The following is a 243,935-nucleotide window of genomic DNA, read 5'->3' as shown; positions in this document are numbered from 1 at the left end:
TTTACACAATTCTTCCAAACCTCCAAAGGGCAGATTTCATTTGAAGATCAAAGAACCTCTTTCTCAATAGTCTGGCAATCAGATTAATCATTTCCACCACTCATGTGGATAACATGTGAACAGCAGTCTCTTGGTTGTTTGTTGAGTCATTTATTTGAGACACCAAGCCACAACAGAAACCATTCTAAATGTCCGAGGAGTCTGTAAATTCGCATACATTAGCATTTCAATGACATGACTGATTAGACAAACAAATTTGGCCTGTGTAGTTTCTAATTGACAGGAGAGTCAGCAGCTACCCCGTGAAAGTAATAACTACCTCTAAACAGCTTAATGTATTGTTTTTCTCTCCCGACATCAAAACAAAATGACAACTGAGCCAATTTTAAAACACATTATTCTGTTCATTCTAGAGTCATATTAAAAAATAATTATAATGCAGAAATTGTTCTGTATCAAAACTGTGGAACTCCTCGCTTCACTCAGTCTTCCCTTCCTCCTACATTCTAAAGACTTTTAAAACCCAAGCCTGGTGTCACTGAACCTTTATTCCTCTTTGCTGCTACTCTTTTCAGCCCTGGGTGGCGCCCACACTGGGGGCCAAGGGTCTCCCCTTTAGTTTGAAGATACAAATCAATAAAGCAGGAGTGAGTCCCTTCAGTTACTGTTTCCTGGGCAGGGCCTTGCCCTGGTGATATTGTGCCACGAGTGATGGCCCGTGGTTTCTTGCTACCAATTTCCAACATGGTGAGTCCCTAACCTCAGACAAGATGACACAAGGAGCTGGACAGAAGGCAGGAACTTCCCAGCAGGGCATCAGTGAGCAATCCCCATCGGCCAGTCACAAAGCAGAGGCAGGTGGGTGGAGCACCAGTCCACGATCACAGCTCTCTCCCCCTCTCCGGATTGTCCCCCTCTCCCCATCCCCCCATCTCTCTCTCTCTCCCTCTTCCAATCTCTCTTTCTCCCCATCTCTCACTCCCTCCCACATTCTCTCCTTCTCCCCATCTCTCTTTCTCCCCATCTCTCACTCCCTCCCACATTCTCTCCTTCTCCCCATCGCCCCATCTCTCTCTCTCTTCCTCTACCCTTGGCCTCCCATCACTGTCTCTCCCTCCCCTCTCCCCATTTCTGTTTCCCTCCCCTCCACCCCTCTCCCACTGCTCTCTAGCCCTCCACCCCCCTCTCACCACCGCTCTCTCCCACTCCACCACTCTCCCCACTGAGCTCTCCCCCTCCCACCGCGCTCTCCCCCACCATTCTCTCTCCCTCCACGCCCTCCCCTTCTCCACCTCTCTGCCTCCCTCTTACTCCCCCTCCCACCACCTGTCCTCTCCCTTCCCCTCTCACCACCTCTCTCCCCCTCCCTTCCCCCTCCCCACTTCTCTCCCCTCTCTCCTCTCCCCACCTCTCTCCCCCCCTCCTCTCCACTCCCCACCTCACTCCCTCCTCCTCTCCAGTACCCACCTCTCTCCCTCCTCCTCTCCATACCCACCTCTCTCCCTCCTCCTCTCCAGTACCCACCTCTCTCCCCTCCTCCTCCACTCCCCACCCTCACCCCCCACTCCACTCCCCACCACTCTCCCACCTCCACACACCCCTCCCTCCACCCCCACCTCACTCCCCCTCCACTCCACACCCCACACTCTCACCCCCCTCTCCACACCCCACCCTCTCCCCCCCTCCACACCACACCCCACCCTTCCCACCACACCCCACACTCCCCCCTCCCCACCCCACACTCTCTTCCCCCCTCCCCTCCCCACCTCTCTTCCCCCCACCCCTCCCCACCTCTCTCCCCCCTCCCCTCCCCACCTCACTTCCACCATCCCCTCCCCACACCTCTCTCCACCCACCCCACCCCACCCCTCCTCCCCCCCTCCCCTCCCCACCTCTCTCCCCCCTCACCCACCCCACCTCTCCTCCCCTCTCGACCTCTCTCTCCCCTCATCCCACCTCTCTCCCCTCTCGCCACCTCTCTCTCCCCTCTCGCCACCTCTCTCTCCCCTCCCCAACCTCCCACTCCCCCCCTCTCCCCACCTCACCTCCCACCTCCCTCTCTCTCCCCTCCCCACCTCTCTCTCTCCCCTCCCCACCTCCACCTCTCCCCCCTCCCCACCTCCCTCACCCCCCACTCCCTCCTCTCTCTCCCCCCTCTCCCCTCCCCACCTCTCTCTCTCCCCCCTCACCCCTCCCCACCTCACTCTCACCCCCCTCTCCCCTCCCACCTCTCTCTCTCCCCCTCTCCCCTCCCCACCTCACCTCACCCCCCTCACCCCACCCCACCTCTCTCTCTCCCCCCTCCCCCTCCCCACCTCCTCTCTCCCCCCTCTCCCCTCCCCACCTCTCCCTCCCCACCTCCTCCCCCCTCCCCACCCTCTCCACCCTCCCACCCCTCTCCCCCCTCCCCACCTCACACCTCTCCCTCCCCTCCCCACCTCTCTCTCTCCCCCCTCTCCCCTCCCCACCTCTCTCTCCCCCACTCCCCACCCCACCTCACACTCTCCCCCCCACCCCTCCCCACCTCTCTCTCCCCCCTCTCCCCTCCCCACCTCTCTCTCTCCCCCTCACCCCTCCCCACCACTCTCACTCCCCCCACTCCCCTCCCCACCTCTCTCTCCTCCCCCCTCTCCCCTCCCCACCACTCTCACTCCCCCCTCTCCCCTCCCCACCTCTCTCTCTCCCCCCTCTCCCCTCCCCACCTCTCTCACTCCCCCCTCTCCCCTCCCCACCTCTCTCTCTCCCCCCTCAACCCCTCCCACCTCTCCCTCTCCCCCCTCTCACCCTCCCACCTCTCACTCCCTCCTCCCCTCTCCCCTCCCCAACCTCTCTCTCCCCCCCTCTCCCCTCCCCACCTCTCTCTCCCCTCCCACCCACTCTCTCTCCCTCCCCCTCCCCACCTCTCTCACCCCTCCCCACCTCTCTCTCCCTCCCCACCTCTCTCTCCCCTCCCCACCCTCTCTCTCCCCTCCCCACCTCTCTCTCCCCTCCCCACCTCTCACTCCCCTCCCCACCTCTCTCTCTCTCCTCCCCCTCCCCACCTCTCTCTCTCCCCCTCACCCCCTCCCCCTCTCCCCACCTCCCCCTCACCCACCTCTCTCTCCCCCCTCTCCCCTCCCCACCTCTCTCTCCCCCCTCTCCCACCCACCTCTCTCTCTCCCCCTCTCCCCTCCCCACCTCTCTCTCTCCCCCTCTCCCCCTCCCACCTCTCACTCTCCCCCCTCTCCCCTCCCCACCTCTCTCTCCCCCCCACACCCCTCCCCACCTCTCTCTCTCCCCCCCTCACCCCTCCCCCACCTCTCTCTCATCCCCCCTCTCCCCCCCACCTCTCTCTCTCCCCCCTCTCCCCTCCCCACCTCTCTCTCTCCCCCCTCTCCCCTCCCCACCTCTCTCTCTCCCCCCTCTCCCCTCCCACCTCTCTCTCTCCACCCCTCATCCCCTCCCCACCTCTCTCTCTCCCCCCTCTCCCCTCCCCACTCTCTCTCTCTCTCCCCCCACCCCCCTCTCTCCTCTCCCCACCCCACCTCTCTCTCCCTCCCCCACCTCTCACTCTCTCCCCTCCCCACCTCTCTCTCCCCTGCCCACCTCACTCTCTCTCCCCTGCCCACCTCTCTCTCTCCCCCCTCCCCACCTCTCTCTCTCTCCCCTCTCCCCCACCTCTCTCTCCTCCCCCTCCCTCCCACCTCTCTCTCTCTCCTCTCCCCTCCCCTCCCCACCTCTCTCTCTCTCCTCTCCTCCTCTCACTCTCTCCTCTCCCCTCCCCTCCCCACCTCTCTCTCTCCTCTCCCTCCCCTCCCCACCTCTCTCTCTCCTCTCCCCTCCCCTCCCCACCTCTCTCTCTCCTCTCCCCACCCCACCTCTCTCTCCCCTCCCACCTCTCTCTCTCCTCTCCTCTCCCCTCCCCACCTCTCTCTCTCCTCTCCCCTCCCCTCCCCACCTCTCTCTCCCCTCCCCACCTCTCTCTCTCCTCTCCCCTCCCCTCCCCACCTCTCTCTCCTCTCCCCTCCCCACCTCTCTCTCCCCTCCCCACCTCTCTCTCTCCTCTCCCCTCCCCTCCCCACCTCTCTCTCTCCTCTCCCCTCCCCTCCCCACCTCTCACTCCCCTCCCCACCTCTCTCTCCTCCTCTCCTCTCCCCTCCCCACCTCTCTCTCTCTCCTCTCCCTCCCCACCTCTCTCTCTCTCCTCTCCCCTCCCCTCCCCACCTCTCTCTCTCCCTCCCCACCTCTCTCTCTCCTCTCCTCTCCCCACCTCTCTCTCTCTCCTCTCCCCTCCCCACCTCTCTCTCTCTCCTCTCCCTCCCCACCTCTCTCTCTCTCCTCTCCCCTCCCCACCTCTCTCTCTCTCCTCTCCCCTCCCCACCTCTCTCTCTCTCCTCTCCCCTCCCCACCTCTCTCTCTCTCCTCTCCCCTCCCCACCTCTCTCTCTCTCTCCTCTCCCTCCCCACCTCTCTCTCTCTCCTCTCCCCTCCCCACCTCTCTCTCTCCCCTCCCCACCTCTCTCTCTCCCCTCCCCCACCTCTCTCTCTCCCCTCCCCCACCTCTCTCTCTCCCCTCCCCCACCTCTCTCTCTCCCCTCCCCACCTCTCTCTCTCCCCTCCCCACCTCTCTCTCTCCCCTCCCCACCTCTCTCTCTCCCCTCCCCCACCTCTCTCTCTCCTCTCCCCACCTCTCTCTCCCCTCCCCACCTCTCTCTCTCCTCTCCCCACCTCTCTCTCCTCTCCCCACCTCTCTCTCCTCTCCCACCTCTCTCCCTTTCCCACTCCCCACCTCTCTCCCCTTCCCACTCCCCACCTCTCTCCCCCCTCTCCCAACCTCTCTCTCCCCTCTCTCCCCCCTCTCCCAACCTCTCTCTCCCCCCCTCTCCCCCCTCTCCCAACCTCTCCCAACCTCTCTCTCCCCTCTCTCCCCCCTCTCCCAACCTCTCTCTCCCCTCTCCCAACCTCTCTCTCCCCTCTCCCAACCTCTCTCTCCCCTCTCTCCCTCCTAACCATCTCTCCCCCCTCCCTTTTCCCCACCACTCTCTTCCATCCCCTTTCCCCACCTCTCCCCCGTCTCCCTCCCAATACCCATCTGTCACTCCCTCTCTTGCGCTATTACTCTATTTCTTCCCATCTGTTTCTCTCCCTCTCCATCGCCATTGCCATTCTCACTCCATCCCCTTCTCTGTGAGCCAGTGAACCCTTCTATCAAACCCACTTATATCACTCATGTTGGAGCCTCTGGATAATTATTTTCAAATCTTTACTTAGCTCCGAGGACATTTAATGCAACCTTCAAACTGCTGCATGCTGCTACATCAGAAAAACAAATAGTCTGAAGCAGATTAGGATCCTTAGAAGCCTCCTCTTCTACACCTCCCTGACTGGCTTTAAGGATAAACCTAAAGCAAGCCACCCCAAGGCTACTCATTGGCATCTCCTGGTGGTCATATCAGAACTGCATTGGAAAAGTCCTGGGCTCAGAGTTGGTTTTCGATCATAACAGCACAGGAACCGGCCGCATGGCTCATCAAGTCTGTGCTCGGGTTTTTCTCCTCATGACCTGCCTAGTCTAATGCCACACTACAACCCACTCCCCATACTCTAATATTCCGCCCAGTCTGATCCCACTCTCCCGCTCATTCCCCATACCTTTTAATATCCCAGCTAGGCTAATCCCACTCTCCTGCCTGCTCCCCATAACTTTTAATATCCCACCTAATCTAATCTCACTCCCCAAACCTTTTAATATTCCACCCAGTCTAATCCCACTCTCCTGCTCAATCCCCATCCCCTTTAATATCTCACCCAGTCTAATCCCACTCTCCCGGTCACACCTCAACCTTTTAATATCCCACCTAATCTAATCTCACTCCCCATCCCCTTTAATATCCCACACAGTCTAATCCCACTCTCCTGCTCATTCCCCATACCCTTTAATATCCCACCCACTCTAATCCCATTCTCCTGCTCACTCCCCATACCCTTTAATATCCCATCAGTCCAATCCCACTCCCCATACCCTTTAATATCCCACCCAGTCTAATCCCACTCTCCTGCTCACTCCCCATACCCTTTAATATCCCACCCAGTCTAATCCCACTCTCCTGCTCACTCCCCATACCCTTTAATATCCCACCCAGTCTAATCCCACTCTCCTGCTCACTCCCCATACCCTTTAATATCCCACCCAGTCTAATTCCACACTCCTGCTCACTCCCCATACCCTTTAATATCCCACCCAGTTTAATCCCACTCTCCTGCTCCCACCCCATATCCTTAAATATAGGAACATGGGAACAGGAGTAGGCTCTTCAGCCCCTTGAGCCTGATCATGGCTGATCTGTATCTTAACACCATTTATCCACCTTGGTTCTGTAACCCTTGCCTAAAAAAATCTATCAATCTCAGTTTTGAAATTTTCAATTGACCCCCAGCCTCAACAGCTTTTCGGGGGAGAGAGTTACAGATTTCCTTCTGTGTGAAGAAGTGTTTCCTGACATCACCCCTCAATGGCCTAGCTCCAATTTTAAGGTTATGCCCATTCGTTCTAGAGGAAATAGTTTCTCTCTATCTACCCTATCAATTCCTTTAATCATTTTGTTCACCTCAATTAGATCACCCCTTAATCTTCTTTACTCAAGGGAATATAAGGCTATGCAACATGTCCTCAGAATTTAACCCTTTTAGCCCCAGTATAATTCTGGTGAATCCACGTTGTAGTCCCTCCAAGGCCAATATATCCTTCCTGAGGTGCAATGCCCAGAACTGAATGCAGTCCTCTAAATGAGGTCGAACAAGAGCTTCGTATAACTGTAACATAACTTCCAACCCTTTATATTCCAGCCCCTTTGAAATAAAGGCCAACATTACATTAGCCTTTTTATTTATTTTTTGTAGTTGTCTACTAGCTTTTAGTGATTTCTGTATTTGAACCCCTAAATTTCTCTGCTCCTCCACAGTTCCTACCTTCTCACCATTTAGAAAATACTATGATCTATCTTTCTTAGGTCCAAAATGAATGACCTCACACTTCCCCACATTGAACTTCATCTGCCCAGTTTTGCCCATTCACTTAATCTATCAATGTCCCATTACAACTTTCTGCTCTTATCTACTCTATTTATTGTGCCACCTAACTTGGTGTCATCAGCAAACTTGAATATACAGCTCTCTATTCCTTCATCTAAGTCATTTATAAATAAAGTGAAAATCTGAGGCTCCAGTACAGAACCCTGGGGGACATTACTAGTCGCACACTGCCAATTTGAGTACATACCCATTATCTCGTGAAAGACTGCTTTTTCTCTTCCTTACAAGTATTGCAGAATGTTGTAGCACTCTTTATTCTTTGCTGGGCCTCATGTTTACTGTCTCCTTCATTACCCTGGGTGTCCTCACACTGTGTAAGTTCTACCTTCATGGCTATGGAGCCTTCATGAATGATAATCTCATGCATACAGGAATGACTGAAGGTATCACGTTGCTGATCCTGGCAGTACAGACTGGCCTGATTGAATTGCAGGTTGTGCATCGAGCCTTTCTGCTGAGCATCAACCTCTTTATCGTGATAGCCTCCATCCTTCAGTCTCCTACCTAACCAATTCCATACCCATGTCAATAGGGTTGCCTCCAATTTCATGTGCTCTCATTTTTGCTAACAGTCCCTTTACAAATCAAAGCCAGCTCTCTCTGACCAGTTCATACTTGTCCAAGTGCAGTTCTCTGTCCTTAATAACAGACTCTAGTAACTTCCCCATAAGGGGGACGGTGCCGGAGGGCTGGAGGATTGCAAATGTTACACCCTGTTCAAAAAAAGGAAGCGGGATAAACCCGGCAATTACAGGTCAGTCAGCTTAACGTCGGTAGTAGGGAAACTTTTAGAGACAATAATCTGGGACAAAATAAATTGGCACTTGGAAAAGTATGAGTTAATAAATGAAAGTCAGCACTGATTTGTTAAAGGAAAATCGTGTTTGACTAATTCGATCGAGTTCTTTGATGAAGTAACGGAGAGGGTTGATGAGGGTAGCGCGGTTGATGTTCTGTATATGGACTTCCAAAATTTGATAAAGTACCACATAATATATTTGTTTGCAAAATTAAAGCCCATGGGATTAAAGGGACAGTGGCAGCGTGGATACAAAATTGGCTAGGGGACAAAAAGCAGAGAGTAGTGTAGTGCTGAACAGTTGTTTTTCAGGCTGGAGGGAAGTATACAGTGGTATTGCTCAGGGGTCAGTATTAGGACCACTGCTCTTTTTTGATATATATTAATGACCTGGACTTGGGTGTAGAGGGTATAATTTCAAAGTTTGCAGATGACACTAAACTCGGAAATGTAGTAAACAATGTGGAAGATAGTAACAGACTTCAGGAGGACATAGACAGATTGGTGAAATGGGCAGATACATGGCAGATAAAATTTAACGCAGAGAAGTGTGAAGTGATGCATTTTAGTAGGAAGAATGCGGAGAGGCAATATAAACTAAATGGTACAATTTTGAAAGGGGTACAGGAACAGAGAGACCTGGGGGTGCATATACAAATCTTTGAAGTTCAAGTTGAAAAGGCTGTTAAAAAAGCATATGGGATCCTGGGCTTTATTAATAGAGGCATAGAATACAAAAGCATGGAAGTTATCCTAAACCTGTATAAAACACTGGTTAGGCCTCAGCTGAAATATTGTGTTCATTCTGGGTACCACACATTAGGAAGGATGTCAAGGCCTTTGAGAGGGTGCAGAAGAGTTTTATTAGAATGGTGCCAGGGATGAGGGACTTCAGTTATGTGGCGAGACTGGAGAAGCTGGGTTTGTTCTCCTTAGAACAGAGAAGGTTATGGGGAGATTTGATACAGGTGTTCAAAATCATGAATGGTTTTGACAGAGTAAATAAGGAGAAACCGTTTCCAGTGGCAGAAGGGTCAGTAACCAGAGGACACAGATTTAAGGTGATCGGCAAAAGAGCCAGAGGCAACATGAGGGAAAGAGTTATTTACGCAGCGAGTTGTAATGATCTGGAATGCACTGCCTGAAAGGGTAGTGGAAGCAGATTCAATAGTAACTTTCAAAAGGGAATTAGATAAATACTTGAAGGGAAGAAATTTACAGGGCTATGGGGAAAGAGCAGGGTAATGGGACTAATTGGAAACCTGTCAATGAGCTGGCACAGGCATGATGGGCCAAATGGCCTTCTCCTGTGACGTACCTTCTAGGATACTATGAACAGACGTTAGATTAATGGGTTTATAATTTCCTAGTTTATCTCCCTTACCCTTCTTAAATAATGGAGTGACATTGACAATTTTCCAATCCAAGGGGACAATTCCTGAATCGAGAGGTTTGGAAGATCATGATTAGAGCATCTACAATTTCCTCACTTACTTCTTTTACTATCCTGGGATGGAAACCGTCAGGTACTGGAGATTTGTCCATCTTTAGTCTCATTATTTTCTCCATTACTTTTTTTTTACACTTATATTAAATCTGGTAAATTCCTGTGCTTGATTTATTTTTAGTTTGCCTTGTATCTCTGGTACTTTAGCCTCATCCTCTACTGTGAAGACTGATACAAGGTATTTAGCAAGTCTGCCATTTCCTGATTTTCAATTACAGTATCACCTGCGTCTGTCTTTAAGGGGCCCACATTACCCTTAGTCACCCTCTTTCTCTTAATATACTTATAAAAATCTTAAGTGTTGTTCTTGATATCCCACCCGGTCTAATCCCACTCCCGTGCTTGCTCCCATATCCTTTAATATCCCACTCAGTCTAATCCCACTGTCCTGCTTGCTCCCCATACCCTTAAATATCTCACCCAGTATAATCCCACTCCCCATACCCTTTAATATCCCACCTAGTTTCATCCCACACCATTGATTATTCCCCAAACCCTTTAATTTCCACCATCTAAACCCACTCTCCTGCTCGCTCCTCATATCCTTTGATATTCCCCTTCTTCAAACAACTAATTCCCTTTTAATAATATTTATGGACCCTGCTTCAACAATGTTTTGTGGGACCGACCAGTGGAAACAATCTCTCACTATTTAACCTTACTGTAACCCTTCATAATCTTCCAGACCTCAATTAGGGAATATCTTCCTCTATTTCCTTCCACCCTCCCCGCAATACAACAAGGTTTTATTTTCCTTTGTCTACATCCAAACTTAACATATTTTCAGCATGGTTTTGTTGATTCTGAATGATGCAGTGTGTTGTAAAATAGACTGAGGATATTTATCCCTAGCAATGTCACGAGAACACCATCCTGACTGGCATATGTTGTTACTTCATTGTTGTTGGGTCAAAATCCTGGAATTCCCCACTTAACACCATTGTGGGACTATCAGCACAAGGACTGCAATGGTTTAAGGAGAAGGCCAACTGCCATCTTCTCAGGGCAACTAGGGAATGAGCAATAAATGTGGCCTTGCCAGCCTTGCCCACATCCCAAGAACAAATTTTTTTTTTAAAATCTGATAGGGTGAACATTGTCTAATCTCAAGCCTCAACCTTTCTCTCTCTGTCACAGTCTCTATTTTATAGATACTGTGGTCAAAGCTTCTCTGAACTTACCGAGAAGTGGGGCAGGAGCGGGGAGGTCACAAGCATGGGAGATATACAAGTTCGGCCTGGGACCAGGGAAGAACCTGGAGTGGGCCCTAAAGTGGACGAGGAGTGATCAGAAGCAGATTGGGAGCTAGCCTCAAGCAGCCTACAGGTGGCCGATTGAGTGGAGAGTATCCAGGAGGGAGTGAAGCAGAAAGGTTGATGGTGTGGGTGCGGCACAAGAGGTAAAGTAGTGTAGTGGTTATTATTCAGAATTAGTAACCCAGAGGTCGTGACTTCAAATCTCACCATAGCAAGTTGTGAACCATAATTTAATAAATCTGATAAATTGTAGGCCAGCACCAGAAACAAAAATGACCACAAAAGTTGCTAGATTGTCGTAGAAGTGGTTCACTGATGTCCTTCAGGGAAGAGAGCCTGATCACATGAGTAATTCACAATGTGTGGTGACTTTTAATGCCCGCTGAAGTGGCCTAGTAAGCCACACAGTTATAAAACAACAGGAATAGGGAAGAACCCAAAGTGGTTTAGATGAGCAGTGATAGGCGCAACAGGAGTGGAACTAAAGCAGCCCAGAGACCGGAGCAGAGGAGCGTTGCAAGAGATAGCAGAGTCTCGCAGCAGAGGTGCTAGGACTAGGGGACACGGCCTAAAAATTAGACCCAGGACTTTCTAAATGGTGAAAAGTTCAAAACATTGGAGGACCAAAGAGACTTAGGGGTCCATGTACATAGATCATCAAAATGTCATGTACAGAAAATAATCAAAAAGGCTAATGGAATGCTGGCCTTTATATCTAGAGGACTTGAATACATGGGGATAGAAGTTATGCTACAGCAATACAAAGCCCTTGTTAGGCCACACCTAGAGTACTATGTTCAGTTCTGGGCACCGCACCTTAGGAAGGATATATTGAAGGGAGTGCAGCATAGATTTACTAGTGATACCTGGACTCCAAGGGTTAAATTACGAGGAGCGTTTACACAAACAAGTGTTGCATTCCCTGGAATTTAGAAGATTAAGGAGTGATCGAAGCTTTCAAGATATTAAGGGGAACTGATAGGGTAGAGAGAGAGAAACTATTTCCGCTAGTTGGGGAGTCTAGGACGAGGGGACAAAGCCTAAAAATTAGAGCCAGGACTTTCAGGAGTGAAATTAGGAAACACTTCTACACAGAAAGGGTGCTAGAAGTTTGGAACTCTCTTCCACAAACGGCAGTTGATGCTAGCTCAATTGTTAATTTTAAATCTGAGATTGATAGATTTTTTTTTAACCAGAAGTATTCAGGGATATGGGGCTAAGGCAAGTATATGGAGTTAGGTCGCAGGTCAGCCACAATCTCATTGAATTGTGGAACAGGCTTGAGGGGCTAAATAGCTTACTCCTGTTCCTATCTTCCTACGTACCTATTTGGTCACCTCTCAACCTTCTCTGCTCTAGTGAAAAAAGCTCCAACTTTTCAAGTCTCCCTCCACAAAATATAACCCCTCATCCCTGGTAAATATCCAATGAATCTACACTGCCCCTTTCCCATTACTTTTATATTCTTTCTATAATGGGGTATCCATCATTGTACACAATACTCCCAACTGCAGCCTGACTAAGGTCTTGTACTTTGCCTTGATGCTTTTGTATTTTACTCCTCCAAGTGCAAAACCAAGGATGTCCTTTGCCTTTTTATGGCCTTAGCAACTTGCGCTGCCACTTTTAATGAGCTGTATATCTCCACATTAGCACTTAACAGAAAGGAAATATAACCAAAGGATAAGGTACACAAACTGGGAAAGCAGTACTTATAGCATCGGCTGCCAACGCTGCAGCTGGGTGTTCCCTCCAGTGGCTTTAATGTGCCTCTCTGCATCACCTTCGAAACAATTACTGCAAGGGTCTGCAGTAACAAGGCAACCCCCATCAACAGCTTGATAGCAGGCAGGGCAATTACAAAAAGAACAACCACAAACAGAGCTCCCAGTCTCACCGACAGACCAGCCAGGGCACAAGGTGTCTCTACTGTATACCTCAGAGCACGAACTGGGGATCCAATCTGGGACTCTCGAGGCCTGGCGCATTATGTAACACACTTACAGAAGCAAGGACAGGGTTGGACTTGGGGAGTGATGCCTCCAATGTTGAGCAGCCAATGGACAATCTCTGACTATGCTCACAGATCTGAAATGGCACATGGATGAGGCACTAGCAACTGATGGGCCGTATTGGTTAGTACGACAGAGCCTTGGGGAAACCACATATACACATCCAGACACCCATTAAATTCCACGAACTCCAAGTTGCTGATGCTGACAGATCTTGGGATAATGATTTAGGACTTATCCGCCAATGAGGTAACAGTACTGGGAACAGCGCTTTCCAAACCCCCAGGCCCATAAAATTCTAATAGGACAAACGCGCAGGAGAGAAACAGAAGTACAAGTAGGACTGAGAGGCCTGGACTTCAAAGTTGGGATTACCAGGGCTTGGAGTCTGCAGGTTGAACAGCCAGCCACATAGAAGCAACAGGTCCTAGGTTCAATCCCTGGACTGTGCCGAGTTCTTTAATCTCATCAAGGCTGCAGCAAGAATGCACTTGGCCTCAGCACCTTGAGCTAGGGAGGGGAAGATAGATCAACCATGGTTTCTGCTCCTTATTGCTGGCCATTCACCCCTGCTGGAAAGTTTATGTTGCATATCATCGCTGGATGTCCTTTGTAGACAAAAATCCTTCCTGCACATGCACACAAAAAATTAATTGCCATTTAGGTGAGGTACAGCTGTACCCCAGGAGCAGCTAGTGCCCGAGAGTGAGGTATCAGAGGACGGATGTAAAGAATTTGTTAGGAGGTAGGAGAGAGTAAGGATAATGGGTATGTACTCAAATTGGCAGTGTGGGACTAGTGGTGTCTCCCAAGGAATCGAGAGCCGTATCTCCAAGTTTGCTGACAACACTAAATTAGGTGGCACAGTAAATAGTGCAGATGAGAGCAGAAGGGTTGCAAAGGAACACTGATAGATTAAATGAGTGGGCAAAACTTAGGTGCAAGGAGTCTAATGTGGGGGGTGAGTGTGAGGACATCCACTTTGGACCAAGAAAGATAGATCAGAGTATTTTTTAAATGGTGAGAAGGTAGGAACTGTGGAGGAGCAGAGAGAATTAGGAGTCCAAGTACAAAAGCTAGTGGACAGGTACAAAAAATAATTTAAAAGGCTAACGGAAGATTGGCTTTTATCTCGAGGGTTAGAATATCAAGAAGTGGAAGTGACGTTACAGTTATGTAAAGGTCTGTTTAGACCCCATTTAGAACACCGCATCTCAGGAAGGATATATTGGCCTTGGAAAGGGTGTAGCGCAGATTCAGCAGAACTATATCGGGGCTAAAAAGGTTAAATTATGAGGGCAGGTTGCATAGACTCGGCTTGTATTCCCTTGAGTATAGAAGATTAAGAGGTGACCTAATTGAAGTGTTTAAGATGATTAAAGGATTTGATAGGGTCAATAGAGAGAAACTATTTCCTCTGGTGGGGGAGTCCAGAACGAGGGGACATAACCTTAAAATTAGAGTTAGGCAGTGGTGACGTCAAGAAGCACTTCTTCACACAAACAGTAGTGGAAATCTGGAACTCTCTTCCCCAAAAAGCTGTTGAGGCTGGGGGTCAATTGAAAATTTCAATACTGAGATTGATAAATTTTTGTTAGGCAAGGGTATCAAGGGATATGGAACCAAGGTGGATAAATGGAGTTAAGATGCAGATCAACCATGATCTAATTGAACAGCCGAACAGGCTCGAGAGGCTGAATGGCCTCCTCCTGTTCCTATCTTCCTATATACCCCAGGAGGAGCTAGTGCCCATGGCGAGGCATCGGAGGACAGGTGTACGAAGCAGGGTTTACAAAAAAACCCATGGCCTTACGCTCCAAAGGAGCCATCATATAACTAGTTGGTGCACCGAGGGCCCAACAGTGGGGGCACTAAGGGCCTACCGGTTGGTTACAGCTGTCATCTGCTTGGTGCATACGTTTCTGGGTCACCCGTAATCAACGACTTGCATTTATACAAGCACCTTTAATATAGTAAAACATCCCACAGGAGCATAATCAAAAAAAAAATTGACACCAAGCCACAAAGATATTAGGACAAATATTGGTCCTTGGTCAAAGAGATGGTTTTAATAAGTGACTTAATGGAGAAGGGAGAGGCGGAGAGGTTTAGGGAGGGCATTCCAGTGCTTAGGGCCCAGGCAGCTGAAAGCACGACCGCCAATGGTGGAGCAAAGGAACTCAGGGATCCGCAAGAGGCCATAATTGGGAGTGCAGAGATCGAGAGTTGTAGGGCTGGAGTAGGGAGGGGAGAGGCCATGGAGGGATTTGAACACAAGGATGAGAATTTTAAAAATGAGGCATTGCTGGACCTAGAGCCAATGTAGGCCAGCAAGCACAAGGGTGATGGGTGAGCGGGACTTGGTGCGAGTTGGGATTTGACAGCAGAGTTTTGGTTGAGCTCAAGTTTATAGAGGGTGCAAGGTGGGAGGCCAGCCAGGAGAGCATTGGAATAGTAGAGTCTAGAGGTAACAAAGGCATGGATGAGGGTTTCAGCAGCAGATGAGGCGAGGCAGGGACAGAAAAGGGTGATGTTACAGAGGTGGAAGTAGGCGGTCTTGATGATGGAGATGATAGGGGGTGGAAGCTCAACTTTTGCCATTAGCGATTGCCAGCATCTCGAAGCTGATTCCTGAATCCCACTGAACTGAACAGTACAGAGTACAATCCCCCAGAATCAAGATACAGTCACCTCGTGGTTATGGTACTGGACGAGCAACCCAGAGGTCATGAGTTCAAATCCCACCATGGCAAGTTGTGAAAGAGAACTCAGTAAATCTGGGCTCTGACAAAAGGTCATCAAGGTGGAACATTAACCCGACCTTTACTCTCTTCACCAATGCTGCCTGACCTGCTGAGTGCTTGCAGCATTTTCTGTTTTTATTTCAGACTTCCAGCACCTGATGTATTTTGATTTCAGTAAATCTGGTAACTGGTGGGCTGGCACCAGAAAAAAAAATGACCTTGAAAGCTGCTGGATAGTTGTAAAGATTCAAGATGCTTCAGGAGTGACCTGCCATTCTTACCTGGTCAGTTCCACACTACCTGGCTGACTCTAATAGCCCCAAGAAAACTAATAAATGAACCGCTCATCCTGAAACGTTGGACGACTTCTGGAGAAGGGTGTTTTCCTTCACAATAGAGATGAAGGCAACGGCTCTAATGCAGAACAAAGTTAATATCAGTCAGTTCAAAGGAGGTGCATCAAAACAAAACCAGTCCAAGAAAATTTGATTCTTCTTTGCCTTTACATAGAGCAGGTCACCTCCAGAGCTAGGACATACAGCGCACGTAGCAATGGTAGTACAGCCTCTTCCTAACTTTTGCATCACAAGTTTGAACCAAAATGCGGTCATGGTGCATTATAAAAATAATGACAACATGTGTGTAGGTCACTGCAAACGTGCTGTAAACATTCCAGTCACTTATCTTTTTATTATTTAAGACTTGACGCCTTTAAAAGTGTTTTTTTTTTGTACACAAGATACAGTTAATTCACAAAACTTTATTTTTGCAGGCACAGAAAATGTACAGCCGTGTCCCGCCCATTAGAGGGGGAAAAAGATCAGAGTTTGGTGCCATCTTGTTAACCAAACGACTTTGCTGCAACAGTGCCCCTCAGCTGAGGAGCGGCCCATAGACCCCCAAACTCCTCGGCCGAGGAACGAACGACAGACCCCACACCCCCTCAACCAACAGAGCCATGACCAACTGACTCCCGACCCCCTCGATTAACAGAACCTTGGCCAACTGACCCCCAACCCCCTTGGCCAACAGATCCCCGACCCCCTTGGCCAACAGACCCCCGATCCCCACAACCAACAGAGCCTTGACCAACTGACTCCCGACCCCCTCGATTAACAGAACCTTGGCCAACTGACCCCCAACCCCCTTGGCCAAGAGAGCCTTGGCCAACAGACCCCCGACCCCCTTGGCCAACAGACCCCCGATCCCCACAACCAACAGAGCCTTGACCAACTGACTCCCGACCCCCTCGATTAACAGAACCTTGGCCAACAGACCCCCGACCCCCTCGGCCAACAGAGCCTTGGCCAACAGACCCCCAAACCCCTCAGCTGACAGAACCCCGACTCCCTAAGCAGAGGAGCGGCCGACAGATCCAGTCAATGCTTTAGATTTTCAGCAGGTGAGCTAGATGTAGAAATCCAAGTACAACCCCCCTCAGGGGGAGGGGGTTCCTTCCGTGCAATGTGACCTTTCTCCTCCCCTTGTTCAAACAAATCTTGAATCGGTTTTCCTGGTTAAAACAGATAGTGTTACTGTACTTTGCACTAAAAACCACGCTGCTTCTGTGGAGCCTCTCATAAGAATATAGGAACTGCTAGACGAAGACCACGATCCATCCAGTTCACCTTCTAACATCCTGGTAGTCGCATGATACAATGATAATAGAGTTCTTGACTAATCATAGCAATCGATCTCCAATTAGTCTATAACACTTTCTTTAAAATGGTGCAATCCCTCAATTTCTCCACTCAGGATCAAACCGGGATTTTGCCAACAAGCTGGCTCCTCAGGAGGGATTCTGCTTTCTCTCCTCTAACCACTGCCGTCTCAAAAGGAATTCAAACGCGCCAAAGCACAGCTTCAAGGAAAGTGCTGCATTCACTCCATGAACTTGACGGACACAGTGCTGGTTGCTACAGCTCCTCTCTGCACAGAGGCGGTGGCACTTTTCTAGGACATGGGCTGCGATGGATAGAGTCCCACAGGGACCTGGCGCTCTCCAGTACCTCACTCCAATTGAAGCCATTTCTCATCTATGCGCTGGCGGGGCTATTCAACCACGAAGGGCGTCATAGCCGGCCTAACTGTGGTGACTCAGCACGGAGCCGGGGTGCAGCCTGGCCCTTCTGCTGTCACCACCATCAATTACAAAATAGCTAAAAACCTAACAAAACTTTAAAGGAACAGAATGGTGTGAAACGGATAGCATTCTATGGCCCCCATCAACCTAGGCTATCAGTCATCTCACACTAGAAATAATTTTTCTTTATATATAAGCAGAATACATAACAGCTTCAGCTGGATTGCAGCCTGGCACAGTTGAGCCTCATTTATAACAAACTACAAACCTCTAACATGTTCCCTGTTCCCAGGTCCTGTGATAGGTGGAGAAACTTACATCTCGAGATTATGCTCCCTGATGGCACCAAGCCTCACTGATCTGCAATTCCCCATCGACTACCTTTTACTATTCGACACTGTGTGTTTTCTAGTGATGTGGGGCTGCACTAAACTCTGCAGAATCACCGAACCCCTAAACAAACTTTCTAGGTTGGGAAAGAGTCAAACAGGAATTCATCTCTTCTCTTCCCTTCCCTAGGAATATCAGTTCCCATTGGAAAAACAGTAAGACACTGGCGATATGAACCCCCAACGTTCTCCTCTCCTGGAGAGGCTGACTCTGGTTGGGGGGGGGGGGATGGGGGGGGAGGGGGGAGGTGGCAGTGCCACCAGACACCCTCTGACATCTCACCCCAATTGGGCCAATCATCTGTGAGCTGAGGCATCTGAGAGTGGGTGAACACCCAAGTCTCAACTCACCCAAACCCCACACCTGCTGGCAGGGATCACTCGATAGTGATCAGGAGCAGGAACCCCCTCCTTAGCCCAGGAGTGCTGAGACCCCCACCACTCAGCACAAACCAGAGGCCTTCCGGTCTATGTGCCTCTATACTAAACTGACTGGTTCATTTGTCCATTGAGTCAAGTATGAACTCAGTGATTGGACTAACCCCATAAAATTCTTAATTAAAGTGAAGACCTACCAATCTAGGTCAAAAACCACAGGGGTACATTTCAGACTGGCTTGCGACTTGTCACTGATCTCAGATTAGAAATCTCAACTCTACACCCCTGAATCCAAGCTCATTCACCCATTCCACAGGCAGTAGGCAGTAGGCAGTGAATAAAGGCCCATGGAGCAGAGTCAGCAAAGTGAAGGGGAGTGTGCTGGGAGTGGCACTGGATTAAGTAACAGGCTGGCACACAATCTTCCAACCCTTTTTCAAACAAAGCACTAAGTCACACACAGGAGAAAGGGGGGTGGGGGGGCGGTGGGTGGGAAGCAAACTTGAGATGCTCACCAACAAGGGCAAATCAGAAAACTAGCAAGAAAAATGGAGTTAGACAAAATGCTCACTTATATAAGAAATCAGTGCTTCATGGTAAATCTCAAAAATTAGTAACATAATTAAATTTATTGCCTTGGAATGTGTGCGCGCTTCAAGGAAGGGGGCATTTGGCGGTGTAACGAAGGGGGCATTTGGCGGTGTAACGAAGGGGGCATTTGGCGGTGTAACGAAGGGGGCATTTGGCGGTGTAACGAAGGGGGCATTTGGCGGTGTCCCAAGTCGGTGCTCCATCGTACAGCGAAAAATCCCTACACTTACGTGCCAGAGTGGGATGGACAGAAATCAAACAACCCCACCCCACCCGGAAAAAGAAATGACAAAGTCTAGCTTTAAAAGGGGACAATGTGAGAAATAAAAGCAAGCTCCAGGACAGGGATTATAGCATGCAGTCTATTGAAACACTACAGACACAAATTACTGTACATCAGGCTCGAGTCAGTATTCTTTACACAGCATCTTAGCCAACCCAAGAGAGGAAATAAAATCTTACAAAATGATGCATAAAACCAGTGAGGATACCGACACATTAGTACTGCATAATACGTAAAGAAATCAAAGGGTCGACCGATACAGTAAAAAGGACCGGTACTACAAGGCTAGACACCCACATTCACTTTCTAAAGCATTGGGTTTAGTGGTGTTACACCCTCAGGCAGTTGGTTCATATCTTGATATCCTGAGAAATGAGGCTACGGTATAAATTATTACTCAAATATGCACATTGACTGCCCAGAATTATAATCGTGGCTGTAATTTCATATTTATTATGCTTTGTTACAGACAGACATACACCACTAACTCCAGTGCCTTCTGCAATTTGTACCAATTCTCAAATTTATTCAATATGAAGTCTGTAAATTAGTTAAAAATTTAGAGCAATTTTGGAAGTCAAATCCAGGTTACAAGGTAGGTTTAGCTGAAGAACAACCTTCAGCCCATTAGAGTTCTTTCTGCCAGAATATCAACATTACCACTTTACCATTAAGGCTTTTTAATATTTTCACCTGAACAGGTGGGCAGAACCTTGTTTTTTAACGTCTCTCCCAAAGGTTAGTATGTCTCAGAATGCAGCACTCCCACAGTACTGCACTGAAGCGTCAGCCAAGATTATGGGCCAATCCTAGAGTTGGGCTTGAACCCACAAATTTGTGTCTCACAGGCGACGGTGAGGCAAAACTCATTTAAAGCTAAGAAATGTTTTCAACAATTTCAGACACGTATTGTTAAGACTGTGCAGTCACCATTCATATGCCTGAGCTCTGTTACAATATCTGTTGCACGCATACAGTGTGTTGGTGGCACAGTGCACTGCTGAAGGTGGACCGAGGGTTGCCAACTCTGGTTGGGTGTATTCCTGGAGGTTTCATCACATGACCTCACCTCAAACCACCCCACCTCCACACACCTGCCGCTGGTCCATTCTCCAGGTACACTGCCGTACCAATGCCAATTGGAAAGGGAACAGACTCTTACCCAACTGGATTAATCTTGACTGTTCGAGAAACAGCATTTCCCCATCTCCAATATTTTTATAACTAATAAATGAAAGTTTTCAAAGAAAATGAAAAAAACAATTTTGTGTAACACCTCTATGATTTTTCTCCAAAGTTGCTCACAGCAGCGTCCTGGAGATTAATCTGGAATTCCTGGAGACTCCGGGTGGACTACAACCAGCTCTGCCACAAGAAGTGGTGCCACCAGAAGTCATAATGCTGGCAATAACTAAATAACTGTACTGACCGTCCAAGTGATGTCACCAATGGCATAGGTTGTTGAACGATTCCTAGCAGCCCGCTCACTAATCTAGTCCGAGTGCAGAAAATAGCCATTTATAATCAGGGATTCATTTGTAAAACCTGGTCCCCATTCCCCAATTAGTTGCTGTAATCTGAGATGTCGAACCTTGGATAGATAATGGCTGCTCCATGGATCTCTACATGCGTTCATCTTTAAAAATCCCCTCGCTTAAACTGTCCACTATCCTCATTTTCTATTCCCACAGACCTGGTTTATTCCCAACAGTCTCTTGTGCTGCAAGGGATTCTTGCTGGGACACAGTTCCACATGCCCATCTGACTCAGCCACATGGCCGTTCTTCATGCAGGAGCCAGATGGTCCACCTGTGCGCACACTTTCTTCCAGAGGTCACTAGATATTGATAAGCAGCAACAACCCTGGGCTGATTATAGTCACCCAACCCCTGCTTGGGTTGAGATTAGCTAATGCAGCACAGGGCAGAAACTGAACCTGGCACTTTCTAGCCAGGGCTTTGTTCACTGTTTTCCCACTGCATCGACTGCTCTGTCACAGATCAAGCGCTCACCTTAATTTTGTTCGTCTTAAGATGAAAGTATTTCGCTGAGGGAAAACTTCACCATCAGGCTCTGGGGGAGTTCACTGGGACACAATCCCCTTCCATTTCAGCAGTGTACTTGTGAGATGACAAAGTCCCGTCAACATGGCGCAAAGCTCAACCCAGCGACTGAAATGTACTTTGTACGAAAGCAGAAATTAAGCCCTTTTAACCATAGCAGCCTGGCTGCAAACTCAGGTCTCTTTCCTGTGCTTCCCCCTGCAGTACAGACTGGGAAATGTCTCACTTTCCATTAGTCTAAAAACTGCAACAGGACAATCTAAAACCACGAACATTCATTCATAAAACTACACCAGTTCCATTTATACTGTGCGTCAATTGGACTCTGGAATATTGTTCTATGAATTAAAAAAATACAAGGAAACAATCCTAGGCTCTAAAACAGCTGGGAGTGCTGTCACTGAGCTTACTTAACACATACACTGTAGGAAAAACACACACAATCTTATACATTATAACCTCTTGTGCGATACTCACGCCCATGAAATTTCTCCCACATCTATATGCACCAGTACTGTACCCCAGTGTCATATAGTAACAGAACTGTACCCACCAGTAATGAAACCGGGTTATTCAGCTACAGATCTGCACCCACTAGTACTGTACCCCAACATTATGCAGTGACAAACCTATATCCGCCAGTACTGTACCCACGTTACAGTGAGACCTGTACCCACCAGGACTGTACCCTGTCATGCAGTGACAGACCTATACCCACCAGAACCGTACCCATTATACAGTGACAGACCTGTATCCACCAGTACTATATTCGTTATACAATGACAGACCTGTATCCACCAGTACCGTACCCGTGTTATAGTGACAGACCTATAGCCACTAGTACTGTACCAGTGTTATGCAGTGACAGACCTGTACCCACCAGTACTGTACCCATGTTTATAGTGACAGACCTGTACTCACCAGTACTGTACCCATTATACAGTGACAGACCTGTACCCAACAGTACTGTACCCATGTTTATAGTGACAGACCTGTCTCCACCAGTACTGTACCCCAGTGTTATGCAGTGACAGACCTGTACCCACCAGTACTGTAACCCAGCGTTATCCAACTCAAAATGCTCTCCTCAGGCACCACCCAAGTTTGGAAGGGCAGAATCCAGAATTGTACTTCCAGCCATTTATCTCATTTACATATGAAAACTAAACTAACGCACAATGCATTTAGTGAAATGTTGGTACCAAAACTGCTTCGCAACCCGAGGACACAGGCATGACCTGTGCTGCGACAGACCCTGTACAGCTACTGCGCAATACAGCACTGTAATCTGACTGCTTACAAAATTCACTCTCCAGCTGATTTCATTCTCAAGCCTTTGTTTGCTTTGAGAATTTCCTTGCAGAACGCATTTGAGGGGGGGAGAAAAACTCAGAATATGGGAGAAGAGGCATTTTGTTTGGACCATTATCTGGCAAGGGACTTGCCCTGTAGTAACGGTGGTATCGGTCAACCCTTAACACCAGGAATGACTGCGTTACACAATTTTGCATGTGTCAGAGAGAGAGAGACCGTCCGTGTGTGTGTGTGTGTGTGTGTGTGTGTGTGAGAGAGAGAGAGTGAGAGAGACAGACAGAGAGACAGAGAGAGAGAGAGAGAGAGAGAGAGACAGAGAGCTCATTCCACAAAGAGTTCAACAATCATCAGAGCCTACACCGGCAGCAGGAATATCAGCCTCCTGAGGGACAATGCCACTTCGCTCCACTCTGATTGAGTAAAAGGTGGTTGTTGTTTTTGTGTGTGTCATTTACTCAAATCCTTCATTTCAGCTTGTGCCTTTCCCAGCACGGCAGGAAGCCACAGAGTTCAAGAGTGCACCAGCGGGAGGGGGGCAGCTGCCGGGGGCTGCCCTTCAGCGGGTCACTCTGCATAATGCATGATGGATTCCACGTAGTTACCGGGGAACAGACCAGTCACGCCGTTCATCACTCCTTCGTACCAGCCGTCATCGTTCTTCTTCAGCACGTAAATGATGGCGCCCTCTTGGAAAGACAATTCATCCTCTTTGTCTTTTGAATAGTCATAGATGGCAACCACTGTGAACAGAGAACAGCAACAATTAACACTGGCACAGCAACCCAGGTAGGACAGTGCGCACCAAGAAAGAGGATCTCAGTTCTCCCCTCGTTGGTAAATGAAAACAGCCATGCCGATAGCTCGGTGGGTCAACGCCCCATCACCAGCTGAGCCCTGCAGACCAGGAAGGTGCCAGCTTCGATCCCCAGTCTGTCCCGAGTTAGCTGATCTCAGTAACGGAGTCACAATCGGCCACAGGTGTGGGTCTGGTCTTTCGACACAAAGACCTGGGTTCAAATCCAGCGAACTTATGAGCTGAGAAGTGAGTCCCAGGAGTGAGGGGTCCCTGTTATTAGGAGCGGGTTTATCCCTGCTGTCGGTGAGTGAGAGGGTCCTATTAAAATGAACCTTTTGATAAACTATCGGGCTTAGAGTTTTTTATTCTCTTCATACCTGACCTTAACCTGGGAGCTACCCACAGCAAAATGAATGAATAACAACTCGCATTTATATAGCATTTAATGTTAATGCTGTACTTAAAATAGATAAATCACCCGATCCAGATGGGATGCATCCCAGGTTGCTGAGGGAAGGGGGGAAATTGCGGAGGTACTGGCCATAAACTTCCAGGCATCCTTAGATACGGGAGTGGTGCCAGAGGACTGGAGAATTGCAAATTCCAGGGATGAGGGACTTAAATTACGTGGATAGACTGGAGAGGCTGGGATTGTTCTCCTTGGAACAGAGAAGGTTCAGAGGAGATTTGATAGAGGTATTCAAAATCATGAGAGGTCTAGACAGAGTGGATAGAGAGAAACTGTTCCCATTGGCGGAAGGGTCAAGAGCCAGAGGGCATAGATTTAAGATGACTGGCAAAAGAACCAAAGGCGATTTTTTTTTCATTCGTTCATGGGATGTGGGCGTCGCTGGCAAGGCCGGCATTTATTGCCCATCCCTAATTGCCCTTGAGAAGGTGGTGGCGAGCCGCCTTCTTGAATTGCTGCAGTCCACCTGGTGAAGGTTCTCCCACACAGCTGTTAGGAAGGGAGTTCCAGGATTTTGACCCAGCGACGATGAAGGAACGGCGATATATTTCCAAATCAGGATGGTGTGAGGGGAATGTGCAGGTGGTGTTATTCCCATGTGCCTGCTGCCCTTGTCCTTCTAGGTGGTAGAGGTCGCGAGTTTGGGAGGTGCTGTCAAAGAAGCCTTGGCAAGTTGCTGCAGTGCATCCTGTGGATGGTACACACTGCAGCCACGGAGCGCCAGTGGTGAAGGGAGTGAATATTTAGGGTGGTGGATGGGGTGCCAAACAAGTGGGCTGCTTTGTCCTGGATGGTGTCGAGCTTCTTGAGTGTTGTTGGAGCTGCACTCATCCAGGCAAGTGGAGAGTATTCCATCACACTCCTGACTTGTGCCTTGTAGATGGTGGAAAGGCTTTGGGGAGTCAGGAGGTGAGTCACTTGCCGCAGAATACCCAGCCTCTGACCTGCTCTTGTAGCCACAGTATTTATGTGGCTGGTCCAGTTAAGTTTCTGGTCAATGGTGACCCTCAGGATGTTGATGGTGGGGGATTTGGCAATGGTAATGCCGTTGAATATCAAGGGGAGGTGGTTAGACTCTCTATTGTTGGAGATGGTCATTGCCTGGCACTTGTCTGGCCCAAATATTACTTGCCACTTATCAGCCCAAGCCTGGATGTTGTCCAGGTCTTGCTGAATGTGGGCACAGGCTGCTTTATTATCTGAGGGGTTGCGAATGGAACTGAACACTGCAATCGTCAGCGAACATCCTCATTTCTGACCTTATGATGGAAGGAAGATCATCGATGAAGCAGCTGAAGATGGTTGGGCCTAGGACACTGCCCTGAGGAACTCCTACAACCATTACCATCTTCCTTTGTGCTAAGTACGATTCCAGCCACTGGATAATTGTCCCCCCGATTCCCATTGACTTCAATTTTATTAGGACTCCTTGATGCCACACGCAGTCAAATGCTCCTTGATGTCAAGGGCAGTCACCCTCACCTCTGGAATTCAGCTCATTTGTCCATGTTTGGACCAAGGCTGTAATGAGGTCTGGAGCCGAGTGGTCCTGGCGGAACCCAAACTGAGCATCGGTGAGCAGGTTATTGGTGAGTAAGTGCCGCTTGATAGCACTGCCGATGACACCTTCCATCCCTTTCTGACGATTGAGAGTAGACTGATGGGGCAGTAATTGGCCGGATTGGATTTGTCCTGTTTTTTGTGGACAGGACATACTGGGCAATTTTCCACATGTTGGTTCGCTCACCACCTGCCGCAGGCCTAGATATGAGGAAAAACTTTATTACACAGCAAGTAGTTAGGATCTGGAATGCACTGCCCGAGGGAATGGTGGAGGCAGATTCAATCATGGCCTTCAAGGGGAACTGGATAAGTACTTGAAACGAATAAAATGTGCAGGGCTGAGAGGATAGGGCGGGGCAGTGGGACTAGCTGGATTGCTCATGCATAGAGCCGGCACGGACTCGATGGGCTGAATGGCCTCCTTCCGAGCTATGATTCTATAATGTAAATTTAATGTAAAAAAATGTCCCAAGAAACTTCATAAATAGGTGTAGGCAAAATGGATACCACGCCTGGAGAGGAAAGACAGGGAAGGGTGAATAACTGAAGGCTTGGTCAAAGAGAGGGGTCTTCAGCAGCCTTTTAATGGAGGACAGAGGGGTGAAGGAGCAAAGGGGTTTAGGGAGGGAGTTGCAATTAGCAGGACCAAAGACCAAGGCAGCTGAAAACTCTGCCACCGACGGTGAGGCAAAGAGCCGGGATTTGAGGAGGGAGGGGGGGAAACGGGGCGCATGGAGACCTCGAGTCAGGGCAGTGGAGCGTTCGGGAGAAGATCCAGACCTGGAGATAGGGATGGGTAAACCACAGAGGGATTTATAGGCAAGAGCAAGGAATTTAAATTTGATACACTGAGGGATAGGGAGCCAATGTCGGTCAGCAAGGTCAGGGGTGATGGGTAGGCCATTCATGGTAACCAGGGATTGTAGGTAAATATTCAGCATAACCAGTGAACATAGGAACAGGAGTAGGCCATTCAGCCCTCGAGTCTGATCCGCCATTTCATGTGATCATGGCTGATCTGTATTCTAGCTCCATCCACCACCTTGGATCCATATCCTTTAATACCCATGGCAAGCAAAAATCTATCGATCTCAGATTTAAAATTATTAATTGAGCTGGCATCTACTGCTTTTTGTGGGAGAGAGTTCCACACTTCTACCACCCTTTGGGTGAAGAAGTTTTTCCTAACTTCTCTCCTAAATGGTCTGGCTATTATTTTACAGTTATGTCCGCTTGTCCTATACTCCCCCACCAGCAGAAAAAGTTTCTCTCTATCCACCCTATCAATTCCTTTCAAAATTGAAAAACCTCAATTAAATCACCTCTTAACCTTCTATTCTTCAGGGAATACAAGCCTAGTTTTCTCCTAATGTAACCCTTGGAGCCCTGTTTACACTTTGGTGAATCTGCACTGCAATATATCCTTTCTAAGGTGCGGTGCGCAGAACTGTACACAGTACTCCAGATGTGGTCTAACCAGGGCTTTGTACAGTTGTAGCAAAACTTCCTCCCCTTTATATTCTAGCCCTCTAGTTATAAAGGCTAACATTCCATTAGCCTTTCTGATTTTTTTTATACCCGACCACCACATTTCAGTGATCTGTGCACATGGACCCCATAATCTCTTTGAACCCCCACTGTTCCTAGCTTTCCACCATTTGAAAAATACTCACATCTATCCTTTTTTGGTCCAAAATGGATGACCTCACAACTTACCTGCATTGAAATCCATCTGCCACAGTTTTGCCCACTCACTTAACCTATTCCTAATTTGTAGGTTGTAGGTAAACATTCGGGTAACCAGCGATTGCAGGTAAACATTCGGGTAACCAGGGATTGCAGGTAAACATTCAGGGTAACCAAGGATTGAAGGTAAACATTTAGAGTAATTGAGGATTGCAGGTAATTCAAGATATCCAGGGATTGCAGGTAAATATTCAGAATAATCAGGGATTGCAGGTAAACATTCAGAATAATCAGGGGTTGCAGGCAATTCAGGGTAATCGGGGATTGCAGATAAATATTCAGGGTAACCGGGGATTGCAGGTAATTCAGGGTAACCGGGGATTATAGGCAAATGTTCAGGGTAACCAGGGATTGCAGGTAAATATTCAGGGTAACCGGGGATTGCAGATAATTCAGGGTAACCGGGGATTGCAGGTAATTCAGGGTAACCGGGGATGGCAGGTAAATATTCAGGGTAACCAGGGATTGCAGGTAATTCAGGGTAACCAGGGATTGCAGGTAATTCAGGGTAACCGGGGATTGCAGGTAATTCAGGGTAACCGGGGATTGCAGGTAATTCAGGGTAACCGGGGATTGCAGGTAATTCAGGGTAACCGGGGATTGCAGGTAATTCAGGGTAACCGGGGATTATAGGCAAATGTTCAGGGTAACCGGGGATTGCAGGTAATTCAGGGTAACCGGGGATTGCAGGTAATTCAGGGTAACCAGGGATTATAGGTAATTCAGGGTAACCAGGGATTACGGGTAATTCAGGGCAACCAGGGATTACGGGTAATTCAGGGTAACATGATGCTTCCTCACTTGTTCAACTTCCACATATAAATCCCGTATATTAATATCGAAGATGCAAATGGGGAACAGGCCATTCAGCTCAACCAGTCCATGCTGGTGTTTACTAGTAGGGTATATCATAGAATCATACAGTGCAAAAGGCGGCTATTTGGCCCATCATGTCGGTGCTGGCTCTTTGAGAGAGATATCCAATTAGTCCCATACCCCTGCTCTTCCACATAGCCCTGCAAATTTTTCCTTTTTAAGTATATATCTAATTCCCTTTTGAAAGTTACTATTGAATCTGCTTCCACTACCCTTTCGGGCAGTGCATTCCAGATCATAACAACTTGCTGTTTAAAAAAAATTCTCATCTCCATTCTGGTTATTTTTCCAATTACCTTAAATCTGTGTCCTCTGGTCACCGACCCTCCTGCCAGCGGAAACAGCTTTTCCTTACTCTATCAAAACCCTTCATAATTTTGAACTCCTCTTCAATCTCCCCTTAGCCTTCTCTCCTCGAAGGAGAACAATTCCAGCTTCGCTGGTCTCTCCACATAACTTAAGTCCCTTATCCCTGGTATCATTCTAGTAAATAGTATAAAAAGGTTAGTTTTGAGATCTGCTGCTGGTGCATGTGGGACAGGTATGTCCTGTCCACAAAAAGCAGGACAAATCCAATCCGGCCAATTACCGCCCCATCAGTCTACTCTCAATCATCAGCAAAGTGATGGAAGGTGTCGTCGACAGTGCTATCAAGCGGCACTTACTCACCAATAACCTGCTCACCGATGCTCAGTTTGGGTTCCGCCAGGACCACTCGGCTCCAGACCTCATTACAGCCTTGGTCCAAACATGGACAAAAGAGCTGAATTCCAGAGGTGAGGTGAGAGTGACTGCCCTTGTCATCAAGACAGCATTTGACCAAGTGTGGCATCAAGGAGCCCTAGTAAAATTGAAGTCAATGGGAATCAGGGGGAAAACTCTCCAGTGGCTGCAGTCATACCTAGCACAAAGGAAGATGGTAGTGGTTGTTGGAGGCCAATCATCTCAGCCCCAGGGCATTGCTGCAGGAGTTCCTCAGGGCAGTGTCCTTGGCCCAACCATCTTCAGCTGCTTCATCAATGACCTTCCCTCCATCATAAGGTCAGAAATGGGGATGTTCGCTGATGACTGCACAGTGTTCAGTTCCATTCGCAATCCCTCAGATAATGAAGCAGTCCGAGCCCGCATGCAGCAAGACCTGGACAACATCCAGGCTTGGGCTCATAAGTGGCAAGTAACATTTGCGCCAGATAAGTGCCAGGCAATGACCATCTCCAACAAGAGAGTGTCCAACCACCTCCCCTTGACATTCAACGGCATTACCATCGCCGAATCCCCCACCATCAATATCCTGGGGGTCACCATTGACCAGAAACTTAACTGGACCAGCCATATAAATACTGTGGCTACGAGAGCAGGTCAGAGGCTGGGTATTCTGCGGCGAGTGACTCACCTCCTGACTCCCCAAAGCCTTTCCACCATCTACAAGGCACAAGTCAGGAGTGTGATGGAATACTCTCCACTTGCCTGGATGAATGCAGCTCCAACAACACTCAAGAAGCTCGACACCATCCAAGATAAAGCAGCCCGCTTGATTGGCACCCCATCCACCACCCTAAACATTCACTCCCTTCACCACCGGCGCACTGTGGCTGCAGTGTGCACCATCCACAGGATGCACTGCAGCAACTCGCCAAGGCTTCTTCGACAGCACCTCCCAAACCCGCGACCTCTACCACCTAGAAGGACAAGGGCAGCAGGCGCATGGGAACACCACCACCTGCACGTTCCCCTCCAAGTCACACACCATCCCGACTTGGAAATATATCGCCGTTCCTTCATTGTCGCTGGGTCAAAATCCTGGAACTCCCTTCCTAACAGCACTGTGGGAGAACCGTCACCACACGGACTGCAGCGGTTCAAGAAGGCGGCTCACCACCACCTTCTCGAGGGCAATTAGGGATGGGCAATAAATGCTGGCCTCACCAGCGACGCCCACATCCCGTGAACGAATAAAAAAAAAAATGCCTCAGCATGAATCAACTTCTTGGGAAAGACTGGTGAGAACTGGTGTAAATTGCATCAAGGTCACGTGAAGTAATGTAGTTAGAAAGATATGAAAATGGCAAAATTGTAATGTACGGTTAAAAGATGAAGCAGAAGGAAGAGAAAGTTGAGCTCAACGACTGTAACGTGTGATCTTCTGCAGCAAAGCATCATCATGTGTCATCTGTGACTATGTTCATGTAACCCTTAATAAATGGCCAAGTGTTTGACTCCACTTCTAGAACCCTCATTTGTGGTACGCAGACGAGGACTGGAGCCTCAGACCATCTTAACACAAGTATCCTGGCTCCTGCAACAGTCTCAACACCCTTCTGATCGGGAAGGTTACCTTAGAATTTGTCTATGGTTGACGATGAAGATTGTGTGTGTCTTGCAGGGTGAATTCGTGCAGTTGGGTCTTGTTCCTCTCAAGACCCCGAGGATTTCACAGCATCTTAAATGCGCTTTGCATCCTTACAAAACTGAAAGAAACAAACCCTTCCTTTGCCTCCAATTTTCTCGTATCTTCCTCACCAAATGGCCTACTGCCCCAACAAGGAGTGTGCCAGGAGCTCGGCCAAGCTTCCCTTCTTCAGGTGAAACTGGAGCGCTGATATTGGCAGGCAATTCCACTATGGGAGTATCACAGTGGATCTTCACCAGCTGTCCACAAGCATGTGGTCATTTTCCAGCAGAGGCCATCAAATTGTGATCGTGAGCAGAGCTGAGTCATTTCCCACTCCCTAGGGCCAGAAAGAGTGAGGCCAAATGAGACTGGGGCTGACAATGTAGCTGGTGACAGTGTTTTGGAACATGAAATGATAGTAGAAGCCAACCGTGGACCTTGTGGGTCATTTCCATACCACCTTCATTAAGGATGTCGATTCAGAATCTTGCTCCTGTGCCCAGGCTTTGTTGTCTGAAGGACAACAGGGACGAGCTCCTCAAAGGTCAATCCTGTTCATCAGCACATGTGGAATGCCTTGGACCCACGTACCGCAATGTACAAGAGAAGCAACATAATGAAGGATGACATCTGGCGGTGAAGCTTGAAGCAGCTGCTGCGTGCGCGGGCATTGCGAGACACAGGTCAGACAAGCCAATCACCCAGAGACTCGATGTAAAATTGGATGGTAATGGGCAGAGCTGAGGAAACTCAATCACGTTCCTTCGTGTTCCACCAGGTGGCCCTGGGCTGTGGTTTAAATAACAAACCCTGGGAAACTGGAGGATATGGGAAATTCCATCGAAACCAGTACACAATTGTGCTCAGGGCTGAATTTTCAGAAACATAATTGCCCAATTTAGAAGCTCGAAAGCATTATAGAATCATAGAAGTTTACAACATGGAAACAGGCCTTTCGGCCCAACATGCCCATGTCGCCCAGTTTATACCACTAAGCTGGTCCCAATTGCCTGCACTTAGCCCATATCCCTCTATACCCATCTTACCCATGTAACTGTCAAAATGCTTTTTAAAAGACAAAATTGTACCCGCCTCTACTACTGCCTCTGGCAGCTCGTTCCAGACACTCACCACCCTTTGAGTGAAAAAATTGCCCCTCTGGACCCTTTTGTATCTCTCCCCTCTCACCTTAAATCTATGCCCCCTCGTTATAGACTCCCCTACCTTTGGGAAAAGATTTTGACTATCTACCTTATCTATGCCCCTCATTATTTTATAGACTTCTATAAGATCACCCCTAAACCTCCTACTCTCTAGGGAAAAAAGTCCCAGTCTATCTAACCTCTCCCTATAAGTCAAACCATCAAGTCCCGGTAGCATCCCAGTAAATCTTTTCTGCACTCTTTCTAGTTTAATAATATCCTTTCTATAATAGGGTGACCAGAACTGTACACAGTATTCCAAGTGTGGCCTTACTAATGTCTTGTACAACTTCAACAAGACATCCCAACTCCTGTATTCAATGTTCTGACCAATGAAACCAAGCATGCTGAATGCCTTCTTCACCACCCTATCCACCTGTGACTCCACTTTCAAGGAGCTATGAACCTGTACTCCTGGATCTCTTTGTTCTATAACTCTCCCCAACGCCCTACCATTAACGGAGTAGGTCCTGGCCCGATTTGATCCACCAAAATGCATCACCTCACATTTATCTAAATTAAACTCCATCTGCCATTCATCGGCCCACTGGCCCAATTTATCAAGATCCCGTTGCAATCCTAGATAACCTTCTTCACTGTCCACAATGCCACCAATCTTGGTGTCATCTGCAAACTTACTAACCATGCCTCCTAAATTCTCATCCAGATCATTAATATAAATAACAAATAACAGCGGACCCAGCACCGATTCCTGAGGCACACCGCTGGTCACAGGCCTCCAGTTTGAAAAACAACTCTCTACAACCACCCTCTGTCTTCTGTCGTCAAGCCAATTTTGTATCCAATTGGCTACCTCACCTTGGATCCCGTGAGATTTAACCTTATGTAACAACCTACCATGCGGTACCTTGTCAAAGGCTTTGCTAAAGTCCATGTAGACCACGTCTACTGCACAGCCCTCATCTATCTTCTTGGTTACCCCTTCAAAAAACTCAATCGAATTCGTGAGACATGATTTTCCTCTCACAAAACCATGCTGACTGTTCCTAATTAGTCCCTGCCTCTCCAAATGCCTGTAGATCCTGTCTCTCAGAATACCCTCTAACAACTTACCCACTACAGATGTCAGGCTCACCGGTCTGTAGTTCCCAGGCTTTTCCCTGCCGCCCATCTTAAACAAAGGCACAACATTTGCTACCCTCCAATCTTCAGGCACCTCACCTGTAGCTGTCGATGATTCAAATATCTCTGCTAGGGGACCCGCAATTTCCTCCCTAACCTCCCATAACGTCCTGAGATATATTTCATCAGGACCCGGTGATTTATCTACCTTGATGCGCGTTAAGACTTCCAGCACCTCCCTCTCTGTAATATGTACACTCCTCAAGACATCACTATTTATTTCCCCAAGTTCCCTAACATTCATGCCTTTCTCAACCGTAAATACCGATGCGAAATATTCATTTAGGATCTCACCCATCTCTTGTGGTTCCGCACATAGATGACCTTGTTGATCCTTAAGAGGCCCTACTCTCTCCCTAGTTACTCTTTTGCCCTTTATGTATTTGTAGAAGCTCTTTGGATTCTCCTTTGCCTTATCTGCCAAAGCAATCTCATGTCCCCTTTTTGCCCTACTGATTTCTCTCTTAACTCGACTCTGGCAATCTCTATACTCTTCAAGGGATCCACTTGATCCCAGCTGCCTATGCATGTCATATGCCTCCTTCTTCTTTTTGACTAGTGCCTCAATCTCCCGAGTCATCCAAGGTTCCCTACTTCTACCAGCCTTGCCCTTCACTTTATAAGGAATGTGCTTACCCTGAACCCTGGTTAACACACTTTTGAAAGCCTCCCACTTACCAGACGTCCCTTTGCCTGCCAACAGACTCTCCCAATCAACTTCTGAAAGTTCCTGTCTAATACCATCAAAATTGGCCTTTCCCCAATTTAGAATTTTAACTTTTGGGCCAGACCTATCATTCTCCATAGCTATCTTAAAACTAATGGAATTATGATCACTGGTCCCCAAAGTGATCCCTCACTAATACTTCTGTCACCTGTCCTTCCTTATTTCCCAAGAGGAGGTCAAGTTTTGCCCCCTCTCTGGTCGGGCCATCCTCATACTGAATGAGAAATTCCTCCTGAATACACAACAAATTTCTCTCCATCCAAGCCCCTAATGCTATGCCTGTCCCAGTCAATGTTGGGAAAGTTAAACTCCCCTACTATTACCACCCTATTTTTCTTGCAGCTGTCTGTAATCTCCTTACATATTTACTCCTCAATTTCCCATTGACTATTTGGGGGTCTGTAGTACAATCCTATCAAAGTGATCTCTCCCTTCTTATTTTTCAGTTCTACCCATATAGACTCAGTGGGCGAACCCTCGGATATATCCCCTCTCACTACTGCCGTGATGTTCTCCCTAATCAAGAACGCAACTCCCCCTCCTCCTCTATCTTTCCTATAGCATCTGTACCCTGGAACATTGAGCTGCCAGTCCTGCCCCTCCCTTAGCCATGTTTCAGTAATAGCTATAACATCCCAGTCCCATGTACCCATCCATGCCCTGAGTTCATCTGCCTTGCCCATCAGACTTCTTGCATTGAAATAAATGCAGTTTAATCTAGACTTCCCTTGGTCTTTGCCCTGCTTTCTCAGACCATCTGTCCGGTCATGTTTTGTACACCCTCCCTTACTGCCTTTTGTTTCTGTCACCAGTCCAATGGAATGTATCCAGAACTTGAGAACTGTGAGAGACCCTCCTACTCCCTTCTGAACACAATGACCCAATGTATTCTCATTCTCTCCCATCCACTTGAATTCCTGTCCAGCAGTGACGGAAGTGGAGACTTTGCCGGGACAACATTTTGGAACATGGGACTGTTTCAGTCAAAGCCAGTCAGCCCAACAGCAGACAACCAGTCGACTGTAGGTAAGAATAAAATCTGCTGAGGGCTTTGGGATAGTAATATCACAACCTCAAAGACTTCATATTATTGTAGAAATGAAAATGTTGGTTCAAAAAGCTTTCATGGAGGAGAGGAGAGCGCACGGGCGGCGGGGGAGGAGGGAGAGCGCACGGGCGGCGGGGGAGGAGGGAGAGCGCACGGGGGAGGAGGGAGAGCGCACGGGCGGCGGGGGAGGAGGGAGGGCGCACGGGCGGCGGGGGAGGAGGGAGGGCGCACGGGCGGCGGGGGAGGAGGGAGGGCGCACGGGCGGCGGGGGAGGAGGGAGGGCGCACGGGCGGCGGGGGAGGAGGGAGGGCGCACGGGCGGCGGGGGAGGAGGGAGGGCGCACGGGCGGCGGGGGAGGAGGGAGGGCGCACGGGCGGCGGGGGAGGAGGGAGAGCGCACGGGCGGCGGGGGAGGAGGGAGAGCGCACGGGCGGCGGGGGAGGAGGGAGAGCGCACGGGCGGCGGGGGAGGAGGGAGGGCGCACGGGCGGCGGGGGAGGAGGGAGGGCGCACGGGCGGCGGGGGAGGAGGGAGGGCGCACGGGCGGCGGGGGAGGGCGCACGGGTGGCGGGGGAGGAGGGAGGGCGGCGGGGGAGGAGGGAGAGCGCACAGGCGGCGGGGGAGGAGGGAGGGCGCACGGGCGGCGGGGGAGGAGGGAGGGCGGCGGGGGAGGAGGGAGGGCGCACGGGCGGCGGGGGAGGAGGGAGGGCGCACGGGCGGCGGGGGAGGACGCGCAAGTTTCAGTTGCTGTGCTAACTTCTAGTCAAGGCCAGTATCCGTGTAGGGGTTGAGGCACTCCTTAGCAAGTTGCCAGTATCAGCTGGCAGGAAGATTTTCCCGATACCATAGCTCTGGTCACTTTTCGCTTCTGTGCTGAGCAGCACCAGTTTACCTTCAGCAATAGCACGAGATTTAAGGCAGTAGCTGGAGGACCTGAGTCATCTCCAGTTTAGGACTGTGAATTGGCCGGTGCTTTTGATGAAGACTGTTATCAATAACGCCTTTGGGTGCTCTTCGGTGAATTCTTGGACCAACCAGAAATGTTTGCTCATGTCTGATTGGGGCCTGGATTCTGAGGTCACACATCTGCATGAAGAATCAAGTAATGCAATGCATCCTTCTGAGATTATTTTCCAGTGTTTCAACTGGTCAACAATGCTTTAAAGAGCTTGAAACAGGATACGCGACTTCAGAAGGCAACTGAGACACTGGCAATGGCAGCAAGTCTGTATTCCGGGCTCTTCCATAACTGAAGCCAACTATGCACCAATCCCGGAAGAATACAACCAGTGCTGCCTCCGTGGTTTGATAAGCTTTTCCAGTAGCTGAGCCATACGGACCAGGAATGTCCCAGGTTCCATTCCTGATTGGTGTTGAGTTATCTGATCTCAGCCAGTTCAGCCTGAAGTTGGACGTGGGGAAATCAGCCAGTGTTCTGCTACTGTTTGCAGGAATTGTGCGGGTATGGCACCCTATGAGGACAAGAGCAGATGCGGCTGTGTTTCCTCCATGGTCAAAAAGCATCCAAACACTCATTGTCTAGGTTCACAGATTAATAATGGCTACCTGGGCAAGATAGATTTTTGTTAGACGAGGGGATCTAAGGATATGGATCAAAGGTGAGTAAATGGAGTTGAGAGATAGATCAGTCATGAACCAATTGAATGCAGGAACAGGCTCGAAGAGCTGAATGGCCTTCACTTGTTCCTATACCAGAGTGTAACAGTGGAATCATCTCGAAAAAAAGCATTCAGACGCGTGAAGAGTGAAAAATCGGTGAGAGAAAAAAGGATTCAACTGATACCATGTCACCAATGCAGGTATTGAGATAAGTACGTAATAAAAAAAACACCTTTGGGAAATCGGGATGCTGCTCCTTCTTACAGAATCACTTTATTTTGTCAAGCATTATAAGCTGCACAAGAACAAACTAATCCTGGAAAAAAGAAATCAGATGGTACTCAAGAACCTTCATTCCAGGGTAGCAACTGAAAGACTGCAGCTGTTGAGAGATGAAGAACTGCAACATGACTTTCTATTCAAGGTGTGCTCAGAATTAACATGGCTGCTATGTGGTACCAATGGTTATACCACTGTTTGGATGACACCCAATTCATTTGTATGTGAAGAATGAATGAAGAAGAATGCAAATTGCACTGCAGTGGCCAGTGGAAACCTGGAGCTGATGTGTTGCATGGATTAATAAAGCATTCTGTTCCTTAACAATAATGTACTTTTTGTCTGTGTTGAATTTTCAAACTTGTATTTTGAATTGCTGGAAACAGCATCAAATGGGTTAACTCCCAAGATCATATTTCTTAACAGAAAAGCCAGCTGCTCAGACCAGACAGGTTGGCTCGAGAGGGAGCTCCACAAGACGAGTTTCTATGGCAAGTACATTGGATTGTCCAAAGTGTTATCTGACCAGAATCATCACATTCGATCACAAACACGCTGGACATTGTCAAAGTTTGGCTATCCATTCAGTATTGAAGGATGCCTGCTGCCTGACTGTAATCATGAGCTGCAGTCATCTACTGCCTTTTGTTTCTGTGTAGATTCAAAGGAGTTTGGGTCATATATCTGCAGGCAAGTATGTCTGTAGAGGCCGTCCCAAAGCATCTCGACACAGATCAAAGAATCAGGTCCTGCCTGGGGCATTAAGTTTGATTGACAGCTCTGTCTGAGACCTTTGAGAAGGAGACACTAATTGGCTGCAGTTCTCATTGATGGACAGCTTGGTGGCCTAGGGTCTCCATTACAGATTATATTGGGCTCAACGTGTTTAAGAAAATGAATCAAAAGTCAGTGTCAGCTCAGTAGCCAGCAGCCTGAGAGCACTGTGCTTATTTCTTGTGCTAGCCAACAGTTAGTTTTAAAACAGTAGCCTGGTCCACAATATAGGAAATGAGCTGATGATTTAGTTTATATTTGTAGAGAAAGTGAGTGGCATCTTTATTATCTTACTTATTAAGGAGAGTAACATATAATTTGCTGTTTTATACATTTACTGTTTATTCACCTTACGTAATTAAAACCAGTTGATCGTTCAGACTCTGAGACTCAGTCTGCTAAAAGAACACATTCAGTCCACTTTTCAAAGAGATGTATCACACACCACCACCTGAAGCTCAAGTAGCTGGTGTACACAGCAACGTTCTCTTATGATCACTGGGTCTCGCAATCAGTCACCTCGACAGTTGGCAGGAAAAGACTCCAGATCACATGGGACACTTACAAGGATGCTGAACCTTGGAAAATATCTAGAGTCGATTAGACATGACTATATATTGTGAAACATTGAAAATTAACAGGAAGCACAAGATGTGGAGGTACAAGGGGAACGTGGGAAATCAAAAAGAACACTACTAATTTCGTATTTCCCGTTGCACTGACCTTTTTCCAAATAGTTCTTGGGTGCCCAGGGTGGATCCTCCTCTGCATATGGGTCACTATACTCTACCACAGCCGTCTCTTCCTCCTCATAATCCTCTGGTGGCGGGGGAGGAGGGGGTGACTCGTCAAATACCGCATCGTCGGCTGGTGGAGGTGGTGGAGGGGTAGAGCCTTCTGAAACTACAATGGAGATATTGTGTTAAAGGGAAGGACTTGCATTTATATCATACCTTTCATGACCTTAGGACATCCCAAAGTGCTTCACAGTCAATGAAGTACTTATGAAGTGTAGTCACTGTTGTAATGTAAGGAAACACGGCAGCCAATTTGAGCACAGCAAGGTCCCACAAACAGCAATGAGTTAAGTGACCAGATAATCTGTTCTTCGGTTTTGGTTGAGGGATAAATATTGGTCCAGGACACTGGAAAGAACTCCCAGATCATCTTTGAATAGAGGATAGACGGGAGCTCAGTTTATCTCAGTGCTGCACTGAAATGTCAACCTAGATTATGTGCTCAAGTGTCTGGAGTGGTGCTTGAGCCCACAATCTTCTGACTCAGGGGCAAGAGTGCTACCAACGAGCTAAGGCTGCACCATGCAATAATCCTTTCACTTTTTGGGGGTGAAGAGAAGTGACAGATAATTCTTTGACAGTATAATCAGCTGAGAGGAGCCGAGCAGAGCGGAGGGAGCGTCCGATAAAAGGCGGGATTTCAGAGCGCTGAGTGCAGCTGAGAGGAGCCGAGCCGAGCGGAGGGAGCGTCCGATAAAAGGCGGGATTTCAGAGCGCTGAGAACAGCTGAGAGGAGCCGAGCCGAGCGGAGGGAGCGTCCGATAAAAGGCGGGATTTCAGAGCGCTGAGAGGAGCCGAGCCGAGCGGAGGGAGCGTCCGATAAAAGGCGGGATTTCAGAGCGCTGAGTGCAGCTGAGAGGAGCCGAGCCGAGCGGAGCTGCGACCGAGTTCGAAGTGACGTCAGGAATCAGATCGGGACGCGACACAGGGGAGGCACCTGATTGGGGAGTAGGTTCAGGTGAGTATTTCTACTTATCGACAGTAACTGAAGTAAAAGGAAAGGGAAGGTCTGCAGGTCTTATAGGAAGTAGCGTTTATTTTTTAGTGAATCAAGGTCCCTAGTGTAGTTAACATTCTCTAAATTGAGAACAATTTAAAGGAGTAAACTCCTTAAAGGGAGTGGTAAGTAGTTTTTCTTTCCTTTTTTTTCTCTTGACATTGCAGTTGTTCTTAAGCTAACTTAAGGGTTAAGTCATGGCAGGAGATCCCAGAGCCGTGTCATGTTCCTCTTGTGAGATGTGGGAATTCAGGGCTCCTTCCTGTATCCCTGATTCCTTCACCTGCGGGAAGTGTGTCCAGCTGCAGCTATTGTTTGACCGCTTGACGGCTCTGGAGCTGCGGATGGACTCACTTTGGAGCATCCGCGATGCTGAGAAAGTCGTGGATAGCATGTTCAGTGAGTTGGTCACACCGCAGATAAAAATTACTGAGGGAGATAGTGAATGGGTGACCAACAGACAGAGGAAGAGTAGGAAGGCAGTGCAGGGGTCCCCTGCGGTCATCTCCCTCCAAAACAGGTATACCGTTTTGGATACTGTTGGGGGAGATGGCTCACCAGGGGAAGGTGGCAGTGGCCAGGTTCATGGCACCGTGGCTGGCTCTGCTGCACAGGAGGGCAGGAAAAAGAGTGGCAGAGCTATAGTGATAGGGGACTCGATTGTAAGGGGAATAGACAGGCGTTTCTGCTGACGCAACCAAGACTCCAGGATGGTATGTTGCCTCCCTGGTGCAAGGGTCAAGGATGTCTCGGAGCGGCTGCAGGACATTCTGGAGGGGGAGGGTGAACAGCCAGTTGTCGTGGTGCATATAGGCACCAACGATATAGGTAAAAAACAGGATGAGGTCCTACAAGCTGAATTTAGGGAGTTAGGAGTTAAACTAAAGAGTAGGACCTCAAAGGTAGTAATCTCAGGATTGCTACCAGTGCCACGGGCAAGTCAGAGTAGGAATGACAGGATAGCTAAGATGAATACGTGGCTTGAGAGATGGTGCAAGAGGGAGGGATTCAAATTCCTGGGCCATTGGAACCGGTTCTGGGGGAGGTGGGACCAGTACAAATTGGACGGTCCGCATCTGGGCAGGACTGGAACCAATGTCCTAGGGGGAGTGTTTGCCAGTGCTGTTGGGGAGGGTTTAAACTAATGTGGCAGGGGGATGGGAACCGATGCAGGAAGTCAGTGGGAAATAAAATGGTGACAGAAACAAAAGGCAGTAAGGGAGAGTGTACAGAACATGACCGGACAGATGGTCTGAGAAAGCAGGGCAAAGACCAAGGGAAGTCTAGATTAAACTGCATTTATTTCAATGCAAGAAGTCTGATGGGCAAGGCAGATGAACTCAGGGCATGGATGGGTACATGGGACTGGGATGTTATAGCTATTACTGAAACATGGATAAGGGAGGGGCAGGACTGGCAGCTCAATGTTCCAGGGTACAGATGCTATAGGAAAGATATAGCAGGAGGTAAGAGAGGAGGGGGAGTTGCGTTTTTGATTAGGGAGAACATCACGGCAGTAGTGAGAGGGGATATATCCAAGGGTTCGTCCACGGAGTCTATATGGGTAGAACTGAAAAATAAGAAGGGAGAGATCACTTTGATAGGATTGTACGACAGACCCCCAAATAGTCAACGGGAAATTGAGGAGCAAATATGTACGGAGATTACAGACAGCTGCAAGAAAAATAGGGTGGTAATAGTAGGGGACTTTAACTTTCCCAACATTGACTGGGACAGCCATAGCATTAGGGGCTTGGATGGAGAGAAATTTGTTGAGTGTATTCAGGAGGAATTTCTCATTCAGTATGTGGATGGCCCGACTAGAGAGGGGTCAAAACTTGACTTCCTCTTGGGAAATAAGGAAGGGCAGGTGACAGAAGTGTTAGTGAGGGATCACTTTGGGACAAGTGATCATAATTCCATTAGTTTTAAGATAGCTATGGAGAATGATAGGTCTGGCCCAAAAGTTAAAATTCTAAATTGGGGAAAGGCCAATTTTGATGGTATTAGACAGGAACTTTCAGAAGTTGATTGGGAGAGTCTGTTGGCAGGCAAAGGGACGTCTGGTAAGTGGGAGGCTTTCAAAAGTGTGTTAACCAGGGTTCAGGGTAAGCACATTCCTTATAAAGTGAAGGGCAAGGCTGGTAGAAGTAGGGAACCTTGGATGACTCGGGAGATTGAGGCACTAGTCAAAAAGAAGAAGGAGGCATATGACATGCATAGGCAGCTGGGATCAAGTGGATCCCTTGAAGAGTATAGAGATTGCCGGAGTAGAGTTAAGAGAGAAATCAGGAGGGCAAAAAGGGGATATGAGATTGCTTTGGCAGATCAGGCAAAGGTGAATCCAAAGAGCTTCTACAAATACATAAAGGGCAAAAGGGTAACTAGGGAGAGAGTAGGGCCTCTTAAGGATCAACAAGGTCATCTATGTGCGGAACCACAAGAAATGGGTGAGATCCTGAATGAATATTTCACATCGGTATTTACGGTTGAGAAAGGCATGGATGTTAGGGAACTTGGGGAAATAAATAGTGATGTCTTGAGGAGTGTACATATTACAGAGAGGGAGGTGCTGGAAGTCTTAACGCGCATCAAGGTAGATAAATCTCCGGGACCTGATGAAATGTATCCCAGGACGTTATGGGAGGTTAGGGAGGAAATTGCGGGTCCCCTAGCAGATATATTTGAATCATCCACCGCTACAGGTGAGGTGCCTGAAGATTGGAGGGTAGCAAATGTTGTGCCTTTGTTTAAGAAGGGCGGCAGGGAAAAGCCTGGGAACTACAGACCAGTGAGCCTGACATCTGTAGTGGGTAAGTTGTTAGAGGGTATTCTGAGGGACAGGATCTACAGGCATTTTGAGAGGCAGGGACTAATTAGGAACAGTCAGCATGGTTTTGTGAGAGGAAAATCATGTCTCACGAATTCGATTGAGTTTTTTGAAGGGGTAACCAAGAAGATAGATGAGGGCTGTGCAGTAGACGTGGTCTACATGGACTTCAGCAAAGCATTTGACAAGGTACCGCATGGTAGGTTGTTACATAAGGTTAAATCTCATGGGATCCAAGGTGAGGTAGCCAATTGGATACAAAATTGGCTTGACGACAGAAGACAGAGGGTGGTTGTAGAGGGTTGTTTTTCAAACTGGATGCCTGTGTCCAGCGGTGTGCCTCAGGGATCGGTGCTGGGTCCGCTGTTATTTGTTATTTATATTAATGATTTGGATGAGAATTTAGGAGGCATGGTTAGTAAGTTTGCAGATGACACCAAGATTGGTGGCATTGTGGACAGTGAAGAAGGTTATCTAGGATTGCAACGGGATCTTGATAAATTGGGCCAGTGGGCCGATGAATGGCAGATGGAGTTTAATTTAGATAAATGTGAGGTGATGCATTTTGGTAGATCGAATCGGGCCAGGACCTACTCCGTTAATGGTAGGGCGTTGGGGAGAGTTATAGAACAAAGAGATCTAGGAGTACAGATTCATAGCTCCTTGAAAGTGGAGTCACAGGTGGATAGGGTGGTGAAGAAGGCATTCGGCATGCTTGGTTTCATTGGTCAGAACATTGAATGCAGGAGTTGGGATGTCTTGTTGAAGTTGTACAGGGCATTGGTGAGGCCACACTTGGAGTACTGTGTACAGTTCTGGTCACCCTATTATAGAAAGGATATTATTAAACTAGAAAGAGTGCAGAAAAGATTTACTAGGATGCTACCGGGACTTGATGGTTTGACTTACAGGGAGAGGTTAGACAGACTGGGACTTTTTTCCCTGGAGAGTATAGAAGTCTATAAAATAATGAGGGGCATAGATAAGGTCGATAGTCAAAATCTTTTCCCAAAGGTAGGGGAGTCTATAACGAGGGGGCATAGATTTAAGGTGAGAGGGGAGAGATACAAAAGGGTCCAGAGGGGCAATTTTTTCACTCAAAGGGTGGTGAGTGTCTGGAACGAGCTGCCAGAGGCAGTAGTAGAGGCGGGTACAATTTTGTCTTTTAAAAAGCATTTGGACAGTTACATGGGTAAGATGGGTATAGAGGGATATGGGCCAAGTGCAGGCAATTGGGACTAGCTTAGTGGTATAAACTGGGCGACATGGACATGTTGGGCCGAAGGGCCTGTTTCCATGTTGTAACTTCTATGATTCTATGATTCTACACTTTGCAACAGGTTACACCAGCCGGGTATATGCACCTTCACTACATAAAGCTCTCCATTAACTCCATTAAGTTTATTCTGGTTTCACTAACAAACAACAGTTAATGTCAACAAGGTAATTAAAATTCCAGCCATCAATTCAGATATCGCTGCCACAGTAATTTTTATTTTATTTTGAAAGCAAATCTCCTTTATTACTTTTCAAAGTCCCTGGATTCAAAATAGTTCCAGTAAAGTGGATCAGGACGTTGTGAAACATGAATGTTGTTCTGTATTGTCCAGCTGGAGACATTCTTGTCAAGTGGCCATCTTCTCTCAACATGCAAGAGGAGATGCAGAATTAACAAGTGCTTTGGGGACTGGATGGTACAGTGGATTAGACACCCGTGGGATCTGGCTACAAAATCAGCACTGGCTGACGGGAGGAAAATCTTCGCTTTCTGCTGGCAGTGAGGATCTTACAGGAGTTTGAACAGTCCAATTCCTAGTGGGCATGGGCAAATACACAGAAACACCCCAGTTTGGCACTAAGTTGGTAATTTTACTGAGAGGATATCTGGTGTGGGAAATGGGAAACGGTTCACTTTTGCATTCAGGGACGCTCGTCCAAGGTTGGGATCGAGGCACGTCGTTGGAACAGAGTAGACGGACCGTGTTAAATCTAACCCTCACTGGGTATGTTTGCTAGGACCACTTGGGTGAAGTAATGGAGGGCAACTGATGTCAATGGAACAGTGCCCAGTGAGAGTTTTCAGGAAACATGGGGAGAATAGGAGCAAATATAAATTCAACTGTGCAAAGGTGTCATGCATCGGGGAGTTTTGCTGTTAATGTTTCTGACATTCAAAACCTGCGTATTCATGCTGCAGAGAGAAAGTAATTACAAGAAACCTCAGCAGGGATGATTCATATTCAAAGACAGGGCATTAAAAATAAACACAGCGCTAAATGGCTTCTTAAAAATAACCCAGTACAAAACGTAAAACCTTTTGGCTCAGAAGCTGCAAACAATGCAGGAACAGACTGGGCTCACAATCACCCTTCCAGTCCTTGTTCAGAACCACAGACAGCATTTCAGCACCATTACACAAACTAACCTATCAAACAAAAAGGGACTGAATGGAGCAGTGAGTCAGACACTGCCTTTTACCTCTGGGTTCTGGGCCATGCCCCACTTTGTGTTGAGTTAACTTAACTCACTGGGGCATTTGCAATTGATCGTGAACACAGGGGATGAGGTGATGCAGTGGGTTACATGCTGGTGTCTCGCTTCCAGGTCCTGGATTCATATCCAGCCCAGACCGATGGGATGAAAGTCTTCTCTGTCTGCTGGCTGCAAGAGTGCTACGTGAAATGCGTTTGGTCAATCTCAGTGTTAAGGGCTGGAAATGGAAAAATGTCACAATGGTGCAAGAGGGAGTTGTTGTCCGAAATGCAGCCGGGGCAGAGTAGATGGAGCTTGGTTCTCCTTTTCCTTCAGCCACAGCTGGCAGGGTCCTTGACTGTGTCTGCCCCATTTCCCATGCCTTTGCTCTCACTTCCCCTCACAATAACCACAAGTTCCCCACGGTCGCCACTAACTACTGCACTGGACAGATCATTTTACGCCATCCAGTGATCCCATCATCTCTATGTTTGAGAGGGAGCATTACCTCTGGGACACCCTTGATCGTTCTTCCATGGCCCTGAGCCCTGGCTGCCCTTCCCCAGGTACCCTAGGCCTGGTTATCCTTTGTTATCTCTAAACTTGACTATTCCAATGCTCTCCTGGCTGACCTCCCATGTTCCACCCTCCATAAACTTGAGCTCATCCAAAACTCTGCTGCCCTTATCAGAACTATCAAACACAGCTCTGGTCTCCATATTATAGAAAGGATATAGAGGAAATGGAGAGGGTGCAAAAAAGATTCACAGGGATAATACCAGAACTGAGAGGATAGACTCATCAGGAAAGGGTAAACAGGCTGGGGCTCTTTTCTCTCGAAAAGAGAAGGATGAGGGGTGACCTGATAGAGGTCTTTAAGATAATGAAAGGGTTTGACAGGGTAAACAGAGAAAATGTTTCCAAAACCGGAGTTCATAAATATAAAATAGTCACTAATAAATCCAATAGGGAATTCAGGAGAAACTTCTTTACCCAAACAGTGGTAAGAATGTGGAACACCCTACCACATGGAGTAGTTGAGGCAAATAGCATAGATACATTTAAGGAGAAGCTAGATAAGCACGAGAAAGGAATAGAAGGGTATCTTGATAGGGTTAGATGAAGTAGGGAGGGAGGAGGCTCGTGTGGAGTATAAACATCAGCATAGGCCAATTGGGCCGAATGGCCTGCTTCTGTGCTGTAGTTTCGATGTAACTCGATGTATCCTAACTCGCACCAAGTCCAGTTCACCCATCAACCCTGTGCTCGCTGACCGACATTGGCTCCCGGTCTGGCAACGCCTCAAATTTAAAATTATCATCCTTGTTTTCAAATCCCTCCATGGCCTCACCCCTCCCTATCTCTGTAACCTCCTCCAGCCCTACAACCTTCCAAGATCTCTGCACTCCTCCAATTGTGGCCCCTTGCACATCCCCGATTTTAATCGCTCTACCATTGGCAGCCGTGCCTTCAGTTGCCTAGGCCCTAAACTCTGGAATTCCCTCCATAAACCTCTCTGCCTCTTTACCTCTCTCTCCTCCCTTAAGACATTCCTTAAAACCTATCTCTTGGATCAAGCTTTCCATTACCTGTCCTATTATCTCCTTATGTGGCTTGGTGTCAGATTTTGTATGAAAACGCTCCTGTGAAGCGCCTTGGGGCGTTTAACTATGTTGAAGGCGCTATATAAATGCAAGTTATTGTTGTTGTACTCGCCCATCCAACTAACAGGTACAACCTCCTCCTACCCCATTGTCCGGGGCTCCAGAAATCTGTCCGTGTGACATGCAATTTGCACGTACTTGTTCCAACCTCATGTACAAGGTTTCGCTGCTGGCAGTGCAGTCTCCTCTACACTGGCCAGACGTAATGCAGACTGGGTGACTGCTTTGCTGAACATTCCAGTTCAGTCCATAAATGTGCCGGTGATCTCTTTGTTGCTTGCCTCATGAATTCCCCTGCCCGTTTCGTTTCCGACTTGTCCACCTCTGCCCTTCAACACTGTCACAACCAAGCTCCAGACAACTCCTGGACAATCTGCAGCCCTCTGCTCTGAAGACTGACTTTAACAAGGTCAGATCTTAGCCATCTACCCTACGTTTCTCTCACCCAGTATAGACTTCATTTTCCTCTATTTCAGAGATTATGTTCTGTTTTTTTCTTGTGCCTCTCCACTGCTCCACCCACTCTGTAAATTGTGCACCAGTTTTCACTGCTTTTTAACTTTTTAAAAAACCTTTAGGATATAATTAACTACCCCCATGGGACAGGAGTCAGCATTCCTGGCTCTTGCCTTCTATGTGGTGTTCTTCTTCCCCTCCTCTTGATTTGTTCAATCCTATTAAAGGTCTTTCTAGCTTCCAGTTTCCACTTCTGTGGATTGTTATACACTAACGACATTAACAGGTCTTTTTCCCTGGCAGATGCTGATGTGCCTGCTGTGTAACTCGAGCACTTGGTGCTTCTCTTTTTACTTGCGACCGATATATAACTCTATATCTAACCCGTGCTGTCCCTGCCTTGGGGAACATTTGATAGGATACTATAGAGGGAGGTTTACTCTGTATCTAACCTGTGCTGTACCTGCCCTGGGAATGCATTAACAGATACAGTTTTGGATAGGCTGACAATGTTTCTGGTGCTGTTTCTGTTCTTGGTGTGATATTTTTGCAGAACGTCTGTGGACAGAGAGAGCCCGGTTGCCGGTGATTGAAAGCGGAAAGCTTGGACTTACTGTTATCCTGGACTCTGGCCACGAAGCCCATCAGCGGCAGCTGCGGTGTAACCTGCAGAATAGAAGGTGGGGGTGGAGCGACGGGCCCTGCACATGACAGCAGATATGGGAACGAGGGAAAGGAAAGGAACAAGCAGCCGTGAGAAGCAGCAGAGAAAACATTTACAAACAAAACAACAACAGACAACCGCAAGGCAAGGCTGCATTTATAAACCCACATCAGGCACAAAGACAGCAGGAGAGCAAAGCTTTCTCAACCAGAGGCATTAGAAAGGAAATGCTGCTTGCGGACACATACAGATCAATGCCAGGAGCAGGCACATATTAAACCATTGTACTTTGTCCAGGTGACTCTGCTATTGTTCAAGAGTGAGGGAGGTGATATTTAATCAGCTTCACCCTGCCCCACCGTCTTGTTTTCTTTCCCCATATAAGCCAATTTCGTATGGTGTTCCTCGTGGATCATCTGGGATCTAAAGCACAGGTGCAATGTTTAGCTGACAGCCTAGCCCTTTAAGGCCATTGCTCAGGTATACCCCATCAGGAAGTGATGTAAAACAGCTTGGGGGTCATTCAGAGGTTAATTCCTAATGTTGCTAACGCCCCTAGATTGGGAGCGATTTAGCTGCTCTTCTCAACAACCTCTGCAAGTTATCAGATGATCAGAAAATCCAGCAGGAAATGACTAGGTTTCTGTTTATATATCTATCTGTATTAAAATTCTTATGTCTGCATGAACTTCCGGTCTGCACACTAGACTTCTCATTGCAAATGCCTGTGTCCACATTTATAATGGAAAAATGCTTATAACAACTTTTTAAGGTACAGCCGGGCTCCGGGGGCCCTGGTTATAACACAGCTTTACAGAACCATAAAGCACAGAATGAGGCCATTCAGTCCATTGTGCCTGTACCGGCTCTTTGAAAGAGCTTTCCAATTAGTCCCACTCTCCTGCTCTATCCCCAAAGTCCTGCACATTTTTTCTTTTCAAGTATTTATCCAATTTCCTTTTGAAAATTATTATCGAATCTGCTTCCACCACCCTTTCAGGCAGTGCATTCCAGATTATAACAACTCGCTGTGTAAAAGAATTTCTCCTCATCTCCGCTATGGTTCTTTTGCCAATCACCGTAAATTTGTGTCCTCTGGTTATCCACCCTGCTGCCAGTAGAAACAGTTCCTCCTTATTTACTCTATCTAAACCGTTCATGATTTTGAACACCTCTATTAAATCTCCCCTTACTCTTCTCTGTTCGAAGGAGAACAACCCCAGCTTCTCCAGTCTCTCCACATAACTGAAGACCCTCATCCCTGGTATCAATTCTAATAAATCTCCTCAGTCCCTCTCCAAGGTATCGACATCCTTCCTAAAGTGTGGTGCCCAGAATTGAACACAATACTCCATAGAGTACAAAAGCAAGGAACCTTATAAATCACTGGTTAGTGATTTATAAGGTTCCTTGCTTTTGTACTCTATGCCTCTATTTATAAAACCAAGGATCCCGTATGCTTTTTTAAAACAGCCTTAACTTGTCCATCAAAGATACGTGTACATACACCCTCAGGTTTCTCTGATCCTGCACCCCCTTTAAAATTGTACCATTTAGTTTATTTGCCTCTCCTCATTCTTCCTTCCAAAATGCATCATTTCACACTTATCTGCATTAAATTTCATCTGCCATGTGTCTGCCCATTTCACCAGTCTGCCTATGTCCTCCTGAAGTCTGCTACTATCCTCCTCACTGTTTACTACATTTCCGAGTTTCGTGTCATCTGCAAACTTTGAAATTATGCCCTTTATACCTAAGTCCAGGTCATTAATATATATCAAAAAGAGCAGTGGTCCTAATACTGGCCCCTGGGGAACACCACTGTATACTTCCCTCCAGTCTGAAAAACAACCGTTCACCACTACTCTCTGCTTTCTGTCCCTTAGACAATTTTGTATCCATGCTGCCACTGTCCCTTTAATCCCATGGGCTTCACATTTTGCTAACAAATCTATTACGTGATATTTCATTAAATGCCTTTTTAAAGTTCATATACACAACATCAACCGCACTACCCTCATTAACCCTCTCTGTTACTTCATCGAAGAACTCAATCAAGTTTGTCAGACACGATTTGCCTTTAACAAATCAGTGTTGGCTGTCATTTATTAACCCATGTTTTCCAAGTGCCAATTAATTCTGTCCCGGATTATTGTCTCAAAGTTTTCCCACCACCAACATTAAGCTGACTGCCTGTAGTCACCGGGTTTATCCCTCTCCGCTTTTTTGAACAGGGGTATAACACTCACAACCCTCCAGTCCTCCAGCACCACTCCCATATAAAAGGAGGATTGAAAGATTGTGGCCAGAGCCATAATAAAGTACAGCCGAGCTCCGGAGGCCCTGGTTATAACAGCTTTATAGTAAAGTAGAGCCGAGCTCTGGGGTCCCTGGTTATAACACAGCTTTATAATAAGGTAGAGCCGAGCTCCAGGCGCCCTGGTTATAACAACTTTATAATAAGGTACAGCCGGGTTCGTTATAAAACACCTTCATAATGAGGAGACAAAGCAGTAGTTAAAAGCATTCTAGCTTTCTTGCTGCTCTCTCCTGTTTGACAAAGGCCACTGGATTCTGAGCACCCAGCTGAGGCAGACTTCGATATATTACGAGACTCACAAAACAATCAAACTGAATAATTCTGAAAAGCCCCAGTTCTTCTTAAATGTGCTGAGCAGAACATCCGTTCTCCCTCCCAGCTCCACCACTGAGAATAGTATGGTAGGAAACCTGTTTTTTGAGGGATTTTTTTTTGCTGTTGTGATTCCAAGCCTCGAGAGCTGCGTGTGGATGAGGGTTACAACATGAGTAGGACTGGCTGAAAGCCGTCTTTACCTCTCGATTCAGTTGCCTGGTTCTGACTGTAGTAAGGGCCCCCGTTAACTTGATTCTGGAGACTGCCCTGCGAGGTCAAGGATGGCGGGCGTCTGTAACCGGGTAGAGAACCTCCTATAGTGGCTGGATTCTGCCGCTGCACAGGTCGATTCATGCTGTAGAACTGAGTAGTGTGCCCTGAAAGATTTGAGGGAGGAAAAGTCACTTCAGATGCTGAACAAGTTAGCAGTGTTTAGAAAAAGCCCTATAAACGAATAAGAATTTGCATTTCTATATCACCTTTCACTATCTCAGGTTGACCCAAAGCGCTTTGCAGCCAACGAAATACTTTTGAAAGATGGTCACTGTTGTAAAGTAGGAAATGCGGCAGCCAATTTGCGCACAGCAAGGTCCCATAAACAGCAATGAGATAATGACCAGATATGTGCTGGCCAGTTACTCTGCCGGACGCCGCTTTACCGACACAGACCAGTTGGGCTGAAAGGCCTGTTTCTGTGCTGTAAATTCAATGTAATTTGTTTGTGATGTTGGTTGAGGGGTACATATTGGCCAGGACACCGAGAGAACTCCCCTGCTCTTCTTCAAATAGTGCCATGGGATATTTTACTTGAGCAAAAATAAACATTTGTCCCTTAGAGGCTGAGACAGGAGAAATTATAATGGGGAATTAGGAAATGGCAGATGCGTTAAACAAATATTTTGTATCTGTCTTCAAATTGGAAGACACGAAAAGCATACCAAAAATAGTGGGAAACCAAGGGGTAAATGAGAGTGAGGAATTTAAAACAATTAATATCACTAGAGAAAAAGTACTAGACAAACTAATGGGACTAAAAGCTGACAATCCCTTGGACCTGATGGCCTAAAAGAGGTGGCTGCAGAGATAGTTGTGATTTTCCAAAATTCTCCAGATTCTGGAACGGTCCCAGTGGACTGGAAGGTAGCGAATGTTACCCCGCTATTCAAGAAGGGAGTGAGAGAGAAAACAGGGAACTACAGGCCAGTTAGCCTGACATCGGTCGTCGGGAAAATGCTGGAATCCTTTATTAAGGAAGTGGTAACAGGGCACTTAGAAAATCATAATATGATTCGGCAGAGTCAACATGGCTTTATGAAAGGAAAATTGCGTTTGACAAATTTATTAGAGTTTTCTGAGGATGTAACTAGCAGATGCTGAGAGATTGTTTCCCCTGGCTGGAGAGTCTAGAACTAGGGGGCATTGTCGCAGGATAAGGGGTCAGCCATTTAAGACTGAGATGAGGAGAAATTTCTTTACGTAGAGGGTTGTGAATCTTTGGAATTCTTTACCCCAGAGGGCTGTGGATGCTGAGTCATTGAATATATTCAAGGCTGAGATCGATAGATTCTTGAACTCTAAGGGGATCAAGGAATATGGGGATCGGGCGGGAAAGTGGAGTTGCGGTCGAAGATCAGCCATGATCTGATTGAATGGCGGAGCAGCCTCAAGGGACCGTATGGCCTATTCCTGCTCCTATTTCTTATGCTCCTATGAGTTACATCGAGCTACAGCACAGAAACAGGCCATTCGGCCCAACTGGTCTATGCCGGCATTTACGCTCCACATAAGCCTCCTCCCTTCCTACTTCATCTGACCCTATCAGCATATCCCTCTATTCCTTTCTCCCTCGCGCTTATCCAGCTTCCCCTTAAGTGCATCTGTACTACTTGCCTCAACTACTCCTTGTGGTAGCGAGTTCCACATTCTTACCACTCGTTGGGTAAAGAAGTTTCACCTGAATTCCCTGTTCGATTTATTAGTGGCCTCTAGTTTTGGACTCCCCCACAAGTGGAAACATTTTCTCTACGTCTACCCTATCAAGCCCTATCATAATCTTAAAGACCTCACTCTCAGGTCACCCCTCAGCCTTCTCTTTTCTACAAAAAGGAGCCCCAGCCTGTTCAACCTTTCCTGATAAGTACATCCTCTCAGTTCTGGTATCATCCATGTGAATCTTTTTTGCACCTTCTCCATATCTGTTTTATAACACGGAGACCAGAATCGTGCATAGAATTCCAAGTGTACAGCCACCTGAGGGCAGATGGGCCCTCAGTTTAATGTCTCATCCGAAAGACAGAGGACTTTTTAACCAGAAGTCCTACAATGGGCTGTTCTGCATACAGAATCACCGACAGCAACTCGTACGGGACTGCCATATGCAAGTCTGACTCAGAACACACAATTTTACACGATTGGGAAACACTAAATCGATTCGGATCGGTTTTTACATCTCAAAACACAGAATGGGGGCCCCAAGAACTGTAAAGAAAAGGATTAGGCACTGAGCGAGAGTCAGGAATCAACCCTATCCGACTGAATCGCTCTCGACACTAACACCCCCACTTCATGAAAAAATCCAACAGATCTGAACGCCGGCTCGATTTAAACTGTAACACACTGGATTACAGGTTACATTAAATAGCTATTCTGCAGGTGCTGAATTTGAATTCTTCATGGGTCTCTCAACAAGCGAGTCACACAGGTCCCTCACTAAATCCAGCAGTCAGAGGTGAGGACGAGTCCCGTGTGAGACAGAGACATTCCCATGCGCTGTCCATGCGAGACGTGCAAACCTGTCATCTGCTTAGAAAGACTCACCTCAATCATACCCACTGCAATACAGCCAAATAAAGGCAATGGAAAAGGTGCTTCTCAGGCAGCTTTTAAATGAATAAATTATAGATCAACTTAAGTCTCAAGTTCTTCAATTTGGTAAAGTAGCTCCTTAGGGTCCCGTGTGTGTAAGTGAGGCAGTGCATGAGGTAAGTGCAAGTCTCAGCTTCAAACCCCGGCTGTGTTACTCAATGGGTGAGAGTGAGGGGGGCGGGGACGGGCCAAGGGGAGAGCCGGCCAAGGGGAATGGAGGGGGGCGGAGCCGGCCAAGGGGAACTGGGGGGGTGGGGGTGGTAAGAGACCTAGGCTAAGTCTTTCATTGCCCCACATCCAGAGACTCACTTTCCACCAGTCACTGAACAGTGACCATGAGCAGGAAGCCAGCTGACTTGCCCTTTCCTTGTCCTGAAGCCATTTGTAGCAACCTTACTCTGACCACAGCTGAGATCAGCGAATTCAGTAGAGGCCAAGGATCAAACCAAGGCACTACTCTGTATGTCTCAGTGCTACACCAGTAATATCTCAGCCATTAGGGAGCCCTCATCAGTCTTTGCGAAAGATATTACTATAAAACTTTGCCATGTCCCTAATCAATCACTGAATAATGTTAAAGCCTTCTCGTCCCCAAATGAGAGGCAGTCTCCTGCAGTGGGGAAGAGATTTGCTTCCGCTTGGCTTTCCGTGAAAATTTCAAGCATTCCTGAGTCAGAGGCACATCCAGCTTTCCCTTTGCGCCCTATGGCTCAGTGATTAAATGCACTTCTTGGGGAGGTACTAACCAAGGAGGCCCTAGTTTCGATTGTGCTGAGTTAGTTGAGGCCTTATGATCGGTTACAGTGCCCTGGGCTAGGACGGGAAGAACAAGATGTGATTCCTGCTCCTGGTCACTATCCAGTGACCTCTGCACAGCACACTGGGCTTGGATGTCCCTCTCTGTACAGGCTCACACATGGAGATGGCTACTTTAGGAACATAGGAACTGGAGACGGTCATTCAGCCCCTCGAGCCTGTTCCACCAATGGCTGATCTGTACCTCAACTCCATTTATCCGCATTGCTCCATATCCCTTGATACCCTTAACTATCAGTCTCAGTCCCGAAAGTTCCAATTGACCCAAAATCCACAGCTTTTAGGGGGGGCAGGGGCCAGAGTTCCAGATTTCCATACCCCTTGTGTGAAAAAGTGCTTCCTGATTTCATCCCTAAATGGCCTAGTTCTAATTTGAAGATTACGCCCTCACCAGAGGAAATCGCTCCACTACATCTACTCTATCAAATCCTTTTATCATTTTTAAGACCTTGATTAGATCAACTCTCAACTTTCTAAACTCAAGAGAATACAAACCAAGTTTATGCAACCTGACCTCACCATTTAACCCTTTAAGCCCTGTATTATTCTGGTGAACTTATGCTGTAACTGGGCCAATATATCTTTCCTGAGGTTTGGGACCCACAGCTGAAAGTACTGCAGATGGAGTCTGACCAAGGCTCTGTACAGCTGGAATCATTGCCCAACACCAGCGACAGCCAACAGAATTGAAGAAAATGTGGAGCTGGCGGTGTGGGGGAGAAAGAAAGCAGACAATGCTGCCCCGTGTGTTTGATGCCCTTTATGCTTCACATGTACTGTATTTGTGCAAATATGCACTGAACTGGAGGGCAGTTGCTGAGGACGTGCTCATCGGAAACTGTCCCATTCCAGTTTAAGTCAAGGCCCTTGATTCTTTCTAACTGCTGTCCCAACCATCCCTGCTGGCTTTATATTAATGAAACAAATTAATAAATCTTCATTTGTACCAATCTTATTTGTGCTGAGTTACCTTTTTAAGCCAAGTTGGAGTCAGTTGGGTGTAGAATTTAATGCAAGACTGCCTGAGAAACAACTGTGCTGAGAGAGAGAGAGAAAGAAAGACTCACCTGCAGTAGGAGCGGAAGAAACAGCAGGGAGAGATGGTGAGATGAAGCCATCAGCAAAGGGCTGAGCTCCTGCTACGGAGTCTGGGGTCAATGTTGGAACATGGGTAGGGGTTGCAGAGGGAACAGGACCTTGAGTTGAAGCAGGTGCTGGAGCGGAGGCAGGTGTAGGGGGAACAGGGACTGGAGTAGGATTAGGGGTGGGGGGTAGTGGAGGGGTACCAGCAGAGCCTTAGGGGAGGGTGTAAAAAAAGGATTAACACAAAGGAGAACGTTAGCTAGGACAAGAAAGCCTGTTGAGCAGTTAGTTGAAGTTCCAATCACGCGAGAACCATGCTTATAACATTGCAACATAAGGCTCTAGGAAAGAACACCCACAAACTGAGAGAAAGCTGTCGTTATTCAGACACTCCGAATTTATACCACCAACTCAGGCACGGTCTGACATACCAAGGGGGTGCCTGCTTCAAACTGTAAACAGAAATCGACCATTAATATTATGTTTGCCACTTTTTGCTCGCCCCTCCCAAGCCCGTCAAATCTTTCCTCGGGTGCCTGTTGCTGTCCTGTACTTCACCTAAGTGACTTCTCTTCAAGGGGAATGATGACGGTGTCAGCTTTAACAGGCAATTTTACCACAGGGGCATCACAGCCAAGCCTGATCTTGCTGTCACCCGACCTCCACACACACTTTCCAGTAGAGAAGTCGTAACTGGATACTGATCAGAAACGGGAAGCTCACCTATCCAGCACAGGGAGGGCTGAGGCTGATGGTAATACACCTGCAAACTTGGCAGAGATCAGCGAAGTTAGCACGGTGCAGGAATCAAACCTACGACTTTCCTGGGCTGCAGGCCCCAATGCTAGAGAAGTTGCATCAGGGCCAGCAGTGACTGGGAACATTCATTTATGTGCAACACTGATTTTCACGTTTTTTTTGACGCACAAAGAAAAACATCTGAACCCCCTGCAAGAATAAAATTTGACTTATTCAGTTACTGCGAAGCAGTTTTATGGGGAAAAGTTAAAATATATTACAGCACAAATCACTTCCAAAAGTTGCCCCTCCCCCTGACTGAAATCCCTCAAATCACACGTGGCCAGCAGTGAGAGTAGCACAAGGCTCTGCTGGTGAGGCCAACTGGATAACTCGGCAACACGTCAAAGATACCCTTCCCTACTGAGACAATTAGAGCACAATCCAGGAATAAGGGGGAGGATATCCAAAGAGTGTTTGTACTTGCTGAGAACTCTAGAGCAAAGAAATGCTGTAAACTACCCAACTAAAGTGAGTCCCCGTGGACCTGAGACAGATATACAGACGTGGTTCAGTTGAAGTCTGTGCTGAGTCGGCAGCACAACACTAGAATTGGCCTCAACGTTAAGAAGGTGAGGAAGGGTCCTGTTCCTGATTATGATCCAGTGACCCACCTCTGGAAAAGGATCATGTATGCGTCAGTTGAGGATAGTTTTGGGCTTCATGTGATGTCCTCTACAACTTAATAGCCTACGGACATTCAACACCTAGGCCAGTATATGATGAATGGCCACTTGGTTGAGGTAATGAACAACCAGCAGAAATCGCAGAACCGTACACCAATCAGTCAACACATTCAAGATGAGAGGTGGGGGTGGTCGGTCCGTACCAACAGTCAGCACATTCGTGAAGGGGTAGCTGATCTCAGCCTGAGTGGCAGTCGAGGCACAACAATTGGCCTCAGCACCCTTGGGTGAGAGAGCGCAAAAATCTGCCAGCATTTGCTCTCCAGATCGGGTTGAGGACAGGATAGGGCTCGGCTATCAGACATGAAAAGCCTGTCACAGTCAAGTACCCTAGCGACAGTCAATGACTAAAGCTCCTGGGTAGAGTACATTAAGGTGACCTGTGGAGCTCATACCCCCAGGAAGAGTGAGCGACTTCAGGAACGGGAAAACACCACAAAATTGGTGTTTCCAAGACAGTACGAAACTGCTCAGCATCGTCACAACAAACATTTCACCACCAGAACTCCAAGTGCCTGGGCTGTGGCATTTATTACATCAGCAGAGTGGCACCAATTATACTTTAATTAAAAAATTATTCTAACTTGTGAAGCTACCAAAAAAGGAATTTGTTCATGAACATCAAGAATTACGACTCCAGGTTTTCCATCAGCTAAAAAAAATCCATGGCAACACCACATTCCTAGCACAACCTCTTTAGCGTTAATACAGAGTTGTCATCCTCTCAATTGTATTTCATTACCTCAAACCTTTAAAAAAAATTTTTGGGGTCATCAGGCGTCCAAGTGTCATAATCAAACTCTCCCAGGGCAGGTACAGCACGGGTTAGATACAGAGTAAAGCTCCCTCTACACTGTCCCAACAAACACTCCCAAGGCAGGTACAGCACGGGTTAGATACAGAGTAAAGCTCCCTCTACACTGTCCCATCAATCAGTCCTAGGCCAGGTACAGCCTGGGTTAGGTACAGAGTAAAGCTTCCTCTACATTGTCCCAACAAACACTTCCAGGCCAGGTACAGCCTGGGTTAGGTACAGAGTAAAGCTTCATCTACACTGCCTCATCAAAAACTCCCAGGGTAGGTACAGCACGGGCTAGATACAGAATAAGGACTGGAGCATTGAAAATGTTACACCCCTGTTCAGAAAAGGAGAGAGCGATAAACTCAACAATTACAGGCCAGTCAGCCTAATTTCGGTGGTGGGGAAACTTTTAGAGACAATAATCCGGGACAAAATAAATAATTATTGTTTCTAAAAGCTAATAAATGAAAGTCAGCATGGATTTGTTAAAGGAAAATCATGTTTGACTAACTTGATTGAGTTCTTTGATGAAGTAGCGGAGAGGGGGTGATGAGGGTAGTGCGGTTGATGTGTATACGGACTTTCAAAAGGCATTTGATAATGTACCACATAATAGACTTGTCATCAAAATTAAAGCCCATGGGATTAAAGGGACAGTGGCATTGTGGATACAAAATTGGCTAAGAGGCAGAGAGTAATAGTGAACGGTTGTTTTTCAGACTGGAGGGAAGTATACAGTGGTGTTCCCCAGGGGTCAGTATTAGGACCACTGCACTTGTTGATATATATTAATGACCTGGACTTGGGGATGGAGAGCATAATTTCAAAGTTTGCAGGTCTCATGAAACTTGGAAATGTAGAAAACAATGTGGAAGATAGTAACAGACTTCATGAGGACAAAGACAAACTGGTGAAATGGATCAACACATATCAGATGAAATTTAACGCAGAGAAATGTGAAGTGATGCTTTTTGTAGGAAAAATGAGGAGAGGCAATATAAAATAAATGGTATAATTTTGAAGGGGGTGCAGGAACAGAGACACAAATCTTTGAAGTTCGCAGGAAAAGTTTAGAAGGCTGTTAAAAAAGCGTACGGGATCCTGGGCTTTATTAATACAGGCAGAGAGTACAAAAGCAAGGAAGTTATGCTAAACCTTTACAAAACACTGGCTAGGCCCCAGCTGGAGTATTGTCTTCAATTCTGGGCACCACACTTTAGGAAGGATGTCAAGGCCTTGGAGAGGGTGCAGAAGAGATTTACTAGAATGGTATCAGGGATGAGGGACTTCAGTTATGTGAAGAGACTGAGAAGCTGGGGTTGTTTTTCTTAGAATAAAGACGGCTAAGTGGAGATTTGATAGAAATGTTCATAATCATGAATGGTTTTGACAGAGTAAATAAAGAGAAACTGTTTCCAGTGGCGGAAGGGTCGGTTACCAGAAGACACGGATTTAAGGTGATCGGCAAAAGAGCCAGAGGCAACATGAGGAAACATTTTTTTAAGCAGCAAGTTGTAATGATCTGGAATGCACTGGGCAATGGGGAAAGAATTGGAGAATGGGGCTAATTGGATTGCTCTAAGAGCTGGCAAAGGCACGATGGGCCAAATGGCCTCCTCCTGTGCTGTACCTACTATGATAAAGCTCCCTCTACACTGTCCCAACAAACACTCCCAGGGCAGCTACAGCCTGGGTTAGATATAGAGTTATGCTCCTAACAATGTATCTCCGGCCACAAACATGCACCCCCCCATTATTGTGCCATCATATCATTTTTCCATTTTGCACACCAGCCATTTTGTGGCCTATCTGACTAAGACCGCCAGTTCAGTGCTGAATTAAGAGCAGTTCTATGCCCACTAGAAACTGGATTGAGACAGGTCAAATTTGACTGATGCACAGTCGGCACAGACTTGGCTGGATTCAAACCCGTTTCCTGGGAGTGAATGTCCCGTATCTCATGTTAGTAAGATCACTCTGAGGGATCACAATGGTTAGAGAAATGTAGTGAAATCTGGAGGAAGCCGGTGTGTGTTAACGAGATCTGAGTGCTGCTATAAGCAAAGCCAAGTCAGTGATCAGCATTGCCCTTACCTGGATAGACACTGGGCGGAGAAGGGGTCGGTACAGCAATGGGAATCCCAACGCTGCCACTGCCGCTGTTCTCTCGGCTGCTGCTACGGCTGCTCGGGTGACTTCCCCCGCTGCTCCCACTGCTGCTGCAATACACAAATCACAGCACACATCAGCGCTCGCACATGGACTTTGGCATCTTTACGCCTGGTTTTCCTCGCCTATCCGGGGCCAGAGGCTCCCTTAACACAACAGGTGCTGAGGGGTGAGGGAACAGAGAGACCCCATCTGATCACCTTCCCCCCTCCCCATTACCCCCACAATCCAGATTTGACCCCTCAGTGGATTTGGGAAATTTACCCTGCATCTCTTCACGTTCCATGCAGCTGCAGGTTAATGCTATAGGTATAGCTATTCTTTTTTAAAATTCTGTATTGAACAGAATCTGTTTTCTCCCCTCCGTACAAAACAACAGTAACTGCACTTCGAAAAGACTTTATTGGTTGTGAAGCGCTTGGGCCCGTCCTTTGGATGTTAAAGGCCCGATAGCAATCCCAAGTTCTTTCTTTTAGAACCACGGGGAAACATTGAAAAGTGCGAACATTACCACCCAACGAAGACAAGGAATGATCAGTTATATTTGTTTATTTCGCCAAAGTTTTTGCCGGCCACTCCTGGTGGCTCAGACTCTCGGTGGGGTACAATCTGGGGCACCAGCTGCCCTCCAGTGCTTCGCCCAGGTGGCCGTTGTTAACGTGTGAGTTTCGAAAGTGACTGCCGGCAGGATGTCCGACTGAGAGGGCATCACAAGGGAACCAGCTTCCTGCCATCACAACCGAGATCAACAAACTCCGCGCAGATTGAGAAATGAAGCTAGCTCGTTCAGGGCTGAGTTACACACAACAAAATGTGTCTTCAGAGAAACTTTGTTTCAGTACTTATTGCAGTCACAACACACTGCACAGGTGTAAATTTCAAATGAAAAATTGAAGTATAGGAAACAAACTGCCATCTGACACATGGTTTATTAAATCTAAATTAAGCTTTGCACCGTCAAGTAAGTTGATAGAACTCAGTGCTCTCTATACCTGTAAGTCCTTGTTCTCTGATTTACAGAAGCTGTCCGCACAGGACTCTGTTGCTGTGAGGAGCTCATGTTGCGAGTTGGACTCGGTACGTAGTCATTTGGCACCACAGGGGGGCGCACAGGCTCCAGCGTCCGATATGGAGAATGCCGGCTGCAGATGGGGAAGGCAAATTAGTACAGCCCAGACCGTATGAGTCACACTTTCACTGACTCTCATACTGTTTACAGACCGTACCCGTCACACGTTCAGATCCTCTCATACTGTTTACAGCACAGACTGTACCCTTTACCCTGTTCACTGACACTCTCGTACTGTTTCTAGCACAGACTGTACCCTTTACCCTGTTTGCTGACACACTTGTACTGTTACAGCACAGACTGTACCCTTTACACATTCACTGGCTCTCATACTGTTTACAACACAGACCGTACCCTTCACACATTCACTGCCTCTCATACTGTCTACAGCACAGAACACACCCTTCACACATTCACTGCCTCTCATACTGTCCACAGCACAGAACACACCCTTCACACATTCACTGCCTCTCATACTGTCTACAGCACAGAACACACCCTTCATACGTTCACTGGCTCTCGTACAGTCTACAGCACAGACCGTACCCTTCACACATTCACTGCCTCTCATACTGTCGACAGCAGACCGCACCCTTCATACGTTCACTGGCTCTCGTACAGTCTACAGCACAGACCGTACCCTTCACATGTTCACTGGCTCTCGTACAGTCCACAGCACAGACCGCACCCTTCATACGTTCACCGGCTCACGTACTGTTTACAGCACAGTCCGTGCCCTTCACACGTTCACCAACTCTCGTACTATCTATAGCACAGACTGTACCCTTCATACGTTCACTGGCTCTCGTACAGTCTACAGCACAGACCGCACCCTTCATACGTTCATTGGCTCTCGTACTTTCTACAGCAGAGACCATACGCTTCATACGTTCACTGGCTTTCATACTGTTACGGCACAGACCGCACCTTTCATACGTTCACTGGCTCTCGTACTGTCTACAGCACAGACCGCACCCGTCATACGTTCACAGGCTTTCATACTGTTACAGCACAGTCCGTACCCTTCACATGTTCACTGGCTCTCGTACTGTTTACAGCACATATCACATCCTTCACAGGCTCTCGTACTGTCTACAGTACAGACCGCACCCTTCACACATTCACTGACTCTTGTACTGTTTACAGCAGACTGTACCCTTCAATCTATTCACTGACGCTCTGAAGAGGCAAATGGGACCTCGGTCTATCTCATCTGAAGAGTCCCCTGCATTAATGCAATACTGGAGTGTCAGTTTACGCACTCAACTCTTGGGAGTGGGGTTTGAGCACACAACCTGACTCAGAGGCGAGAGAGCTACTCACTGGGCCAGCGGGGGAAGAGTTCAGTATCAGCCACGTGCTAGATATTTCTAAACATTGTGTTATAGGAACATAGGAACAGGAGTTGGCCATTCAGCCCCTTGTGCCTGCTCCGCCATTTGATAAGATCATGGCTGATCTGTGATCTAGCTCCATATCCCTTAATACCTTTGGTTGCCAAAAAGCTATCTATCTCAGATTTAAATTTAGCAATCGAGCTAGTATCAATTGCCGTTTGCAGACAAGAGTTCCAAACTTCTACCACCCTTTGTGTGTAGAAATGTTTTCTAATCTCATTCCTGAAAGGTCTGGCTCTAAATTTTTAGACTGTGCCTCCTACTCCTAGAATCCCCAACCAGCGGAAATAGTTATTCAGTTCAGTCTTGCTGTTGGATAAATATTGTACCTCCATATCACACTGCACCCAAGCATCGATGGGTGGGGGAGGAATCAGCCCTTGGTGTCACTCCTGATCAGGAGCCGATGTTAGGTGTATGTCTGTGCAGGTTGGGTGAGAGCAGTGACAGGCTCGGCAGCGATCTCACGCCATTCCCCCTCATGGTTCAATAGCCTGCTGACACTACACCTAGATTCAGACATGATGACTGGCCACTTGGACAAGCTATCAAAGGGGCTTTTGAGGGGAGAGGAAAGGGTGTCAATGGAGGGAGATTGATTTTATACTTTAAATATCAGTGCACATTTAATGATCTCCTGAAGGAATGAAGGATAATCTTGGGAATAGGTTCAAAACATTTGCAGACCCACTAAAATCGCTCTCCTCTCCTACTTGCAATTTCCACTTACCCGAGGGTGCCTTTCCCCGACACGGGAGGACTGGGAGGTTTCTGTGTGGGTGGGGTGCTCCGTGGAAGCCCACCCATCTTCATATTCTGGGTGCTGACCTGGAAGGCGACAAGCAAGAGACGGACACATTATTGAACACCGTATTGGCTCATCAATCACACTGACACGAAGAGGAGACTGATGCAAAGGTTGAATCAGAGTAGGAGAGAAGGAAAGAAAGAAAAGAAGGAAAGGGGAGCGAGGCCATGCAAAGAGTTGTTCTACAGGTTTTCTAGGTGGCTAAATTATCTATTTCCGTTCAGAACAGGTACAGGGTTTGCAATTTAAAATAGCAGGGAAGCATTAGTTTTAAAAAATGACAAATACACAACAGATGTGCCAGCATCAGACAGAGAAAGACACTCAGGTTTTGGGTGGAGGCCCCTCATCAGAATAGGGGCTAGGTTTAACCCAAGACACAAGATGATTTTCTCTTTCAGAAGCTGAGTGACCTGCTGTGTATTTCCTACATTTTCTATTTATATTTCAAGATTTCCAGAATTCATGATGTTCCATTTTAAAAATTATTGGTGTTGTGGAAACTAAAAACTAATAGTAAACAAAGGGACTGTCACAACAGCGACTTATGAAGTTTCATTCATCCTTCAAGTGACGGGGGGGGGGGGGGGGGGGGATGGCGGGAGAACATGGTTTATAACTAGGAATAGTCAAGTATCCCATCTCGCATAGGTCATAGTGCCCCAGATATTTCAGCAAGAAGGCAAATGTTAAGGGGGGGCGGGGGCTTGTTCAGCATTTCTGAGAATGAGGACAACTAACAGACCAAACAGCGGAGAGAATAAGGCCGACATTCCATAGAACAGATAACATTCAGAGATTGCTTACACAAGAAAGAATTATGGAGACATACTAACATCAGAAAGGGGTCTGCACCAAAACAAGAGATGTGGTTGCTAAGAAACAGACATTGGTGGGCCGTGCAAGGCCACATAGTGGGGCTGTACTCAGATAAGAAGGGCCACACACTCCTCAAAGAAACAAATAGCTTATAATCAGAGATGATGGGTTGAGGTCATTAGTTACACAACAGAGAACGGCTCATTTGGATTGCTAACATGGTGTCAGCCTCACAGGGTAATTTACTACAAGGTAAGACCATGATGCTTACATGCAGAACAACATAGCCAAATAGTATAAAGATAGGACGTGCTCCCTCCCCAGGGGGAGCGACGGCATGCGGACCGCGCACAGGAGAGTCTTCAGCATGCTGGCAAAAGATGCAGCCGGCCATAGCCAGATTTGAGAGCAGGGTGGGGTAGGAAGCCCCTCCTTTCATTACACAAGATAGAGAATCTAGGAGATGTTTCATTAATACCCTCATGATAACTATTCCGGAAAATGCTTCACTGTAGTGATAAGTCGGCTGGTTTTACACCGCCTGATACTGCCTTGACAGGCAAGACAGTGGGAAGCAGGATGAGATCCAGAGCCCTTGCTCTATGTTGTCAAAACGTAAACCCGACTCACCACTATCCTGTCAACACCAAGCAGAGTGTATCGTCAGGGAACCACACACACCAGGGAGAATCATCAGGGAACCACACACACCAGGGAGAATCGTCAGGGAATCCCATACACCAGAGCTCAGGACCAGCCTGAATGTCAGACTAGAAGCATCAACACTAGGAAAGATGCTCAGCCAGTTTCCTGCCTCAGGTGCCCTCCAATTATCACATAGGCAAGCCACATGTACCAGGAATCAATCTCTGTAACTTCCCTCAGCCAGTGCAGCAGAAGATCTCACCCTCATGGACAGGTTATAGACAAGGCCAATCCTGTGATCAGCCAAAACACACACACATGCGTACACACACGCACAAACGTTGAACAATGATCAGAAGCAAGAACCATGGCCCATTTCCCTAATGCAGTGGGGCTGAAGTATGTCAACTCAGATCAGCAAACTCAGAACAGGCTGACCATCAAGTTCGTTTGACTTCACACACCAGGCAGTGTGATTCCACACGGGGCCATCAGTGGAGCTGTAAACTGCACTTATGCATCCAACGCTGTTATGTCATTTAATCTCAGAAATATAAGTGACTGGCTGCAACAATTTCTGAGAAGTCCAAAAACAACAGGGCAGTAAAATAAGGGATTTCAATCACCCTAACATTAACTGGGATGGAATCAATGTAAAAGCTATGGAGGGCGCAGAATTCTTAAAATGCATTCAGGAAAACTTTTTTAGCCAGTATGTAGCAAGCGCAACAAGAGAGGGGGTAGTTCTGGACTTAATTTTAGGGAATGAAGTTGGGCAGGTGGAAGGAGTATCAGTGAGAGAACATTTTGGTGGTAGTGATCAGTTAGATTTAGCATTATTATGGAAAACAACAAAGGTAGGCCAGGAGTAAAAGTTCTCAATTGGGGAAAAGGCAAATTTTACTAAGCTGAGAGGTGATTTAGCAAAAGTGGACTGGAAACAGCTACTTGAAGGTAAATCAGTGTCAGAACAGTGGGAGGCATTCAAGAGGGAGATAGTGAGGGTTCAAAGCAAATATGTTTCCATGAAGAAAAAGGGTGGGAATGACAAATCTAGAGCCCCCTGGATGACAAGGAGCATTCAGGGTAAGGTAAGGCAAAAAAAGGAAGCTTATGTCAGGAAGCGTTCAATACTGCAGAAAGCCTAGAAAGTTCAGGGGTGAAATTGAAAAGATTAGGAAAGCAAAGAGAGGGCATGAAAAAATACTGGCAAGTAAAATCAAAGAAAACCCAAAGATGTTTTATAAATACATAAAGAGCGAGAGGATAACTAAGGAAAGAGTAGGACCTATTAGAGACCAAAAAGATAACCTATGTGTGGAAGCGGAAGATGTAGGTATGGTTCTTAATGAATACTTTGCATCTGTCTTCACAAAAGAGGGGGACGTGCAGACACTGTAGTTGAGCAGGAGTGTGAAATATTGGATGGGATAAACATAGTGAGAGAGGAAGCATTCAGAAGTTCAGCATCTTTGAAAGTAGATAAATAACCAGACCCGGATGAAATCTATCCCAGGCTGTTAAGAGAAGCAAGGGAGGAAATAACGGACGTTCTGATCATCATTATCCGATCTTCTCTGGTTACAGGCGTGGTGGCGGAGGATTGGAGGACTGCTAACATTGTGCCGTTGTTTAATAAGGGAGAAAAGGGTAGACCGAGTAATTACAGGCCAGTCAGTCTAACCTCGGTGGTGGGAAAATCATTGGCAACAATTCTGAGGGACAGTATTAATCGTCATTTAGAAAGGCACGGATTAATCAAGGACAATCAGCATAGCTTTGTTAAGGGAAGGTCGTGTCTGACTAACTTAAATTAATTTTTTGAGGAGGTAACAAGGAGGGTCGATGAGGGTAGCGCATTTGATGTAATCTACTTGGATTTTAGCACGGCTTTTGACAAGGACCCACATAGCAGACTGGTCAGAAAAGTAAAAACCCATGGGATCCAAGGGAAAGTGGCAAATTGGATTCAAAATTGGCTCAGTGGCAGGTAACGAAGGGTAATGGTCGACGGGGTGTTTTTTTGACTGGAAGGCTGTTTCCAGTGGGGTTCCGCAGGGCTCGGTAAAAGGTCCCTTGCTTTTTGTGTATATAAATTATTTAGACCTAACTGTAGGGGGCATGATTTTGCAGATGATACAAAAATTGGCCATGTGGTTGATAGTGAGGAGGAAAGCTGTAAACTGCAAGAAGATATCAATGGATTGGTCAGGTGCGCAGAAAAGTGTCAAATGGAATTAAATCTGGAGAAGTGTGAGGTAATGCATTTGGGGAGGGCAAACAAGGCAAGGGAATACACAATAAATGGGAGGATACTGAAAGATGTAGAGGAACAGAGGGACCTTGGAGTGCATGTCCACAGATCCCTGAAGGTAGGACAGGTAGATAAGGTGGTTAAAAAGGCATACAGGAAACTTTTCTTTATTAGCCGAGGTATAGACTATAAGAGCAGGGAGGTTATGCTAGAACTGTATAAAACACTAGTTAGGCCACAGCTTGAGTACCGCGTACAGTTCAGGACACCACATTACAGGAAAGAGGTGACTGCACTAAAGAGGGTACAAAGGAGATTTACGAGGATGTTGCCAGGACTGGTAAATTTTAGCCTAGGAAAGATTGGATAGGCTGGGGTTGTTTTCTTTGGAATAGAGGAGGCTGAGGGGTGATTTAATTGAGGGGCCTAGATAGAGTGGATAGGGAGGACCTATTTCCCTTAGCAGAGGGGTCAATAACCAGGAGGCATAGATTTAAAGTAATTGGTAGAAGGATTAGAGCGGAGCTGAGGAGTAATTTTTTCACCCAGAGGGTGGTGGGGGGTCTGGAACTCACTGCTTGAAAGGGTGGTAGAGGCAGAAACCCTCAACTCATGTAAAAAGTACTTGGATATGCACTTGAAGTGCTGTAACCCACAAGGCTACGGACTAGGAGCTGGAAAGTGGGATTAGGCTGGATAGCTGTTTTTTGGCAGGCACAGCCACGATGGGCTAAATGGCCTCCTTCTGTGCCATCACTTTCTATGGTTCTATGATGGTACAACTCAAGGTTTTGGTTCTATTTTAAATTTACACAAACCCTGCACCTTGCCCCATAAGTGACTGCGCTAATGCTACTTCTATCACATTACTCATACAGGTCACAAACTACATTTGTAGGATAAAAAGGAAGTGATGTATTCTATATACGTAATCACATTTCAGAGATAAATGGTCATTTCGCACCAGCACTAGCAATCAACGTCAAACAATTACCTGCCACAGAAAATTCATTTGGTTCGGCTGGACCCAAACTATATTCTAATAGTTTCTTCCATCATTCGTGACCCAGCTCACTCTACTCTCAAATGCCAATCCTATCGGTTAAGTATTTACATTTCTTAATGGAAATCTAAATGGTTTCCAACAGCACTTGAACACCCCAACCTCCTATACAGGTTCACTGACTCCAGCTCCACAACAGCACGGAAATCTTCATCTAGTCTCAGAATGGGACCCCCCACACTGGTGTCGATGGGTTTTGTTTAAGGCAAGGCAGTTTGTGACTGCCTTGTGACTGAGGGCTGTGCTAACGCAGCTGGGCTTAAGGTTAGGGGCTTGTATGTAGGAGCTCTTTAAATAGCACTTTGTGCATTTTGCACTGATTGGGTTGAGGGATATTATTGTGGAGGAATGGAACAGATTCCATTTCAGACACCCAGTGTCACATCAATCACTTCCAGGGCAGGTACAGCACGGGTGAGATAGAGTGTAAAGCTCCCTCTACACTATTGCACCAGTGTGATATTTTGACATTACCCACACCAGCCATCCTGTGGACTGCTAATTTTGGAGCAGTTTTGTGTTGTGGGCCACTCCTCACTAGGAGCTGGATTGACGCCGCTGGATCTTTACAGCCAGCAGAGAGCGGAGACTTTCTTTCCAAAATACCTAACTGAGAATGAGCTGGGTGAGATGAGTCAAGAAATTATGCAGAAATGGTCCAACATTTTGACTTAATTTTGGAATAAAAAGTTACATATATAGAATAAGCAGGATATCACATACCAGGAAGATAAATTCCTGCCAACTCAGCTTGACAATGGGGATTCCAGACTGTAGGCACACAGTGCATGGTTAAAACAATTTTTACCAAGTTCATTTTGGCTGAGGATGGTGCTGTGCCTTGTGTGGTTTTGTTCTTTGGCAGAAATTCAATGTAGTTTAGAGAACAGAAGCAATTGTGAAGATGGGCCTGAACGCCAAGTGCCTGCTGGGAAAGGCAAGGAGGAGGCAAACTACAGTGTGAGCAGGCCTCTCCTCATGCTCCTGACTGCAGGCTTTTCCTAACATGCTAGTTTATGGTCAGGCTGTTCTTCTCATTGTTGTAACTATCTTCTGCCTATCCAGCTCTCAGAAAAGGGAGCCAATTCTGGGTCAATTGGCACCTTTAAACGGAGCTGGATCGATATCCGATTGGTGGAGGACGTCGAGAGACAGTAAGAGCCCTGCTTGTTTATTTTTCATAGAAGTAAGGAATGATCTTAATATTCCTTAAAGTAGGAAATCAACAGGTGATGCTGGGAGACCAGGAAACCCATGATGGAATAATTGGATATGGTCTCTTGATGGAGGTGTGTGTACAAGAGAACCTCTTATTCCAGAAGAAAGAGTCATGGTCGGCAGGAAGATGTCCATGAGAAAGCCATACCAAAACTACATACGTCAGGAACTTGGGCACACGGTCACTGTTACTGGGCTACTTCCACCACACATTCAAGTTCTCCCATCCAGCAAAGTTACCCACTGTCTGGTCTCCCCAGTGCCTAGACTTATAAATGGGTACATACTGTAAGCCCCGGATTATAGATCACATCCTTAGAAGGAATCTTTTACAACAAAGGCTTTGGTTTTAAATCACGGGGTCAGGTGTCTGCAAATTTTGGGAATGTTATAAATCAGTGTGAAGGTTCAATCTACACCCTTCGGCTTGACAGTAAACCTTCCCCTTTGAGGACATCAACTCTGCAGCATTTAACCACCCAGTCTGCAATATCCTCAGCACAGCAATAGGATGGCGGAGAAGCACTGAGATCTCTTACCTTAAATCTAAGCAACCACTTAATGCATAAATGAAGCAAATGAAAGAAGTAAGGAAAAAACAGCATTGACAGGTTAGTCGAAACCACAGGATAGGAGTACAAAAAGGAATCAATGTTAAAGCATCAGATACTGAGTCACGTTACAAATCGGTTACAGAGTGAAGCAGAATGTGAGTCACCGCCACAGCCTGAATTAATGCATGATCCTCCTTTTCAAAAGACATTAAGTGCCAACTGTTTTGGGCACCAAAAGAAGAGACCTTTAACCACACCCAGCCCATGCTATGATTAAACCATCTGGAAACCCGCGCAGAAGTAATTCAATCATCACTAATGTTAAATTCTTGGATTTCTAAGGTCAGCTTGCCAATTCAGTGATTGCAGATTGCTAACCAGCCACCATGCAGCTTGACGGTGCGCACTGTGCAAATTCTCTGCTCTGTTCTGCAAGGGAGCAGGGCGGGAGGGACTCGATCCAGACACTCAACTGCATAACCCTTCGGGTGCTGTTTGTTACAGGGGTGTCTTTCCCTTCCTATTGTACAATTACTGTACATATTATGCAAACATTTAAAAGTAATTGGGGGGCTGGGGGAAGTGGGAGGAGAGAGAAATAATCTTTCAAGCAGCTGGAAACAGATAAAAGATTGATTTACTTGAACACTGTGTGCCTTTAAACTCCCTGAGCTTAAGGCAGAACCTCCAGCTGAATTTGGAAGCTCTCCCCAAAGGCCTGGTGGGTAAAGGCACTGGCCAGTGAAGGACCACGTGAGCCATACAGACTAGATGATGCCAGGGTTCGATTCCCGGGCGGTGTGAGCTTAACTAGTCTCAAGCCAATGCAGAAGTGGACAGGTAACAATTAGCCTCAGCTCCCCTGGGTTCGCAAAAAGAACAAAAATTGGCCTGGCCTCCTGGAATGGATCAGTATCCAGCAACCCCACCTGTTGAGAACTGAACTAATTTTGGCTGATGCATTCTTTCGTTAAACAGCCTGAAACTCCCTATCTAGGCTGACACATGAAGAATGACCAGTTGCCTGTGGAGTGTACCACAAGGTTCAGCACCTTCAAGAGAGGAAGGAGAAAATTGACAAAAAAAAGTCTTCCCATCTGTATCTTCTAATAACTGGTTCTCCCCCCATCCCCGATCACTTTAAGGTCTGTATCATCCTCATTTTGGTTACTGTTTATATAAACTCTTAACACAACAGAGTGCTATGCTACAGTATTCAGACCCTGTGAGTAGCTGGTTAAAGGTGGCACCAGGAAAGGCCTACATGGAGGGGCTCAATCAAGATCTCAGCTAGGTAAGAGATAGAGGAGAGGACACTAGCCCTTCATCACAACGGGGAAGGTGTGCGGTACAGAGAGCAGGAGCCCAGTCATTCTCCAGACTAAGGAAGGTGTGTGGTACAGGGAACAGGAGCCAAGTATTGGTCCAGACTGGGGGAGGTGCATGGAAAGGTGGGGTTGAGGGATTATGGTGAGAAGGTGGGTAGGTGGGACTGAGTGAATAGGTGAGAATGTCAGTAGATGGGATTGAGGGAAGCAGAACTTGTTTTACCAATGCCAGGCTAGCTCAGGGACACCTAGTACCATGCGGTTTCAGATACTGGCTGTGTGAAGCTCAACAGTAAGGCAGACAGAAGCAAAATTCTTCCGCAGGCTTTGTAAACCTGTTGCCATTTTATGCTGCATCTTGGAGCTTGGAGGTGGAACAGGGCTCCGCAGCACCAACAGAGGCGCTCAATGACTCAGTGTGCCCTATCTAAAATCTACTTCAGTTCAGGATTGGTGACCCCCATTTAGCTTTACTTCACCGTAAACAGCAATTTCAGAAATGCACCTGTAGGTGGCACTCACCACCAGAATATGCTGTAATCACAAGATCCCAAGATAATCATGGATAAAGATTCATCTCCGTCTTTCAAGAACAGGAGCCTGCACTGAGCTCGCAGTAGGAGGTCACAGGGACACTTTCCCAGACTGGGAATCTGCAACCATTTACCCATGTTTGTGACATATCCCTTGATAGCTTTACCCAACAAAAATATATTGATCTCAGTTGAAAATTCAAATTGACCCAGCATCCACAGCATTTTGGGGGAGATTTCCACTACCCTTTGTGCGGAAAAAGTGCTTCCTGATTTCACTCCTAAACAGCCTGGCTCTAATTTTAAGATTGTGCCCCCTTGTTCTGAATTCTCCACTAGAGGAAATAGTTTCTCTGTGGAGAGCTGTCTAGGCACAAAGCTCTGGAATTCCCACCCTAAACCTCTCCGCCTCTCTCTCCTCCTTTAAGACCCTCCTTAAATCCTACTTCTTTAATCAAGCTTTTGGTCACCTGTCCGAATATCTCACATGGCTCGGTTTGTTTCATAACGCTCCTTATGAAGCGCCTTGGGACGTTTTACAATGTTGAAATTGCTATATAAATGGAAGGTGTTGTTGTTGTGGTGGTATCTACCCTACTGAATCTTCAATGCTTCTATGTCACCCTCTTACTCCGCCCCTGCAATTTTAACGCTCCTCTACTGAAGACGACTCTTGCTTGGGTAAAGTTCCACAGGCAACCAGGCGCCTTCCACCGAAATGACCGTTCTTGACACGTGAGCCAGGACAGTGAGCGCCAGCAGGATATTTGACCATGGGGGCAGCACTGCCGAGCCCACTCTTGTCCTCGCCAGATGTCTACACACACACTTCCCAGCTGAGATCACTGTATAGGGATCAGGAGCAGCAATCCTGGCTCATTTTCTTATCCCTTCTGTAACACAGGGGAACACAGCATCCCGGAAATGATCAGCTGACTCAGCACAGACCGGGGATCGAACCTGCGGCCCAACGATCTGTGCAGGCTATGTCTCTCGTAGCCGATGTACCTCACTACAGCCAGATCTGTGTTTCCAATCTTCCACTGTCGATGGCATACCCTGAATATTAAGGAGGGGGATCCTAATTTTTCATAGGCTCCTCGAGTATGGATGTCAAAGGCAGTGTGAAACGTGGGGCATTCTACAACTGACACCAACACCGGTCAATTGAAACAGTGAGAGCAGCGCTTGAAGGCTGTGGGTCTCTCTTTTAGCATATTGCTCCTGGTATACATCTATACAAAGTGCTTCAATATACCAATGTCAATATACCAGCAGATATAGCCACCTCTAATAGCTGCCTTGAGATGATTGTAATAGAACATTATGAGCGGCAGTATTTTATAACAGAATACCAGGTCCAATTAATTAGCTCTTCCTTTAGGACTGTGTGTTAATGATGAGTTTAAAAAGCATCATTTACTGGATGACCCTTTATATATAATCACACACTATTAATGTTCCAGTAAGGTGGAATGGGCTCTTTGTGCACTTTAGTCAACAATTCTTTTCAATGAGACGCCAACTTTAAAAGACTGAATTTCAAGCCGTTTCTAATTTGCCCTTTTCAGTTACTTCTAGTTCGACAGCATTTGTCAGCGGCTGCCCTGGTATACCCACCCTGCCACAACGCAACATTTTATTTATCGTTCCCTGAGCAGCTCCTGTAACTCTACTACCAGCACAGAGCTCTGTTACCAGTTCCCAGTCCTACAAAGCATACCTTCACTCCATGACCGATGTCATCCAAGATGGCATAATCGATGGGTTTCCTGATGTACCTGACAGGCCTCTCGGGGTTGGATGGGGCGATGATTTTATGAGTCCTGGAGGTGTTTTTGTTGGTTGTCAAGATACCAATCTCTCTTCTGGCAACCTTTTCCTTGTGAATGTCCACAGTCTGAAAAGACAATGTGGACTCAGTCAAAACAGTGGCAAAATTTCATACAGGATATAGAATAACGGGCACGAGTAGTAGAGCATCATTGGGGCGAGTACACAGCCCTGCTAATGGGCAGCAAGAGAGGGTGACATAGCCACATCAATGGGCAGTGGCGGAGGGTGAAAGAGTTCAGCCAATAGGCAGGGAGGGCTGGTGAGACAGCTCTGCCAAAGGGCAGTAGGGGGAAGATCACTCAGCCCCACCCACAGGCAGCGGTGGATGAATCGCACAGCTTGACCAATGAACAGCAGGGATTGGGTGACACAGCTCAGCCAATGGGCAGTGGGGGCGGATCACTCAGCTTGGCCAATGAGCAACAGGGGGGTGGGGTCACAGCACCAGTGGGCAGCCGGTGATTAACACAATGTTAATAGGCACATGGTGGAGGTTTGACTCCAATGTCATGCAGCAGGGAATTGATCAAGTGGCCCAAAGATTGTGGAAGAGCTTTCTAAATATTAACACTTCCAGCAGTGTTCTATCCACCCATAGAGTAGAACAAGAGAAATTTTTTTTACACAGCGAGTTGTTATGATCTGGAATGCACTACCTGAAAGGGTGATTGTAAACAATTTTACAACACCAAGTTATAGTCCAGCAATTTTATTTTAAATTCACAAGCTTTCGGAGGCTTCCCCCTTCGTCAGGTGAACGATGTGAAATTTACGATATGATGTGAATTTACGATAAACTGCCACTGCTCTTACCTCAGCTGATGGTGACCACTGGGAGTTGAGTTCCTGTCTTCGTAACTGGGTGGAAGCAATGCTACCAGATGGTTGGCTGGTCATATCGTAAATTTTACATCGTAAATTTCCACAACGTTCACCTGAGGAAGGGGGAAGCCTCCGAAAGCTTGTGAATTTAAAATAAAATTGCTGGACTATAACTTGGTGTTGTAAAATTGTTTACAATTGTCAACCCCAGTCCATCACCGGCATCTCCACATCATGAAAGGGTGATGGAAGCAGATTCAATAGTAACTTTCAAAAGGGAATTGCATATATACTTGAAGGGGAAAAAATTGCAGGGCTGTGGGACTAATTGGATAGCTCTTTAAATGAGCCGGCACAGGCAGGATGGGCTGCAAAATTCTAAAAACTGCCACTGCTCTTACCTCAGCTGATGGTGACCACTGGGAGTTGAGGTCCTGTCTTCGTAACTGGGTGGAAGCAATGCTACCAGATGGTTGGCTGGTCATATCGTAAATTTTACAGTAACAGCATCAGAACCTTACAGACACCAAAAAAAGCCCAAACCTTCTGCCTTGTCCCAGGGTTTTATCCAGAAACTTCTAACAACAGACCGTGCAGATGGCATCAAGGTGGCAGGGGGATTAATGCCAATTGCAGGCATAACTCAAACCTGCAGCATATGTCATGATGCTAAGAGGCATGAACCTACTTTCTCTCTTTCAGACACTAGCCTGTATATTACCCGCATTTTCTCTTTATATTTCAGGGTCCAATGTCCAGCCCGTTTGACCTCATTGGAAGTTATAGGCTCGTTTTATTTTGATCACCTTGAACAGGCTTCTTCAACCAACCAACCAATGGACGAAGGCAACACTAAGCCACAGAGACCAGAAAGTCCCAGGTTCGATTCTTGGTCTGTGTCGAATTAGCCGACCTCAGCCAGAGCACGAACTGGTGGTGTTAGAACTGGCCTCAGTACTCCTGGAGTAGAGAGAAGAAAATCAGCCAGAGCTCCCACTCCTGGCCAATATACAGTGACCCATGCTGGAAAGTGTACAGGTGTGGATGCGTTAACATGGCACCTTTAACGTAACAAAGAGGTCTCATGGTAGATCACAGGTAGGGATCAGACATGAAGAGTTAGGGAAGGTGCCCAAGGATGAGGTCAAAGAGGGTTTTGAAATGTAGAGAAGGAAGAGTTAGGATGGCTGAAGGGTATTAACGAGGGAGGGAGGGGATGGCCATTGGTCGGAATGGAGGGTGCAAGTGGGGCTGGAGGAGATTGCAGAGGTGAGGCAAGGATATAGAAGAATTTGTGAACGAGGATTTTAGAATCAATGTCCCGGGGAGATGGGGAGTCAATGGAGGTGAGCAGGACGGTGCAGGACTGGAGGCAAGCGGTGGAGATTGGGCGGTGCAGGAATACAGACAAGCAGTTCAGAAGAGTAGGGCGAAGTGGGTCCGATGCAGGCGGGAGGCGAGCGGGAAAATGCAGGATTGGAGGCATCGGTGGAGTCCTGGATGAGCTGAGTTTATGTAGGGAGGAGCTCAGGAAGTGCCTTGGCTGTGATGCCCAGCTAACTCTCAATGTCTCAGCTGCTGGTGGAAGAAAGGTCAATTGGATGAGGCATTGGAGGGTTGCTGGTGCATGCGGAACTGTAGCCCACCAAGAGTCAGTGCCTTCAGGAGGGAACGGGCAACAAAAGAAACGTTGTGATCGATGTTCCAAGATACAAGAAAACTCAAACAGAATGGCTACATCTTGCTTCTTCCTTTCCTTTCAGCTGCAGTTGCTGATGAAGGGACTAATGAGCTTATCAAAACCCCACACTGCTGACTGAACTCATCTCACGCACTCAATCAGAAGCCTCTTTTAAACAGACTACAAGGCATTTAATCAATGCTCACCAGACATCGCATAATGACCGATGATGAATAATATTCTTATTAAAAGGCCTCACTCCAACCTTTCATCTGAAGGGATTGGTTCTGAAATGTAGGATTTTAATCAGTCATCATCTCTTCTCAACCTCCCCACCCCACCCATTAGTTGACAGTCGGTCCATAAAGCTCAGGTTCCACTGTCCACATAACTTTGAGCACTCGCTCTGTGGTGCCATCGACTTAACTGAAGAAGCTCTTGAAATGGACTGACAGACTTGTCGTTGGTTTACTGGCAAATGTTCTGTTCTGGTCTATTTGAAGGACTCTTGCAAAACTGCTCTATAAAACTCAGGCTTTACCCTCCCTCCCACATCTCTCCTGAAGGTGTTGACTCAGCATCAGCAGCCCCCTCAGTACCTCACCCAAGTGACCAATCTTCACGGGTGACCCTCAGGAGTGAGTGTCAGTAGCCGATCAGACCACAGAGGGCATCTTGGCCTCACCCAATGTCCACTCTTCCCAGCTGGGGTCACCGGGTAGTGGTTAGGGGCAAGAATCCAGGTTGATCTTTTTCACTGAGGTCAACTATAGCACTCCAGCTGAGATCAGCTAATTCAGCGCAGATCAGGGATTGAACCTGGCACCTTCTTGCCCTGCACAGCTCAGCTGCTCAACTGAAACTAGCTGACTCATTACAACTTCGCTCCACATTTCTTCAAAGGCCAGGTCGCCCAGTGTAAAGTTGGGAGCCACAAGTTACAACTTGACTCGGTTGATAGAACTCTAGCCGCTGAGACAAAAGTTTATGGGTACAAGCCCCACTACGGACTTGAGCACATAATCCAGGCTAACACTACTGAGGGACATTGCCGTGGGTGCCATCTTTCAGAAGAGATGTTTCCTTGTGTGCAAGTCAGCTCCCGTAGCCCAGTCTGCACTTCCCATGAACTGAAGCAAGAACTTGTGCACCAAGTAATCTGGGATAATGTGCCCTGGATGAAGTAGAAACCCAGCCAGGCCTGATGTAGGGGTGCTATAATTGACTTCTGCACTATCAAGCTAGGGTTTCCACCACTTGCCCGTGTCATTTTAGAAGACAATTAATAACATTCACACTTTTGTGGCAGACTATATGACAAAATAGGTCTTTTCATGGATGCAGTAACAGCCAGTTGTTGAAGTTAGTTCAAAGGAACAGACAAACCTATTAGTCTGTCAGTTAAGTTCATTTGAATGGTTTTTAGCTCAAATCTTTCAGACAAATCCTTCTCGGAAAAGGAAGCAGCCATCCGATCCTTACCAGTTACTGTGTTACTTGTAACTATGTAGGTGTTCCTACTCAATGCAGAATGACTTGCCACCACATCCAGTACATTGTAAGTATCTGATCTTGATATGCATGAACTATGTGAAATACAGTCTTGCCTTTGAGAAGACAGTCTATGAGACAGAGGCACTTGACTTGTACAATGTACAAGCAGCTCTGCATGTACATAAATGCATGTTGATGGCCGCCTATAGCATCTGACAAGTGCTGTCTTTATCATGCCTATCCTGACTGGATTATGTTCTTCCTTAATGGCTTGGTGATCCATATTAATTCTTTCTACTACTTGGCTTGTTTGGTGATTACTAAGAGACATGTCTGGCAGAACAACCCACAGTTCTGATGAAGGGCTATGTCTGAAACTTCCAACATTTTCCTTTCTTTACAGATGCTACCTAAATTGCTGAGTGCTCACAGCATTTTCTGTTTTTGTTCCAGACTTCCAGCATCTGTGGTATTTTGTTCTTTGTTCCACTTCATTGGAATGATTGGCCTTTTTTTTATCTACTTCATGGGGAGTGAAAAGAATAGAAACCAATTTTCTAACAAGCAGTTGAAGAAGTCACCTTTCTTAAAACTACCTGCTTTTAAGCTAGGAAATGCAATACATTTCAAAATTACTTAATTAGCTGTAAAGCACTTTGGGAGGTCCTGAGGTTGTGAAGTGCGATACATAAATGCAAGTTCTTTTCTTTCTCTTTTCCTTTCACATGTAGCAGAAATGGTTCTCCTATATAAATGAGCTGTATCCCCCCCAGAGGATGGTTCCACTGTTTAAGGCAGACCAGGAAGGTCCCAGATTCGTTCCCTATGTGTGGAGTTAGCTCATGTCAGTCAGGGCAGCAGGTGGAGTGCCTCAGCATCTGTGGACGAGGGAGGGATTAATAGAAAATGCGCCAAGGTCCATGCCTCTAGTCAAAATCCAGTGACCCGCACTGGAAATTACGTCTGGTAATCTTTAGGATTGACTGAGTTGAGACGCCCCTCACAGTTAAATAGCCTGCCAATATTCACACAAGAATTCCCACTTGGGTGAGGTTTGCCAACAAGAGTCAGTATTTACAGGAGAATGGCAAAAAAAACAATAAGATAAATAAATGGTACAATTTTAAAGGGGGTGCAGGAACAGGGATACCTGGGGGTGCACATACACAAATCTTTGAAGGTGGCAGGACAAATTGAGAAGGCAGTTAAAAAAGCATAAGGGACCCTGGGCTTTATTAATAGAGGCATAGAGTACAAAAGCAAGGAAGTTATGCCAAACTTTTATAAAATATTGATTAAGCCTCAGCTGGAGTATTGTGTTCAATTCGGGCACCATACTTTAGGAAGGATGTTAAGGTCTTAGAGAGACTGCAGAGGAGATTTACTAGAATGGTACCGGGGATGAGGGGCTTCAGTTACATGGAGAGATTGGAGAAGCTGGGGTTGTTCTCCTTAGAGCAGAGAAGGTTAAGGGGAGATTTGATAGAGGTGTTCAAAATCATGAAGGGTTGTGATAAAGTAAATAAGGAGAAACTGTTTTGAGTGGCAGAAAGTTCGGTAACGAGAGGACACAGATTTAAGGTGATTGACAAAAGAGCCAGAGGCATCATGAGGAAACATTTTTTTAAGCAGCGAGTTGTAAAGATCTGAAATACACTGCCTGAAAGGGTAGTGAAAGCAGATTCAATAGTAACTTTCAAAAGAGAATTGGATAAATACTTGAAGGGAAAAAATTTACAGGGCTATGGGGAAAGAATTGGAGAATGGGACTAATTGGATAGCTCTTTCAAACAGCCAGCACAGGCACGATGGGCCGAATGGCCTCCTCCTGTGCTGTACCTATGATGATTCAAGTATTCATCCAATTCCCTTTTGAAAGTTACTACTGAATCTGCTTCCATCACCCTTGCAGGCAATGCATTCCAGATCATTACAACTTGCTGCTTAAAAAATTGTTTCCTCATGTCGCCTCTGGCTCTTTTGCCGATCACCTTAAATCTGTGTCCTATTAAATGAGATGTATCTCTGTCTACGGCTGTGCATGCCTGAGCTCTCCTGGGGTGTGGGCTTGAATCGAGCATTATGTAGGTTTGAGTTGGGGGAAGAGAACAGAAAACACACTACATACACGCACAAAAGCATAAAAATGTAGTGAAGAAAGATTCTGCATTCGACTGAATGCTACTGTCTAGATTTTTCTAGGTCTCCCTCCAGTTCCACAAAGCCTTGCCTTTTCTGTAATTTACCTTCACGTCACATCCCAGAACAGCGAGGGAATGGTGATGCCTGTCAGCAGACAAAGCAGCCGCAACTCCCTCTGCAACACAAGCCCCACTGCCCTCCACTAATGGCCGTCCTTGTTTAAAATTCTCTCTCGTCTGTTCTCACGCTGGTTGCTTGCACCACCTCCGATGTTTCTCGCTATCAAGGAAGCATTTCCTCAGATAATCTGAAATTGTTTTTATCAGTTGATTCTGAAGAGGTGAACCCTTCTACATTGCCCGTTGAAGCGTTCCCAGCAGCAAGCTGTTTGATAGATTCCAGTGATATTTGCTGTTCAAACAGCTGATCAGACACCAACAGTCAATCCTTAATCCAGTGAAAGTCATCCCACTCAGTACAGGAATACAGTCCCTCTCCCGCCAACCTATTGCAGGGAATCCCACTCAGTACAGGAGGAGACATCCTGTCCCACTATCCAATCATAGGGAATCCCATTCAGTACAGGAATATACTCCCTGTCCCTCTACTCCATCACAGGGAAACCCACTCAGTACAGGAATACAGTCCCTGTCCCGGTTGGGTTATGTTATCTCTATATTGAGCCTCAGACAGGTTCAGTGCCTGTAGTGACAGTCTTTGAGATCATTGTAGCTGCCCCTTTATACGACCATTCAACTCCAACAGAAAGAAAATAGGACCTCTGTGGATGCTCTTGACTCCAACACTGCTACTGCCCTTTTATTACTGCTACATTAAGGCACAAGTATTGAGGAAGAACCAGAAACACCTGCACATGCTCAATGTACAGTAAAAAAAATTTTGAAATGCACTTTCGGCTTATCGAGCTGAGGGAGGTTAGTGTTGGGGAACGGAAACACTTTCCAATTTCAGGCGCCCAGTATTAGCATACTAACCTAATTCAGCACAAGAATCCTTACAAAGTGATGAGACAGCAGCTCTTACTGTAACACCAGCCGCCCTTGTGAGCTAAGTAAGGCTGCCAATTTAGTAGTAACCCACGGCCAGTTTCATGCTGTAGGCTTGTGCCTTCTAGTTACTCATAGAATCACAGAACTGAACCGAGACTGTCCACCTTCTCATTCGGGGTCCCTGCGGCTTCCAGAGCATGTCACAAAGCCAAACCTCCCCCACCACAATTTAAAATCCTCGTCCTCACGTGAGTCTTCTCTTGGAAATTCCCTCCATACCATTCCATTCTGCACGGAGGGATTTCCTGTATAATTTGCTGTTGCACACTCTCCATTTCCTTGGCTTTGCCTTCCACTCCATGATGGAATTTCTGCAAATCGGAGAGGGCGAGGGTCCCCAGTAGAAAGCCCTGTATCTGGGCTTCCATCCAGGCACCACTGGGGACTTGGGATGGAATATGTGGTATGGCACAGTGGCATCAAGTAAATTCCTGGTTAACTTCACCGACACTTCATCCACATGTTCGTTCGACAGAGGAGTTAAAACGATCTGCCACATACACGTGCAGTGTCTGAGGTTGTAGCCTCCTTGGACCACCTGAAGGGGCTGATTCTAAAGTTCTGGCTGCACTTCTCCCCTACACTCCTTATCCTTGGTCACCTGGTGCACAGGGGAGGGGGGGAAGGGGCAAGTGAGTTGGGGGACCTCCTGGTTGGTCTGGTGAAGGTTGCAAAGATATGTAGAACTAACAGGGGGGAGGGGGGGAGGTACGGGCTTCCGGCTGTTTGTCTCTCTTTAAAGGGTACGTGTGTGTGTACCTGGGAGGCTCTGGGGCACTTTGCTTCAAACATTTTGTGACCGGTGGGCACCACAGGACATACGGTGCTTCGTTGATAAACAAAACAGATTTTAATTACACACGCACTTTTAGTTTGCCTTGAATCAATTGTTTTAGTGGTACGCTCCTCATAGAAGAAACAAAAAAAACTTACATTTACATAGCTCCTTTCACAACCTCAGGGCATGCCAATGTGCTTCACAGCTAATGAAGTACTTTTGAAGTGTAGTCACTATTGAAATGTAGGAAATATGGCAGCCAATTTGCGCACAGCAGCGTCCTACAAACAGCAATGTGATAATGACCAGATAATCTGATTTAGTGATGCTGACTGAGGGATAAATATTGGCCAGAACCCAGGGAGAACCCCCCTCCTCTTCTTCCAATATTGCTATAGGATCTTTTGCGTTCACCTGAGAAGGCAGTTTAGTCTCATCCGAAAGATGGTAACTCCGACAGTGCAACTCTCCCTCAGTAGTGAACTGGAGTGCCAGCCTTAATTATGTGCTCGAGTCTCAGGAGTGGGGCTTAAACCCACAACCTTCTGACTCAAAGGCAAGTGTGCTACCACTGAGCCACAGCTGATACATGACAGAAGGGATACTTGTCTGTAACTGACGATTATTTGGTGGGACTGGGAGAACTTGATGCCATTTTATTGGTTCAAACACAATAGACAGGGTGTTGCACAGTCAGACATCCTCCTTCTGGGACTCCTACTGGAAGGTGTACATGAGAGGACTGCACTCAGCTGCAATACCCTTCCATCTACTGCCTCGGCTCATTTGATGGTGAGTCTCAGTGAGGTGCTGAAGGCCAGCCAGAACCCCAGCCCAGCAAGTCAGCATCCTCAGTGGAGGGAGAAACAAATTGGGAGCAGGCACTTGTAAGATGGGACCCCATCAGTGCAGGGTGCCTGGCACCTGTGCAGCCAGGTACCCCTGCAAGGGTGAGCACCTTCAGGAGTCACAGGCACAGGCTTGGCAGGAAAAGGAAGGGTGATGAGCAGCAAGATTAAATGTCATCAGGAGAAGCTAACATGCACCAGGAAAATGGACGGAATCATACAAGGAACGCATTCACACACGGCACCGCTGTTGAAAACATGTCATCAGCGTCAGAGTCTAATAGAATGTTGAGAAATTAACTGGAATACAAAAAGATAAGAAATTTTCACAGGCGAGGCTACTGGATGTGTTGCCTGGTGCCACACTGATTCCCAGACTGTGTTGAAATAGTCAATCTTAGCCAAGTAACAACTGGCCTCAGCACCCTGGAAAAAGGAGCGGGAAACAAATCAGCCAGGGTTCCCACTCCTGATCACTATCCCTTGCTGGAAATAGCCACACGTGTAGATTTCTGGTGAGGGCAGGATCCGACTCTTGCAATGTCTTTCACGGTAAAATAGCCAGCAGAAACTCTGCCCAGGCTCATAAATGAAAAATGGCCACTTGTGTTACTGACTGGAGGACTCTTTTTGCCTGTGGAGCAAGAGTTGAGCCTCCAGGAGAGGAGGGGGGAGAAATGGAGGGGTGAATCAAAATGTGTGTTTGATTGCAAAACATAAATTTGATGATCATTTTCAATCAGTGGATGTGTTTTAATCATGAATTAAGATTTTGCACGGTGTGTAACTACAATCAACCTGCAGTTTAACTTCCCAGGCTCATCAGTTTCAATCAGGTGTGAGTGCGTGCATGGATGAACCTCACAGCTGGTAGATGGCTCGCACTCTGCTCACTGGCACGCTCTCTCTAAGTGACTTTCAGACAAGCCATTAACTGGATCCACACGGGCAAGTATGAGAAGGCAGAGCACCATCACTTCACATATACTGCTGACAATCACTGAAGTGTTGCTGAACCTGGGAAGCGCACGAGCAGATTGAAAGTAGCACGGTGACACGTGACCAGGGATCCAACAACAGCTTGCATTCATGTAAAGCCATTAACGTAGTAAAACAGCCCAAGGCGCTTCACAAGAGCACGATCAGATAAAAACTGACACCAATACACATAGGGAGATATTAGGAGAGGTGACAAAAAACTTGGTCAAAGAAGTAGGTTTGAAGGAAAGTCTGAACGGAGGACAGAAACAGAAAGGCTGAGGAGTTTGGGGCGGAATTCCAGAGCTTTTTTTTTTTATTCGTTCATGGCAAGGCCAGAATTTATTGCCCATCCCTAATTGCCCTTGAGAAGATGGTGGTGAGCCGCCTTTTTGAACCGCTGCAGTCCGTGTGGTGAAGGTTCTCCCACAGTGTTGTTAGGTAGGGAGTTCCAGGATTTTGACCCAGTGACGATGAAGGAATGGCGATATATTTCCAAGTCAGAATGGTGTGTGACTTGGAGGGGAACGTGCAGGTGATGTTGTTCCCATGTGCCTGCTGCTCTTGTCCTTCTAGGTGGTAGAGGTCGTGGGTTTGGGAGGTGCTGTCGAAGAAGCCTTGGCAAGTTGCTGCAGTGCATCCTGTGGATGGTACACACTGCAAACAACAGTGCGCCGGTGGTGAAGGGAATGAATGTTTAGGGTGGTGGAAGCGGGCTGCTTTGTCCTAGATGGTGTCGAGCTTCTGGAGTGTTGTTGGAGCTGCACTCATCCAGGCAAGGGGGGAGTATTCCATCACACTCCTGACTTGTGCCTTGTAGATGGTGGAAAGGCTTTGGGGAGTCAGGAGGTGAGTCACTCGCAGCAGAATACCCAGCCTCCGACCTGCTCTTGTAGCCACAGTATTTATATGGCTGGTCCAGTTAAGTTTCTGGTCAATGGTGACCCCCAGGATGTTGATGGTGGGGATTCGGCAATGGTAATGCCGTTGAATGTCAAAGGGAGGTGGTTAGACTCTCTCTTGTTGGAGATGGTCATTGCCTGGCACGAATGTTAGCTGCCACTTATCAGCCCAAGCCTGGATGTTGTCCAGGTCTTGCTGCATGTGGGCACGGACTGCTTCATTATCTGAGGGGTTGCGAATGGAACTGAACACTGCAATCATCAGCGAACATCCCCATTTCTGACCTTATGATGGAGGGAAGGTCATTGATGAAGCAGCTGAAGATGGTTGGGCCTAGGACACTGCCCTGAGGAACTCCTCCAGCAATGTCCTGGGGCTGAGATAATTGACTTCCAACAACCACTGCCATCTTCCTTTGTGTGGAGATGCCGGTGATGGACTGGGGTGGACAAATGTAAGGAATGTTACAACTTTTATTTTAAAATCACAAGCTTTCGGAGATTATCCCCTTCACCTGACGAAGGGGATAATCTCCGAAAGCTTGTGATTTTAAAATGAAATTGTTGGACTATAACCTGGTGTTTGTTGTAAGATTCCTTACATCTTCCTTTGTGCCAGCTATGACTCCAGCCACTGGAGAGTTTTCCCCCTGATTCCCATTGACTTCAATTTTACTAGGGCTCCCTGGTGCCACACTCTCTCAAATGCTGCCTTGATGTCAAGGGTAGTCACTCTCACCTCACCTCTGGAATTTAGCTCTTTTGTCCATGTTTGGACCAAGGCTGTAATAAGGTCTGGAGCCGAGTGGTCCTGGCGGAACCCAAACTGAGCATCGGGGAGCATGTTATTGGTGAGTAAGTGCCGCTTGATAGCACTGTCGACGACACCTTCCATCACTTTGCTGATGATTGAGAGTAAACTGATGGGGCGGTAATTGGCCGGATTGGATTTGTCCTGCTTTTTGTGGATAGGACATACCTGGGCAATTTTCCACATTCTCGGGTAAATGCCAGTGTTGCAGCTGTACTGGAACACAAGTCATCAGCACTACAGCCGGGAAGCTGTCGGGACCCATAGCCTTGGCTGTATCCAGTGCACTCAGCCGTTTCTTCATTTCACGTGGAGTGAATCGAATTGACTGAAGACGGGCTTCTGTGATGGTGGGGATATTGGGAGGAGGCCGAGATGGATCAGCCACTCGGCTCTTCTGGCTGAAGATGGTTGCAAACGCTTCAGCCTTATCTTTTGCACTCACGTGCTGGACTCCGCCATCATTGAGGATGAGGATGTTTACAGAGCCTCCTCCTCCCCCCATTAGTTATTTAATTGTCCACCACCATTCACGACTGGATGTGGCAGGACTGCAGAGCTTTGATCTGATCCGTTGGTTGTGGAATCGCTTAGCTCTGTCAATGGCATGTTGCTTCCGCTGTTAAGCATGCACGTAGTCCTGAGTTGTAGCTTCACCAGGTTGGCACCTCATTTTTAGGTATGCCTGGTGCTGCTCCTGGCATGCTCTTCTACACTCCTCATTGAACCAGGGTTGATCCCCTAGCTTCTTGGTAATGGTAGAGTGAGGAATATGCCAGGTCACGAGGTTACAGATTGTGCTGGAATACAATTCTGCTGCTGCTGATGGCCCACAGCGCCTCATGGATGCCCAGTTTTGAGCTACTAGATCTGTTCTGAATCTATCCCATTTAGCACGGTGATAGCTTGTGATTGGATGGTGTCCTCAGTGTGAAGTCGGGACTTCGTCTCCACGAGGACTGTGCGGTGGTCACTCCAACCAATACTGCCATGGACAGATGCATTTGCAACGGGTACGTTGGTGAGGACGAAGTCAAGTAAGTTTTTCCCTCGTGTTGGTTCGCTCACCACCTGCCACAGGCCCAGTCTGGCAGCTATGTCCTTCAGGACTCGGCCAGTAGTGGTGCGACCGAGCCACTCTTGGTGATGGACATTGAAGTCCCCCACCCAGAGTACATTCTGTGCCCTTGCTACCCTCGGTGCTTCCTCCAAGTGGTGTTCAACATGGAGGAGGACTGATTCATCAGCTGTGGAAGGGTGGTAGGCGGTTATCAGCGGGAGGTTTCCTTGCCCATGATTGACCTGATGCCATGAGCTTAGGGCCTAAACAACTGAAGGCACAGCCACCAAATGCAGGGGCTAAGGAAATTGGGGATGCACAAGAAGTCAGGATTGGAGGAACGCAGAGTTCTCGGAGGGCTCTAGAGAAGATTAAGGTTAGATGACATTTTTAATGTCGAGGTGTTACCGGACTGGGGGACAATGTAGGTCAACGAGCACAGGGGTGATGGGTGAGTGGGATTTGGAGTGGGTAAGGATACGAGCAGCAGTTTTAGATGTGCTGAAGTATATGAAGGGTGGAAGATGGGAGGCCGGTCAGGAGAGCATTGGAATAGTTGAGTCTGGAGATAACATAAGCATGGATGATGGAGGGGGCGCGGGGGGGGAGGGCGAGGGAGCGCGCACGGGGGCGGGCGAGGGAGCGCGCACGGGGGCGGGCGAGGGAGCGCGCACGGGGGCGGGCGAGGGAGCGCGCACGGGGGCGGGCGAGGGAGCGCGCACGGGGGCGGGCGAGGGAGCGCGCACGGGGGCGGGCGAGGGAGCGCGCACGGGGGCGGGCGAGGGAGCGCGCACGGGGGCGGGCGAGGGAGCGCGCACGGGGGCGGGCGAGGGAGCGCGCACGGGGGCGGGGGGGCAGGGAGAACTCGAGAGAGGGAGAGATGAAAAAAACCAGAGCGCGAGGAAAGGAGAGCGGGAAGGAGAGAGTGCATGAAAGCGAAAGAAACAAAGACACAGATGCTGTTGGAGATTGTGCACAATGACATGCATTCCAAGTGTGACAACATGGAATTATTCTGTGAAGCTGCCTGTAAAACACAGCCTGATCATGCCTCCCTCTTGGCTGAACATTACTGGGCTAAATTACACACATTCCACACTGAACAGCCTCAGGGGCTAATGCACTTTTTATTCTTCACTTTGAGAGATGATGGTGAAGCATGACTGAGGATGACAGGTTGGAAGTTCAGAGGGCCACGATTAGGGGACGGAACCAGAGACAGGATTGCTGGAAGCACTGGGCTGTGAAAGATGATGTCACCATCAGGCTGGGGGTCTGAATGTGCAGCTCTTCTACATCTTGTATTCATTAATATTTTGATGAATTGTAATTGGCTATCGAGGAAGAAGCCCACTCCGCACCCCACCTCACCATCCAACTCCTCCAAGCAATTTCCTGCTTCTAACACCACTACTCTTTTCGAAGTTACAACAATGACTTGGATGTAGAAACTCAATACAAATTCGTCAAATTTTGGTCAATCGTTGAAAAAACCTCTGTGATCAGAACAATGGAAGATAAAATTTAATGCAACAAGTTACTGTCCATAGAAAGGAAAAATGGCCAACAGACATCCTCCATGAATTGTGTTGAAATATCTAAGTATGTGGTTGGATGAGACCTCGGAGTCTTAGTCGACTTGAAGGTCAACATTTCCAATCACTGCAGTGCAGCAAACAACAAAGCCTATAGGACGTTGGACTAAATAGCCAAAACAATACAATACAAGTCAGAGAGTCATAAGTAAACTGCACAGTGCCCTGGTCGAGCCACACTCGTGGGACTGGAGTATTGTGTCCAGTTCTGGTCACCAAGGCACAAGGGAGACATTCAAACGCTGGTGGCAGTGCAGGTAAGAGTCATGAGGCTGATCCTTAGTGTGTACTATGATGAAAGATGAAGTTCCTCTTCACACAGAATGGATTCCCAGAGAAAACAGCAAACTCCCTGGAATCATTTAAGGAACAATTGATGCTGTAATGGGAGGGATTGTGGGTTCTTTTGGATGGAGTCAGGGGACTAGTAGCAGAATAAATGGCAAACTGACGACAAAACAGAAAATAGCAAGATCCACATTCTCACCACTCTCTGGGTGAAGAAGTTTCTCCTGAATTCCTTATTGGATTTATTCGTGACTATCATATTTACACACCCTAGTTTTGCACTCCCCAAGTGGAAACATCTTCTCTACGTCTACCCTTAGATAAGGTACCGCGTTGTAGACTCATGACTAAGGTCAGAGCATGTGAAGTCAGCAGACGGGTATGAGAATGAATAGCAAGCTGGCTACAGAACAGAAAACATTAAGAGTTAAGTGTAGCTACTCAGACTGGCAAACGGTGCGAAGTGGTGTTCCACAAGGATCGGTGCTGGGACACTGTTGTTCACAATTTACAGTAACGATTTGGACTCTGGAATCCAAAGTACAATTTCAAAATTTGCCAATGACACCAAATTGAGGGGTGTAGTTAATACAAAGGACGAATGTGTCAAAATGCAAGAGGACATCAATAAACTTGCAGAATGGATGTGTAATTGGCAAATGAATTTCAATATCGCTAAGTGTGAGGTGGTGCATTTTGGTAGAAATAAGGAGGCTTGGATAGTAAGAGTCTAAATGGGGTATGGGGTGGCAAAGGGATCTCAGGGTACAGATACACAAATCACTAAAAATAGCAACGCAGGTTAATAAGGTCATTAAAAAGGCAAACCAAGCACAGAGGTTCATTTCTTGAGGGATAGAATAGAAAAGCAGGGAAGTCATGTTAAACTTATACAGAACCTTGGTTCGACCACACTTGGAGTACTGTGCAGACTTTTGGTCTCCATATTATAAAAAGGGTATCGATGCACTGGAGAAGGTACAAAATAGATTCACAAGGATAATACCAGAACTGAGAGGATATACTTATCAGGAAACATTGAACAAGCTGGGGCTGTTATCTCTTTAAAAAGAGAAGGATGAGGGGTGACCTGATATAGGTCTATAAGATAATGAAAGGGTTTGATAGGGTAGACATAGAGAAAATGTATCCACTTGTGGGGTGTCCAAAACTAGAGGTTATAAATCTAAGAGAGTCACTAATAAATCCAATAGGGAATTCTGAAGAAACTTCTTTACCCAAAGAGTGGCAAAAATGGGAAAGGCTCTACCACAAGGAATAGTTGAGGCAAATAGCATAGATGCATTTAAAGGGAAGCTAGATAAGCACACGAGGGAGAAAGGAATAGAAGGATACGCTGATAGGGTTAGTTGAAGTAGGCAGGGAGGAGGCTCGTGTGGAGCATAAACGCCAGCATAGACCAGTTGGACCGAATGGCCTAGATCGGTGCTGTAGACTCGATGTATCTCTTCCCTAGCTTCTTTTAGTATGCGTGGATGCAATCCATCTGGACCAAGGAGTTTATCCTCTAAGTTTGTCCAGTTTATCTCCTTCCTTTCTATCTTAAATGTTGCAATATCTTTTTTGGTCAAAGAGATGGGTTTTAAGGACAGTCTTAAAGGAAGAGAGGGAGTTAGGGAGTTGGGGAGGCAGAGGATTTTAGGGAGGGAATTCCAGAGTGTGGGGCGAAGACAACTGAAGACACGGCCGCCAATGATGCGGCGAAGGGAGTGAGGGATGCACAAGAGGCCAGAAGTAGAGGAATACAGAGTTCTTGGAGGACTATAAGGAGCTCACAGAGATGGGGAGGGGCAAAGCCATGAAGGGATTTGAACACGAGGTTGAGAATTTTAAATTTAAGGCTTTGGGAGACCAGGAGCCAATGTAGGTCAGCGAGCAAAGGGGTGAGCTGGGATCAGTTTCATCATCGGCTGCTCCATTATCGCCAAAGGCTAGCGTTGCAGAGATGTTTAGTTCAGCTGCAGAGCTTCCAACATCAAAGTGGTTAGTCTGCAGTAATGTAACTTCAAATTAAACCGTGAAGAGCAGAGAGGAGAAATTTAAATTGGTGAGAAAGAAACTTAAAACCGATATCAGGGAAAACTTCTTTATCCAGGTGAGGAATGTTTGGAACAACCTGCCAAGTAGGAAAGGAGGGAGAAAATAATTAGGAGTGTTTATCAGTTAAGCAGTTAAGAATTATAATGGAAGAGTTGGGGTGTAAGAGGGATGGGACAGTTAATGTACTCGTTTTCACTTGTTTGGTTGGTGGGCAGGGGGTGGGGGGGGAAGAGTCCAACACTAGGGGCCATAAATATGAGACAGTCACTAATAAATCCAATAAGGAATTTAGGAGAAACTTCATTGCTCAGAGTACTAAGAATGTGGAACTCGCTGCCACAAGGAGTGGTTGAGACGAATAGCATTGATGCATTTAAGGGGAAGCCAGATAAGTACAGGGGGGAGAAAGGAATAGAAGCACACGCTGATGGAGTTAAATGAAGTAGGGAGGAAGGAGGCTCTTGTGGAGCATAAACACCAGTATAAATCTGTTGAGCTTTTTCTATGCTGTAAATTCTATGTATGCTTTTAGTCACCCCTCCTAATATCTCCTTCTTTGGCTTGGCATCCATTTTTGACTGATTATGCCTCTGTGAAGCGGCCTGGAATTTTTACTACGTTAAAGGTGCTCTATAAATGCATGTAGTTGTTGTTGAGGTGTTTTTGTTGGATTCGCTGATGTCACTGTTCTCTCTCCTCAGGTACTGTCCCCCTCCCTTTCAAATCTGCCATCATCATCTCCTCCTCAAAAAACCCACCTTTGACCCCCCTGTCCTTGCAAACTACCACCCTATCTCCAACCTCCCTTTCCTCTTCAAAGTCCTTCAACATGTTGTTGCTTCCCAAATCAGTGCCCATCTTTCCCGTAACTCCATGTTGAATCCCTCCAATCAGGTTTCTGCCCCTGCCACAGTACTGAAATGTTCCTCATCAAAGTCACAAATGACATCCATACCATCCTCCTCCAATGCCTCTCCTCCACTGTCCAGCCGGGTGGGATTGCGCTCGCCTGGTTCCATTCTTACCTATCCAGTCGTAACCAGAGAATCACCTGCAATGGCTTCTCTTCCCACTCAGTTACCTCTGGATCCCCCAAGGATCCATCCTTGGCCCCCTCCTATTTCTCATCTACATGCTGCCCCTTGGTGACATCATCCGAAAGCATGTCAGATTCCACATGTTACGCGAGGAACACCCAGCTCCACCTCTCTCGACCCCTCCACTATCTCTCATTTGTCACACTGCGTGTCCGACATTCAGTACTGGGTGCGCAAAAATTTCCTCCAACTAAATATTGGCAAGACCGAAGCCATTGTCTTTGGTCCCCACCCGCAAACTCTGTTCCCTAGCTACTGATTCCATCCCTCTCCCTGGCAACTGTGAGTCTGATCCAGGCAATTCGCAACCTTGGCGTCCTATTTGACCCCGAGATGAGCTTCCAAACACATATCCGCTCTATCACCAAGACCACCTACTTCCACCTCTAACATCGCCCGTCTCCACACTTGCCTCAGCTCATCCATGCCTTTGTTACCTCTAGACTTGACTATTCCAATGCTCCCCTGGCTGGCCTCCCATCTCCACCGGCTGGCCTCCCATCTCCACCTTCCATAAACTTGAGGTCATCCAAAACTTTGCTGCCCGTATCCTAACTCGCACCAAGTCCCGTTCTCCCATCACCCATGCTCGCTGACCTACACTAGCTCTCAGTCCGAGAACGCCTCAATTTTAAAATTCTCATCCTTGTTTTCAAATCCCTCCACGGCCTCGGTCCTCCCTATCTCTGTCACCTCCTCTAGCCCTACAACCTCCAAGATATCTGCGGCCCTCCAATTCTTGCCTCTTTCGCATCCCCGATTTTAACTGCTCCGCCATTGGCGGCTGTACCTTCAGCTGCCTAGGCCCTAAAGCTCTGGAATTCCCTCCCTAGACCTCTCGGCCTCTCTCTCCTTCTTTAAGGTGCCCCTTAAAACCTACATCTTTGACCAAGCTTTTGGTCATCTGCCCTAAAACCTCCTTAGGTGGCTCGGTGTCATAGGAACAGGAGTAGGCCATTCAGCCCCTCGTGCCTGCTCCACCATTTGAAAAAATCACGGCTGATCTGTGATGTAACTCCATATACCTGCCTTTGGCCCATATCCCTTAATACCTTTGGTTGCCAAAAAGCTATCTATCTCAGATTTAAATTTAGCAATCCAGCTAGTATCAATTGCCATTTGCGGAAGAGAGTTCCAAACTTCTACAACCCTTCGTGTGTAGAAATGTTTTCTTAATCTCGCTCCTGAAAGTTCTGGCTCTGATTTTTAGACTGTGCCCCCTACTCCTAAAATCCCCAACCAGTGGAAATAGTTTCTCTCTATCCACCCTATCCGTTCCCCTTAATATCTTATAAACTTCAAATTTTGTTTGGTAACACTCCTGTGAAGCACCTTAGAACATTTTACTATGTTGAAGGCATTATATAAATGCAAGTTGTTGTTGTGAGATGTCTTTGTTGGATGGGCTGCTGTCACTGTATAAAGCTTCGACAGACTAACTATTAAGGGCAATGTGGAAACTAGGTTATCAAGTCCATTCTGCCGCTGTGTTACTAAGCCATGCTAGCAAGGTCTCTGGTTCAATACCTGATCTGTGCTTCTCTCAATGGGGGAGCAACAATTGGCCTGTGTCCATGGAGGAGAAGAGGAGAAAATCAGCTTGTGTTCCCACCCCTGCTGACAGGCAAGCATGTGTGGAATTGAGCTGAGGATAGGATTCGGCTCAGCTGTGACACTCTCTAAAGCTGAACAGTCCATAAGCCCTCAGTGTCAGTCAAACAGGAGGAACTGGAATCGTACTGCAGCAAGCAACAAGACCTTTGGAAGAGGGGAAGGAGAACACTAAAGAAAAAAAAAAGGAACCCAAAGTCTGTCTGCTACTATTAAGGACACACTGTGGAAACTAAAACTGCCATCTCTTCTGTAACAGAGCACTCATCCAGGTATAAGACTGGAGTGTTGTCAAAGCAACACAGATGGAGCCTGGCACAGACTGCTGGCAAATCTAGGACAGGAATGCTTGCTGAGGCAACAATGAGTTTCTATCTTCTTTATCCCAAAATCTTTCGAAATGAGCAAAACAGTAATTTGCCCTCCCCTGGCTTCTGGTCTTGTCGGCCTATTAATGCAAAGCTGCTCCCCTGTCCCTCCCCAACCGGTCTGTATTATCAAAAATCTGTCTTACCCACTGAGACAAGATTGCTGATTTGTCACCACGTTTAAGAGCAGCCGTGGGTTCTCAAGTCACGTCAAGAGATTGCTCAAAGGCAATCCCGAGACAGAAGGTCCAGCTCAGTCAGAGCTGGATTCGAATAGAGTGGTGGACACAATGCTCACTCCTACTGACACCGTCCAAGTATAAACACACTTACTGATCCGCCACAGATGGAAGGGAAGGGGGTAACAAAGATCTTTGGAAAACACTGGAAATTCTGACTTTCGAAAATGATTTCTTCCCTTTTCTCTTGAAGACACTGCCTCGTACTGAGGTATGAGGTTCCACAGGTGCCAGCTGCCTGCCCGTTACTCATCCAAGCGACCGCTATTCATGTGAACGTACGGATTGTTGGCCAGTTATGCGACTGGTAGTGATCCATCACAGACCGCCCTAATCCGGCCCTCACCTGATACCTACAGATGGTCATTCTCCAGCAGGGGCCACTGGACAGTGGTCAACAGCATAAAGTCCTGGCCGACGTCCCTGTCTTGATCCTGGGGTACTCAGGCCAGTGGTAGCACCCCTAATGCCACTTGAAGCAGGGCATTGGAGATATCTTACAGCAGATAATGGCCATCACAGACCAGAGCTTGGATGAGGCACAGGCACGGTGATTTAAGGGAGCGAAAGAAAGCAGCTTTGCGTGTGTGAGAGATACATTCACTGTCATATGGTGCCATTCAGCACCAGCCAGGATTCAGACCTGGGACCTCCCTGATCTGTATGACTCATAGATCTCGAAGGTGACCTGATAAGAGTTACGATAAGGTAAATAGTGATGGACTGTTTTCACAGAGGCACAAATTTAAGGCAATCACAAAAAGAATTGAAGGGGAGATTAGAAAAAAATTCTCTACGCTGAGAAGTACAATTCCCATTGTTGAAGCAGAGTCCAGTAACACTTTTAAAAGGGAACTGGATAGTTACCTAAAAAAGAGTAATATTAATGACTATAGGGTATGCGCAGGAGAGTGGAATTATACTGGGTGATTCATGTGAAGATAAACACAGACTTGATGGGCCAAATGGCCTGCTTCTGTACTGTAACTGATTCGATGGCCTGTTTTTGTACTATAATAGGCTGTGATACAGTACTGGTGGGTACAGATCAGTCACTGTATAATACTGGGGTACAGTACTGATGGGTGCAGGTCTGCCTGTGATAAACCTGTACCCACCAGTAGCATTTCACTGCATAACACCGGGGTACAGTACTGGTGGGCACATGTCTGAAACTGTATAGCACTGGGATACCGTACTGGTGGGTACAGACCTGTCACTGTGTAACACGCATACAGTACTGGTAGATACAGGCCTGTCGGTTTAATTGTGTAGACAAATAGATGATTGATTTAGATAAAATTCAAAGAAGCTCAAATAAGCAAATATTTAAATTTAATTTTGACCAATATTGGAATCTTTCTCTTCGGCTTTTCTGTAGTTTAAAACTCAGCTTTAGAAATGGTGCATCTGGGATGACTTTGTGCAGTTTCCTTCGTGCCTGCCTGACTTAAGAGGTGAGAGTGCTACCAACTAAGTCAGAAGGCTGTGGATTCAAGCTCCACTTTAGGACTTGAGCATATAATCTAGATTGATACTCCAATGTAATACTGCGGGGGTGCAACATTGTCAGAGGATCCCTCTTTCAGATGAGACGTTAAACTGAGGCCCTCATCTGCGTAAGATCCCATGGCAATATTCAAACAGTAGTTCTCCCGGTGCCATAATTAACAGCAAAAACACATTTAAGTCAATCATCTCATTTGCTGTTTGTGGGACCTTGCTGTGCACAAATTGGCTGCACCACCAGTGGCTACACTTCAAGAGGAAATGATTAGTTGTGAAACTTTCTGGGGTGTCAGAAGGATGTGATACGGTGTAAGACATTCTTCGTTCCAGGTGAGAGTTAGACTGATCTAATCATTGTGAACTGGAATGTCTGCCAGCATTTGAAATTCTAAGAACGTGTGTTTACCAGTCATTAAAATTCCTGGGATCCTCCACAGAAACATCTCATCTGAGTTCATGGTGGTGTGATAGGGAAAATAATGTCATTCCTGCTTCTGACGTGTGATCAATCTGAGCGAAACACAGAAAAGGGCAAGTGGCACATGCAACATCCCAGGCCATCATACTGGTGTTCACCTGACTTCTTCAAAGAATCAGTTTAACATCAAAAGAGATCAGAGAGGCGTCGGTTTCTAGTTCCAGCAAAAATGCATCGTACTCTGTGGGGCATTTGGGGGCGCCGAGTGCAATATCACATCCCAAACCCCAAACGATATGCCACAGGGCTGCAAATGATTTATCAAGGACCACAATGTTCACCTGATGCATCCAAAAAAAGCCTTCCATTCCCAGACAAGCAGAAAGCAGCACACTGGAAAGAGACAGGCTTCTAGTTCTCTTATACAAGTATTATGTTATTTAGTGAACTGTCCATTCCTTTTGCTTTTGTGACCTTCTAATTCCAAGTAAATCTGATGAGCAGTTTAACTTGTACAAAGTGGTGCTGCGTTGTGACTATTTCCCACTTTCCTAACTGACATGAGATGTAGTGGACATCCTACACATTCTCCAGCAAGCAACGTATTGTGACATGGGTTAACTGCTGGACTTGGGCTGCTCTATCTCAGAACAACAACGAGAATGAATGATGATTTCAGTTTGTAGGCGGCGCTGTCTGCTTATGGAAATACCATTTACATAAGCAGAACGGTGCAGGAGAACACCCAAACCATATTGATCACAATTATTAAAAACTCCAGGCTCAAAACTATTAAATACACATGACATTCCTCCATTATTGCATTCCCAACACCAATGAACATGTGTCATTTCAGCTACTCAGGAAGACTTCAAATTGTTAGCTTTGGCTCAGTGGGTAGAGGTTGTGGGTTCAAGCATCACACCATAGTCCAGTCCTGCACTTGAGTGTCACCATGAGCCCATAGTCCAGGGTAACACTCAAGTACAGGACTGAAGGAGTGCTGCACTGTCGGAGGTGCCATCTTTCAGATGAGACGTTAAACTGAGGACCCCTTCTACCCTCTCAGGTGGATGTTAAATAGCCAATGGCACTATTTGAAGGGCAGGGAGTTCTCCTGGTATCCTGGCCAATATTTATCCCTCAACCAACATCATCAAGAACAGATTAGCTAATCATTATTCCATTGCTGTTTGTGGGACCTTCCTGTGTGCAAATTGGCTGCCGCGTTTCCCTACATTTCAAGTGCGTATACTTCATTGGCTGTGAAGCGCTATGCGACGGCCTGAAGAAAGGTGTAATCTCTTTCTTGCCTCCTTTACCTTCAAGTGGACATTTTCCACTTACTGATAATGTCAGATTTCTGGAGATCCCAGCTGCCTTTTGTGCTCCCAGGTCGTAAAGTGTTTTCAGGCCCAAAACGCCAGTGCAGACAGCAGGTGATAAGTTCATTTTAAAGGTGGTTTGCTTCCTGGTTTTCTTGGTCAAAAATACATGAGGGAGAAGAGAAAAGAGGGTTATGGGGGCAGGGTGGGAAGAGGCGATTAGAGTTGGAGGAGGCTCATTTAGAATAAAACACCACCATAAACCAGGTAGAAATTGCAGAGGTACTGGCCATAATCTTCCAAACATCCTTAGATACCCGGGTGCTGCCAGACGAGTAGAGAATTGCAAATGTTGTTCAAAAAAGGGTGCAAGGATAAACCCAGCAACTACAGGCCAGTCAGTTTAACCTCGCTGGTGGGGAAAATTTTAGAAATGATAATCCGGGACAGAATCAACAGTCACTTGGACAAGTGTGGATTGATTAGAGAAAGCCAGCACAGATTTGTTAAAGGCAAATAGTGTTTAACTAACTTGATAGAGTTTTTTGACTAGGTAACATAGAGGGTAAATGAGGGCAATGCGGTTGATGTGGAGTATATGGAGTTTCAAAAGGCATTCGATAAAATGCCACGTGGTAGGCTTGTCATCAAGATTGCGGCCCATGGAATAAAGGGGGCAGTAGCCACATGGATGCAAAATTGGCGAAATGACAGGAAACAGAGGAATAGTGGTGAACGGTTGTTTTTCGGGTGGAGGGAGGTGTGCAGTGGTGTTCCCCAGGGGTCGGTACTGGGACTACTGCTTTTCTTGATATATATTAATGACTTGGACTCAGGTGTACAGGGCACAATTTCAAAATTTGCAGATGACACAAAACTTAGAAGGATAGAAAACAGTGAGGAGGATAGTGATAGACTTCAAGAGGATATCGACAGGCTGGTGGCAGATGGAATTTAATGCAGAAAAATGCGAGGTGATGCATTTCGGTAGGAAAACTGAGGAGAGGCAATATAAACTAGAGGGCACAATTCTAAAAGGGGTACAGGATCAGAGAGATCTGGGGGTATATGTGCACAAATTGTTGAAGGTGATAGGGCAGGTTGAGAAAAAAAAACATATGGGATCCTGGGCTTTATAAATAGAGGCATAGAATACATAAAAGCAAGGAAGTTATGATGAATCTTTATTAAAAAAACTGGTTCGGCCACAGCTGGAGTATTGTGTCCAGTTCTGGGCACTGCACTTTAGGAAAAATGTGAAGGCCTCAGAGAGGGTGCAGAAGAAATTTACTAGAATGATTCCAGGGATGAGGGGCTTTAGTTACATGGATAGACAGGAGAAGCTGGGGTTGTTCTCCTCGGAACAGAGAAGGTTGCAAGAAGATTTGATAGAGATATTCAAAATCATGAAGGGACTAGACAGAGCAGCTATAAAGAAACTGTTGCCATTGGCGGAAGGATCAAGAACCAGAGGGCATAGATTTAAGGTGATTGGCAAAAGAACCAAAGGTGACATGAGGAAAAACTTTTTTTTTAAAAACACAGTGAGCGGTTAGGATCTGGAATGCACTGCCCAAGGCAGTGGTAGAGGTAGATTCAATCATAGCCTTCTAAAGGGAACTGGATAAGTACTTGAAAGGAAAAAAATTTGCAGGGCTATCAGGATCAGGCAGGGGAGTGGGACGAGTTGGATTGCTCTTGCACAGAGCTGGCGCGGACTCAATGGACCAAACGGCCTCCTTGCGTGCTGTAACCTTTCTACGATTCTAGTTGGGCTGAATGGCCTGTTTCTGTGCTGTAGATTCTATGTATAAGTCTCTCATGTGCCGTCTCCCAACTCAACTTGAACCAGTTCAAGGCATTTTTCCCTTCCCCAAGAGAAGACCTGATGTATTACTGAAGCTTTCAATGAATTAAACATTTGAAACATCTCTCACCTCATCACATTTCACTGTCAACAAAACAATCGCAAGATCTAGGAACTGCAGAGCTGCAGGGATGAGGGTAATGTTAAATATTTCATGTTTTAAACCACCAAATGATGCTGGAAGTTACCATTCTGCTAGTGAAAGATCTCCTTTAGCTTCTCTCTCTCAAAAAAATCCACCTGCACAGCATCTTCAGCTGAGAAAGACCTCCCAAATGCTTCAAAAAAAGGGGTCGAACAGGAGTTGAGAGAGGTTACCTAAAGCATGGTTCAACAGGTGAGTGGTTAGGAGACTTTTGAAAATGGGGATGACATCAAGTTGGGTGGCACAGTAAGTGGCGTAGATGGGAGCAGAACTTTGCAAAGGGATATTGATTGATTAAGTGAGTGGGCAAAACTGGGGCAGATGGAGTTCAATGTGGGGAAGTGCGAGGTCATCCACTTTGGACCTAAGATAGATCAGGATATTTTCTAAATGGCAAGAAGCTAGGAACTGTGGAGGAGCAGAGAGATTTAGGGGTTCAAATACAGAAATCACTAAAAGCTAGTCATCAGATACAAAAAATAATTAAAAAGCTAATGGAATGTTGACTTTTATCTCAAGGGGATTGGAATATAAAGGGGTGGAAGTTATGCTACAGTTATACAATGCTCTCGTTAGACCCCATTTAGAGTACTGCATTCAGTTCTGGGCACGGCACTTCAGGAAGGATATATTGGCTTTGGAGGGGTGCAACGCAGATTCACCAGAATGATACCGGGATTAAAAGGGTTAAATTATGAGGACAGATTGCATAGACTATGCTTGTATTCCCTTGAATTATAGAAGATTAAGGGGTGATCTAATTGAGGTGTTTAAGATGATTGAAGGATTTGATAGGGTAGATAGAGGGGAACTATTTCCTCTGGTGGGGGAATCCAGAACAAGGGGCCATTCAGGGGTGGTGTCAGGAAGCACTTCTTCACACAAAGAGTATTGGAAATCTGCAATTCTCTCCCCTAAAAAGCTGTTGAGTCTCGGTCAATTGAAAATTTCAAAACTGAGATTGTTAGGCAAGGATACTGAGTGTTACGGAACCAAGGCAAGTAGATGGGAGTTGAGATACAGATCAGCCATGACCTAACTGAATGGCTTGAGGGGCTGAATGACCTACTTCTGTTTCTATGTGAGTGATGCAACAGGCAGAGGGGGTTCAGGCATGGAATTCCAGGGTTTGGAGGTGTGGTGGCTGAAAGTGCCTTGGATTAGGGCAAAGAGAGGTGGAGGCACACGCAATGGGACAGAGTCAGGTCAGTTGAAATCAAAAACAAAGCAGAGATGCTCGATCTGTATTTTTGGGTTAGGAACTGTCTAAGGTCAGACATTTTTTTAAAAATTGTACCATTTCTGAAAAGGATTTACACATGTTGCTGGCCAGGGTGCACCATCACTCTTGGCCTAAAACCTGGTGAGTACTCCTGTTAGGTGACATTACCTGCAAAAACAACAGTACTTGTAGGATTTTGTGTCTGTCTCCCTTTCCCCTCACCAGTTATTTAACATATAGAGCTTCAGTTTATCTCAGGCAAAACCCTGTCGGCTGATTTGAAAGCTCATGGATGTTTACATATCGCAGCCACAAATAGCGATGGGTCACCTGATGATTAAAGACCGCCGAACAGGCTTCAGACAGATGTCTCGGTGAGTCAATGCACCGACAGGACATCTGATGGGTATCTCGGTGAGTCAATGCACCAACATGGCTTCAGGCGGATGTCTCGGTGAGTCAATGGACTGAGAGATGGGGTGCTGAGCTGCACAGACAACCTTCAATTCCCACTTTGGACTAGAACAATTAGTCGGATAAGGTTCCACAAAAGGTTCACGGGACCTCATCGAACTGGCTCTTCTTGAAGTCTGAGTCTAAACAGAAATTGCAGATATGCTATTCCACCATGGGCTATCACAGCCAGCCTCACCCGATATCCATGCCTGGGCACGTTCAGCAAGGATAACTAAAAGAGCAACTCTGAGCCATAGCTGCAATTTCGCTCCCTATCTCAGGGGGGTACTGAGCTCAACTGTCCACTTAAAAACATATGAATATGTCATGCATTGAGGGGAGATCCGATAAAGCATCTCAAAGGGTTGAGGTCATGAGTTTTTCTTTTCATCTCTGAATGATGGGCTATGTGCTCAAGTCATTACCAGTGCGAGAGAAACAGGCTGCATAAATAGTGGAGGCAGCACTTCAATACTGCAGTCAATGTGTAGCCAAAAATTACCAGGCTTTTCTCCTCTTCAATTAATGACACCACCATCCTGGTTTTAAGTTCACTGTCACACAACTTCCTCGGGTAAAAAGGCAGAGAGAACTGCACCCAAACTATGCCAATGCCACATACTTACTCTTCATGAAATTACAATATTTGGCACAGACCAACCGGCACTTTCATCTGCCTATCTTTTCCTGTGTAGATAAATCACACCCCACATTCAGTAGTAACAAACCCAACACTGCAGGACTGAAGTGAGATCAGGAGCTCCACCCAGCAGCAAACCTGCACTGTATCTGCCTTGGGGGTGAATGATGGGACCGTGTAGAGGGAGCTTTACTCTTTCTAACCCGCGCTGTACCTGACCCTGAGTGTTTGACGGGACAGTGTAGAGGGAAATTTACTCTACATTTAACCTCTGATATATTTGCCCTGCGAAGTGTTTGATGGGACAAGTATTGAGGGAGCTTTACTATAGATCTAACCCATGCTGTACCTCCCAGTGTGAGGCTGAGTGAAGAACAGTTGTGTTACAGAACTGGTTTGTGTCATTCTGTCAGGGGGATATGCAGCTCTATTCACACTCTGCCCAAATCATCCCCACACACAGGGAGCTCCTTCCTTCACCCGTTACACACTTTTGGACAGGATACAGGAAATAGTTTGCAATTTCTCTCTCTCTCTCGCAACCTTTCATGTCTCGTTCACATTCAGAACTCCTGAACTTTCCTCTCGTCTCAATTCCAAAATACCCCATCTCGAACACACTCCCTCCATGCAGCAATGTCAGTGTTGAAATCAAGACTCATTCTTTCCTAGGAGCTTACAATATTGAACTCCTTCATTCCCTCACACTTCTATTCCTACACTTGTGAAAACCAAGCTTGTCACCTTATCACTATTTACCATGGACTCGGAGTTTTTTCAATCTTCCTGATGTCTTACACTCCAAGCCTTGAACCGTCACTATTTCCCAAAGAAAAAAAGTATGCATTTAACATCTGAATATCAAGATTCAAATTTAGACTCTGAAGTTCTATTAATTGGTCCAGTTAATAGCCTGAAGTTTGTGTAGTCCCTGTAGAGTTGATCAAGCTTCTTTCAAATGAATGACGTGTACCAATGTGAATTGTGAAACTGATCAAATAGGGGAATAATTTGTTTCAGTTCATTCATAACTAGCCCCACTGGGCTGTACTCAGCTTCAAACAGTTTATCATACAGTTGCTCTCAGATATTTGAATACAATAACTTGCTAATGATCCCAATAATCATTCCTCTCACCAAAGCTGAAACCATTCTAAATGTCTTGAATGTACCACAGGGATGCAACCCTGCCATATATACCAGATGTGTAATGAAACAGGATTAATGACCTCATTGTAAAGGAGCCTCTAGGCAGCCGTGATCACAATATGATTGAAATTCGCATTCAGTTTGAGGGAGAGAAGAGTAAGTCTAAGACTAGTGTTTTAAACTTAAGTAAGGGCAATTATGAGGGCATGAAGACAGAGCTGGCTGAAGTGAACTGGAAACTTAGGTTAAGAGATATGTCAGTAGAGGCGCAGTGGCAGACATTTAATGAGATATTTCATAACACTCAGCAAAGAGACATTCCAATGAGAAAGAAAGACTCTAGGGGAAGGACGTACCATCCGTGGCTAACAAAGGAATTTAATGATAGTATCAAATTGAAAGAAAAAGCATACAATTCCGCAAAGATTAGTGGCAGGTCAGAAGATTGGTCAGAATATAAAAAACAGCAAGAATGACTAAAAGAATAATAAGGAGGGAGAAATTAGAGTACGACAAAAAGCTAGCGAGAAATATAAAAACAGATAGTAAGAGTTTCTACAGGTATTTAAAAAAGAAGAGTAAGTAAAGTGAGCGTTGGTCCTCTAGAGAGTCTGGGGAATTAATAAAGGAGAATAAGGAAATGGCAGAAAAATTGAACAGATATTTTGTAGAGGATACAAATAACATGCCAGAAATAATTGTGAATCAAGAGGTGAAAGGGAGGGAGGAACTTAAAACATTTACAATCACCAGGGAAAGGGTTCTGAAAAAAATTAGAACGAAAAGCTGACAAGTCCCCAGGTCCTGACGGACTTCATCCTCGGGTCTTAAAAGAAGTGGCTGCAGAGATAGTAGATGCATTGGTATTAATTTTCCAAAATTCCCTAGATTCTGGAAGGGTCAGATCAGATTGGAAAATAGCAAATGTAGCTCTCCTCTATTCAAAAAGAAGGGAGACAGAAAGCAGGAAACTACAGGCCAGTTAGCTGAACATCTGTCATGGAAAATGCTAGAATCTATTATTAAGGAGGTTATAGCAGGGCACTTCGAAAATCTCAATGCAATCAGGCAGAGTCAACACGGCTTTGTGAAGGGAAATCGTGTTTGACTAATTTATTAGAGTTTTTTTTAAGGGAGTAACAAGCAACGTGGATAAAGGGGATCCTGTGGATGTGGTGTACTTGGATTTCCAGAAGGCTTTTGACAAGGTGCCACATCAAAGGCTACTACACAAAATAAGAACTCATGGTGTAGGGGGTAACATATCAGTATGGATAAAGGATTCGTTAGCCAACAGGAAAGAGAGTAGGCATAAATGGATCATTTTCAGGTTGGCAAGATGTAACGAGTGGAGTGCCACAGGGATCAGTGCTTGGGCCTCAACTATTTACAATCTGTATCAATGACATGGATGAAGGGGCCGAATGTATGGTTGCTAAATTTGCTGATGACACAAAGGTAGGTAGGAAGGAAAGTAAGTTGTGAAGAGGACATAAGGAGTCTGCAAAGGGATATAGATAGGTTAAGTGAGTGGGCAAAAATTTGGCAGATGGAGAATAATGTGGGAAAATGTGAACTTGTCCACTTTGGCAGGAGGAATAGAAAAGCAGTATATTGTTTAAATGGAGAAAGATTGTAGAAGTCTGAGGTACAGAGGGATCTGGATGTCCTAGTACAAGAATCACAAAAAGTTACTACGCAGGTACAGCAAGTGATTAGGAAGGTAAATGGAATGTCGTCATTTATTGCAAGAGGAATGGAATATAAAAGTAGAGATGTTTTACTACAGTTGTGCAGGGCATTGGTGAGACCACATCTAGAATACTGTGTGCAGTTTTGGTCTCTTTATTTAAGAAAAGACATAATTGCTTTGGAGGCGGTTCAGAGAAGGTTCACTCGACTGATTCCTGGGGTGAGGGGGTGATCTTATGAAAAAAGGTTGGACAAGTTGGGCCTGTATACACTGGAGTTTAGAAGAATGAGAGGTGATCTTATTCAAACATAAGATCCTGAGGGGACTAGAAGGGGTAGATGCTGAGGGGATATTTCCCCTTGTGGGAGAGACTAGAACTAGGGGCCACAGTTTAAAAACAAGGGGTCTCCCATTTAAGATGGAGATGAGGAGAAATGTTTTCACTCAGAGGGTCATGAGTCTGTGGAATTCCCTTCCCCAGAGAGCGGTGGAGGCAGGGTCACTGAATATTTTTAAGGCCGAGTTAGACAGATTCCTGATTAACAAGGGAGTCAAAGGTTATAGCAGGTAGGTGGGAAAGTAGGGTTGAGGTCTCAATCAGATCAGCCATGATCTTATCAAATGGCAGAGCAGGTTCGAGGGGCCGAATGACCTACTCCTGCTCTTAATTCGTATGTTCATACGTAGATAGTATGCACACCTTCAGAAGCAGCCACGTTATATACACCGGAGGTATACACATCTCCAGAACCAGCCCCAGCATACATACACCAGATGGTATACACACCTTCAGAACCAACCCCATCATATTCATCAGGAGGTATACACACCTCCAGAACCAACAGCATGATATACATCTAGTGTACACACCTCCAGAACCAGCCCCATCACATACACCAGGAGGTAGACACCTCTCCAGAACCAGGACTGTGATATACACCAAGTGGTATACACCTCTCCAGAACCAGCATTGTGGTATACACCCATGGAGACAGTGCTGTAATACAAACAGTGGCAAAATACATTCCTACAGAAACTGCGCTGTATATATAAAAGGTGGGAGAATACAGTCCTACGGAGACCATGCTGTAGTACAAACGGAGCAGAGTACAGGTCCATGGAGACAGTGCTGTAATATATACGGTGGGAGAGGACAGGCCTTGACAGAAAAGTTCTCACATGGATGTCAGGCGAGAATAGAGAGTATGGCTGCGATGCCCCCACAGTTGAATTGTCAAAAAATACTACTATCTTCACACATCAGCCGCTTGGGTGAAGTTCTGGAGGCACCCAGCACCATCGGGAGGGTGGGCGAAAAGGAGAGAAAAATGAAGTCACATTAAAAGGGAGGAGGGATAGGTTCAAAGTCTTCCACTGTGAACTACACTGAAGATCAAAACAATTATAAAGAACAGTTAGCAGACTACAACAAACAACATCACAACAGACAAACAAGCTAATCACCAACTGAATCAGAGGGCTGTGAAAAAGCACAACGAAGCCTACCTGTGAAATATGGTTGATTGACGATTCCATGCGTCGGAGCTGGGATGCCTGGATGTCCAGCATCTGGAGCACATTGTTCGCTAAGGTGTTGATCAGGTAGGCCACACTTGCTAAGGACTGGGTTGTATAAGCTTTGGTTTCTTCCAGAGCTCGCTGTTTATCTGCCGCCTTTTAAAAAAACAATATACAGTTTAATCAAGCGACCCAAATACATCAGGTATACAGAAAGGCTACAACTATTGGAAATGTAGAAAATAGGAAACAAACAGTCGTGTCATCAACTGAAGGGAGATGGGTTAACGTTTGGAATGGGGACCCCAATGAAGGGTCTCCCCTAATCCAGCAACCTATGTCTTCACTGTGAGAGTCCTATGGCTCACACCTGTACATTTACCTCAGGAAAGAATTACTCACTGACTTGTCGAGAGCCACAATCCCAACCAATGCTTTGCTCAAGGGCCACGCTCAGGAGTGATGATACGTGTGTTTGAGCCTGCAATGCACCATATAGTGAGATCTGTGGGCTAGTTCCAAGTGGAGGCCAGGCATTTCCCCAGAGGAAGAGAAAAAAAAACTACTGATGGGGAACTAGGACAACAATTTGCATTTATATAGTGCCTAGTCATGTCCCAGGGGCCTTAACAGAGAAATAATCAGACAAAAAAGGATGCCAAGCCAAAGAAATATTAGTACAGGTGACCAAAAGCTTGGTCAAGGAGGTAGCTGTTAAAAAGGGTCTTAAAGGAGGAGAGAGCTGGAGAAGCAGAGAAGTTTAGGGAGGGAATTTCAAAGCTTTGGGCTAAACTGCCTTGTGTGCTGTAAACTATGGTTCTATAAACAGTGACTTTTACAATATTGCAATTTGCTGATGACAGCCAATTGGTGGGTGGGAGAGAGGTGGGGTATGGCAAATTGTGACTCAGATCGTGAAAGGTTGCAGGATGGGCAGACAGGTGGCAGGTACAGTCCAATGTAGAAAAATGTGAAGTAATACATTTTGAAAGACTAGGAAAAGGATATACACCTTAAAGGAATAGAGCAGCAGAAGCAGGAAGATACACAGGTGGTATTATAGGTGGCAGCACCAGTTATTTGTTGTCGGGATACAGGTGACACTGGCAAGGCTGCATTTGTTGCCCATCCCAGAACACCCTGAACTGTTGCAATTGCTTACATCAGAGTGGTTTGCTGGACTATTTAAGAGGCCATTAAGAATCAATCACATGGTGTGGGGCTGGAGTTACATGAAGGTCAAACCAGATAGTAGTGGCAGGTTCCCTTCCCTGAAGGGCATTAGTCAATCGATGAGTTAGGTTTTTATGACAATCCGGCAGCTTTTCATAGTCATTTTTCTGGTGCCAGCCCACAAAGTGCAGATTTGTTGAGTTCAAATTCACAACTCGCTATAGTGGGATTGAAGTGATGTCTTCTGCCTTACTAGTCCAGGACCAGAAGCACTGCGATATAATAGCCAGAGTTTAAGTAGATAAAGCAATAACAAGGGAAACTGAATCCTTGATTTTGATCTACAGTTGTGGAATATGACAGCATGTGGATTTTCAGAAGGCTTTCGATAAGGTCCCACACAGGAGGTTGGTGAACAAAGTTAGAGCACATGGAATTGGGGGTAATATACTGGCATGGATTGAGAATTGGTTAACAGACACAAAACAGAGAGTAGGAATAAACGGGTCTTTTTCAGGTTGGCAGACTGTGACTAGTGGGGTACCGCAGGGATCTGTGATTGGGCCCCAGCTATTTACAATCTAATTCAATGATTTGGATGAGGGGACCAAATGTAATATTTCCAAGTTTGCTGATGACACAAAACTAAGTGGGAATGGCAGATGGAATATAATGTGGAAAAATGTGGTTATCCACTTTGGTAGGAAAAACAGAAATGCAGAGTATTTTTTAAATGGTGAGAGATTGGGGAAATGTTGATGTTCAAAGGGACCTGGGTGTCCTTGTACAATACTCACTAAAAGCTAACATGCAGGTGCAGCAAGCAATTAGGAATGCAAATAGTATGTTGGCCTTAATTACAAGATTTGAGTACAGAAGTAAAGATGTCTTACTGCAATTATATAGGGCCTTGGTGAGACCGCACCTGGAGTATTGTGTACAATTTTGGTCTCCTTACCTAAGGAAGGATATACTTGCCATGGAGGGAGTGCAACGAAGGTTCACCAGACTGATTCCTGGGATAGCAGGATTGTCATGAGGAGAGACAGAGTAGACTAGGCCTGTACTCTCGAGTTTAGAAGTATGAGAGGTGATCTCATTGAAACATACAAAATTCTTACAGGGCTCGACAGGGTAGATGCAAGGAGGATGTTTCCCCTGGCTGGGGAGTCTAGAACCAGGGGTCACAGTCTCAGAATAAGGGGTAGGCCATTTAGCACCGAGATGAGGAGAAATTTCTTCACTCAGAGGGTGGTGAATCTTTGGAATTCTCCACCCCAGAGTGCTGTGGAGGCTAGGTACAGCACAAGAGGCGGCCATTCGGCCCATTGTGCCTGCTCTTTGAAAGAGCTATCAAATTAGTCCCATTCCCCTGCTCCTTCCCCATAGCCTGGTACATTTCTTCCCTTCAAGTATTTGTCCAATTCCCTTTTGAAAGTTACCACTGAATCTTCTTCCACCACCCTTTCAAGCAGTGCATTCCAAGTGATATTGAACTTGTACAAGACCTTAGCTAGGCTGCAGTTGGAATATTGTGTACAGTTCTGGGCTCCCCAGTATAGGAAATATATAAAAACAATAGCAACAGTGCAGTGTGAATTCACTGGGAAATTACCACAATTGAGGGGTTGCAATTACGAAGGGAGATGTGAGGATTTAGGACCATTTCACTTTGGCTGAGAAGGTTAAGCAATGACCTGATATAGGTTTACAATGTTATAAAGGATTATAAGGTAAACTGCGACAAGTTGCTTCCAACCGTCAGTGAGAGGGTAACATAAGGGATAAATTTAAGAAAATCTCAAAACGAGTTAAAGGGTAGGTTGGAATAAAGATCTCCACACAGAGGAAGGTTAGAATGTGGAATTCGCTGCCACTAACCGTTGCAGAAACAGGAAGTAGACAGTTGTTTTAAAAATGTGTAATATTAAATTGTACTCTGTACATAACCCACACTGTACCTGCCCTGGGAGTGTTGGTTGCATATAGTGACATAACTATTTCCGGCCAGAATGGAGATGATTAGGTAATTCCCCCGTTTCGGCCTGGAGACCGATCTGCTGTAAGTGATTGGGATTGATTTTATGCATATAATTTGTATTATGTAACTATCCTCCACTCACTGCATTTTGCTCAAGAAATAACTCTGCTTTTGGACATTGCTGTAGTTTCAGTCATAAGTTCAGTCTGCTGTAGCTCGTAGAGACTCTTTTTAAATAGACTCTGTTTGCTGAGTAAATAAGACTTTGTTTTTCTGTAAGTCCTGCCGTAAGTCTCACCCCACCTCATTGGCTGGCTGACAGTGCCTCTGGGGAGTGTTTGATGGGACAGTGTAGAGGGAGCTTTACTCTGTATCTAACCTGTGCTGTACCTGCCCTGGGAGTGTTTGATGAGACAGGGAAGAGGGAGCTTTACGCTGTATCTGCCCTGAAGTGTTTGACAGGACGGTGTAGAGGGATTAAAAGGTGTGGAGATTCTGTCCTTTATTTTTGTGGACAGTCCCCAGCTCCCTGCCATTGGCTGACGAGAAAAGGCATTTCAAGATCACCGCAGTGAATGGCCTGGCTTCGCTCATAAGCGGAAATCTCTTACTTTACAATGGTTTGAACAGAGTAGGTGAAATGATAAATATGCGCTGGTAACTATCCATTGGAGGAAAGTTGTGTCTATGTTTTTCTGACAAATTCTTGAGACAAAGACTAATATGAAGTATTAAACACTGGATTGTAACCAACTCTAGAGTAGGTCAACCTGTGCGTCATAACACATAGCATTCCCACCAAACTGACCCTTATGATTTAAAGGAAGGTGACAGTCACTACGCTCTCGATGCATCCACTGGTACTCATGACAATACTATTGCAGCTGCCGACTCCAATGCCCTATCTGTACTCTGACAATGAGCGTGCCCTCAGAAACAACCCTGGAACATTAGGCAACAAGTTCCTGCTTCTCGAACGGGGCTCAACCCACGGTGTCAGATCTGGCTGATGGCAGGCTGACATCCGAGTGAGCAGCCTGGGACCAGTGGCACATCTTCTCTGATGCCAGCGAAAGTCAGAGTCAGGTTGAGCGGATTGGGCCATCGGAAAACACACGGGGCATCGATAATTCCTGTGACTGAAATCTCAGTTCTGCAGCACTGCATAATGAACTCCTTCAAATTGAGGCAGCCAGCCCTGTAAATTGCAATTCTCAGTGGATAGCTGTGTCTCTGTATAGCACATAATTAGAGAATCACACAAGCTGCCCTAAAAGTCGATTACAGGTGTCAAAAACTCCACTGCATTCTCCCAATTTACAGCATAGCAGATAGGACTGATATGGATCAGCGTTTCAGTGATCAGTTACTTTTAGAGCTCCTTCCCTTTGTTTATTCCCTGTCCATTGTAACAATTAGTACATAAGGGGGGTGGGGGGAAGAGAGATAGAGTCAAGCCACAATCTCCTCTGCAAGGTCAGATATCAATACTGTGCCTCAGGCAGATGAGCTCACCATTAGTTGCGCTGCTTACTCACCACAATGTACAAATATAAAGTATGCACAATTCACAACAATTTCATTACGAGAGGAACCTTATCACAAATCCCTTCACTTACAGCTCCCAATAAGGGGATCCTGTGGAGGAGAAGGATGAAACTGCATGGGCAACTGCACCATCCAACAGAACTAAGACAGGCCAGGAGGCCAGGTTCAATCCCTGGTCTGGCTGAGATAGCTGATCTCAGTCCAGAGATAGGGACGCGGGCAAGAGAGGACAGAGTGGGAGTAATGAGGAGTCCTGCAATTGGCCACAGGGCAAGAATTGCTACCCAGCAGATCCTTTTGGGAAGTATACACCTGTGAACACACCAGGCAAAGACAGGATCAGGGTCGGCTGCAACACTTAGGTAGCCAAAGCAACACTCAGTGGGGCACCAAAGTGGTCTTGCAAGGAATGGCCACTCGAGTGAGGCACCCGTGGAACAGAACCCCGTATCTACGTGGGCCGCAAAAATAACGAGTGTTAACGACGCGTGATGTTACTAATGCGCAAACTGGCCAGCAAGTTCAGGGGATTGAGATACACCTGGAGTTGCGAATCTCCAGAACTTGCTGATTGATTTACGCTGCTTCGCTGTTTGCTTCGTACAAACTGCATCGCTCCCTTAACCTCACCGTTATTTTTAAGAACTTGCTGAATTTGCATATTAATTGCCCATTAAACTCGCTACAGAAAGTTAGGGCTGGAACAGTGCAAGTACCTTTTTAACATGATAATTGTTAGTGCAATGCCAATCAACCTCTCTGGCCCTGAAAAGGAACAATTTAAACTGTTCATTCTCATTGCTGCATGTAGTCAATTGTTGTTGGAGATTTTAAACATGTCAAATTTTAATTTTAAATGTTTTTTCTTACTTTTCCTTTGTCTCTTTTTTGTCTCTCTCAATGCAATCTTTCTTCCCCCTCTATTTCTTTTTCTGTACCTAATTTGACTAATTCACCCTCCTTCCCCGTTGTTCCTTTCTCAATCCTTAAATATCATTGGTTAAGGAGACAGACTGTCGGTCCCTTTGTTCACTAAGGTCCCAGACGCCCCGTTGCCCTCGCCACACCGTTATCAGCTCGCACTTCCAGCAAGTTAGCTCACAAAAAATTTTGAAGCTGAAGGGTGCAGATAAAAGTCTAACGGCGCACACCGTGAGATGCCCCGCTCCACCAAGATCCAGCCCCATGCCTTCGGGAGAAGTGGGGATAAGCATGACAGAAGGATAAGACCGTAAGCCTCGATCCTCCATGCTTATGGAGCAGATGCTCAGCAGCGGGTTCCCAGTTCACCCCCTCTACTGAGGGGTGGTTCTTGTAACAAGATGGAGAAAAGCAGGAAGATGGTATGAAGTAAGATGGGGTGAAAAAAAAGCCAAAGATCTGACTGAGCCAATAGCTTCAGACAGATGCTTCATTTGTTTAATTGAAAATTGTAGTGTTTCAGCAAACTGGATCTTTGTGTTATCCCTCCCCATAGAACTTGCCCTTATAGATATGCTGGTCACCTGCAGCAATTCCATACACCTTAGGCTGACATTTCTACATGGTTTGCTTTAGATCTGGTGTTTGAGAACATACAGTACTACCCATGAATATTTGTGATGAACGGTGGTCTGCGACAAGCAGCTATAGCCCACCAACACTTCAGTACAGACCACATTCCCAAACACACGAGGTTGCTCAGTTTTTTTTTCTCTGTCCAGTCTTATCCCCATCTCTCCTGAAGATGTTGGCTCTGGCTGGTTTCACAGATGTTGGCAGCCCTCCAGTGTGTCACTCCGATCTTCGAGCGTGAGCCTAGTCGCTATGTGTTGGGAGGTTCAGGCGATTCAACCTCTAAATCCTGGGAGTCATTGGACAGCATCAGGAATGAGAGCCTTGGCTGATTTTGACCCTCCCTAGACCAGGACACTGATGCCAAGTTTAGCGCTCCAACTGAGATCAGAGAACTGACCCCAGACAACAATCGAACTAGAAGCCGTCTGATTTATATGAATCACTACTACATTAATCATTGCCTTTATCCGCGATGCCATCGGGTAGCTGCTCTGTTTTAAAACAGACTGGGTAAAGGGTAGGTGAAGACAGATGCTGACCTCTTACTGTAGAAAGGGCAGGAAAATGGTATTAATGCCAACAGCTCTAGTTGAAGAGCTAGCACCAATACAATGGGCTAAATAGCTGCCTCCTGCACAGGTTTCTATTGAGCTCATACTGCCTCTCTAGTAACAAGAGCAATGAGGTATGGAGAAAACTGTACACAATTGTTGGGCCACAGTTAGAGCACTATATGCAATTTTGTACATCCCATTATAGAAAAGGATATTAAAACCATAGAGTGTACAGTGTAGATTCACCAGGGTTGGGAAACTGTAGTTATGAGGAGAGACTTGAGATACTGGGAATAGTTATACTGGAGCAGAGAATGCTAAGATAAGATTTAATAGGGGCTTTTAAAATCATGATGGATTTTGATAGAATGAATAGGGAAAGACTATTTCCTCTGACTTTCCCATCGATTGGAAACCTTAACTCTTTCACAGATGCTGCCTGACCTGAGTATTTCCAGCAATTTCTGTTTTTATTTCAGATTTCCAGCATCCGCATTATTTTGCTTTTGTATGAGCTGAGGAGCAGGATTGTAGTACTACCTCTAACCATAGCACTACGTGTACAGACTTCAGTAGTGCATCACTGCAGATATGTACATCTTTTATATCAGTAAATCCAAAGCAACATTGTATGACTATCCCTGCAGCATAAAACTGGATCAATACCTCAAATTATTGAAGGGTATAGATAATGCAAACCCAGGCTGCTAATTAGATCAACATAAATGGAAATTAGTGAAAAGTAAATTTAGAATAGATATTAAGAATGTGTTTGCGCAAAGTTACATGGTTTTCATGCCTTCTGCTCCTTTCAGATTCTCCAGCCTCCTCACTGAACGTATCGCCCCTCTACACCTCCATCCTTCAGCAGAATATTCATTTCTTCATTTAACAGCAGCCCAATCTGTTCCCATCCATCGCTACCACCTGGCTGAACTCCTCATCACCTTGAACAGCTTCTCTCTAATCATCCAGATACAAGGTGTTGATATGGGAGCCCACATTCCCACCCATTGACCGTATAAGTCAATTGCAGACTCTTCCCTTACTGGAACTCTATCTCCAACTCTGGCAAAGGTTTTTCCACAGACAAGCCAACTGGTCCCCACAACTACCTGGGTTCTTCCCTTCCCACTGTGGCTTCCTGTAAAGGCTCCAACCCCTTCTCCAATTTTCTCCGTCTCACCTGCTCTAATGAGGCCACTTTCCATACCAGAGCTTCTGCAATGTCCTCCTTTTTCCCCATGCAACTGCAGCAACTGTTTCTTCACCTCTCCCCACTCTAATGTCCAGGGCCCCAAACTTCCATATGAAATATCAGTCCACATGCTCTTGCTCTAATCTAGAACACTGGATTCGCTGCTCACGGTGCAGTCTCCTCTACATGGGTAGATCAAATGTAGATTAGGAGGGCGATGTGCCGAATATCTCAGTTCTGACCTTGACTGTGACTGACCACAAACTCCCGCTCCCATGCTGACCTCCTGCACTGTCCCAAACCAAACTCGAAGCAAGCTTCAGAACCTGTTATCTGATCATTCTCCTGGGCAACTCTGGTCTGAACATTGACTTTAGTAACATCAAACCTTAGCTATAATAGGGAGGTGATGAGCGGTGGGTCTGGTGGCATCCTGGTAGGGGCTGGGGGTGGGGGGGGGAGGTGGATAAGAGAGATGATATTTTGAGTATATTATGCACTTAACTCTAGCCATAGCTTAGTAGTAGTCCCTTAAACTCCATCGCAAGACATAGGCAGCTGGTCAGAGTCATGTCCACTTAACTAAGTTTATTCAGTTCTCTACTAAGCTACAGAAAAGCTTGAGGGGAGGAGCCATGACACACCTGAACAAATCAGTTTGTTTTCGTTTATGTGTGATTGGCAGTTCCTTTTACATTGAGCTGACAGTTATTTAAACCCAAGAGTTAGCAATCATTCAATGGGTATTTAAGGAGGTTGAGCTGCTTCAATCATTAAGTCAGTCGTAATCTTCAGAGGGATAAGTTAAACTAGTTAGCTCCTGCTGTTGGAAAGACTACAAGAATACTATGTATACAATGGCTGACCCCAACATAGCATAGCATACTATCTGCAACCATTTATTCATTTTGTTCAAGGGATTAGAATACCTACTATAAATATGTGTATTACATCACTCCTTTATATGTTTGTTCATCTTTTGTTCACTAAATTCACTTAATAGTTAAAAACCTAAAATGGGGTCTGATGGGATGCTCTACTACTTTCAAAGATGGAAGAAAATTCCTGTAGAAGCACAGGATACATCCAGTAGCTGAAAATAATTCACAAAGATTTTCTGTTCATTGTGTTAGGCTCACCATCAAAAACATCCCTCGATGTCACGGCCAGTGAAGACACTAGATTTTCATGACCAAAGGTAGAAAGAACTTGCATTTGTATAGCACCTTTCACAACCAAAAGACTTCCCAAAGCGCTAAACAGCTAATGAAGTATTTGTTTTTTTTTAATATAAGTGTAGTCACTGTTGCAGTGGTAGGAAATGTGGCAACCAATATGTGCGCAGCATTAGGGAGCTGGAAGTCTGCATCAAGGATGTTTGCCTAGTTTTTCTTTTTGGGACTGGTGGGTCTACTGTATGTTTGCAGAATTTTTTGAATGCATTTCCTATTTTTTATTCCTTGTGTGAATCTCTCCCATGCCTATTTTCTGTCTTAGCTATTTACACAATCTTTTGTTCATTTAATGACTTCCCATTGCCTCCTGTTCCCATGTCTAATATTTCCTATTTATAAATTAAATGCTTAGCAGGTGAATCAGCCCATTAGTTTCCTCTCTGCAATTGCAGGAGCTGCTGTTTCTCTCCCCAGTGACTTCTTTTTGTCAACTCTACTAAAGAACTCACTTATGCTTCAGTTTTCCGTTCTGATGTAGAGATTTACCCAAAACATTAACTTGCATTTTTGTTCTCTATTTTGAGCTTTTTCTTTTTTGTTTCTGATAAACTTTAGGATGCTAATGCGAGCATTGGGGTCCTGGAGGGTTGAGGTTTGATGGGCTGCAAGTCTTTTTCCGCCTCGACTGTTCTTAAATTCCGTTAACCAAATCAACCCTCAGCTACAGGTGATTACATATATTCGCTGTAATGTACCATGGGAAAAACTTCGCCTATTCCAACAGGCTTAAGCAACACTCTTAATCCACCCCCTCAAATTACTCCCATCCATCAGTCATAGGGAACACGGGAACAGGAGTAGGCCATTCAGCCCCTCGAGCCTGCTCCGCCATTTGATAAGATCATGGCTTAAACCCAACAGTACTGCACCTAATGTTATACAGTGACGCACCAGTATTGTACCCTAGTGTTTTATAGTGACAGTCCTGTACCCACCAATATTGCACCCTAGTATTATACAGTGACCGATCTGTACCCACCAGTATTGTACCCCAGTGTTATACAATGCCCATTACCCACCAGTACTGTACCCATTCTACAGTGACAGACCCACCAATATTGTATCCCAGTGTTATATAGTCACAGTCCTGTACCAACCAGTACTGTACCCACCACTGTATCCCAGTGTTATACAGTGAGGGACCTGTACCTACCAGTACTGTACCCATTATACAGTGACAGACCTATACCAACCAGTACTGTACCCGTTATACAGTGACAGACCTGTACCCATCAGCACTGTATCTGTTATACAGCGAGACCCCTGTACCCACCAGTATTGTATCCGTTATACAGTGAGAACGGTACCTACTAGTACTATACACCACTGTTATACAGTGACACCCATACTGTAACCCAATGTTTTACAGCTCAAAATGCACTCTCTGCACACAACCCAAGTTTGGAAGTATATTTGTAATGCTGGGTGCTTTTCATAGCTTCATAATTCCACATCCATCCTTACACTGTACTGCAATCACAGAATTTAAAGCAGATGCAGTGCTAGGTCTTCAACTGGATCTGTCTACTCCTATCCCATTTCCCTGCCCTCTCCCCACATCCTTTTCTATTCTTCTTTTTCAAATCATTATCGAATTCCCTTTCAAATGATGTTAGTCTCTGGCTCAATAGCCACTCGTGGTAACGCATTCCATGTTGTAATGACACTGACTTACCAACCAGTGGGAACAATCTTTTCACCACTTGTTCTCTCTAAACCATAATTTTGAATTAAATTTCCTTTTAACCCTCTGCTCCAATGAAAAAGCACCAATCTTTCCAACCTTTTACCATATCACTAACCGCCCATTCCTGGTATCACTTGAGTGAATCCTCACCATCCCCTTTCCATGGTTCCAATACCCTCCCTATAATGAGGTGCCCAGAACACACTACTCCAACTATAGCCTAACCAATGTGTTGTACATATTCAACATCACTTCCTTGCTTGTATATTCAATGTCCTAAAGTATAAATCCTAGAAAACCAACTTTCTTCCATAAAAAATATCCTTTACCACCTGCATTCCCTCTTTTGAAAATCTACTTATCGGCACTCCTCGATCTCCCTGCTCCTCTACATTGTTAAGCATTTGAGGTTTTAGGGTACACTTCCTTTCACTGTTCTTCATCCCAGAATATCTTACTTGACATTTCTCTGCATTGACCTGCATCTGCCACTCACCTGCCCACACTGCTAACCTGTCTGTTGTTCTTCAGTCACTTACATTCTTCTTCACAGTTTGTAATGGCCCTAATATATCAGCAAACTGATATTGTTCTGCTTGTGCCCATGTCCAAATCATAATATAAATTAAACACCCTCCAGTTCCTTGTCACAAAGCTATTTTATTCCTTTCTCCTTTGCAAGTCAGAAGCCTCCAAGTCTGCTCATCTAACCAGGTGTGAGTGGGGGAAGAAAAGAGGGCAGTCCGATTCCTGAGTGCCTTTAGGACTAGTCTAAGATCAACCACTCTGAATCAGAAAGTACTCATCTCCATTCAAGACTGAATGCCTAGCTTCAAGCAAACCTCACCCCCACGGAAGGAGAAGTTTACAGAATGCAGCGTGTTAGCCCAGAACTACAAGTCAGAACGGAGCAGCTGAGTCGAGTACAGAACCAATAGCTGATTAAGTGGAACTCAGCCAGACAGGCCGGGAGGTTCCAGTCCATGCTAGTGACTGGTCTCAGTATTCTGATTCACTTGGGCTGGAGGGAGGGTTTGGGGGTGGGGGGAAATCAGGTAATAAAAGCCAGGATTTGTACTCCTTGTTACACAGTGATCCCCACCACCCCCAAACGCACATTGAAAGCACATGTGGATGTTGGAAGATGACAGAACTGGGCTTACACATGGCCGAGGGTATCTGACGAGCGCAATATGAATCAGATTTAAATGTCATTGCACACAGGCATCTAAGGCTTTCGGCAAGAATACCTCAATTTTAATTGAAAACATATAAAGTGAAAATAAGCTTTTGATAAAGTAACAATGCCCTCAATGAACTGTGGCAATGGGTACAGCCTTAGAGCATGAAAGCATGTAATTAGCATGTGTTTATTGCCTGTTTGCAATCACTGCCCTGCACAGGCTGCATTTTACATTCATTTGGATGTTTGATTGAACATTCCTTTTACTGCAATCCACTTACAATTACCGCCTCAAGCAACTCACAAGCAAATCCAAGAACCAATCAGACAAGTCGCCCGCGAAATAAAATGTTTATTTTAATTTAATGTTTATTTTAATTTAATTCTAGCACAAGGAATATAAAATGTGAAAAAATCTGCAAATGCTGTAAAATATACAGCAGGTCCATCAGGAGGGGTAGGGGGAGTGAGGAGAGTGGGGTTGTATTCGGGGACTCAGGTGGAAAAAATGCTGGTGCAGGCTTGATGGGGCGAATGGCCTGCTTCTGAACTGGAACATTCGATGATCTGAAAGAATAGAGAGCCCTGAGTTCCGAGTGTCTCCAGCTGAATTACAACCCCGCTGTTCCTCTTTCAGAGCTACGAGACCTGTTGGGTATTTCCTCCACTCGCTGTTTTTATTACAGGGAAACGGCATCCTGACTGGGTCACCAAGTGTTAGGGTGGAGCTTTGCATCTGTAATGTCCAGACAATGCGTTCCCAATATAAAGGAGGCAAGCACAAACTCGGTGGTTCCCAATATGTATTTAGAAGGGTGGAGTTTGGGGTGGAGGGGGGTGGGTTGCGGAGCAGAGAGAAAAATCAGAAGGCAAATCATGTTGATGGGATGCATCCTAGGTTACTGAGGGAAGTGAAGGTTGAAATTGCAGAGGTTCTGGCAACAATCTTCCAATCCTCCTTAGATATGGGAGTGGCGCCAGAGAAGTGGACGATTGCAAATATTACATGTCTGTCAAAAAAGGAGAGCGCGAGACAACTGGTAACTACAGGCCAATCTGCCTAATGTCCGTGGTGGGAAAACTATGAGACACCACTGTCATGGGCAAAATTGATTTTCACTTGGAGAATCATGGGTTAATAAGGGACAGCCAGCATGGATTTGTTAAAGGCAAAGCATGTCTAACTAACCTGATTGAGTTCTTTGATGAAGTAACAGGGTTGATGAAGGTTGTGCAATGGATGTTGTAAATATGGACTTTCAAGAGGCATTTGATGACGTTCCACATAACAGGCTTATTTGGAAAATTGAAGCACAGGGTATTAAAGGGACAGTGGTAACTCATGTATGTAATTGGCTAAGGGATGGGAGGCAGAGTGTAATAGAGAATGGATGTTTTTCTGACTGGAGAGAAATATGCAGTGGATCGGTATTAGGACTGTTGCTTTTCTTGTTTTATATAAATGACCTGGACTTGGGTATAGGGAGTATTTTGAAGTTTGCAGATGCACTTTAGGAGGGACAACATGGAGAGGCAGTATAATCTAAATGGTACTATCTTGAGAGGGGTGCAAGAGCAGAGGGACCTGGGTGTGATTATTCACAAATCTTTGAAGATGGCAGAGCAAGTTGATAAGGCGGTTAAGAAAGTGTATGGGATACTTAGCTTTGTAAATAGTGGAATTGAATACAAAAACAAGGAAATTATGCTAAACCTTTACAAATCATTAGTTAGGCCTCAGCTGGAGTAGTGTACACAATTCTTGGCACCACACTTTAGGAAGGATGTCAAGGCCTTGGAGAACATACAAAGGAGGTTTACCAGGATACCACCAGGGATGAGGGACTTCAGTTGTGTGGAGAGATTGGAGAAGCTTTGATTGTTGTCCTTAGAGTAGAGTAGGATAAGGGGAAACCTAACAGAGGTATTGAAAATTATATGGGGTTTCGATAGAGCAAGTAGGGAGAAACTGTTTCTTCTGGCAAGTGGTTCAATAACCAGATTTAAAATAATTGGCAAAAGAACTAGAGGGGAAATGAGGAGAAATGTTTTCAGAGTGTTAAAATTTGGAACCCACTACATGAAAGGGTGGTGTAAGCAGATTCCATAGGAACTTTCAAAATGCAACTGGACATGTACTTGAAGAGGACTAATTTGCAGGGTTAGGGGGAAAAAGCTGGGGCGTGGGATTAAATTGAACAGCTCTTTCAAAGAGCCGGCTCCGGCACGACGGGTCGAATGGCCTCCTTCCATGCTGTAAGATTCTATGATTCTATGGGGGTGATGCCATAGGACTGGAGGATTGCTAATGTTACATCCGTGTTCAAAAAAGGGGACCAGGATAAACCCGGCAACTACAGGTCAGTTAGCCCACAATCGATAGTGGAGAAACTTTTAGAGACAATAATCCGGGACAAAACTATTTGGCACATGAAAAAGTATGGGCCAATAAATGAAAATCAGCACGGATTTGTTAAAGGAAAATAATGTTTGACCAACTTGATTGAGTTCTTTAATGAAGTAACAGAGAGGGTTGATAAGGGTAGTGCGGTTGACGTGTATGTGGACTTTCAAAAGGTGTTTGATAAAGTTCCATCTAATAGACTGGTTTATGCCCATGGGATTAAAGGGACAGTGGCAGCGTGGATACGAAATTGGTTAAGGTATAGAAAAGGAGAGTGTAGAGGTCAACAGTTGTTTTTCAGACTGGAGGGAAGTATACAGTGGTGTTCCCCAACGGGTCAGTATAAGGACCACTGTTGTTTTTGATATATATTAATGACCTGGACTTGTGTTTACAGGGCATAATTTCAAAGTTTTCAGATAACACAAAACTCGGAAATGTAGTAAACAACGAGGAGGATACTAACAGACTTCAGGAGGACATAGACTGGTGAAATGGGCAGACACATGGCAGATTAAATTTAACACAGGAGTGTGATGTGATACATTTTGGTAGGAAGAATGAGGCGAGGCAATATAAACTAAATGGTATAATTTTAATGGGGGTGCAGGAACAGACACACCTCGGGGTGTATGTACACAAATCTTTGAAGATGGCAGGACATGTTGAGAAGGCTGCTAAAAAAGTATATGGGATCCTGGGCTTTGTAAATAGAGTCATAGAGAACAAAAGCAAGGAAGCTATGCTAAACCTTATAAAACACAGGTTAGGCCTCAGCTGGAGTAGTGTGTTCAATTCTGGGCACCACATTTTAAGAAGACTGTCAAGGCCTTAGGGAAGGTACAAGAGATTTACTAGAATGGTACCAGGGATGAGGGACGTCAGTTACATGGAGAGACTGGAGAAGCTGGGGTTGTTCTTCTTGGAGCAGAGATGATTGAGAGAAGATCTGATACTTGTTCAAAATCATGAATGGTTTTGATAGAGTAAATAAGGAGAAATTATTGCCAGTGGCAGAAGGGTCGGTAACCAGAGGACACAGATTTACGGTGATTCGCAAAGCTCCAGAGGTGAGATGAGGAAACATTTTTTACGCAGCGAGTTGTTGTGATCTGGAATGCACTGCCTGAAAGGGTGGTAGAAACAGTCAACAGTAACTTTCAAAAGGGAATTGGATAAATACTTGAAGGGGAAAAATTCTGCAACAGAAAGAGCAGGGGAGTGGGACTAATTGGATAGCTCCCACCAAAGAGCCAGCACAGGCGCGACAGGTCGAATAGCCTCCTTCTGTGCTGTAACATTCTATGATTCAATGTTTAATCAGTCAGCCAAGCTAGAAAGGTGTTTTAGAGAAAGCTGAGGGGGATTCCCAATCTGATCACAATCCAATGAAGGGGCACTGGAGAAAGCCGAGGGGGATTCCCAATCTGATCACAACCCAATCACCCGCTGCTGGAAAATGCACATCAGGTCAGAACAGGACTGAGCTTAGCTGTGATGTCCCTCATGATCCAATATCGCACCAACGTTCAGTTTCTGGGCTCACATGAAAAATGGTCCCTGAGGCGAGGTACCAGAAGGTTGACCCCAGCAGTCACAAGCACCTTCAGGAGAGAAATGAAAACTTGCAACAAAAAAGAGCAAAAGTAGAGAGAGAGGCTGGGAGAGAGAGGCTTATCAACTCATGCTTGGCCAAATAGGCTACATAACAATACCACAGAGGGCAATGAGATGACATCCTTTTCTAAGTTATCCATGTGGAAAGGGCATAGCAAATGACAACTCATTCACTGAGCAGCCAGTGGTTCTTGAGAGACAGCAAGCTTTCATTTGGCCAGGTGTACCAAAAGAAAATGGGAGGGGGGACAAAACAGCATCAGCTGAATCAGCTGTTACCCCAAGGTTAAGGGTCAGACCCATTTACTGAAACAGAGTAGAAATCCTGTTCAACTATTGTAAGTTCACACAAAGCTCCTTTCTGCAGTGGGAATGGGTTCGACCTTCAGAAGGAACAGGGGAATGAACATTACTCAGTGTGGTGCTGTATTGTAGAGTGGCAGAGTCCATTCCTGGTCTGTACAGAGTTAGCTGCTCTCAAGCAGAACGGCAGTCAGGCCTCAGTGCACCTGGGCTAGGCTAGGCGGGGAAGGAGGAATCAGCCAAGTTCCCAATCCTGACCACTTCCTCCTGACAGTGTCCTTGTCAGACGACCACGTGCACTCTATCAGGATCAGCCACAGTGCCCTCTCCCCAAATAATCTGCCAGCACTCAGTGTCTAGGCTGACTAATGAAGAGTGGCCACTTGGATAGAGTATAGGAACGCACCAGGCACGAGTGTAGTCATATCTCGGCAAGAGTTGGCACCTTCATGAGAGATGGGGAAAGAAGAAAACTGATGGCAAATAGAAAGAAACAAATGGAAATAAAACACTATTACTATTAAACACTGGTAACCAAATAGGACCGAAATGGGGAAGGTGGGTGGGGGGGGGGGGGGGGGGAAGAATGAGAGAAGTTGTTGCGACAGACCAAGGCAGAGACAGAGGCAAGGGCCAGAGACCCTGAGCATGCAAAAGACAACGTGCCACAGACACAGACAAAGAGAAAGAGCAAAGAGGAATTTTTGAGTAAAGTTCATTCTGTGGACACAGGCATCGCTCAACAAAGAGCTCCTTTTTGTTTTTGTACTAGCAACTGCAGCTGAAACAAAACTCAATTCTCATTCTGCTCACTACACATCCTATAGCAGCCACCATCACACTGGGCAAAGCGGTTGCTGCTGTCGCGCGTTGGATCGAGCCATCCGTGCCCACAATCATTCTCTGAGCAGCGTCACCGCAACCAGCTCCTCACAAAATATTACCCTCGTTGTTCTGTGACTAGACTCACTGAGTGTGCCTGGAGAAAGGCAGCTCTAAAAACAATAGCTAACTGTTCGAAGACACACTGGGAAAGAAATTTAACAGGATGGTGACTGTCCACTGGACGGTGTAGAGTGGAAGTGCACAGATGCTCGAGGCTGGTAGATGCAGACACTGAATCTTCAGATCAGAGTCAGGTGGCAAGTCTCCTTTTCTTGCTTCATCTCTCTGGAAGGGGCCAGTAGTGACCATTCAGCACCTCATCCATTCTTCCTGTGAGCCTACCTCAATGCACTTGGTCAATGGGGACGAGCACATAATCCCGATATGCTCCCACATGCACATCCTACAGGAATACTGAAAAGGGATCAGGAAGATGTACACACAGACCATGTGTGCCTGACTGAGCATGACCTAGGGTCTAATCCAGTGTATCATAGAAAAGATACAGCACAGAAGGGGGCCATTCGGCCCATCGCGTCCGCACCGGCTCCAAGAACAACCAAGTCCCCATTCTAATCCCACCTTCCAGCACCCGGTCTGTAGCCCTGCAGCTTACAGCACTTTAGGTGAAGGTCCAGGTACTTTTCAAAAGAGTTGAGGGTCCTTGCCTCTACCACCAATTTGGGCCGCGAATTCCATACACCCACCACCCTCTGGGTAAAAAAGTTTTCCTTCATGTCCCCTCTAATCCTTCCGCCAATCAGCTTAAATCTGTGTCCTCTAGTTCTTGAACTCTCCGCTAGGGGAAACAGGTACTTCCTGTCTACTCTATCTGGGCCCCTCATAATTTTGTACACCTCAATCAAGTCGCCCTCCTCAGCCTCCTCTGCTCCAAGGAAAACAACGCCACCCTATCCAATCTCTCCTCTTAGCTGCAATTTTCAAGCCCTGGTAACATTCTTGTAAATCTTCTCTGCACTCTCTCCAGGGCAATTATATCCTTCCTGTTATGTGGTGACCAGAACTGCGCACAATACTCCAGCTGTGGCTTTACCAGCATTCTATACAGTTCCATCATTACTTCCCTGCTTTTGTATTCTATACCTCGGCTAATAACGGCGAGCATTCCGTATACCTTCTGCACACCTTATCTACCTGTACTGCCACCTTCAGGGACCTGTGCACATGCACTCCAAGGTCTCTCACTTCCTCTACCCCTCAATATATTCCCATTTACTGCGTATTCCCTTTTACTGTTTGCCCTCCCTAAGTGCATTACCTCACACTTCTCTGGGTTGAACTCCATTTGCCACTTTTTCACCCATTCCACCAACCCATTGATATCTTCTTGGAGTCTACAAGCTATCTTCTTCACTATCAACTACATAGCCAATTTTTGTGTCGTCTACAAATTTTCCCAGTCGTGCCCCCTACATTCAAGTCCAAATCATTAATACATACTACAAACAGCAAGGGACCCAACACTGAGCCCTGTGGCACACCACTGGAAACTGATTTCCATTCGCAAGGACATCCATCGACTTTTACCCTTTGTTTCCTGTTACTGAGCCAATTTTGGATCCAATTCACTACACTTCCCTGTATCCCATGGGCTTTTCCCTTTCTGACCAGTCTGCCATGTGGGACCTTGTCAAATGCCTTATTAAAATCCATGATCAGTGGACAACATCCACTGCACTACCCTAGTCAATCCTCCTCGTCACTTCCTCAAAGAATTCAATCAGATTTGTAAGGCATGACCTTCCCTGATCAAACCATGCCTTTCCAAGTGACAGTTTATCCTATCTCTCAGTATTGATTCTAATAGTTTGCCCACCACAGAGGTAAAACTGACCGGCCTATAATTGTTCGGCCTTTCCCTCGTACCCTTTTTAAACAATGGTACTATGTTTGCAGTCTTCCAGTCCTCCGGTACCTCCCCTGTATCGAGTGAGGATTGGAAAATGATCCTCAGAGCATCTGCTGTTTCCTCCCTGGCTTCCTTCAATAGCCTAGGAAACAATCCATCCAGCCCTGGTGACTTATCAACTTTCAAGGATTCCAGTCCCTTTAGTACTTCCTCTGTCATTATGTTTACCTTATCCAATATTTCACACCTCTCCTCTTTAACTAATATGTCCGGATCATCCCTTTCTTTTGTGAATACGGAGACAAAATATTCACTGATAAACCCTACCCACAAGTTACCCTTATTATCCCTTGATAGGTCCCACCTTTCCCTTAGCTATCCTCTTGTTCTTAATGTACTGATAAAACATCTTTCGGTTTTCTTTAATCTTACTAGCTAATGTTTTATCATGCCCTCTCTTTGCTCTCCTTATTTCCTTTTTTATGTCATCCCTGTACTTTCTGTAGGCTTTCTGCAGTACTTAGTTTTCTGTGACAGTCATAAGCTTTCTTTTTCTGCTTTATCTTGCCCCAGTGTAGCCTGAATAATCATACAATTATACAGCACAGAAGGCAGCCATTTGGCCCATCGAGCCTGTGCCGGCTGTTTGAAACAGCTATCCAATTAGTCCCATTCCCATAACTCAGTGCTACATGATGCCATGCATTTATACTTAAAACAATGAGGAGAGCTTGAGGCTGACTTAATAAGGACATTCGTCAGTAAACTATTTAGTGCATTATATTAGGAGAGAAAAACTCTGGCGTTTTGATAGTTCCCCACATGGTATTTGATTATGCGTTAGAATCCATGAGCTGATAGTGGACTGTGCGTGGGGCTGTCATTCTGCTGTTGTACACTAGGACTGCTCATCTTATCACTGGCAGGCCCCACCAAGGGTATTCCTCTCCTCTCTTCATCCACCCCCCCACCCCGACAAGGAGCTAACCGATTTTTAACAGTTACATTTGGCTGATTAGTGCGGTCTGCATTGAGCTTGCTAACCTCAGCCAGGGTGGCTGCATAGGCACAACTGGCCACAGTACCCACCCACCCCCACCCTAGGCCAGGCTTCCTGGTCCTGATCACCACTGAGAAATGAACGCGTGACTGTTAGGCAAGGACAGGAATGAGGTCGGTTGTGACCGACAGGAGAGGGGAACCAAATGGCCTTCTGGATTGAACCCAGAGCCCTCTTGGTTGGTATGGGCTCAGTACCACATAGCACATTGCAATTACCAACACAACCACTGATGGAGCACTGAAAATTTAACCTTTTGAGGGCAGTATCAAAATGGTTTTAATCGCAACCCAGTTAACGCAGTGAGCAAGAAACACACTACTGCCAACATCTCACGAGCGATTTGCAAGGAGTGGGCAAATATATAACATCCTCTGTCCCGCTTGATTTCCAGGGGTGCTGAGGCCGATTTTAGCCCCTCTACTGCAGGCACAGCTGAAATCAGATACAGGAGCGAACCCAAGACCTTCAGTGTACAAGTGGTGATGGGGTTCTGCTTTACACTGCCCAGCACCTCACAACCAAGTAGCTATCCACGTGTGCCTGGACAGTGATCATCAGCAGGCTATTTGACTTTGGGCCAGTAGCCAACACCCATCTGTCCACAGCCGATGTCCACACAAAAGCACTTCCCAGCAGTCTCTAGCTGGCACTCAGGGCAGGGACGTCTGTTTCTTTCTCCCTCCCTGACACGGGGTGGGGGGAACAGAGACCAATTGCAACACCCATACTGCCACCCTGGCCGAGATCAGCCAACTCACATTTTGGACCACCTTTCCTGGATGGCTCAGTGACTGACTCGTACATTGGAGAGGTTGGATGTTAAGTCTTTGGCCATGACTATCCTCATCAGAGAGGAAGCAGCTCAGTGGTTAAATGCACCATACTGTGTGGTACTGAGCCATTCTGATCAGCAAGTCAGAGGTTGAACCCTGGTCCTTGCTGAGTTGGCAGATGTCAGCTAGAGCAATGGTAGGACAGTACCTCTGCTTTGAGGGGGGAAATAATTGGCCAGCAATGCTGCTTCTGATCTGCTGCAGAAGTATGGGTGTGGACATCAGCGGAACTGAGCCCAGCTGTGATTACCTGCCAGTCATATAGCCGACTGACACAGTGGAGCCTCATACATAATGAATGGGCATTTGGGCGAGATGTTGGAGTATGATTCGCTCCAAGGAAAACTCAGCCCTCAGAGAAGGAAGGGAGGAAGGAAAAACTCTGCAGGTTGCATCATGTCTTGAGTATTAACATGGGTTACAAATATACCAACTGGAAAAGAATGCAGCTGCCAATCCTGCCACATTCATAAACGATATGGCAGCTCAAGAGGTGACCTACTTCAAACACTCAGTATAGTAACACTGAGCTATTCAAACCAAATATACAATTTCTTCCTTGTGTTTTCAAAGATAGTTCCATGCAGTAAACATGTTTACAGGAGAACTCTCAGTTTCCCTCCCCTTACACGAGAGGAGCGATTGATTGGATGTGGACAGTCTCACAATGAAGTCTTGTGTCCCCAGCACGCACACACACAAGGGCCCCATTTTAAGATGCAAAATTGCCAATAAGGGATATTCAATCAAATAGTTCATGCACAAAGATTCCAAGTGAAAAGGCACATCTATCATTTAACATCAGGGCTCAAACTGAATGGCAGCTGAGCAATAGGTTTCACTTTAGACACCAAGAAAACTTTCAGGGTCTCCGTCCAAAACATTAACTTGTCTTTTCTCTCTTCAGATGCTGACAGCCCTGCTGCATATCTCCAGTATTTTCTGTTTACGTAGCCGATTTCTGCTTAACATGTCCAGCCTATCAAGCTCAAGCAACTCAGCCCTGTCTGTGCTTCTACAGCTTCCGGATTTGTTCCTGTTGGAACGGGCTGTTCCCAGCTCTACTGCCTCATTGATAGATAAATTCTGAAGCACATCTGTTAGTATCAGCAACTGGAGAAACATGGGAATTAATGGGGATATGGATTGAAACTTTGTGGGGTCGAACTTTCGATTGGCGAAGTTTATAGATGAACGCTTAACCACTCGCACTCCATTCCTGTGTAATAAATAAAAGATGAGTAGGAGAGAGTTTATTATTATTCTTTTAATGACATTTTGGTCATTACCAACTCATCCTTTTTTTAAAAAAATTAGCTCCTTAGATGTTTCAATGAGATTCTCCCACTCTGGTACCACACTGCCTCCCACCTCGCCCACACATCATGTTCTGTCAATCCCACTCAGTTTTCTTTTCCTATTTCACAATCTTAAAGCCATTTAGGTTAATTCCTGTGTCACCTGTGACATTGAGCACTTGTACGTCAACTTCGTCAGTTGGAAGCTCTACCCCGATGTGTGATACCCCCACTCCCCCGAGGCTCCCTAGGTCCCTAAGCAGCCAGACACAAAAAGCTTGGACAATTCTTTATTGGAGAAATCTAAGGAGACCAGCCAGTTTCTAAAACCATTACTCAAATACAAGGTCACAAAAATGGGGCAGAGTTAACGAGGCAGGACCTAGCTCTCCCCTCCGGGTCCCCAATGCAATGAAGCTCAGGCCAACTGTTTGAAAGTGACAAATAGAGGCAGGTAAAGGCACACCACACCTCTTCAAGAGCAATGGTCTGAAGAGAAGAGTGTCTCAGTATCCCCCAGTGCATCAGAGACACCAAGTTCACTCATTGCCTTAACTCACATCACCACCCTCACCTGGTCCCATTCTCATCTGTCCCAACGGACCCACATCTATAATGTTAGTCCTCCACAGCTTTGGCTGCAGCCTCAATTCCACCCTTTGATATAGCGTCGGGCGCGGCCCCAATGCCCTGGACAGGGCGCGGCCCCAATGCCCTGGACAGGGCGCGGCCCCAATGCCCTGGACAGGGCGCGGCCCCAATGCCCTGGACAGCGCGCGGCCCCAATGCCCTGGACAGCGCGTCGGGCGCGGCCCCAATGCCCTGGACAGCGCGTCGGGCGCGGCCCCAATGCCCTGGACAGCGCGTCGGGCGCGGCCCCAATGCCCTGGACAGCGCGTCGGGCGCGGCCCCAATGCCCTGGACAGCGCGTCGGGCGCGGCACCAATGTACTGGAGAGAGCGTCGGGCGCGGCACCAATGTACTGGAGAGAGCGTCAGGCACATCACCAGTCTCTCCTTTCATCTGCATCACTGCTGCATAACATTGAGATAATTGCTTTGAGCTATAAAGACCAGGGGATGAAAATATTTTAGCAGGGAAATGATAAATGGTCTGTTGAGTTAGTGGATCTCCCCTGGAGCACCGCAAGGGACATTACAACTAGCTTGAGTATCCCTCGGCTGGAGGAGAGATAATTGTCCTGAATTCCCACTGCTGATCACTATCCAGTTACCCATGTTTGACAGAATGCATGTGTTAATATCAGGCGAGCACAGGATTGGATTCAGCTGTGATGCAGAATCAAATAGTCTATCAAGACTCACTATCAAGGTCAGGTATTAAGAGAAGCCACTTGCTGGAGGGTGGGTAGCACCTGCAGAACTGCACCCCAATGGGGGAAAATTAACAAGAGGAAAAAAAATTAACAGACCATTTGATATTAAAAACATCCCTCGCTCAATTTTATTCAGCCTGGGATTTTGCTGACTTCATTAGAAGGACTCGGTTAAACTGAAGTGATGAAACTCTCTGCAAGCTGTCTAATACACTTTAGGTATTTAAATCTTCGAGGATCTGTGGAGCCTCTGTCAGAACAGAGGCTTCGATCAATAATCCAGATAATCAGCCACCACAGATATGGGCTATCCAATTTATCACGAACATACTCAAGCTGTTGCCAAAAATACTCCATGTTTCAGATTTTGAGAACGGGAACAAGGTAATCTTTGTAATTAAAATTCTCTTTGATCTTCTGCAAGAACACTGCCGTTAGCTCCTTGTGGACGAGCTGAAAGATGCTCCCCCGCCCCAACCCTCTCCAATCATTTGGTTGGTAAATTTAATGTGTGCCATAGGAACAGGAGATGGTCGTTCAGCTTCTCGAGCCTGTCCACCATTCAATTAGCTCACGGCTGATCTGTACCTCAACTCCATTTACCTGCCTTTGCTCCATTTCCCTTAATACCTGTTTAGCAAATGTGCAGCTCAGATGAGTGTAAAAGATCTTATGTTACTATTCGAGCAGCAGGGGAGTTGTCCCAGTGTCCTGGCCAACATTTATCCCTCAAATAACACTGCGAAAAACAGATTATCTAGTCATTTATCTCACTGCTGTTTGTGATTTTTAAAAAACCCACTCCCTTTGCCCTACCATTGATGGCTGCGATTCAGCCATCGAGGCTCTACAGGCGATTTCCCTCCATAAACCACTTCAACTCCCTCTCCTCCTCCAAGATCCTCCTTAAAACCCACTGCTTTGTCCAAACTTCATTTTTATCTGAGTGCACTTCTGCGAAGCGCCTTGGGACATTTTTCACCTTTAAAGGCGCTAAATAAATGCAAGTTGCTATTGATGCTGAGGGACGAATGTTAACCAGGACAACAAGAGAACTCCACTGCCCTTCTTCAAGCAGTGTCATGAGATCTTCAACATCCACCTGAACTGGCAGAAGCATGGCATCTCAATCACTGCAGCTCTCCCTCGGTAGTGCGCTGGAGTGTCAGCTTGGATTATGGGCCCAAGTCCTATACAACCCATAGCCTTAGGACTCAAGCAAAAGTGCTACCAACTGAGAAAAGCTGACAATAAAAGCAAGAGAATATGCTCCTAAACCTGTGCAAATTGGTGATGGATCTGAGAAATTGATGTTAAGCTCAAAATAATCATTTGCACCACTGTAGAGAATTAAATTCGGTCAATCGTAATGCATTTTTCCTGTCTGTTAATATATCTACGGCTGACGTGTTTGCAATTCCCAGACAGTAAGAAACTGGGAGCTGAAGATGAACTAACGCAAAACCATTTCTCAATTTGAGGCCCAAGTCACCACTGATTTTTGGTAAGCAATGTGTTCACATCACTTTGGGCTTAAGAGTTTGAACTTGTTGAAATTTTCAATTAAAGCATCAGCAGAAGTACTCTCCACCTCTGAGTCAGAAGGTTACGGGTTCAAGTCCCACCCCAGAGACTTCAGCACAAAATCTAGGCTGACACTTCAGTGCAATACTGAGGGAGTGCTGCATTGACAGAGGTGCAATCTTTCGGATGAGACGTTAAACCGAGGCCCCGTCTTCTCTTTCAGGTGAACGTGAGAGAGGAGCAGGGGAGTTCTCCCAGTGTCCAGGTCAACATTTATCCCTCAATCGACATCACTAAAAAACAGATTATCTGGTCATTTATCTCATCATTGTTTGAGATCTTGCTGTGTACAATTTGGCTGCTGCATTTCCCTACATTATAACAGTGACTACACTTCAAAAGTACTTCATTGGCTATAAAACTCTTTGGGATGTCCTGAGGTCATGAAAGACGCTATATAATCTCAATTTCTTTCTTTAGATCAGATCCTTGGGTCTTGCTGCCTCTTCAACCAAAGAGTAAGCACAATGCTACAGACGGAACCACATTCAGCTACAGAACACAAACTGCGTCATCAGTTACTTTTGAATAAATGTACAGCTGGCAAAAACATTCAGATTAATCATCTCAAACAGGAACATTGTGTAAATTTAAGTAATATATTGTAGGAATGTGGTAGTCACTGGTTGAGGCTGCACAATCTCTGCCTTTTTCACACATCTCTCCTCCCACTTAATACTTCGCAACAAAAAAAATCATTGTTTAAATATCTTGCTGTGGAATTTTCTCTCCTTAAAAGTAAGATTCTCCTTCACCTCTATGGGTCCCAGAGAGGAAGGAGGCAGCAGCTTCACTGATCTATATATTATAACAACCACATTAAAAGGGGATGGTCACAGACAAAGATCAAGCATTTTGTCCATGCTGGATTAATATTCAATTCCTTCTTGGTCAGACGATACATGCTGTTAAAACTAGTTACTGCTAACTGTTTCTGCACGTTTCAGAGAATATACATTAAAGTCAAAAACATCAAAAGCTGTTATGTGAATCTGTGGGAGGAAGCAGAGTTAAATATGTTAATGTCTCAAAATCAAAAGCAAAATACTGCAGATGTTGGAAATCTGAAATAAAAACAGAAAATGCTGGAGAAGCTCAGCGAGTTAGGCAGCATCAGTGGAGAAAGAAAATTAACGTTTCAGGTCGAAGACCTTTCATCAGAACTGGAAGATGTTAAAAGACTTGAAGTTTTTGAGCAAGTACAGAGCCGGGGAGAGAAGAGCGGGGAGGAAAGAACAAAAGGGTAGGTCTGTGATAGGGTAGAGGGCAGGAGTGATTAAATGACAAAAAGGATGATGGTGCAAGGCAAGGAAGGTGGTAATGGGATAAGGTCAAGAAACAAAAGATTGATCAGGAGTAACTGTAAATGGAGCAGCAGAACCATTACCAGCACTTACTGACTGAAAAAAAATGGAAGCAGTGGTTATGGTCTGAAGTTATTGAAATCAGTGTTGAGTCCGGAAGGTTGTAAAGTGCCTAAACGAAAGATGAGGTGCTGTTCCTTGAGGTTACATTGAGCTTCACTGGAACAGTGTAAGAGGCCAAGGAAAGAGAGGTCAGAGGAGGAGTGGGAAGGGGAATTAAAATGGCATGCATTCGTGTCTGTTGAGTGCAGAGCCATGAGTGTCACCCTACCCAGCAGTGAACCGAATAGCTCTCTGGACTAAGGTTCATTTCCTACAATCACAGGTTGGCCAAAGTGGTTGCAGTAGATCAATGGACCTCTCACAGATCAAGCCATTCAATTCAAACAGCCCACAGGATTGACATCCTGGGTATCTTTTCAAAGTAATAGGTTTTGATTGACAGCTATGTGAGGTGAAGTCATGCATCAGGTCTGAGAGGGGGTGGGGAAGGACTTTTAACGGACAGCTTTACAGTCAGTAGCTTCCGATTATTGGCTTTTATTCAGCTGCCTGCACTCAGCTTCGTCAATCTGAGGTCACCACGACGAAGAACCGAATTAGACAGTCCCGTCTCACCACAGAGCTAATAGCAACTTAAATTTCAAGGGTCAATGTTATGTTGAGAGTTAGTGCACAAGAGCTTTTATTGCTTTGGCATTGAGGTGAATGCTAAAGTTTGTAATAACTATAAATATCCTATTTCCAACAAGTACTATACATTGAGGAACCTAGGAACATATAGGAACCTAGGAACATATAGGAACCTAGGAACATATAGGAACCTAGGAACAGGAGTAGGCCATTCAGCCCCTCGAGCCTGCTCCGCCTTTTGATAAGATCATGGCTGATCTGTGATCTAACTCCATATACCTGCCTTTGGCCCATATCCCTTAATACCTTTGGTTGCCAAAAATCTATCTCTCAGATTTAAAATTAGCAACTGAGCTAGTATCAATTGCCGTTTGCAGAAGAAAGTTCCAAACTGCTACCGCCCTTTGTGTGTCGAAGTGTTTTCTAATCTCGCTCCTGAAAGGTCTGGCTCTAATTTTTAGACTGCCCCCTACTCCTAGAATCCCCAACCAGTGGAAATAGTTTCTCTCTATCCACCCTATCTGTTCCCCTTAATACCTTATAAACTTCGATCAGATCACCCCTTAACCTTCTAAACTCGAGAGAATACAACCCCAATTTGTGTAATCTCTCCTCGTAACTTAACCCTTGAAGTCCGGGTATCATTCTAGTAAACCTACGCTGCACTCCCTCCAAGGCCAATATGTCCTTCCGAAGGTGCGGTGCCCAGAACTGCTCACAGTTCACATTTACCTGTTTAATGTTAGAGTGTAGATTCATCCACCTCCTAAAGTTCAGGGAATCAGCCTGTGATATATTCCAGTAAGCTTGAATGTGGAGGCATAATAAGCCAGAATCCCAAGTCATTTCTGAGCAAGTCATATCAATACTAAGCACCTGTCCCTCGATGTGTCTGAGCTAATCCTTTTGCAGAGCCCTGAATGCACCCTTTGACAACTCAAAGTCACTGTGACTGTGCTTCAGTGGTTTAGCCAAGAAACCATCTCCCAGCAAAAGCAGAGAGTGGGACTGCATCAGAATGCGATCAGTTTACAGATTGATTGAGTGTTTTAAGTCCGGTCTGAACACACTATCAGCAATTCTAGGTAATGGATGCAGTGGGGGAGTGAGGGAGCTAGGGAGCTGCCCTGACTTTATTACTGTGTACATTCAGGTTTGCTTTTTTTTATTCCAGTAGATGGATGCATTCAGGTGCTCCACAGGGATGCCTTTACTAATCAAGTATGCTATTAAAATAAAATTTATCAAATGGCTAAAGGAGTGAAGGCCGGCACATTGTGCCAACAGCATGTATGATCTACAGGATACACTGCAGCAACTCCCGCCCCTTCGACCTCTACCACTAAGAAGAACAGCAATGTTGTGGGAACACCATCATCTCAGAGTTTCCTTCCAAGTCACACAGCATCCTGACTTGGACATATATCACCATTCCTTCATCATAACTGGGTCAATATCCAGGAATTCCCTACCCAACACCATCAGGGGAGCACCATCACCACAAGGAGAAGGCCCATCACCACCTTCTCACAGCAACAAAAACTGTCTTGCAAGCAGCACCCACATCCAGAGAACAATTTTTTTTTTAAATGCTCCAAACACAGCAATCAAGGTCCCAGGTTCCATTCCTGGTCTGGTGTTACTCAGGGAAGGAGTAGGGGCGCTATAACTGGTCACGGCACTCCAGGTCAAGGAAGGATTAGGGACAGTACAAATGGTCTCGGAATCAGAGTACGGAAAGAGAAAAATCAACCGTGGCTCCAGTTCCGGATTACTATCCGATGAGTCCTGCTGGACACTGGTTGTGAAAAGGATCCAGACGCCACTATGAAATGCCCCCTCCCCATGGGCACACAAGTAGCCTTATAGGTGGATGAGTAACACGGAGCTCTATCCCACAGGAGATCAATGCCCCAAGGAGAGAATGGAAGATAATTAGTGAAAAAAAACCTTAGTAAAAACAGAGAAGAAAGTCTTACATCCCTGTCAAACCATTCTAAATCCTTTTCTCCTCAATTAGGCCTCTGCCCACCATATCTGGTAGGAAAGGAGGAACAGTATAACCTGTAATTTCTTGGCTCAACTTTAGCTGAGGCATCAGGGGAGTGCATCTAAGTAGAATTTTAATCTTGGAAGGCATGGAATCGCTTCATTAACCCTGCCCTGTCAATAATGATCTCACTAGACATGCATTTCCAGAGGCCAAGCTACTGCCAACCATCTACCAATGCCAGCCAAGAGTGTAACAGCAGTCCAACAGCATTGGCTCCAGTACTCCCCACCCCCTGTAAGTAGGTGGCCAGTGTTCACGTGGGACATCCCACCGCAGCACATCTCTGATCAAGAACACAGCAGAGTCCAATCCGGCCAATTATTGCCCCATCAGTCTACTCTCAATCATCAGCAAAGTGTTGGAAGGTGTCGTCGACAGTGCTATCAAGTGGTACTTACTCACCAATAACCTGCTCACCGATGCTCAGTTTGGGTTCCGCCAGGACCATTCAGCTCCAGACCTCATTACAGCCTTGGTCCAAACATGGACAAAAGAGCTGAATTCCAGAGGTGAGGTGAGTGTGACTGCCCTTGACATCAAGGCAGCATTTGATCGAGTGTGGCACCAAGGAGTCCTTGTAAAATTGAAGTCAATGGGAATCAGGGGGAAAACTCTCCAGTGACTGGAGTCATACCTAGCACAAAGGAAGATGGTAGTGGTTGTTGGAGGCCAATCATCCCAGCCCCAGGGCATTGCTACAGGAGTTCCTCAGGGCAGTGTCCTAGGCCCAACCATCTTCAGCTGCTTCATCAATGACCTTCACTCCATCATAAGGTCAGAAATGGGGATGTTCGCTGATGATTGCACAATGTTCAGTTCCATTCGCAACCCCTCAGATAATGAAGCAGTCCGAGCCCGCATGCAGCAAAACCTGGACAACATCCAGGCTTGGGCTCATAAGCGGCGAGTAACATTCGCGCCAGATAAGTGCCAGGCAATGACCATCTCCAACAAGAGAGGGTCTAACCACCTCCCCTTGACATTCAACGGCATTACCATCGCGAATCCCCCACCATCAACATCCTGGGGGTCACCATTGACCAGAAACTTAACTGGACCAGCCATATAAATACTGTGGCTACAAGAACAGGTCAGAGGCTGGGTATTCTGTGGCGAGTGACTCACCTCCTGACTCCCTAAAGCCTTTCCACCATCTACAAGGCACAAGTCAGGAGTGTGATGGAATACTCTCCACTTGCCTGGATGAGTGCAGCTCCAACACAAGAAGCGCGACACCATCCAGGACAAAGCAGCCTGCTTGATTGGCATCCCTTCCACCACCCTAAACATTCACTCCCTTCACCACCAGCGCACTGTGGCTGCAGTGTGTACCATCCACAGGATGCACTGCAACAACTCGCCAAGGCTTCTTCTACAGCACCTCCCAAACCCACGACCTCTACCACCTAGAAGGACAAGAGCGGCAGGCACATGGGAACAACACCATCTGCATGTTCCCCTCCAAGTCACACACCATCCCAACTTGGAAATTGATCGCCGTTCCTTCATCGTCGCTGGGTCAAAATCCTGGAACTCCCTTCCTAACAGCACTGTGGGAGAACCTTCACCACACGGACTGCAGCGGTTCAAGGCGGTGGCTCACCACCACCTTCTCAAGGGCAATTAGGGATGGGCAATAAATGCCGGCCTTGCCAGCGACGCCCACATCCCATGAACGAATAAAAAAAGTCAGGTGAATTTTAACGTGTCAACTGAAATTTTCAAGACTGATATATATTTTTCTTGGGTACGGGTATCATGGGATTTAAAGCAACAGTGGGTAAATGGAGTCAAGATACAGGTCACCCATGATCTAACTGAATCGCTGAACAGGCTTGAAGGTCTGAATGGCCTACTCTTGTTTTTATGTTCCTTGGCTCCACAGCCTTTCATTCATATGCTCAGCCCCCGCTCTTTCCCTCCCCTCCAGGGGTCTGGCTCGATTATTGGAAAGTGCACTTGTGTGTGGACGTCAGGTGAGGACAGGACAGAGCTGTGCTGTGTTGCCCTCTATAGTGGAATAGCCAACCAACACTCGCCATCTAGGCTCACAGATGGAAGAATGGCTATTTGGTTGAGACACTGCTGAGTACCCAAAGTGAAACCAACCCCAGTAACCATTTAGCACCTTCAGAAAAGAATGGGAGAGAAAAGGGTACCAAGGGCGAGACTCGTTATTTAAGTTCATCACCGACTGTGAACACCATCAGATGACAGGATCGGGTGCAGGGCTTTTCCCTCCATACGCTTCATTCTTGGGCCCTCAGCCAAATCACTGCACCCACAAATCCTTGAGTTGAGATCAGCAGCTGATCCAATATCTACAATATCGATGACAACAGTCTGCACAAAAGGAATATCCTATCTTTGGCAGCAAAGTTACCAGGGAACAAAAGGCTTTGTCCTGGAGTGGTAGGTCGGAGGTTCATGCCTACCTGCTTACACCTGCCAAATAGCAGCACCATCACAGGTCAGGTTGGACAAAGGATGTCCAGCACCTGGGTTATGAGGAAAGATGGGAGAAACTTGGGCTTTTCAACCTGGAAAGGAGGCACCTGAGGGGTGATCTTCTAGAGGGATATGAAATAGTAAAAGGTATGGAAAAAGTTAACCTCGAATATCACTTTGAATTAAACTGCAGGAGTCGAACAAGGGGACACAGTACAAACTAGTACATAGTAATTTTAGGAAATTCTTCTTCACACAAAGTGACTATGTGTAGAACAGACTCCTAGACAGACTAGATGACGTAAAAAACCTGGAACAATTTAAGAAACAATTGGATGTATGGTGGGAGAACACTGTTGACTCTCTAGGTGGATCAATTCCGATGGGCAGAATGGCCTTCCACATCCATATTTATCTTGTGAACAGAAAAGGAGAATGGAAAGAAAATAATGTTCCAGCTGCAGAATGATTCATATGAATTGCCGATACCTTCAACTGAACACAACTTGGACAGAATGAAATAAACCGAAGAGCTAAAACTGAGAGAAATGTCAGCCTGCAATCGGCATCTTTTAGTGATGGGGCCCGACATTTTAAAAACCACTGCCTGGGTGCCAGCAGTCATGTTAGAGAGCTGCAAGCAGAGATCCCATCCAGAGATCCCAGCTCATTTACATACCCTATTATACAAATTTAAAGGATTTAAAATAAAATTGCTGGACTATAACTTGGTGTTGTAAAATTGTTTACAAATTTGAAGGAAGCTGGGAAAGGCCACAAATCTAAAACAAACAGGAAGTGCTGGAAATACACAGGTCTGCCAACATCACTAAAAAAAATCAGTTGCCTCAGACAGAAACACTGTTAGAACAGGCTTCCATTCTCTACCAGTGTTGTACAGTGACAGACCTGTGCCCATCAGTACTGTACCCCAGTGCTATACAGTGACGGACCTGTCCCCATCAGTACTATACCCGTTAAACAGCCACTGACCTGTACCTGCCAGTACTGTACCCATGTTATAGTGTCAGACCTGTACCCACTAGTACTCTACCAGTGTTGTACAGTGACAGACCTGTCCCGAGTATTTTACCCCACTGTTACAGTGACAGGCCTGTGCCTAGCAGTACTGTACCCGTATTATACAGTTACAGACTTGTTCCCACTAGTACCGTGCACTAGTGTTAGTGACAGATGTGTCCCCGCCAGTACTGTCCCAGTGTTATACAGGGACAAACCTGTACCCACCAGTACTGTACCCGTTATACAGTGACAGACCTGTCCCCAACAGTATTATACGGGTAATACAGTGACAGGGTTATGCCCGTCAGTACGGTCTCCATGTTATACAATGACAGACCTCTATCCACCAGCACTGTACCCCAGTGTTATAGGGTGCCAGACCTGTGCCCCAGGGTTATACAGTGACAGACTTGTACCCATTAGTACAGTGCCCCAGTGTTGTATCATGACAGACCTGTCCCCACAACTACTATACCCCAGTGCTATACAGTAACAGAACAGTACCCACCAAGAGGACACAATAATTTCACACCCGCACCTGCCACTGCATTCCCAGTGGCTGAACTGAATTTACTTCTGTCTTTTAGTTTCTCCCAATGCCACTTAGAAATCCAAATGCTTGAGCTGCACTGCAAGCAACGGCCATTGATGTAAATCCCTCAGCACACATTGTGCCATGAAATTGTATCATTATTAACAACCTGGAGCACGAATTGTTTTAAATTCACTCGAGCAAACTTTCCATTGTGATGAACTTCAATTGTGTGCATTGGTTGGGAAGAGGATAGGGTGGGGGAGCTAAGGCTGCCCAAACAGTAGAGCCTTAAAAGTACTAAATAGAGGGTGCTGTCGGGGTTGCGGGCTCTGGTTAGTGGTAGGTCCTGCAATACAATTATAGAGCTCATGCCCTTGTACCGCACGAGTCTAAATGCCAAGGTCGCCATTCCTGGCCAATCTTTTTCACTGAAGGCATCCAAGCTAATTTTATTGACAGCTCCACACCCTTTTGCTAATGCACAACATCTAAAGAATCAATATCCAGACTTCAAGAATTCTAATTCTATCCTTTAAAGCCAATTTATGGCAAGAATTTTCTTTCATTTGAAGTTTTCCCTTTTCTTAAAATAAAATGAATGGGGAGGGAATTGCACAGAATCCCAGGCTGCATTTATAACATGCATCCCATCTTATATAACAGATTTAGACAGTTGTGATTTTAAGTACTAGCACAAGACTAGACATGTGTTGATAACATACAAATGTGGCATAATTCTTTGGGGGGAAAACACATACGCGTATAAACAGCACAATTATTATACTGAACAGTAAATCGAACCTTAAAATTTTGAAGATTACTTAGAACGTACAGCACAGAAATAAGCCATTCAGCCCAACAGGTCCATGCCTGTGTTTATGTTCCACAGAAGCCTCCTCCCTCCCGACTTCATTTAACCCCATCAGCATATCCTTCTGTTCCTTTCTCCCTCGTGTTTATCTAGCTTCCCCTTAGATGCATCACCTCAGCTTCTCCTTGTAGTAGCAAGTTCCACATTCTAACCACTCTCTTGAATTCCCAATTGGGCCTTCGTCATGAGTCTATTATGCAGTATCTTATCGAAGGCCTTTCGAAAATCCAAATATATTACATCTACTACATTACCCTTGTCTACCCTCTTACTTCGAAGAATTCAACAAGGTTGGTCAAGTATGACCTTCCCTTTGGAATCTGTACTGACTATTCTTTATTATATTTTCGGTTTCTAGATTTTTTCTAATACATCTTTGAGCGAGATTCCATTATCTTTCCTACCATTGATGTCAAGTTAATTGATCTATAGTTCCCTGGACTGGTTCTATCTCCCATTTTAAATATAGGAATCACATTAGCTCTCCATTAGTCCTCTGGCACTATTCCCTTTTCTAATGAATTTTTATATATATCTAATAGTGCCTCTGCTATCTCATCCCTAACTTCTTTTAACGTGCAGGGTTGCAATCCATCCAGACCAGGGATTTTATCCTCTCTCAGTTTGATTCGTTTATCAATTATCTCCCCCCACCCCCCCCAGCTTTCTATACTATATTCATTATATCTTTGATAATTTCTTCTAATGTCATGTCCATGTTCGTCTCCCTGATAAATACTGAGGCAAAGTAATTATTTAATATTTCTGCCATTTCGCTGTCATTACTTTTAAGTTTATCGGGTGTATCCCTTAGTGGTCCTATCCCGATCCTGATTTTTCTTTTGTTATTTATGTGTCTGCAGACTACTTTATTTCTTTTTATATTCCTTGATAATTTAATTTCATAGTTTCTCTCTGCCTTCCTAATTGTTTTTTTAAAAAACTTTTTTCCTAACTTTTTCGGATTCCCTTTTGTCATCCTCTTCTTTGTTGTCTATGTACTTAATGTATGCCTTTTTCTTTAGTTTCAATTTCTTTATTCATCCATGGTTATCATTACTGGCTAGTTTGTTCTTGCTTTTTAGTGGGATATATTTCTCCTGGACTCCAATAATGACAGTTTTAAATGTTTCCCACTGCCGTTTTATTTCTTTCTTTATCATTAACTTTTTCCAGTTTATTTTCCCTAGTTCCATTTCAACCCCTTAAAATCAGTTTTTTTCCCAATTTATTATTTTGGTCTTTGTCTTACTTATGTCCTTCTCTTTATCTTAAACTGTATTATGTTGTGATCGCTATTGACTAGATGTTCCCCTACGCTTACTTCTCATCTGTTCTGGTTCATTTCTCATTATTAGATCCTCTCTTGTTGAGCTTTATGCATCCTGGGTAAGAAAGGAGTCCTGCACACATTGTAAAAACTCCATTCCCTATACCCCTTTATCTACCTCTTCTTGCCAGTTTATTTAGGAATAGTTAAAATGTCCCATGATTATTCTATGCCCTTTACTCATTTCACATATTTTCTTACATATTTGTTCCTCCACATCTTTTCCATTAGGTGGTCTGTAGTGTACCCCTATTAGCATGATTGATCCCTCATCATTTATTTCAATCCATATGGATTCTGTTTCTATCCTTCCGTTAGTTATGTCCCTTTTTTCTACTGCCATGTTATCGCTAATTAGTACAGCTACTCCATCCCTTCTTCCTGGTTATGTTATAACTTGCAATATTTAGTCGCCAGTCCTGTTCTTTATGTAGCCATGTTTCAGTTATTCCTACATCTGGTTCCTCGCTACGGATCATTGCCTCCAGTTCCCCCCTTTTATTTTGGACACTGTGTACATTGCTGTATAAGCAGTTTAATTCATCTTTAATAGCTGTTCCTTTTACTTTATTTTTTAACACCCCTTTTATACTTCTGTTTTATAACTATTTGTTCCTTCACCGTTTATGTTCTCTTTATTCCTTACCCTGGTCTGACCTTTAAACTCATCCCCGGCTTCTTTTGGCTTTAAACTTTGGTTATTGCCATCAGATCCCTCCTCCCATCTTGCTAATTTAAAGCCTTATGCACCACCCTATTTATCCTTTCCGCTAGGACTCTGGTCCTATTCCACTTCAGGTGGAGCCTGTCCTAGTGGTACAGCTCCTTCCTGTCTCAGTGTAACTGAAAAGATTTGGTTTCCCAACCCCCATCATCTTCCCTCCTCTCCAGAAGGCACTGACCTGTTGGGTTTCAGTTCCATGAACAGCAGCAGATCTGGGCCCTCACTCAGCTGGCCATTCTTACCTTGAGATTAGACAGCGAGTGCCAGCTGCATGTTTACATAGGGTACCACAATTGAACCTGATCCTGTCCTCACTCGACACCCTAGAATGCATTTTCCAGCAGAGATTGCTGGATCCACATCAGGCTTGGGAACCCTGGCTGATCTTTTTTCCCCTTGCCAGCCAAGAGGCAATTGAATGGAATGGGCAAAACTGTGGCAAATGGAATTCAATGTAGACAAATGTGAGGTCATCCATTTTGGATCAAAAAAGGATAAAACAGGGTACTTTCTAAATGGCAAAAAGTTAAAAACAGTGGATGTCCAAAGGGACTTAGGGGTACAGGTACATAGATCATTGAAGTGTCATGAACAGGTGCAGAAAATAATCAATAAGCCTAATGGAATGCTGGCCTTTATATCGAGAGGACTAGAGTACAAGGGGGCAGAAGTTATGCTGCAGCTCTACAAAACCCTGGTTAGACCGCACCTGAAGTACTATGAGCAGTGCTGGGCACCGCACCTTCGGAAGGACATATTGGCCTTGGAGGAAGTGCAGCGTATGTTTACTAGAATGATACCCGGACTTCAAGGGTTAAGTTACGAGGAGAGATGACACAAATTGGGATTGTATTCTCTAAAGTTTCGAAGGTTACGGGGTGATCTGATCGAAGTTTATAAGATATTAAGGGGAACAGATAGGGTGGATAGAGAGAAACTATTTCCGCTGGTTGGGGATTCTAGGAGTAGGGAGCACAGTCTAAAAATTAGAGCCAGACCCACAATGGGTGGTAGAAATTTGGATCTCTCTTCTGCAAACGGCAGTTGATACTAGCTCAATTGCTAAATTTAAATCTGAGATAGATAGCTTTTTGGCAACCAAAGGTACTAAGGGATATGGGCCAAAGGCAGGTATATGGAGTTAGATCACAGATCAGCCATGATCTTATCAAATGGCGGAGAAGGCACAAGGAGTTGAATGGCCGACTCCTGTTCCTATGTTCCTAATCCAAGACCAATTACAACTCAGCGAAGACTTGGGGCCGGGGGGGGGGGGAATCAAACCTGGCACCTTTCTGATCTCTACGGCTTTATGAGATATTGGGCATTACTCACAGACGCCATGGAGTTCCTTAAGACTTGCTTGAACCAGGATGGCAGGGACCTTTGCTTTCCAGTTTAAAACACCTTAGCTACCCAGATAGGCTTAAAGAGCTGGGACTGCATACTGAGAAGCATAGAGTCAGGGGTGATTTGATCCAGTCATTAGGGACTAGATTGTTTCCATGGACAAATTAATTCAACTGGATAGATTAGGGAGGACCAGGGGTCATGCTTACAAGTTACTTAAGGACAGAACTAAGTTGGATATTAGGCAGTTCTTCTTTTCCAAGAGAATAGTGGATCTGTGCAGCAGGTTGCCAGCTCGTGCAGTGAATGCTGATTCACTGTATGCCTTCAAGAGAGAGCTGAGCCTGTTTCTGGCTGGGGCAGAGATCACCTTGTGTAAGATGTAAATACGCTGTACTAAAAGTCAGGGTCAATGTGGTCTCCTAGGCTAGTTTCGATTGCCGAAAGAGTTAGAAGAGGCATTTTTCAGATTTTTCCCCGATTATCATCGGATACTGTAGTATATTGGTTATGCTACTGGACTAGTAATCTAGAAAATGAGTTCAAATCCCATAACAGTAGTATGATAATTTGAATTCAGTTTGAAACAGAAAACTGAAAATAAAAAGCTGGTATCAGTAGAAATGACTCATTAATTGTCAGGTTATTGTAAAAACTTAACTGGATTACTAATGTCCTTTTGGGGAAGGAAACATGTCATCCTCACCCAGTCGGGCCTACACGTGACTCCAGTCCCACGCCAATGTGGCCTCTGAAATGTCCTAGCGAGCAGCACAGTTGTATCAAACCGCTACAAAGAATAAGAATAAAACCAGACTGACCACTCAGCTGCAATCTAGGCATCAAATCAGGACATGACAAACGCACAACCAGCTCAGTCAACTCTGCAAAGACTTCCTCACTAACATCTGAGGACTGGTGCCAAAGTTGGGAGAGCTGTTGCACAGGTTATTCAAGCAACTTCCTGACATAGCCACACTCAGAATCATGCCCATCAGCCACCATCGCAGACTCCATGTATGGGTATATCCATGCCCATTGGCAGGACAGACGCACCGGAGCTGGGTATACAGTTAGGTGGGAGTGGCCCTGGGAGCCCTCAACGTTGACTCTGGACCCCCATGAAGCCTCATGGCTTCAGGTCAAACATAGACAAGGAAACCTCCTGCTAATTACCACCCTCCTTCAGCTGATGAAGCAGTGCTCCTCCATTTTGAACACCACTTGGAGGAAGCACTGAGGGTAGCAAGGGCACGGAATGTACTCTTGATGGGGGACTTAAATGTCCATCACCAAGAGTAGCTTGGTAGTACCAATGACCAAGCTGGCAGAATTCTAAAGGATACAGCTGCCAGACTGGGCTTACGGCAGGCGGTGAGAGAACCAACACAAGGGAATAACCTCCTTGACCTTGTCCTCACCAATCTACCTGTGGCAGTTGTGTCTGTCCATGACGGCATTGGTAGGAGTGACCATCTTGTGGAGACTAAGTCCCGTATTCACACTGAGGACGCCCGCCCATCATGTCTTGTGGCGCTACCACCGTTCGACGTGGAATAATTAGTAACAGAACTAGAAGCTCAAAATGGGGCTTCCACGAGGCACCATTTGCAACCATCTTCATCCAGAAGAGCCGAGTGGATGATGCTTCTCGGCCTCCTTCTGAGATCCCACCGTCACATCACAAGAGTCTTCAGCCAATTTGATTCACTCCACGTGACAGCAAGGAACAGCTCAGTGCACTGGACACGTATCATGGCTGCAGTGTGTACTATCTACAGAATGCACTGCAGTAAGTCGCCGAGGCTTCTTTGGCAGCACCTCCAAAACCTAGGAAGGACAAAGACAGCAGATGCATGGGAACATCACCACTTCCAAGTCACACCAACTTGACTTGAACATATATCATCATTCCTTCACCATGGCTGGGTCAAAATCCTGGACCTCCCCACCTAACAGCACTGTGGGAGTACGTTCATTACTCTGACTGCAGCAGTTCAAGGAGGCAGCCCACCAGCACCTTCTCAAGGGCAACTAGGGATGGGCAGTAAATGCCAGCAACTCTCTGAAGAATGATTAATAAATTGGTAACAAAACCTAGTCTGGGTTTTTAATCTGGTTTTTCGCCTCTCCCAGGAGGTTACACGGCTCTGGGTGGGTAGGGACTGTCTGTCTTGTGATGCATAAGGTAACACGAACTGCATGGGACAGGCTCGATGGTTCAGTTGGTCTTTTCCTGCTGACTTTTTCTTACTTTCATATGTTCTTAAGTACAAGTTCTCCCATGTGAGCTCCTCACACGAAGTCTTTTTAGGTCCAGTTTCCCGGCATCATCAAAATCTACACCTGGACTTTCAGAACGCATATCCAAGGGACTTCCTAAGGGGTCGCCCATTTAAGACGGAAATGAGGAGGAATTTCTTCTCCCAGAGGGTTGTGAATCTTTGGAATTCTTTACCCCAAAAAGCTGTGTAGGCTGAGTCATTGAATACATTCAAGGCTGAGTTAAACAAATTTTTGATCAGCAAGGGAATCAAAGTATATGGGGAAAAGGCAGGAAAGTGGAGTTGAGGTAAAAAATCAGATCAGTTATGATTACACTAAATGGCTGAGCAGGCTCGAGGGGCCAAATGGCCTACTCCTGCTCCTATCTCTTGTGGGACTTCCTTAAGGAGTGCATTTGCTTCGTATAGATACCTCCACTGCACAGCCTGGACTTACTCCCTCAACCTAGTTGACATTTCAAAAGAACAAATTTCAAAAGGAAGCAATGTCGCACTTTACCAGGTCTTAGTTAAGCTATAGTTGGAGTATTGTGTGTAGTTTTGGGCACCATATTATAAGTATATAAAAGCAATGAAAAGGATTAAGTGTATATTCACTCTGATCTTACCAAGGATAAAAGGTTACAGTTATTACAAGTGTTGAGAAGTTAGGACTTCTTTTCACTACAGCAGAGAATTTAAGGGGTGACCTGATACAGATGTGCAAGATTCTAATGAGGTAAACAGCAACAGGTTATTTCCACTGGTCAATGAGACGGTAACAAGAGGGGCAAAAATTCAAAATAATCACAAAAATAATTCAAGTGGAGGTCAGAATGTGGAATTCTCTGCCACATAATGTTCCTGAAGCGAGGCCGATAAACGCCCTTGTTGAAAGGGAATTAGATAGTTACTTGAAAAAGATGATAATTGAAGAGTATGGAGAGTGAGCGGGAGAGTGGGATTAGACTGGGTGGAAGATTAAAGGGTGTAGGGAGTGAGTAGAATGGGATTAGACAGCGGGATATTAAAGGGTACGGAGTGAGTAGGAGAATGGCATTAGGCTCAGTGGGATATGTGGAGGCAAATGCCAGCACAGCCTTGCTGAGGTGAATGGCCCATTTTTGTACTGGAACATTCCATGAGTCTCAGATGAAATGTAAAGCAAAGCCTGAAATACCTGCAGTGACAGATGTATTTTGTTCAACATTACTTTACTTACAGAAAACTACAGAAATCTTTTGTGTAATGGTATTATTGCTTTATGTAAAATAGAAGAATGGGGACTGGCCGTCAGTGTGGGTTAGACAGTAGCATTTCAGCTCTGGAATTTGGATTTAACACAATACAATGAAGAGCTGCAATTCTCCTTTCTGCCAGCTGCATGGATACAACATGAAATTAGTTTCGCACAGTACAGCATCATATTCCACATGAATAGAGGGTTTAAACTAATTTGACAGGGGGATGGACACCAGAATAAAACATCAGAGGGGAGAAACAAGGTGCACAGAGGACTGGGAGAAACAAATAGCAATACAGTAAAGAATAGTTCAGAAATAGGAGGGATCAGACAGGGGGCAAAGGCAAGACAGTTTAAAATGAGTTTGGACTGTGTGCGTAAATGCGTATAGTGTGGTAAATAAGGTTGGTGAGCTGTAGGCACAAGTCGCCACATGGGACTGTGATATAGTGGCAATAACAGAGACCTGGCTTAAAGCGGGGGGGGATTGGGAACTTAATAGTCCTAGTTACAAGGTATTCAGGAAAGATAGGGAAGGGAAAAAATAAAGGAGCGAGGGGTGGGGGGCAGTATTGATCAAAGAAACCATTTTAACACTGAAAAGGGATGATGTAGTTTTGGGGTCAAAAACAGAATCTATTTGGTTAGAATTAAGGAACAATAGAGGAGCTATTACGCTACTGGGTGTATACTATAGGCCACCAAATAGTGGGAAGGAGATAAAGGTACAAATTTGCAGGCAAATTACAGAAAGATACAAGAACTATAGAGCGGTGATAATGGGAGATTTCAATTATCCTAATATAGACTGGAATAGTAACCGTGTGAAGAGCCAAGAGGGGGAGGAATTCCTGAAATGTGTTCGAGAACTTTCTGGAACAGTGTGTTTCGAGCCCAACGATGAAGGAAGCAGTGCTGGATCTAGTTCTGGGGAATGAAGTGATGCAAGTAGAGCAGGTTTCAGTGGGGGAGCATTTGGGAACAGTGATCACAATATTAGGTTTAGAATAGTTATGGAAAAGGACAAGGAACAATCAAACGTAAAAATACTTAACTGAAAGAGTGCTAATTTCACTGAGTTAAAAAGCAATCTGGCCCAGGTGGATTGGAATCAAAAATTGGTAGGGAAAACAGTAATTAAACAATGGGAGAACTTCAAGGAGGAGATGGTTCGGGTACAGAGTAGACACATTCCCACGAGGGGGAAAAGGAAGGGCATCCAAAGCTAGATCTCCCTGGATGACTAAAGATATGAATTAAAATGAAACAGAAAAAGGAGGCTTATGACAAATGTCAGGTTAATAATACAACAGAGAACCAAGCTGAATACAGAAAGAGATCTAAAAAAGGACGTTAGAGGGCAAAGAATATGACAATGGATTAGCAGCTGACATAAAAAGGAACCCAAAAGTCTTTTGTAAACATACAAATAGTAAACGGGTAGTCAAAGGAAGGATGGGGCCGACCAAAAAGGAAGATCATCTTGGAGGCAGAGGGCATGGCTGAGGTACTAAATGAGATCTTTGCATCTGCCTTCACTGGAGAAGAGGATGCTGTCAATGCAGCAATAAAGGAGGAGGTAGAAGCAATATTGGATAGGGTAAAAATAGATAGAGGTACTTAAAAGGTTGGTAGTACTCAAAGTAGAAAAGTCACCCAGTCCGAATGAGATGCATCCTCGGTTACTGAGGGAAATAAGGGTGGAAATTGTGGAGGCTCTGGCCACAATCTTCCAATCCTCCTCAGATATAGGAGTGGTGCCAGAGGACTGCAAATGTTACACCCCTGTTTAAGAAAGGGGAGAGGGATAAACCCGACAATTACAGGCCAGTCAGCCAAAAGTCAGTGGTGGGGATGCTTTTAGAGACAAAACTAAAGGCATCTGATAAAGTATCATATAATAGACTTGTTAGCAAAATTTAAGCCCACGGGATTAAAGGGACAGTGGCAGCGTGGCTACGAAATAGGCTATGGGACAGAAAGGAGAGAGTAGTAGTGAAAAGTTGTTTTTCAGACTAGAGGTAAGTATACAGTGGTGTCCCCCAAGGGTTCGTATTAGGACCACTGCTCTTTTTGTATTATATTTATGACCTGGACTTGGGTATGGAGGCCATAATTTCAAAGTTTGCAGATGACACGAAACTCGGAAATGTAATAAACAATGAGGAGGATAGTAACAGACTTCAGGAGGACAGGCAGACAGGTAAAATGGGCCAACACAAGGCAGATGAAATTTAATACAGAAGTGTGAAGTGATGCATTTTGGTAGGAAGAGGTAATATAAATAAAATGGTATGATTTTACAGGGGGTGCAGGAACAGAGAGACCTGGGAATGTAGGTACACAAATCTTGAAGGCGACAAGACAAGTTGAGAAGGCTGTTAAAAATGCGTATCGTAGAATGGCTACCGCACAAGAGGCCCTTCGACCCATCGAGCCCGTGCCGGCTCTTTGTAAGAGCAATCCAGTTAGTCCCATTCCCCCGTAGCCCTGCAAATTTTTTCTCCCTTCAAGTATTTATCCAATTCCTTTTTGAAAACCATGATTGAATCTCCCTCCATTGCCCTGCCAGGCAGCGCATTCCAGATCATAGCTACTCGCTGCATAAAAAGGTTTCTCATGTCGCCTTTGGTTCTTTTGCCAATTGCCTTTAATCCATGTCCTCTGGTTCTCGACCCTATCAATGGGAACAGTTTCTCTTTATTTACTTTATCTAAACCAGTCATGATTTTGAACACTTCTTTCAAATCTCCTCTCAACTTTCTCTGCTCCAAGAGGAACAACCCCAGCTACTCCAGTCTATCCACGTAACTGAAGTCCCTCATCTCTGGAACCGTTCTAGTAAATCTTCTCTGCATCCTTTCTAAGGCCCTCTTTCCTAAAGTGCAGTGCCCAGAATTGGACACAATACTCCAATTGTGGCTGAACCAGTGTTTTGTTCAACATAACTTCCTTGCTTTTGTACTCTATGCCTCTGGTTACAAAGCCATGATGTGGACATGCCGGTGATGGACTGGTGTTGACAAATGTAAGGAATCTTACAACACCAGGTTATAGTCCAACTGTTTTATTTGAAAATCACAAGCTTTCGGAGGCTTTCTCCTTCGTCAGGTGAGCGAGTGTGGGATTCCATGGAAGATTACCGCATTTATAGTCAGAGAACAATACCTGGTGATTACAGATAATCTTTCCAACTGCCCGTTGTCAAGGCAATCAAAGTGTTCAAACAGAGTGATGTTACCTACAGGACCACCGAATACACAGACGGCCAGAACAAAAGACAGACAGAGAGAGAGAGAGAGAGAGAGAGATCCGAAAGGAAGAGAAAGACAGAGAATGACCCGTTGTGTTAAAAACAGATAACTTTTTTCGCTGGTGGGGTTACGTGTAGCGTGACATGAATCCAAGATCCCGGTTGAGGCCATCCTCATGGGTGCGGAACTTGGCTATCAATTTCTGCTCGACGATTTTACGTTGTCGTGCGTCTCGAAGGCCGCCTTGGAGAACGCTTACCCGAAGATCGGTGGCTGAATGTCCTTGACTGCTGAAGTGTTCTGCGACTGGGAGGGAACCCTCCTGTCTGGCGATTGTTGCGCGGTGTCTGTTCATCCGTTGTCGCAGTGTCTGCATGGTCTCTCCAATGTACCATGCTCAGGGGCATCCTTTCCTGCAACGTATGAGGTAGACAACGTTGGCCGAGTCACAGGAGTATGAACCATGTACCTGGTGGGTGGTGTCCTCTCGTGTGATGGTGGCGTCTGTGTCGATGATCTGGCATGTCTTGCAGAGGTTGCCGTGGCAGGGTTGTGTGGTGTCGTGGACGCTGTTCTCCTGAAAGCTGGGGAATTTGCTGCGAACGATGGTCTGTTTGAGGTTGGGTGGCTGTTTGAAGGCGTGTAGTGGAGGTGTGGGGATGGCCTTAGCGAGGTGTTCGTCGTCATCGATGACATGTTGAAGGCTGCGGAGAAAATGGCGTAGTTTCTCTGCTCCGGGGAAGTACTGGACGACGAAGGGTACTCTGTTGGTTGCGTCCCGTGTTAGTCTTCTGAGGAGGTCTATGCGATTTTTCGCTGTGGCCCGTCGGAACTGTCGATCGACGAGTCGAGCGTCATATCCCGTTCTTACGAGGGCGTCTCTCAGTGTCTGTAGGTGTCCATCGCGTTCCTCCTCGTCTGAGCAGATCCTGTGTATTCGCAGGGCCTGTCCATGGGGGTGGGAGCTGGAAAAGTGGAGCATCGTGAGGTTGTCCGTGAGGTGCTGAGGTGCCCGTCTTTGATGGAGATTCGTGTGTCCAAGAAAGAAACTGATTCTGAGGAGTAGTCCATGGTGAGCTTGATGGTGGGATGGAACTTGATGTTATCGTGTAGTCTCGTCAGTGATTCTTCGCCATGGGTCCATAGGAGGAAAATGTCGTCGATGTATCTGGTGTATAGCGTTGGTTGGAGGTCCTGCTCAGTGAAGAAGTCCTGCTCGAGCTTGTGCATGAAAATGTTGGCGTATTGGGGTGCGAATTTGGTCCCCATGGCTGTTCCGTGTGTTTGGGTAAAGAACTGGTTGTCGAAGGTGAAGATATTCTGATCCAGGATGAAGCGGATGAGTTGTAGGATGGCGTCTGGGGATTGGCTGTTGTTGTTGAGTACTGATGCTGTTGCAGCGATGCAGTCATCGTGGGGGATACTGGTGTAGAGTGCCGAGACGTCCATCGTGGTGAGAAGTGTTCCTGGTTCAACTGGTCTGTGGGTGCTGAGTTTTTGTAGGAAGTCTGTGGTGTCGCGACAGAAGCTGGGGGTTCCCTGTACGATGGGTTTCAGGATGCCCTCGACGGATCCAGAGAGGTTCTCACACAGGGTTCTGTTGCCTGATACGATACGACGTCCGGGTGTGTTGGCTTTGTGTATCTTTGGAAGGCAGTAGAAGTCTCCCACGCGGGGAGTACGTGGGATGAGAGCGCATAGGATGCTTCGAAGGTCTGGATCGAAGGTCTTGATCAGTTTGTTGAGCTGGTGGGTGTGTTCCCTGGTCGGATCTGCGGGTAACCGTCTGTAGTGTTCCTGGTTGTCCAGTTGTCGGTATGCTTCTTTGCAATAGTCCGTTCTGTTCTGTATGACGATGGCTCCTCCTTTGTCCGCTGGTTTGATGACGATGTTGCGGTTGGTCTTGAGAGCGTCGATGGCGTTGCGTTGTGCTGGGGTGACATTCTGGACTGTCTTGTGAGTGCGGCTGATGAATCTGGCATTGACGCATTTCCTGACAGCTTGAGCATACATGTCAAGCTTAGGGCAGCGACCCTCCGGAGACCAGTTTGACTCTCTCTTCTTCGGTTGCTGTACCGTGGATCCCTGTGTCTGCTGTTCCGGATCGTTGATTGTCTCATTGGGTTCGCTGCTGAAATCTTGGGATTTGTGGAAGAATTCCCGGAGTCTCATTCTCCTGATGAATTCCTCTGTGTCTGCCGCGAGACCAATGGGGTCCATTTTGGTGGTGGGGCAGAACTTGAGCCCTCGGCTGAGAACTTCGATTTCGTCTGGTTGAAGGGTGTAGTCGGATAAATTGACGATAGACTTCCCTGTGGTTGCAACCGTGGTACCGGGGGAGGCTTGGTTGATGCTGGTGGTGATGCAGAGTTTCTCAAGCTTCCTGCTCTTGGTTTTCATGTAGGCTGCGTAGTTCCGTTACCTCGTCTGTTTGGCAGTGTCTTGTAGCTAGTCTGCTGTGTCCCGAGTACAGGTTGAGAGTATGGACGCTATCTTGGTTTCGAGGTTGCGGCGTCTGCTGTAGAGATGGTTGCGGAGTGTGCAAGAGGTACGACGGCAGAGTCTCTCAGCGTAATCTGAGTTGTGTGTCGACTTGAGTGGGTTCGTGATCTGTAGTCCTTTCGGGATCTTGTCTGCTTTCTTGCAGCTCTGTAAAAACTTGATGTGTGTGTCTATATGCGCAATCTTCTTGGATATCCTCTCCACTGTGAGCCGGCGATAACACGATAACATCAACAAGTTCCATCCCACCATCAAGCTCACCATGGACTACTCCTCAGAATCGGTTTCTTTCTTGGACACACGAATCTCCATCAAAGACGGGCACCTCAGCACCTCACTCTACTGCAAGCCCACGGACAACCTCACGATGCTCCACTTTTCCAGCTCCCACCCTAACCACGTCAAAGAGGCCATCCCCTATGGACAGGCCCTGCGAATACACAGGGTCTGCTCAGACGAGGAGGAACGCGATGGACACCTACGGACACTGAAAGACTCCCTCGTAAGAACGGGATATGACGCTCGACTCGTCGATCGACAGTTCAGACGGGCCACATCGAAAAATCGCATAGACCACCTCAGAACACTAACACGGGACACAACCAACAGAGTACCCTTCGTCGTCCAGTACTTCCCCGGAGCGGAGAAACTACGCAATGTTCTCCGCAGCCTTCAACATGTCATCGATGACGACGAACACCTCGCTAAGGCCATCCCCACGCCTCCACTACTCGCCTTCAAACAGCCACCCAACCTCAAACAGACCATCGCTCGCAGCAAATTACCCAGCTTTCAGGAGAACAGCGTCCACGACACCACACAACCCTGCCACGGCAACCTCTGCAAGACATGCCAGATCATCGACACAGACACCACCATCACACGAGAGGACACCACCCACCAGGTACATGGTTCATACTCCTGTGACTCGGCCAACGTTGTCTACCTCATACGTTGCAGGAAAGGATGCCCCTGAGCATGGTACATTGGAGAGACCATGCAGACACTGCGACAACGGATGAACGGACACCGCGCAACAATCGCCAGACAGGAGGGTTCCCTCCCAGTCGGGGAACACTTCAGCAGTCAAGGACATTCAGCCTCCGATCTTCGGGTAAGCGTACTCCAAGGGGGCCTTCGAGACACACGACAACGCAAAATCGTCGAGCAGAAATTGATCGCCAAGTTCCGCACCCACGAGGACGGCCTCAACCGGGATCTTGGATTCATGTCAAGCTACACGTAACCCCACCAGCGAAAAAAAGTTATCTGTTTTTAACACAACGGGTCATTCTCTGTCTTTCTCTTCCTTTCGGATGTTTCTCTCTCTCTCTCTGTCTGTCTGTCTTTTGTTCTGGCCGTCTGTGTATTCGGTGGTCCTGTAGGTAACATCACTCTGTCTGAACACTTTGATTGCCTTGACAACGGGCAGTTGGAAAGATTATCTGCAATCACCAGGTATTGTTCTCTGACTATAAATGCGGTAATCTTCCATGGAATCCCACACTCGCTCACCTGACGAAGGAGAAAGCCTCCGAAAGCTTGTGATTTTCAAATAAAACAGTTGGACTATAACCTGGTGTTGTAAGATTCCTTACATCTGGTTACAAAGCCCAAAGATCCCACAAGCTTTTTTAAACCGCTTTCTCAACCTGTCCTGCCACTTCAAAGTTCTGTGCACATATACCCTCAGGCTCTCTGTTCCTGCACCCCCTTTAGGATTGTACCATTTAGTTTGTATTGCCTCTCCTCATTCTTCCTGCCAAAATGTATCACTTCGCAATTCTCTGCATTAAATTTCATCTGCCATGTGTCCGCCCATTCCACCAGCCTGTCTATGTCATCTTGAAGTCTATTACTATCTTCCTCACTGTTGACTACACTTCCAAGTTTTGTTTTCATCTGCAAATTTTGAAGTTGTACCCTCTACACCCAAGTCCAAGTCATTAATACATATCAAAAAAAGCAGTGGTCCTAGTACCAACCCCCAGGGAACACCACCCTCCTCCAGTCCAAAAAACAACCAACCACTACACTGTTTCCTGTCACTTAGCCAATTTCATATCCAAGCTGCCACTGCCCCTTTTATTTCATGGGCTTCAATTTTGCTGACAAGCCTATTATGTGGCATCTTTACCAAACCCTTTTTGAAAGTCCATATACACACCAATCGCATTGCCCTCATCAACCTTCTGTTAACTCATCAAAAAACTCAATCAAGCTAGTTAAACACGATTTGCCTTTAACAAATCTGGGCTGGCTTTCCTTTAATAAACCACACTTATCCATGTGATAATTAATTTTGTCCCGAATTATCGTTGCTAAAAGCTCCCCCACCACCGAGGTTAAACTGACTGACCTGCAGTTGCCTGGTTTATCCTTACACCTTTTTGAACAAGGGTATGACATTTGCAATTCTCCAGTCCTCTGGCACCACCCCAATATCTAAGGATATGAATCATACAAAATTTACAGCACAGAAGGAGGCCATTCAGCCCATCGTGTCCGCACTGGCTGAGAAACTAGCCACCCAGCCTAATCCCACTTTCCTGCATTTGGTCCGTTGCCCTGCAGATCACGGCTCTTCAGGTGCACATCCAGGTATTTTTTTTAAATGAGTCGAGGGTTTCTGCCTCTAACACCCTCTCAGGCAGTGAGTTCTGGACCCGCACCACCCTCTGGGTGAAAAGATTTTTCCTCATTTCTGCTCTAATCCTTCTACCAATCACTTTAAATCTATGCGTCCTGGTTATTGACCCCTCCACTAAGGGAAATAGGTCCTTCCTATCCACTCTATCTAGGCCCTTCATAATATTGTACACCTCGAACAAATCACCCCTCAGCCTCCTCTGTTCCAAGGAAAACAACACCACCCAATCCAATCTGTCATCAAAGCTAAAATTATCCAGTCCTGGCAACATCCTCATAAATCGCCTCTGCACTCTCTCTAGCGCAATTACATCCTTCCTGTAATGTGGTGACCAGAACTGTGTGCAGTACTCAAGCTGTGGCCTAACGAGTGTCTTATACAGTTATAAGAACATAAGAAATAGGAGCAGGAGTAGGCCAATCAGCCCCTCGAGCCTGCTCCGCCATTCAATAAGATCATGGCTGATCTGATCCTAAGCTCAAATCTAAATACATGTCCAATTTCCTGCCCGCTCCCCGTAACCCCTAATTCCCTTTACTTCTAGGAAACTGTCGATTTCTGTTTTAAATTTAATTAACGATGTAGCTTCCACAGCTTCCTGGGGCAGCAAATTCCACAGACCTACTACCCTCTGAGTGAAGAAGTGTCTCCTCATCTCAGTTTTGAAAGGGCAGTCCCTTATTCTAAGATTATGCCCCCTAGTTCTAGTTTCACCCATCCTTGGGAACATCCTTACCGCATCCACCCAATCAAGCCCCTTCACAATCTTATATGTTTCACTCAGATCGCCTCTCATTCTTCTGAACTCCAATGAGTAGAGTCCCAATCTACTCAACCTCTCCTCATATGTCCGCCCCCTCATCCCCGGGATTAACCGAGTGAACCTTCTTTGTACTGCCTCGAGAGCAAGTATGTCTTTTCTTAAGTAAGTTCCAGCATAACATCCCTAATTTTATATTCCACGCCTCAGCTAATAAAGGAAAGCATTCCACACGCCTTCTTAACCACCGGTGGTCTAGTGGTCTAGGACGCAACCTTTTGGGCAGGAAAGTGGACATGAATTTAGATTTGAGGTTAGGATCAGATCAACCATGATCTTATTAAATGGCGGAGCAGGCTCGAAGGGCCGAATGGCCTACTCCTGCTCCTATTTCTTATGTTCTTATCTGCCGGTCCTGCTACCTTCAGGGATCTGTGGACATGCACTCCAAGGTCCCTGACTTCCTCTACACCTCTCAGTATCATCCCATTTATTGTGTATTCCCTTGCCTTGTTTGCCCTCCCCAAATACATAACCTCACACTTCTCCGGATTGAACTCCATTTACCACTTTTCTGCCCATCTGACCAGTCCATTGATACCTTTCTGCAGTCTACAGCTTTCCTCCTCACTATCAACCACACGGCCTATCTTTGTCTCATCCGCAAATTTCTTAAACGTAGGGGGCATGTTTAAGTCCAAATAGTTAATGTATACCACAAAAAGCAAAGGGCCTAGTACCGAGCCCTGCGACACCCCACTGGAAACAGCCTTCCAGTCGCAAAAACACCCGTCGACCATTACCCTTTGTTTCCTGCCTCTGAGCCAATTTCGGATCCAATTTGCCACATTCCCATGGATCCCATGGGCCTCTACTTTTTTGACCAATCTGCCATGTGGGACCTTGTCAAAAGCCTTGCTAAAATCCATGTAGACTACATCAATTGCACTACCCTCATCGATCCTCCTTGTCACTTCCTCGAAAAATTCAATCAAGTTAGTCAGATACGACCTCCCCCTAACAAATCCGTGCTGATTGTCCTTGATTAGTCCGTGCCTTTCTAAATGATCGTTTATCCTATCCCTCAGAATTGATTCTAATAATTTGCCCACCACCGAGGTTAGGCTGTAATTACTCAGTCCATTCTTTGCTCCCTTTTTAAACAACGGTACAACGTTAGCAGTCCTCCAATCCTCCGGCACTACGTCTGTATCCTTGGCTTTATTAATAGGGGCATGGAGTACAAAAGCAAGAAAGTAATGCTGAACCTTTATAAAAACATTGAGTAGGCCTCAGCTGGAGTATTGTGTTCAATTCTGGGTACCACACTTTAGGAACGATGTCAAGGCCTTGGAGAGGGTGCAGAAGAGATTTACTGGAATGGTACCAAGCATGAGGGACTTCAGTTATGTGGAGAGACTGGAGAAGCTGGGGTTGTTCTCCTTAGAACAGAGAAAGTTAAGGGGAGATTTGATAGAACTGTTCAAAATTATGAAGGGTTTTGATCAAGTAAATAAGGAGAAACTATTTCCAGTGGCAGAAAAGTCAGTAACCAGAGGACACAGATTTACAGCGATTGGCAAAAGAACCTGAGGCAAAAAATGTTTACGCAGTGAGTTGTTGTGATCTGGAATGCACTGCCCGAAAGGGTGGTGGAAGCAGATTTAACAGTCATTTTCAAAAGGGAATTGGATGAATACTTGAAGGCAAAAAAATTACAGGGCTATGGGACGAATTGGAGAGCACTACCAAAGAGCCAGCATAGGCACATTAGGCCAAATGGCCTCCTCCTGTGCTATTGCATTCCATGAAATAGTCCATCTCACTCAGGCAGCTGATGCCAGAAATGGTGAAGTGCCCACACTACAACAGTAGAGGACACTACTCTGGGGTTGGAGCTGAGGCACACTGATGTACAGAGCGATACTCTGTATCTAACCTGTGCTGTACCTGATCTGGTAGTGTTTGATGGGACAGTGTAGAGGGAGCTTTACTCTGTATCTAACCTGTGCTGTACCTGCCCTGGTAGTGTTTGATGGGACAATGTAGAAAGAGCTTTACTCTCTATTTAACCCATGCTGTACTTGATCTGAGAGTGTTTGATGCGGACACATTGCACCTGAACTGCCGAGTACTCCATTCTCAATGACACCCGTCACCTCGAGCACAAAATTCACAAAAAACACAAGAGCTTGGTATTGAACAACCCAACGGGCGCACACACACACGCGCATTCATACACCTGGAACAGCTCAAATAATCTACAAATTAAAAACGGGCTTGAAAACCCATCCAGATGCAAAAGAAAACGTAACACTGATTCTGATGGTTGTAAAATGTCACGTGCTATGTTTAAGAGTTTTACCCTCACCTTCCCCCTAAATAGCCTCACGTGCCTAGGTTGACAAGAATGCCTGCTCAGGGAGGTCCAACGGAGTTGCTTGCCCCTGTGAAACCGTATTCCTGTAACAGGCTGCACCTTCAGGATGGGGGAAAAAATTGGAAGAAAGCGAAAAGCACATAGAGCTTCTCTCCACATTAGATCTGATCATCGAGATGATTTCTGAATTGATCCCGACTCTCCCGTGGTGAGAACTTGGAGGCAGTACTGCAAATGGTTGAGCTTCAGTTGGAAGATGCTGCCCAAAATAGCTCTTTCCTTTTTAGTTCCAGAAACATTCCCCCTTCTGCTGCCCCATTTAGTGGACGGGAATCATCAGAAGCAGCTGGTATCAATACTCCCTTCCTCACACATTCTTCAGACTTCTGAAACTCAAGCTTCATGACACCTAATCATTACATACCAATTAACCTAATCATTGTGCGGTGCATACGTGCATGGGCGGTGTGTGGTGCACGTATTGGGTTAGTCTCAACTGTGATGGCCCCATAGTCAAATAGCACCTACTGAAACTAGTTGCCTCGGCTCACAAAGCATGACCATTTGTAAGAGATATCGGAAGTCAGTCAGCAGCCATGGAACTGAACCACAGGAGAAATCGGCACCTGGCTTGAGGGGAGGGGAGGGCATGGAGATACGAAAGAAAAATAATTGCAAAATAAGTCAGTGACCACAGGCCAGCCTCAGCCACTTCCAAGCAGCTGGTTCAAAGGCTTCTCCCCTTCGCAACACGATCTTGGAAGATCTGAAACAGGGAAGGACGAGGGAAGACAAATACAGACTGAGCAGTCACCTCCAGAGATGCTCAGATGTTCTGTATGTAAAAAAAATGACAGCCTGCCTTGTGTACTGATGCTGTTGTAATACATTGTGCTCTAAACATTGTGATTTGAAGTCCAGGGCATTCTGGAAGCTGCAGTCTGACTCTGCGCGGCAGCCTGTTTCATATATGCCGCGAGGAGACTCAATCCAACAAGTACAAAATAAGCACAAGAATAATTCTTTTAATTCCTTGTAATCCTATTTCAGGGGAAAGAATTATGTTAGCAGAGTACAACAGTTTACTTGTCACTGTGACACCAGGAAAGCAGGCTATTTTTATTGATCCCACACCACAAAGATTAATGCAGGCTAATTAAAATTCAATTTAAGTTAAAAGCAGGCAAAACCCATGAATCCTTCTATCAGACTTTGATGCAAAGAGGCCTCAAAGACTAGCAGTTTTCAAGCTTACGCAAATTAACTTCTCAGGTTGTATGAATTTACTTATCACTTCAGTCATCGATGGGAGAAGATTAAGAGCTGAAATCGGGCACAAAAGATCACAGACAACAAGAAGGGAGCTGCGATGGACTGGAGATGGGCAGAGCAGCACAGCAACGCAGCTTCGGGGCTGGCACATTACTGTTCCAGGTGCAAAGCTTCAAAATGATACATGCAAAATCGGAAATAAGCGTTTGGTGATACCAAGATTGCAGGAGGAAAGGAGAACTGAGGGAGGGGAGGAGTTCTACAGGTTTCAGGTTCTGGGGAAAAAATGAAATTGGAGCAAGGGGGCAATGAGTGAATTTCCTCCAAGTAGCGTGCAGGAAGGAGTGCTGGCCATCATACTGATCTCGATGTAATAAGTTTTAGGTCATACTCGTGTTTGTAAACATGAAAAAGCAGTTGGCTAGCACGGCCGATGTGTGCACAGAAAAGGCACTGTCACTGGGATTCACTGTCGACAAACTGAGTTTGGAATAACAAATGTTGAGGAGGCTGGGCCGGAGGGAGAAAGATGGATGTGGAGGAAGAAGTTGGGGAGAGCACGGCCAGCGTTTATTGCCCATCCCTAATTGCCCTTGAGAAGGTGGTGGTGAGCCACCTTCTTGAACCGCTGCAGTCCGTGTGGTGAAGGTTCTCCCACAGTGCTGTTAGGAAGGGAGTTCCAGGATTTTGACCCAGCGACGATGAAGGAACGGCTATATATTTCCAATTGTAAACAATTTTACAACACCAAGTTATAGTCCAGCAATTTTATTTTAAATTCACAAGCTTTCGGAGATTTTCTCCTTCCTCAGGCAAATGTTTCAAGATCTCCTTGAAGCCTACGCATTTATACATATTGAACAATAATACATGGTGTTTACAGACTGCCCCTGCAACTGCCCGTTGCCAAGGCAATCACCGTGTTCAGACAGAGAGGTGTTACCTGCAGAACCTCCGAATACACATTCAACAAAAAAACAAACAGGGAAAAAAAACAGAGAAAAAAAAACACAGAGAGAGGCAGAAACATCCGGAAGGCAGAGAGAGCCAGCAAATGACCCATTATATTAAAAACAGATAACATTTGTTCGCTGGTGGGGTAACGTGTAGCGTGACATGAACCCAAGATCCCGGTTGAGGCCGTCCTCATGGGTGCGGAACTTGGCTATCAATTTCTGCTCGACAATTTTGCGTTGTCGTGTGTCTCGAAGGCCGCCTTGGAGTACGCTTACCCGAAGGTCGGTGGATGAATGTCCATGACTGCTGAAGTGTTCCCCGACTGGGAGGGAACCCTCCTGTTTGGCGATTGTTGCGCGGTGTCCGTTCATCCGTTGTCGCAGCGTCTGCATGGTCTCGCCAATGTACCATGCTCTGGGGCATCCTTTCCTGCAACGTATGAGGTAGACAACGTTGGCTGAGTCACAGGAGTATGAACCATGCACCTGGTGGGTGGTGTCATCTCGTGTGATGGTGGTATCTGTGTCGATGATCTGGCATGTCTTGCAGAGGTTACCGTGGCAGGGTTGTGTGGCGTCGTGGACGCTGTTCTCTTGAAAGCTAGGTAGTTTGCTGCGAACGATGGTCTGTTTGAGGTTGGGTGGCTGTTTAAAGGCGAGTAGTGGAGGTGTGGGGATGGCCATAGCGAGGTGTTTGTCCTCATTGATGACATGTTGAAGGCTGCGGAGAACATGGCGTAGTTTCTCCGCTCCGGGGAAGTACTGGACGACAAAGGGTACTCTGTTGGTTGCGTCCCGTGTTAGTCTCCTGAGGAGGTCTATGCGATTTTTTGCTGTGGCCCGTCGGAACTGTCGATCGATGAGTCGAGCGTCATGTTTCTGCCTCTCTCTGTGTTTTTTTTCTCTGTTTTTTTTCCCTGTTTGTTTTTTTGTTGAATGTGTATTCGGAGGTTCTGCAGGTAACACCTCTCTGTCTGAACACGGTGATTGCCTTGGCAACGGGCAGTTGCAGGGGCAGTCTGTAAACACCATGTATTATTGTTCAATATGTATAAATGCGTAGGCTTCAAGGAGATCTTGAAACATTTGCCTGAGGAAGGAGAAAATCTCCGAAAGCTTGTGAATTTAAAATAAAATTGCTGGACTATAACTTGGTGTTGTAAAATTGTTTACAATTATCAACCCCAGTCCATCACCGGCATCTCCACATCATATATATTTCCAAGTCGGGATGGTGTGAGACTTGGAGGGGAACGTGCAGGTGGTATTGTTCCCATGTGCCTGCTGCTCTTGTCCTTCTAGGTGATAGAGGTCGCGGGTTTGGGAGGTGCTGTAGAAGAGGCCTTGGTGAGTTGCTGCAGTGCATTCTGTTACCATTCATTCTTAGAGCGTGTCACTGGGTTTCAGTCTAAGGATGGGTGAGTTCAATTTTCACAATGTCCATCAGAGCTAAGAAAAACCTGCTCTCTCCAGACACAACCTAAGCCGTAAAACACTGGGGTAACGCCAAAAAAAAACCTTGTATTGGTATCTTGCCTTCTTGTCACACTCAGAACCATCCCAAAGTGCTTTACATATAATGAATTACTTTTGAATTTGCTAACTGTTTGACGTAGGTGAGTGTGTCTGCAATGAGTTCACAAGCTCCCAAACCAAGTGGCCATCATTCAGATTTAAGCCTGGACTGCAAATCTCAACAGTCTATTCAATTGTGGATGCAAATCAGTTGAGCCGGATCCTGTTTTCACCTAACATTCACACACACACTTTCCAGCAAAGGTCACTGGACAGGGATCAGAAATGGGAAGCCTCACAAAAGCAGCTTTCTCTATTACAGCCCTGGTCGAAGTCCGTACCGATTGGGGATTTAACCTGGACTTTCCTGGTCAGCATGTCTCAGTTCCACAAGGAGCTGTGAATTTACAACAGAGTCACTGGGGAGCTAATCATCACTGCGATTAGATATAAAGCTTTGACCATCCACCCTTAGGATTAATAAGGAAAAGTGGACTTTGCCACCATGGCATTGATTTGAAGTTCCAATTTAAGGCAGCTAATATATCCACTGAAGGCAATCGTATTGAGATATGTGAAGACTCCCTCAACATTTCTCTACACTTAATTACAATGTAATAGTGAAGGTCTTTTGCAATGGCTATGGAGTTCTAGATCTCATTTTCTTGCATCTCAACTACCCAAACAGAAGTTAACTGGTGTATTGGAGCATTATCTATCTATATTTTAGTCTTATACATAGTGCATACTTCCTCCAAATGTCACACTTGCTTCTTATAACACTTTCGATGTCACACTTCGTTAACTGACTAAGTAGATCAGTGGCCTTGCAAATACATTGCGCATTACATGGCATAATACCCCATTATTAAACAATGGATTTTTCAACTCACCATGAGCAACACCACACGAGATCTGCTAGTCTATATATTACAAGTCTTGCATATAGCACGCATTTTCTACCCACAAACCTTACTTCCGGTTGTCAGGATTTGAGTAATACTGTAACGTCAACATCTACAATGTAAAATTGCTATGTAAACATTTATGAGAATTTCTATATAAACAATTGTTTGTCATGGTGTTGTTGCAGGTCTCTAACCCCTAAGTGGTGCTATAGAGCACTCCAAACCCATCACCCTGTTATTGAGCCTCTATTGACCACAAATGAACATTCATTCCATTTCAACCTCTGTTTTTCAAAGCAACTAAGTTTATTTTTATTTTTTTTAGACTTATTGCTTCCCTCTGGTTCCAAGTCCCGGTCCCTTCGGCCCCAGTGAAATTTTCCCTTCAGCCTGAGCAATGCATCACATAAGAAGCATATCTCATTATTGAATTAAGTGACAAATACAGGAATTAATCCCGTTGGCTTTTATGTATGCTTTAGAAGTGCAGTAACTCAGATTTAAAACTGATTCCACTTACTTGCTCACGAATCCAAAATGGACGCTCAGACATTGTCTGTCTTACAGCCATGCGTCTGGAACTACGGATTTGATCGTGTCTTTTAAATTGTCAATTTTTTGCAGACAAGGAGTCACGGCTGTGTATTTAGCTCATCAGTATTGCCGATCTTTCTCATATTGTAATTAAGGTTAGAGAAATATTAAGAGAATCTGCACTCTCATGCGTCTAAGTAACTGTTGCATCAATCATCACAGGAATTAATGGGAATACAAGTCAGGACCTTTTTGCTGTTTTTTGGATTTCACTATATTTCTGATTAGCATTCAGGCTAAACAGCTTCAATTAATTTCCCAAGAAATTCCATTGGTGAGGTATAGGACATGAGATGGCTCCTCAGAGACTGTTATAGTCCAAGAAACTTTATGAGGAACAGAGAAAGCAATGAGTTGTAAAGGATAACCTGTGACCTTTCAAAATATGGTTAGTATTTTTTTAAATTGGTTCTTGGGATGTGGGCAACACTGTCAAGGCCATATTTGTTGCCCCTTCCTAGTTGCCATGGAAAGGTGAGGGGGGGCCTTCTTCTTGAACTGCTGCAGTCCCTATGATCATAGTCCCCACTGCCTACGATGCTGTATGGTAGGGAATTCCAGGATTTTGGCCCAGCAGCAAAGGAAGAATGGCAGTAACATCTGGGAATGGTCTGAGACTTGGAGGTGATGATTTTCCCATAATATTGCTGCTCAGACTTCTTGGTAATAGAGGTTGCAGGGCTGAGAGGTGCTATCCAAGTAACCTTGATAAGTTGCTGCAGTACATCCTGTAACTAGAGCATACTGCAGCTACAATACATTGGTAGTCGAGGGGGTGGATATTGAGTGCCATTCAAGCAAACTGTTCTGTCCTTGATAGTGTCGAGCTTCTTGAGTGCTGTTGTGGCTGCACCCATCCAGGCGAGTGTTCCATCTTGCTCCTGATTTGAATCTTGTATGTGGTGGAGGGGCTTTGAGGGGTCTGGTGGTGAACCACTTGTCACCTGATCTCTGCCCTGTTCTTGTAGAAACACTTCATATGACTGGTAAATGGTGGCCTCTCCACCGCATTAAGATGTTGATGGCACAAGACCCATCAAGGTGGTTGAAGATGGGGGGAGGCGGATGTGCTACCTCTTGCTCAAAATGGTCATTACCTGCCACTTGTCATCCCAAGCATGGGTGTTGACCGAGTCCTTCTATAAGCTGGCAAGGGCTTCTTTGTTAACAGGCGAGTTGTGAACGGAGTTGAACGCTATGGAATCAGCAACAGCCCCATTCCTCAACAGAGAGAAGGTCCATCGATTCGGCAGCTGAATATGGGTCGGCCAAGCACACGGCTCAGGGGAACTTTGTGACAGGTACGACTCCAGCCATGGAAGGGTTTTCCCTTTGACCTCGGTTTTGCTCGGGCTTCTGGGTGTCACACTTGGTCGAATGCTACCTAAATGTCTATGGCAGCTGCTCTCACCTCTCCTCTGGCTTTCAGCTCTTGCCTCTATGTCTGGATCAAGGCTATGGGAGGTCTGGAGTGGAGTGGTTTTCATGGAATCTGAACTGAGAGGCGAGCAGTTACTGTTTGATGGCACTAAGGATTACTCTTTCCATCAGTTTACCAATGCCTGACAACTTCAAATCAAGATGAATGGTTTTAACCTGTATTAATTGTGCAACGTTTTCTGCCATCTGATTGAAGATGCAGTAGGGATCATATCAATCCCAGGGCATAATATACAATTGGTAGACCAGGAAGAGCGCAAAATACAGGTTTCAGATCAAAAGGCAGTCTGACAGCTGCTGATTCAAGCACACCTGGCTCAGGACTTGCCTCATTACCCTCTGCCTGATCTGACTTGGCTATGCTAAGCAATACCATGCCACCCTCCAAGGCCAAAACCTCTGACAGCTCCAGGATTGTCCTTGAGGATATGAATGATCAATGGTTGTTCTTATTGACCAAAGCCCTCATCCAACTCCCTACCCCTGCTACCTACATCCTCACCTCCAGATTGAAGCAATTCTAAAAAGTTTATATGCCAACATCCAGCTGTATCTTTTTCTCCACCATCACCACCTCCTCCATCATCAAATTGCCTATCTGAAATTTGTGGATGAGCCAAAATTTCATCCACCTTATTCGCCTCCTGCCAAAACCTTGTCCAGACTCCATTCTCTCCCCAGCGGCTGGCTCAGGTTGAACCAAATACAGCACAGCCTCCATGCTCTCCTCAACTCTGAGCTGAGCTTCCATGCCCTGATACTGCCCTTCATTAAAACTAATTATTTCCACTTATGCAACACTACCCAGCTCCTCTGCTGCTGAAATCCTTATCCACACTTTCATTACCCCAAGGCTCAACTTTTCTAATATCCCTCGTCAGCCACCTGAGTTCCACCTGAGACAAACTTCAACTCATTCAAAACTCCATAGCCCACATCCAGCCCTGCACCCCATACTCACCAACCTTCCCTGGTTCCCTAAAACAAAAGCAAGTTACTGCAGATCCTGGAAATCTGAAATAAAAACAGAAAATGCTAGAAAGCACTCAGCAGGTCAACCAGCATCTGTGGGTAGAGAAATAGAGTTAACATTACAGGCGATGATCTTTCGTGAGAACTGTTTCTCTCTCAACAGATGCTGCCTGACCTGAGTGTTTTCCAGCATTTTCTATTTTTATTTCTATAGCTCCCTGTTCCCCAACACACCAAATTCAAAATCCTTGTCCCTATCTACAGATCTGTCCCTGACCTTGCCACAGCCTAACTCTGCTACCTTCCAGCGCATCCCATATGATAGCCTGACTCCAGTGTATCCTCTCCTTAATCCCCACCGGCATTACTCACTCACATAACTATGTTCTACCTTTTGGAACTCGCTCCCTAGCCCTCTTCACCTGGCTGCTTTCCTTCCAACCTTCCCGCTGCCTCAAAGCACATATTTTTGACAGTGCATTCTGCCGAACCTTTTCCACTATCGCTCAGACCCAGCTCTCCTCTCACCGAGAGACATCTTATCATGTTAGAAATGCTACACAATGCAAGTAGCAGCTGTTGTTAATTTGGCTTGGTTACAGAAACTGTCAAGCAGAGCAAGAAAACAGTCTTTTAAAAGCCAAGACCAGTACAACACAAGTTTGATTGGTACCAAGAGCTGAATGACCCTGGCAGTTGAGCCAGATCTTTGCCTCAGCTCAGTATGAAGACCCAATTGTCATCTGCTGCAGATCCTGACTGGAAATTGGAAATCAATTTAGACACAATGGGTAAACATATACCAACTGGTGGAAATACTGACTCTGAAGAGCAGTCTGTATAAATTTAAGGGAAGGGATGGGGAGCAGTGGGGGGAAAAGAAAGAAAAGGAGGAAGAATGAATAAAACACATGCAGTTTGAGCAATTACCAATACTGATGCAAACATTTGAACATTGAAACTGTGAACAAAGCAAGATAGAAAGTAATAATGCAGAGCTCTCACACAGCCCAAGGAGCACTGCAGCTTTCAGATAATCTCTCTCAATATCCCGTTTTGGAGTAGCTAGCTGCTTCCTAGATAACTGCATTCAGATTTTTCGCCCTTCCTGCCAGAATTGTAAGTTAGCAAGTCCCACAAACAAGAAGCCAAACGAGGCTTGGCACATTATGGGGTGCAGCAGGTAGCTGGTGCAACAAGGACAGAATTAAACTCGAGCCTTCAGCAGACGCAATTGACACCGGGGGTTCCGTGTGCCTGAATGGGCTGTAATCCCAGGGAACACGGCAAGCCAGAGACAGAGCTGCACATGCAGATTCTCATCTGCTGCTAATATAGCCATAAAGCAACTGGAACACAAGGAACCACCTCCAACAGCACAGTGTTTCTAAGCAGTAATTTGATTCAACTTTTAATATTTATGACTTGCTGTGAAGGGGAATTTACACCACAGTAACTTAAGCCTGCACTTTCCCCACTACTTGGAGGACACCCATCAATTCCAGCAACTTCCCCTACCCTGTTCTTGACTCTACCTGTATTTAAATATACTTTGAGGTGCTTTTTTTGACATTCCTCCCCTAATATCCGAATGGCACAAATTCTTCCTGGTATACAGTTCTGCAGGTGCCAGCTCACTTCTGGCTCTTCGCCCAACCAGCTATTCTTCACGCAAGAGCACACACAGTGCATATGGGCACGCCATTCAAATGTGGGGGACATCACACTTAAAGCTTAGTCCCGCCCTCATTTAACGTCCACACACACAAACACACGCACGGCTCCCAGCCAGGAATCAGGAGCAGGAAAGCTGGCTGATTTCTTCTCTATTCAGGGGCAGAGGCCAACTATTGTGCCCTGGATGAGATCAGCAAACTCAGTGATCAAACCTGGGACCATCCCAGTCTGCGTGGCTCAGCTCGGCACTAAGTGTACTTACCAACTGAGCCACCAGGGGAACTTCACTAGGACGCCTACATTAATCAACACGCTACGTGTTTCCAGTTAAGTCCTGCATTGGTATGGCTGTCAGCTTTCTCATAGCAGCACAGCAGCAGTTACACAATAGAGTAACAAAGGCAGCAATGGAAAGACTGCATCAGTTGTATTCCTCCGTTGTATTCCGAAGTGATTCTGATTGTTATCTAATCAGTCACTCAAATCCCCAAACTGTGAATGCCAATACATTAGACTGCGCCTGACCAGTTTCATTATTACTGAATACATTGGTTGTAACACAAGTCACGCTGTGAGCAGCGTTACATACTAAAGTCTTGCTCATAGTACAACCTGCAGGCCATTTCCAGCCTGTCCGTGCTTCACTTATGACTCACAGCAGACTTGCTGCGACATGTGCCGCTGGACTTCCACTCACAGCCTGACTGGCGCTGGGATGCTGGGTCGAGCTGGGATTCAGAGCAGTTCCAGCTCCATTTCTCACTCGCCAGCAAACAAAAACAAGGCAATACTATCAGGAGGCAGTGCTGTGCAGCAAATAAAAGAGCCCAATTAAATTAATAATATTTAACAGAACTGGCCTTCTTATTCTTTAATACAAAAAAAGCCAAAGATGAGAATAAGCCATCCACCCAATCCAAACTTACTCCTCCCTCTGGTACCTTAACTCTCCCATGAAACCCATCACTCTGGCACATTAACTCTCCCAATGAAGCCTATCCCTCTGGTGCATTACCTCCATTAACTTAATGCTCCCAAATATACAAAGCTACCAACTCAGCTCTCCTGGCTTTTCTATTCTTCCCGAACACCATATGACCCTACAATCTGATTACACTCTAATGTTCTGGGACAACTCGTGTCTGTCAGCTGTATACCATCAATTTCCTGTTGATACATCTGACTAATTCAAACATCTTCTCCCTAAAGTCTCTTGCATTCGGCTACAGTACTTAATTGCAGTTGTTGCTTCTTTCAAGTTTGTTACATCTCTTTCATGTTATCCAGATTTTCTGCTTTGTGTTCTGCTGTCCCTCCTGACCACCCTCCAAGCTCTACCCATCTATAATTAAGGTCTAATCCACTTCCTGCTCTACATCTAGTTTAAATAAACCTTAATTTCTACCTTTAATATCTGTTTAAATGCATACCATCTCCCGTGCCCCCCAAAAAATGACTCGGTTACTATAAACCACTTGACCTGCACCACATCAATACTTCCATAATTCTACTTGTGAGCTCTCTGCCTTTCCAAAGCCTGATCACAACCGTAAGGGCAGGGCTTTCTATCCCCTCAGTTTCAGCTTTCTGGCAAAATGCTTAAACCTGCCTTTCAGTGACTATCCCCCTTCCCCCCAATTTTGTGTTTTTACTCTTCCTGTCTAAATTCTCATTTGAAATCAGAGCCTTATTGCGTGGGGAAACATAGGTGTAGACTTGAGTCCTTTAACTCCAAAGTGCAAAGGCACCTTAGAGCAAGGCATGAGTTAGAAATGGCACGAGAGATCAGGGGGCAGAACATGGCTCAATTTTTGAAGTCCCTTATGCGCGAGGTCAATTGCAGCACCCAACCTATCATCCTAGCTAACTCAGCACAGATCAGGGATCAAGCCTGCGACCTCTGCTCTATGTCACTCAGTCTGCTCTTTGTGAGCGTACAGACATTAAATTGCACACATTAAATCTGTGCTATTTATCCTCCCTTAATTCTGTAATCCTATGATGAAAAGAAAATTCACTGATCAGCAGTGGAAGGGTCCAGTCCAAACAGCAGTGGATTAACTGTCAGCATGAGGCACCCTTTGTAACTTCAGTATCTGCACTGCTCTGTGATACATCAGCAAAAATGTTGTTCTTCGAATAATGCCATGGGATCGTTTACATCCACCCGAGAGGGCGGATTAACATCTCATCTGAAAGGCAGTACATCTGATAGTGCAGCACTCCCTCGGTACTGCACTGGACTGTCAGCCTAGATAATGGGCTCAAGATTCTGGAATGGGGTTTGAACCCATAACCTTCTGACTCAGAGGGAAGTGATACCAATGAGCCAAGGCTGACACTTTTGACACCGTTGCTACATTAACTCTCTAAACGTGATGTCTATTTGTATTTTTACTATCTGCAATGTTTCTTCCTCAGTGTCAGCTTGGGTCAGTTGGTTGCACTTTCACCTCTTGAGTCAGTGACTCGTGGTTTCATCCTGAGGTACAATTTTAAAGGGAGTGCAGGAACAGAGATACCTGGGGGTGCACATACACAAATCTTTGAAGGTGACAGGACAAGTTGTGAAGGCTGTTAAAAAAGTATATGGCTTTATTAATAGAGACATAGAGTATAAAAGCAAGGAAGTTATGCTAAACCTTTATAAAAACTGGTTAGGCCACAGATGGAGTATTGTGTTCAATTCTGAGCATCACTTTCGGAAGGATGTCAAGGCATTAGAGAGGGTGCGAAGAGATTTACGAGAACGCTACTAGGGATGAGGGATTTATGTCATGTGGCGAGGCTGGAGAAGCTGGGGTTGTTCTCCTTAGAACAGAGAAGATTAAGGGGAGATTTGATAGAGGTGTTCAAAATCATGAATGGCTTTGACAGAGTAAACAAGGAGAAATTGTTTCCAGTGGCAGAGGTGTCAGTAGCCAGTGGACACAGATTTACGGTGATCGGCAAAAGAGCCAGAGGCGACATGATGAAACATTTTTTTAATGCAGTGAGCTGTGATGATCTGGAATACACTGCCTGAAAGGGTGGTGGAAGCAAATTCAATCGTAACTTTCAAAAGAGAAACTTTGAAAAAGTTGGATAAATACTCGAAGGGAAAAAAATTTACAGGGCTATGGGGATGATCAGGGGAATGGGACTAATTGGATAGCTCTTTCAAAGAGCCGGCACAGGCATGATGGACCAAATGGCCTCCTCCTGTGCTGTACCTTCTATACTATGATGACGCTTCACCACAGGGAAGGGAGTTTGCACTGTTGGAGTTGCCATCCTTCTGCCTGCTCCAGTGGTTCAAGTGGACGTCGAAGACCCTGCGGCACTATTTGAAAAGGAGCAGGAAGTCATCCAAGTGTCCCGGCCAATATTCCTCCATCACCAACAAAAACAGATTAACTGGTCATTAATTTCCCACCTAATCTATTCCCACTCACCTGCTCATTTCCCATACCCATCAATTTTGTTTTCAAGCAACTATCTAATTCCCTTTTAAAAGAATTGTGGCAGAGAATTCATAAGAAATAGGAGAAGGAGTAGGCCATACAGCCCCTCGAGCCTGCTCTGCCATTCAATATCATTGTAAACAATTTTACAACACCAAGTTGAACGGACACCGCGCAACAATCGCCAAACAGGAGGGTTCTCTCCCTGTCGGGGAACACTTCAGCAGTCAAGGACATTCAGCCACCGACCTTCGGGTAAACATACTCCAAGGCGGCCTTCGAGACACACGACAACGCAAAATCGTCGAGCAGAAATTAATAGCCAAGTTCCGCACCCATGAGGACGGCCTCAACCGGGATCTTGGGTTCATGTCACACTACACGTAACCCCACCAGCGAACAAATGTTATCTGTTTTTAATATAACGGGTCATTGACTGTCTTCGTTCTGTGTCTCTTTTTTTTTTGGGGGGTTGTATATTCAGTGGCCTTTTAGATGACACCTTTCTGTCTGCTCACTGTGATTGCCTTGGCAACGGGCAGTAATCACCAGGCTTTGTTATGTGATCTTAAAATGCGAAGGATTCGAAATTATCATTTCCACACCGCCTGAGGAAGGGGAAAGCCCCCGAAAGCTTGTGGGATTAAAAATAAAATCGTTGGACTATAACTTGGTGTTGTAAAATTGTTTACAATTGTTAACCCCAGTCCATCACCGGCATCTCCACATCATTCAATATCATGGCTGACCTTCTACCTCATCTCCATTTTCCCACCCTATCTCCATAACCCTTGATTCCCATAGTGTCCAAAAATCTATCAACCTCAGCCTTGAATAAACTCAATGACTGAGCATCCACAGCCCTCTGGAGTAGAGAATTCCACAGATTCACAACGCCAAGTGAAGAAATTTTTCCTAATCTCGGTCCTAAATGGCCAACCCTGATCGTGAGTCTGTGACCCCTAGTTCTAGACTCTCCAACCAGGGGAAACAGCCTCAGCATCTACCCTGTCAAGTCCTCTCAGAATCTTGTGCGTTTCAATAAGACTACCTCTCATTCTTCTAAACTCCAGAGAATATAGGCCCATTCTACTCAATTTCTCCTCATAGGTTTACTAGATTCCTAGGATGAGGGTTATCCTTTGTTGCACCCCATCTAAGGCAAGTATATAAGACCAAAACTGTACACAGTACATTGTAACAATCCTCTGAGAAAATAATTGTTTTCACCCACTGACCAGCAGGAACAATCGCCCACTGACCAGTGGAAACAATCTATCATTATTGACCCTATCATAGCCCTTCATAATCTTGAAAACCTCTTTCAGATCACCCCTTAACCTCCTCTGCTGTGGTGAAAAAGCCCTAACTTCGACAAGTCAGTCGATGTCATGCCATTAATTTTTTTTTGCCACCTCGGTGTTCGGCGTGTGCTGAGGTATGAGAAATCCACACAAGTAGTTTCTGTTTGCCCCATTGTCTAATCTCTCCTCTTTCTGAATTAATTATTCTAATGCTGTTTGTCTCTCCCTATCCTCTCTGCACCTAGTTTCTCCTCTCTGATGCTTCATCCTGCTTCCCCCTCCCTAATGATGTTGCCAAAATTAGGGTAGGGCCCTTAAAACCAAAAGAGACGGTCAGCCCATCAATCTGAACTGTTTTAACTCATTGTTGGGGCAGTGCAGAGGAAACTTTACTCTGTATCCCACCCGTGCTGTACCTGCCCTGGAAGTGTTCAATGAGACAGCATGGAGGAAGCTTTACTCTGTATCTAACCCATGCTGTACTTGCCCTGGGAGTGTTTGATGGGATAGCTACATTCTCCAGTGCCGACATCTTTCACTTTAAAAAATGTCTCCAAAAAAATTTGACCCTCTATCTCTCCTAAAGGTTCAAAGATATACTTGAATACAAAACATTACAATCTTTCATGATGTGATTGAACAGAAATGTTACATGCTGCCTTCCCAGAGGTTGCTGGATTGAATGCTTCGAGCTTTGGCTCAGCATACTGCACAGCACAGAGAGTGAGGAAGTGGGAAGCTTTGAAATGTGTGGTACAAGATTTAGCACTTTGCAATCTGGATTAGGTTGGAATTGATTTATAGGAACAGGTGTAAGCCATTCAGCCCCTCAAGCCTGTTCCTCCATTCAATGAGATCGTAGCTGATCTGTGGCCTAACTCCATATACCTACCTTAGCCCCATATCCCTTAATACCTTCAGTTAACAAAAATCTATCAATCTTAGATTTTAAAATAACGATTGAGCTAGCATCAAGTGCCGTTTGCGGAAGAGAGTTCCAAACTTCTACCACCTTTGTGGGTAGAAGTGTTTCCTAACTTCACTCCTGGCTCTAATTTTTAGGCTCTAGAAACGTAGAAAATAGGAGCAAGAGTAGGCCATTCCGCCCTTCAGGCCTGCTCCGCCATTCAAAATGGCTGATCGTCAGCACTTCTTTCACGAACATTGCTTACGACCTGTGCGCAAAAAACAAGTACCACGTCCTGCATATCAATACAACCAAAAATAATCCTGTGATGTCTTTGCAAGATCAAGCAAGATTTGTAAAAAATGTTCCTACATGGAAAGAAATGAAGCCAGGATTTTATCATGGGCATGTAGCATATCTGGACTTCACAAAATACGATGTGAAAAAGAAACCCATTTACTTAAATGTAATTCGAGACTCAATTGAGCGACTGGTGTCATACTGATCGTCTAACTCAGTACCCTATTCCCACTTTTTACCCATATCCCTTTAGCATTAAGAAATATATCTATCTCCTTCTTGAATACATCTAATGACTTGGCCTCCACTGCCTTCTGTGGTAGAGAATTCCACAGGCTCACCACCCTCAGTGAAGAAATTTCTCCTCATCTCGGTTCTAAATGGCATACCCCGTATCCTGAGACTGTGACCCCTGGCTCTGGACTCCCCAGCCATCGGGAACATCCTCCCTGCATCTAGTCTGTCTAGTCCTGTTAGAGTTTATATGTTTCGATGAAATCACCTCTCATTCTTCTAAACTCTAGTGAATATAGGCCTAGTCGACCCAATCCCTCCTCGTACGTCAGTCCTGCCATCCCAAGAATCAGTCTGGTAAACCTTTGCTGCCCTCCCTACATGGCAAGGATATCCTTCCTCAGATAAGGAGACCAAAACTGCACACAATACTCCAGATGTGGTCTCACCAAGGCCCTGTATAATTGCAGTAAGACATCCCTGCTCCTGTACTCAAATCCTCTTACAATGAAGGCCAACATACCATTCGCCTTCCTAACTGCTTGCTGCACCTGAATGCTCGCTTTCAGCGACTGGTGTACAAGGACACCCAGGTCTCGTTGCACCTCCCCTTTTCCCAATCTATCATCATTCAGATAATAATCTGCCTTTCTGTTTTTACAACCAAAGTGGATAACCTCACATTTATCCACGTTATACTGCATCTGCCATGTTCTTGCCCACTCACCCAACTTATCTAAATCACATTGGAGCCTCTTTGCATCCTCCTCACTGCTCACATTCCACCCCAGCTTTGTGTCATCTGCAAACTTGGAAATGTTACATTTAGTTCCCTATGTCTCCTAGTCCTAGACTACCCAATCAGTGGAAATACTTTCTCTCTATCTACCCTATACCTTCCCCTTAAAAATTTCGATCAAACAACCCCTTATTCTTCTAAATTCCAGGGAAACAACCCGAGTATGAGAGATCTCTGAATTTAACCCTTGGAGTCCAGGTACCATTCTAGTAAATCTACGCTGCACTCTCTCTCTAAGGCTTCCTTAGGTTCAGTGTCCAGAACTTAGCACTTCGGGTGTGGTCTAACCAGGGCTTTGTATAGCTGTAACATAACTTCTATCCCCTTGTATTCAAGTCCTCTAGATATAAAGGCCAGCATTCCATTAGCCTTTCAGATTACTTTCTGTACCTGTCCATGACATTTTAATGATCTACATACATGGACCCCTAAGTGTCTTTGGACCTCCACTATTTCAATCTTTTCACCATTTAGAAACTATGCTGATCTATTCTTTAGGTCCAGAGTGGATGACCTCACACTCACCTACACTGAAATCTATTTGCCAGTTTTGCCCGTTCACTTAATCTACTAATATCTCTGCAATTTTATGCTTCCTCTGCTGCCTATCTGTGTCATCGGCAAACTTGGATATGTGACTCTCTATCCTGTCATCTAAGTTGTTAATAAATAGTGAATAGTTGAAGCTCCAACACAGATTCCTGTGGGACACCACAAGTTACATCCTGCCAATTTGAGTATCCGCCCATTATCATTACTTTGTCTCCTGCCGCTCAGCCAATTTCCTAACCAGGTCAATCATTTGCCCTCAATTCCATGAGCTTCAACTTTAGCTAAAAGTCTCTTATGAGGGACTTTATCGAATGCCTTCTGGAAGTCCATATAAACGATATCCATAGACATTCCCCTGTCCACTACATTAGTCAACTCTTCAAAAAATTCAATCAGGTTCATCAGGCATGACCTATCCTTTACAAATCCATGCTGGCTCTCTGATCAGCTGAAAATTTTCAAGGTGTTGTCACTCTATCCTTAGAGACTCTCGTAATTCCTTGACAACAAATGTTAGGCTAGCTGATTGAAAATTCCTTGGTTTCTCTCTCTCACCTTTCTTAAATAGGGGAGTGACGTGCAATTTTCCAGTCTAAAGGAACGGTTCCTGAATCGAGAGGACTTTGGAAGATTGTAGTTGGGCATCTGCAATGTTCTCACCTACTTCCTTTAAAATCCTGGGATGGAAACCATCTGGTCCTGGGGATTTGTCACTCTTAAGTACTATTATTTTCTTCATTATTGTTATTTTGCTTACGTTAATTATGGTGAGTCCCCCGTCCCTGATTCAAAATTAGTTTCCCTGGGGTGTCCGGCATGATATCCTCTTCCTCTACTGTAAATACCGATGCAAAGTAATTAAACATATCTGCCATTTCTTTATTTTCATTTACAATATCACCATTATCAGTTTTTAAGGGGCCCACATTGCTCTTGACCACCCTCTTTTTCCGAATAAAATTGTAAAATTTTTTTGTAATTTTGATATCCCTTGCAAGTTTCTTTTCAAACTCCCTTTTTGTAGCTCTTACTATCTGTATTGTCACCCTTTGCATCTCTCCCAGTTGCCAGGATCTGTGCTATTTTTTGCATTTTTGTATGTTTTTCTTAGTTTTATGTTGTCCCTTACCTCTTTTGTCGTCCATGGCTTTTTTTTTAGCAAGTAGAGCTCTTGCCCCTTAGGGGTATAAACTGGTTCTGTATCACGTTAAATTCTTTTTTAAACACCTCCCACCGATCATCTGTCATTTTACCCATTAACAGATTTGCCCAGTTTATTGCGGACAGCCTCTGTCTCATCCCACTGAAGTCAGCCTTACCTAAATTTAAAATCTTAGTAGCTGATACAGATTTCTCCCTTTCAAACACAATGTTGAACTCAATCATTAGTCTTAAATCCTTTTCTATTTCTTAAGTCTACTCAAAGCCTCCACTGCCTGCTTACCTCTCGTTATATCCTCTCATCATTGAAGTAATTTCATCTTTAATCATTAAGGCGACACCTCCCCCTCTACCACTTTCCCTATCCCTCCTACAGACCTTATAACCCGGTATATTCAGTTCCCAGCCCTGACTGTCTTGCAGCCATGACTGAGAAGCAGGGTTTAATTAAATAGTAAAGGATGCAATGTACCCCGTCTGGTAAAACTGGCAACAGGCTGGCTGAGCGTTAGGCTGGACTATCCTACTGAGCCCATAGTTGCACAGTACACGCACACAGCCTTTGTTGCCTAATTCATTACTATTGCAATTTTAAATCAATTCAAACCCAAATTGCAAATGCCAAGCATTGCATGCTTCCGTCTCACAAAAAGAGTGCAGTAAAAAGAAAAATCAACATGACATGGAAAAACGTTTAATTTGCCATTTTGAAGTTTTATTGAGTTACAAGTTTAAGTAATGACTTTAAAGGTCTTTTCACAAATGGGAATGTGTGTTCTGGCCCCCAAAACAACTACAACATTACACTGTGCGAGACACAGAAAAATACTCACTTAAAATCCAGAGTAAATGCCAATCCTGGTGACTGAAATGAAGGCCTGAAGATGAACTGAAACAGATGCTGCCCAGATGGGCCAGTGAGTAAAAACAGCATATAACTGATGCATACGAGGTCCAATCCTCTGTCTATACTTAATTACTGGCTAGCAACAGTTACGGTACAAATGGGCTCAGTTTGGGTTAAGGAGGGGAAGAATAAAAAAAATCAGCTGGAATTCCCACTCATTACTATCCAACGATCCTAGTGGACATGGGGTGAGGACAGGTTCAGGCTTGGCTCCGACACCCTCCACCTAGGAGCATCGGAACAGGAGTATGCCATTCAGCCCATTCTGTCATTCATTAGTTCCGGGCTGATCTGCGCCTCAACTCCACTCATCCACCTTTGATCCATATCCCGAATGAACTGTAACCCAGCCAGGAGACACCTTCAGGGAGAGGGAAAGAAATTTCTACAACTCTCCGCTTCACAGGAAACACACTCAAAACACAAAATTTATTCCACAGATATGATTTTCAGGCAGATTCAATTCCTGGAACAGCCACTGGAAAGGCTGTGATAGGGAAATGCAATATTTTTCCCTGATGTTTCTATATGGCTTTTTTAAAATTCAATATGCTCCTGGAAACATTTAACAGCGAGACACGATCATTGTGCCTTGCTCATTGCAAACGCCTGTTAAAATATCCCAATCCGTTTCCAACACTAAGTTTCTTCTCTCATGCTCCAATACGACGATCAGCACTCCTCTGAACTGTCCTCTCCCTCCCCCCCTCAGTTGCAAGTACATCATCCTACATACACTCCTCCTCTGACCATGGAGCTCCCTCAACCTTCCTTTCCTCCTGCAACCCACAGGCTTTTAATACTCAAGCTTGGCGTTGCCTGTTTAGTATTTGATTCCGTTCTCCCACTCGAGTTTGAGTGGTGTCCTGCACAACAAGCCATGGCACCTGCTTCACCCACAGTGGCCTGCTAATTTCACACGAACGATAATCACATCTACTCAGTCACTGTCTTCAGAAGTTGATGGCACGCAGCCTCCCACATTCTCCCTACATATTTTAGGTCACATCCATCACCCATTATTGTACAATTCTGCTATGTGTTTTCATGGTGGGGGGAATGGCAAAAGATCTTCTGACTTCAAATTATTCCATCAGATGCCAAAAAGGGAGTTAGGATTTCATCAACCAGACCAGCAGCTGAACCCAACCAACCAAAACATTCACTCTCAAAACCAAAAGCAGCATTTTTTTCCAAATAAAATCACCAAACATGCATGCAAGGTCTTTCACTGGACTCGGAATCATGAACTTAAAAATATCAATTGTAAACAATTTTACAACACCAAGTTATAGTCCAGCAATTTTATTTTAAATTCACAAGCTTTCGGAGGCTACCTCCTATAACAATTCAGGTACTTTCCACAGTCAGGGAAAATACATCAGACAATAAATGCAAAAGAATATAATCCAGATACTGAATTCCCTAAACGACAGGCAATAAGGGACTAACGGATACAATTCCGATAGCAAATGTGGCAGGAAACACACTGGTTGTGCAAGCCCAGGTCAATCTCGGTCAGTGCAGCAGGCTGACCCCCAGCCCAGTTCGGGCGGGCGGGAGGACCCCGAGCCGGGAAAGTGGGTCAGGGGACCATTCCCAACGCGAGTCGGGGGGAGGAGGTCAGTGCGGCGGGATGATGTGGTCCTCGGAGCGGGGGTGTCCCCTCCCCGGAGTGGGGGGGAAGCCGACAAATGGGGTCGGTGCAGAGCGAGAATTGGAAAAAGCGGGAAACGAGGGAAAGGTAACCCGGCCTGCGCGGCATTCACCTGCGGCCGAGGGGGGGGGGGGGGCACGAACCCTGCGGTGAGGCGGAGAAAAGATCTCAAACCAGGTGGCGGAGGGAGGTGCGGAGTACCGGCTGCGGCGGCCGAGGCCTGCAGACCAACCGGTCCGGCGGGGATCTCCCTCTCTCCCTCCCCGCGGGCGCGGCCCAGTCCACTGTCGGTCAGAGCGGCGGCTCTCAACCCCTGCCCAGCCCTCAACCCCCGGCCCGGCCTGCCCAGCCCTCCCCTCCCCTCCCGCCATCCCCGCTCCCCTCACCTGGATGTAGTTGCTCTCGCAGTACTCGGCCACCCGGTCCAGGTTGTGGTAACTGTCCAGCAGCGCTCGCCGGCCCGCGGGGATCTCCTCCTCCAGCAGCATCTGCAGCTCCGCCATCTTCCCCACATCTTCCGACACTGGATGCGGGAGCTCGAGCCCGAGAGGAGGGACCGGAACCGGAAACAGGGCAGGAAGGCCGGAGGGGGTGGGGAGGCAAGGCCACTTCCGGTCAGGGAAAACCTAGCAACCATCATCCACCCTAGCAACCGGCATTCACATCAGCAACCATCATCCACCCTAGCAACCGGCATTCCCATCAGCAACCATCATCCACCCTAGCAACCGGCATTCACATCAGCAACCATCATCCACCCTAGAAACCCTCATTCACGTCAGCAACCATCATCCACCCTAGCAACCGGCATTCACATCAGCAACCATCATCCACCCTAGCAACCCGCATCACATCAGCAACCATCATCCACCCTAGCAACCATCATCCACCCTAGCAATCCGTATTCCCATCAGCAACCATCATCCACCCTAGCAACCGGCATTCACATCAGCAACCATCATCCACCCTAGCAACCCTCATTCACATCAGCAACCATCATCCACCCTAGCAATCCGTATTCCCATCAGCAACCATCATCCACCCTAGCAACCCGCATTCACATCAGCAACCATCATCCACCCTAGCAACCCGCATTCACATCAGCAACCATCATCCACCCTAGCAACCCGTATTCCCATCAGCAACCATCATCCACCCTAGCAACCCGCATTCACATCAGCAACCATCATCCACCCTAGCAACTCGCATTCACATCAGCAACCATCATCCACCCTAGCAACCCGTATTTGCATCAGCAACTATCATCCACCCTAGCAACTCGCATTCCCATCAGCAACCATCATCCACCCTAGCAACCCACATTCACGTCAGCAACCATCATCCACCCTAGCAACCCGCATTCACATCAGCAACCATTATCCACCTTAGCAACCCGCATTCACATCAGCAACCTTTATCCACCCCAGCAACTGGCATTCACATCAGCAACCATCATCCACCCTAGCAACCCACATTCACATCTGGTGAGGTGAGAGTGACTGCCCTTGACATCAAGGCAGCATTTGACTGCGTGTGGCACCAAGGAGCCCAGTAAAATTGAAGTCAATGGGAATAAGGGGGAAAACTCCCTAGTGGTTGGAGTCATACCTAGCACAACACCATCCAGGACAAAGCAGCCCGCTTGATTGGCACTCCATCCACCACCCTAAACATTCACTCCCTTTACAGGATGCACTGCAGCAACTCGCCAAGGCTTCTTCGACAGCACCTCCCAAACCCGCGACCTCCACCACCTAGAAGGACAAGAGCAGCAGGCACATGGGAACAAAGCCACACCTGCACGCTGTTATCGCCGTTCCTTCATCGTCACTGGGTCAAAATCCTGGAACTCCCTTCCTAACAGCACTGTGGGAGAACCTTCACCACACGGACTGTAGCGGTTCAAGGAGGCGGCTCACCACCACCATCTCCAGGGCAATTAGGGATGGGTAATAAATGCTGGCCTTGCCAGCGACGCCCATATCCCATGAATGAATAAAAAAAAGCAACCATCATCCACCTTAGCAACCTACATTCACATTAGCAACCATCATCCACCTGTATCATCCCTAGCAACAGTCACACACCTTAGCATAGACTGTATCATTATAATAGTGAGGGCAACAGGTGCACAAGCAGCACATAAATTACTAAAAACCACAAGTCAAGGGAGGATCCAACTAAAATAACCACAACCTAATCCACAGAAAGGAAGCAGCATAATTTACTCAGCAATTTAACCAGCCACACTGCACAGGAAGAGAGGTTACATCAATAGCAATCCACAGACCACAGCAACAAGTTGACTGTAACCGTTAGGTGAAAGAACCTAGAAAATGTTTGCAGGCCGCAAAGGAACTAATGAGGTTTCATCTAGAAACCGACTCAATCCATAGGAGCAGTCAGCTGCAACTACATTGTGCTTTCCATGACAATTGACAGTCATAAAGACAACGCCAATAGATCACTGTCATTCAGTGCCTGTTTCATAAACAGTTAGTCAAGGTGTTCCATATATTGGAGAAGCTGGTGCATCCGTCTTTGGGAAACAATCAGGAATCCCAACAACTAACAGCCAACCTAAAGCACTGCCACACACCTGAATAACTGACAAACTGCCCAGCAACATGTACACGCCCTGCACAAAAGCACAAGCACTAGCAACCCAGGTACAGGTCTTAGCAACAGGCACACCACCCAGAAACAGACTACAACAATACTGAGAGAAGGGAGAATCTAACAGATACATACCCTGGCAACATGTCATTTTGTTCTGTATGGAGGGATGAGTCCATGGATCATATCTACATGGAATGTGAGAGGTAACAGCCCCTGCTTCACTATTTGAAGGGGCTGCTGCTCAACTTCTGGCTCCACTTCAGTCCCACACTCCTGATCTTTGGCCACTCGGTGCGGAGGGGGGCGGGAAAATCGGAGGACCTCCTCAAAGGTCTGCTCCTGGGCCTGGCCAAGGTGGCCATCCACAGGTCCAGGTTGGATGCGGCCCATGGGGGTGGTCGCTCTGGGGCCTGCCTGTCTTCCACAGCTTTGACCGTGCTGGGACGCCCTGGAGAAGGAGCACATGGTATCTGCCGGTATGCTTGAGGCCTTCCGCAATGAGTGGGCACCGCAGGGACTGGATTGCATTTCAATAGCGATAACAATATTCTTATTTAATTTGCTTTGGTTTTTTATGATTTGGGTGATTATTGTTTGATCTCCTCTAAAAATGGGGCACTTTAGTTGATTTGGGTTATTAAGGGTTGCACATAAAAGAGGAGAAAAGACATACCCTGGCAACAGTCACATCCCCTAGCAACAAGCACAAACATAAAGCGAGCTCCCCCTCCCCTGTTGAAGCTTATCCTGTGCTCAAGGTGGGGCATATAATGGCCGCAAAAATTATGGGGCAATATCACCGGCAGGACAGGACCTCTGCCCCTAGTGAATATTGCTGCTGAACTTGCTGCAATTCATGGTGGGCCTAGTGTGCAACTCCAATGTAACACAGCAATAAGTCACTGAGGGGATGGAAGGAGCAGAAAACTGCAGCAGAATTTAAAAACCGGCAGCACCTGAAGCTAGCAGCAGGTTCCTAGAGGCACAGCTTGTAAGGAGCATGTTTTCATTTGTCACAATGTTCAGCTCCAGTAGTTTCCTACCAAAAAGTTTGTGCTTTCTCAAACCATCATCGTGTCTTCCACATGACACTCTGATTGGTGGCAGGGAAGGCCACAGGAAATGGTGGTAGGAGAAGAATCCGGAATTTCCCAGAAGCCAACCTCCAGGTTCTCCTTGATGAGATCGGACTGAGGAGTGCCTGCCTGCTAGGCTCACAGGGAAGAAGACAGGTAGCCAAGGCACTGAGTGCCATGTGGAGAGAAGTGGCAGTAGCACCGAGTGCCATGTGGAGACAGGTGGCAATAGGACTGGGTGCCATGTGGAGAGGGGTGGCAGTAGCACTAAGTGCCATGTGGAGAGAGATGGTGTTAGGAACAGGCATGTTCTCACCGGAGAAGAGAAGGTTTAGAGGTGATATGATTGCTGTTTTTTGGATTTTAAAGGGACTAGATAATGTAGACCATGACAAGCCATTTCATCTTGTCCAGAACAGTAGAACCAGAGGACAAGGCCTACACTTGAAGGAGAGTAAATTCAAATTAAACTGTGGAAACAATACTTCAGTGAGCGGGTGGTCAATCTATGGAACAGGGTCTCTAGGGAGACAGTGGAAGCAGTTAGTATTGATTCATTGAAATGCCAATTTGATAGATTTCTTTCATAAAATAACATTTTGGCATACAGTATATGAGTAATTTGAGACATGACATGTGGTAAGTGTGGCATGCTTCAGAGGAATAGGTGACTTTGGACCTATGGTTCCCAAAGCTTTCCACTACTAGGGTTTTCCTCGCCTCATGTCTGGGTCTGTTGTGGACTAATTGATGGAGATGAATTGCTCTGATTAGTCAACAACTCCCATTATCATTGTATCATGGTGGAAGGCAAACTAGATGGACCGTAGTCTTTTTTCATCTAGCAGTTCCTATGAATAAAAATTTTGCAATACTATATTGACTATTAGCCAAGGATGAATTCTTTTATTACAAGTTAAATACTCACGACCAACACCGAGATTACAAAGGAAGCTTTGCTGCAGAAGATACTCATATTACAGTCAGGTAAGCTCAATCCTCCAGATGCCAGCCTTCATCTCCCAACCTCACATTACAATGATCTCGCTTTTAAGCTCAGCTAAAAAGCCATTGTTTCACCTCCTCCATGACCTTCACTCTTGGTTTTACATTAGGTATTATTAGCTCAACATCCCAATACTCAAAAAGGCTCCACAGCACAATCTCAGGACATAACATAAACTACCTTATCTATTTACTTGTACATAAAAGAATAAACATATAGATGTATCCACGAGAAGGTTAGAACTATCCAAGGCTATTTTATATGATGACAGTTACAGTCTAACAGATTCTACAGATCTTGCCTGTCAGCTACATTTACTGTATTTTTAATTCTAAAATTTTAGCTACAGAGCTAATAAAATTAAAGAAACATAAATGATTCTTTCATGTAAAATGGATTTCTCAACATTAACCTCTAACAGTCCACCCTTAGTGGAATCTTGGGAATGAATTTCCCAAGGTCCACACCTCATCTTGCGAGCATCACATACCTATCTCAATCCATTTGCTCTTCTAGTCTAAGTTTCATTTTGTTAATATTACACAACATAATACAAAGAAAATCATAATACATTGTACAGAAAGCAACAGTGAAAACTAAGCCCCCCACCCCAAATACTACCACAGTATCAAGAATTCATCCTTTGGACTTAAAAGATCCTCCAGCACTCCTTTTACCACTATCCATCTTGTGGATAATTCTGAATAAGTATTATTTCTCCCTAGCCCTCAATTGTTCCAATTTCAGTGTTAACTCAAGGGAACCCAATGCTGAATTTTGGAATTTCAAATTCTATATCCCTCTTCATTTTAATTTCAATCCTTCTAATACGTATCAGTGTGTTTAATTTCATCCTGATTGTTTCATTTATTTGTATGTAAAAAGTCCATTTCTTTATGGAGTGTGTGTCGGTGCTTTGAATAAAAACTTAAATCAGTAGTGATAGAGTATATATTCTCACTCTCCTGAGCCACATTAACCATTTCATGTAGTGTTGATGTCAACATGACTGAGCATGTCTGAGACCCGTTCTCCAGTGCATCTTCACCATGTATTCCACATACCTGTTGCCTCACGCGTAACATATCACATCTGCACACACAAGATCATGCCACACGTGACATTAGACACAAGCCATCAAAAGATCAGGGTGGGTGGTGTCCGGAGGTCTTGATTAGAATCTCTCCCTGCATGGTCCCAATGTTTCAGATAGTGGCCAGGTTATAAAATACATTCTTCTCATTGTTCAGTATAGATAAGGACACAACCATCTCCAAGAGAAAGCCATTAATTAACTATTCTTAACTCCTCTTTCCTGACTTTCACTAGATTGTGCATTGATTCTAGATTATTATCCTTTGGTGAGTTGATCAGAGTTCATTTATGTTTCTCACAGGAGTACTCACATGTCCTTCCGCCATAACCCCTTGGTTCTGGTCATCATAAAATTCACAACTATCACCTATTATCCCAAAGGGTGCTGATTTTAGACCCCAATAAGTGGTGCAATTTTCCTGTTTATACCTCATACACTCAGTAGCTTACTCTTATTCAATTAAGTTACATGTCCCCATAATATTACCATTTCATCTTGGTCGTAAGCCCTGGAGGAACCTTACTGTCCAATCAACGAAAAATCATTACCCCTTAAACATAGATTGAAAGTTCAGATCAAACTGTGAGGGAACTATCAATACATTTACTTTATTTGTTAAACCCTTCTTGGACCACTTTAAAATATCTTTAATCAGATCTCCCCTCTCAGTGTGCGGGTGGTCCCCTCCCAACGTTTTGTGCAGATCATATCGTCAGTTCTGAGAGATCATAGTGTTCTTGCAGTACCCATGTGACTGTATGTCCCTGGTTTGATATTTTTTCAAACAATCAATGTCCAGACTGAGTTAATTGACAGCAGAGGCAGGAGTGCTCACTTTTGCCTTCAGAACTAACTGTCATGGCGTGGCTCCCCCCGCTTCGAGCAATGTGGGCTGGAAGCTGAGAATGAACATTGAATGGATTAAAACTTGGCCTTTGAGAGGCTAAGCTTTACACCTTGTCACCATTTTGGTGCAGGACAGGTAGATAAGGTGGTTAAGAAGGCATATGGGATACTTTCCTTTATTAACCGAGGCACTGAATACAGGAGCAGGGAGGTTATTCTGGAACTGTATAAAACATTAGTTAGGCCACAGCTTGAGTACTGTGCACAGTTCTGGTCACCACATTACAGGAAAGATGTGATTGCACTAGAGAGGGCGCAGGGGAGATTTACGAGGATATTGCCAGGACTTGAGAATTTTATCTATGAGGAAAGATTGGATAGGCTGGGGTTGTTTTCTTTGGAACAGAGGAGGCTGAGGGGAGAATTAATTGAGGTGTATAAAATTATGAGGCCTAGATAGAATGGATAGGGAGGACCTATTTCCCTTAGCAGAGAGGTCATTAACCAGGGGGCATAGATTTAAAGTAATTGGTAAAAGGATTGGGGGGAGCTGAGGAGAAATCTTTTCACCCAGAGGGTGGTAGGGGTCTGGAACTCACTTCCTGAAAGTGGTAGAGGCAGAAACCCTCATCACATTTAAAAAGTACTTGGATGTGCCCTTGAAAGGCTATAATCTACAAGGCTACGGACCAAGTGCTGGAAAGTGGGATTAAGCTGGATAGCTCTTTTTCGGCCGGTACGGACATGATGGACCGAATGACCTCCTTCTGTGCCATAAATTTCTATGATTCTATGATTTGACATTTGATGATATTCTTCTGATGTCTGTAAAAACAAGCAAATTGTCAGCCTAAATCAAAATTTCAGGCATTTAACTTCAGTCCTGAAACTTATAAAAAACTAATACAGCATGAAGCCTTTACATTCAGCACTGCAATTTGGCAAATTTTTATTAGTAAATATTCAAGGAGACCTAAAGATCTGATTACTTTGGAGAATAGAAGTAGAGGGTTAATTAATGTCTTGGTTGTTCACACTTTGAAAATAACCCTTGGGGGTTGGAGTCAGCCACCACAGTAGTTTCAGACTTGCTGTATGCAAATAAATTTAAAGAAGCAGTGATTTGAAAAGTCCAAATTGATTTGAAACAAGACATCATCTTGTAACTATAACTTTGTAATTCTCCAAACTCCTTTTACTCTTTTTTAAAAAACTTGCAAAGATCATTATATAATTAAAGTCATAGATATGATTTTGTATTATATCAAGTGTATATGATTTCTGTCAAACAAATTTCAGCCTAAATGGGCCTAGGCTACTCATCTTTCATTATTTAATGTATAGAGCCAATCTTCTAACGTTATTAATGAAAGCACAAAAAGTTTACCCAATTTTTAAATTTGCTACCTTAAGTGACAGTACCACAGGTACACGGTATAACTAAATAAGTAGAAGGGTTCCAAAAATTGAAGAACTTGCATCCTTAGGAATTGAAAATCTGATAAAACAAGCAAAAAAACATTAGATGATTGATTACATTATCACTGTTGTTACCCTTCACTGTGTAACTGTGTTGGGGAAGACAGGATTTTAGTTTGTTCAACTCATTTAAAATGAAAAGTCGTGTTTCCTAGCCCTATCTAATGCATAGAAAAATATATACCTACAAATGTTCCAGATTAAATCCTAATTTCTGTTAAATCATTTATCCCCAGTTTGTAATTGAGAGGTGCTCAATACCCCTCATTGTATTCATTCTTTGGTGTAAGCTTTAAAGCATTTTTGACCTGAGGTTCAGTCAGTAAAGTCCAACCACAAGATGTCTCCAGCTAAGGCCATAGAGATGGCAGAAGACCCTCCGGCACCTTCGTGGACTTGGTTCCATTTGGACTACAGATTCCAATGGATGCTGTTCATTACCAAACTTAATCCAGTCCGTCCAGGCTGAATTAACTGTTGTAATTTCTTTAATAATAGACCAAAGCGAATGAGACAAAGCAGGCCTACCTTAATCAAACCAAGAGTTTGGGGCACAATCTTAAGCTGGACTTCATTAATGCCTTGTATTTAACTCAGTTTTCTTAGTTATCAACTGTATTCACATCGTCCGATATTTTACACAACAACTGTATCACCTTAATTATACTCAACATGCACTACTTATTTACTCTGCTACAGCTTAAATTATTGTTATGGGTGATGAACTCAGAAGTGTCAATAGTTACAGTACAGTCCCATGTCGTGAACCAGAGACTGCTCACACAATTTACAGCCACAGAATACCAGTATTTATACTGGAGAACCAGAATGAAGCATCAGAGAGGAGAAACAAGGTGCATGGAAGATTGGGAGAGACAAACTGCATTAGAATAAAGAATAGTCCAGAAAGAGGAGGGAACAGACACGGGAGAAATGCAAAGCAGGCTAAGGTGGGTTTGGAGTGTGTGAGCGTAAATGCACGGAGCATGACAAATACGGTTGGTGAGCTGCAGGCACAAAGTTGCCACATGATCTAGTGGCAATAACAGAGACTTGGCTCAAACAAGGCCAGGAATGGGAACTTAACATTCCTGGCTACAATGTATTCAGGAGGAATAGGGAAGGAAGAAAAAAGAGATGGGGGGGGGGGGGTGTCAGTATTGATCAAAGATACTGTTACAGTCCTGGAAAGGGATGATGTGCTTGAGAATTCAAAGATAGAATCTATTTGGCTAGAGTTAAGGAGCAGAACAGGAGTTGTTATGCAGCTGGCTGTATACTATAGACCACCAGTTAGTGGGAAGGAGATGGAGGAGCAAATGTGCAAGCAAATTTCAGAAAGATGTAAAAATAATAGAGTAGTGATAAACCGGGTCTTCAGTTATTCTAATATAGACTGGGGGAAAAAACAGTGTAAAGGGCAAGGAGGGGGAGGAATTCCTGAAATGTGTACAGGGGAACTTTCTAGAACAGTATGTTTCCAGCCCAACGAGGAAGGAAGCAGTGCTGGATCTAGTTCTGGGGAATGAAGTGGGGCAAGTGGAGCATGGTTCAGTGGGAGAGCATTTGGGAAATAGTGAGCACAACATCAATAGGTGTGGAGTAGTTATGGAAAAGGACAAGGAAAAATCAAAGGTGAAGATGGTCATCTGGAAGAGGGCTAATTTCAGTGAGGTGAAAAGGGATCTGGCCCAGGTGAAGTGGAAACAAAGATCAACAGGTAAAACAGTAAACGAGCAATGGGAGGCCTTCAAGGAGGAGATAGTTCGGATACAAACCAAACAGATTCCCCTAATAGGCTTTTGGAAGCAGATCCAACAGTACCTTTCAAATGGGAATTCAATAAATACTTGCAGGGGAAATATCTGCAGGGCTACGGGGAAAGAGGAGAGTGGGACGAATTAGATGGCTCTTTCAAAGAGCAGCACGATGAGCCGAAGGGTCGTCTTCTGTGCTGTGTGATTCTATGGCCGCGATATTAAAGGGGAGGCAGGGAGGGTGTGGGGAAAACCCGACAGGGAGAACTCAGCAAGGCCGGGGACGTGGAGGCCCTGCTGATCTTAACGATAGGGCTGCATTTAAGCAAAAGAATGCAGACTCCTGCCCAACATCTGGCCGAATTGACAGCGTGGCCGGTGAGCGGGAGTATGACTTTGTGGTAGGAGGCCGCAGGCGAGACCCGTGGCAACGGTCCCCTGCAGCTAGTGGAGGTTCCGGCCGCAATAAAGAAAAGGGGAGGCGCTGTCCGCGACCGGTGGGTGGGGGGGGAGGCGCCGTCCGCGACCGGTGGGGGGGGGGGAGGCGCCGTCCGCGACCGGTGGGGGGGGGGGAGGCGCCGTCCGCGACCGGTGGGGGGGGGGGGGAGGCGCCGTCCGCGACCGGTGGGGGGGGGGGGAGGCGCCGTCCGCGACCGGTGGGGGGGGGGGGGAGGCGCCGTCCGCGACCGGTGGGGAGGGGGGAGGGTCCGTCCGCGACCGGTGGGGAGGGGGGAGGCGCCGTCCGCGACCGGTGGGGAGGGGGGAGGCGCCGTCCGCGACCGGTGGGGAGGGGGGAGGCGCCGTCCGCGACCGGTGGGGAGGGGGGAGGCGCCGTCCGCGACCGGTGGGGAGGGGGGAGGCGCCGTCCGCGACCGGTGGGGAGGGGGGAGGCGCCGTCCGCGACCGGTGGGGAGGGGGGAGGCGCCGTCCGCGACCGGTGGGGAGGGGGGAGGCGCCGTCCGCGACCGGTGGGGAGGGGGGGAGGCGCCGTCCGCGACCGGTGGGGAGGGGGGAGGCGCCGTCCGCGACCGGTGGGGAGGGGGGAGGCGCCGTCCGCGGCCGGTGGGGAGGGGGGAGGCGCCGTCCGCGACCGGTGGGGAGGGGGGAGGCGCCGTCCGCGGCCGGTGGGGAGGGGGGAGGCGCCGTCCGCGACCGGTGGGGAGGGGGGAGGCGCCGTCCGCGACCGGTGGGGAGGGGGGAGGCGCCGTCCGCGACCGGTGGGGAGGGGGGAGGCGCCGTCCGCGACCGGTGGGGAGGGGGGAGGCGCCGTCCGCGACCGGTGGGGAGGGGGGAGGCGCCGTCCGCGACCGGTGGGGAGGGGGGAGGCGCCGTCCGCGACCGGTGGGGAGGGGGGAGGCGCCGTCCGCGACCGGTGGGGAGGGGGGAGGCGCCGTCCGCGACCGGTGGGGAGGGGGGAGGCGCCGTCCGCGACCGGTGGGGAGGGGGGAGGCGCCGTCCGCGACCGGTGGGGAGGGGGGAGGCGCCGTCCGCGACCGGTGGGGAGGGGGGAGGCGCCGTCCGCGACCGGTGAGGAGGGGGGAGGCGCCGTCCGCGACCGGTGGGGAGGGGGGAGGCGCCGTCCGCGGCCGGTGGGGAGAGGGGAGGCGCCGTCCGCGGCCGGTGGGGAGAGGGGAGGCGCTGTCCGTGACCGGTGGGGAGAGGGGAGGCGCTGTCCGTGACCGGTGGGGAGAGGGGAGGCGCTGTCCGTGACCGGTGGGGAGAGGGGAGGCGCTGTCAGCGATCGAGGGGGAGAGGGGAGGCGTTGTCTGTGATCAGTGGGGGGAGAAGGATGGGAGATTCTGGCCATCCTTGGGGGAAGGAGGGGAGCCTGGACACAAGGAAGCTCCAAGGTGCCCATCCCCTCGATCACAGGCAGTGCCTTCCCTCTTCCCTTTGTTCACAGACAGTGTATCCTGCCTCTCCTGTCCCACAAGGAAACCTGAAAAATAAATTTAAAACTTACCTACTGAGCCTCTTCTATCCCAGGATCTGGCTCCCAGCTGGTTGATGTTGTGTATATGGACTTTCAAAAGGCATTTGATAAAGTACCACATGATATACTTGTCAGCAAAATCATGGGATTAAAGGGTGAGTGGCAGCGTGGATACAAAATTGGGTATGGGACAGAAAGCAGAGAGTAGTGGTGAACGGTTGTTTTGACTGGAGGGAAGTATACAGTGATCTTCCCCAGGGGTCAATATTAGGACCACTGTTCTTTTTGATATATATTAATGACCTGGATTTGGGTATAATGGGTGTAATTTCAAAGTCTGCAGATGAAACGAAACTCGGAGATGTAGTAAACAGTGAGGAGGATAGCAACAGACTTCAGGTGGTGAAGGGATTCGCAAAATTTCACATGTTCCCCCCACCCCCCCCGAAGATTTATTGGAGTTATTAAAAAAATAACCCTGGTGTGACTGTGTTCTAAACAAGCCAGGGCCTCTCAAAATGGCTGCAGTCAGACACATGGCCAAAGGCCTGCAGCATTTGAAACTGGACACCTTTCCACAAGGGCAGACAGGGATTTTTTTTTGAACAATGCAGTGAGACGAGCAGTTGCATTCACGCCCTGAGGCAAGCCATCAGAAGTAATCCCACCTAAGGTGAACCATCAAGGAACATTCAGGAACAATGGAAAGCAGTTATGGAACTCATCAGTCCAGATACCGGCCATTATGTAAATGGGCCAGAGATTGGGGTCCTTTGTCTTACGTTTTCGTGCTCAAATCGAACAATGGAGCCAGCTGATAAGGCACGAAAAAAAAACCTGATACCGGGAGGATATAACTGGGGCTTCCCAGAATCTCTCGCTCTCTTCTCTTCGTCTCTTGGCCCGGTGTCCTGTCTGCCTGCTAGCAACTAAGAAGGAAGGCCATCCAGTAAACCTCGCAACCACATGTCGACGGCAGCAGCAGCAGGGCACAGGGGCCAGGCCTTTTCATCTGTTTCACTGGTGAGCATTAATTTTCTGGCCGCCACAAGACAACCTAGCTAGGTGTAAGGGTGGGAGTTAAAGGGGTATTGCTAAAATTGTGATTTTAGAATTTTCCCTCGATGTGTCCGTTTCTTCCACCCCGTTAAGTGTAAGACTGTATTACATCCATAGCGATTTTTTTAATCTTCTGTATTATACTGTTTACCTTGTGGTTTTAGTTTTCTTATTAATAAACATTGGTTTTCCTTGTACCAATCCACTGGTCTGTTCGTCTGTCCTTGTTACCGCCCGATAAGTCCTCAGCTCAGAATCAGGAAGGGGAAAGCGATTCGCAACCGCACAGCGGGCAGGGCAGCTCAGGAAAAACATAACTGGCTGACCTACAATAAGCCCAAGAAACAGTAAAAACCCCTTACAGTGGACAGACACATGGCAGATGAAATTTAATGCAGAGAAGTGTGAAGTGATACATTTTGGAACAAAGAATGAGGAGAGGCAATATAAACTAAATGGTACAATTTTAATTGGGGTGCAGGAACAGAGAGACCTGGGGATCTACGTATACAAGTCTTTGAAGGTGGCAGAACAAGTTGAAGAAGTATATGGGAGCCTGGGCTTTATAAATAGAGGCATAAAATACAAAAGCAAGAAAGTTATGCTGAACCTTTATAAAACACTGGTTAGGCCTCAGCTGGAGTATTGTGCACCACATTTTAGGAAGGATGTCAAGGCCTTGGGGAGGGTATAGAGGAGATTTACTAGAATGATATCAGGGATGAGGGACTTCAGTTACGTGGAGAGACTGAGAAGCTCGTTCAGTTCTGAGCACTGTCGCTCAGGAAGGATACATTGGCTTTGGGGGGGTGCAGCACTGATTCACCAGAATCCTGTTCCTACGTTCCTATCTTCTGAATTGCTCATTCTTTCAGATTAAATCCAGATTACTATTTCGAAATTGCTCTTCTTGAGCAGACAGGGATATATTCAGGGATATATTCAGGACCTCTTGGGTCTTGTTTCCCTATCTTCATCAAACTTCTCACTAGATAGTTTCTGAACAAAGTCACAACATTCATTTAACCCCTTAGTTACTGCCTTGGCACCCATTATTAATCACTGTAGGATTCATTCCTTAATTAGGCCTTTCTATTTTTCAATTGCCAGCATTTTCCATTTGAACCGGTCATTTTATACTATCTCAATTCAAAATAAAATAAACTGTAATGTGGGGAATATTAATAAAATTAATAAATCTGCTATATGTAAGAACTAGTGTCCCATCTAGGATGCCAATTGTTAGGAATGTATTTTTGTTTTAGGGTACAAAGGCTGCAGTCCTGTGCCTGTATTAACAATGAGTTCAAACATGACGTCAAGGACGCTTGCAGGTTTATTAAAGTTGTGTTACATATACTTACGACCAACACTGGGGTTACATATGATGCTGCTGTAGAAGAATAGTCCATCACAGCCAGCTGTGCTCAACCTTCCAGATCTCTTCCTTCTCTTTCACCCCTTGTGGTTATGATCTCACTTCATTTATACTGTTCTTAAGATGTGCTAATCTATAGCCACTTTTTGTACCAGCTCCTATCAAGATGTCCCGAGATCTGTTAAATGTTATGATCCCGAAGTTACACACAAAGCATCGATATTTGGGTTAGCAAGGCATGAAAAGACAACCGAGTCTCCAATTGGGGTGATAAAGCGAATCTAAATGCAGACAATGTGTGACCTGGCCCAAAAGCAGTCTGCACGCGACCTCTGTACAGACACATATTCAGCTTTTGTGCAGTCTTTCAATTTTAGTTCCTTTTAACTGCAGAAATAATCTAAAAATGGAATATAGTATAAGCATATAAGTAATTATTTTGTGTAAAATGGTTTTCCTTACTATTTTTCAATCTTAATCTCTAACAAGCTGTTGTCTCTCAGGGCTTTCAGGATCTGTAACCATTAAGCCTGCTGATCAGTTAATGCCCAGAGCCAAGGCCCAGTAGAATGGCTACAGCTGGAGTTGACCCACACGATGCTGCTGTATCTCAAGATGGCAACACATGGCAAACACCCAGCCTTCTCCTTAGAGGTCTACAAAAGCAGTGCATAGGGAGGACCAGGCGGCCTAGGCACAAAGGGATGCGGGCCAAAGCGGGTCCTTCCCAGGACCAAGTTGCCTTGAGTGGAGGATCACCTCTGTTTCTCAATCTTTTGTACCAAAAGAGCAGCCAAGAACCTCTCAGGATACTGACCCTCCAGCTAAACCTAGGAGAAGCACTAGAGTAGGAGAAAGAAAGGCACATTCAGACACGCAGGAGAAGGCCGGTGTGAGGTTGGAGTAGCCTCTATAGCGCAGAGAGGATTGGGGAATGAAAGATAAGATACATTTTCTTTTTGTCCAGTTATTCAGAGTTCGTAATGTCTTGCGGGGTCTGGTAGGGGCACAGACGTATGAAGGACTGGAGTTGTCCTGAAGAGGAGGGGAATGTAATAATAGTAGAGGTGACAAACAGAGATATTTAAACAGATGAAGACACATCAATAATAATGTGTAGAAATGTCCCTTGGAGCCGGCATTAAAGCATGATTGTCCGCATGAGGCTCCATTCCATACTCCTCTTCAAAGCAGCTGGGACCACCTTAGCCAGGATCTCCAAGTCCAGGCCTTTCTAAATTGCAAAGTGTGAAGGGCACAGCAAAGCTACTACTATGCAGGAGCTTGTTGCAGAGCCCCTCCTGACCTGTCCAGGCAGCAATACTGACCCTTCAGGATCCTGACAGTTCTCTCAATAACCACTTGAGTCAATAAATGGGCCTCATTGCGATGCTCCTCAGCTTCTGTTCTTGCCACTCAGAGGACCTACTGTTCAAAAAGGCAGCCAAGCACCTCTCAGGATACTGACCCATGGGTTACACCGAGAAGATGCAGTGGAATAGGACAAAGGCATATTTAGACACCCAGTGAGAAAGGAGGAGCCGCCAGAGTACAGATATTCATGATTCATGGAAGCAAGGGGTCATCCTCATCATCCAAAAGTCATCTGGACCCGGGACTCTTTTTTGTGAGTCGATCTGCATATAGATCTGCTTGGGGGAAGAGACAAATGTAGATCTGGTCGGGGGTGGGGGGGGGGGGGTGCGGGGAAGAGACGGATGCAGATCTGCTTGCGGGAAGAGACAAATGTAGATCTGGTCGGGTGGGGGGGGGTGCGGGGAAGAGACGGATGTAGATCTGGTTGGGGAGAGACAGATGTAGATCTGGTCGGGGGGGGGGGGTGCGGGGAAGAGACGGATGTAGATCTGGTTGGGGAGAGACAGATGTAGATCTGGTCGTGGGAAAGTCGGAGGTAGATCTCGTCAGGGGAGAGATGAATGTAGATCTGGTCGGGGAGAGAGATGGATCTAGATCCGATTCGGGGTGAGGCAAGAAAGATCATAGGAAGTACGTGCTTGCCTATGGAATCCAGTTCTTGTATTCAGCATGAATACCAAGTATTGGGAGATCATGAATTGTAAGAAATGGATTATCCTGTTTGAAGCCCCGTTAATAATTGTTGCTATACACACAGGTTATCACTTGCTAATTGGAAGTAATCGCACATCCCATATGAGGACAGCTACTGGGTAAGCTTCGCTTCATGCTTAGCATCTTCCAACATAAAAGAATTAAACTGTTAATAGAGAGGACTTTCTTGCGTGTCTACTTGTGGCAGTCATGCATAACAGTACTTTGACTTACCTTAACAGGTCTCTTCAATCTGCCGTCATCTTACTGATATCCTTCCAGGTCCTCCAAGCGTGAGATAGTATCACCCTGTCTGCCACTTCCTCCAATATCTATTGCACCAGGTGCTTCTGGATAAGTTGGTGTGGGAGGGTTGGATTTCAGTCCCATACAGTCTGTCTGTCCCTCCCCTCCCTGACTCCTTGCAGTAGGATTCCCACGGTCTCATTAGTGAACCTTGTTATCACTGGTGTAGAAAATTGCAGTGGTATCAACTGTCCCGGCCTCCCCTGTGCTGTTTCAAGACTTTGAATGGATACTTGATGTACTTGATGAGTCCTACTCAGTGTTTAATTGATGAGTCGTGCAGGGGTCAAGCACAGCACTAAAATCAGGAAAATCAAGTGCTAAGACCTTTGAACTGTTCAGAAGCCTACGGGGCTGATTTTAACTCGGGGGGGCCGAAGTGGACGCCCAACATTCCGACCCCGAGGAGATTTTAACTCCCCGACCTCATTTACACGCCGCGATCGACTCCCGCCTGAAGGAGGCGGGAATGATGTCAGAGCCGGTGGGCGAGAGCCAAAATTGGTGGTGGGGGCTCAGGTCGTCACCAGGGAGCCATGGAAACGGTCCTCGGCAAAGTAAGTACAGATTGGGAGGAAGTCCGCTATCGGGGAAGAAGGGTTGAAGCTCGGGGCGGGGAATGCCCAAGATATCCTTGTGGGGCCCAGAGGAACATGCCACGGACAGGTACAGAAAATAATCAAAAAGGGTAATGGAATGCTGGCCTTTGTATCTAAAGGACTAGAATACAGGGGAATACAAGTTATGCTCCAGCTATATAAAGCCCTGGTTAGACCACACCTAGAGTACTGTGTTCAGTTCTGGGCACCGCACCTTAGAAAGGATATATTGGCCTTGGAGGGAGTGCAGCACAGATTTACGAGAATGATACCTGGACTCCAAGGGTTAAATTACAAAGTGAGATTACACAAACTAGGGTTGTATTCCCTGGAATTTAGAAGATTAAGGGGTGATTTGATCGAAGTTTTCAAGATATTAAGGGGAACTGATAGGGTGTGTGTGCATACGTGTGCGCAGGTATGTGTACATGTGCGCGGTTGTGTGCGTGGGTGTGTGTACATGCGGGTGTCTGTATGTGCATGTGTGTGTATATGTGCACGGGTGTGTGTGTACGTGCACAGGTGTCAGGTGCGTGGGTGTGTGTACGTATGTTACAGAGTGTTATAGTGAGAGGTGTGTGTTACAGAGTGTTACGATTGAAACTGCTTCCACCACCCTTTCCGGTAGTGCATTCCAGATCATAACAGTTGTGGAATAAGTTCCAGTGAAGGTCACGGAAGCGGACAGTGGACATGGGGTCAATGGGCAATTAAATGTGTTTCTGGAAGGAGAAGGGATTGAGGGATATGGTGAAAAGCTGGATCGGTGGGATCGAGGGATAGAAGGTGGGATACAAAAGTGGAGGGCTTGTTTGGCCTATTGGCTCTTTCCTACTCCTGAATATTCTGCCTTGTGCCCTCCATAAACTATTAATGAACAAGAGACAATTCCACCTTCCCACTAAAATGTGTTAATGAGTCAAGTAGTTCCATTAGCCAAGGCTGCAAGTGAATCGAGGAGTCACGATGATGTGAGTCACCCCAGATAAGTCACGGAGTAAATTCCAATTAAAAAATCTCCAGCCTCGAGTCTTGCTGGACAGTGGCTTCACAGGTCAGGCCACCCTCCGAGACTGCCACCACACCCCACCTCACGCTCGGGACTGGCCCACCCTTTGGGAACCCCCGACCCTCTGAGACTGCCGCCCTCCCCCCGCTCTGGGAACGCCCCCCACCCTCTGAGACTGCCGCCCTCCCCCCGCTCCGGGAACGCCCCCCACCCTCTGAGACTGCTCCCCCCAACCCCACCTCCCCCCGCACACAATACTGCACCCCCCCACTGGCCCAACCCCTGGGACCGCCCCCCCCCCCCCCCCAGGACTGCTCTCCTCACCCCTGCACACACCGAGACTGCCCCCCACCACCCTCCGGGAACCCCCACCCTCTGAGACTGCCCACCCCAGGATCCCCCCATCCTCTGAGACCGCCCCTCCCGGGGACTGCTCTCCTCAACCCCACCCACACCGAGACTGACCCCCCCCACCCTCCGGGACCCCCCCACCCTCTGAGACTGTCTCCTCATCCCCGCACACACTGAGACTGCCCCACCCATCCTCTGGGACCGTCCCCCCACCCTCTGGGATCCCCCCACGAGACTACCCCCTCCCCGGGACCCCCTCACACTGAGACTGCTCGGCCCCGCGAGACTGACCCCTCTCCCCCTCCCTCTGGGGCGGCATTCTCCTCTCCATGGCCCCCTCCCCCCACGGGACTGGCCCACCCTCTGGAACCAGCTAACCTTCAGGACTGCTCGCTGTCAGGGACCCATCAATCTCCAGCCGCCCCCCAGGACTGACTCCCCCACCAGCATCTGCCTGCCATCCAGGACTGACCAACCCCTGGGACTGGACACCCATCAGCTCCGTCTCTCCCTCTAGGGTCTTTCCAAGCACCCAGTCTTCACGCGGGGGCTTGGACTGCGTAGAGACATCACAGCTGAGCCTGACCCTTTTCTTGCTCAATGTCCACACATTGCATTTTCCAGTAGGGGTTTACTGGACTGTGAACAGTGGAGTGAATGCTGGCCGATTCATCCACTGCTGAGACCAGACTAGGGCACTGTAGCCTAAGGCAGTGAAATTAGTGACTCAGCATGGAAGGTAAAAAGGTTTAAACACTTTGCAGGCTTCTACAGTCTATGAAGAGTCTCTTGATCTCTAGGCAGCAGTGACAGGCAGATACATACTCCTCTGTAATGGCCATGCAGCAAGTTTATTGAGAAATGATCATGGAAATTCAAACGGAGCACTCTGATAGCTACTGGTATCGCTCTCTCACATGATAATTGCACCGAACAACCACACAACGGTTACAGCATTTTGTCGGACAGGTCCATTCCCCTCTGCTTTCCTGAAGGTGCTGACTTGCTGTGGCACTGCCAGCCCAGCGTTCTTGCAGATGCCGAGTGTCAGCAAGATATTCTGATCCTGCCTTCAACCAAAGTCCGCACACCCACACTTTCCTGATCGGAGTCGCTGGACAGCGATTGGGAGCGGGAACCCTGGCTGTTTTCCCATTACCTAACCCGGGTGAGGGGGGAGGGAACTGAGGCCGACTGTGGCGTCCCCCCTGAATCCCCGCCACCCTGGCCGGAGTCAGCTGGCTCAGTACAGACCAGGAAGTGAATCCTGGGCACCCGTGGGGGACTCAAACTCTGTTCGGTCTGGTGACACGACTTGTTCACAAGTCTCAACATAAAACCCCACCAGAGGACCTGGCCACAAAACCAATGATTCTACAAGAGCAGGTGTGCACTTCAATCCAGCCGTTTGATGCTGTAACGGTCATCGTGATCTCTAATTGTCACACCCTCTCCTCTCTCATCCCCAAAACAGCCAACAGTTTTTCTGAACATCTTCCCATTTTATTTGTTTTAAGGCGGACGTGACTGTATTGGGAATTCCCACTAAAATCAGGAATGGCCATCCCAACCTCCGTATCGCCGTGGTGTCAATCACTGCAACAAGAGGATGGCTCATGTCTGATGGAGGTTCTGCTGCGGAGGCTTCTGGTGATGAGACGTTATCACTTCTTGGTTAGCTTCACATTTCTGAGGGGTGGCGGAGAGGGTTGGGGTGGGGGAGGGGCTGGGGAGCTGAAAATAGCAGGAATCCTGTTGTACTGAGGTGGTGGGTACAGTGCCTGGTGTGGATCTGAATAGTCATTGCCACGTCCTACCGAAAGGGGGCCCTCCCCAACAGCCCTCACTCTCCCCAGGCTGGCCAGCTGGCTGGGGTAGGCCTAGCTTTTCTTGCTGACGGTGATCCAAGCCTCCTCTTTTGGGCGGGTTACAAGGTCGTACTTCATCTCCACCGCCTGGTCCTCCACGGGGTGCAGGCGCAGCTTCCTGATCAGTGTGCTCAACACGATTGTAGCCACAGTGTAAGCGAACCTGCCGGAGGGGAGACACGGACAGCCTGAGACCAGGGTACAGCGACCTTATAAAACCCCTTGGCCCCTGTACATATTACTGACCAACACCTTTCCCAAATGGGAAAAGTGCCTTTGCTGTCCCCTTATTGACACTGGTGTCGCATCACCAGCTATAGGGAGGGAGCAGCACACACAGCCAAGGGTCAGAAACAGACCAATCAAGCAGTGGCGTAAGGCGGGCGCACTCTATGGGACGTTCATTGAGTGGCGTTGCCCAGCATGGCAGCATCTGAACTGGGGAGTGAAGGTTCTACAGAACTCCAGAGAGCAACAGAGAAAACAGGCAGCTGCCCACCCCCGCTTTGTGCCGGGGTACAGGTTCCATGGACACTCGTCCACCCTTCAGTACCTCGCCCAATGGAACACACTTCACAGGGAGCCCAGCCGATGAGCAGTAACCGGCAATTCGACCACAGAGGGCACGACGGCCAAGCCTGAACCGGTCCGTGGCTGACACTTGGTGACAACTGCTTGATGGTTTAAATCCACAAGCTCTAAAGGGGATGAGCAGGCTCTAAACGTTTAGAAACTCTGCTTGGATACATATTTTTTCTTTCAAAAAACAGTAAAAGAGATTTCTACTAAAATAAAACTTAAAAATAGGCCGCTCTCAGACAGACAGAGTCTGACAGGAAGCCTCAGGAGACTCGAGACCAACACCTCCTTCACAGGGAACTCGAACAAACTGAATTAATTTCTACTCTGAACCCAGCACAGAATATTGAAGGGGGGATAAAGGTTACAGGATATTGGATCTCTCCTGTGTGAAGCACCTTATTGCTTTACCTCAGCTCCGGGCATTCCTGGCTCCCGGAAAATCCCAGCAACGTAAACTGCTTCCTGGCAGCTTCATCGTTGAACCTTTCGGGATCAAACCTGCAGGACAAGGAGACACAAGTCTTGATTAAATCAGATCTTCTGACAGTATAATGCACAGCGCTGACACTGGGATACAGTACAGTGCAAAACTGGGTGCAGCACAATTCTACATTGACTCCTTCTAGACACTGGTTGTATCTGAAGTTGGGGGATGGAGATATAAACAGACACATATACTCTTGCACTCGCACACACACACATCTAGTATTCTCAATGTACAACTTGTGCTAAATGTGGAGGACAGCTGTACAGTTTCACACATCAAATGCTTTCCTACATTACTATAGTGACTACACTTCAAAAGTACTTCATTGGCAGTAAAGCACTTTGGGACATCCCGAGGTTGCGAAAGGCGTGATAGAAACGCAAGTCGTTCTTTCTTTCTTTCAGCCGGACGTTCATGAATGAAACAGCGGAAGTGGGTGGAAGCAGGGAGGTTGAAAAAGAGACAAAATCCGAACAATACATTTGAGGATGGAGGATGCCACAGCGGGTCAGACAATGTCCTTTTACCCTTGTGTTCTGGGTTCAAATCCAGCCGAGACTGGGAGTATTTGGTGAGGCAGTGTAGATGGAGTTTAACAGCGCACACAGGAACAGGAGTAGGCCATTCAGCCCCTCGAGCCTGCTCCGCCATTCAATTAGATCATGGTTGATCTGTATCTTAAATCTACTTTCCCGCCTTGGCTCCATATCCCTGGATACCCGTACCTAACAAAAATCTATCTATCTCAGTCTTGAAAGCTCCAATTGTCCCCCTTAGCCTTTTTTGGGGAGAGTTCCAAATTTCTATTATTCTTTGTGTGAAAAAGGGCTTCCTGATTTCCATCCTGAACGGCCTAGCTCTAATTTTAAGATTATGTCTCCTTGTTCTTGATTCCCCACCAGAGGGAATAGTTTCTCTGTACCTACCCTATCAAATCCTTTTAACATTTTATACACCTTGATCAGATCACCCCTCAATCTTCTATACTCAAAGGAATGTAAGCTAAGATCATGCAACCTGTTCTCATAATTTAACCCTCTAATTCTGATGAATCTGTGCTGCACCTCCTCCAAGGCCAATATATCCTTCTTGAGCTGCAGTGCCCAAAACTGAATGCAGTACTCCAGATGGAGTCTTATCAAGGCTCTATATAATTGAAGTATAACTTCCTCCCCTTTTTAATCCGGCCCCCGCCCCCCCCCACCCCTTTTTGATTTCTTTTTGTACATATCTACTAGCTTTAAATGATTTGTGCACTTGGACTCCCAAATCTCTTTGCTCCTCTACAGCTCCTAGTTTCTCACCATTTAGAAAATATTCCAATTTATCTTCCTTGGATCCGAAGTGGATGACCTCACACTTGCTCACATTAAACTCCATCTGCCATAGTTTTGCTCACTCACTTAATCGGTCTATGTTCCTTTGCAACTTCCTGCTCCCATCTGCACTACTCATTGTCCCTCCTAATTTAGTGTCATCTGCAAACATAGATATACAACTCTCTAACCGTTCATCCAAGTCATTAATACATATGGTGAAAAGTTGAGGCCCCAGAACATTGGAGAACACCATTTGTCACATTCTGCCAATCAAAGTACCTACCATTTATCTCCACTCTCTGTCTCCTACCTTCCAACCAATTTCCAGCCCAAGTCAAAAGCCTACCTCCAATTCCGTGCACTCCCATTTTTACCAAAAGAGGGAGCTTTACTCTGAATCTAACCAGTGCTGTACCTGCCCTGGGAGTGTTTGATGGGGCAGTGTAGAGGGAGCTTTATCCTTTTTCTAACCTGTACTGTACCTACCCTGGGAGTGTTTGATGCAGACATGGAAAATGTTTAATATCCCGAGGTTGACATCTGTCACTTTGTTCAGGACAAAGATTCACAAAAGTAAACAGGAACAAACAAGATTTTGAAGATACCTGTAAGGTAACTGCCATGATGTGTCGTCCTGAAGCACTACACCCAGAGCGTAAATGACCAAAGTCTGAGGAAGAGGACACGGGAATGTGAATGACACAGACGGTGGGTCACACAGTTCCTGAACGATCTCACTTGGGGTGCAGTATCCACAGTGCTGCCCAGCAGCTGGCACACAAACAATACCCAGCCGAATGGATTTCAGAGCTGCTCAGTGGGATTGCACTGGTGCCAGCCTCATCAAACAGCTTGTTATTAAACTCGCAGCTTCCTGTTGATAGAAGAGAGCAGTGCATCTTGGGGCTGACAGAAGAAAGCCGCTCCCCAGTGACTCAGCCACTGAGTTAAAGGCTGTGCCTGGTTGGTCATTAAGCTGTTGAGAGGAGACCCGTGCTGGGCTCGATTCCCAGTCCATGCTCAATTAGCTGGTCTTGGCTGGGGTGATGGTAGCAGAGTTACAATTGGGCCTCAGCACAAGAACATAAGAGGTGAAATAAACTCTACCAGGCTGATCATCACCCAGCTGGAAGGTGTGACAACTGGCCGAGAGCATGGCAGGCTCGGCACCGATGTCCTCTCTGGTCAAATGATAAGCCGACACTCACTGTCTGGGCTCACACCAGGTTTGCCAACCCTCCAGTATTGTCCTGGAGTCTCCAGGGAATAAAGATTAACCTCCTGGACACTCCTGTAAGCAAACCTAGGAGAAAAATCACAGCCCATTTCAAAAAAAAAATTGTTTGAACACTTTTATTTATTAGTTATAAAAATATTGGAGTTGGGGGAAAATGGCAGTTTGAGTGACAGCCAAGAATCATCCAATCGGGTTGGGAAGAATCGGCATGGGAAGGCAGTGCTTCCTGGCGATGGGCGTGTTGGGCGACCAATGGTGGGAGGATGGGGGCGGGGCCATTGGAGACAGGCGGTCACCTGATGAAACCTCCTGGAATAAGTACAACCAGAGTTGGTGACTCCAGCACTCACACATGAAAAATGACCCCTTGGGTGAGGTACAGGAGGATGATCGTTGCCTGTGGACTGAACCCCAAGTGAGAGCCGGCATTCTCAGCACACGGGAAGAGAAAATCAGCAACAAAATTGAAAGAGAGGCCGAGTGGAGCTGCTGCAGTTCCAGCTCCCGTGTCTTACCTCCTTTGGGATGATGTGCTGGTCGACGCTCCCTTCTAGCTCCTGAAGCCGTGCTGCGACTGGGGTCAGCTTCGCTGTCCTGACTGTTTCGTTCAGAATCTGTTGGCAGTACCTGTGCCAGAGGACGACAGGATTGGTTACAGCTGCAGCTCTCACACTTCCCGGCTTTACACAACAGGATTAACCCTCCAACTGCAGCATATTTTGTACAGGAGCCTCGGGGCCCCGCATGCTGTGTAAGGGCAGCAGCAAGCTACTTGCTTATGCTTATCTGCTGCATCCCCCTGGGCCATTCCTGCACATCTCCGGCTGAAAAAGAAAGGACTTGCATTTCTATAACGTCTTTCATGACCTCAGGAAGACCCAAAGCGCTTCACAGCCAATTAAGTACTTTTGAAGTGTAGTCACTGTTGTAATGTAGGAAACGCGGCAACTAATTTGTGCACAGCAAGGTCCCACGAACAGCAATGAGATAAGGACCAGATAATCTGTTTTTGGTTGTGTTGATTGAGGGATAAATATTGGCCAGGACACCAGGAAGAATTCCCCTGGTTTTCTTCGAATAGCACCATGAGATCTTTTACATCCACCCAAGATGGTAGACAGGGCCTGTGTTTAACATCTCATCTGAAAGACAGTGTAGCACTCCCTCAATACTGCACTGAAATGTCAACCTGGATTATATGCTTGCGTCTCTGGAGTGGGGATTGAACCCACAACCTTGTGACTCAGAGGCGAGAGTGCTACCACTGAGCCAAGGTTGACACCTTGAGCCTTCCCTTAAGAATAAGGGCCCGGGAACAGGTCTGCCATCTGCCTCGTCTCAATGAATGGTGAGTGACACAGTGAAGTGTGAAGCAACAAGATACATTAAAACACCGTAAAAAATAAGCAATGCCGCCCCATAGCAAAGAGACTGCCCAGTGCAATATAAACCAGCACAGAGCGGGAAGGTCCCAGGTTTGATCCCTGGCTAGTGCTGAGCCAGCTGATCTCTGGGCTAGGAAAGCGGTGGAAAAAATAACCCAGGGTTCCTGCTCCTGATCACTGCCCAGTGACCCCTGGGTTAGACAGAGGGGAAATCAGCCAGAGTTCCTGCTCCTGATCACTGTGCAGTAATTCCTGCTGGAAATTACACCTGTGCGGATGTCGGATGACGTCAGCTGTGATGCCGCCAGTAGTCAAACAGCCTGCTGACATTTACTGCTGCTTATGCATGGTGAGGACTTCAGCACCCCTCTGCTCAGCTATCTCAGCACCAACCAAGGATCGGGCCTGGGACCTTCTTGGTCTGTTTGGTTAAATTAAACCAGACAGTGCCTTTACCAACTGAGCTCCAGATTCAGAAACCTGTCGAGAGACACCGTGAGGGCCCTGGGAACATGGGTAGATCGCCAGCAGTGTGCTGCACTGCCCAATTACAAACATTTGTCTCTTCACTGTTGGTAAATCACCTGAATGAAGAACTTTTGCAAAATTAATCTCTCACCTGAGTTCCTGCAGCTTGTCTAAAGTGAGTGGGCTCCTGCCCAGAACCTGATTTACTTCTTGGTACAGTTTCTCCTGCACTGACCTCGATGTGGCCAAAAAGTATGTGGACCAAATGCACACTGGGAAAGAGAAGTCAAGGTTAAAATGGGATAATTTCCAACAGTGGACATCTGTACGCCGAGGGGCCCAGGGTGGACATCTGTACGCCGAGGGGCCCAGGGTGGACATCTGTACGCCGAGGGGCCCAGGGTGGACATCTGTACGCCGAGGGGCCCAGGGTGGATATCTGTACAGGCCCTAAGTTCTGGAATTCCCTCCCTGAATCTCTCCACCTTTAAGACAGTCCTTATAACCCGCCTCTTTGACCGAGTTTTTAGTCACCTGTCCTAATGTCTCCTTCTTTGGCTCAGTGTCAATTTTTGTCTGATTACATTCCCGTGAAGCACCTTGGGATGTATTACTATGTTAAAGGCGCTTTATAAATGCATGTTGTGATTTTTTTTTGTTGCAGATGTCACATAGGATCAGGTGTGAGCGACTCCCACTGCTGTTGTGTTTAGATGAAGCTGTACTTACGATTTGCTGTGATCACACATCCGGCCAGTGAGAAGATCATACTGTCCTCCAGCACCTGGGGAAGCAAACAAAGATTCCACCTGAACCTTCACACAGAGACAAGACTTATGCTTGTAGCAGGACTAACTCAGCGATTTGGTGCAGCAACCAATAGAATAGAGGGCCACAGGCAGCCAGTGGAGCAGGCCTTGAAGCCTATAGGAATCTAAGATATCAGTTGGGCTCAGCTGGTAGGACAATCCCCTCTGAGTCACCCCAGCACTTGAGTTTGTAATCTCGGCTAGCACTGAAGGAGGTGACAGGACAGGTAGATCTGTGACTATTACTCCTCCTCACAGTGACAGGACGTGGGTCTGTGACGATTACTCCTCCTCACAGTGACAGGACGTGGGTCTGTGACGATTACTCCTCCTCACAGTGACAGGACGTGGGTCTGTGACTATTACTCCTCCCCACAGTGACAGGACGTGGGTCTGTGACTATTACTCCTCCCCACAGTGACAGGACGTGGGTCTGTGACTATTACTCCTCCCCACAGTGACAGGACGTGGGTCTGTGACTATTACTCCTCCCCACAGTGACAGGACGTGGGTCTGTGACTATTACTCCTCCCCATAGTAGCAGGACGTGAGTCTGTGACTATTACTCCTCCTCACAGTGACAGGACGTGGGTCTGTGACTATTACTCCTCCCCATAGTAGCAGGACGTGAGTCTGTGACTATTACTCCTCCTCACAGTGACAGGACGTGGGTCTGTGACTATTACTCCTCCTCACAGTGACAGGACGTGGGTCTGTGACTATTACTCCTCCCACAGTGACAGAACGTGGGTCTGTGACTATTACTCCTCCCACAGTGACAGGATGTGGGTCTGTGACTATTACTCCTCCCCATAGTAGCAGGATGTGGGTCTGTGACTATTACTCCTCCCCATAGTAGCAGGATGTGGGTCTGTGACTATTACTCCTCCCACAGTGACAGGACGTGGGTCTGTGACTATTACTCCTCCCCATAGTAGCAGGACGTGAGTCTGTGACTATTACTCCTCCCCACAGTGACAGGACGTGGGTCTGTGACTATTACTCCTCCTCACAGTGACAGGACGTGGGTCTGTGACTATTACTCCTCCCCATAGTAGCAGGACGTGAGTCTGTGACTATTACTCCTCCCCACAGTGACAGGACGTGGGTCTGTGACTATTACTCCTCCTCACAGTGACAGGACGTGAGTCTGTGACTATTACTCCTCCCACAGTGTCAGGACGTGGGTCTGTGACTATTACTCCTCCCACAGTGACAGGACGTGGGTCTGTGACTATTACTCCTCCCCATAGTAGCAGGATGTGGGTCTGTGACTATTACTCCTCCCCACAGTGACAGAACGTGGGTCTGTGACTATTACTCCTCCTCACAGTGACAGGACGTGGGTCTGTGACTATTACTCCTCCCACAGTGACAGGACGTGGGTCTGTGACTATTACTCCTCCCCATAGTAGCAGGATGTGGGTCTGTGACTATTACTCCTCCCACAGTGACAGGACGTGGGTCTGTGACTATTACTCCTCCCACAGTGACAGGACGTGGGTCTGTGACTATTACTCCTCCCACAGTGACAGGACGTGGGTCTGTGACTATTACTCCTCCCACAGTGACAGGACGTGGGTCTGTGACTATTACTCCTCCCACAGTGACAGGACGTGGGTCTGTGACTATTACTCCTCCCACAGTGACAGGACGTGGGTCTGTGACTATTACTCCTCCCCACAGTGACAGGACGTGGGTCTGTGACTATTACTCCTCCCACAGTGACAGGACGTGGGTCTGTGACTATTACTCCTCCCCATAGTAGCAGGATGTGGGTCTGTGACTATTACTCCTCCCACAGTGACAGGACGTGGGTCTGTGACTATTACTCCTCCCACAGTGACAGGACGTGGGTCTGTGACTATTACTCCTCCCACAGTGACAGGACGTGGGTCTGTGACTATTACTCCTCCCACAGTGACAGGACGTGGGTCTGTGACTATTACTCCTCCTCACAGTGACAGGACGTGGGTCTGTGCCTATTACTCCTCCCCACAGTGATGGGATGTGGGTCTGTGCCGATTACTCCTCCCCACAGTGATGGGATGTGGGTCTGTGCCTATTACTCCTCCCCACAGTGATGGGATGTGGGTCTGTTCCTGTGATTCCCCTTCTCAGTGAGCAAATGCTAATAACAGGACCCTCACACACACTGTGAGGGAACTGAGGTAACCCCGCCCCCTAATACCCCCGCCCGGCTACAGTCACACGTCACTCACAGCCCGCCCAGCTAGTCACACGTCACTCACAACCCGCCCAGCTACAGTCACACGTCACTCACAGCCCGCCCGGCTACAGTCACACGTCACTCACAGCCCGCCCAGCTAGTCACACGTCACTCACAGCCCGCCCGGCTACAGTCACACGTCACTCACAGCCCGCCCAGCTACAGTCACACGTCACTCACAGCCCGCCCAGCTAGTCACACGTCACTCACAGCCCGCCCGGCTACAGTCACACGTCACTCACAGCCCGCCCAGCTACAGTCACACGTCACTCACAGCCCGCCCAGCTAGTCACACGTCACTCACAGCCCGCCCGGCTACAGTCACACGTCACTCACAGCCCGCCCAGCTAGTCACACGTCACTCACAGCCCGTCCAGCTACAGTCACACGTCACTCACAACCCGCCCGGCTAGTCACACGTCACTCACAGCCCGCCCAGCTACAGTCACACGTCACTCAGAACCCGCCCGGCTACAGTCACACGTCACTCACAACCCGCCCGGCTAGTCACACGTCACTCACAGCCCGCCCAGCTAGTCACACGTCACTCACAACCCGCCCAGCTACAGTCACACGTCACTCACAGCCCGCCCAGCTACAGTCACACGTCACTCACAGCCCGCCCAGCTAGTCACACGTCACTCACAGCCCGCCCAGCTACAGTCACACGTCACTCACAACCCGCCCGGCTACAGTCACACGTCACTCACAGCCCGCCCAGCTAGTCACACGTCACTCACAACCCGCCCGGCTACAGTCACACGTCACTCACAACCCGCCCGGCTACAGTCACACGTCACTCACAACCCGCCCAGCTACAGTCACACGTCACTCACAACCCGCCCAGCTAGTCACACGTCACTCACAACCCGCCCGGCTACAGTCACACGTCACTCACAGCCCGCCCAGCTAGTCACACGTCACTCACAACCCGCCCAGCTACAGTCACACGTCACTCACAGCCCGCCCAGCTACAGTCACACGTCACTCACAGCCCGCCCAGCCGCCTGTACCTGCTTCTCGCTGAGGTTGCCCTGCAGTAAGGCGTCCACGAAAACTTGCCGACTGCAGCTTTTCCCTTTCCGCTCCTTCGCCACTTTCTTCAGCGTGTTCTCCATTTCTCCGAGTGCTGGGGAGAGAACAGAGTTTGGAAAATAATTCGAACGTATTCAAAAAAATAACATTCACACCAACCTCAACAGAAGACTTAGATCATTTCGGATTCCGGGTTGTAGGAACATTAAATTAAACTGTAAAAGTAGGGAAGTCAGAACATTTTTCACACAAAGAGTGCTCAGCGTATGGAATGGGCTCCCAGTAGTGTAGTGATTATGTTACTGGGCTAGTAATCCAGAGAATATGAATTCAAATCCATGGCAGTCTGAGAATTTGAACAGTTTTTTAAAAATTTGAAATAAAAAAGTGACTATGAAACTGTTGGATTGTCAAACCCAATGGGTTCACTAATGTCCTTTAGGGAAGGAAACCTGCCGTCCTTACCCGGTCTGGCCTACGTGACTCCAGGCCCACACCAATGTGGTTAACTCTTAATTGCCCTCTGCAATAAATACCTAAAAGTGACGCCCAAATCCCAAGAATGAATTAAAATTTTTAAAAAGTTAAAACTGATGGAGGCAAAATGCTTGGAATCATTTAAAAATAATTGGTGCAGTAATGGGGCGAAGGGGATTTTAGTGCCTTTCTGAATGAATGAATTAAAGTGGGCCGAATGGCCTGCCTCACTCACAATTATCTTGCGAACTGTAAACTTGAAAGATCATATAAACCAGGACAAGAGGTGTTGCCTGGAGAATATAGGAACAGCAGGATACCGTTTTAACCCGTTGAGCCTGTTCCACCAATCTCAGCAAGGACGAAGCCAACAAGTATGGCTGGTGGTATCTGGGCGAGTGCAGCCAATCTGGCTTTGCTGGCTCATGTTCGCCCTGCCAGCCTGTTTTTCATGCAGTTCCATGTAAAGCGTGATGAGCTGTGATTGAGATGCTGCTGAAGAGTCATTTAGCATAAGATGCCTTCAGAGACTCTGCAGCCGTTATCTGTCAGACAAAGCAAGGTCTGCTCACCCGTCTGCAGGGTACGCAGGTATCAGTGGTTAAGCACCAGTCTTCACAGGGGTCGTATCAGTGGAGAGCCAGAGTTGTGCCATCTACTGTATGGGCACCTGCTACTGACATGCATCACAGTGCTGGCATTGCCAGCGACAGTAATGATTAGCTCCAGCCTCAGTGCTTTCCCGTCCCTTCTTAATTTTGAGCCTTTCTAAAGGCCATGCAGAATTTGTTAGTTCTTAACTGTTCCACTGGGTGACAAAAAGCAGCCCCTTGTGTTTTAAGATTTCTTTCTGTGAAATCTTGATCTTGGAGTCGACACATTTCCCAACCCTCCCTAAAAGAAACTGCTGAGATGTCCCAGAACTCCCCGAGGGCCCAGTTAGTAAACGTGCAACATGGCGTAGTATCATGCCACATAGAGCAGAAGATCCCAGGGTCATTTCCTGGTCTATGCTGTAATAGTTGAGGCAGAAGAGCATCAGCCAGGGTTCCTACACGAGTGTTACCCAGTGGCTCCTGTTGGGAAGTGCACGTGTGCGACAGAATCAGGCTCCCAGTCAGATATCCTGCCGCCACTCGCTGCCTAGACTCACACGTGAAGGACTCCCAAGCATCTGTGCAATGTCCCCCAGCAACAATCAGCACCTTCAGGGGAGGAGAAGAAACAACAGGGGGCCCAAGAAAAAAAAATTAAAAATAAATTGTTTTCTATGAGTTGGGAATCTTGACCTGCACAGCCTCTGCACTCACCGTTTCCTGAGCAGCACAGCCCAGCACTCCCAGAATTCCCAGTGCCCGGTATCCTTTAAATTCCTGCCTGACACCAGCCACTGACAGTGCAATCAATAGAATTCTAGAGTCCAAAAGATTTACAGGACGTCATCAGCCCAATAATCTGAATCAGATATTGATTCTCCTGCATTCGATCCCCTTTAGTCTGCCCTACAATTTATGCCCAGAGAGATGGCAGGAGGGGATGACAGAGCTGTACTGCTGGCAGTCAAGTTGTTAACACACAGGTTCCATCGTCAACGATGCCCGTCCAATCGCAGGATGTTTGACAGTGCCCAATTTCACAGTGAGGGTGAACAGGCAGCTCGAACCTTATATGTTACTTTGTGTTACAGGGGTACAGTTATAGTACTGGACCAGTGACCCTGAGCTTGAGTTCAAATCCCACTGTGGCAAGTGTGAAATTGACCTCAATAAATGTGGTAATTCGTGGGCTGGCACCAGGAAAATAGTGACCATGAAAACTGCTGGATTGTTGTAAAAATCCAACTGGTTCACTAACATCCTTCAGGGAAGGGAAGCTGCCACCCCTACCCGGCCTGGCCAAATGTGACTCTAGTCCCATACTCTGTGGTTGACTCTTAATGCCCCTGGGGCAACTGGAGATGGGCAATAAATACAGCCTTGGAAGTGTCAACCACATTCTGAGAACAAATTTTTAAAAGTTCAGAGTATTTTTAGCGCACCATTAAAGACTGGTAACACGAAGAGACTGACTTCAAAACACTGCGAAGTTGTAACAGAGAGAGGTAAAAGGGGAACTCACTGTCCCCATAAAACCATCCGAAACTTGGAACTGAGGCAAGCCAGGTTTCTCTTTGTAGGCTGTCCCTCTATGTCCTCTTCCCCAGTCAGGATGACCATGCATCCAGTTGTACCTGACAGTCCACTTTGACAGCTGGTGGCTCAGTAATTCTGATCATTGAAAACCAAGACAGAAAAAGTCGCCATTTCAATCCCTGCAATGTGATAAAAATCCCCGTGTGCATGCATGAGGGGCCCACCTTGTGTTTATGCAATTGGATGTGTAATGCTAATGTGTACAGCTGTTCCATAAACGTCCCAGGACAGGAGGTCAACCAGCCCAATTCTATCTTCACTGGACCCGGGAGCACTCTACTGGACAGAACACAGCACAACACAGGCTCGAGACTGAGCACAGATCCCTCCACACACAGGATCACAAGATGAATATGGATGACGAAGGCCATTCGGCCCATTTTAGGTCATCCATCCAGAAAGAGCCGACAGTCCCACCCCATCGTGATATCCAACTGTTGTTCAAATCATTCAAGGATTTTCACCTCCATTTCTCTACTCAGAGTCCATTCCAAGTGTTGATCACTCTCTGTGTGAAGAAAAATTTGCTGATAAAGTCCAACATTTTCCTTTAACTAGTTTGAACCTGTAATTCCTTGCCCTATTCTCACTTTTTAAAGTAATGTTCTGATTAGTTTGAAGTAATATTCCGGGTTTAACTTTTTCCATACCATTTACTGTCCATTATTCTTCTACAGATGCTATAGGAAAGATAGAGCAGGAGGTAAGAGAGGAGGGGGAGTTGCGTTCTTGATTAGGGAGAACATCACGGCAGTAGTGAGAGGGGATATATCCGAGGGTTCGCCCAATGAGTCCATATGGGTAGAACTGAAAAATAAGAAGGGAGAGATCACTTTGATAGGATTGTACTACAGACCCCCAAATAGTCAACGGGAAATTGAGGAGCAAATATGTAAGGAGATTACAGACAGCTGCAAGAAAAATAGGGTGGTAATAGTAGGGGACTTTAACTTTCCCAACATTGACTGGGACAGCCATAGCATTAGGGGCTTGGATGGAGAGAAATTTGTTGAGTGTATTCAGGAGGAATTTCTCATTCAGTATGTGGATGGCCCGACTAGAGAGGGGGCAAAACTTGACCTCATCTTGGGAAATAAGGAAGGGCAGGTGACAGAAGTGTTAGTGAGGGATCACTTTGGGACCAGTGATCATAATTCCATTAGTTTTAAGATAGCTATGGAGAAGGATAGGTCTGGCCCAAAAGTTAAAATTCTAAATTGGGGAAAGGCCAATTTTGATGGTATTAGACAGGAACTTTCAGAAGTTGATTGGGAGAGTCTGTTGGCAGGCAAAGGGACGTCTGGTAAGTGGGAGGCTTTCAAAAGTGTGTTAACCAGGGTTCAGGGTAAGCACATTCCTTATAAAGTGAAGGGCAAGGCTGGTAGAAGTAGGGAACCTTGGATGACTCGGGAGATTGAGGCACTAGTCAAAAATAAGAAGGAGGCATATGACATGCATAGGCAGCTGGGATCAAGTGGATCCCTTGAAGAGTATAGAGATTGCCGGAGTAGAGTTAAGAGAGAAATCAGGAGGGCAAAAAGGGGATATGAGATTGCTTTGGCAGATCAGGCAAAGGTGAATCCAAAGAGCTTCTACAAATACATAAAGGGCAAAAGGGTAACTAGGGAGAGAGTAGGGCCTCTTAAGGATCAACAAGGTCATCTATGTGCGGAACCACAAGAGATGGGTGAGATCCTGAATGAATATTTCACATCGGTATTTACGGTTGAGAAAGGCATGGATGTTAGGGAACTTGGGGAAATAAATAGTGATGTCTTGAGGAGTGTACATATTACAGAGAGGGAGGTGCTGGAAGTCTTAACGCGCATCAAGGTAGATAAATCTCCGGGACCTGATGAAATGTATCCCAGGACGTTATGGGAGGTTAGGGAGGAAATTGCGGGTCCCCTAGCAGAGATATTTGAATCATCCACCGCTACAGGTGAGGTGCCTGAAGATTGGAGGGTAGCAAATGTTGTGCCTTTGTTTAAGAAGGGCGGCAGGGAAAAGCCTGGGAACTACAGACCAGTGAGCCTGACATCTGTAGTGGGTAAGTTGTTAGAGGGTATTCTGAGGGACAGAATCTACAGGCATTTGGAGAGGCAGGGACTAATTAGGAACAGTCAGCATGGTTTTGTGAGAGGAAAATCATGTCTCACGAATTTGATTGAGTTTTTTGAAGGGGTAACCAAGAAGATAGATGAGGGCTGTGCAGTAGACGTGGTCTACATGGACTTCAGCAAAGCATTTGACAAGGTACCGCATGGTAGGTTGTTACATAAGGTTAAATCTCATGGGATCCAAGGTGAGGTAGCCAATTGGATACAAAATTGGCTTGACGACAGAAGACAGAGGGTGGTTGTCGAGGGTTGTTTTTCAAACTGGATGCCTGTGTCCAGCGGTGTGCCTCAGGGATCGGTGCTGGGTCCGCTGTTATTTGTTATTTATATTAATGATTTGGATGAGAATTTAGGAGGCATGGTTAGTAAGTTTGCAGATGACACCAAGATTGGTGGCATTGTGGACAGTGAAGAAGGTTATCTAGGATTGCAACGGGATCTTGATAAATTGGGCCAGTGGGCCGATGAATGGCAGATGGAGTTTAATTTAGATAAATGTGAGGTGATGCATTTTGGTAGATCGAATCGGGCCAGGACCTACTCCGTTAATGGTAGGGCGTTGGGGAGAGTTATAGAACAAAGAGATCTAGGAGTACAGATTCATAGCTCCTTGAAAGTGGAGTCACAGGTGGATAGGGTGGTGAAGAAGGCATTCAGCATGCTTGGTTTCATTGGTCAGAACATTGAATGCAGGAGTTGGGATGTCTTGTTGAAGTTGTACAGGGCATTGGTGAGGCCACACTTGGAGTACTGTGTACAGTTCTGGTCACCCTATTATAGAAAGGATATTATTAAACTAGAAAGAGTGCAGAAAAGATTTACTAGGATGCTACCGGGACTTGATGGTTTGACTTACAGGGAGAGGTTAGACAGACTGGGACTTTATTCCCTGGAGAGTAGGAGGTTAAGGGGTGATCTTATAGAAGTCTATAAAATAATGAGGGGCATAGATAAGGTCGATAGTCAAAATCTTTTCCCAAAGGTAGGGGAGTCTATAACGAGGGGGCACAGATTTAAGGTGAGAGGGGAGAGATACAAAAGGATCCAGAGGGGCAATTTTTTCACTCAAAGGGTGGTGAGTGTCTGGAACGAGCTGCCAGAGGCAGTGGTAGAGGCGGGTACAATTTTGTCTTTTAAAAAGCATTTGGACAGTTACATGGGGAAGATGGGTATCGAGGGATATGGGCCAAGTGCAGGCAATTGGGACTAGCTTAGTGGTATAAACTGGGCGACATGGACATGTTGGGCCGAAGGGCCTGTTTCCATGTTGTAACTTCTATGATTCTATGATTCTATAAGATCACCTCTCAGTCGCCTCATTCCCAGGTTGAAAAGCCCAGGTTTCTCCAGTTTTTCCTCATACCTTAAACCCTCTAACACCAGCTAGCAGCCTCCTGGCTCTTCTCTGCAGTGCCTGCTGTGACTGGACTCAGTACTCACGGTGTGGTCTGACCAGGGCACTGACTCTCTGACTCTGCAGTGATTGGACATGTTGACCTTAAAATCTACTAGGACTCAGAGGTCTCTTTTAACCTCACCCGTAGATATTTCAACACCATTCATGGACGGCGTCTGTTTCCCATTCTTCCTTTCTATGTGCAATAACTTGTCTGCAATAAATTTCATCTCCCATCGTCCTGCCCACTTATAAATTTTAGCCAACTCATTGCATAGTTCCCCAGTTATCGCCTCAGATTAAAGGAGCTCTACTTGTCCTCTGTTGAAATATTCCAAACCATTTGCTTAAGCTGTTTCCCTACACTACAATGGTGACTACAATTCAAAAATACTTCACTGGCTGTGAAGCGTTTCTTGACGTATAAATGCAAGATCATTCGTTCTTTTAAGTTAAACCTTTTAAAATCATACACAATGCAGATGCTCCTTGGTATTTCTGAATCCCAGATCATGTTGAATAAAAACCTTCTGTAGCTGCAGTTCCCATGGATGATATTTAGTTATTGGAGGGGGTACAAAGAAGGGCTACACAGTTGATCCCAGAACTTGAGCGAATGACACAGGAGGAAGGATAAACTACCCTGGGTCCATTCTCTCTTGAAAAGAGAAGTCTGAGAGGGGATGTGATAAACGTGTTTGACAAATTGGATTCCAGTAAGCTTTTCTGCTGTGTACAGAATTTAAGCACAAGGGTCATATTTACAAATTAAACACAATAAAAGAAAATAGTTACAAAGTATGTGGAGTGGAGCACCACAGGTGGTGGAACAAGGAACCTTCATGGGTTTTCAAGAAGGAACTGGACAGGTTCTTGTCAACAAATGGGATTCAGGGTTATTAGAAATAAACCAAGGGAATGCTGTGGAGATATGGGCTAAATGGACTGAAGGTCTTCTCCTGCCTGAAACTGTAACTGTGTTACTATCACTTTCAATTTCTGTATGTTGTCTGATTCACTCACCATTCCTATTACTCCGAGTTTCACATTGAGCCCTCACAGCAAGGAAAACTCTCAATCAAATCAGATCGAAACCCAGATCTGAGAGGTGAAGGGTCAGTGCGCAAATCTACTGTGCTACTTCTCTCCTCTCCTGAAGGCAGTTGATGTATGGATCTGTGGATGCTGAGTGTCCTTAGGTAGCCCACTCAAAGGGCTATTCTTCCTCTGTGAACCTGGGCATTAAGTGTAGGCAGGATATTCAACCACAAGAAGAATCACTTTCCTCATCGACGTGTGCGCACACACACACGCGCATGTATCCACAGAATGCACTGCAGCAACTCGCCAAGGTTTCTTCGACAGCACCTCCCAAACCCGCGTACCACCTAGAAGGACAAGGGCAGCAGGTACATGGGAACAACACCACCTGCACGTTCCCCTCCAAGTCACACACCATCCCGACTTGGAAATATATCGCCGTTCCTTCATCGTCGCTGGGTCAAAATCCTGGAACTCCCTACCTAACAGCACTGTGGGAGAACCTTCACCAAACGGACTGCAGCGGTTCAAGAAGGCGGCTCATCACCACCTTCTCAAGGGCAATTAGGGATGGGCAATAAATACTGGCCTCGCCAGCCACGTCCACATCCCATGAACGAATAAAAAAAAAGTATATACACACTCCAGCAGAAGTCACTACATAGGAGTACGGTTGGGAACCCCAGAATGCTTTCCCCTCTCTCGAATCCAGAGGTGCTGAGGCCAATGGCAATATACTCGTTGCTGCCCCGGATGAGATCAGCTAATTCAGCAAGGGCCTGGGATCAAAGCTGGGGCTGTAGTAGAAAGCGCTGGTTTCAGTGACTATTTATACAACTTCCATTAAAAAGCACGACCATAAGCCCTGGACATAGCTAAGTTACCCTCTTCGTAATGTTCTTTCCGGGGGGAGCTTTTATCAAGAGATCCATCCAAGAATCCTTTCCCAATCTCCGACCAAATCTGAAAGCAAACAAGATAGGGTAATGGTAAACATCTCAGAATACGAGGGGTAAAGGTAAACATCTCAGAATACCAGGGGTAATGGTACACATCTAAGAATACCTGGGGTAATGGTACACATCTCAGAATACCAGGGGTAATGGTACACATCTCAGAATACCTGGGGTAATGGTACACATCTCAGAATACCAGGGGTAATGGTACACATCTCAGAATACCAGGGGTAATGGTAAACATCCCAGAATACAAGGGGTAAAGGTAAACATCTCAGAATACCAGGGGTAATGGTACACATCTCAGAATACCTGGGGTAATGGTACACATCTCAGAATACCAGGGGTAATGGTACACATCTCAGAATACCAGGGGTAATGGTACACATCTCAGAATACCTGGGGTAATGGTACACATCTCAGAATACCAGGGGTAATGGTACACATCTCAGAATACCTGGGGTAATGGTACACATTCCTAGAATACTAGGGGTAATGGTACACATCCCAGAATACCTGGGGTAATGGTACACATTCCTAGAATACTAGGGGTAATGGTACACATCCCAGAATACTAGGGGTAATGGTACACACCCCAGAATACTAGGGGTAATGGTACACACCCCAGAATACCAGGGGTAATGGTACACACCCCAGAATACCTGGGGTAATGGTACACACTCCAGAATACCTGGGGTAATGGTACACACCCCAGAATACCAGGGGTAATGGTACACACCCCAGAATACCTGGGGTAATGGTACACACCCCAGAATACCAGGGGTAATGGTACACATCTCAGAATACCAGGGGTAATGGTACACACCCCAGAATACCAGAGGTAATGGTACACACCCCAGAATACCAGAGGTAATGGTACACACCCCAGAATACCAGGGGTAATGGTACACACCCCAGAATACCAGAGGTAATGGTACACATCTCAGAATACCAGGGGTAATGGTACACATTCCTAGAATACTAGGGGTAATGGTACACATTCCTAGAATACTAGGGGTAATGGTACACATCCCAGAATACTAGGGGTAATGGTACACACCCCAGAATACCTGGGGTAATGGTACACACCCCAGAATACCTGGGGTAATGGTACACACCCCAGAATACCAGAGGTAATGGTACACATCTCAGAATACTAGGGGTAATGGTACACATCCCAGAATACTAGGGGTAATGGTACACATTCCTAGAATACGAGGGGTAATGGTACACATCCCAGAATACTAGGGGTAATGGTACACACCCCAGAATACCTGGGGTAATGGTACACACCCCAGAATACCTGGGGTAATGGTACACATCTCAGAATACCAGGGGTAATGGTACACATCTCAGAATACCAGGGGTAATGGTACACATCTCAGAATACCAGGGGTAATGGTACACATCTCAGAATACCAGGGGTAATGGTACACATCCCAGAATACTAGGGGTAATGGTACACATCCCAGAATACTAGGGGTAATGGTACACACCCCAGAATACCTGGGGTAATGGTACACACCCCAGAATACCTGGGGTAATGGTACACATCTCAGAATACCAGGGGTAATGGTACACATCTCAGAATACCAGGGGTAATGGTACACATCTCAGAATACCAGGGGTAATGGTACACATCTCAGAATACTAGGGGTAATGGTACACATCTCAGAATACTAGGGGTAATGGTACACATCTCAGAATACCAGGGGTAATGGTACACATCCCAGAATACCAGGGGTAATGGTACACACCCCAGAATACCAGGGGTACTGGTACACATCTCAGAATACCAGGGGTAATGGTACACATCTCAGAATACTAGGGGTAATGGTCCACACCCCAGAATACTAGGGGTAATGGTACACATCTCAGAATACCAGGGGTAATGGTACACATCTCAGAATACTAGGGGTAATGGTACACACCCCAGAATACTAGGGGCAATGGTACACATCTCAGAATACCAGGGGTAATGGTACACATCTCAGAATACCAGGGGTAATGGTACACACCCCAGAATACCAGGGGTAATGGTACACATTCCTAGAATACTAGGGGTAATGGTACACATCCCAGAATACCTGGGGTAATGGTACACATTCCTAGAATACTAGGGGTAATGGTACACATCCCAGAATACTAGGGGTAATGGTACACACCCCAGAATACTAGGGGTAATGGTACACACCCCAGAATACCAGGGGTAATGGTACACACCCCAGAATACCAGGTGTAATGGTACACACCCCAGAATACCTGGGGTAATGGTACACACCCCAGAATACCTGGGGTAATGGTACACACCCCAGAATACCAGGGGTAATGGTACACACCCCAGAATACCTGGGGTAATGGTACACACCCCAGAATACCTGGGGTAATGGTACACACCCCAGAATACCAGGGGTAATGGTACACATCTCAGAATACCAGGGGTAATGGTACACACCCCAGAATACCAGAGGTAATGGTACACACCCCAGAATACCAGAGGTAATGGTACACACCCCAGAATACCAGGGGTAATGGTACACACCCCAGAATACCAGAGGTAATGGTACACATCTCAGAATACCAGGGGTAATGGTACACATTCCTAGAATACTAGGGGTAATGGTACACATCCCAGAATACTAGGGGTAATGGTACACATTCCTAGAATACTAGGGGTAATGGTACACATCCCAGAATACTAGGGGTAATGGTACACACCACAGAATACCTGGGGTAATGGTACACACCCCAGAATACCTGGGGTAATGGTACATCTCAGAATACCAGGGGTAATGGTACACATCTCAGAATACCAGGGGTAATGGTACACATCTCAGAATACCAGGGGTAATGGTACACATCTCAGAATACCAGGGGTAATGGTACACATCCCAGAATACTAGGGGTAATGGTACACATCCCAGAATACTAGGGGTAATGGTACACACCCCAGAATACCTGGGGTAATGGTACACACCCCAGAATACCTGGGGTAATGGTACACATCTCAGAATACCAGGGGTAATGGTACACATCTCAGAATACCAGGGGTAATGGTACACATCTCAGAATACCAGGGGTAATGGTACACATCTCAGAATACCAGGGGTAATGGTACACATCTCAGAATACTAGGGGTAATGGTACACATCTCAGAATACTAGGGGTAATGGTACACATCTCAGAATACCAGGGGTAATGGTACACATCCCAGAATACCAGGGGTAATGGTACACACCCCAGAATACCAGGGGTACTGGTACACATCTCAGAATACCAGGGGTAATGGTACACATCTTAGAATACTAGGGGTAATGGTCCACACCCCAGAATACTAGGGGTAATGGTACACATCTCAGAATACCAGGGGTAATGGTACACATCTCAGAATACCAGGGATAATGGTACACATCTCAGAATACCAGGGGTAATGGTACACATCTCAGAATACCAGGGGTAATGGTACACACCCCAGAATACGAGGGGTAATGGTCCACATCTCAGAATACTAGGGGTAATGGTACACATCTCAGAATACTAGGGGTAATGGTACACATCTCAGAATACTAGGGGTAATGGTACACACCCCAGAATACTGGGGGTAATGGTACACATCTCAGAATACCAGGGGTAATGGTCCACATCCCAGAATACTAGGGGTAATGGTCCACATCTCAGAATACCAGGGGTAATGGTACACATCTCAGAATACTAGGGGTAATGGTCCACATCTCAGAATACCAGGGGTAATGGTACACATCTCAGAATACCAGGGGTAATGGTACACATCTCAGAATACCAGGGGTAATGGTACACATCTCAGAATACCAGGGGTAATGGTACACATCTCAGAATACCAGGGGTAATGGTACACATCTCAGAATACTAGGGGTAATGGTCCACATCTCAGAATACCAGGGGTAATGGTACACATCCCAGAATACTAGGGGTAATGGTCCACATCTCAGAATACTAGGGGTAATGGTCCACATCTCAGAATACCAGGGGTAATGGTCCACATCTCAGAATACCAGGGGTAATGATCCACATCTCAGAATACTAGGGGTAATGGTCCACATCTCAGAAAACTAGGGGTAATGGTACACATCTCAGAATACTAGGGGTAATGGTACACATCTCAGAATACCAGGGGTAATGGTCCACATCCCAGAATACTAGGGGTAATGGTACACATCCCAGAATACTAGGGGTAATGGTACACATCCCAGAATACCAGGGGTAATGGTACACATCTCAGAATACTAGGGGTAATGGTCCACATCTCAGAATACCAGGGGTAATGGTCCACATCTCAGAATACCAGGGGTAATGGTCCACATCTCAGAATACCAGGGGTAATGGTACACATCTCAGAATACCAGGGGTAATGGTACACATCTCAGAATACCAGGGGTAATGGTACACATCTCAGAATACCAGGGGTAATGGTCCACATCTCAGAATACCAGGGGTAATGGTCCACATCTCAGAATACCAGGGGTGATGGTACACATCTCAGAATACCAGGGGTAATGGTACACATCTCAGAATACTAGGGGTAATGGTCCACATCTCAGAATACCAGGGGTAATGGTCCACATCTCAGAATACTCGGGGTAATGGTACACATCCCAGAATACCAGGGGTAATGGTACACATCTCAGAATACTAGGGGTAATGGTCCACATCTCAGAATACCAGGGGTAATGGTCCACATCTCAGAATACCAGGGGTAATGGTACACATCTCAGAATACTAGGGGTAATGGTCCACATCTCAGAATACCAGGGGTAATGGTCCACATCTCAGAATACCAGGGGTAATGGTACACATCTCAGAATACCAGGGGTAATGGTCCACATCTCAGAATACCAGGGGTAATGGTACACACCCCAGAATACCAGGGGTAATGGTACACATCTCAGAATACTAGGGGTAATGGTCCACATCTCAGAATACCAGGGGTAATGGTGCACATCTCAGAATACCAGGGGTAATGGTCCACATCTCAGAATACCAGGGGTAATGGTACACACCCCAGAATACCAGGGGTAATGGTACACATCTCAGAATACTAGGGGTAATGGTCCACATCTCAGAATACCAGGGGTAATGGTACACATCTCAGAATACTAGGGGTAATGGTCCACATCTCAGAATACCAGGGGTAATGGTACACATCTCAGAATACCAGGGGTAATGGTCCACATCTCAGAATACCAGGGGTAATGGTACACATCTCAGAATACCAGGGGTAATGGTACACACCCCAGAATACTCGGGGTAATGGTCCACATCTCAGAATACCAGGGGTAATGGTACACATCTCAGAATACTAGGGGTAATGGTACACACCCCAGAATACCAGGGGTAATGGTACACACCCCAGAATACCAGGGGTAATGGTACACACCCCAGAATACCAGGGGTAATGGTACACATCTCAGAATACTAGGGGTAATGGTACACACCCCAGAATACCAGGGGTAATGGTACACATCTCAGAATACTAGGGGTAATGGTACACACCCCAGAATACTAGGGGTAATGGTCCACATCTCAGAATACTAGGGGTAATGGTACACATCTCAGAATACTAGGGGTAATGGTACACACCCCAGAATACTAGGGGTAATGGTACACACCCCAGAATACTAGGGGTAATGGTCCACATCTCAGAATACTAGGGGTAATGGTCCACATCTCAGAATACCAGGGGTAATGGTACACACCCCAGAATACTAGGGGTAATGGTCCACATCTCAGAATACCAGGGGTAATGGTACACATCTCAGAATACCAGGGGTAATGGTACACATCTCAGAATACCAGGGGTAATGGTAAACATCTCAGAATACCAGGGGTAATGGTACACATCTCAGAATACCAGAGGTAATGGTACACATCTCAGAATACCAGGGGTAATGGTACACATCTCAGAATACGAGGGGTAATGGTCCACATCTCAGAATACCAGGGGTAATGGTACACATCTCAGAATACCAGAGGTAATGGTACACATCTCAGAATACCAGAGGTAATGGTACACATCTCAGAATACTAGGGGCAATGGTACACATCTCAGAATACGAGGGGTAATGGTCCACATCTCAGAATACCAGGGGTAATGGTCCACATCTCAGAATACCAGGGGTAATGGTACACATCTCAGAATACCAGGGGTAATGGTACACATCTCAGAATACCAGGGGTAATGGTACACATCTCAGAATACCAGGGGTAATGGTACACATCTCAGAATACCAGGGGTAATGGTACACATCTCAGAATACCAGGGGTAATGGTACACATCTCAGAATACCAGGGGTAATGGTACACATCTCAGAATACCAGGCGTAATGGTACACATCTCAGAATACCAGGGGTAATGGTACACACCCCAGAATACCAGGGGTAATGGTACACATCTCAGAATACCAGGGGTAATGGTACACACCCCAGAATACCAGGGGTAATGGTATACATCTCAGAATACCAGGGGTAATGGTACACATCTCAGAATACCAGGGGTAATGGTACACATCTCAGAATACTAGGGGTAATGGTACACATCTCAGAATACCAGGGGTAATGGTACACATCTCAGAATACCAGGGGTAATGGTACACATCTCAGAATACTAGGGGTAATGGCACACATAGAATCATAGAAAAGTTACAACAGAGGGAGGCTATTCACATAATTAATTTGCACAATGAGAACAACTATAGAGGAAAATAACCCCCCCAAACTGGGCACGATCACATAGCCTCATATTCCACCCCAGCGCACTCACCGATTCATGGTTCTTTCTGAAGCGGATTACTTCTTGATCATCTTCGAAGCGGCTGCCCATTGCCGCCTGCGTGACGGACTTCATGGCAAAGCCCAACATGTGCTGGCACAGAGGGACGTGCTGGGCTTCAGGGTACGACAGCCACTTCGATACCAGCTCGTCAGCCAGCTGAGGGAAGGGAGAAAGGAAAAGATCAGGAGGAATCGAACCAGCTGTTTAATGATGGTGGCACAATCTGGCGCCTGGAGGGCCTGGGTATACAAGAACTGATTCAGCACTAACCTGGAAACTCACTTACTCTTTTTCTAACTCATGCTGTACCTGCCCTGGGAATGTTTGATGAGACAGTGTAGAGGGAGCTTTACTCTGTATCTAACCCGTGCTGTACCTGCCCTGGGAGTGTTTGATGGGACAGTGTCGAGGGAGCTTTACTCTGTATCTAACCCGTGCTGTACCTGCCCTGGGAGTGTTTGATGAGACAGTGCAGAGGGAGCTTTACTCTGCATCTAACCTGGGATTACTTGATGCTTAGACTGGATGCCTGAAATTATATCCCTAGATCAGCACCAACTTTACAAAAACAATTCATATATATTTTAATTGATTCTTACAGTTTAGGAGGAGATACAATTAGCTACCGTATCGGAGAGCCGCAGGAATCAATTGTTTGACATGTTTTAATGAAGGGTGTACAGTTATTAATACTCCATTAGAATTAAATGCAGAATTGAACAGTTGGAGCCATAGATAAGTAATCAACAGGAACAGAAATCTGGGGGTACCTGCCCCACATCCAATCCCCAGCCAGCACTCACTGTCTTGGCTAACACATCAAGAACAGCTTGGAAGAGGTACTGGGAGCTTTCGAACCATTCCCTAGCACCTTCAGGAGAGATGGGGAAGGGATACAAAACGAGGAAGAAAAAACAACAGACACCTTTCTGCATTTGGTCAAATTTCAGTGTAAAACCTTCTATAGTTTGCAGGGAATTACAGATGAAGTCTGCCCTGATTCAGCGATGAATAGAACTCGGTCAGATTTTTAACAGCATGAACACTGAGACTCTCCACACATTATGTTCACTGGTCCATTAATCCTGGAGAAACAAAAAACGTTACTTGTCAAAGAGCGGGCGGGATTGCATGCTCAGATCCTGCAATATTGTGCTGGATTCTCAGCTGTGTTCCTATTCGGTTTGTTGAGGGCAGGCTTGGGCCTTCCCAGAGAAGTCATGACTCCCCACTACTCACAGATACCAACTCCTCCATCACCCACACACAGCCTGTCCCACTCACAGATACCAACTCCTCCATCACCCACACACAGTCTGTCCCACTCACAGACACCAGCTCCTCCATCACCCACACACAGCCTGTCCCACTCACAGATACCAGCTCCTCCATCACCCACACACAGCCTGTCCCACTCACAGATACCAGCTCCTCCATCACCCACACACAGCCTGTCCCACTCACAGATACCAGCTCCTCCATCACCCACATACAGCCTGTCCCACTCACAGACACCACCTCCTCCATCACCCACATACAGCCTGTCTCCATCACCCACACACAGCCTGTCCCACTCACAGATACCAGCTCCTCCATCACCCACACACAGCCTGTCCCACTCACAGATACCAGCTCCTCCATCACCCACACACAGCCTGTCCCACTCACAGACACCAGCTCCTCCATCACCCACACACAGCCTGTCCCACTCACAGATACCAGCTCCTCCATCACCCACATACAGCCTGTCCCACTCACAGACACCAGCTCCTCCATCACCCACACACAGCCTGTCCCACTCACAGATACCAGCTCCTCCATCACCCACATACAGCCTGTCCCACTCACAGATACCAGCTCCTCCATCACCCACACACAGCCTGTCCCACTCACAGATACCAGCTCCTCCATCACCCATTCACAGCCTGTCCCACTCACAAACACCAGCTCCTCCATCACCCACACACAGCCTGTCTCCATCACCCACACACAGCCTGTCCCACTCACAGACACCAGCTCCTCCATCACCCACACACAGCCTGTCCCACTCACAGACACCAGCTCCTCCATCACCCACATACAGCCTGTCCCACTCACAGATACCAACTCCTCCATCACCCACACACAGCCTGTCCCACTCACAGATACCAGCTCCTCCATCACCCACACACAGCCTGTCCCACTCACAGACACCAGCTCCTCCATCACCCACACACAGCCTGTCTCCATCACCCACACACAGCCTGTCCCACTCACAGACACCAGCTCCTCCATCACCCACACACAGCCTGTCCCACTCACAGATACCAGCTCCTCCATCACCCACACACAGCCTGTCCCACTCACAGATACCAGCTCCTCCATCACCCACACACAGCCTGTCCCACTCACAGATACCAGCTCCTCCATCACCCACACACAGCCTGTCCCACTCACAGATACCAGCTCCTCCATCACCCACATACAGCCTGTCCCACTCACAGACACCAGCTCCTCCATCACCCACACACAGCCTGTCCCACTCACAGATACCAGCTCCTCCATCACCCACACACAGCCTGTCCCACTCACAGATACCAGCTCCTCCATCACCCACACACAGCCTGTCCCACTCACAGATACCAGCTCCTCCATCACCCACACACAGCCTGTCCCACTCACAGACACCAGCTCCTCCATCACCCACACACAGCCTGTCCCACTCACAGATACCAGCTCCTCCATCACCCACACACAGCCTGTCCCACTCACAGATACCAGCTCCTCCATCACCCACATACAGCCTGTCCCACTCACAGATACCAGCTCCTCCATCACCCATTCACAGCCTGTCCCACTCACAAACACCAGCTCCTCCATCACCCACACACAGCCTGTCCCACTCACAGACACCAGCTCCTCCATCACCCACACACAGCCTGTCCCACTCACAGATACCAGCTCTGTTAGCCAACAGAGTGAGGGATTAGCTGTCGGGAGTCTTGATATAGAAACCAGATATATTACAACATAATTATATTTCTACAAAGTGAAAAGGGGATGCAGCAAAGGATAGAGTTCTGTGGATAAACAGAGAGATTAAAGCTAAACTGAAACTTGAAAGGGAGTCATATGATAAAGTTTGAGTAAACAATACAAAACAAAAACATTCGGAATATAGTAAGTGTAGTGAGGAGGGGAAAAGGGAGATTAGATGGGCTAAAGGGAATGTGAAAGAAGCCCAGCAGATAATAAAAAAGGAAATAGTAAGGGCTTTTATAAACACCTAAAAAATTAAAGAATATTTAACGAGGGTGTAGGTCACTCAGGGATGAAAAAGGGAGTCTAATTATGGAGGATGAAGGTATGGCAGAGATATTAAATAAATATTTTGCATTCAATTTTTTCAAATGATGGTGAAAGTGAGACTATAGATGTAGTAGAGGAGGATATGGAACAATTGTTAGAGATAACCGGAGAGAAGGAATTGGTTCTAAAAGAATTGGTAAAACCCAAGATAGATAAGTCACTGGGCCCTGATGGCTGCATCCTCAGCTGTTGAATGAAGTCAGAGGAGATGGCAGAGTGTCTGGCCAAAATTTTTTCAATCCGCTTTAAATATACAAAGTGTCGTGTGACTGGGGAGTTGCCGATGTAAGACCCTTGATCAAGGAGGGAGAGAAGGATAAAACGGGTAACTGTAATCCGGGTAACTATAGACCGGGTAACTACAGACAGTTAGTCTAACGTCAGTTGTGGGCAAACCCTTAGAATCCATAGTTTGAGATAAAATTAGTGACCATTTAGAAATACATGGGTTAATCAAGAGCAGCCAGCACGGATTGGTTAAAGGCAAGTCGTGTAGGACAAACTTAATAAACTTTTCTTGAAGAAGTGACCAATTGGATAAAGGGAATGAAGTCGATGTGGTGTGCATGGATTTTCAGAAGGCATTCAATAAAATGTCTCACAGGGGTCTTGTTTCAAAAGGTCAGGCATATGGTGTAAGAGGAAATGTAGCAGCCTGGATAGAAAGTTGGTTGATGAAGAGTAATCTTTCTGAATCAAGCATCAATTCGTTAATCAGAATCTGTGGGGTTGACAGTGATGTTTCAGTCCCAGTGCGGATTATTGAGCTGCTGAAATGCTGCAGGGAGTCCTGTTCTCATTTAACCTCCTTTGGTGTTTCACCTCCTACAAACGTGCTGTGTGGGGGTCAGGAGTGGGGGTCAACAGGTTATCTGGCAATCTGAATCCCCTCCAGTGTATAAGTGATGTATTCAGTTCTACCAGTACCTCAGCTGGAGGGAGAGGGTGCAGCTTTGTTGAGATACAGTTCTGACTCTTTTACAACACAGTTACAACACAGAAACACGACCCAGCCAGTCCATATTGGTGTTTATCCTCCACACGAGCAGTATGCTAATCCCATGTGCCTGCCCTGTTCCCAAATCTTTTTATCCCCCTTTCTTTAAACCACTTATCTAATCTATTCTTAAATGTTGACATTGTCTCTGCTTCAAATCACTAACTCCAGTAACGAATACCACACAGCCTCACAACCCTCTGTGTTAAAAAGTTTCCCCTGCTCTCTGTCCTAAATCTCTTAAATTTAATCTTAGATTTAAGTCCCCTCGTTCTAGACCATTCAATCACTGGAAACGCGATGTTTTAAATATAAAAAAAAATTGATTCTCAGGATGTGGCCGTTGCTGGCAAAGCCAGCATTTATTACTCATCCCTAATTGCCCTTGAGAAGGTGGTGGTGAGCCGCCTTTTTGAACTGCTGCAGTCCGTGCGGTGAAGGTTCTCCCACTGTGCTGTTAGGAAGGGAGTTCCAGGATTTTGACCCAGCGACGATGAAGGAACAGTGATATATCTCCAAGTCTGGATGGTGTGTGACTTGGAGGGGAACTTGGAGGTGGTGTTGTTCCCATGCACCTGCTGTCCTTGTTCTTCTAGGTGGTGAAGTTCGGGGTTTGGGAGGTGCTGCTGAACAAGCCTTGGCGAGTTGCTGAAGTGCATGCTGCAGATAGTACACACTGCAGCCACGGTACACTGGAGGGAGTGGATGTTTAGGCTGTCCCATCCCTTCATAATTTTAAATACCTCTATCAAATCACTCTGCAATCTCCTCTGTTCTAACAAAACAGAGGGATTCCACCCCTGACCCTCTGGCAGAGCTGAGAGGCCAAGCTGGCACTTGATACAGGAGGAAATAAAGTACAGCTTCCAGACATAAATGGTGGTTAAGTGAGGTTTCAGAGGGCCAGGGGTGGTATCAGAGGGTCACGGGGTAGTTTCAGAGGTCCAGTGGGTGTTTCAGATGAGCAAAAATGTTTTCATATTTGTATTTCCTCATACCAGACAGCATCCTAGTCCATTCTGCCCGTACCCTCTCCACTGTCTCAACATGTTCCCTATAGTGTGGAGCCCATAACTCTAACAGTACTCTAACTATGGTCTCACTACACTTTACACCAGTTGCGATACAGGGCAGTGATGTTCCAGAGCCCAATACAAGATATTTTATCATACCAACAATGTGAACAGAACCGATTGTTGTGAGACACTGCGCAGTCCGACAGTATTTCAGTGGGTTACTTAACAGCGCCACAGAGTGGCAAGAATCAGATATTAGAACAATCACTGCACACAGGAGAAACCTTTAACGTCTTATCCTAAGGACAGCACCTCGGACTATGCAGCACTCCCTCTGTACTGCACTAAAGCGTCAGCCTAGATTATGGTATCAGGTCCTGGCGTAGGGCTTAAACCCAAGACCCTCTTGCAGAGCTGAGAGGCCAAGCTGGCACTTGATACAGGAAGAAATAAAGTACAGCTTCTAAACATAAATGGTGATTAAGCGAGGTTTCAGAGGGTCAGTGGTGGTATCAGAGGGTCACGGAGTAGTTTCAGAGGTACAGTGGGTGATTTGGATGAGCAAAAATTTCCTCCAATTAAATATTGGGAAGACTGAAGCCATTGTCTTTGGCCACTCCACAAAATCCGTTCCTTAACCATCGACTCCATCTCTCTCTCTGGCCACTATCTGAGGCTGAACCAGACTGTTCACAACCTTGGCATCTTCCACCTCCATATCGCCCATCTTTGCCCCTGCCTTAGCTCATCTGCTGCTGGAACACTCATCCATGCTTTCGTTACCTCCAGACTCGACTATTCCAATGCTCCGATCTTCCACCTCCATAAACTTCAGCTCATCCAAAACTTTGCTGCCCATATCCTGACTCGCACCAAGTTCCGTGCTTGCTGACCTACATTGGCTCCCTGTCCGGGAACACCTCAATTTTAAAATTCTCATCCTTGTGCTCAAATCCCTCCATGGCCTCGCCCCTCCCTATCTCAGTAACCTGCTCTAGCCCTACAACCCTCCGGGAACTCTGCGCTCCTCCAATTCTTGCCTCTTCCACATCCCCAATTTTCATCGCTCCACCACTGGTGGCTGTGCCTTCAGCTGCCTAGGCCCGAAGCTCTGAAATTCCTTCCATAAACCTCTCCACCTCTCTCTCCTCCTTTAAGACCCTCCTTAAAACCTACCTCTTTGACCAAGCTTTTGGCCATCTGTTCTAATATCTCCTTATGTGGCTCGGTGTCAAATTTTTTGATGACGCTCCTATGAAGCGCCTTGGGACATTTTACTATGTTAAAGACGCCATATAAATGCAAGTTATTGTCGTTGTTACGGAAAGGTAACCAGCGACGGCTGACGTCTTTAAGGAAGGAGAGGAGAAAATTGGAAAGATGTTTAAACAGGGCAATAGAGATTGGCAGAACTCGAGCAAGGGTGAGAAGTTGAACACAGCAGGAATCCAGTTACCTTCAGTACCAGAGTGAAGTTGCTCTGGATGGCTTTGTCCACTGAAGTCTCGTAAACTTTCTTTCTCGCGTGATTCTCAGCAGCATTGCCTCCAAACCCAGACTGGTATCCAAGCAACGATTTCAGCATGGTCTCAAATGGATCAGCTAAATGGGAGTGGGAAGAAATCAATAAAATAAAAAATATCAGCTGAGTTATACAACCAGACTTTTCCTGAAGCTGTTCAGTAACTGGTGTAGTACTGAACTGTGGTTTGAGCCCTGACCTGTGCTGGGTGAGCTGCTGACTCCCGGGACCGCAGTTGGGCCATCATAATTGGCCTCATGGCCCCTGGGCTAGGTAGCGTCCCAAGCCCGATCACTATCCAATGAATCTTACTGGAAAGTCTATGTGTGTGTTTATATAAAGCACCCAAACCCCTCGAGTAGATTCCAGCCTATAACTCACTCCCAGATATCTGTTATTCTATACGTAAACCAACCAAACCCCGCGATTAGATTCCAGTCTGTAACACACTCCTGGGTATCTGCTATTTTATGCATAAAACCAACTGAACCTCTCAATTAGATTCTAGTCTGCAACTCATTTCCAGGTATCTGTTATTCCATATAAAAACCACCCGAATCCCTCAATTAGATTCCAGTTTATAACTCACTCCAGGGTCTCCATTACTCTGCCGATAAACAATTTGAAAGTGTTTGGAGTTCTGATGAAAGGTCATCGACCTGAAATATTAACTCTGTTTCTCTCTCCACAGATGCTGCCTGACCTGCTGAGTGTTTCCAGCATTTTCTGTTTTTATTTCAGATTTCCAGCAACAGCAGTATTTTGCTTTTGTGAGAGTGTTGACAGATTCCCTAATACTCATTCAGCACTCGGCTGTCTCCTGGTGGGTTGTGTGATGATCTGTCCAGACCGTGTATAAAATGTGAGCAGCACTTACAGGTTCGGTTTGGGTTGATGTGCTCCTTCAGGAGGTCTACAGAGCCCAAACTAACTACTAGCCGTTGCCCAAACCAGAAAGATGCCAGGGGTCCATATTTTTCATGGAGATTGACCAGAAACTGATGAAGACTCCCTGTGCTCACAATATCCGGAAGATTTCCAGCCCTGAGGGGAAAAATGAAGAGTTGCAGTCAGACTCACAGCAGAGGGAATGGGGAGTCAGAAACAGAGCAGAGGGAACGGGGAGTCAGACACGGGGAACGGGGAGTCAGAAACAGAGCAGGGGGAACGGGGACTCAGACTCACAGCACGGGGAACGGGGAGTCAGACTCACAGCACGGGGAACGGGGAGTCAGACTCACAGCACGGGGAACGGGGAGTCAGACTCACAGCACGGGGAACGGGGACTCAGACTCACAGCACGGGGAACGGGGAGTTAGTCACAGAGAGTTAGATTTCGGGTCAACTTGCAGTTTTCATTTCTACTTTATAAAATCAGTTTCTCCAGATGTTTGTGCGGGTACAAGTGCCACGGGAGTTCCTGAAACTTACAGATGAGGAAAGCCTGGTTTGATATATAGTCGGGGTAGCATTATCTGATCAATGCTGATCAGTAAGCTGTTACAATTGGCTTTAGTGCCTCAAATCTAGGGAAGGAGGAGAGAAAATACCTCAGCCATGTTCCGATTCCTGATCGCTATGTAGTTGACTCTCCGATTGGAAAGGTGTGGACATTAGGTGAAGACGTTGTCGGGAGCAGCTCTGAGGCCCTCCATGGATGAACTGCCCCCTAATACCATCTAGAATCACATGGGGAAAATGGCTATTTGGGACCAGAGGATTGTTCGAGGCCAATGAATTGTACTCCAGCAGGGAGGGAAAAACTGAAAATATAAACACTAAAAGTAGGAAAGGATTCCGATTAAGGAACATCTTTGTTTATTTCTACTAATTCTTTTTGGGCAATTTTTTTTTGCTTAAGAGTGAATGTTGAGCACGGCACTGGCGAGCTCACTTGGCAACTTCCCTACTCTGACAGAAAATGAGGCAATGGAGCTGAAGTGAGACGAGGAGGAGGTTGGTTTCATTAATAAATTCATTTCGAACAGCGTGTGTGTTCTTTCACACCAGGCGGTGCAGTGGGTTGCACTATGACCTTTCACCTCTAGAATCTGGCTTCAATTCCAATCCAGATTGAAGGGATGAAGGTTTGATCGGCTGGCTGGAGGGCTCCCGTGTAAAGGTGGTCAGAGCAGTCTGAGTCCAGTTCCTGCTGCATGTAAACCCATGGCACCAATACTGCCCCTAATTCACCAATGATTGGCACCAATCAGATCATCTGTCATGGGGAGTCTGACTCCCCATACCAAGAGTATATTCTCAGCAGACATCTCAAGAACTGTCACCGCCACAATGGGTGTGAATATGTATTGGCTGAGATGAGATGACAAATTGCTTAATGTCCCTGGACGTCGTGGCTTATCTGCCTTCGATACATTCTCCTATAGCCTGCGGCCTTTTTTCTCAATACACTTTATAAACAAGACAATCTATAAACATACGCAGTCCCACATTCCTTACCATGAAGAAAAATAAATTAAAAATTCCTAAGCATAACAGAAGAATATGAAAGGATTCAGGGAAATTGGATTAGGGGAGAGGCCATCAGCTGAAGATCCAGCGCTGACACAGGCATGATGTGCTAAATGACCTTCTGTGCTGTAAATTCTATAGCCCGTGCTGTACCTGCCCTGGGAGTGTTTGCTGGGGCAGTGTAGTGGGAGCATGACTCTGTATCTAATCTGCAAGTGCTTGATATCAGCACTAACATCCCTCCCCTTGATAAGCACAAAATGCATTAAAAAAACAGTAAAATAAATCAGGCGAGAGTGAGAACACTCACAAAGAAACATTAATCAATGTTTCTTTGTAAGTGTTCTCACTCTCGCCTGAGTCTGAAGGTTGTGGGTGCAAGTCCTGTTCCAGAGACTTGAGCACATAATCTAGGCTGACACTCCAGTGTTGTACTAACGGATTGCTGAACTGTCAGAGATGTTTTGGATGAGATGTTAAAACAAGGTCCCGTCTTGTCTCTCAGGTGGATGTAAAAGGTCCCATGGCACTATTCGAAGAAGTGCAGGGGAATTCTCCCCGGTTTCCCGATCAATATTTATCCCTCAAACAACATCACTAAAACAGATGATCTGGTAATTATCTGATCGCTGTTTGTGGGAGCCTGTTGGGTGCTAATTGGCTGCCGTGTTTCCTACAATACAACACTTCAAAAATACTTCATTGACTGTAAAGTACTTTGGGACATCCTGAGGTCGTGAAAGGTGCTATATAGAAACGCAAGTGTTTCTTTGACAATATTTCAGGCTTGCAGTGCAAAGGCTGACTTACTTCTCCTCTGTAGGGGTCATCCCTGGAATGCCAGATGCTTGCCTGGATGCCTGGCGAAAAAACACAGAATAAATAACCAGGAGAAAGCAACTGAACTAAAAGTACGCATGACAAATTCTCCCAACTCCCCCCACCACAGGTCAAACTTGATGATAGGGAAAGAGACGGAATTTATTTCCAAGCCATCAGCACCCGTTCCCACAAGGAGCTGACTCCTGCTGGAGTATGGTGATTATTGGCAGGTTATCTGACTCGAAGTGGCATCGCGAACAAGCCTGAACCGGTCTTCACCCAACACCCACCTACAACCCTGCAGAGGTCCATGGATAGTGGTCAGGCCAGAATCCCATTTGCTGGTGTACAGGTGAGGCCCACAGCAGGTTCTCGATCGCCACATTGTGAAAGCTCCGACTAAAGCAGCAAATGGTCACACAGGCAGTGCACTCAGGTATTATGAAGCTAATGTAAACAGATTGGCAACTGTGGTGTTTTGGTACTTTTTCTGCTTGTGCACCAGCTTTTAAAAATCTGCTTGTGACAGGTACGCACCAGTCCTGTACCCCAGTGTTATACAGTGACAGACCAGTACTGTACCCCAGTGTGTAACAGTAACAGACCTGTACCCACCAGTACTGTACCCCGGTGTTATACAGTGACAGACCTGTACCCACCAGTACTGTACCCCGGTGTTATACAGTGACAGACCTGTACCCACCAGTACTGTACCCCGGTGTTATACAGTGACAGACCTGTACCCACCAGTACTGTACCCCGGTGTTATACAGTGACAGACCTGTACCCACCAGTACTGTACCCCAATGTTATACAGTGACAGACCTGTACCCACCAGTCCTGTACCCCAGTGTTATACGGTGACAGACCTGTACCCACCAGTCCTGTACCCCAGTATTATACAGTAACAGACCTGTACCCACCAGTACTGTGTGCAACAGGCATAGAGTGAGACAGCTGAGAGTTTGGTGAGTGTGGGAGTTCGGTGAAGTGGGGGAAGGAGGTGCTGCTTTGCCTTGCTTTTCCTAATTTTTTCCGCAGAGCGGCAGCGGACCTGAGCAGCAGAAGACTGAGAGTGGGGAATAAAAGCAGCAGCAGACCTGCAACAAGGGAAAACTACTGTGCGACGTCACAGGTGAGGCAGGAGAGTCTGAGAGGTGAGCACAGTATAAAAGGAGGGACCGAGAGCGGGAGGAGAGTCTGAGAGGTGAACGCAGGGTAAATCTAAGGTAAGTCATGGCAGCAGAGCTCGCACCCGTGATATGCTCCTCCTGCACTATGTGGGAAGTCATGGACACTACCAGTGTCCCTGGTGACCATGTGTGCAGGAAGTGTGTCCAGCTGCAGCTACTGGCTAACCGCATTTCAGAGCTGGAGCTGCAGGTGGATTCGCTGTGGAGCATCTGCGATGCTGAGACTATTGTGGATAGTACATTTAGTGAGGTGGTCACACTGCAGGTAAAGATTACGCAGGCAGAAAGGAAATGGGTGACCACCAGGCAGAGTAAAAGGACTAGGCAGGTAGAGCAGGAGTCCCCTGGGGCCATCTCCCTCTCAAACAGATATACTGCTTTGGATACTGTTGGGGGAGATGGCTTATCAGGGGAAAGCAGCAAGAGCCAGGTTCGGGGCACCACGGGTGGCTCTGCTGCACAGGAGGGGAGGAAGAAGAGTGGCAGGGCTATAGTGATGGGGGATTCAATTGTAAGGGGAACAGATAGGCGTTTCTGCAGCCGCAAACGTGACTCCAGGATGGTATGTTGCCTTCCTGGTGCTAGGGTCAAGGATGTCACGGAACGGCTGCAGGGCATTCTGGAGGGGGAGGGTGAACAGCCAGTAGTCGTGGTCCATATCGGTACCAACGACATAGGTAAAAAAAGGGATGAGGTCCTGCAAGGTGAATTTAAGGAGTTAGGAGATAAATTAAAAAGCAGGACTTCAAAGGTAGTGATCTCAGGATTACTACCAGTGCCACATGCTAGTGAGTATAGGAACAGGAGAATAGACCGGATGAATGCGTGGCTGCAGGGATGGTGTAGGAGGGAGGGATTTAGATTCCTGGGACATTGGGACCGGTTCTGGGGAAGGTGGAACCTGTACAAGCGGGACGGGTTACACCCAAGCAGGACTGGGACCAATGTCCTCGCGGGGGTGTTTGCTAGTGCTGTTGGGGAAGGTTTAAACTAGAATGGCAGGGGGATGGGAACCTGAGCGGGGAGTCAGAAGGGAGTAAAGTTGAGAGCAGCAAGAGAGGGGAAGTCCCAGGGGAAATTTACAATTCAAATAGTACAAACAGTTGTTCAAGAACAAGTGAAAGGGAAAAGCGTAGAGCAGCAGAAAGAAAGTGTACTTTAGGCACTACAGATAAAGTGAAAACTAGAAGGCGTAAGGCAATTAACCCAACATCAAAGCTGAAGGTCAGGCTAGGGTGTGTGGCTCAACTAAGAGTTCTATTTACAAATGCACAGAGTATAAGGAATAAATTAAATGAACTGCAGGTTCAAATTCAAATTGGAGGGTATGACATGATAGCTATTACTGAGACATGGCTGCAGGATGGTCAGGATTGGGAACTAAATATACCGGGTTATAAGGTCTACAGGAGAGATAGGGAAAATGGAAGAGGGGGAGGAGTAGGATTAGTGATTGGAGATGAAGTCACTTCAATGATAAAGGAGGATATAATGAGAGGTAAACAGGCAACAGAGACCTTATGGGTTGAATTGAGAAATAGGAAAGGATCTAAGACTATAGTGGGAGTTGTGCATAGGACCCCTGGGAGCAGCTTTGAAGTGCTAGATTGTATAAATGCAGAGATTAGACAAACGTGTAACAAAGGCATAGTAGTCTTAATGGGGGACTTTAACCTTCACATAGATTGGGAAAAGCAGACTAGCAACTGTCAGAAAGGTAGTGAATTTCTTGAGTGTGTCCGGGATAGTTTTCTACAGCAGTATGTCCTAGAGGCAACAAGGGGGAAAGACATACTAGATTTAGTAATGAGTAATGAACCAGATTTAGTTAACAGTTTGATTGTGCGTGAACATTTATCCAATAGTGATCATAACATGATCGAGTTCAATGTAGTGTTTGAAAGGGAAAAAAAGTGAATCAGCTGCTAAGATTCTAGACTTGGGTAAGGCCAACTTCAATGGGATGAGACAGAGACTGTCCACAGTAAACTGGGCAAATCTATTAATGGGTAAAACGACTGATGATCAGTGGGAAATGTTTAAAGAAACATTTAACGTGATACAGAATCGGTTTATACCCCTGAGGGGCAAGAACTCCACTTGCCAAAAAAAACAGCCATGGACAACGAAAGAGGTAAGGAACAGTATAAGACATAAGGAAAGGGCATACAAAAAGGCAAAAAATGGCACAGATCCTGGCGAATGGGAAAGATACAAAGATCAACAAAGGGTCACAAAACAGATAGTAAGAGCTACAAAAAGAGAGTATGAAAAGAAACTTGCAAGGGATATCAAAACCAATACAAAGAACTTTTATAGTTATATTAGGAAAAAGAGGGTGGTCAGGAGCAGTGTTGGCCCCTTAAAAACTCAAAAGTGGGGATATTGTCATTGACAATGGGGAAATGGCGGACATGTTGAACAATTACTTTGCATCAGTATTTACAGTAGAAAAAGAGGATAGCATGCCGGAAATCCCAAGAAAACTAATATTGAATCGGGGACAGGGACTCAATAAAATTAATATAAGTAAAGCAACAGTAATGAAGAAAATAATAGCACTAAAGAGTGACAAATCCCCAGGACCAGATGGTTTCCATCCCAGGGTTTTAAAAGTAGGTGAGTACATTGCAGATGCCCTAACTATAATCTTTCAAAGTTCTCTAGATTCAGGAACTGTCCCTCTAGATTGGAAAATTGCACATGTCACTTCGCTTTTTAAGAAAGGAGGGAGGGAAACCAGGGAATTATAGACCAGTTAGCCTAACATCTGTTGTGGAGAAAATGCTGGAGTCTATAATTAAGGATAGGGTGACTGAACACCTCGAGAATTATCAGTTAATCAGAGAGAGCCAGCATGGATTTGTGAAAGGTAGGTCGTGCCTGACAATCCTGATTGAATTTTTTGAAGAGGTGACTAAATGTAGTGGACAGGGGAATGTCAATGGATGTTATTTATATGGACTTCCAGAAGGCATTTGATAAGGTCCCACATAAGGTACTGTTAGCTAAGATAGAAGCCCATGGAATCGAGGGAAAAGTACAGACTTGGTTCGGAAGTTGGCTGAGCGAAAGGCGACAGAGAGTAGGGAAAATGGGAAGGTACTCACATTGGCAGGATGTGACTAGTGGAGTCCTGCAGGGATCTGTCTTGGGGTCTCAATTATTCACAATATTTATTAACGACTTGGATGAAGGCATAGAAAGTCTCATATCTAAGTTTGCCGATGACACAAAGATTGGTGGCATTGTAAGCAGTGTTGATGAAAACATAAAATTACAAAGCGATATTGATAGATTAGGTGAATGGGCAAAACTGTGGCAAATAGAATTCAATGTAGATAAATGTGAGGTCATCCACTTTGGATCAAAAAAGGATAGAACAGGGTACTTTCTAAATGGTAAAAAGTTAAAAACAGTGGATGTCCAAAGGGACTTAGGGGCACAGGTACATAGATCATTGAAGTGTCATGAACAGGTGCAGAAAATAATCAATAAGGCTAATGGAATGCTGGCCTTTATATCGAGAGGACTAGAGCACAAGGGGGCAGAAGTTATGCTGCAGCTATACAAAACCCTGGTTAGACCGCACCTGGAGTACTGTGAGCAGTTCTGGGCACTGCACCTTCGGAAGGACATATTGGCCTTGGAGGGAGTGCAGCGTAGGTTTACTAGAATGATACCCGGACTTCAAGGGTTAAGTTACGAGGAGAGATTACACAAATTGGGGTTGTATTCTCTAGAGTTTCGAAGGTTAAGGGGTGATCTGATCGAAGTTTATAAGGTATTAAGGGGAACAGATAAGGTGGATAGAGACAAACTGTTTCCACTGGTTGGGGATTCTAGGAGTAGGAGGCACAGACTAAAAATTAGAGCCAGACCTTTCAGGAGCGAGATTAGAAAACATTTCTACACACAAAGGGTGGTAGAAGTTTGGAACTCTCTTCCGCAAACGGCAATTGATACTAGCTCAATTGCTAAATTTAAATCAGAGATAGATAGCTTTTTAGCAACCAAAGGTATTAAGGGATATGGGCCAAAGGCAGGTATATGGAGTTAGATCACAGATCAGCCATGATCTTATCAAATGGCGGAGCAGGTACAAGGGGCTGAATGGCCTACTCCTGTTCCTATGTTCCTGTACCCCAGTGTTCTCGTGACAGACCTATACCCACCAGTACTGTACCTCAGTGTTATACAGCAAGACCTGTATCCACCAGTACTGTACCCCAGTGTTATAGAGACAGACCTGTACCCACCAGTACCCCAGTGTTTGCAGTGACAGATCTGCACCACTAGTACTGTACCCATTATACAGTGACAGGCCTGTACCCACCAGTACTGTAGCAGTTATAGTGGCAGACCTGTACCCACCAGTACAGTACCCCAGTATAGGTCTGTCATTTTATAATACCCCAGTATTATAAAGTGACAGATCTATACCCTCCAATACTGTACCCATGTTATACAGACATATACCTGCATCCACCAGTACTGTACTCGTTATACAGTGACAGACCTGTACCCACCAGTACTGTACCCGTGTTATACAGTGACAGACCTGTACCCACCAGTACTGTACCCCAGTGTCATACAGTGACAGACCTGTACCCACCAGTGGTGCAGCAAACCAGTATCCAAACAAATCCCAAGCTTAAAAGTATTGGCCTTGGCTCAGTTGATAGAACTCTTGCCTGAGTCAGAAGTTTGTGGGTTGAATCACCATTCTAGGTACCTGAGCATATAATGTAGGCTGATAATTCTGTGCTGTACTGAGCACCCATTTGCCCTCTCAGGTGGATGTAAAATACCCCATGGCACTATTTGAAACAGAGCAGGGGAGTACTCCCAATGTGCTGGCCAATACTTACTCCTCAACCAACATCACTAAAAACAGATTAACTGGTCATTCTCTCATTACTGTTTGTGGGGCCTTGCTGTGCATTGGCTGCCACGTTTCCTACATTACAACTGTGACTGAACTTCCAAAGTATTTGACAGAGTAAATAAGGAGAAACTGTTTCCACTGGGTCGATTACCAGAGGACACAGATTTAAGATCATTGGCAAAAAAATCAGAGGGGAGATGTGGAGAATTTTATTTTACTATCATCGTACTAGTGTAAGTGTATTGGTATAAGCACAAATTCTCCAATTGTGCAATGGTACAAACACAGTAAGTGAGCCTACTGCTTCTCTCCTAGATGCTGACTGACCTGCTGGGCATTTCCAGCACTTATTGTTTACCCATTCATCTCATTCAGTTTGAATATGAAACTTAATTTATAACAAAAACGGTGAACTAAACCAATTCAATGCAAACACACACTCCTGTTACAGCTCTTATAATGAAAAGCTGGGCACTAATCTTAGAATGCTCAGCCCGTAAAGAGACTCATGGATCAATTGCAATTGATGTTTCCAGATTTAGGCACACAAGGGGTTGTTATTACATATTTTAGATGTATTCATTACCATTCAGCTATGGGGAACTGCTCTCAGGATATCAGCCTTTCTCTCCTGCAGCCCTGCCATAACTCATTAAGCGGCTTTATACATGTGAAAGTCTGGTAGGCGAGGTGAAGGCACCTGAGCCAAATCTGATTCTTCTCACATACGCACAGGCATACAGCCACACACACAGATAAACACACACACACCCCAGCACTTACACACATACGGACACACATCGCAGTTCACGTGTGCACAAACGCACCCACACACGCATGCAGTTCACACATGCGTACAAACACACAGTTCACATGCACACACAAGCAGTTCACACATGAACACAAGCAGTTCACACATGTACCCGCACTCACATGCAGTTCACATACGCACATACACACACATACAGATGTACACACACGCAGGCACACTCGTATAGACACACACATAGACACACGCACAGACACACACGCACACTTTCCAGCCAGCAGCTGATTTCTACCCTGGTGACTGAGCGAGTTGGGGTGAATGGTTAGCATCCTGACTGAGATCATCTTAACACAGACCAGGGATCAAACCTGGGAACTTCGCATCTAACCTGACTCCCAATATTGTCCTCCCCATCCAACTGGACTCCACTCTTTGCCTACCTTCGCTAACCCCACTCCAGCCAGTAGCTCTATCGTCTATTGAACCCACTTACCGCTCATGAGCATTAAAGTGTAGCAGAATGATAAAAGTGGAAGATGAAATTATAAAGCTGAAATTCTCAAACACTGGAATGAATGCGAGTGTGTCAGCTGACATCAAGAGCTGAGTCATTAAGGGGGACTGACAATGGGAATTAGGGTAATGGGAGATGACAATGAGGATTGGGTTAATGGGGGGCTGTGGGGATTGGGGTAACAAGGCGGGGGCTGTGGGACTTGGGATGCATCCTAGGTTGCTGAGGTACTGGGGGTGGTGCCAGAGGACTGGAGATTTGCAAATGTTACACCCTTGTTCAAAAAAAGATTGTAAGGATAAATCCGGCAACTGCAGACTCGTCAGTTTAACCTCAGTGGTGGGGAAGCTTTTAGAAACGATAATCCGGAAAAAAATTAACAGTTACTTGGACAAGTGTGGATTAATTAAGGAAAGCCAGCACAGATTTGTTAAAGGCAAATCGTGTTTAACTAACCTGATTGAGTTTTTGATGAGGTAACAGAGAGGGTTGATGAGGGCAATGTGGTTGATGTGGTGTATATGGACTTCCAAAAGGCGTTTGATAAAGTGCCACATAATAGGCTTGTCAGCAAAGTTAAAGCCCATGGAATAAAAGGGGCAGTGGCAGCATGGATATGAAATTGGCCAAGTGACAGGAAACAGGGGGTAGTGGTGAACACTTGTGTACAGTGGTGTTCCCCAGGGGTCGGTACTAGAACCACTGCCTTTTTTGATATATATTAATGGCTTGGACTTGGGTGTATCGGACATAATTTCAAAATTTGCAGATGACACAAAACTTGGTGAGGATAGTGTTAGACTTCAAGAGGAAATGGACAGGCTGGTGAAATGGGCGGACATGTGGCAGATGAAATTTAACGCAGAGAAGTGTGAAGTGATACATTTTGGTAGGAAGAACGAGGAGAGGGAATATAAACTAAAGGGTATAATTCTAAAGGGGGTGCAGAAAGAGAGAGACCCGGGGGTGTACGTGCACCAATCGCTGAAGGTGGCAGGGCAGGTTGAGAAAGCGGTTAAAAAAGCATACGGGATCCTGGGCTTTATAAATAGAGGCATAGAGTACAAAAGTAAGGAAGTCATGATGAACCTTTACTAAATACTGGTTCAGCTGGAGTATTGCTTCCAATTCTGGGCACCGCACTTTAGGAAGGACGTGAAGGCCTTAAAGAGGGTGCAGAAAAGAATTACTAGAATGGTTCCAGGGATGAGGGACTTCAGTTACATGGTCAGACTGAAGAAGCTGGGTTTGTTCTCCTTAGAGCAGAGAAGCTTGAGAGGAGATTTGTTGGAGGTGTTCAAAATCACAAGGGGTCTAGAGTAGATAGAGAGAAGCTGTTCCCATTGGCGGAACCAGAGGGCACAGATTTAAGGCAATTGGTACAAGAATCAAAGGCGACATGAGGAAAAACTTTTTTACAGCGAGTTATGATCTGGAATGCACTACCTGAAAGGGTGGTGGAGGCGGATTCAATCGTGGCTTTCAAAAGCGAATTGGATAAAGACTTGAAGGAAAAAAATTTGCAGGGTTACGGGGAAAGGGCGGCGGAGTGGGAATAGCTGGATTGCTCTTTCAGAGAGCCGGCACAGGCTGAATGGCCTCATTCTATGATTCGAAGGGGGGGGGGGGGAGGCTGTGGGACTTGGGGATAACAAGGGGGTTATTGGAGCCCCCGTAATATTGGACAGGAGCGGGGAGCCCTCCCCCGAGCCCTGCCCTGCCCTTCCACTGAAGCCGGTCGACAGCCCCTCGGTCCCAATATCGGGTCCTGAGACCCGGCTGGGCCCTTCCCACTACAGCTGAGGCGCTCCAAGGAGCTGACCGGGAAAGGCCCAGGATCGACTCAGCCCCGTTCCCTCTGCGAGTCAGTGGATCCGAGGCCGTGGCCTAGGGCCTCCCTTACCGGGTACAGGTACAGCACGGCGCTGATCAGGAAGACCACGAAGGTGATGGCGAATATCGCGAAATCCAGCATGGTGCCGGGTGCGGGCCTCAGCCTGAACCTGGGCCTGGAGCTGGATACCGATCCGAGCCTCGGCCCTCCCGTTCCGACACGTCCCCAGTCCCGCCCAGTGAACCGCCCGCTCTCCGTCTCCATAGCAACGGGCCCAATCCCAGTCTGTCAGTGTCTTGATTCCTGTCTGTCACTCGGGGGGCGGGGGGTCCACTCCGAACTCTCACAGTCCCCCACAATCTTCAAACACCTTTCCATTCGTGCGCACCCCTTGTCGCGATGTTTATCGCTGAAATCTTTCCCTATATCTGTAACACCAACAATGGAAATAGGCAGTGGCTCCTCTCCAGCTTCAATTTCTTTCATTTTTCCAACGGATTTGCTCTGGGGGAATATATTTCTCGTTTTGCATCATGGAATTCCACCCTCCCACCTCACTGCTCCAACCCTCCGTCCTGGCTTCAGGAAATCATAGCAGCAGTCGTCGGCCGTAGAAACATAAATAATTTTTAAAATTAGTTCATGGGATGTGGGCGTCGCTGGCGAGGCCGGCATTTATCGCCCATCCCTAATTGCCCTTGAGAAGGTGGTGGTGAGCCACCTTCTTGAACCGCTGCAGTCCGTGTGGTGAAGGTTCTCCCACAGTGCTGTTAGGAAAGGAGTTCCAGGATTTTGACCCAGCGACGATGAAGGAACGGCGATATATTTCCAAGTCAGGATGGTGTGTGACTTGGAGGGGAACGTGCAGGTGGTGTTGTTCCCATGTACCTGCTGCTCTTGTCCTTCTAGGTGGTAGAGGTCGCGGGTTTGGGAGGTGCTGTCGAAGAAGCCTTGGCGAGTTGCTGCAGTGCATCCTGTGGAAGGACCACACTGCAGCCACAGTGCGCTGGTGGTGAAGGGAGTGAATGTTTAGGGTGGTGGATGGGATGCCAATCAAGCGGGCTGCTTTGTCCTGGATGGTGTCGAGCTTCTTGAGTGCTGTTGGAGCTGCACTCATCCAGGCAAGTGGAAAGTATTCCATCACACTCCTGACTTGTGCCTTGTAGATGGTGGAAAGGCTTTGGGGAGTCAGGAGGTGAGTCACTCGCCGCAGAATACCCAGCCTCTGACCTGCTCTTGTAGCCACTGGCTGGTCCAGTTAAGTTTCTGGTCAATGGTGAGGGATTCGGCGATGGTAATGCCGTTGAACATCGAGGGGAGGTGGTTCGACTCTCTCTTGTTGGAGATGGTCATTGCCTGGCACTTGTCTGGCGTGAATGTTACTTGCCACTTATGAGCCCAAGCCTGGATGTTGTCCAAGTCTTACTGCATGCGGGCTCGGGCTGCTTCATTATTTGAGGGGTTGCGAATGGAACTGAATACTGTGCAATCATCAGCGAACATCCCCATTTCTGACCTTATGATGGAGGGAAGGTCATTGATGAAGCAGCTGAAGATGGTTGGGCCGAGGACACTGCCCTGAGGATCAGTGCATGGGCCCCAGCTATTCACAATATATATCAATGATTTGGAAGAGGGAACCAAATGTAATATTTCCAAGTTTGCTGACGACACAAAACTAGGTGGGATTGTGAGTTGTGAGGAGGATGCAAAGAGGCTTCAAGACGATTTAGACAAGTTGAGTGAGTGGGCAAATGCATGGCAGATACAGTATAACGTGATAAATGTGAAGTTACCACTTCGGAAGGGAAAACAGAAAGGCAGAGTATTACTTAAATGGTGATAGATTGGGAAATGTTGGTGTAAAAAGAAACCTGGGTGTCCTTGTTCACCAGTCACTGAAAGCAAACATGCAGGTGCAGCAAGCAGTTAGAAAGGCAAATGGTATGTGGCCTTCATTGCATGAGGATTTAAGTACAGGAGCAAGGATGTCTTACTACAGTTATACAGGGCCTTGGTGAGAGCACACCTGGAGGATTATGTGCAGTTGTGGCCTTCATGCAATGAAGGCCACATACCATTTGCCTTTCTAACTGCTTGCTGCACCT

The 243,935-nt window shown here is 46.4% G+C and overlaps 2 protein-coding genes across 9 annotated transcripts; both read right to left on the bottom strand.

Annotated features, from left to right (window-relative positions):
• Nucleotides 1–19,177: 19,177 nt before the first annotated feature.
• LOC137323904 (abl interactor 2) lies at nucleotides 19,178–178,015 on the bottom strand. Of its 5 annotated transcripts, none has more exons than XM_067987970.1 (10): nucleotides 177,845–178,015; nucleotides 104,156–104,323; nucleotides 72,268–72,444; nucleotides 62,053–62,150; nucleotides 59,849–59,998; nucleotides 58,782–58,906; nucleotides 49,838–50,014; nucleotides 46,953–47,039; nucleotides 37,846–38,025; nucleotides 19,178–23,229 (listed from the first exon to the last, which is right to left on the bottom strand). In XM_067987970.1, the coding sequence occupies exons 1-10, from the start codon at nucleotides 177,959–177,961 to the stop codon at nucleotides 23,054–23,056; spliced, it is 1,455 nt and encodes a 484-aa protein (XP_067844071.1). In that variant the 5' UTR covers nucleotides 177,962–178,015; the 3' UTR covers nucleotides 19,178–23,053. The 5 variants fall into 5 exon arrangements, with proteins under 5 accessions (XP_067844071.1, XP_067844072.1, XP_067844073.1 ...); XM_067987971.1 differs by having other exon boundaries at nucleotides 58,782–58,903; XM_067987972.1 differs by lacking the exon at nucleotides 46,953–47,039.
• An 18,859-nt stretch (nucleotides 178,016–196,874) lies between these two features.
• cyp20a1 (cytochrome P450, family 20, subfamily A, polypeptide 1) lies at nucleotides 196,875–242,379 on the bottom strand. 4 transcript variants are annotated; one of them, XM_067987966.1, is made up of 13 exons: nucleotides 241,897–242,368; nucleotides 232,618–232,667; nucleotides 230,213–230,379; nucleotides 229,270–229,415; nucleotides 222,441–222,608; nucleotides 215,573–215,651; nucleotides 207,441–207,556; nucleotides 204,118–204,172; nucleotides 203,540–203,660; nucleotides 202,051–202,162; nucleotides 200,904–200,968; nucleotides 198,901–198,990; nucleotides 196,875–198,073 (listed from the first exon to the last, which is right to left on the bottom strand). In XM_067987966.1, exons 1-13 carry the CDS (start codon nucleotides 242,089–242,091, stop codon nucleotides 197,923–197,925), a joined length of 1,515 nt encoding a protein of 504 aa, XP_067844067.1. In that variant the 5' UTR covers nucleotides 242,092–242,368; the 3' UTR covers nucleotides 196,875–197,922. The 4 variants fall into 4 exon arrangements, with proteins under 4 accessions (XP_067844067.1, XP_067844069.1, XP_067844070.1 ...); XM_067987968.1 differs by lacking the exons at nucleotides 230,213–230,379; nucleotides 232,618–232,667; nucleotides 241,897–242,368 and adding an exon at nucleotides 229,925–230,194; XM_067987967.1 differs by lacking the exons at nucleotides 196,875–198,073; nucleotides 200,904–200,968 and having other exon boundaries at nucleotides 198,903–198,990; nucleotides 241,897–242,379.
• Between the last annotated feature and the right edge of the window lie 1,556 nt (nucleotides 242,380–243,935).

The sequence above is a fragment of the Heptranchias perlo genome, chromosome 7 (assembly GCF_035084215.1).
Source record: "Heptranchias perlo isolate sHepPer1 chromosome 7, sHepPer1.hap1, whole genome shotgun sequence".
Lineage (NCBI taxonomy): Eukaryota > Metazoa > Chordata > Chondrichthyes > Hexanchiformes > Hexanchidae > Heptranchias > Heptranchias perlo.
Note: the sequence above shows the minus strand (reverse complement) of the source record. Positions and strands in the feature narration are given on the sequence as shown.

Coding starts and splice junctions, on each gene's coding strand:
- cyp20a1 (XM_067987966.1), bottom strand. CDS start 242,091: ATGGAGACGGAGAGCGGGCGGTTCACTGGGCGGGACTGGGGACGTGTC. Junction 232,668..241,896: donor CCGTGCTGTACCTGTACCCG/GTAAGGGAGGCC, acceptor TTTTTTCGCCAG/GCATCCAGGCAAGCATCTGG. Junction 222,609..229,269: donor ACTTCACTCTGGTACTGAAG/GTAACTGGATTC, acceptor CCCTTCCCTCAG/CTGGCTGACGAGCTGGTATC.
- LOC137323904 (XM_067987970.1), bottom strand. CDS start 177,961: ATGGCGGAGCTGCAGATGCTGCTGGAGGAGGAGATCCCCGCGGGCCGG. Junction 72,445..104,155: donor CAATCAACCATATTTCACAG/GTAGGCTTCGTT, acceptor TTGTCTTTTCAG/ACTGTGGACATTCACAAGGA. Junction 59,999..62,052: donor TCGGGGAAAGGCACCCTCGG/GTAAGTGGAAAT, acceptor CCCCATCTGCAG/CCGGCATTCTCCATATCGGA.